Below are 272,466 nucleotides of genomic sequence, written 5' to 3' on the forward strand. Positions count from 1 at the left end.
TCTGAAGAGCCCCCTCATCAAAATTCAAGTTTCCGCATATCTTTAGGCCTGTCTCTGGATTTTGTTCCATTGGTGTACCAGCACCACACAGTCTTGGTTTCTGTAGCCTTTTAAATATTTATATGCAATAGAAGAAGTTTTCCTCCTACTTTGGTTTTCTTCAAGACTTTCTTGGGTATTCTTGGCCCTCATACATTTTAGAATCTAGTTTATCAGTTTATGCACACACACACACACACACACACACTCTACTGGGGTTTTGATTGAAGCTGTATTGAATCCATATATCAACGTGGGGAGAATTGGAACCTTTACAATATTGAATCTTCCAATCTTTGAACAATTTTCCACTCTATCTCTTTCAATGTTTTGTAGGGCTTTCTGTCTCTGTGTGTGTGTGTGTGTGTGTGTGTGTGTGTGTGTGTGTGTGTGTGTGTGTAGTCTTTGCGCATCTACTTGATGCTATTGTCAATGGCATTGTTGTTAAGAAATTTACTGTCTGTTGCTGATACGTAGAAATTATAACTTTTTTTGTTTTTTGTTTGTTTTGTTTTGAGACAGGGTCTCTGTCTGTTACCCAGGCTGGAGTGCAGTGGCCCAGTCATAGCTCACTGAAGCCTCGAACGATCCTCCCACCTTAGCCTCCCAAAGTGTTGGAATTACACGTGTGAGCCCCCATGCCCAACCTTCATAACTTTTATTTTTCTTGCCTTACTGCATTGGACAGGTCCTCCAATATAGTACTGAGGCTTGTGGTCATGAATATAAAATGAAACCAATTAACATGGTTGTGTGTTTTTCTCCAGCAATGTTTTGCTGCTCCGGAGACAAAGAATACACAAATAGTCTATTTTAAGTGGGGTTACATTTTGGGCCAGAGAGTTTCTCTAAGAAGGACAGAGCAGAGGAGTTGTTATAGCACTGGATTCTATAAGGCTAATGGTAAAGTTCAGTGAGCTGATGAACAACCAACTGGAGATCTCAGTGAGGTCAAAGAACTGTTGGGTACCTGAGCTGGACAGAATGGCAAGGTTTTCTGGCCTACTTTCCTGGAAAGGTACAAGAAAGTCTGGGAGGGGGCAAACTCAGGGTGAGAAGGAAAAGGCAGGAGAAAGAGAGAGTCTGAGAAGTGTTAGAGGCTGAGAAGAGCCACACCTTTGCCCTCCAGTCTTCTGATCTCTCCATCTGGCCCACAACAGCCTCAAATCCAGGTCTCTGGGCCCTGGGGGGACCCTCTACCTGGGAACTAATAAGAAGAGTAAAAGGATGAACCATGTAGGGGTCTTACTATGTTCTTAGGAGGTGGCAAGGCTAGACTTGGAGGTGGAGCTGTCATCAACACTTGGTTTTTGACTTTACAGGGAGTGCATTAAGAGCTGCCACTGGGTGTGGGGCATAGAGGTGAATGCAGATAGGAGGAGGGGGGCTCCATAGAACAGCAGTCACAAAGGGAGAACAGCAGTGGAGGCATCAGATCTCTACCATAACCCAGGTGCCTCCTCTGGAACCTCAGCACTTCTCCCCACCAATGCCCTGTCTACACCCGACTTCTTTGGTGTAGGGTTTTGTGCCCTCTACCCACTGGATTGTGGATCCGGAGAGCCGTAGTGCTCTCAAAACCACGTCCAGGGTCTCAGGGTCTCGCTTCTCCAGCCCCTGCACCGACTGGCCCCGATCCAACGGAGTTCTGCCCTAAGCGTCTCTACAGATCCTCCACCTGTATGCATAAACCCATAGGAATCCAGCCCGTGTATCTGGGGCGGAGCTCTGATTCTGGAGAGGTCTTCACATTCAGAAACACCGGAGAGCACAACGAGCTCACCGGCCTGTTCTCGGTAGCCACATGGGGCGCTCGGGAGGTGGAACCCGCAGGAGCCCTGTCTTTGGGAAGCGGAGAAGTCAAGGGGTGAGAGAATGCGCGGTCTGATTGGTTGGTGGTGATGTCATAGGTACCGTTCCGGGCGGGCTAGAGGCCTTGGCCAGTTCTTCTTCTCCTGTTTGAAGCAGGATCTTCCCCGTCGGGGGAGCCGCACCCAGTGGAGCGTTCGGGGGGTCCTGGCCCTGACCTCCTCCTCCGTGCCAGAATGCCCGCGTTCTGTGTTCCTGGCACTGCAGCCCGCTCTCGATGCCGCCTTTGGAGGCTGGTCCATATAGTGCCAGCTGGGTCATCTCTGCTGGCTAGCCTGGAACCCGCGGAGTCCCGTCCCCGCATACAATGAATCTTGCTGTGAGGGGCGGGGCCTCCCATTGTGCCAATAGAAACAATGACTCTCTGATTGGAATGCTCCACGTTCACCCCTAGTCCCTGCTTGTCTTCTGTGACGTCTGTTGCGCCAAGAGCACCCATTGGCCAGCTGAAACCGGCGCGTGCCAGGAGTTGCACCGAGCGGGGAGAGCTGGATTGAACAAGGGGGAGGGGGAAGGACTGAGCTTCTGTCAGTTCCTTCAAGGGGTTAAGGGATGCGGTCGTGGCAGGCGAGGGGCGGGGATCCGAGGAAGCTGGTTCTGCAGCCGTGGGGCTACGCCGGGCTCCACGTGCCATCCCAGAGCACTTGGGACCCGTGACCTGGAGAAGGGGTGTACCCTCCCGTGGAAGAGCCCCGAGCCCAGGAGACCGCTGGGGGCTGGCAAGGCGGGGAAGAATTTGGTCTCTCTTCCCTCCTCGGTAGGGTCATCTTTGGTCTCTGCTCCACAGGGGCGCTCCAAACAAGCAGATGGTCACGACATGTTTCATAAGTTAAAACTCGCTGATCGATTAAAGCTATTCGGGCTGCTGGCGCCCCAGGCCCCTGTTCGGCCATCGTCCCCCGCCCCAGGATTCCACATGGTACCCCCGTCCAGAGCGGTGAGAACGCTCATGGGCACTAAATTTTCAGACCAAAATTCGGGACACGATTCGGAACCAGTGTTCAGAAAGAGGGACAAGAGATCCGCAAGCAAAAGAAAGACTGGGAGACGGAGCTGGGACAGCGCCCTAGAAGAGGAGGGAGGCGGGTGAGGGCGGCGGCCGAGAGAGGGGAGGGCGGACCCAAGGCGGCGGTGCTCCGCGCTCTGTTCAGCACCGTGAGCAGCACTTTTGTCCTCAGTAAAGATGGCGGCAACGGCTTCGGCTATCAGACCTGCCATGCGCCACGGGTTGTACCACTGGGTTTGGGGCGTCGGGGCAGAGGTGGAGCGAACCATCGGGGCATCCGGGAGCCATGTTGGAGCGGCGGGAGGCGGCAGCAGCGTCGGGGATGCTGTGGTGGGGGCTGCAAAAGCCGGGGCCACACGCCAAAGAGGCTCTGGCCGGAGAGTAGATGGTGCCCAGAGGGCGGCGGCGGGGAGCGACAGGCCGAGGGGCGGGGGGCCGGGGCGGCGGCAGGGGCCCGGGAGGGGGCCCGAGCAGCGGGGCCGGCCCAAGGCTCGAACCTGGGCGGGGGGCCGTGGAGGCCGTGCAGGGAGGCGGGGGGTGATGGCGAGGCGGCTGCCATGGCGGAGCCTCGGGGGACTGTCGACCCCCATACTCCTGCTCCTTCTTCTCCTCTCTTTGTTCCCCCTCAGCCGGGAGGAGCTGGGAGGCGGTGGGCACCAGGGCTGGGAGCCGGGGTTAGCTGCTGCTACGGGGCCAGGGGCGCAGATCGGCGGCAGAGCCTTAGCTCTTTGTCCGGAGCCGCCCGGAGTCCGGAAGGAAAGGAGCCCTGGCTTGGAAGTCAGGGAGCCTATCTTCGTGGGGCTCCGAAGGAGAAGGCAAAGCGCCCGAAGTGGTCAACGGCCTCCTGAGCAGCCGAACGCGGAGCTGGGGACTAAACATGGGGTCCAGGCATTGGACAGCCGCGGGCGAGAGACAGGACAGGTACCAGGGTCTCTGTTATACTGGCGCCCAGAGGTCTCCTCTTGCGGGCGGACAGGACCTTTGCGAAGAGGTAGTCTGTCGCCAGAGGCTCTTTCCCCAGGGGTCCCGAGCCCAGGGAACAGCTCGCCCCTCCCTTCGGACCTGCTGGCTCGGCCCCGTGGTTCCAAGCCGGTGTCCTCCCAGTGGAACGCTGGGACAGGTGTCCACAAAAGAGTGGGAGCTGCCCGCTGCTGCGGGGAATTGTGGGCACCAATGCGCAGGGGTCAGGGCGAGAGAGCCACAATATCCCGAGCGGAGAGGACAGTCCCTTGGAGGGACTGTTTTCCCGGGGCTGCGGGATCTGTTCCCCGGTTGGATTCAGCACCGTTCACGGCGAGGACAGCTCCTACATTGGCTTCAGCACCCTGCGAGTCTCGGACAGCTCCCGATTCGGCGCCCGAGCGCATGCGCTCCCGCGGTCTCTTCCGCCGCCGCTTCCTCCCGCAGCGCCCCGGGCCGCGCCCCCCAGGGGTCTGGGCCAGTCCTCAAGCGTGGAGAATACCCTCAGGGAACCGAGCACGCTTCCGTCGCGCTGCTAACCGCCACCCGCAGTTCCCGCAGTACAACTACCAGACGCTGGTGCCCGAGAACGAGGCGGCAGGCACTGCTGTGCTACGCGTGGTTGCGCAAGACCCCGACGCTGGCGAGGCCGGCCGCCTAGTCTATTCGCTGGCGGCGCTCATGAACAGCCGCTCGCTGGAGCTGTTCAGCATCGACCCTCAAAGCGGCCTCATCCGCACGGCGGCCGCTCTGGACCGCGAGAGCATGGAGCGCCACTACCTGCGTGTGACTGCGCAGGACCATGGCTCGCCGCGCCTCTCGGCCACCACCATGGTGGCGGTGACAGTAGCCGATCGCAATGACCACTCGCCAGTTTTTGAGCAGGCACAGTACCGGGAGACGCTCCGCGAGAATGTAGAGGAGGGCTACCCCATCCTGCAGTTGCGCGCCACCGACGGCGACGCGCCCCCCAACGCCAACCTGCGCTACCGCTTCGTGGGTCCGCCTGCCGCGCGCACCGCCGCGGCTGCCGCCTTCGAGATTGATCCACGCTCGGGCCTCATCAGCACCAGCGGCCGCGTGGACCGTGAGCACATGGAAAGCTACGAGCTGGTCGTGGAAGCCAGCGACCAGGGCCAGGAGCCCGGGCCGCGCTCTGCCACTGTGCGCGTACACATTACCGTGCTGGACGAGAATGACAACGCTCCCCAATTCAGCGAGAAGCGCTATGTGGCGCAAGTGCGCGAGGATGTGCGCCCCCACACGGTGGTGCTACGCGTCACGGCCACCGACAAGGACAAGGATGCCAACGGATTGGTGCACTACAACATCATCAGTGGAAACAGCCGTGGCCACTTTGCCATCGACAGCCTCACAGGCGAGATACAGGTGGTGGCACCCCTGGACTTCGAGGCAGAGAGAGAGTATGCCTTGCGCATCCGGGCGCAGGATGCCGGCCGGCCACCGCTGTCCAACAACACGGGTTTGGCCAGCATCCAGGTGGTGGACATCAATGACCACACTCCTATCTTTGTCAGCACGCCCTTCCAGGTCTCTGTCCTGGAAAATGCGCCGCTGGGCCACTCAGTCATCCACATTCAAGCGGTAGATGCTGACCATGGGGAGAACGCCAGATTGGAGTACTCCCTAACTGGTGTGGCATCTGATACTCCCTTTGTGATAAACAGTGCCACTGGCTGGATCTCTGTGAGTGGCCCCCTGGACCGTGAGTCTGTGGAGCATTACTTCTTTGGTGTGGAGGCCAGAGATCATGGCTCACCCCCACTCTCTGCCTCAGCCAGCGTCACAGTGACTGTGCTGGATGTTAATGATAATCGGCCTGAGTTCACGATGAAGGAATACCACCTACGGCTGAATGAAGATGCGGCTGTGGGCACCAGTGTGCTTAGTGTGACTGCTGTAGACCGTGATGCCAACAGTGCCATCAGTTACCAGATCACAGGTGGCAACACCCGGAATCGCTTTGCCATCAGCACCCAGGGAGGTGTGGGTCTTGTGACACTAGCTCTGCCGTTGGACTACAAGCAGGAACGCTACTTCAAGCTTGTACTAACTGCATCTGACCGTGCCCTTCACGATCACTGCTATGTGCACATCAACATCACAGATGCCAACACTCACCGGCCTGTGTTTCAAAGTGCCCACTATTCAGTAAGCATGAATGAGGATCGGCCAGTGGGTAGCACCGTAGTGATCATCAGTGCCTCTGATGATGATGTGGGTGAGAATGCTCGTATCACCTATCTCCTAGAAGACAACCTGCCTCAGTTCCGCATTGATGCAGACTCAGGGGCCATTACATTGCAGGCCCCATTGGACTATGAGGATCAGGTGACCTACACATTGGCTATTACAGCTCGGGACAATGGCATTCCACAGAAGGCAGACACCACTTATGTGGAGGTGATGGTCAATGATGTAAATGACAATGCTCCACAGTTTGTGGCCTCCCACTACACAGGGCTGGTCTCTGAGGATGCCCCACCATTCACCAGTGTCCTGCAGATCTCAGCCACTGACCGGGATGCTCATGCCAATGGCCGGGTCCAGTACACTTTCCAGAATGGGGAAGATGGGGATGGAGATTTTACCATTGAGCCCACCTCCGGCATTGTCCGTACAGTGAGGCGGCTGGACCGGGAGGCGGTGCCAGTGTATGAGTTGACTGCCTATGCAGTGGACCGAGGCGTGCCCCCACTTCGGACTCCAGTCAGTATCCAGGTTACGGTGCAGGATGTGAATGACAATGCACCCGTCTTCCCAGCTGACGAATTTGAGGTGCGGGTGAAGGAGAACAGCATTGTGGGCTCAGTGGTGGCCCAGATTACTGCAATGGATCCTGATGAAGGACCCAATGCCCACATAATGTACCAGATCGTGGAAGGGAACATCCCTGAGCTGTTCCAAATGGACATCTTTTCTGGAGAACTGACAGCACTCATTGACCTGGACTATGAGGCTCGCCAGGAATATGTGATTGTGGTGCAGGCCACATCTGCTCCTCTGGTCAGCCGGGCCACTGTGCATGTCCGCCTGGTTGACCAGAATGACAACAGTCCGGTGCTCAACAACTTCCAGATCCTCTTCAACAACTATGTATCCAACCGCTCAGATACCTTCCCCTCAGGCATCATTGGGCGCATCCCAGCTTATGACCCTGATGTCTCTGACCACCTCTTCTACTCCTTTGAGCGTGGCAATGAGCTGCAGCTGCTGGTGGTCAACCAGACCAGTGGGGAGCTGCGACTCAGCCGAAAGCTAGACAACAACCGCCCACTGGTGGCCTCCATGTTGGTGACTGTCACAGGTGAGTGGTAGGGGGCAGGCAAGTGACCAGTGACCCCAACCTGTCAGGGCCTCAGGAACTCCACAGGGCACCTCAAACCAAAGAGGGATTTCCAAGCCTTCCAAGACTCCCTTAAGTTTTGGTTCCCTACAACCCATAGATCTGCCATAGACCTCACAGGGACTCTGCTTAAGGTTCTTGGACAGTCTCTAGAGAATCCCAAAGATTCTAAGGCATCTAGCAGACCCCATAAAGACTGTGAAGAACCATCTGCTACCCCAGGGATAGCTCCCCTCCCCACAAAATGCCAGAGGTCCTGGGTTAATTCTCTGGAGGTCCCAGACAAAGCCTGTATGGGCCAGTCTACATCATACCTATGTTCAGATGAAGGGTTACTTTGGATCCAGTTTGACCCTCACCTATCTGTGCAGGAAAAGGAGACCGGTAGTTTAGTGGTCAGAAACAGCAGCTTCCTATGGCAGCTTCAGGCTGAGAGTGTGTCCACATTGGCCTGGCTGCTGTCCAAGGAGCTGTCTGAGGCCCTGCTCTTTGGAAAAATGTCCAGAGGTCCGCCTGCCTCTTTCCTGCCTCCTCTGCTTCAGTCTTTCATGAACCCCTGTGTAATAGGAGGGGGCAGGCAGGAGAGGCTCTTCAAGTCCTGCCTACTGGAGGCTGCAAAAGTTGGAAGACAGGCTTTACTGGTGCTCTTTTCTCAAATCTGGAGCAGGGACTCCTGGCACTGCCAGAGAAGGCACAGCATTCATTTATCCGTCAATTCACTTATGCTTATTGATCACTCAGTGTGTGCTAGGGTCTGGAGACAAGGTAAACAAGGCAGATAAACACCTCATCTTCATCTCTTGGTAGGCACTGAAACTACAGGACCCAGATGTGGAGTGGTGGACAGCTTGCTAACTCAAGAATGCTGTTGGGGGTGGGGGGAGGATCCTGGAGCTTGCTGACCCAGGGTACTGGGGGATGGCATTGAGTGTTCACTGGGCCAGGCCCTCTTCTGGTGCTATAGGAGAGCAGTTTGCTGACCAGAGATAGTCAGTGGGTGATCTCTGACCTGGAATCCTCCTTGTTTCTTGGAAGGAATGTTTTTCTAGTTCTGCTATGCTGGGTTAGGGGAGAATGGGATGGTGTCTGAGAATGGGTGGCCAGTGGCCCTAGGTCCTCTCTGTGTCCTGAGTGGCAGTGGCCTGCTGACCATTATAACTTGGGGAAGTATGAGTTACTGAGCACTTAGTTAACTTTTTGTGTGCTGTTGGGAGAGCAACTTGCTAGCACATGGGCACTGTGTGGGGTTGGTTGATCCCTGGCCCAGATCTCTGTTTGTGATGGGGGTTGGGGGAGGAAACAGCACCCTGATGCTGGGGCAGCTGGTGGTCACTAGCCCCAGATTCCCTTGTGTCTTGGTGGGGTCAGCCTGTTGACTCAGAGGTGCTTGGGGCCTGGTTTGTCATTGGCCCTAGCCCTCTTGGGTCCCAGGGAGGGGCAGCTGCTGACCACTGCTCCTGCCCCAAACTGCAGACGGCCTGCACAGTGTAACGGCACAGTGTGTGCTGCGTGTGGTCATCATCACAGAGGAGTTGCTGGCCAACAGCCTGACTGTGCGCCTCGAGAACATGTGGCAAGAACGCTTCCTGTCGCCGCTGCTGGGCCACTTCCTTGAAGGAGTGGCCGCGGTGCTCGCCACGCCAGCCGAGGATGTTTTCATCTTCAACATCCAGAACGACACGGACGTGGGGGGCACCGTGCTCAATGTGAGTTTCTCCGCGCTGGCTCCGCGTGGGGCTGCGGCGGGCGCTGCAGGACCCTGGTTCAGCTCCGAGGAGCTGCAGGAGCAGTTATACGTGCGCCGCGCCGCGCTTGCGGCCCGCTCGCTGCTCGACGTCCTGCCCTTTGATGACAACGTGTGCCTGCGCGAGCCCTGTGAGAACTATATGAAATGCGTGTCGGTGCTCCGCTTTGACTCGTCCGCGCCCTTCCTGGCCTCTGCCTCCACGCTCTTCCGACCCATCCAGCCCATCGCCGGCTTGCGCTGCCGCTGCCCGCCCGGCTTCACGGGCGACTTCTGCGAGACCGAGCTAGACCTCTGCTACTCGAACCCATGTCGCAACGGCGGAGCCTGTGCGCGGCGCGAGGGCGGCTACACCTGCGTCTGCCGCCCGCGGTTCACCGGTGAGCGGCGCAGAGTTTGGGGCGGGACTGCTACGCCAGTGAGGACTGGGCATCACTTTTTTTAAAATTTAATTTTATTTCAGAGTATTACAGGGTACAAACGTTTGGTTACATAAATTGGTTTTATACAGTTTGAGTCGAAGTGGGCATCATTTTTGAGGCCCCAGGGGCTGGTGTGGGCGCGGTAAGACCGGAAGCCATATAGCTGGGCCTAGGGAGCGCCTAAGGCCACGAGGGAATAGAGATCTTCCGCGGGGCCGGGGCTGCGGGGCGGGGCCGAGCCGGGCTGGGGCGTGGGTGGGGCCAGACAGAGCGGCCGTGCACAGAGGGAGCTCCACCTCTCAGGGGTCTTGGAACCTGGCCTTGACGCGCGCGGACATTGGGCCCACTCGAGCAGGGCCGGCGTGGTTGTGACCGCCTCTGACCGCGGCTTGGCCCCCAGGAGAAGACTGCGAGTTGGACACCGAAGCCGGGCGCTGCATGCCGGGAGTCTGCCGCAACGGGGGCACCTGCACCGATGCGCCTAACGGTGGCTTTCGCTGCCAGTGCCCGGCAGGCGGTGCCTTCGAGGGCCCGCGCTGCGAGGTGGCGGCGCGCTCCTTCCCTCCCAGTTCGTTCGTCATGTTCCGTGGCCTGCGGCAGCGCTTCCACCTCACGCTGTCCCTCTCGTAGGTGCCCGCCCCGTGTCTGCGCGCCTCCATGCCGCCCCTACCTGTGTGACCCTGACTCAGATTCCCGACTGCCCCATCCTGACGTCCCCGCAGGATACCAACCCCCTCCCCTGAGGCCCCGCTCCTGGCGTACCCCGTTGGGCCCGCGGTCCCTCGTTGCTTCCTCTCTCGCCCCAGCTGGGCGGGCGCCCCAAAAACCTTCTCGCAGGGATGGTGGGTGTGAAGTGGTATCCGGCGCCTGACGCCCCCCGTCCACCCCACCCAGGTTCGCGACGGTGCAGCCGAGCGGGCTACTCTTCTACAATGGGCGCCTGAACGAGAAGCATGATTTCCTGGCCCTGGAGCTAGTGGCTGGCCAAGTTCGGCTCACATATTCCACGGGTGGGTGCCCCTGTGGATGTGTGTGATGGCGAGTGGGTGCATGTGTACATCGCGTGGCTGGAAGATGCAAGGCCCAAGTCCCCTCAGGTTTGCCTTACTGTGCACCTCCATGCCAAACAGACAACAATGAGGAGACAGCTCTGCGACCATTCCCTGTGGGAAGGTCCGTGTCTCCAAGAAGTGTGTGCTTTTGTATCTGTTCAAAGACACTCTGGTCCAGCCAGTGTGGTCAACAGTGGGGGGACTGATCTGATGCATCCAGGGTGACTCTGGGAGTAGCTGTGCCTATATGACTGGGGTGGGGGTGGGGTGATTCAGCTGTCCATATAACTCTCCACTTGAATCCCCTCCACAGGTGAATCCAACACAGTGGTCAGCCCCACAGTTCTGGGAGGCCTGAGTGACGGGCAGTGGCATACAGTGCATATGAGATACTACAACAAGGTGGGCACCACCCCTGGCATGGAGCATGGGGGAAGTGGGGATGCTGAGTTCCTCTCCTCCGGGGTTACCCTAGGGGCACTGTTGATTGTTGTGCCTCCACCTTTAGCCCCGGACAGATGCCCTAGGGGGTACTCAGGGCCCCTCCAAGGACAAGGTGGCTGTGCTGAGTGTGGATGATTGTGATGTAGCCATAGCTCTGCAGTTTGGTGCTGAGATCGGCAACTACTCATGCGCGGCTGCTGGTGTGCAAACAAGCTCCAAGAAGTGAGGCCCCCACCCCCTGGTGCCCATGTCCTCTGCCTACCAAGGCCCACCCCAACCCTTCATATACCCCATTCCCCACCCCAGCCTTCCAAACACCCCATCCTTTCCCCAAACCATGAGATTTCCCTCTTCCCTCAAAGGCCTTGAAAGCCTATTCACCCTAACCCTCAATTCTGTATTCTCCCCCAGACTCCCTGCTCCCACACACAGGCCCCAGGTACCCAGTCCTCCAAAGCCTCCACTTCCCAACCGTAGTCTCTGTAATGCCCCAGGCTTCCACCCAGCCCCTTAATCTCATACCCAGGTCCCCAGACTCTCCACTTCTCTATCCCCTACCTCAGCTACCCAGATGCCTCGTTCCTTCGTTGTAGCCCTCAACCCCAGTTCCCCTGCCTTTCCCCAGAGCATCTGCCCATCTTGAGCTCTCCTTTGTACCACCACAACTACAGTAAGGCCCTAACTCCTTCCCTGGCCTGGCCTTATCCTGCCCCTCAACCTCCCTACCCTCAGAGTCCTACCCTCTACTTCCTATGGCCCCGAAGAGCAACCCTACTCTGATCCCAGTCCCACCAGTGACCCAGACCCCTGACCCCCAGGTCCCTGGACCTGACGGGCCCTCTGCTCCTGGGGGGTGTCCCCAACCTCCCCGAGAACTTCCCCGTGTCCCACAAGGACTTCATCGGCTGTATGCGGGACCTGTACATTGATGGCCGCCGAGTGGACATGGCGGCCTTTGTTGCAAACAATGGCACCATGGCAGGTAGGCCCAAAGCTTCCATTAGCACAGCCCATGGCTCTGTCCCAAGCATAGGGAGGGAGTGGATGACTACATGGGGTGACTTCAACCCTGTTTCCTTTGATGGCAAGCACCATGCTACAGCTCAGCCTTTAAGGCCTGACTCCTACCAACCCCACCCCCTGAAAGAACATGGGGCTGAAATCATGGCCTCTTTTGGCCCCTTTGGGCACCAATATCCTCCAGCACTCATGCTCTCCACCCCATATTCTCATATTCTCCATGTGCCTTCCTCTCCCAGGCTGCCAGGCCAAGCTACACTTTTGTGACTCAGGCCCCTGCAAGAACAGTGGCTTCTGCTCAGAGCACTGGGGTGGCTTCAGCTGTGACTGCCCTGTGGGCTTCGGTGGCAAAGACTGTCGGCTCAGTGAGTGGGCAGCATGGGGCAGGAGGGGTGTGTGGGGTAAGGTCTGTTTCTGGGTTTCAGCCTGTGACGCTGATTCTCTTATCCACTCAGCCATGGCCCATCCCCACCATTTTCGTGGCAATGGCACACTGAGCTGGAACTTTGGAAATGACATGGTTGTGTCTGTGCCATGGTACCTGGGGCTGGCATTTCGGACACGGGCAACACAGGGGGTCCTGATGCAAGTGCAGGCTGGGCCACACAGCACGCTTCTCTGCCAGGTGTGTCTACCTTTCTGATCTCAACCTTTGATGCCATCAGCAACATTTCTTGTTGCCTATTGCCTGGTCATACAGCATACTTTTCTGCCAAGTGTCCTGACCACATGTGACCCTGCTCTGGACCCTGACCCTTGATTCTCTTCCCCATAATGATATCCTCTGTAGGTGCAGGGTACCAGCATAGCTCTCTCTTGTGGTAGCTGCAGCAGTCCACAACCCTGGTTCTAGCCTCTGCTCCCGACCTGATATAAGCAATATCATGTTCCCTGGCACAGTGCCCTGTGCTCCAGGTATAGCCTGGACCAATGTTCTGAGCTCTGATATTGACCTCTGAGCCCTCTGATCTCACCTCTCACTGCAACCCAACTTGGGGCTCTAACTCCAGGGCTGTGCATCTCTACCCACAGCTAGATCGAGGGTTGCTGACTGTGACGGTGACCAAGGGCTCGGGCCGTCCTGCCCACCTTCTCCTGGACCAGGTGACTGTCAGTGATGGCCGGTGGCATGATCTGCGGCTGGAGTTGCAAGAGGAGCCAGGTGGCCAGCGGGGCCACCATGTCCTCATGGTCTCACTGGACTTTAGCCTCTTCCAGGTCTGATCTCTGACTCCGGGGTAGTCTGTTTTCAGCCTTCCAACCAGACCTGCCTTGTTTGACCCCACCTCTAGTCCAGCTCCTCTCAATTCCCTGCACTGCACCAAGTCTAATGTTCTTCCCCCAGTCCCCCTCCTTATATCCTTGGCAAGCCCTCCCCACCAGTCAGTTGGTCCACTGTCAGGCCTTCCTCACATCAGGGAGCCCACCTAGGTTTCTGGCCTGGTCTTGGGGAACCTCTGTAGCTAGCAAAGGCCTGACTCCCAGAAGCCCCTTCTGATCTCTGCCCTGATCCCTACCCACCCCAGCTCAAGATCAAAGAGTTTCAAGGTCTGTTCTGGGTCCAGGAGAGAGGGGCCTATCAGAGGCTGGCTTTTTTTTTTTTTAGCCAGTCAAATTTAGCAGTGGGGGGTTGTATACCAACTTTAGTGACACTAATGTTAATAAGGTCTGATAACCCACTACCATCGGAACAGCCTGAGGCCGGCTTTTGACTGAAACCTCCCTGTCACACGTCACCCACACCCCAGCAGCTTCTCCATGCTTGGGAGCCACTCATTCCCAGACCATTCCTCTGGCACAGAGGGACAAAGCGTGGTCATGCAGGGCTAGAAGAAGGCCAAGACTGACTCTAGGGTATGGCAGGGATTCCTCAGGCCCCGCCACCCCCAGTGCTGACTGTCCCCCCTTCTCCAGGACACCATGAAGGTGGGGAGTGAGCTGCAGGGCCTGAAGGTAAAGCAACTCCACGTGGGAGGCCTGCCCTCCAGCAGTAAGGAGGAGGTTCCTCAGGGTCTGGTCGGCTGTATCCAGGTGAGGGTCAGCATGGGAATGTGATATGGGGCATTAGGGTCAGTGGCCAGAGGTCAGGGGCTCCTTGGACCTGAAAGGAGCCATTCAAGTGGGAGTTGGCATGAGGGCATGGGTGACCCAGAGTTATCAGAGATAAGTCAAGCCTTTCTGTTGTTTTAGAGGTGAGAGTCTATCTTAGATAATCAAGGGTCACTAGGGATCTGTGTCAGAGACAGCACAATTAAGGTCCCACAGGGACCCAATTCAAGGGGACTGAATTGGGGATATTTTGGGGGACCTGGGTTTTTTGGTGGGTCTTGGGGAGATTGCATGTCAGGGGTTATCAGACTGGGTGGCTGGCTCTGCAGGACTTGTGCCTTGACATGGGTCTCACCCGTTGCTGGCTGTGTCCATAGGGGGTGTGGCTCGGCTCCACACCCTCGGGGTCCCCGGCCCTGCTACCCCCCAGCCACCGAGTGAATGTGGAACCTGGATGTGTTGTGACCAACGCCTGTGCCTCTGGGCCCTGCCCACCCCACGCCGACTGCCGAGACCTTTGGCAGACCTTTTCTTGCACCTGCCAGCCAGGTGGGCCTTGAGAGGGTTGGGGGAAGGGTGATCTGGGCAGGAGCCAGGGGCCCATGGCAAAAATGGGGGATCTAGACGGCCTGCAGGAGGGAGGGACGGAGAAGGACAGGTGCCTGTTGCCTTCCATGCTCTGTGACCAGTGTCCTGAGGTTCCTAATCCAATCTGCAGGTTACTATGGCCCAGGCTGTGTGGATGCCTGCCTCTTGAACCCCTGTCAGAACCAGGGGTCATGCCGGCACCTTCCAGGAGCCCCCCATGGCTATACCTGTGACTGTGCAGGTGGCTATTTTGGGCACCACTGTGAGCACAGGTGAGAGGCTAGGGGCTGAGATGATGGAGAGGCCAGGTGGGGACAGGGAGAGTCACTGAGTATCATGGAAGCATCTCTCCTGGTTGTTCACCCCCAGGATGGACCAGCAGTGCCCACGGGGCTGGTGGGGGAGCCCAACCTGTGGCCCCTGCAACTGTGATGTTCACAAGGGCTTTGACCCCAACTGCAACAAGACGAATGGGCAGTGTCACTGCAAGGTGTGCCTGGCCCCTGACCTTTTAACCCTTCCTTGGACATGATCTGTGATTCTTGTCCAGCTTGCTGACCTCTGCACCTGACTTAGGGCCTAACTTCTTACCTATGTCCTTCGACCCAGTTTCCATCTCTCATCCTTGACCCCAACCCCTCCCTTGCCTTCTTCCATGGCCCTGTCTTCCTCCTGGCCTTTGAGCACTATTCTCTTTACTCTTTGCCCTTGACTGTTCCCCAAGCCCTGACCTCTGACTTCAGGCCCCGATCCATCCTCAAACAGGAGTTCCACTACCGACCACGGGGCAGTGATTCATGCCTCCCATGTGACTGCTATCCTGTGGGCTCCACCTCGCGCTCATGTGCACCCCACAGTGGGCAGTGCCCCTGTCGCCCAGGAGCTCTTGGCCGCCAGTGCAACAGCTGTGACAGTCCCTTCGCAGAGGTGACAGCTAGTGGCTGCCGGGGTAAGTAGGCTCCACCCATAGAAGGATGCTTCCAGCATGCTTCCACTAAGTATTAGTAGCATGCGTGGCTCCTTGGGTAGGGACTCTGGAAGCTTCTGAGGAAGACCACTTATACCCGGGGATCCCTGTGTTTGCCCCAAGTACTTTGCCAACCTGACAGGCCAGCTCCTGAGAAGCCAGCAGGAGTGGTGGACAGTGGGCCTGGAGTGGGCAGTGGAGGGGCAGTAGGTGTGGCTGCCACTTGCCCCAGACCCTGGCTGCCTGCCTCAGCACCTCCTCTCTCCCTAGTGCTCTATGATGCCTGCCCCAAGTCCCTGAGATCTGGTGTGTGGTGGCCCCAGACCAAGTTTGGCATCTTGGCCACAGTGCCCTGTCCCCGGGGGGCCCTGGGTGAGTATGTGGGGGGCAGAGGCTGTGCTGAAGGTAGGGATGGGCCTTTTCTCTGACTGCTAGAGCCATCTTTTTTCCTGAGTTGGGTGGCCTTGCTCCTGCAAAGAGGTGGAAATGGGGTGGGAGTCCATGTGGGCCCCTCACTACCTCCCAGGGGCTCTGGGTCCCTCCCTAAACCCTCATTAAGCCTCCGTCTGTTTCTCTTGGCTTCTGGGCAGGATTGCGGGGTGCAGGTAAGGGGTACGTGTTTGCTCAGGTGCGCTGCCCCCTCCCACTGCCAGAGCTTTTGCAGATCCCTCCCGCTGCCTGAGATCCCTGCAGACCCTTCCCTGCTGCTTGAGGTCTCTAAAATCTACTCCTAACTGCCTGAAGTCCCTGAGGCCCCTTCCTGCTGTCTGAGGACCCTGGAAGCCCTTCCTTGATGCTTGAGTTCCTCAGGGACCCCTCCCTATTGCCTGGGGACCCTGCAGATACTTTCCCACTTCCTAAGATCCTTGCAAACCCCTCCTCAGTTCCTGAGGTCCCCACAGGACTATCACCACTTCCTGAGGTCCTTGTAGGCCTCTCCCTACTTCCTGAGGTCATGAAAGATCCCTCCCCTCTGAGGACCCTACAATTCCTCCTTGCTGCCTGAGGCCCCTCAGAACCTCCCTGCTGCTTGAGGTCTCTGCAGTGGCTGGACAGAGATCGTCTGTGTGTGCATGCTCGTGTGTCTTTCTGTGCCTGCGCACGTGTCTGAGAGTCTGTCTTGAAAGGAAGGGGATTCTGTGTTTAAGTTAAGGTCCCTCTTGTTGGTGGCTACAAGCCTCTTTAAGGACCAAGTCAATTCTCACTCTACCTCCATCCCAATAGACAAGGGAGAGAGATGACAGCAAAGTCACCACTGAGGCAGTTAAAACTGTGTGAACCCTCCCACCTCACTTTGTTCACAGGATATTCCCAGACGACCCATCTGTGTTGGCGTGTCTGTGTGTGTGCGTGAGCATTGCGTGTCTGTGTGCTTGTCCTGGTCCATGCGTCTGTGTACGTGTAGCTGTGAGCACTGGGGGGGTGTGTCTGTGAACACTGGCGTGTCTATGAGTCCATCCCGGCCTATGTGTGAATGTGTTTGAGTGTGAGTGTGTCTGCAGTCCCACCCTGGTGCTTTCCTTTACGTAGTTGGTGGTTGAGAATGGTCCACAGAACCCTCAGGAATCCACTGACAAGTACGGGGGCCTGCCTGGGCTTGGGCTGTTGTGTCCAGGGGTCTAGCCATAGATGCCCTCTGGGATAGCAGAGGGTGCTGTGGTCACCTCCTCAGCAAAGGGATCCACACCCCAGGCCTGACCAGGGCTTTCCTGCCCCCAGGTGCTGCTGTGCGGCTATGTGATGAGGACCAGGGTTGGCTGGAACCCGACCTCTTCAACTGTACCTCCCCTGCCTTTCGAGAGCTTAGTCTGCTGGTGAGACTCTGTCCAGACCTTTCCCTGCACCCAAGACCTTCGTTGGCTCTGATCCTGGCCTCAGCCACCCCAGGCCTGATATCATACCCCAGCCCTTGACCTCCTGGGCCTTTTCCAGTTGCCAGTTGAATTGGCAACCCATTTTCCTTATGAGGCTTTTGAGCAAGGCCTAAGGGATCACAGAACAACTAACCTCATCCTTGTCCTGGCAGCTGGATGGCCTAGAGCTGAACAAGACAGCACTGGATACCGTGGAGGCCAAGAAGCTGGCTCAGCAGCTGCGGGAGGTGACTGGCCACACTGACCACTATTTCAGCCAAGATGTCCATGTCACTGCCCGCCTGCTGGCCCATCTGCTGGCCTTTGAGAGCCATCAACAGGGCTTTGGGCTGACAGCCACACAGGATGCCCACTTCAATGAGGTGGGGCTATGCCCTATGTTCCCAGTCCCCTGGCCCTGGACCCCCAGCTCTGTGTCCCTGGCTCCCCAGCCCCCCAGCCCTGGATTGCCAGCTCAGGCCCCTCCTGTCCTCTGGGGAAGTGAACGTCCCAGGCTGTTCCTCTTCCCTTGTCCTCTCCCACTCCATCCCCCTTGCCTGTTGGGCCCCCTTTGAGCACCTGGCCAGACCCCTCATGCCTGCCCTGTCCCCTTATACATCCTCACTACCTGGCTGAGCCCACCTCCATCTCCGACCTTCTAGAATCTGCTGTGGGCCGGTTCTGCACTGCTTGCTCCAGAGACAGGGGACTTGTGGGCGGCACTGGGGCAGCGGGCCCCTGGGGGCTCCCCAGGCAGCGCGGGGCTGATGCGGCATCTAGAGGAGTATGCGGCCACGCTTGCAAGGAATATGGAACTCACATACCTGAATCCCGTGGGGCTGGTGACACCCAATATCAGTGCGTGGTGTGTGGGGTGGGGCAGGGCAGGGGGCCATGAAAAGGCAGGGACCTAGAGGTCTGAAGGGCTGGGGCTATTGATGCCAACATTCATGGCAGGAGGCTGTGCCACCACCCTCAGCATTTTGCAGGGACAGGCTCTGCTGGTAGCAAGGAAAATGTGGATTGTGGGACTTGGGTGCAGGATGGGTGCAGGAGGGAGTGGGACCCTCAGCATGGGGAAGAAGGTCTTGATGGGCCTCCTCCTTCCCCCCCGGGGCAGTGCTCAGCATTGACCGCATGGAGCACCCCGGTTCAACCCGGGGGGTCCGTCGCTACCCCCGCTACCACAGCAACCTCTTTCGAGGCCAGGATGCCTGGGATCCTCATACCCATGTGCTACTGCCGTCCCAGTCCCCTTGGCCATTCCCATCTGAAGGTGAGAGCCCTTGGGGGACCAGGTCCTGTCTCCCTGACCCCCCAAGCCAGACCCCATGTTGCCCTTCTGCCAGTTTCCCCTTTGCAGACCTCCCCCATGTCAGACCTCCTCTCCCTCTCCACAGATGACCCCTCCCAGGCCTTGAATATTCCCTTCATGGGCTGCTCCCCGATCTCACAGTTCCAGACCTGCAGGGAAAAGATCTCTGTGCTTGATGCTGGGTTGGGTTCAGAGCTGGGTTTGTGGGTGCTTGGGGTTGGAGGTCACTGACAGTGGCTCCTCCCCTTTTCCCTGGCAGTTCTGCCCACAACCAGCAGCATGGAAAACTCCACCTCGTCAAGTGTGGTCCCCCCACCACCACCCCCAGAGCCAGAGCCTGGGATCTCCATTGTCATTCTCCTCGTTTACCGCACCTTGGGGGGGCTGCTCCCTGCCCAGTTCCAGGTGGAGCGCAGAGGTGCCAGGTACCCAGGCCCCTCACCCCTGAGCTTCCTATGAGCTTCTACTCAGCCCACTGCTCCCTTCTTTGGTGGCAGATGAGCAGGTTCACAGACATACAGAGATGCTCCTGTGCACAGCTCCAGGGAGCCTTGTCCATGCTGGGTTCCATATGAATCGTGTTCTCTGGAATTGTGCCGAGGTGTAGCACTGCAGTCTGACAGACACAGAGTCACAGATGGGGGCAGTCATACACAGGAGGGGTACATGAGCCAAGTACAGACAGGCCAGGTGGCTGATAGAGATGGACAAAGACAGGCTGACTGATGGATGTCAGATGGGGCAGGGGGGAGGGCAATGAGAGCAAACGGTCACAGATCCTCTGGAGCTGCTCAGGCCTCAGACTACAGTCTGGGCAGTGAGTCTAAAGCCCCAGAACAGCCCAGCAGAGAGGCATCTCAGAAGCAGCATCCACTCTGGGGACATCCCACACCCTGGGTCAGCCATGGCAAGTGGCATGAAGACAGGGTGAGGTAGGCAGGCAGAGCTTGGAGAGGTCAGCAGTGGCCAAGCCCAGATGGGGTGTCTCCTTAGGCTGCCCCAGAACCCCGTTATGAACTCTCCGGTGGTCAGCGTGGCTGTATTCCATGGACACAACTTCCTAAGGGGTATCCTGGAGTCCCCAATCAGCCTTGAGTTCCGACTGCTACAGACGGCAAATCGGAGCAAAGCGATCTGCGTGCAGTGGGACGCACCTGGCCTGTGAGGACCCCCATTCTGGAAACCCTTGGTCCCTCTGTTAGCTCCTAGGAGGCCAACTGATAATCCCAGCCTGCCCCACAGCCCTTCCCACAATCCCTCACAAACCCCCGCCTGACCACCGGGCACTCCTGGGATGGGGTGGTAGGTCTAACTGCCCTGTGGCTGCAGGGCGGACCAGCATGGTATGTGGACAGCACGGGACTGCGAGCTGGTGCACAGGAATGGGTCCCACGCACGGTGTCGCTGCAGCCGGACGGGCACCTTTGGGGTTCTCATGGATGCTTCCCCCCGTGAGGTGGGGCTGTGTTTAGTGTCCTGAAGAGAGGCGGGGTCAAAGGGACAGGGGGATTCTGCCCAACACCCCAGCGACCATCTCTGTCTCTGCAGCGGCTGGAGGGCGACCTGGAGCTGCTGGCTGTGTTCACCCACGTGGTTGTGGCCATTTCCGTGGCTGCGCTGGTGCTGACCGCGGCCATCTTGCTGAGCCTGCGCAGCCTCAAGTCCAATGTGCGTGGGATCCATGCCAACGTGGCAGCCGCCCTGGGGGTGGCAGAGCTTCTCTTCCTGCTGGGGATTCACAGGACTCACAACCAGGTGCAGGTTCAGGGCCAAGGGAGCTGTGTCCTGATGACCCCACCTCACCCAGGAGGCCTGGGGCCAAAGCTCGGGATCAGAGGTCAGGGATGCTCAGATTGAGGCCAGGGTTTGGGGCAACATGCTGGGGTAAGATGCTGTGGTTTAGAGGTTGAGGTGGGAAGCAGATACCTGAAGGGGGGTCAGAGGTGGGGCGAGGCAGGAGCGGTCCTGACGCCCCCCTGCCCTGCCCTCAGCTGGTGTGCACTGCGGTCGCCATCCTCCTGCACTACTTCTTCCTCAGCACCTTTGCGTGGCTCCTCGTGCAGGGGCTGCACCTCTACCGCATGCAGGTTGAGCCACGCAATGTGGACCGCGGTGCCATGCGCTTCTACCATGCCCTGGGCTGGGGCGTCCCTGCTGTGCTGCTGGGTGAGGGCCCTGCCCACTCGCCCATTCAGGGCTGTGACCCCTGACCTCTAGCCATCACATGGCCTGACCCCTGCCCCTGCCTCCAATCCCAGTCATGACCCCCAACCTCAACCCCCTGTATCCCCTCTTCATGGAGGAACCTGCTCCACCCTCACCCGCCTTCTTCCTACACATGGGAGGGTCAGCAGCTCTAGAACACACCTCTCAGTTCTACCCCTTGTCCCCAAGGCCTTGCTGTCGGCCTGGACCCTGAGGGCTACGGGAACCCTGACTTCTGCTGGATCTCAGTCCATGAGCCCCTCATTTGGAGCTTTGCTGGCCCTGTTGTCCTGGTCATAGTGGTGAGTGCCCTGTACTTGGTGCCCACCTCTGTGCTTCCCTCATGGGGGGAGGTGGGGGCTTGCAGCAGGTGTGGTCTGCAGGCTTCCCGGGCTTGGCCTCCATTTCTGTTCTCTGGTCACAGAGTGACCACTCCCCACTCAACTGGCACAGAGATGGGGGTGTGGGGTCACAGACTCTCTTGCCTCTGCCTCTGCCTCTCCCCTTTCCCCCTTCTCAGTCCATGTCTGGTTCCCTATCTCCAACTTTTTCTGTGATTCTAAGCACCTCGGTTGTTTTGTTTCTCATCTCTGTGCCTTCGTGTGGATGTGTGTGTGAGAATTTCTCACTGGTTCTGCCCCTTTTACTGTGAGTCTTGGTCTCTCTCTGTCCTTTCTTCTCTCTGTCTGTCTCTCATCGTCTCTCTCTCTCTGCCCTGCCCGGCCCCACACGTACGGTCGTGAGTCCAGATGAATGGGACCATGTTTCTCCTCGCGGCCCGCACATCCTGCTCCACAGGGCAGAGGGAGGCCAAGAAGACCTCTGCACTGTGAGTTGGCTGGCTGGGGGAAGGGGGCATTCCCAGGACGGCAGGCCCCTCCTAGGTGCAGTCTGGGGTCCCGAGAGCATCCCTGGTGCAGGCTGGGCTCCAAGTTCTGATGAAGGGATGAAGTCACACCTGCCCTCACCTGCAGTCCCGCCCTGGTGCCCCCACCATACTCTGGCCTGCATGTGTTTCCACCCTGCTGTCTCTCCTTGTCCCCTGGTTCTCCCCAGAGTCTCCTTTGGCCTGGGTGTCTTGCTCTGCCCCCTGCCCCACGTGTGCCCTCGTATCTTCCATGCTTTCCCTCATGGCCCCACACTCATGCGTATTTTCCCCATGTCCCCTCGTGGCTCCCTGAGTGCTCTCTTTGTTCTTTGTATGATCTCCCATCCCCTCAGTGTCCTCCAGAGACCCCCGTGTTTTGGTGTGGGTTCCTGTTCTTCCTTGTCCCCTGCATGAGCCCTACATGAGCCTTGCATGTCCTCCTGTGTCCTCCCATGTCCCTGTAGCAGGACCCTTCGCAGCTCCTTTCTGCTCCTTCTGCTGGTCAGTGCCTCCTGGCTCTTTGGCCTCCTGGCAGTCAACCACAGCATCCTGGCCTTCCACTACCTCCACGCCGGCCTCTGTGGCCTCCAGGTAACCCTGGTGCCCTTCCCCCACCCCAGTGGACCTGCAGCAGGCTTGGCCCAAACCTAGGCAGGGCATTGACCCTGGCCTGCGGCTGACTCTTACTGGGTGACTGTTGTCAGGCCAGGTGTTAGCCCAAGCCAGACACTGGCCCTGGCTGCTGACCCCAGGTCTGGAGCTGACTCTTAGCTAGACTGTGACCCTGGACTGGGTGCTGATCCTGGATTGACCTTCACCAACACTGAGGCTCCTGGCCCCCTGCTGATCCACACTGACCTTTACAGATCCAGTCTCTAATGCCACTCTGGCCTCTGCTCCTGCTGACCTTGCCTGACTCCCTTACTGGGCTCCTCACTGCCTCACACTAACCTGCAGTGACTGGCCCCTGCTGACCCTACTCCCACCTTCTCTGACTTCGATCTCTCACTGCCCTTTGCTAACCCCACACTGACCCTTGCTGACCCACAGGGCCTGGCAGTGCTGCTGCTTTTCTGTGTCCTGAATGCAGATGCCCGGGCTGCCTGGACACCAGCCTGTCTGAGCAGGAAGGCAGTGCCCGAGGAGGCTAGGCCCGCGCCTGGGACGGTGAGAGGGTGTCAGGGCTGGAGGGCCTGGGAAGGCTGGGGTTTGAGGCTTCTACAGGGCTGGCTCATATTCCTATCCCTGCCTCCCCCAGGGACCGGGGGCCTATAACAACACAGCCCTCTTTGAGGAGAGCGGCCTCATCCGCATCACTCTCGGTGCCTCCACCGTCTCCTCGGTGAGCAGTGCCCGCTCCGGCCGGACCCAGGACCAGGACAGCCAGCGGGGCCGCAGCTACCTCAGGTGACAGGAGGGGCCTCCTCATCCAGCCCCATGTTACCGGGGGCCTTACCAGGTCTTGGGGTGGGCAGCTTCACCCATCTGGGCCATCAGGGGCCCTGCTGCTGCCTCTGCCTCAGAGGCCTCCTGCCACACACCCGGGGATGCCCTCAGAGCCATTCCACCTGCAGCTGGCTGTGCACTCAGATACTCCAGCCTCCAAAGCACCCCATCACATCCTTTTTTGATGGGGGCTCCTGTGTTTCCAGGGACAATGTTTTGGTTCGACATGGCTCAGCTGCTGACCACATTGACCACAGCCTCCAGGCTCACACTGGCCCCACTGACCTGGATGTGGCCATGTTCCATCGAGATGCTGGTGGAGTTGGGGGCCTGGGTCAGGGAGGAGGGAGGCAGAGGATCTCTCCCTGATCAATCCCCTTTTCTTCTGCCCCAAACTGGGAGCAGTGGCTGACTGGGGTGGGACAAGCTCCCCCAGGTCACTGCCTCAGGAGAGCACCTACCCACCAAGACCTGGTTCTCTCAATCCAGTCCTGCTGGCCCACCCCGGGATAAGTCCCGGCCCTTCTGTTCCCACCTCCACCCCAAGCTCTGCCCAGGTTCCTGGCCCCATCCCCCTTGCTGTACCCACCTCAAGACCCTCAACCCTAGGTTCTTCCCTTACCCCCAAGTCCCTTGCCTCCCCAAGTTTACCCTCCTTCTGACTTTCCCAACTCCAGGCGCAGACTCCGACTCCGACAGTGACCTGTCTTTGGAGGAGGAGAGGAGTCTGTCCATCCCATCTTCAGAAAGCGAGGACAATGGACGGACACGGGGGCGTTTCCAGCGTCCACTCCGCCGGGCAGCCCAAAGTGAGAGGCTCCTTACCCACCCCAAAGGTGATGGGACACCTCTGACCTCATGGGTGACCAAGGGACACCCCATTTCCTGCTTAGGTGTGATGCACAGACCCTGCTATCCCTTGAGGATGCCTGGGACTGGCCCATTGGGAACCTCTGGGGTAATGATAGGGACACCCCATGCACATCTCCCCACCCATCTCCCCGCAGTGCTTGGGAGTCCCAGGAATGGCCTGGTACAGAGTAACGAGGTCAGGGATGTTACGGAGTGGCATGTCATCCCTCCAGCCCCCTGTCTGCCCTTTGGGTTTGGGTCCAGCCTGGCTTTCCTGAGCCCTGAGCCATGAGGTTCCTCCATTGTCAGTCTCCATCCACCTCCAGTTAAGGTGAGGAGGCTTATCAGGAACCCCCTCCCTGGATGGTTCCACTGATCTCTGGGGACATGCCCTCCTATTCCCACCTCTGCTCACTGGGAACAGCGAGGGCTTCAGGGGTCATTAGGGTCAGACATTGCTGAGTCTGGGTCACAGGGGTCATGAGTCACTGCGGTCAACCCAGAGGCTCCTGTAACCTACCCTGGGTCCACAGATGTGGATGGCAATGACCTCTTATCCTACTGGCCAGCCCTGGGGGAGTGCGAGGCAGCCCCCTGTGCTCTGCAGACTTGGGGCTCTGAAAGGCGCCTGGGGCTGGACACCAGCAGGGATGCAGCCAACAACAACCAGCCAGACCTGGCCCTGACCAGTGGGGATGAAACTTCCCTGGGCCGGGCCCAGCGCCAGAGGAAAGGTATGACCTTGACCTTTGACCTGCACTGCAGGAACCCTGAGGGCTGCCCATGCCCTGAGCCCTGAGCCATCAGGTTCCTCCACTTTCAGTCTCTATCCACCTCCAGTTAAGGCAAGGGGGCTTATCAGGAGGCCCCTCCCTGGGTGGTTCCACTGATCTCTGAGGACATGCCCTCCTATTCCCACCTCTGCTCACTGGGAACAGCGAGGGCTTCAGGGGTCATGAGGGTCAGACATTGCTGAGTGTGGGTCACAGGGGTCATGAGTCACTGGGGTTAACCCAGAGGCTCGGCTCGTGTAACCTACCCTGACCCAGGGGATTTCAGCTTCCTGTTCCAAACTGAGAGCTCCTCTTACTCTGATCTGGGAGGTTTCTGCCCTCACCCTTGTATCACAGGGACCCTGGGGATTGCTCTTGCCCCAACCAAAGGGATTTCTGCACCTTTGACCCAGGCCTGCATTGCCAGGACCTGAGGGCTGCCCCTCTCTGATTTTAGGGGGCGGTTGCCCTACCTCTGCATCACAGGACCGCCCTCGACCTGATTTGGAGGATCACTGCCTCCCAGAGGATCACTCTGCCCCCTGTCCTGCTGCCTCTCTGGGACCCCTAGGGTTGCCTCTGCCCCTCCCCAAGGGGTTTCTGCTCCTAACCCCGAGTCATAGTGATCCCAGGGGCTGCCACGTGCCTAAACTTGTAAATTCCTGCCTTTCCTCCCCACATACACACCCTATCCCCCATTTTGTTCCTCCGGTAGGTATCCTGAAGAACCGGCTGCAATACCCACTGGTGCCACAGACCCGGGGTGCCCCTGAGCTGTCCTGGTGCCGTGCAGCCACCTTGGGCCACCGTGCCGTGCCAGCTGCCTCTTATGGTCGCATCTATGCTGGCGGGGGCACTGGCAGCCTTTCGCAGCCAGCCAGTCGCTACTCTTCCCGAGAACAGCTGGACCTGCTCCTCCGGCGGCAACTGAGCCGAGAGCGACTAGAGGAGGCCCCTGCCCCTATTCTGCGTCCCCTGAGCCGGCCAGGTTCCCAGGAACATGTGGACGCTGTGCCAGGCCGCCTGGAGCCCAGAAATCGGGGCAGCACCTTGCCACGGAGGCAGCCACCCCGGGACTACCCTGGCGCCGTGGCTGGCCGCTTCGGGTCACGGGATGCACTGGACTTAGGGGCGCCTCGAGAGTGGTTGAGCACGCTGCCCCCTCCCCGCCGCACCCGGGACCTTGACCCCCAGCCCCCGCCTCTGCCCCTGTCTCCTCAGAGGCAACTCTCAAGGGACCCCCTCTTGCCATCCCGGCCCCTGGACTCTCTGTCTAGGAGCTCGAACTCTCGGGAGCGGCTGGACCCGGTGCCCAGCCGGCACCCCTCACGAGAAGGCCTCGGGCCAGCCCCACAACTGCTCAGAGCTAGGGAGGACCCAGCCAGGGGCCCCAGCCACGGCCCCTCCACGGAGCAGCTGGACATTCTCTCCTCCATCCTCGCATCTTTCAACTCTTCAGCCCTCTCCTCTGTGCAGTCCTCAAGCACGCCCTCGGGCCCGCACACCACTGCCACGCCTTCTGCCACGGCCTCTGCGCTTGGGCCCTCCACGCCACGCTCTGCCACCTCTCACAGTATCTCAGAGCTGTCACCGGACTCAGAGTAAGCATGGTGCTGCCACCTGCTCACACCCTTGTCAGCTTAGGGCAACCTCCTGTGTACCCTGCTCCGTGTTCTGCCATGGAATAGGGTGAGGGTTGGCAGATAGGTGTGGCCTATCCCAGGCTCAGCACAGCCAGGGGCCACAGGCTGGGGACAGAAATCTGGCAGGAAATGGGGGTGTGACCAACAGGGACGTGCCAGCCAAATGACAGGGGCAGGCACCCTTCCTTGCACCTCCCAGGCTAAGGAGAGATAGGTGCCTTCCAAAGGGCTTGAGCTAGTGCAGGCGGAGGACAGGGGTCAAGGCCTAGAAGTGGGAGATAATCTGGTGAGTGCAGGGGGCAGGGGGAGGGAGGAGGCTTGGCTTGGGAGGTTGTATGGGATAAGGAGGGGCCGGAAGTTGTGCCTGGATATGCCGGGCCGAAGAGCTAACTTTGTAGAGGGTAAATCATTCGTTCATTGATTTCCTCAGTCAATATGAAGGTCTTCCTGCCATGGGCACTGTGGGGTGGGGCTCATGGGAGCCGAGTTGGGACCTGGTGCACCTCAGGTGCCGGTGGGGCATCTGTAGGGTAGGAGACAGCAGACAGACCTGGGAAGTAGCTGTATGTTCAGGAGTCAGAGAAGGAATGTTGGGGTGGGAGGAACCAGGAGTTGCCAGGTCTTGAAAGCCAAAAGGAGAAGTGAGTTTCAAGGAGAACAAACAAGTGGGTCAGGCTCTGTCAGGGCTTGTAGGATAAGAGATGGCTTTGGGGGAAGGAGCCCCTGGGATGGGGAAGGGGACCAACAGAACTGAGCAGCACCTAGTGTTGGGAGAGGACAAAGGAAGGCGGGAGGAGCAGGGGATTTGGGCACCTGAGGCTCCAGAGCGATGCTGGGGGTGCAGATGAGAGGGACCTGACTCCCCACCTGGGTCCCCCTGCCTTGGGGTCTGGCTGTGTGTGAGGTGGGCTGGGGACTGAGCAGGGGGTTGAGGCTCTGGAGTCACACAGGTCTGAGTCTAAGTTCTGTATCTCACCTCATAAGCTGTGGGCCTTGGAAAGGTATAAGCCTCTCTGAGCCTCAGTTTCCTCATCTGTAAAAGGGGACTGTAGTAACAAACTGAGATATGGAGATTTATGAGACAATGTCAAGTGCTTAACATAGCATCTGTACATAGTAGGTGCTTTGGAAGCACTTAGAAAACAGACCTAGGTGGCCGAGGAGCCTTGCTGATGAGTCTGGGGGTGCAGAATGGATGGGGTGGGCATGAGGGGGCACAGGGGCTGGGGGCTGAGAGGCTGGGGTAATGGCGGAGGCGTGGGGAGATGGACCAGGCCAAGACTGGTGGGGGGGCCCAGAGCTGAGTCCACTCAGCATCGACCTTTGATTTCCACCCACAACTCTACAGAGTTCCCAGAAGCGAGGGTCACTCCTGAGGGGCCAGCGGTACAGACGAGGAACAGCCGAGGGCGATGGAGGATTTGGGCTAACAGAAGAGACTCCAGGAGTTGGGGGCTGATCCCAAGGCAGCCTCTGCCCCCCACCCCACACAGCTCTGCCCACTGAGGTTATGAGGTTCCATGCGCATCTGTGAGCATGCGTGTGACAGATGCAGGGATGGGGAAACTGAAGGGAGGACTTTTATATGTTTTGTACCTTTGTAACCAGAGAGATATGCTTATGTTATTTTTCAGCTTTTCTGTCTCCCGGGGGTCTGAGGCTGGGCTGGGAAGGGGAGGGGACAGAGGAAGAGAGAGGCAGAGTTTGGCCCCACATAGGTCCCTAGCAAACCATATGCTCTTACTGGGGTGGAGTCAGACAGGTGGGACAGATGCCTTCCTATGCTCCCCCTACCAGCAAGGTGGATCTGAATATTGCCAGGGGCCCAAGTACAGAATTGTTCCTTGCTTTTTCTCAAACGCCCCAAAGGCCAAACTTCTGGGGCTGAGGATTGGTCTTGGAAACAGGGGTCCTCTGGCTTCCTCATGGGGGCTTGCTCATGCCTCCCTTCCCCGTGGATGTGTGTGTTTATTACGTGGAGTCCCTGCCACTTACTGCCTTATGACCTAGGACTGATGCTGTGGGGTGCTGGTGGAGCAGCAGATGTCATGTTTACAGAGCAAGGCTTCCCTGGCTTCTGGGGGGGCTCAGGCCTCTAGTCAGACATTCCTGCAGAGGGTTGGGGAGGGCTTGTTCACCTGCCCCTGCCCCTGCCCCTGCTGTGAGCAAAAGTTGTCTGTGGTGCCATTTGATTCCCTGACACTGCCCTCTGCTAGAATTTGCTCTGAAGGGTGGGTTGGGAGGGTGAGTGAGGGGAGCAGAAACAAGGGAATTCAAGACCCAGAATGTAGGTGCCACTGCCTCCTGAGTTTACAGGATCCTCCCTGGCCCTTGGCACCGGGCTGCAGGAAGTGACTCAGTTCCACTCCTCCTTTATTCCCTTAAAAAGGGAAAAATGACTGTTAGGACTCTGTTCACAAAACTCACTTTTGTTACTTTGTCTGATGTCCAGAACTGGGGACTTTAAATTTTTGTTGCTTTGTTTACAGGTAGAGATTTCAAAAAAAATTTTTTAACTTCATTTACAACTTAAAACTTTGAACTTTTACACTTTGTTTAAAGTTGTGAATGTTTTTTTTCCCTTTGTTTACAAGTAAAAGGTAGGGAAAGTGGGAGAGGGGCTTGGAGGACCACCTGTGAGGACCCTGGACCTGGCCATCTTGAGCTCTCCCAGGCCAAAGGTCAGCCCTGAGTCCCCTGTTTAACAGCAGACCCAGAGGGCCTCAAGAGTAGGCACCCTCTTACCACAGGGACGGTGGCTGTGTAGGGTTGGGGGCTGGTCTGTATAGACACCTCCCCACCCCCCACCCCATGCATACTCTTAGGAGGCAGTTTCCTAGGAGATTAAAAATTGTACTTCACTGACTGGTGCCAAATCCCACCAGCCAGGACCCAAGCTCTCCTTACCCAGAATGATCCCAGCCCCTGAAGGGCTGAGTGGCCTGCTAAGGGTGGGAGGGTGTCCTTGCTACGGCCTACGTTCTGTAGATGCCCCTCCCTGGGGGTGCCCCCCTCCAGCCCAGCGGTCCCCTTTCCTGTCTGTGTAAATTGTTCCGTGAAGCCGCGCTCTGTTTTGGGAATAAACTTCTATAGAAAACAGTTGTTGCCTCTTTCCGTTGTGGGGTGCAGGATGGTGACTGTGAATGATTCACACCAGGCTGACCTTTGGGAGGAATCTGAGCCCCCTCCAAGAATATCCAGCTATTTTTAGCCCATTTCATCCTAGATTTGGACCAGGTTCCCATCGTTCATCCTGAAACCTGGGCCCTCACCTTGTAATTGGGGCTTAAAGTTGAAGCACAAGTGCTGGGAGTAAGGTGCCAAGGGAAGCCTCTCTGGTCAAGGCAACAGCATGAGGACATCCTAAGTCTTTGGGGCCTGCAGCCCTGCCTGGCCTGGTGTTCTATGCCCTGGCTAGGGGTCATGACACTAGGGGTCACTGACAGCACTGACCCCCACCAGCCTCTCTGACTTGGAGCTGGCCAAGAGGAGGCGTTACCCCGCGGGTCAGGCAGGAACCTTCCAGGCGCGGGCTCGGGCTCAATGCCCAGGCTGTGTTTTGTGCGGGGGCGGGGGCGGAGATCCTTGCAGCTTCATTTCTGGCCTGGGGGGTCAGAGCTGAAGACGCGGCCTTGGGGACCATCTGAGAAACAATAGGCCTAGCTTCAGAGGGAAAGCCTGAGGGTGGCGCCCTAAGCTGGAGGCATGAGAAGCACAGACCTGGATCCTCCACCAAGAGTTAAGGCTGGCGTTACCGGACACCCCCCAAGGCCCCCTGACCACTCGGGGGTTTCTCCTCCCCACTCCGCGGGTACTCTGCGCAAAGCCAAGACAGAAAAGCAGCTCTATCCCACACAGGGGCCTGGGGGCGCGGCTACAGCCAGCCCAGCGCTGGTCCTTAGCTCCAGTTCTGCAGTCCCACCGGGCTCGGGAAAGAGGGCTGGGCGAGCAGCAATGGGGAGTGCGAGCCAGACCTCCGGGCAGGAAGGGGTTAAATCTTCGATCTCAGGGTTCTCGGGGCCTGGGGAGCGTCCCTTAAACCCCGCCCCCGCACGCTGATTGGCCCAAGCCTTCCCGGTGCTGCCCCGGGATTAGTCCCCGGGAGCGCGCCGCCGGCCTCGCAGCGGCCCTGGCGCCGCCTTCCGGCGCTTAGCGGCCCGGAGCAGGAGCTGTTAGGAGCGGCGGCCAGGCGTGTGCGAGCTATGGGGCTGTCGGAGGCGTCCGGGTGAGTGCAGGGCGCGGCCGGGTTCTCCGTGTCCGCGAGGTGTGGGCCCTGCGTGAGCGCCAGACCTGGAGCAGGCATCTCCCGCCTGCGATCGCCTGTTTGTCGATTTTCTGCAGGCGGCCGCCGGTCGGCAGCTAGGGATGGGGGTGGGAGCCGACGCGCCCCCAGCCCCTGCGGGCTGTGCGGGTAGCTGCCGGAGTGCTGCCCGAGGGCTAACCGGGGGCGCAGGGAGGCAGCAGCGTGCAGAAGAGCCCGGGCTGGGGCGCGTGGGGGCCTGGAGGTTGCTGCAAGAGAGTCCCTGGCCGGGGCCCGCGGGTTAACTGCTTTCACCTGGGGCCCGGGGCAACCCAAATCTACACCTGACCGGGGAATGAGCTCTCAGGCCCTTCTGGCTGTGCCCTCCTAGAGGGAGGGGCCAACGATCTAGGCTTCGCCCTCTGGGCTCGGGTCCAGCGTTGTGGGGGAGAGAGTCCTTGAAAAAGACCTAAGCGACTCACTGAGGAGGGGAGTGAGAGGGGGCTCTAAGATCTGGAGACAGCGGTGCCAAGAATCTCTGAGGATCTTCCTCGCACCCACTCCACTCTCTCCTCCAACCGGGACATCCAGTTTAGAGGCCCTTCCCAGGTGAGTTCCTGTCCCTCACATGGGATTCTCTCCCCAGCTCAGAGCTTCTCCCAGATCACAACTTTCCTGCTAGGTGAAAGCTTCCCCAACAGGCTAGAGCTTTCCCCAGGTAACATCCCCCTCTTTGAGATACATTCCCAGGTGAGTACTTTCTCCCAATCCGTGTGGGAGCCTCCCCTCCGGGTCAGAGCTTCCCCTAGATGAGAGTACCCCGCAGGTCAGAACCCTCTGCCCCTGGGTCTCCTGTTCCCAGGTGAAATCTTTCTCCCACTTCAGGTAGGAGCCTCTGGACAGATAAGAGATTTTGGCTGGGTGTTGAAAGTTTTCCTGGCAGGTCAGAGTTCCTTCTAGGTGATGATTCCCCTGAGAGCTCCTATTCCCAGGTGAAATCTTTCTGCTGCTTCAAGTGGGCACTTTCCTTTCTAGCTGGGAGCCTCTCCCTCTAGGTGAGAGCTTCCGGCTCCAGGAAAGATCCCCTTCTCAGGTGAAAGCCATCCCTTGGTTGTCCCAGACTAGGCCTGAGCTGGCTAAACCTGGACCCTGGGGTTGGAGGCCCAGGGGCAACCTTGGCCTTAACACATTCCTTCCCTTAGAGAGGAGGGTCTCATCTGGAGGCCTGAGGCTTGGAGAGGGAGTTGCTTGAAGAACTGGACTCCTGGTTTGCTGCATCTCTTCCCTGAGTGTTCTCTCAGCCAGTCAGCACTGGGCTTCTGGGGTAGCTGGATAAGGACTTGGGGACTGGACACAGACTAGCTGGGGGAAGACAAGGAGCTGGGAGAAAGGGGCTAGGAGGGGTGGCCAGCCTTGGTCCCAAAGCAGAATGCTCCGGGCTGGGCAGCCACACCTGGGCTGAAGGTGCGAGTCCTGCTGTGTTCATCCTGCTCTCCCTTGTTGGGGGACTTTGGCCCAGAAATAGGCTTCCATCAGCCAAAGTTCAGGTACTGCCCCTGCCTGGGTGTGGGCATGGGGCCCACAGGGGCAGGCTGGGACTGGACCTACTGTACCTTGATCTTGGGGCCTGGAAAAATCAGGTAAGTGACTCTTTGGTTCCAGGTGGAGGTGTGGGGGAGGTTGGATCAGGGGTGTGCTCACAGTATCTCTGTGGTCTCACCACCCCATACTAAGGGACGTGCAGGTACAGCTGTCTGCAACCCAGGCAATGGAGCTGCACAGGCGAGACTACCGCATGGAACGGCCACTGCTGAACCAGGAGCAGCTGGAGGAGCTGGGACACTGGAGCTCAGCACCTAGGACCCATCAGTGGCGAGTCTGGTTTCAGTAAGGCCAAGGGTGGAGGTCTGGGGGCTGTGGCAGGGCCCAGGTAGTCCCTGTCCCTGATACTTACCCTCATGTCCTCAGGTGCTCCTATGCCCGAGTCCGTGCCCTTCTGCTGCAACGCCTCCCAGTTTTGGTCTGGTTACCCCGGTATCCCGTGCGTGACTGGCTCCTGGGTGACTTGTTATCTGGCCTGAGTGTGGCCATCATGCAGCTTCCACAGGGTGAGCCCCCTCCAGGCCTTGGCCTGGAAGCCTTGTGGTCTGTGAACCCCCCACACCTGAAGCCACGACCTCTGACCCTGGAACTATGGTGCCTGACCCAGGGCTGGGATTCCCCTACCCTTTTGCGACCCTGGCCTCCAAGCCTGCATTGCTACCCTCCTACCCCCAGGCTTGGCCTATGCTCTCCTGGCTGGGTTGCCCCCTGTGTTTGGCCTCTACAGCTCCTTCTACCCTGTCTTCATCTACTTTCTGTTTGGTACTTCCCGGCACATCTCTGTGGGTAAGTAGAGTCAGGCCTACCCTTCAGGAGGGTGCCCACATCCACCATGGAGGACAGGGAGAAGGAGGGCTGGGAAATCAGAAGAGCTTGGGGAAAAGGGCAATATTGGTGCTGGGTCACTGGGAGGCTAGCCCACAGGTCATGCCCAGGCAGGACTAGGGGACTGACTGTAGGACCACAGATTCAGGACACCTCAAAGCCCTGGCTCTGGGAAAATGTGAGTGGGTGAGGCAGCTTGAAGGGCCTGGAGCTTAGCAGAGACCTGACCAGCCTGAGGCAGGCCCTGACCCCTTCCCCACTCCATAGAGAGCCTCTGTGTCCCTGGGCCAACAGACACAGGTGGGGCAGGGTGGCTGATGCAGGGCCAGCATTTCTAGTCAACCTTAAGAGCCTGTGAGCTCAAGGTTCACTCCTGACCCTGGCCATGCCTAACCACCAGCGCCTATACACCTCATTTGTACAGCCGTAGTCTGAGGATGTTTGTCCAGAACTGGACGTCTCCTGGCCTCTCTCTTAAGACCAGAGCTCTAGGGTATGGCAGTGTCCTCTCCCCTTCAGACCTGCCCTGACTGTCCCTGCAGGGACCTTTGCTATCATGTCTGTGATGGTGGGCAGTGTGACAGAATCCTTGGCCCCGGCCTCGAACTCCACGGTCAACGAGACATCCACAGATGCTGCCCGGGTGCAGCTGGCCTCCACGCTCAGCGTCTTGGTCGGCCTCTTCCAGGTGTGGAACAGTCAGGAGTATGTGTTCCCCCCACTCCCTTGCAGTTCCCCTGAGTGTCTGCCCAGCTCCGCCCGCCTCCTCTTGCTGTCTACTCATCCCCGTCTGATCCCATGTGCCCTGGGCTTCTCTTCAGCCACCCCGGGACCCCTGCCTCCCTTGACTACCCCTGGCCACTTCACAGGTGGGGCTGGGCCTGGTCCACTTCGGCTTCGTGGTCACCTACCTGTCAGAGCCTCTGGTTCGTGGCTATACCACAGCTGCGTCTGTGCAGGTCTTCGTCTCGCAGCTCAAGTATGTGTTTGGCCTCCGTCTGAACAGCTACTCTGGGCCACTGTCCCTCATCTATGTGAGTGACGGAGGGAGGAGGGATGGGTAGGTGTGCCCCGTGGCCTTGCATGCTGGCTGTGACCCGCCTCTCCACAGACAGTGCTGGAGGTCTGCTGGAAGCTGCCCCAGAGTGTGGTTGGCACCGTGGTCACCGCACTTGTGGCAGGGGTGGTGCTCGTGATGGTGAAGCTGTTGAATGACAAGCTGCAGCCGCATCTGCCTGTGCCAATACCCGGGGAACTGCTCACGGTTCGGGTGCCAGGAGTGGGGGTGCGGGGAGAAGGGCAGGTCAGGATGGGTCCCTGCCACGTGGGTAGCCTCCAGGTGTTTGAGGGCCAGCTGGCGTGAGCGCTGGGGAGCATTCCGAGTATGAGGGGACCACAGAGGAAACCCCTGTCGTGGTGTCTTCCTACCCCTGACAGCATCTCCCCATGCCCAAAATGGTGTTGTCTATGTCACCCCATCAGTGACTCCTCCCCGCCCCTCTGAAGAAGGTTTTGTCCCAGTGTCTCCCTCCTCACCTCAGAGTGGTTTATTCACCCTCCCCCTACTCTGATGCCAGCACCTCCCTCCCCAACCCTGTTCTCCCAACAGCTCATCGGGGCCACAGGCATCTCCTACGGCGTGGACCTGCAGCACAGATTTGGGGTTGATGTCGTGGGTGACATCCCTCCAGGGTGAGCTCCCGTCAGGCCAGGGAGGGTTGGGCAGCCGGGCCAGGACCTTCCTTTGGCCTCACAGATGCTTTTCACAGGCTGGTGCCCCCAGTGGCCCCCAGCCCCCAGCTGTTCGCAAAGCTTGTGGGAAACGCCTTTGCCATCGCTGTGGTTGGGTTCGCCATTGCCATCTCACTGGGGAAGATCTTCGCTCTGAGGCATGGCTACCGGGTGGACAGCAACCAGGTCTGGGTGACGTGGGGCATGTAGGAGACATCCAGGTGTATGGGGGCCCCAGGGACAGGGGGAGGGAGGACCAGGTGGGACACAGGGAAATGACAGATGTGCTGGGGCCATGGGGGGAACTGAGGGTGGGATAACAGGATATGTGGGCAGCACCCAGTCTTTGGGGGCAATTTTGTGGGGATGGAGGTTGGGGATGTATAGGCCTAGGCACAGTGGGACAGTGACCAGGCACTTCTAGGAAGTCTCCTCACATCCACATTCCCCTCCACCAGGAACTAGTGGCCCTTGGCCTCAGCAACCTCGTCGGGGGCATCTTCCAGTGCTTCCCCGTGAGTTGTTCTATGTCTCGGAGCCTGGTGCAGGAGAGCACCGGGGGCAACACGCAGGTGGGCTTTGGGTGCGAGTATGGGTGTGTCTGTGTGCACACCCACACTGTGTGCTTTGCCAATGTGTGCACTGCTCCCCCCACCCCTGCTCTCTCCAACTCCCTCACCCCTGCTTCCCCACCTGACAGGTTGCTGGAGCCGTTTCTTCTCTTTTTATCCTCCTCGTCATTGTCAAACTTGGAGAACTCTTCAAAGAGCTGCCCAAGGTGAGACCCCACCCCACCCAGCCAGGGTGCAGGTCCTTGGCCAGGCCAGGGGCTCAGATCAGTCAGTCTAGTCCCAGGTAAGGGGCGAGGATACAAGGTTACATCGTGTTTCTTAAGGCTGAGATCTTTGGGGTGGGATTTGGAGTCAAGGGTCAGGGGTTAGAACCTTTCAAAGATCCAAGTTGTTAGGATCAGGGGATGGGTGGTACTTAGTGTCAGTTGTGGTTCTGTCCAACTTGAGGTCAGTCTGGGTCATGCCTGGGTGGTCAGGTTGTCAGCATCTGGGCACCTCTCAACGGCCCCTGGCAATGTCCCCCCACCCAGGCAGTGCTGGCGGCCACCATTATCGTGAACCTGAAGGGCATGCTGATGCAGTTCACTGACATATGCTCCCTCTGGAAGGCTAACCGTGCAGATCTGGTGAGAAGCCTGGGGATCCCAGGGCTGGGATTCGGGGCCTCAGCCCCAAGCTCCACTCAATTTGACCATTGCCCTCTGTTCTCAGCTCATCTGGCTGGTGACCTTTGTGGCCACCATCTTGCTGAACCTGGACCTTGGCCTGGCAGTTGCAATAGTCTTTTCTCTGCTGCTCCTGGTGGTCCGGACACAGCTGTGAGTCAACCATGCCGGTCCCCCCCCTTCCAGCTAGTCAGGGGGCTCCACACTGCCTCCCCTCAGCTGTCCCCACAACCCCGGGACCTCGGGCTCCTTCATACCCCCTTGTTGCCTCCTCTTCTTGAACTCACTCTCTCCCCACAGGCCCCACTACTCTGTCCTGGGGCGGTTGCCAGACACAGACATTTACAGAGATGTGGCCGAGTACGCAGAGGTGAACAGCAGGGGCGGTGCAGGAGGACAGCGTGGGTGGGGTGGGATGGACAGAATGAGCCTTTGTCAGTCCCTTCCACACCTGGCCAGGCAGGATGCTGGGGGCTGAGGCACTTTGGCTTTGATCCTTGGAATTTCAAGGGAGGAATTGGGAGTCTGTGACCCCTACCAGGGGTCTCAGGGGCTGCAAAGGGGCAGAGGAAGAGTGGACAGAACTGGGTCTGGGGGCCCGGGGAGGGGTCTGCCCTGGAGCCAGCAGCACAGGCCCCATCCTGCGGAGCAGCTGTGGGTCAGGACCCGGAGGGGCAGGGTCCCAGGGCACCAGGATGTAGCGGGGCTGTTTCTCAATCTGATCAGTGGGGGTTACTAAGTCCCCAGTCATTCATTTACCTCCTGAGAAATCCTGGGCCAGGTGCTGGGAACATAGGTGGGAGACTCTAGAATAAAACAAGCCCATTCACCCTAACACGGAGCCTTGAAGGCTGAGCACAGTGGGACTAGGCGGCTTGAGGGGAGGAACCAAGGGACCAAGATGTGGGAAAGGACATGAGGGGAGTAGCCCAGCTGGATGGAAAGGGGGTGCCACATTGTGCAGGTCTGGATGCCAAGCAGAGACCGGGGCTGTGTGCCGAATGGGGTGGGAGCACAGGAAGGTCTGGTTGGGATGACGGGAGATGCGTACAGACCACAGGACAGGGGTTGGAGACCCAAGAGAAGGGCTAAGAGCCTCTGAAACCTGGCCTAGGTAGTGGCAGAAGGGCAGGAGAGGTGGGGAGGCTGTGTCCTGGAGGAAGGCCTTGCTGGGCCTGCCAAGAGCCTGGGCAGGGGAGAGGGAGCGGGATGGGCAGGATGACTCCACCACGCTCCTATGCTTGTGGCCCAAGCCTCTGGGAGGGCGTGGGCCGCAGGCAGGAGTAGAGTGTTGGATGGTGGCATTCGGTGGTGGCGGCCCTCTGGCACTCCCAGGGAGGGAAGGTTGGAGAACAGATGCAGCAGAGGGAGAGAAGGGCTCAGCTACCCCAAGCCCCCTCCATCCCCAGGCCAGGGAGGTCCCGGGTGTGAAGATCTTCCGCTCCTCAACCACCATGTACTTTGCCAATGCTGAGCTCTACAGTGATGCGCTGAAACAGAGGGTGAGGCATGGGGTCCCCAGGGTGGGTGTCAGGGCCCCGGCTTCCCGGAGCACCCACCCCCCTTCCCTGACGTTTGCCCCCAGTGTGGTGTGGACGTGGACCACCTCATCTCCCGGAAGAAGAAGCTGCTCAGGAAGCAGGAGAAGCTAAAGCTGAAGCAACTGCGGAAAGAGAAGGAGCTCCAGAAGCAGGCAGGGCCCGTTAGATGGCGACTCTGACCCCTGCCTGCTCTCGGCCTCTGCCCGCTGCCCTGCAGTCGGACCCAGCCTTTCTCTCGGCCTCCTGACTCCTCATCCCCACGCCTCACCCCTCCCGCTTTCTCCCTCTTGTCCCCAGCGACCCTGCCTCCCACGCCTGGCAGGTCAGGGCTGTGGGTGGTGGTTTGTTTTTCTCCCATCTCCCGAACCAGCGACAGTGTGGACCATCAGGGTCCTCTTCCATTTTATGGCTATTCCTGGAACTGGTCGGCATGGCTGTCAGGGCAGCTGGGATAGCTCCTTCCCGTCCCCGCTCTTCCCTGGCCTAGGCCGCCTCCTCCAAGGGCACCTCAGTTTCCATTAATGTCAACACCAGCCTCGATGACATCAAGAGCAACAATGTGGAGGACTCCAAGGCCAAGGTGAGGCTGGAGGTGGGAGAGGAGGGCCCAGACGTGAGTATCCACAGATGTCCCAAGAGGAAAGCTGTGAACCCACCGCTGGGTTCCAGGACATTGTGCTGGTAGCAGGAGGAATGGGGTGATGGACCAGATGCTCTGTGGGGACATCTCTAGTGATATGCTATAGAATTCTGCTTGTGGCCCTCTTGTCTAGAATCTCAGGCCTAGATGAAGACCTTGGATTTGTAGATGCCATAGGATCCCACAGTCTGTGCTAATGGGTAGAGGGAAGGGATTGGATATATGGGGAAAAAACCTAGGGGTCAAAGCCAGGTACAGTGGCACAAGCCTGTAGTCCCAGCTACTCAGGAGGCTGAGGCAGGAGGATGCCTTGAGGCCATGAGTTTGAATCCAGCCCACGCAACACAATGAGACCCTGACTCAAAAAAACCTTGGGGGTCAAAGGGGATGCCAAGCTCAATGAGAGACTCGGACAGGGCTGCCCAGGTGTCCATGTGCGAGTGTGTGCACGTGAACGCATGTGTCTATTCTGGTCTGCCCTGGGGCCCCTACCCACTCCACCCTGGCTGGCTGAGGATGTGACAGTCTCCTGGCACCTTCCCTTCTTGTGTCCCTATTTAGCCTGGGCCCAGGAGGTAACAGAACAGGGTGTGCATGTCTGGGTGTGTTCTCCTGCATGTCCCCATGTGTCCTTCCTGTCTTTTTTTTTTTTTTTTTTGAAACAGAGTGTCACTTTGTTGCCCTGGCTAGAGTGAGTGCCGTGGCGTCAGCCTAGCTCACAGCAACCTCAAACTCCTGGGCTCAGGCAATCCTTCTGCCTCAGCCTCCTGAGTAGCTGGGACTACAGGCATGTGCCACCATGCCCGGCTAATTTTTTCTATATATATTTTAGTTGGCCAGCTAATTTGTTTCTATTTTTAGCAGAGTCAGGGTCTCGCTCTTGCTCAGGCTGGTCTCGAACTCCTGACCTCGAGCGATCCACCCGCCTCGGCCTCCCAGAGTGCTAGGATTACAGGCGTGAGCCACCACGCCAGGCCTCTTCCTGTCTTTGCTTACATACATGGCTCCCCCATGTCTGTGCTCGTGTCCCATGTGTGCCCCCATCTGTGTGTGTTTATATACAGGCCCCCACATCTGACCTGTGTGTCCTGCATGTCTGTGCACATTCCCTGCCCTCACCCCCTCTTGGGTGGCCCTTGCAGCATGTCTGGTTTCCTACCAGGTGAGCCCAGGGGATGAGCCGCAAGAAACAGCGGCCAGTGGTCAGGAAGATGCCAAGGCCCCGCATGTGTCCACACTGAAGGCCCTGGGCCTGCCTCAGCCGGATTTCCATAGCCTCGTCCTGGACTTGAGTGCCCTCTCCTTCGTGGACACTGTGTGCCTCAAGAGCCTGAAGAGCGTAAGGGGCTGGGCCAGGCTGAGGCCCCTTGAGCCCCCATACTGGCCCCATAACTGGCCCTGAGAGCCCTCTGAGCCTCTGATTTCCCGAACCCTCCCAGCTCCCCGTTTATACTCCCTCCCTCAAGCCTGCCTGAGTCACCCCTCTGAGTCCCTGAGCCTCCCTCTGAGTCTGGCCCCCTTTTCTGCGGCAGATTTTCCGTGACTTCCGGGAGATCGAGGTGGAGGTGTACATGGCAGCCTGCCACAGTGCGTGCAGTGGGGACAGCAGGCGGGATCTGGGAAGGGGATGGGACTCTTTTGGCCAAGGAAAAGGTCTGCCAGGCAGCACAAGGAAACAGTCTCTGAAACTGGAGATCAGAGGTGTCCTCAGAGGCAGGAATGACTGGGGTTTAACTTTAGCCTTAGGGGAGGTCGGGGTGATGGGGTCAGGGCATTCTGCTGGTTCCCGGGGGGCGGGTTCCTGGTGGTTCTGAGAGTCAGGGGAGACCTACTCCTTGCCTACAGGCCCTGTGGTCGCCCAGCTTGAGGCTGGACATTTCTTCGATGCATCCATCACTAAGAAGCATCTCTTTGCCTCTGTCCATGACGCTGTCTCCTTTGCCCTCCAACACCCGAAGTCTGGCCCCGACAGCACTGTTTTGGTGAGCTGACCTCTGAGCCGTTGAACTCTTTTTTGTTAATCTGTTGCTTGTCCTCACCCCGGCCCCAACTCCAAGAAGTCTGTCCTGGTGACCATGGCTCTGCCCCCAGTGGACCCACTGCCTTCCACTCCTGCCTTTGTATACAGTTGCTCCTGGGGGCAGGGGTTTGGTTTCCCAGGGCTGGGGGTTGGTATGTGCCCTTTGGAAACTGACTGGAGCCTCCCCTCCTCTGCCCATTCAGGCCACCAGACTCTGACCGTGCTGCCACTCTGCCTGAGACTGCCTACCTACCTCTGGAGGCTGTGACGAGGCACCCTTCAGAAGCCCCCCACCCCTGGGCTGCCTCCAGGTGCCACCCAGGAGTCCGCTCCGTGCAAACACACACATAACTCAGGGATGGAGGTCCTGGGACTCCAAGTCAGTGCTCCAGGCCGGGGACAGGGTACTGCAGTGAGGCTGGCACTGCCCAGATGCGGGGAGGGAGCTGGTGCATATTTTCACCCTCTGGAATAAAGATTTTTCTTCCCAACTGCAGGCTCTGCTGTGGCTTGGTGTGGGTTTGGTGGTCCACAGCTCTGGCTCCTGGCCCTTCTTATGCCCCAGTGGGGTCAGAAGTTGGGGAGAAGATTGAAGGAGGTGAGGGCCAGGCAGGGAGAGTCCAGAGAAGGAGAGCTGGGGCATCCCAGGTTCAGGTTTCCCCCAGCTGAGCGTAGCGCAGTCCCTGTGTCCTCAGCTGTGAAATAGCTGGAGTCGGAGCTGCTTCTCAGGAATGGTCCATTCTCAGGGATACCTGATGAGGTGCAGGGCAGGGCGGGTGCCACTGGGCAGCCCCCGGAGGGTGCAGAGTGAACACCTAAGCAACCAGCTGAGGAAGAGCAGCTGTTCACCATTTAAAAATAAGAATAAGCATGATCGGTTTGCTGGGGAAGAATGCCTGTTCATAGAATTAGATCACCTGGCCTTGGCAGAGCACTGTCAGCCAAGAAGCATGTGTCGATTTCTGCCACAAAGCGCCAACATCTGGGCTTGTGGCCTGGCAGGCGGGGGCGCTTTGGACCAGCTGCTGTACTGCGTGATAGCAGGGGAGGGGCGGTGCTAGGGTCATCTGGGCCTCAGCGTGCTCAGCAGTAGAGCAGAGGTGGTAGCAGGGCCTGCTTCACGGGTTGCTCGTTATTCCATGAGCAAATGCCGGGAAATGCTTAGAACAGGGCTGGGCTCAGGTCCCTCCTGAAAATGTATGAGCTTTGCTGCTCATCAGGTACTGACCAGGTGCCAGGTCTGTGCTGGGCACTGGGTGCGGCCCTGAGAGTAGACAGAGGCTGCCCTGCCCTCCAAGTCACTGAGGCACCCTTGCCCAGTTCTGTTTTATCTCGGCCTGTGTCAGTGCCTGGCACTGCCCTCTCCCCACCCGCAGAAGCTCACGTAGGAAGTCAGAGCTTTTCGTGTGCTCTGTCACGCCATGTCCCAGCACAAGGCACAGTGCCTGGTGGCTGCTCCGTAAATATTGATCGATTGAAACTCATATGCTGGATCGGGAAGCAGACCTCAAACAAGGAGGTGCAGGTACTTAGAAACATGTTGGAGTAAATAAAGCAGGGTCACATGAGAGAGAAGGGACTGTGTTACCCAAGATGGTCGTGGGAGGGAGTCTCAGGGAGCAGGTGACACTTGACCTGAAACTCCAGCCGTGAGAAGGTGACTTTTCCAGAGTGGGAAACGGTGCTCCTGGCACAGGGAGCCCCCGGCGTGCTCGGGGAGGCCTGCGGGAGGCAGGAGCAGCTTGGAGGGAAGCGAGCAGGAGGGGAGACTCCCAGGCCAGTGCGAGCCTTTAGGCTTTATTTGGTTAGTGAGGGGAGTGTGGGCTTTGACCCCACATCTTTGAGTGATCACCCTGCTGCCACGTGGACTGTGAGCTGGGGCTGAGTGTAGGAACCAGTGAGCAGCTCAGTTGTACTGGCCTTGGTCGGCCTGGGGGTGCTGTCCACGTGGAGAGCAGCAGGCTGCAGGGGCTGTGGGGTGTTTGGATTTTAGGGGCTAGATGATGAGTGAGGAGATGGCAGCTGTGGGAGAAACAGTCCCTCAGTCCTGGGCCAGCCAGGCCAACTGGGAGAGTGGGAACCAGGCCCCAGGCCTCCCATTCTCCCCCAGCCCTGGAGCCCAGCCCCCTGCCCCTTCCATTTTCTAGCCAGGCTAGAACCTGCTCCCGGGGGAGGGGCGTTTGCCTGTTGCCAGGTGCCCAGGTTCCGGCCACACTAGCCACGGCCATGCTGCCTGTGCTGCCCTCACTGTCCTTGCTGCTCCTGCTGGCGACGACTGCCCCCAGCTATGCCTGGTCACGGCCCCTCTGGTACCAGGTGGGGCTGGACTTGCAGCCCTGGGGGTGCCAGCCAAACAGCATGGAGGGCTGCGGGACCAGCCTGGACTGCCGTGGCTATTGGATGGACCTGGGAGCGAACCACGTCTACCCTGTGGCTGGGGTCACACTCACCACCACCATGATGATGCTGATGGTCAGCCGCAGGGTGCTGCAGCGGCGGCGCCTACAGGCCACCAAGGTTGAGGTGAACACAACTCTCCTCTGTCGCCTCCGCTTATACCCAGTGGGTCTGTCCCCTCCGCCCAGCCCTTCCTCATCTGCCCATCTTGTGACCTGTGGGCCTCCTGCCCCCTGCTCGTACCCCATTGTCCCTGCATCTGTCCACATGTCTCCACGGGACCCACGTCCACCACCCATCAGCTCCTGACCCTTTCCCACACCAGTACCCTGCCCCATCTGTCCCCCTTCAGTGCCCTGTTCTCATCTAGCCCCCATGGGCCCTGTGACCACCCTAGCCCACAAGAGACCCTCAGTGGTCTTCCATCGCCCTGTCCCCTTCCCATCTCCTCTGGGCACTGTCCCACACCCTCCTCCCCAGCTCCATTGCTGCCCCTCACTTGTCCCTCCACTCTCCCTCCTGCCTCTTGGTTCTATTCTCAGCACCCGCAGGTGACCACTGAACCCTGTGGACCCTGGAAACAGCAGGCCCCAATCTCGGACCGCACTATACTGCTTGGAGTCCTGCACATGCTGGATGCCCTCCTGGTCCATATCGAGAGCCACCTACGGTGTCTAGCCAACCAGCAACAAATCCAAATAAAGGGGACTTCCACCCAGAATGGGTGACCTAGCACATGCCTGACTTTGCCTGATGGCCAGCGGGGTGGGGATGGCCTGAGGCCCTGGGCCAGGGCTCAAGCCTTTGCATCTGTTCCCCCCAGGCCTATCTGGACCCTGTGTCCCCTTTCCACTCTAGTAGCCAGCAGACCCATTGAGGCCTTGGTGCCTAGGATGGGTGGGCAGGTGAGGCCCAGGCTGGCTCACACCAGCTGACCATTCCTCCCTAAGGATCCCACCCACAAATGCAACTGTTCCTCTGGCCTGATTGGCACTGGGGGATCCCCAGTGTGGCAGAAAACTTGACTACCAGGGAAGACTTGGGGTTTCAAGGAGGACTTCCCAGAGGAGGTGACAACCTGGCTGAGTCCTGAGGAGCAATGGGTGTGGGGAGGCATATCCAGGTGGAGGTGTCACTCTGAGCAGAGGCCACGTGCTGAGTTTGGTACTCTGCACACGCTGCTGAGGTGGGCAGTGCCCAGTCATACGGGGCCTCGAGTGCCAAGTGATGATCACGGGCTTTTCCAGCGCACAGGGGGAGCCAACGAGGGGCCTGGTCAGCTAAGAAGGTGGGTGGGGGGCAATGGTGAGGCTGGAGCCAGATCCCAAGGGTCTCTGATAGGGGACTGAGAGCCCTGGGTCCCCACTCACTGTGAAGTCCCACCCACTCCTTTGCATCACCCACCCTTGTCCCCATCCATCTCGGAGGTTTACAGGGGAGCTGTCCTCATGACTGTAGTCCTGCCACCAAAAAGGCATCTGGCTCTGGTTTCTGTCTTCCCTGGCCCTGTAAGATCGTTCTCCAGGGTGTCAACTGCTCCGAGTCTTCAATAGCAGCCACTCCACAGATCCCTGGCTCCTGCCTGGCCCCCCAGCTCAGGCCTAGCAGCCCCAACCGCCTTTGTTGCTACGGCAGCCTCAGACAAGCTCTGATGTCTCAGTGGTGCTTGCTCCAAGGCCCCTGGAAAAGGAGTGAGGGCCAAACCTCCCCAAAGGGTCCTCACTCCTTCCTCCCTTCCTTATACCATAGGTGATCCAGGGTGAGTTGGGCCTGAGGCATATGCATTTTTAGGGTCCTGTTTTAAAAAACTACAACATTATGAATTCAAAAATAGAAACAGAAGTGAATTAAAATAATAAGGAAAGCTGGGCACGATGGCTTGCATCTATAATCCGAGCACTTTGGGAGACTGAGGTGGGAGGATCACTTGAGCCCAGGAGTTTGAGGTTGCTGTGAGCTATGATGATGCCACTGCACTTTAGCCAGGGCAACACAGTGAGACTCTGTCTCAAAAAAAAAAAGCAACTGAACACCCCTCCTCACAACCCCCAACCCCTTCATATTAAAAAAACCAAAACACTTTTGTGCATTAAATGACACTATCAAGAAAAGACAGCCCAAGCCGAGCACGGTGGCTCACGCCTGTAATCCTCACACTCTGAGAGGCCAAGGCGGGTGGATCGTTTCAGCTCAGGAGTTCGAGACCAGCCTGAGCAAGAGCAAGACCCCTGTCTCTACTAAAAAAATGGAAAGAAATTAGCTGGACAATTAAAAATATATATATAAAAAAAATTAGCCGGGCATGATGGCACATGCCTGTAGTCTCAGCTACTCGGGAGGCTGAAGCAGGAGGATCACTTGAGCCCAGGAGTTTGAGGTTGCTGTGAGCTAGGCTGATGCCACAGCACTCACTCTAGCCAGGGCAACAAAGTGACACTCTGTCTCAAAAAAAAAAAAAAAAAAGGATAGCCCCCCCCAAAGGGAATATGTTTACAAATCATATATAATAAGAGATTAATATCCAGATAATATAAAAATTTCCATGACTCAATAACAAAAAAACAAACAACCCAGTTAAAAAATGGACAGCCAAACACGATAGCATGTGCTTGTAGTCCCAGCTACTAGGGAGGCTGAGTGGGGAGGATCTCTTAAACCTGGGAGTTCAAGTCCCCCTTAGGAAGCATAGCAAGACCCCCTTTCTGAAAAAAAAAAAAATTAAAAACTGGGCAAAAAACTTGAATAGATATTTCTCCAAAGAAGATATAGAAATGGCCAATAAGCATATTAAAAGATGTTCAATATCACTAGTCATTAGGGAAATGCAAATCAAAACCCAATGAGATGCCAATGCATACCCTTCAGGATGGCTGTTTTTAAAAACAAAATGATACAAAAAGAAAATAACGAATGGTGAGGATGTAGAGAAATCGGAAGCCTTGTGCTTGCTAGTGGGAATGTGAAATATTGCAGCTACGATGGGAAACAGTTTGGTTGTTCCTCAAAAAGCTAACCATAGAATTATCATATGATCCAGCAATTCCACTCGTAGGTATATACCAAAAGAATTGAAAGCGGGGACTCAAACAGATACTTGTATGCAAATGTTTACTGTAGCATTATTCACAATAGCCAAAAAGCAGTAAACTCAAGTGTCTATCAACAGATGAATGGATAAACAAAATGTGGTATCTACAGACAATGAAATATATTATTCAGCCATAAAAGTAATGAATTTTTTATACACACTACAACACAGATAAGCCTTGAAGACATTATGCTAAATGAAATTAACCAAATACAAAAGGACAAATACTTTTACTGACATGAGTTACTTAGAATAGGCAAATTCATAGAGATAGAAAGTAGAATAGAGGTTACCAGGGGCTTGGGGAAGTGGAGAAATGATAAGTTCTTTTTTTTTTTTTTTTTGAGACAGAGTCTCACTCCATTGCACTGAGTAGAGTGCCATGGCATCATCCTAGCTCACAGCAACCTCAAACTCCTGTCAAGCGATCCTCCTGCCTCAGCCTCCTGAGTAGCTGGGACTACAGGTGCGTACCATGATACCCAGCTAATTTTTATATTTTTAGTAGAGACAGGGGTCTCACTCTTGCTCAGGCTGGTCTCAAACTCCTGATCTCAAGCGATCCTACTGCCTCAGCCTCTCAGAGTGCTAGGATTACAGGCATGAGCCACCACGCCCAGCCATGAGTTATTTCTTAATGGGTACAGATCTTCTGTTTGGGATGATGAAAAAGTTCCAGAAATAGAGAGTGGTGATGATTGTGCAACATTGTGAATGTACTTAATGCCACTGAATTATATATTTAATTTTTTTTTTTTTTGAGACAGAGTCTCGCTCTGTTGCCTGGACTAGAGTGCCGTAGCGTCAGCCTAGCTCACAGCAACCTCAGGTTTCTGATCTCAAGCGATCCTCCTGCCTCAGCCTCCCGAGTAGCTGGGACTACAGGCATGCGCCACCATGCCTGGCTAATTTTTTTCTATATATTTTTAGCTGTCCAGATGATTTCTTTCTATTTTTAGTAGAGACAGGGTCTCGCTCTTGCTCAGGCGGGTCTTGAACTCCTGAGCTCAAAAGATCCTCCTGCCTCGGCCTCCCAGAGTGCTAGGATTACAGGCGTGAGCCACCGTACCCAGCCTGAATTTATGTTTAATAATGATTGAAGCACTATGTTTGATGTTATGTATATTTTAGTAAACTTTAAAAAATGACACAAAAAGAAAAATATGGAAGAATAAACAGGTGAATGTACCAAAATATTGAGTAAGAAGGGTAGGGTGAGTGCCAGAGCCCTCCCAGACAGAGCACAGCCCTCATGGACCTGGCACAAGTTTGAGAATCTCAGGACAGTAAAGGGGCCTCAGAGATGGATGGAGAAAAGAAGGCCTGGTCAGGAAATGGTGTTTCAAAATTTAGCTTGCAGTTTAGGGGAAAAGAGGATATTTTGACCTCACCCCACTCCATATACTAAGTAAATTACAAAAGATCAATGAGTCACTGAAGACTGTTGTTGCCAAATCGTTGCAATGGCCACTGCTTGCACTTGACCTTTTAGTAGTATTTCCTCTTTTGATCAGCCTCTTGAAAGGCATCCTTCCCTGGGTGCCTACAGCATCATCCCACTTCCTGGTTGTCACCCTGGCCTTCCCTTCTCACCGCAGGATAGCAGTGGAGGTGGAGAGAGAGGATAGGGGACTGGATTTAGAAATTATTTGGAATGGGATTTGTTGAAGGACTGGGTGTGGATTGTGGGAGCAAAGAGTCAAGGATGACTCCTACATTTCTAGCCTGAGCAACTGGGTTAAGGAAGTGTCATGTACTGAGATGAAGACAGTTATGGGAGGAACAGGTTTACGAGGTAAAGTGAAGAGTTCAACTTCAGCTGTGCTTAATCTGAGATGTCTGTTGGCCATCCAGGGGCGACGGTGAGCATGCTGATGGGAATACAGGAGCCATCAGCATACCCATGGATGGCACTGAAGCTGTGAGGCTGGACGGGACTAACAGAGAGCACGTGTTGATAAGGAAGGGAAGAGGTGTCAGGACAGAGCCCTGGGCCCTGGTTGTGTAGAAGCAGGGAGGTGGGACAAGAACATGGAGCCGATACTGCAGGGCACCAGGGCCCAGGTGCCCACCCCAGAAGTAGCCAGCATCCAGGAGGGTTTGGAAACACATAAGCAAACAGGTTTATTTATTTTCCCCCTTTTCCTCACAAGTAGCAATAATTATTATTATCACTGATAACAGTTATGTAACAGTTACTCTATGCCAGGCTCTATTCTATATCTTTTTTTTTCCGAAGGGGATATGGAGGGAGGGAGGGACACATGTGCTTTAGCAGATTCTGCCAAACAGTTTTCCAAAGTAGTTGTCCCATTTTACCCTCCCACCAGAAGTGTTTGAGAGTTCCAGTTGCTCCAGGTCCTAGCCAACACTTGAGATGGTCAGCCTTTTTACTTTTAGCACAGTGGTGGGTATGCAGTGGTATCATTGTGATGTGAGTTGCGTTTCCCCGAGGACTAGTAACATTGTATAACTTTTCATGTGTTTATTGGCCATTTGGTTATCCCTTTTTGTTCATTGAATTTTAACTCCCATTTTTCTTCTTAACAGTAAGATTAAACATATTTCTAAATGTTATTTGAATTTCCTTTTCAGTCAACTGTGTATCACGGTTTTGAACTTTTCTTTTCTTTTTTTTTTTTTTTTTTTTGAGACAGAGTCTCACTGTGTTGCCCGGGCTAGAGTGAGTGCCGTGGCGTCAGCCTAGCTCACAGCAACCTCAAACTCCTGGGCTTAAGCGATCCTACTGCCTCAGCCTCCTGAGTAGCTGGGACTACAGGCATGCGCCACCATGCCCGGCTCATTTTTTCTATATATATTTTAGTTGGCCAGATAATTTCTTTCTATTTTTAGTAGAGACGGGGTCTCGCTCTTGCTCAGGCTGGTCTCGAACTCCTGACCTCAAACGATCCACCCGCCTCGGCCTCCCAAAGTGCTAGGATTACAGGCGTGAGCCACCGCGACCGGCCTTGAACTTTTCTTGATTGGATTTTATTATGGATTGGTAAGAGCTCCATCTGTATTAGGGAAATTGGTTTTCTGTGATATGATTTGCAAATAGTTTTCCCAGTGTGTTTAACTGGTGTGTTGCTTCACAGACATTTTAAATTTTCATGTGGTTGATGTTGATCTTTTCTACCCTGGAGTGAATCAGCCCATTACTGCCCACTAAATCCTCCACCGCCCTCACTCCCTGTAGATGAAGCCCCAGCCACAAAGCATGGCCTATGAAGTCTTTTAGACCCCACCTCTGCCAGCCTCGCTGACTCCATCCTCTCCCTGCCCCCCCAACCCCCCCCCCCCCCCCGCCGGGCCTACTGTGCTCCAGCTTCAAGAGGCCTTCTTATACCTTGAAAACACCAGGCTTGTTCCCACCCTAGCACTTTTGCACTTGCCGTTCCCTCTACCTAGATTGTTTTTCCCCAGATCTTCATGTGGCCCTCGTCAATCAAGTCTTGACTCAAATATCCCCTCATTAGAGATGCCTCTGTTTGTGGAAAAACCAACTCAAGCTGTATTTTTCCTCTGTTCTCACACCATGACAACTTCTGTGACCAAATGTATGGGGTTTTCCCACACACACCAAACACATAATCAGTTCTGCTGTGGACACCAGCTGGTGTCCCCCAATTCAGTCCTGACACTATCTACCTGCAGATAGCATCCGATCCCACAGGGTGAGGGCTCAGTCCCCAAGACTGTCTCCTTTTCAGACATTAATTGCAAGTCCAGGCCTTTAGAACTTCAATTGGCTTCATGTTGGGGTTCCCATGACCCGCTCTTTGAACTCAATTTGCTGCAGCAGCTCACAAATCTCAGGGAGATTTGCTGGTTTATTACAAAGGATATTACAAAAGATACAGATGAAGAGATACGTAGGGCGAGGTGTGGAGGAAGGGGTACGGAGCTTCCATGCCCTCCCTGGGCGTGCCACCCTTTAGGAACTTTCATGTGTTGGCCTATTCGAAAGCTCTCCAACTCTGTCCTCTTGGGCCTTTCATGGAGACTTTATTAGATAACATGATTGACGACCGTGTAGAAATGGGATTGGACAAAAAGGGTAGGTTCTAATATGAATAGACTTAGTGGGCAAACCCAGGAAGGCCTGTCTGTTCAGATTCTTCTTGGCCTCTCCGTACAGCATTCCTTCCTGGAGGGTATGGGGCGGACCCCTTCTGAAATGGGACCTTGTGACCTACGATCAGACAAGGCAGGTCAGAGAATTTCTTCATAGTCAGCTCCAAGACAGAAAGTTAGGGGAGGATTCCTGCCTTGGGGAGAGAAAGGAACAGGTGAAAGGAGGGCAGGAGAAGGTCAGAGAGACAGATTCTATTTTCTGAGGCCTGCTCCTGAGGCCTAAAGTGATTCAACATTATAATAAAAGACTGTAACAAGGGCTGGACATGGTGGCTCGCACCTGTAATCCCAGAACTTTGGGAGGCCAAGGTGGGAGGATTGCTTGAGGCCAGGAATTCAAGACCAGCCTGAGTAACATAGTGAGACACTGTCTCTACAAAAGACTGCCTCGGCCTCCCAGAGTGCTAGGATTACAGGAGTGAACCACCACAAATGGCCCATTTCACTTTATTTTTTATTTCAAAAGCATAATTTTAGCCCACAAAATATTACTCAACACATACTGAGCTTCTTTTGTCTGATTTTTATAAAGATAGTTCTAAGAGTGATTTCCGGAAAGATTACAAATATAGAAACAAGATTAATCATGTATACCTGTAAAAGGAAGCGGAATTTAGAGGTATGCTTTGTTATTTCAAAAGTAACACATATTTTTTGCAAAAATAAAAAAATCTGTATTAAAATAATACAGAAGTGTAAAAATGGCAGCCTTCTTTCCCTTCCCTGCAATCCATTTTCCAGAAGTCACCCAGCTGAAAGTTTAGAGTATGTTCCTGTAGATTTTTTTTTCTGTGGTCTACTAGGAAAGGCATGCTATTTTTTCTTCTGTTTTGGTTTTGTTTGTTTTGTTTTTCAAACAAGGAATCCTATTTTACAAACTAATCTCTAAATTGTTCCTTTTTTCTTAGCAATATACAGTATTGTTAAACTCCCTCCAGGTCAACTCTCTGAAGCTACTTCATTGTTTTAAAGAGAAAACTGACTTTCAGCAGCTGTCTCGTAGTCCCAGGATTCTACGCTGGTGCTTTAACCCCTGGACTCGGACCCGCCGACACTCTGCTTTCCACGGATGGAAGTGGGAGACGGACGCGACGGCGGGCGTCCCCTCGCGGCTGATGGACAGCCAGGTAGAACGATACAGGGACCGTGGACGCACGGACAGAACCAGAGACCGCTGTGGTCAATAATTCCAGCTCCCGCCAGGGGGCGGCCGAGCGCCAAGTCTGCGGTACTGCGCTTGCGTCTCGGGCGCCATCGCGGCCACTTTACGCGTGCGCAGCGCGGTTTAAAGCCGACAGGAGCCAGAAAATGGCGGCGTCCGTGGTTGCCCGGGTCGCTGGTGCTGGGGCGCAAGTGCTGCTGTACACTCGCCGCTCGGTGAGGTGGCAGCGAGAGAGCGGGGCTGCTGGGCGCAGGGCTTCGGGACACGGACGGGGTGCGGGCTGTTAGCGGTGGCAGGTCGAGGTGGGGAGGACGCGAGGTCAGGGCCACGGAAGGTCACGGCGTGGGCGGGGATGGGTGTCTCGCCGCTGGCCTGGGGATGCGGACGGGGGTCCTACTGCGGTCCTGGGAGTTGGTGAGCGAACCCTTACCCACTCTCACTGGCGGCCGCCCTCTTCCCCCTTCCCCAGCCGGCCCTGCTGAGGGCGCCTGCCTTGCGGAGTACCGCAACCTTCGCCCAGGCCCTCCAGTTCGTGCCAGAGACTCAGGTTAGCTTGCTGGACAACGGACTGCGTGTGGCCTCGGAGCAGTCCGCACAGCCTACCTGCACGGTGAGTGGAGGGCACCGTCGTGGAGGGGACCTCCAGATTGTGCCTGCCATCTTTTCCCAGGTTGGGGTGTGATCTTGGGCTTGAGTCTCAACGTCTATGGTTTGAGTTCAGACTTGGGCTCACTCACCCCTTGATTGGACTCATTCCCAACCCAGCCACGCCTTGACTTCATGGGGCAAGCTTCATTTTAGCCAACATTCATTTAGCATATGATGCTCACCAAGCAGGCTGCCAAATTCTTTTTCCAGCGTTTTGGTAAACATCCCGTATGAGAGAAGTGATCACATCCCTATCTTACAATGAAGAAAATGGGATTCAGAGACATTAGGTGACTTGCAAGGGTCCAGGTCTGTCAGCCTCACAGCCCAAGGTCATAATCTCTGGGCTGGACAAAGGATGCTCTTTCTGAAGAAATCCATTTGAAGAGTACAGTGAAATGGGTAATTTTCCAAAAAAATACAAATCCTTAAAAGTGACTCAGGGATAGAAATCTAAACTAGATATATAAATATGTGAAAAGATTCCCCAAAATTCCTCCTCTTCTCCCTCCAAGGGAGAAGGCCAAGTGTTTTTATTGGCATTCTTTGATTTTTCCAGGAACATATAATGTGCTATCATATAAGCAGTTACTGAACACAGGAAAAGGTGGTGGGCAACTTCCTTGTTACACGGCACCTATTTAAACCTACCCAGAGCCTGTTACGAAAGCTCAGTAGAGAATCCTATGTCTCTGGGACTCTAAGATCCCTAGATTGTAAGGAGCATCACTGTGTTCCAGTGCCAGATAAAGAATCCTGCCGATTTTAATCAAAGGTCACTATAGATTGTAAAATGTATCTTGTTTTCCAAGATGTTAGATATGAAGTACATGTTCATCTAAGATTGTGTGACATACAGTGTGTACATCAATATCTCTTAGATTTGGAAAACTTAAATCAGCTGTAAACAAACAGTAAATTAAAAGATTAGACCATTGTGACCATGTGGGATGAGTGGTTGCTGTTAAGAAGATTAAGATTCTCTCATTGGGTACCAAGGGAATACTTGGCAGTGTTTGATGTCCTGGTCTGATTAAAAACTTAAAATGCTGGGTGCAGTGGCTCACATCTGTAATCCTAGCACTTTGGGAGGGCAAGATGGAGGATAGCTTGAGACCAGGAGTTTGAGACCAGCCTTTACAAAAAAGTTTAAAAATTAGCTGAGTGTGGTCTTCCATGCCTGTAGTTTTAGCTACTCATGAGGCTGACATGGCAGGATCACTTGAGCCCAGGAGTTCATGGTTATAGTGAGCTATAATCATGGTACTGTACTGCAGCCCGGGCAGTAGTGAGACCCAGGCTCTAAAAGCAATTTAAAAAATAAATAAAAAAAAATAAAAACTTAAAGTGTTAATGGAAAGATAATTCCTTTTTTTGTTTTTTTGAGACAGAGTCTTCTTTTTTGAGACAGAGTCTTGCTCTGTCACCCTGGCTAAAGTGCAGTGGCATCATCATAGTTCACTGCAACCTCAAACTCTTGGGCTCAAGCAGTCCTCCTGCCTAAGCCTCCCAAGTAGCTGGGACTACAGGCATGTGCCACCACAGCCAGCCAATATTTCTATTTTTTTGTAGAGATGGGGTCTCTCTCCTGCTCAGGCTGGTCTCAAACTCCTGACCTCAAGTGATCTTTCCACCTTGGCCTTCCAGGGTGCTAGGATTATAGGTGTGAGGCACCACACCTGGCCAAGATACTTCCTTAATATGATAAAGTATACGGTGTCTAAATCAATAGTCTCCTTCCTTAATGGTAAAAGGATAAAAATCATCACCAGAACAAAGATAGGGCATGATTTTTAGAAAGGAGAAAATAATTTGTTTGCAAATAATACGAATTTCATTTGGTGCACAGTTAGAAGTGTCCCTCGGTATCCTTGGTAACCAGTCAAGAAATAGGGCAGGAAGGAGAAGTGATATATTGTGACATGACAGTCATTTGGCTGGCCCCCCGTACACCAGGCACAGCTGTACCTCCAGGCACAGGGGTCCTTCTGGGGAGCTCTTCTCCATCCTGGGACCCATGAGCCCATGCCTGGGGCTCGCGTTGTGTCACTCAGGGTGGCATATGAGTGGGGCTGGGGTGGTTTGTTAACTTTGTTGGCTTCTTGTCTAGGTGGGGGTGTGGATTGATGCTGGCAGCCGTTATGAGACTGAGAAGAACAATGGGGCAGGCTATTTTGTGGAGCATCTGGCTTTCAAGGTGAGGCTCTTGAAGTCTGTGTTTCCCCTGGGCTTAGGGCTGCCTGTTGTCCCTCCTGAGGATGAAGGTCAGAAAAATTAGCCTTCTGATTATGGGCCTTAGTTGGGGGATGATCTCTGGCTGGCCTTTATGAAAGGAGCCACTTGGGCTTAACCTCTCCTGAGTGAACACTTTTCCCATGAGCCCCTGCATGAGGCCCCACAGAGCCAAGAAAACCCAGGGAGCCACAAAAGCCCTACTTTCCACCAGAGAGGCCAAGCCTGTGTTGTGTGCATGCATGCATGTGGACTTATGGAACACACAGATGTGCATGTGCATGGTAACAGACCCACAGACGGGCATGCATGCTTGCTTGTGAAATGCCCTGCTCTGGTGTAATACCTGAGCAACTATTGTAAAGTAGAGACCTATGTTTTTTAAATGAATGAAAAAAATGGAGAAAGGGATACGGGGGTGTGGTCTGGGTTACCTGACCATGGCTGTCAGTAAGGAGTAGGGGTAATGACCTTACCAGTCATTGGTAAGATGTAATCAAAATTCTGGACTTTAGGCAACACTTGCTTTGGCCATGCCCTTCTGTCCTGGCCCTGGCTGTTTCTATTCTGTTGGCCCATAATGCTGTGGCCTCAGTCAGCTCAAGGCGTGCTTAGTGCTTGGTAAGCACAGACTCTGGGCCCTATATCCTCAGAGTCTGCTGACAGAGATAACCTGTGGACCAGTGGTCCTATAGGGTTTTTAGCCTGTGAGGACAGGTTCCTGGGCTCCCATGTGGCTCCTAATTGGTTTTGTTGATGTCTGGTTCCAGGGAACAAAGAATCTGCCTGGCAATGCCCTGGAGAAGGAGGTAGAGAGCATAGGGGCCCATCTCAATGCCTACAGCACCCGGGAGCACACTGCCTACTACGTCAAGGCACTGTCCAAGGATCTGCCGAAAGGTAACACCTGGACAAGCGGGCAGGGACAGAGGGGTAGGACTCCAGGGGAGCAGAGGATAGGCTCTCAGGAACCCCTGGCCTGGCCACAGAATTGGATTACCATTAGGGCTATTGTCCCCAACCCCTGGGCCACAGACTGGTACTGGTCAGTGGCCTGTTAGGAACCAGGCCACACAGCAGGAGGTGAGCGGCAGTAGGTGAGTGAGTGAAGCTTCATCTCTATTTACAGCTGCTCCCTATCTCTCACATCACTGCCTACGCTCTGCCTGCCTCCCCCTCTTCCCAGGTCTGTGGAAAATTTGTCTTCCATGAAACCGGTCCCTGGTGCCAAAAAGTTTGAGGACCACTGCTTTAGGGTATAGCCTTGCAGCAGGGCAACTGGGAGTGGACAGCAGGAGATCCAGGCCTGGGGGTTTTTTGTTACCATTGGTCTCCAGTGGCTCATCTGGCACCTAAACCTGTCCTCCTTGCATCTAGTTGTGGAGCTCCTGGCTGACATTGTGCAGAACTGCAGCCTGGAAGACTCACAGATTGAGAAGGAACGTGACGTGATCCTGCAGGAGATGCAGGAGAACGATGCATCAATGCGCGACGTGGTCTTTGACTACCTGCATGCCACAGCGTTCCAGGGCACACCTCTGGCCCAGGCTGTGGAGGGGCCCAGTGAAAATGTCAGGTGAGAGTTGCCTGGGCTTGTGGTGGAATGCGTGCCCCCATTCTGGCTTGGCCAGACCCCGTCCAGATCATGTTTTTAGTTGGCTGGCTGCCTGTGTTATTTATTTTCCTAACTCACACAATTGGAGGTGGTTTCTACATTGCCATGTGGTCCCTGTGAGTCTTTTCAAGTCTTCACTTGAATCTTGGGCTTTATTTTAGGATATGTTTCCATGTGTGTCCTTACACTCCAAGGGGAGGGAGCATGTGGGTATCCCATCCATGTGGCTTCTTGTCCCTGGTTGGGGATGGGCTTTGAGAGCTCTGTTGCTGCCTCTTGAGAGTCCCACAGTGTCAACTTGTACCCTCCTCAGAGAGTACTGTGAGCCTGTCTTAAGATCAGACATGAGGCAGGGCCTGATGAGGGCTGCCTTCTGGGCCCTGAAGGGGTGGGTGGCAAAGAAGGGGAAGGGGATCGAGGAGTGTGCTAGAGCCCGCTCTTCAGAGACACCATGCCTCTCCTCATTTCTGCCTCCTCAGCCCCATTTGTGCAACCCAATTTGCTCTAGTTTAGGAGAGGTGTTGACCCATTGGCCGAATGTCTTATAGGAAGCTGTCTCGTGCAGACTTGACCGAGTACCTCGACAGGCATTACAAGGCACCTCGCATGGTGCTGGCAGCAGCTGGAGGTGAGTGGTGGGTTCACTGAAGCCCTGAACCTGTGGGCACCAACCTTGGTTTTCAGAGCCTAGTTCAGACCATAGGGGACCTTCCACCCCCAGGGACCCTTTCTCCTATGCTCTCTGAGGTAGGGTAGCATTCTACCCTGTTGCCACCACTGGGACTGGTCATGTAGGGATGCTCTTTCTCTAGCATAGGCCTCAGGCATTTCTTAGCCCCACCTGGTCCTAGGATACTTAGTTTGTGGGCTGGGAGCAGGGATACAAGTCCCTGGGCTTGTTCTTTGTGGCCTTGCCATTTGGTGAGCCAGACATTGGATCTGTGATGATACACAGTTGATGGACTGGGAAATGCCTTGAAAGGAAGGCACAGAATGGCGGAGATTTTAATGGGACACTCAGAGGTGTAGGATGGGGGATGGACATTTTTGAACATATATCATTTGAATAGAGAGGCCTAAAGGGTGGTGAGTGTTATTTAGGTGGCATGGGGGACCGGAGCAGAGGGGAGCGTCTTGGCCTGATGTATGTTTTAAGTTTTGCTCCGCTGCTGTGTGGGGCCAGAGTGGAGGCAGGCCAGCTGGGGAGGGGCTGTGACAGGTCTCCAGGGCGAGATGGCAGGAGCAAGACAGAGAAGTGGATTGACCCTTTTTATAGATGGAAGCTCAATGGGGGTCTGGACATGGGTGGGGCAGTGTGGCCAAGGATGCTTCCCAGCTTGTGGCCATGGCAGTTGGGTGGGTGAGAAAGACTGATGAGAAGAGCACAACTGGGGCTATGGAGCCAGGAAACCTGGGGGCCTAGAGCAGTGTGAGTTACAGACGCCTCTGGCTTTGTGGAGCCCTGGTAGGCCTTGAGCCCACGGCAGGAAAGAATGAAAGACCAAGGCAGTGGCAGGCTGTTCTGAGGCAGGCTGCCCATGCCACAGTGCCACAGGGGGCTCATCTTGTGGAGGTGAGACAAGGTGCAGCATGGGGTCCTGAGGGCATGAGTTCGTAACTTGTAAATGCCCCCAGCTCTCAAGGGAGCCCAGAGCTAATCCCAGGCCTGCAGTAGTGCCTGTTTGTGCCCTCTCACTTGCCACCCCCTATAGAGACAGCAGCCAGATCTACTTGAGGTGGGCCTAGAGGGACGAGGCGAGCTCTGTGCATAGGGAGCACCAGTCTTGTCCCTGATGTAGGTGAGATGCTGCTTCTAGGGTGAGAATCAACACTTGTGTCACATGGCAACTCATTTTTAAGCTTAGAGTGCTGCCTCTCTCCTGTGGCTGAGGCCATGGGAGCTGTTTGGCCCTGAGGTACCTGTCCTACCCGTGGACAGGATCTGTCTGTGGAGGATCCTCTTTCCTCACCCTGATGTCCTGTCTTCCTTCTGGTGTCTCCTGCTAAGACAGAACATGGGGGTCCTCTTCCTGTCTGTGATTCCCCCTACTCTGTGCCTTGGACCCTGGCTGGCCAGTAACACCACTGTCTGTCTTGGCAGGCGTGGAGCACCAGCAGCTGTTAGACCTTGCCCAGAAGCACCTCAGCAGCATCTCTGGGACGTACGCAGAGGATGCTGTGCCTACTCTCAGTCCATGCCGCTTCACTGGCAGCGAGGTGTGCTGCCTGGTGGGCAGGGGTTGCTCTCAGCCAGGGGCCCTGGGAGGACCCTTCTGTGCATGGTTATCCTGGTGACTCCAGAGATGTCTCAGGAGTTGGGAAGGGGTCCTGTGGCAGCAGCCTCATGAGCACATTTGTTCACATGCACACATACACACTGCACCCACACCTGCCACCCTTTCTGTTTGCCAGGCAGTCTGGCTGTCGCTCAGCCTATTGTATACTGTTTCAGATCCGCCACCGTGACGATGCCCTGCCTTTGGCCCATGTGGCCATTGCAGTAGAGGGGCCTGGCTGGGCCAACCCGGACAATGTGGCCCTCCAAGTGGCCAATGCCATCATTGGCCACTATGACTGCACTTATGGTGGTGGCGTGGTGAGTGCCAGGAGTGAGCATGGGACCTTGCCTTCAGGGAAGAGTTTGCGGGGCTGTGTGCTCCTATGCTGTGGGGGTCAGAGTGTGGGCCACAGACAAAAGGGTGGGTGCTGACCACCTTTGCCCCTGGCAGCACCTGTCCAGCCCACTGGCTTCAGTTGCTGCGGCCAAGAAGCTGTGCCAGAGTTTCCAGACCTTTAATATCTGCTATGCAGAGACCGGGTTGCTGGGTGCACACTTTGTCTGTGACCGAATGAACATCGATGACATGATGTTCTTCCTGCAAGGCCAGTGGTAAGTGCTAGCCCTGTACTGCTGGGTGGGATGGGGGCTTTGACCAGGGTAGTGGGAGGCTAAGAGACAACACAGTGTCTCTCAGATGAACACCACCACAACCCCCACCCCCTGCTTTAGGATGCGCCTGTGCACCAGTGCCACGGAGGGCGAGGTGGAGCGGGGCAAAAACATCCTCAGAAATGCCCTGATATCTCATCTGGATGGTGAGTCCTGCAGCGCTGTGCACCCTGGTAACGACAGCAGTGGCAGCCTCAGTGTGGCCACCACTTCTAACCAGGGTTGGAAAGAAAAACACTGACGATCATGCCATACCCCACCACCTCACCCTTAGAGATACAGGTGGGGTGGACCAGGTCAATAGCCCTTCACTATAGGAACAGGTGGTCGTAGAAAAGAGGGCTGTGGGCCAGGCACCGTAGCTCACACCTGAGATATTAGCGCTCTCGGAGGCTGTGGTGGGACGATTGCTTGAGTTCAGGAATTTGAGACTAGCCTGAGCAAGAACGAGACCCCATCTCTACTAAAAATGGAAAAAATTAGCCAGGCATGGTGGTGCTCACCTGTAATCCCAGCTACTCGGGAGGCTGAGGCAGGAGAATTGCCTGAGCCCAGGAGTTTGAGGTTGCTGTGAGCTAGGCTGACACCACCGCACTCTAGCCTCGACAATAGAGACTGTCTCAAAAAAACAGAAACAGAAAAAGAAGAGAGGGCTGTGATCTGGGGTCAGAGCCAGGTCAGAGAGGTCCTGGTCAACCTGAAGCTAGAGGTTGTTTGGGTGCCTGTGGGTCCGGGATTGGCTGGGTGGATCTCCAAGCCTTCCCCCACCCTCAAAGGCACTACTCCTGTGTGTGAGGACATCGGACGCAGCCTCCTGACCTATGGCCGCCGCATCCCCCTGGCCGAGTGGGAAAGCCGGATTGCGGTAACATGGGCCCCTGGGAAAGGTTCTGGAATCTTGGCCTGGCAGACCCCTGGGGAGTGAGAGTTGGGGCCTAATGGAGTGGTGACTGCTCCTATAGGCACCTCTGGTGTCCTAGGCAGCTGTCACCTGCAGGGGTGGTGTAGTCAGAGGACAGGGCACTGATGGCTGTAGTGATGGGTGGGGCCCACAGGAGTCTACAGTGGGGAGACCCCTGCTGCCTTTCCCCTCTTGGGTAGGGGGACAGTTCCACGGTACATGTAGGAGATCTTAGTCAGCTGGAGAATGTTGACTGGCCAGGTTGGTGCCCAGGTGCCTGTCAGCCATTGTGCCCTCGGCTTTGCCCCGCAGGAGGTGGATGCCAGTGTGGTGCGTGAGGTCTGCTCCAAGTACTTCTATGACCAGTGTCCAGCAGTGGCTGGATTGGGTGAGTAACCTAGAAATTCTGCTCCTTATCTTTTTCCTCAGACCATTCTCTTGGTCTCCCCTTGTGCCTCTTGTTGCCCACACCCCAGCCCACACTGAAAGCAGCAAGTTAAGGCCCCAAAAGGTTCTCCCCAGTATCCTGGCTACCAGGGAGTTCTTGCTCAGAAAACCTGTCCCAGCAGCTCCCTGACTCCTTGCCAAGGTGCCTCCATCAGTGCCCCACACCCGCCAGGTAACGGGCATCTCAGAGTGTGGGGTGGGGCTCCAAGGGCCTGAGCATGAAGGGACAGGCTCAGCAGCCCTGGGGGAATGTTCTCTTCCCTCTTTCCATTCAAGGCCTGTCTTGTGCTGCTCTGGGCAGCAGCTCTGAGCTGGGTGCGGCACAGGGCCAGGTGTCCCTGTACAGGCCAGGTACCCCACCCTGATGCCCCACCCTATCTCCACAGGCCCCATTGAGCAGCTCCCAGACTACAACCGGATCCGTAGCGGCATGTTCTGGCTGCGCTTCTAGGCAGAACGCCTGTGCTGGCAAGAAGGCGTGGCTGGGGCTCCTGGTCCCCCCACCACAGACATACCACTCTGGCTCCTCAAACTTGTGCTTCAGGTTAGCACCAATAAAGTCTTCTGCTGAGAACTGTGTTGTCCATCTTTTGGCATTGGCGTGGAGTCCATTGGGCCGAGATAGAGACAGTCTCTATCTCCCCAGTAGAGGGGAGCACAAGGATTTCCCTCCCGTTCAGGATCCCCTGGATCCCTGACCTTCCCACAGGCTGATGTGTTCTCAGCCAGGGGCAAGTGGGGGCCGCAGCACAGGCTGGAAGCCTTTGATGCCTGCGGGGAACTGAGCCCAGATGTTTCCACTCAGCCACATAGGGGGACATTCCTCAGCCAGCCTGTCCCAGGAGTGGGGCGTAGGCGTCCGCAGGAACTACAGATTTAGCCTCTGCCCTGGCAGGGGTCCTAGCCTGGAAACCCTGGGGATTCAGGTGGGAAACCCCTCACTGTGGACCCTGTGCAGTTACCCTCTGGTGGTCCCTGGTCTGGGATGGAGCGGGAGGGGCCGAGTGCTGTCCCTGAGGATGCCTCCTTGTCTGTTTACTTTGGACTCTGGAGGAGGATAGCCTGGGGCATAGTGTTCCCATCGGTTTCTAACTGCTGCCTGGACAGGCAGGGCAAGAATCCTTTGCTTCGGCTGACTCAGGCTCCAAGAATAACCCTGAGCTCAGTGGGGCCCAAGCCCCCTCCCTCGACTAGGTCTGTCCCAGGCAAGTCCTGAGCTGCTGGCTTGATGATCCCCTCCCCATTTTCCTGAGGCAGCCAAGATCTGGTAGAGCTCTTGGCCGCCCAGTCCCCGGTTACCCTCTTTGGGCCCTGGTGCACAAGGCAGGTGGGCCACTCTTCCTGCACACTCCAGTTCTTGCAGGTCAGATTCCCTGGGAGCCCAGTTCTCTTTTGAGGAAGTTGCTGTTCAGCAGTTGTGAGCAGGGTCCTGGGACAAGGTTCATGTGGAAGAGGACGATTTAGAAGTCCCCTAGCATCCTAGCCTGAAAGTAGCCCAAACAAACCTTGTATCACTCTCACACTGCCTCAGTGCCTTTCCCTCACCATTTGCTGCCACAAATGGTCTATTAGGAGACATCTGTCAAGAGCCTTCTACAGCCCAGGACTGAGGCACTTGGCAGATCATCCTACCCTGTGCTCTGCTGGGGAGAAACTTCTGGACAGCGCAGAACCCTGACAGGCCCAACCCTGGCTGCTCAGAGAGATGCAGCACCCAGGTAGGGGGAAGAAGTGCCAAGTCTGGTGCTCTAAGTTAGAGCTCTTGGAGGATAAGGCTTTATTTCTCTGATTTCTCTTTTAAGCCCCATGTCTGACCCTCAAAGGCTACAGGTGTGCTGGACACGAGAGAGCTCCAGTTGCTGGGAATGATCTGGTCCTGACCTACCTTGTGCACCAGGCCAAGGAATTTGGTCTTCACCCAGGAGGCATGTTGGGGAGGTGCATTGCAGATTACTGTGAAGAGAAGTGACATGGTCAGAGCTGAGATTTAGCACTGGGACTCTCAGGCTGCATTTCTGTGGCAGTCCTGGGGAGCCGTGCGGTGGCAGAGCAGAGGTCATGGCCATGGGAAGAGCTGGAGTGGGCTGCAGGGGCACAAGTAGGACAGTGTTCCCAGCAGGGCTGGGAGGCCCCAGGGAGGAGTGGGCTGGAGGAAGATGACCTGCCATGGTTTTGGTGAGGAGTTGGAGGTGTCCAGGACACAGTAGGATGTGTAGGGCTGGAACCTCAAAAATAGGCCCTGGTTGGAGACACATGTGGTGCCATCTGGCAGAGGTGGTGACTGAAACCAGGGAAGGAAATTCAGGGAAGTGTGGGAGGGAGAAGGACAAGCTCTGGGGGCCCCACTGATGGAGGGAGTTGCAGGTAGGCACTGGCCTTGGGCTATGCCCTAGGCTGTGTGCCTGCCAGGAGGCTGGAGCCAGGGGCCTCAGAGGGCAACACCCCTGCTTGTGAACCCATGGGAGCTCCAGATGTGCACCCATCCCAATCTTGCTTCTCCCTTCCCAACAGCCTCTCCCAGCACACTTTGAGTGACCCTCTCACAGCAGCCCTTCCTTTCTTTTGGGGGCACCTCAGATCTGATGAGGTTGGCCTGAACATCCAGCCTCTCAGCTGGGCCTCCTGACTCCCTTAAAAGCTGGACCCATGTGTGCCAGCCCTGCCCTGCTCTCACCCACCCTTGCTGTGCAGAAGGAGGGGTCAGGGGGCAGGGGCTGCCCTTGTGATGATAGCATGCCTGGTTCTCTGCTGCCCTCACCTGGAGCACACTTTGTGGGGGTGGGGGCTCCTGGGACATGGCTGAGGGACCCTGATCTTGGAAAAAGGTTCTAGGCCCCATGGGGTCACAGCACTGTGTCTCAGGATATTTGGGGAGGGGCAATAGTTAGGGGCAGCTCTAGCCTTCCTGGGCAATAGGAAAACAGCATGAATGGTCCTCACTGCCCCCAGATCTGGCCATACCAGGGAGCCCTCCGGCTGTGGAGGAGTCCAGGGGAGACAAATGTAACAGAAGTGCTGTCCCCGTATCTCCCCACTCAGCCAGTGGATCCCAGGGCAGGCTGCAAGTCCAGGCATATTGGAAGGGGTGCAGTGGCAGTGGTGAGTGTAAATGTGCTTTCTGGGCTACCCAGAATTATCCAGCACTGGCATGGGAAAAAAAGGGAGTGGGGCCCAGATGGGGGCCTGCTCTTTTGGGGGGTATCTTTCTGCTTTGGTGTCCCCCACCTAATGAAGAGATGTGCATACACAAATATTCACCTCCTCGGGATGGTGGCCTGGCCCTGACATGGGGGTGTGTGGTGGGGGGCACTGTCCACAGTTACAGAAGCCAATCAGGGAGATGGGTAAGAAGTCAGCCTGGTTAAGGGGAGAGGAGTGAGGCAGGGGGCAGGGAGGCAGTTATGAAAGGGGAGCTACAGGTTCTGTGAGGACAGTGAGGAAAGGAGGGAGGGGCCCCGGGTGACCTCTGGACCTGATGGGGAGATGGGTGGAAGGGTCTACAGGAAGAACAGATTGAAGGAGAGGATGCCTGTGGGCCAGAATGAGGACATATAGGTAGGGGGGAGCTGGCCTGGGGCATAGACAGCTCTACGAGTGGGTCATGGGCAGGAGGGGGTGAATTTCTGAGAGATGAGCTGTCACTGTGGGTGGTCCCACCCTCCACATATGAGCAGCCCCCCTCCTACAGGCACAGCTGGATGGTAACCGTCTGGGACTGGTTTAAAGCGTAGCAGGGGGTGTGGGACACGTATGCATAAGCGTGGCACAGGTTCTCCCCTCCTCCTGGCATACCCTTCCAAAGAGGGGGTGCCTTACTTGGACCCAGCCCAGCAGGGCCTTGGTTTCCCTAGGATGGGCCCAGAGTCCCTCATTTGCTGGAGGTTGCTCCACCTGTCAAAGGGATTGGGGTGGGGCACAGGAGGCCCACCAGACAGGGATGGCTGAATCACAGGAGTGGCCGGCGGGACCCATGCCCTGAGGGCTTGTCTAGGCACCCTCACAAGGTTGGGGGTGAGTCACCACCAGCTGCAGCCTCCCCCTACCATAGCGCTGCTGCCTCTTTGGTTTGCAGAAACAGGTCCACATTTCAGCCTCCAGCAGTCCCTTCACTGGTCACTCTGTTACCGACCCAAAGTAACCAGGACCTATGACCCTAGATGGGGTTGGGGGCGCTCCTTCAGCATCTGTCTGTGGAGAAACTTCTGGGGGATAAGCAGAAGCCACGGGGCGGGGAGGGGGGGTTTAAACTTAAGTGCGTCATATCATCTGTCCAGGGGAGGGGTGGGGGGGCGACCTCTGGGGACGTGGGTGAGGGCGGGCGTCTGGGTCCCCGCCCGACGCTCCGCCCCCTGGGATCAGGGACTTTTCTGTGCTGTGCGGGCGGGACTGCAGCGGCGGCGGTGGGAGCTGGCGGACTTGCAGGCAAGACAAGGACTCAGGGTGGAGGGGCGCTGGGCTCGGACCCGCCAAAGCCGCGGGGACCCAGGGGCAGAGCGGGAGTCCCGGCTGATCGTTTCTACCACCCAGGATGAGGCTGCGGCTCCTGGTGGCCGCGCTCTGCGCCGGGATCCTGGCGGGGGCGCCCCGAGTGCGGGCCCAGCACAGGGAGAGAGGTGGGCACGGCTAGGAAGGACCCCGTCTGGAGCACTGCACGCTGTCACCCACGGCTCCACTCGGCCTTCATCCCCAACACCCCCGTCCGCCTCCACGACCCCCGCGGATTCCTCCTAACTCTCCTTGGACTCCCGAACTTGTCGCGATTGCGCTGGGTTCCCTAAACCCCCTCCTATCTTGTTCGGACCCAAATTCTGGCTCCGCGAACGCATGCTGGGTCCCCTGCCTTATGCCACCCCGCGCCGGCCCCTAGAGGCTGTGACCTCAGTCCCAGACCCACACCCGTGCCGGCGGCTCTCCCTCCCCCCACACCCCAACTCTCCACGGAGAGTCTGTGCTGGGGCCCACCCGCCTCCCTCCCGGGCCCACAGGCCGGGTTTGCATGAGCAGATGCGGCCTACGCTCCACCCATCCCGCAGGCCCAGGGGACCACAGTGCGGGGAGGGGGCGGGTGGGCTCCCAGAAGAGGTCGTGATCTCTCCTCCGTGCCCCAGTGACCTGCACGCGCCTTTATGCGGCTGACATCGTGTTCCTACTCGATGGCTCCTCATCCATTGGCCGCAGCAATTTCCGCGAAGTCCGCGGCTTCCTGGAGGGGCTGGTGCAGCCTTTCGCTGCGGCAGCCAGTGCACAGGGGGTGCGCTTTGCCGCGGTGCAGTACAGTGATGACCCACGGTGAGTCGTGGCCCTGGGGGCTCGAGACCAGGAGATCCCACCAAGTCCCCTTCCACAGACAGGGTGGACAGCCCAGAAACCCCAGGGCAGGTTCTTCCTGAAACAGGTTTTGAGGAACCCAGAGACCCCCTAGCCAAGACCTCCCCTGGAGGCAGATGTAGGGATTCCCTAGGTAGAGCCCTCATGCCCAGAAACACCTCCAGGCTAGTGCTCTGCAAAGACCGGGAGGTTGTGTTTTCTGACCTGAAGATGGGGAGCCCAGGAGGGAGCCCAGGGGCCCCAGGGGCTGCCTGCCTGTTGGCCTCCCCACATTTTAGCCTCCTAACCCCTTCAGCCTCTCAGCTCACCAGAAGGGCTCCCTGTCTGGCCAGCATCTACCTTTCAACAGCTGGTCCCTTCCTCCTGCAAATATTTAATTCACCAGACATCCTGTCCCCCTAGGCTGTGAGCCCCAAGGGCTCCTCCAGGCCTGCCCAGGCCCAGCCACAGGTGGTGCACAAAGGAGGACCTGGGGAGTTTAAGTTGGGGGCTATAGAGGTGGAGGGCAGAAATCACAGACCCAAAGGACCCTCAAAAGGGCCTGATACCCACAACTGTGACCCCAGGGGCCTCCTAAAGGCCTGAGTCAGAAGAGGTCCTGACCTCTAGCCTGTTGCCCTTCCCTCCCCCCCACAACAGGACAGAGTTTGGCCTGGATGCACTTGGCTCCGGGGGCGATGTGATTCGTGCCATCCGTGAGCTCAGCTACAAGGGGGGCAACACTCGTACAGGGGCTGCAATTCTCCATGTGGCTGACCATGTCTTCCTGCCTCAGCTGGCCCGACCTGGTGTCCCCAAGGTGATCCCTAACCCTAACCATGCCTTCCAAGGTCACCCCAAATTAACTGTCCAAGGAAGCCCTGACTTGACCCCTACCTCTGCCCCAGGTCTGCATCCTAATCACAGATGGGAAGTCCCAGGACCTGGTGGACACAGCGGCCCAAAGGCTGAAGGCGCAGGGCGTCAAGCTGTTTGCTGTGGGTGAGTATGGGGCGGGGGTGGTAGGTCAGCTGGGGTGCAGACCAGTGGGCAACTAAGTCCCAACTGGGCATCACCTTAGGGATCAAGAATGCCGACCCCGAGGAGCTGAAGAGGGTTGCCTCACAGCCAACCAGTGATTTCTTCTTCTTCATCAATGACTTCGGCATCTTGAGGACACTACTGCCCCTCGTTTCCCAGAGAGTGTGCACGACTGCTGGTGGCGTGCCTGTGACCCTGCCTCGTGAGTTCATGCCCACATTGTGTACCCTGACCTGGACCCCTGGACCCAACCCCATCCCGGGAGTGCTGATTCCATCCTATGCTCTCATGACCCCTGACCCCAACCCCGCGCACCGTAAGTGCTGACTCTGATCCTCCTGCCTGGTTCCGCATTCCCCAGCTGATGACTCAACTTCTGGTCCACGGGACCTGGTGCTGTCTGAGCCAGGCAGTCAGTCCTTGAGAGTACAGTGGACAGCGGCCAGTGGGCCTGTGACTGGCTACAAGGTCCAGTACACTCCTCTGACAGGGCTGGGACAGCCACTGTCGAGCGAACGGCAGGAGGTAGGATGTCAGGAGCGATAGGTGGGTGGCTGGGGACTTGGCTGGGCAAGATGAGGTGACCTTTGACCCTGGGCAGGTGAACGTCCCAGCTGGTGAGACCAGCTTGCGGCTGCAGGGTCTCCGGCCACTGACCGAGTACCAGGTGACTGTGGTTGCTCTCTACGCCAACAGCATCGGGGAGTCTGTGAGCGGGACAGCTCGGACCAGTGAGCAATTCTGCCAACCTCTGAGCCCCTTCACCTAACCCCCCCAGTAACCCTCCCCAACTCCACTAATCCCTGATGGGACCTTCCCCCAGCTGCCCTGGAGGGGCCAGAGCTGACCATCCAGAACACCACAGCCCACAGCCTCCTGGTGGCCTGGCGGAGTGTGCCGGGTGCCACTGGCTACCGTGTGATGTGGCAGGTCCTTGGTGGTGAGTGAGAGGTGTGGGCTGAGGGGAGTCCCTGCTCATCAGACAAGATTGTAGATTCCTGAGTCTGTAAGGCCCACTGACCCCTCTGTGCCCCCCATGCAGGTGGGGCCACACAACAGCAGGAGCTGGGCCCTGGGCAGGGGTCAGTGTTACTGCGTGACCTGGAGCCTGGCACGGACTATGAGGTGACCGTGAGCACCCTGTTTGGCCATAGCGTGGGGCCTGCCACTTCCCTGACTGCCCGCACTGGTGAGACGGCTGGGCACATTCTTCAGGCTGGGGTGGGCAGGCAAGGCAGGGCCACAGAGGCCACTGACATCCCATGTGTCCTGGGCAGACACTTCTGTTGAGCAAACCTTGCGCCCCGTCATCCTGGGTCCCACATCCATCCTCCTTTCCTGGAACTTGGTGCCCGAGGCCCGTGGCTACCGGTTGGAGTGGCGGCGTGAGAGTGGTCAGTGCAGGGGCGAGGGGTGGGCAGACAAGGGTCGGGGCTTGGCCTCAGCTGGCCTGACCCTGTCATCTTGCAGGCTTGGAGCCACCACAGAAGGTGGTGCTGCCCTCTACTGTGACCCGCTACCAGTTGGATGGGCTGCAGCCAGGCACTGAATATCGCCTCACGCTCTACACTCTGCTGGAGGGCCGCGAGGTGGCCACCCCTGCAACAGTGGTCCCCACTGGTGAGGGCTCTGTGGGCCTGGACAAGTGAGTGAGGAAGGTGTGGGAGCCTCAGGCCACCTCTCAGGCTGTGCTCTCCAACAGGGCCAGAGCCACCCGTGGGCCCTGTGACAGACCTACAAGCGACTGAGCTGCCTGGGCAGCGGGTACGAGTGTCCTGGAGCCCAGTCCCCAGTGCCACCGAGTACCGCATCACTGTGCGCAGCACCCAGGGTGAGGTGGACACGGCCAGCATCCCCCGACACGCTGAAGTTCCCACCTACGGGGTCTGAGTGCATCTTGACTCCCTCTCCTTCCACTCCTGGGTCCCTACACCCTCCTCCCTGTCTCCTTGTCCATTCACCTCCCAAGATAGCACTGAGCCCAGAGCTGTCACAGAGTTTGCCTGACCCCTTCTCTGGCCCAGCCTGTCTCCTTGCCTGGGTCTAGCTCCACTCCCTGCCCTACGTTCCTGTCCATGGCTTTCTTTCTCCACAACGAAGCTCAGGATGGAGCTGCCTCCATCCCTGCTCCCACGGCCATTCTAGCTGTGACCACTGTCCACACTGACCTCTGCCCTCCCACATCAGTGTCTCAATGGCCTGTGAACTCACACTGCTGTCCACTGACTCCTGTCATCCTACATCATCACTGACCCCTACATCCAGTGTCCCCATCCATCACTGGCCCCTTTCATCCCGTGTCCTCAGCGCTTGCCCTTTCCAGCGGTACCCCGTCTCTCAGAGACCCCCACCATCCCACATCCCATCCCCCAGGATGCTTTTCGTCCTGTATCCCCGTCCATCGCTGACGCCATCATCCCACATCCCTGTCGCTTACTGACCCCTGCCCGCCTGCCCTGCCTTCTCCCTCAGGGGTTGAGCGGACCCTGGTGCTTCCCGGGAGTCAGACAGCCTTCGACCTGGATGACGTTCGGGCTGGGCTTAGCTACACTGTGCGGGTGTCGGCTCGAGTGGGCCCCCGCGAGGGTGGTGCCAGCGTCCTCACTGTCCGCCTGGGTGAGCACTGCAGGAGGCTTGTGGGGGACAGCTGCTTGACTCACTCTGGTCCTAGTCCTGACCTCTGACCTCTGTCTTTAACCCTTAGAGCCAGAAACCCCACCTGCCGTTCCGGGGCTGCGGGTTGTGGTGTCAGATGCAACACGAGTGAGGGTGGCCTGGGGACCTGTTCCTGGAGCCAGTGGATTTCGGATTAGCTGGAGGACAGGCAGTGGTCAGTGTGGGGTGTGGGGGAGGACTGCTGAGGAGAACAACCAGGGTATGGGGTACAGAGGGGACAGGCAGGAGCCGGCCAGCATTTCCCTCTGGTCCTAGGTCCAGAATCCAGCCAGACATTGCCCCCAGACTCTACTGCCACAGACATCACAGGGCTGCAGCCGGGAACCTCCTACCAGGTGGCTGTGTCGGCACTGCGAGGGAGAGAGGAGAGCCCCCCAGTGGTCATCGTGGCTCGAACTGGTCAGGGCCTGACCCAGTCCCCTGGCTCTCTGCCTCCGGTGCCCCCTCAGACATCCATGCCTCCCCTCACAGATCCTTGCTTCTCCCTAGAGCTCTGGTCTCCCCTTTCAGAGTCCCTCTGCCTCCTCCCTCAGAGCCTGCTCTCCCCTTCAGCCTCTGTTAGGCCTCCCTTCTCCAGCTCCCCCTGCCTCTCCCCTAAAACCCCCGCCATCTTTGCCCTGCAATTTCCACCACCTCACCCTTCGGAACCTGGCCACCTTTTTTGCTGGACCCAACTCTCTTCTTAGACTTACACTTTCTCCTTTGTCAGACCCCTCACCACCTCCATCAGGCACCCCCCTTCTCTGTAGGACCTTGTTGGCTCTCAGATTCCTGTCAGCTGCCGTCCCAGATTCCCACTGTCCCCTCCGTCAGAACCCCCACTCCTTCCCCGTCTGACCCCTTCGTTGCCTCCTCTGTCAGGCCCTGGTCTCCTGTTGGGCTCCCGTAGACTTCCCGGCTCAGGTAGCCTCCACCACCTCCCTCATCAGACCCTCCCCTGCCTCCCCTGTCGGACTGCCCATTACCTCTCCCCTTAGACCCAGTGGGCCCAGTGAGGACCGTTCGTGTGACTCAGGCTGGCAGCTCATCTGTCACCATTGCCTGGACCAGGGTTCCTGGAGCCACAGGATACAGAGTTTCTTGGCACTCAGGCCATGGTGGGGACCAGGGGTTTGGGAGGGTCATGGGGGGCAGGTATGGGTGGAATGGGGCCTGGGATTTCTTGGGGAGGTCCAGGTAGGGCCCTGGGGGACAGAGTCTGGCTAGCCCTGGAGCTGCCTCCATCTCTGCTCCCAGGCCCAGAGAAATCCCAGTTGGTTTCTGGGGAGGCCACGGTGGCTGAGCTGGACGGGCTGGAGCCAGATACTGAGTATACAGTGCATGTGAGGGCCCATGTGGCTGGCGTGGATGGGGCCCCCGCCTCTGTGGTTGTGAGGACTGGTGAGTGGACCCTGGCCAGCTGCCAGCCACACCTCATTGGCTCTCCCAACCCACTGTGCATTCCTGACTACTATGTCTGCCCCCTCCGTCACTGCTCAGTGACCCACCCACCCCACATTGACTAAGTGTCCACCCACGGTGACATTCTGCCCCCACACTGCCCCCTCCGAGGCACTAACCTTGTCCCTCTTAGGGTCACCTACACTGATCTGTTCACACTAACCTCATGCTGGCCTTCAGATTTCCGCTACACTAATCAGGCCTGTACTACCACCTGTTCTCTGCAGACACCCGGTGACCCCTGACCCCTTACTTTGCCTCTGTCCCTAGCCCCTGAGCCTGTGGGCAGTGTGTCGAGGCTGCAGATCCTCAATGCTTCCAGCGACGTTCTGCGGGTCACCTGGGTAGGGGTCACTGGAGCCACAGCCTACAGGCTGGCCTGGGGCCGGACTGAAGGTATGACTCCCTGACTGAGACCATGTCCTTCCTGGCTGGGATTGCCCTCTCCAGTCAGCCACCCCCACCCCTGACCGTTGCTGTATGCTCACCTGGCCAGGTGGCCCCACGAGACACCAGCTGCTCCCAGGAAACACAGACTCCGCAGACATCCGAGGCCTCGAAGGCGGAGTCAGCTATTCCGTGCGAGTGACTGCACTTGTTGGGGACCGCGAGGGCGCACCTGTCTCCATTGTCGTCACGACGCGTAGGTGGAGTTTGGGCTGGAGCGAGCCTTGGATGGGTGGTTTGGGGAGCGGGGTTTGTGCTTGCGGTGTCTGGGGGGAGAGGACAGACGGAGGCTGGATGGATGAGAGGGGCGGGCTGGGGCGGTGCGTGTGTCAAGGTTGGCCTGGGATTGGCGCAGGTGCCAATGGGGGCGGAGCCTGCTGATTACCGCGCTTTTGCTCCAGCGCCCGAGGCCCCGCCAGCCCTGGAGACCCTTCGCGTAGGGCAGCGCGGGGAGCACTCGCTGACGCTGCGCTGGGAGCCGGTGCCCGGGGCGCAGGGCTTCCGTCTGCGCTGGCGACCTGAGGGTGAGAGGTGCCCCCGTAGGAAGTTAGGGACCAATAAGGGCGGCGCTGTGGGCGGAGTCGTCGAGGTGGGCGAGGTCTGTCTGTCATTGGGGGTCTGCGGGATCTGTGACAGTAGGTAGGATCAACCACAGAGATGGGCGGCATCAGTGAGGTCATCGAGGATCAGTCAGGCAGGGTCAGTGAAGCGGGCAGGTTCAGTGAGAATGAGGAAGCTCAGTTGGGAGGGTGGACCTGGCTGGCAGTCGATTAGGGAGGTGGGCGAGTCCACTAACACCGGAGCTACCATCCACCCACACACTCCTGGCCTCCACCCTCACCCCTGCCCCAGGTGGCCAGGAGCAGTCCCTGGTCCTGGGACCCGAGCTCAGCAGCTACCACCTGGATGGGCTGGAACCAGCGACACTGTATCGTGTGCGGCTGAGCATCCTGGGGCCATCTGGAGAAGGGTCCTCCAGGGAGGTGACTGCGCGCACTGGTAAGCCTAGAGGGCCCACCTCGCCTTGGTGTGCTCCCCCCACTGATGGCCCACCCTGATTTCCTGTACCCCAGACTAAGTGACTCTTCCTGTAGCCCCCCACTCACTCCCTGATGCTAGGTGATCCCAGCATGACATCCCATGATACTTCCCGAAGATGAACCCGACCCAAGATCTCGGATCTCTCCCCTTTGGATTCTCAGGACACAGCCTCTGATACCTGATCTTTCATTCCTCCTTCAGAGTCACCTCGTGTCCCGCGCACTGAACTACGTGTTGTGGACACCTCGATCGACTCGGTGACTCTGGCCTGGACCCCAGTGTCTGGGGCATCCAGCTACATCCTGTCCTGGCGGCCACTCAGAGGCCCTGGCCAGGGTGAGGGGGAGCCAGGGTTGGCGTGGGCTGACAATTGGGGTTCCATGGAGGAGCTCCTGTTTAACTGAGTTACGTCCTCTGCAGAAGTGCCTGGGACCCCACAAACACTTCCAGGGATCTCAAGCTCCCAGCGCGTGACAGGGCTAGAGCCTGGCGTCTCTTATGTCTTCTCCCTGACACCTGTCCAGGGAGGTGTGCGGGGTCCTGAGACCTCTGTCACACAAAGCCCAGGTATGGTGGGCACGGTGTGAAGGGCCTAAGGGGGTGGCTGGATGGGCTGACCACTTCAGTATCTTTGCCCCCTTCTGCAGTGTGTCCCCATGGTCTGGCGGATGTGGTGTTCCTACTGCATGCCACTCGAGACAATGCTCACCGGGCAGAGGCTACGAGGCGTGCCCTGGAGCGTCTGGTGTCTGCACTTGGGCCTCTTGGGCTACAGGCAGTTCAGGTTTGGCCCTAGACGCAGCCAGACCCCTTCCTCTCCCTGCCCCTCACCAACCCAGGTTTCACACCAGTTACCATCTCCCTACCCCAGCATATGTTCCGGCTTTCAATTAACTTTTTTCTGAGATGGAGTCTCACTCTGTCACCCAGGCTGGAGTGCAGTAGTGCGATCATAGCTCACTGCAGCCTTGAACTCCTGGCTTCAAGTGATCCTCCCACCTCAGCCTCCCGAGTGGCTGGGATTATAGGCACACGCCACCGCACTCAGCAGGTTCTGGCTTTCTCCCAGCTGTCCCCGAGGCTCTAGTTCTTCTCGCCTGCTGGTTGGCTCCCTAGCCTACTGTCATTGCCGACCCCCTAATAATTAGTTCAGGTTTAGTCACACACACCCCGTGTCCCTGTGTTTCCCCAAACTCTGCATATCCCCCATCCCTGCTCCGTCATCTTCCCAAGGCTCTGTGTCCCCCCCTACCCTAGGTTGGCCTGCTGTCCTACAGTCACCGGCCCTCCCCACTGTTCCCGCTGAATAGCTCCTATGACCTTGGAATCATCTTGCGCAAGATCCAAGACATCCCCTACATGGACCCAAGTGGGAACAATCTGGGTGAGGACTGCAGTGGGCATGGACTCCTGAGGCTACCCATTGGGAGCTTGGTGCCCCAGGGTTCTGACATGTCTTTCCTTCCAGGCACAGCTGTGGTCACAGCTCACAGATACTTGTTGGCACCAGATGCTCCTGGGCGCCGCCAGCATGTGCCAGGGGTGATGGTTCTGCTAGTGGATGAGCCCTTGAGAGGTGACATATTCAGCCCCATCCGCGAGGCCCAGGCTGCTGGTGAGGAATAGGACTGAGGGAGATGTGGCCTGGGAATAGGGGTGGCCCCAGCAGGGTTGTCATGTAGGCTGCTGGACCCCTCCTTAGGGCTCAAAGTGATGATGTTGGGCATGGCGGGAGCTGACCCGGAGCAGCTGCGTCGCTTGGTGCCAGGCATGGATCCCGTCCAGACCTTCTTTGCCGTGGATGATGGTCCGAGCCTGGACCGGGCAGTCAGTGACCTGGCAGTAGCCCTGTGTCAGGCATCCTTAGTTACTCAGGTTTGGAAGCGGCTTCTGGGGGACTAAGTGGTGGAGAAGAAGGGGTCTGGGGGTTCTTGGTAGAAATGTTCAGCCTCAAAGAGACCCTGTGTCCACAGGCACAGCCAGAGCCTTGCTCAGTGCATTGTCCAAAGGTAAGTGTCCAGGGTTGAGAGTGTGGGCGAAGGCCACACCTGGGACTAACTCTGACCCTCATCTGACATGTCTTTCCCCAGGGCCAGAAGGGGGAACCTGGAGAGACGGTGAGTGGCCCTGGTGAGGGGTAGAAAATGGGTTGGGCATCAGTGGGGCAGGGGAGGTTGGCAGCACAGAGCTCACTGATGACCCTTTCCAGGGCCTGAAAGGACAAGTTGGGTTTCCTGGCCCCCCTGGCCTCCCGGTGAGTGCCCCCCACACCTGTCCCCATGCCCCAACTGGGTACTGCCTCCTTACCTGCTCTCTTCTCTCAGGGCAGGACCGGTGCTCCTGGCCCCCAGGGGCCCCCTGGAAGTCCCCTTGCAAAGGGCGAGAGGGTGAGTGTGGAGACTTTTCTCAGGGTTTTTAGGAGAGAGAAGGCAGAAGCAGAATTAGGATCCCAGGGTGTTCCTAGGGGCCCAAGGGGAGCTTATACACCACACCAGAGACTTTGGGGCTCTGAGATCTGGGTCCCAGAGGCAGGGAAGGCCTTTGCCTCATCACTGCCCTTGTCCTGGGATTGAGTTCTATTCAGCTCCAAGAGGCCACTTCTCTGCCCCCTGTTCCACCCCCAACAGTAATTTGGGGCCTGTGGGGTAGGGGGCCCCTGGCTGATGGGGCTCCTCCAGGAAAGGGGAGAGTCCCTTCCTGCCCTGACCTCTTTGCCTCCTTAGGGCTCCCCTGGAGCTGATGGGCTTCCAGGCAGCCCTGGCCTCCCCGGGACTCCTGGGACCCCTGGCCCGAAGGTGAGCAAGCCTTGCCCCTGGGGGCCAGAGTGGACAGTATGGTGAGTGGGTGGGGTGGTTCTGACTGTTCTGACTCTGGCCTCCATCTGCAGGGCTCCCCAGGGTGGCCTGGCCCTCGTGGGGAAGTGGTAAGATGCCTTCCCTCCTGTGCTGTCCCGGAGTTCTCCCAGGGTTCTTTCCATGGGGCGGTGGTGCAATGTTGGCCCGTGGGGCCCGCCCCAACACTCTCCTGAGCCCAAGCACCACCCTCTGCTATGTTGTCTTCTCAGGGAGAGCGAGGACCTCGAGGCCCAAAGGGGGAGCCGGTAGGTGATGAGGGAAGGGAGGGGCCAGGATGTCCCAGAGAGGAGTGGGGCTGCCCCAGGCGGGAGGCGTGATAAGGAATAGCTGGGGCTCATCCAGGGGCTTCTGCCTTGAGGCACCATGTCCCAAGTCCTACCCACTGCTCTCTGCCCCTACAGGGGGCTCCTGGACGAGTCACTGGAGGCGAGGGACCTGGGCTTCCCGGGCAGAAAGGAGACCCTGGACCTTCGGTAAGTTCAGGGTATGTGGGGGCAAGTGATGTGTGCTGGGGGGATTTGCAAGAGTGGGTGAGAGTGGGCTCTGTGGCGTCACTCCTTATACTTTGTCTCCTCCATCAGGGCCCTGCTGGACCTCGTGGCCCAGTGGGGGACCCAGGACCTCGTGGTACCCCAGGGATTCCTGGAACAAGTGTGAAGGTGACAGCCTCATGACCTCCATATGATTCAGAAACCTGGTGACCCCTGGTTGCTCTGAGCCATGTGACCCTTTGAGCACCCCCAGGCCCCACCGTGACTCCTCAGCCCACAGTGACCCTCATCCCTCCTGGTATCTGTGGGAGGAGTTGAGGCCCAGGGTCATAGGGTCATGATCTGTTTTCCAGGGTGACAAAGGCGATCGTGGGGAACGGGTAAGTGAGGGACAAGGTATAGTGGGGATGGCTTAGAGTCTGATTCCCCTGACCATGCCCTGACCTGCTGTTCTCTCCCAGGGTCCTCCTGGACCAGGTGTTGGTGGCACTGCTCCTGGGGAGCCTGGGCTGCCGGTGAGGGGGACTTGAGGCTCTGCTGGGGAACCCGCTCAGGGCTGTGGGCAGAGGGACTGGGGGCGGAGCTAGGGTGGTGGTTGCATGCTGGGCTTCATAGTTCTTGGCTTGCATTCTTACTTACTGCCTCCTAGGGTCTTCCTGGGAGCCCTGGACCCCAAGGCCCAGTTGGCCCCGCTGGAGAGAAAGGAGAAAAGGTAGGAAACCTGACTTCTGAGTGCCCCAGTTCTGAGGCAGGAGGTTGGGTGCTGGGGCAGGGCCTCCCTTGGGTCTTCCTATCCATCCATGTGTTTCTCCTTCAGGGTGTCTGTGAGGATGGAGCCCCAGGCCTTCCGGGACAACCTGGGATCCCGGGTGAGCCGGTGAGTGTAGGGGCAGGGGCTCTGAATGCGGTGGGCGTATCTCTAGCACCGCCCACCCCCCACCATTAACCACACTGCTCCATTCTCATGCGCAAGCCCAAATCTCTGAACCTCCAACCTCATCCTTCCAGGGCCTACGGGGACCTCCTGGAGTCACTGGCCCCAAAGTGAGTACCAATGGGGGGGCCGGGGTGAGGGGTGCTATCTGGAACCCCCATGGTGTTAGGCGAGGCTGGAAGATCAGGAGGTAAGGGTTCTCTCCAGGACAGAGGTGGTGATTTCAGAGGTGGGCGGTTGGAGTTTGAGATACCTTGTTTGGGGTCTGACTGTCAAGTCAAGGCCCACTTCCTCTCTTCTCTCTCCTTAGGGTGACCGGGGGCTGACAGGGGCCCCAGGTCAGACTGGAGAGAAGGTAAGTGAAGTTTGGGGAGCTCTCAGGGCCCCAGAGGAACTGGGGCCAGACTCAGCTCTGACCTCTTCTGTTCCATCAGGGTGAACGTGGACCCGCTGGCCCAGTGGGACCCCAGGTTAGCCACCTGGGCTCTGTGCCCCTCCTGGTTCTGACTTCTTGCCCTTGACCCCCACTGCCCCAGCCCCTCACCCCTCCTCACGTGACTGCTAAACCCTGACTGCTAAAGCTGATACAGGCTCTGGCCCTCAACCCCAGCCAGCCGGCTTTTAACCTTCTGACTCTGCTAAACTGACCTTGACTTTCACTGATCTGGTCTCTGTCCTCCTGCCACATTTGACCCCTACTTGGCCTAAATCCCAATCCTCCATGACACCCCTCCAGCTACCACCCCCAACCCTCTAGCCCTTGTTTGCCCATAACTCCCCCACCCCCACCCACCTGGAGCAGCACTTGCATTCCTTTTCCCCAGGGGCTTCCTGGGGTTGCTGGACGTCCTGGAGCCGAGGGTCCTGAAGTGAGTCTGTGACTGTGGTGGGACCAGGAGTGGGACTTTCATGGGTCCCTCCCCTCCTCCTCTCCTCCTGGGCTCACACTTTCTCCACATATAGGGGCCACCAGGACCCACTGGGCGCCGAGGAGAGAAGGTAGGTCCATAGGCTGGGTGTCATTCTGCTGGGTACCAGGGATGTGGCAAGTCGGTGACTGGGACCTTGAGTTCCTAGATGGGTCTATGACCCCCATCCTTTCTCTACAGGGGGAGCCTGGTCGCCCTGGGGACCCAGCAGTGGTGGTGAGTGAAGGGAGGCTGGGGCCCCTGAGCACAGCATAGCCCTTGAGCAGCGACCCACATGTAAACCACTGTTCTGGACTGGATTCCACAACCCTGGGACCCTGGGCAGGCTCACAGCTCCAGGACTGTCTTTATGCCACATGCTGCTTCCAAACTCCTGGCTGGGATCCTGTGACCCCATGACCAATATAAAGGTCATGAGCTCTTCATGTCAGCCCATTCTGTATAACCCCTAGCCTGCTCTCACTGGTGACCTGTGACCTCGGGGCAGAGACTGAGCTCTGTGACTTCTGCTTCTATATAACTCCCATCCCAATTAAGACTTTGGTTGTATGACCCCCAGATGGGGCCAAGCTGTGTCTTTCCTGTTTGTTTTCAGGGACCTGCTGGTGCTGGAGCCAAAGGAGACAAGGTAAGTCCGGTGTGGGTGAGAAGAGATTGTTACAGGGTTGAGGTCAATATTGTAGGGCCTGTCTCTGGGATATGAGGGTCACAGGGTTGTGGCATAATTTCTGGGTTGTGGGGGTAACTAGATCCTGGGACTAGCACTGATGGTCTTTGTCACCTCTAGGGAGATATGGGGCCCACTGGGCCTAGAGGAACTCCTGGAGTCAAAGGGGAACAGGTAAGTGAAGGAAAGTGTTCAGGGGGTGGGGCAGGTGACAGTTGTGCCATTCTAACTACTTATTCTTCAACTTATAGGGCCCACCTGGATTGGCTCTTCCTGGAGACCCTGGCCCCAAGGGAGACCCTGGAGACAGGGTGAGTAAACATGGGGATGGGGAGTGTAACAGAGGGAGATGAGGTGGTTCCTGGGACCCCAACTAAGTCCTGCCCCCCTTCCCATCCCCTGCAGGGTCCCATTGGCTTCACTGGCAGAGCAGGACCCCAGGTGATCACCTGTGACCTTGGGTAACCTCTAGGTGTCTGGGGTCCCCTCCCCTCCAGGGCTACCTGTGCAGGTATCCTGCATCACCTCGCTCTTGCCTCCTCCACAGGGTGACTCAGGGCTTCCTGGAGAGAAGGGAGACCCTGGGCGGCCTGGTGCCCCAGGACCTGTTGGTCCCCGAGGACGAGATGTGAGAGGCTAGAGTTGGGGGAGTTGTGGGGGGAGGGGAGTAGGGGTGTTGCCAGCATTACTGGGGCTCTTGGGACCAGGGCTGACTCTCATGTCTCACAGGGTGAAGTTGGAGAGAAAGGTGACGAGGGTCCTCCGGTGAGACTCCTCCCTGCTGTGGTTTCCAATCCTTTACCCTTGAATTGGGATACCAGTGGGCTGGGGGCTCCACCAGGTCACCAGTTCCTCTTCCTGCCTCCTGTCCAGCTGGTGCCCGGGGCCCTTCTGTCCCTACTCCCTGGGTGAGTTAGAGCCTAGCTCACCTGCACAATGTAGCCCTTTTTCCCATCACCAGGGTGACCCGGGTTTGCCTGGAAAAGCAGGCGAGCGTGGTCTTCGGGTGAGTCTTGGCAGGGAGAGGTATGAAAGTGATGGGGGAGGTGGGCATGAAGGTGACAGGAAACTCTGATGGGGGAAAGGGGTGGTGGGAAACTCTGACATGGATATGGGGGTGATGGGGAACCCGGGGCAATGTGGAGGGTCATGGGGAACATGCAAAGTGCCGGGAGGGTCTGTCTCAGACCAGCTGCTCTTCTCAGGGGGCACCTGGAGCTCGGGGGCCTGTAGGTGAGAAGGGAGACCAGGGAGACCCTGGAGAGGATGGACGAAATGTGAGTCCCAACCTTTGACCTTCATCCCTGACCCCAGCCTCAGCCCCCCAGCCATCCAATTCCCAGCCCGATCCTTCCACCCCAGCCCTGTAGTCCTGAACCCTCACAGTCCTCACTCCCTATGACCCCTGCATCCCAACCAAAGGCCACCAGGGTCCCTATGAGTCCTCATGGTGCCTCCAAAGCTCCCCCACACTCTTGTCTACCCTGAGCAACCCTGACCCCCGCTTTCCTCAGGGCAGCCCTGGACCCTCTGGACCCAAGGGCGACCGTGGGGAGCCGGTGAGTAGTGCTGGTGCTCTGGGCTCGGGAGGGCGGGGAGTTTCTTGGTGCTGCTGCCAGTGCTCTGGCCGGTGTTCACACGAGGAGCCTGAAGGTCAAGTGGGAGCACTGATGGCCACCCTTGGGCCTGGCCTCCCTTCCGGGGTTGGCACTGAGGTGCTGCAGGGAATTGGGGGCAGAGTTGAGCCTGGGCCAAACCTGAGCCATGCCTGGGACCTCAGGGCTCCAGTTGGCTACAGCCATTTCCTTTCCTAGGGCCCCCCAGGATCCCCTGGACGGCTGGTAAGGGTTGCGCTGGGTCTGGGCCTCTGTCATCTCCCTCGCCTGCCTCTGTTGGCTCCACGCCATGTCCCCTCATTCCTTCCACTGACTCCCACTTCCCCCACTGCCCCTCTGATACCCCCTTTGATCTCTGTGGCCCCTCACTGACCCTGTCTCCCCGCACCACCACACTTCCCCTCGTTGTTCCATTCTCCTCACTGGTCACTCCCCCTGGCAGGTGGACCCAGGACTTGGAGCCAGAGAGAAGGTATTGGGGTCTGAGGGTGGGGCCTAGGAAAGGATCCCAGTGCCGCTCACGACAGGGTCTGCCTTGGGCATGCCTTGGCTCAAGGCTGTTCCCTCAGCAAGCCTGTCTCTGCCACAGGGAGAGCCTGGGGACCGCGGACAGGAGGGTCCTCGAGGGCCCAAGGGTGACCCCGGCCCCCCTGGAGCCTCTGGGGAGAGGGTGAGTGTGGTCCTGTGGGGGTGGTGGGCCTAGGAAAGCCTGCTCTGATCTCTTCCTCCCCCATCCTCAGGGCATCGACGGGCTTCGGGGACCCCCAGGCCCACAGGTGAGTGGTGCACTTTCCTCCGTCAGCCTAAGTCCCCGCCTTGGCCTCACCTCTTATCTGACCCTGTTCCCTCCAGGGGGACCAAGGTGTCCGAGGCCCAGCTGGAGAGAAGGTGAGAGGGGTAGAGGTTTTTCAGGACATGAACCTGGGCTCTCAGATCCATCTCTGCCTTCGAGGCCTCTTACCACTCTGTTTTCCTCAGGGTGACCGGGGCCCTCCCGGGCTGGATGGCCGGAGTGGGCTGGATGGAAAACCAGGCCCTGCTGGCCCTCCTGGGCTGAATGTGAGTCGTAGTCACCGCCTGGTCATCCCCTTCCCTTTTCCCTTCACATGAGGGCCCTAAACCTGAGACTTCTCTGGGTGGTCTTGGGCTTGACAAGCTCTGGGGCCAGGTGTGTGATCTGTGTCTTCTCCCAGAGCCCTGCATGGGTGGGGTGTGTTACTGCCACACAGGCCTTGCGTTCACAGCAGCTAGTGGCCCTGTCCGTGGGCAGTGCTCCTGACCCCATGACCATGAGGCACTGACTTTGAATCTCTCCTTAGGGTGCTGCAGGCAAAGCCGGGGACCCAGGGAGAGACGTAAGTAAGGGGAGATGCTGGGGAGGAGGGTGGCTCAGGGGCCCAGCGTAAGAAGGTTCTCATAGTCTCAGCATCAGTGGGTGGGGGGAGGTTGGGTCCAGCTTGTCTTTGAGAGGGGTCTCAGTCCCTGGCAGACAGGTTTTAGTGAAGCCCCCTTTCCGATCTTCTTTGCCTTGGGAGTCTTAACAGGCCCTCCAAGTTCTGGGGGTTCTTCCCTTGGAGTCTCAGCAGGGGTCCCCCCAGCCCATGAGATTTATGTCTGAGGGGATTCTATAGGACCTCCTGATCCTGAGGTCTCTACACTGGAGGAAGATGTCAGTGAGGTCCTCCCAGTCCATGGGGTGTGCCTCGAGAGACATCTCAGGGGCCCTCTCAATCTTAGCAAGGACTTTTTCCAGGGGCTTCCAGGCCTCCGAGGAGAACACGGGACCCCCGGTCCCCCTGGCACCCCTGGAGCACCGGTGAGTCCAGGCTTTCATACTATTCTTTTGCCCCCTTACTCCCCTCACCCCAGCCCTGATGTCTGACCAATGATCCGTTCCCGCAGGGAAAGCCAGGCGAGGATGGCAAACCTGGCCTGAATGGGAAAAATGTGAGTGTGTCCAGGGCAGCTGCAGCATGCTGAGAAATGCCAGTGCACGCACATAGGCCAGATATGCAAGCAATACAAGAGGCACACATGTAGACACGCGTGGACATGTGCCAATACCTGTACACCTAGCCCAGACACAGATACATCCTGAAACAGTTCTATGTGCACACACAGGCTGCCTTGCAGACACAGTGAGTTAGGTGGATGGACCAGTTGGTGCCTGGATGGGTGACATATGCCAAGGTAACCCACAGCCACAGGCATAGGCAATGAGGCATGGATACACTGGCATGAATCCACATTTAGGGCCCTTGGAGACATATTGACCCCCAGATGCTTCCACCTAGACCTGGTATGTGCTAAGTAAGACATGGACCTAGGACTGTATGTGGACCTGTGTTGAGACATGATGAGACACACATTCATGACTCTGATGTGTGACACATGCTGAGACATGCTAACACATGCCTTTATATCCACAGTCACTCACATACATATGGCCATACACATTGAGATACACACAAGACTTGCAGACAGATGCCAAGGCACTGGGGGGCTGTGTACGTGTAAAGCCCATGCCCATATGCGGACACAGGCCAAGGTGTACAGACAGACCGGGACACACAGACCCACAGGTACACATGCTAAGACACACGTGGGTACACGCACACGCCCAGGATGTGGACGCTCACCACCCCAGAGGTGCAGAGATGTGGAGATACATCTAGAAATCCAGAGGCAGAAGGCCACGTGCAGTTACATCTGGGGTGAGCAGGCCTGTGCAAGCACACCCTTGGACATGCCGCAGCTCACTCAGACAGTCACAGGCCACACTCTAAGACACGTGGAGCCGTGGATCTACAGGCACAGACATATAGTCATAGTCATCTGAAATCTGCCAAGACAGTGTCTTGCAACCAGACACCGGTGAACATTTGGGCTGATGTGAGTCCTCTGCCTGCAGGGAGAACCTGGGGACCCTGGAGAAGACGGGAGGAAGGTAAAGCCCCTCGCCTGGGGTCTGCTCTGGCCTCAGAGTGGGGCCATGTCCAAAGCATCATTGTCTTCTTTAGGGAGAGAAGGGAGATTCAGGCGCCCCTGGGAGAGAAGTGAGTGCTGGGGTTCTCTGCAACTTCTGACCCCTGACCCTGACCCTGACCCTGTGGAGTATGGCTTCACTCTTTTCTGGGTTCTCAGTGTCCTGATGCTGACTGCATCCTCCACAGGGTCGTGATGGCCCCAAGGGTGAGCATGGAGCTCCTGGAAGCCCTGGACTCCAGGGCCCTCCGGGCCTCCCAGGGCCAGTTGGCCCTCCTGGCCAGGTGAGTATCCAGGGTGGTTCTGGGACTTGGGCGCAACAGAGGCCATCATGCTTCTAAGGGATACCCTCCTGGGATGCCTTTGTGTTCTGTGTCTTGTGTGAGCCCTTTGTGTTCTGTCATATCTCAGGGCTTTCCTGGTGTCCCAGGAAGCGTGGGCCCCAAGGTGAGTGTGCATGTGCTGGGTAGGCGGTATGGTGAGGGGCAGACCAGGATTGGGGGACATTTCCCCTACCTGATCGTTCTTTGTTCTCAGGGCGATCGTGGGGAGACTGGATCCAAAGGGGAACAGGTGAGGCCCCTACCTTTTCCGCATGCACAGGTAGCCATAGCACCCACATATGCACACGCACGCCTCCCAAGCTGGGTCCTAGCAGCGTGTCTCTTGCTCTCTCCAGGGCCGCCCTGGAGAGCGAGGCCTGAGAGGAGAGCCTGGGAGCATGGCGGTGAGCCAACCCTGGGACCTGGCCCTGGACTCGCGTGCACGCCCATGGGAGTTACTCTCCTTCCCCTCCCCTTGCCCTGAGGCCCCACAGGATCTGTATTGTATGCTCAGCCCCCTGCCCCACTGGGGCTCCTGGAGCCCACACTCAAGAGAACCTGGGCAATGTGGACAAGCCAGGAAGGGGCTCCTGGCGGCCTCCAACCAGGCCTCAACCAAGGGCTAAGGGTTGAGCCAGAGGCCTGGGGAAGAGGGCATGGAGGCACTTTCTAGAACAAGTGTGGGGCAGAAGGCAGGGGCTTCTCCTTTGTGGGCATCTCCTCACCCCAACCCTTGTGTCCCCAGAATGTGGAGCGGTTGCTGGAAACTATTGGTGTCAAGGTAGGTTTTTTAGGGGCTGGAGGTGGGGACAGGTGGGGCCCCTTGGGGCAGGTGTTGCCCAAGGGGCCCAGTGGGTGGGCCGTTGCAGTTATGGGCCCTGCTCCTGTGACCCCTTACTGTCCCTCAGGCGTCTGCCCTACGGGAGATCGTGGAGACCTGGGATGAGAGCTCTGGCAGCTTCCTGCCTGTGCCTGACCGGCGTCCTGGCCCCAAGGGGGAACAGGGCGAGCGGGGACCCCCAGGCAAGGAGGTGAGTGGTGGCTGCTCAGTGGGGAGTGCCCCACGGAGGGTGTAGTTGTACAGCCACCAATATTCCCTCTTCTGCTCCCCCAGGGCCCCATCGGCTTTCCCGGAGAACGCGGGCTAAAGGGAGAGCGTGGAGACCCTGGCCCTCAGGGGCCGCCTGGCCTGGCCCTTGGGGAGAGAGGCTCCCCTGGGCCTCCCGGCCTTGCCGGGGAGCCTGGAAAGCCTGGTATTCCTGGGCTTCCAGGCCAGGCTGGAGGTGCGGGGGAGGCAGGAAGGCCAGGAGAGAGGGTGAGCCTCGGGACTGGCCAGGAGGGCTGGGGGTTGGGGTGCGGAGGGGCTGGACCCCACAGACATGGCCCTCACCCTGCCCTTTGCATTTCAGGGAGAACGGGGAGAGAAAGGAGAGCGTGGAGAACAGGTGAGCTGGGACGGGCTCCGCAGGGCAGGGCTGCCTGAAGGCTGTGCTGGGGCTACCACCCCGTTTTCTTCTCTTCTGCAGGGCAGAGATGGCCCTCCTGGCCTTCCTGGACCCCCTGGCCCCAAGGTGATCACCCCAGCCCTGCCCTGGGCTTGTGATGGGTGACCAGGAAGGCACCCTCAGCTTGGGCCCCAGAAATCCCATGTGGTATCTCTGACCCTATAACCCTCTGTGATCCTGTGATCTGTGATGACCCCTCCATGCCTCTGTGACAGACACATCTTTCCCCTGTCACCTTGTGCCTACAGGTGGTCGTGGATGAACTAGGTCCCAGACTCCCTGGAGAACAGGGACCCCCTGGACTCAAGGGTGCTAAGGTCAGTGTGTGGGATCAGCTTGGGGGCAGCCCCTGCCATGGCACCAGGGCCTGACTTCACATCTCATCCCCACAGGGGGAGCGAGGCAGTGCCGGTGACCCAGGCCCCAAAGGAGACAGGGTGAGGCCTCCCACCCGGCTGTTTACTTCCCCCTCATTTATGGAGGCATGCCAGGGCTGTGTGCACATGCGCATGGACACATGGCAGGGGTCAGGGCTCAGGCACGATGCTTTGCCTGCAGGGCATGCCAGGCGTCAAAGGAGAGAGCGGAGAGCCTGGACAGAGGGGTCTCAATGGCAGCCCGGTGAGTCTTTGCCTCACGGGCCACATACGTGCAAGAACATGGCTCTTTCATGTATTGTCCTGTGTGTAGGGCTGGAGTCTGCACTGCCTGGCACTGTCTGGGTCTTGCCTCCAACTGTCTACAGGGATGGTGGAGGGGAAGCTGGGCATGGGAGACAAGAGCAGTGTAGCCTTAAACCTGTTCTCTTCAGGGTCTACCAGGAGAGCGTGGCATGGCTGGGCCTGAAGGGAAGCCGGTGAGTGGTGGCAGGAGTGGCCTGGCCCAGGCTCTGGACCCCTGCTGGGTGCTGGCACGCGCGCGCATGTGTGTGTGTGTGTGTGTGTGTGTGTGTGTGTTACTTGTCAGTCGGGGGGCTGTGCCTTCCTGCCCAGGAGTGGGTACATGTGCACGATGTCTGAGAGGCTTGCTGTGTGCGTGTCTGTGTGTGTGTGCATGTGTACAGGCCCATGTGTGCTGTCCATGAGGTGCAGGCCATAGGTACACGTGCTGTGTGCCTGGGAGGGGTGGGGTGTGGAAGTGGCCCCCAAGGCCAAAGCCCCCAGAAGGTGGGAACAGGCCCAGGGGAGGCCCAAACTGAGGCTCAGCGCACCTTCTCTATGCAGGGTCTGCAGGGTCCGAGGGGGACCCCTGGCCCAGCGGTGAGTACCCAAGAACTCTCACCTCTCCTGCCCCCACCCTGTGCCCTGCCCCAGTGAGCAGTACTGCCTCAGTGTCTCTGGTGGGGTGGGGATGATTCCCCCCATCAAACTCTTTCTCTTCTTAACAGGGAGGCCATGGAGACCCTGGACCATCTGGTGCCCCAGTGAGTGATGAGGGAGCATTGCCTGGTGGGGGTCCAGGAGGGATGGGACGGCCATTGGTCACTGCTGCTGAGCCAGCTAGGTCTTATCTATGTTAATCCACTAAGCCCTGGCAGATAGTGTTGACCCCTGTCCCCTACCCTTGACACTTTTCTCTAGGGTCTTGCTGGCCCTCCAGGACCCCAGGGACCCTCTGGCCTGAAGGTGAGTACAGGCATGGGGGGTATGTGAATGGGACGAGGAGAAGGCACGTTGGAGCCATGCCCACACCCAGGGTCAACACTGGCCAGCCTCCTGGATGTCATTCCCTGCCATGAGGCTGAGCACCAGGAGGCATGTCCACATGGGCTCTGCTCATGTGGTCTCTGGATCATTTGCAGGGGGAGCCTGGAGAGACAGGACCCCCAGGACGCGTGAGTGGCCCAGCTCATGGGTTGCGGTCATAGGGAGATGGGTGGGGTTGGCACTGCCCTGAACGTTTTCTTCTTCCAGGGCCTGCCTGGACCTACTGGGGCTGTGGGACTTCCTGGGCCCCCGGGCCCTTCAGGCCTTGTGGTGAGTGAGTCTCTGTGGCCCCTGCAGGGACACCATATTCCTACCCCTGTGGTCCCCTTTTCCCCCATGTTCTCCTTTGTCCCTTGCTCCGTGTCACTGTCACATCTGACTTATTCCCCCTCAGGGTCCACAAGGGTCACCAGGTTTGCCTGGACAAGTGGTGAGTCCTAGGGGTCAGGGGCTGGACCCCAGGGGTCAGGGGTCAGCAGGCAGGCACCTGACAAAGCTCCCCCCTCTCAGGGGGAGACCGGGAAGCCGGGAGCCCCAGGTCGTGATGGTACCAATGGAAAAGATGGAGACAGAGGAAGCCCTGGTGTGCCAGTACGTGTTTTGGGGAGAGGTTGCTGCAGGCCTACTGTGGGGTCCCGGTGCCCAATTGTGTGCCTGGAATGTGAGGAGTGGGCGGCAGGGGCGGGTCATGGAGAGGCACTGAGCCCCTCGTGCTGTTCTGCCATAGGGTTCACCAGGTCTGCCTGGCCCTGTCGGACCTAAAGGAGAACCTGGACCCATGGGGCCCCCTGGACAGGTGATGTTTGACCCTGACCTCCACCCCCTGCACCATCTCCTCTGCCTCACCCCCAAGCCTTAGTCTGAATGCCATCGGGATGGCAGGGAGGGGCAGGGAGAAGGCAGAGGCTGGGCCCCTCACTAGGCATTCCCCACAGGTGGTGGTCGGGCCCCCTGGAGCAAAGGGAGAGAAGGTGAGTGTGCGGGAGGCCAGGGAGGAACAGCCAGGCCGTGGGGGCCAAGGAGCCCTACTGACCTCGCCCTCCTCAGGGAGCCCCTGGAGGCCTTGTTGGAGACCTGCTGGGCGAGCCGGTGAGTGTGGAACGTCTGACAGCAGGTGACCTCTGACCCATGGTTGATCCAGCCCTGTGATCCTCCACTTCCATAATATGCCCCACATTTGACCCCTGGCCTCATGCCTCCCTCTTGGAGTCTCATTTCTCTGTGACTGATGCCTCTATTGCCTCCTGACCTTTGTCTCTACAGGGAGCCAAAGGTGACCGAGGACTGCCAGGGCCACGGGGCGAGAAGGTGAGGTGGGGCTGGCCCGGGCCTGGACTCTGGGCAGAGAAGGGGAAGGCTGGGTGGCTGAACCCCCTCACCACACATTCTGTGCAGGGGGAAGCTGGCCGTGCAGGGGAGCCTGGAGACCCTGGGGAAGATGTGAGTCTGGGGTCTGGGCGAGTGCAAGCCTGGCTTGAGGAGTACGATTGTGGACATGAGGGACCCTTCTTGGGCCTGTGTGCATGTCTGAACCCCTGACTCTGGCTGCGCGTCCCAGCATTCTGGAGCCTGCTTCTTGGAGCACACGGGGACACACGCTCTTGGCTTCCACACTCTGCGGGCTTGGGTGCCCCCTCTTGGCTTCTATGTGCCTGTCCTTGACCTTCTCTTCCTCAACGTGTCTGATGTCCCAGGTCTCAGGACATATCTGAGTTCTTGTGGGCCTCTCCTTGGTCATGTGTTTATAATTCTTTCTCCCACCCCCGCCTGTCTGAGTTCACCTCTGTGATGACATCTGAGCTCCCTGGGAATGGACACGTTGGAGTTCCCACGTATCTGTGCTCATGTCTGTGGTTCCGGATGTCTGCACTCATGTGTGAGCTCCATGTGCCTGTGGTCATGCCTGAACTCCCACATATCTGTGGTCACATCTGAGCTTCCCTCTTTCTGTGCCCTCAAGGGTCAGTCCATTGTCCTGTCTGAGCTCCTGTGAGCCAATTCTTGGACACATGCCTAAGTTCCCATGTGTTCATGTCATATCTGAACTCCCCTGGGAATATTTTTGGCCACATCTGAGCTCTATGCTCATATTCCTACTTTCTCAAATGCTGTTTGTTTTTTCAGGGTCAGAAAGGGGCTCCAGGACTCAAAGGTCAAAAGGTACATGTACCTAGATGGGCCCCTGCTGGGGTTCATGGTCCTGGGACTCTCTGAGCCTGATCTGACCCCTCTTTTCCCCAAAGGGTGACCCAGGAATTGGGGTCCAGGGCCCCCTTGGGCCAGCTGGTCCTCCAGGTATGAAGGTAAGTCAGGGCCCCCTCACCAGTGGCAGGGTCAGCGGGCAGGGAGGCCACTGGAGGTGGGAGCAAGAGGGAATTCTGGGGCTAGTCCTGGAGTGGAGTTCCCACGGTGACCACTCCTCTCTTGGCTATCTTTATTTCAGGGAGATCTGGGACCCCCTGGGACCCCTGGTGCTCCTGGTGTTGTCGGGTTCCCTGGTCAGGCAGGCCCTCGAGGAGAGACGGGTCAGCCGGGCCCTAGCGGAGAGCGGGTGAGGGGGCTGGGAGCAACATGTGGGGACTTGGTGACTTCAAGACCTCTGAATCCAGTGGGGTGAGGAGGCAGTGGCCCTGCCTTGGGGGCTCACAGTCTTTGTCGGGGGCAGAGGGGGAGGAGGGTTCCCAAGTCATTCTCTGCTTCTCTTGCCCATTTTTCTGGTAGGGTCTGGCAGGTCTCCCAGGGAGAGAAGGAGCCCCAGGCCCCTTGGGGCCACCTGGATCACCAGGGTCAGTGGTGAGTAGAAGCCACATGTCCCATGTGTCTGTTGCCTGAGTGTCAGTGACTATCCATTGGAGGATTGGAGAAGGGGACTATGGCACACTGGGGCACACATGCTGGGGCACACATGCGTGTGTGGGCTTTGATGGCCAGAAGACCCTCACTTCACTCTGACCCACAGGGAGCACCGGGGGCCTCTGGACCCAAAGGGGACAAGGTAGGTGGGACAAATGCTGCTGGCTCAGACCTGTGCCTCACCCCCTCTAATCTCCACTGACCCCCCATGACTTCTGTCCCCCACTGATTCACCTCACTTATCCCTGGTGTCCTGTTGATCTCCAGGGAGACCCTGGAGCAGTGCTGCCCGGGCCTCGAGGCGAGCGCGGGGAGCCAGGTGTCCGGGTACGTATGTTCTGCTCCACAGCCAGGGCCCCCCGGGGCTCCCTTCATCACAGCTCTTGCCTCTGGTCAATGACCTAATGTCCCCATCCAGGGTGAAGATGGCCGCCCTGGCCAGGAGGGACCCCGAGGACTCATGGTGGGTCCCACTGGGGACTTCATTCCCCTGCCTGTGCCCTCTGTGCCCTTGGAACACTCTCTGCAGTCCTCCCCAGGCCTCTGGTTCTCCTTGTCGACTCTCCTGTCCTCTTTGTCTGGTCCTCTCTCCTCATTCCTCCGGGTCCCCCTTGGTCCTCCACCGCCCTCAAATTCCCATAGCTCACAGTCACTTTCTCTCACACAGGGGCTCCCTGGCAGCCGTGGGGAGCGTGGGGAGAAGGTAAGAATGTGAGGACCAGGCCCTGGTGTGAGTGGGAGTGGGGATTCAGGACTGGGGACTCCCTAGTTTGGGTGGGACTCACACTCTTCCACCCAATAGGGTGACGCTGGAACCGCAGGGCTAAAGGGTGACAAGGTGAGTGTGGGCATAGGGGAGGGCAGGGACAAGGGACCAGGATGTTCCTTACTCCTCTGACTCCTCCTGACCTCCTCAGGGTGACTCAGCCATGACTGTGGGGCCTCCGGGGCCACCGGGTGCCAAGGGGAACATGGTGAGTGGGTCTGGTTCATGTGCAGACTGGGGCTCCCCTGGATGTGGGAGGGCTCCTGTGGCACTTGCCCAGGTCATCTGAGAGCTCAGACCCCCAGAGGGTGACCTCCAGCTCCTGACTGGGACTTCTGACCCGACCCAGGGTGAACGAGGGCCTCGGGGCATAGATGGTGACAAAGGACCTCGGGGAGACATTGGGGTGCCTGGCGACAAGGTACAGCGAAGAGGATGGGGTACTCTATATGGGGTCCTGTGGGCTTGTGGGGCTCCATAGAGGGTCTGTGAGGGCAGGAGGGGAGGACAGGAGGGGGCTTTCTGGGGGTCAGAGGGGAAGGGGGATCTGTAGGCTATAGGGACTCCACAGGGTGCTGAGAGGATGGGGGCTCCGAGGAGGGCTCAGGGCCTTGATGTGAGGTCAGGAGGAGAGCTCTGTGGACTGTGGCCCTGTGAGGGGCTCTGTAGGGGCAGGAAGAAGGCTCCTGGGGTGTAAAGGGTGCTCCAGATGGGATCAAGGACCCAGCGATAAGAGGGAGGGCAAGAGTCTGGGGGTCTTGGGGTGAGAAATGAGCGGCTCCATGGACCACAGCCCCAGCTCCACCCTGATGTGGTATGGGCCAGATGGGACGGGGCCCTGGGGATGGTCAGTGGGAGCAACACTGAAGAGTGGGTTCCAGTCATCTTCTAAGCCTGAGATGGTCCTGATTGTGTCCCTCTCCTGGTCACTTCCACAGGGCACCAAGGGAGAACCTGGTGACAAGGGCTCGGCTGGGTCGCTGGGAGCACGTGGACTCACGGGACCCAAGGCAAGCCTCAACCCAGGCACAGGTCCAGAGCCATGCATGACACACACCTGTTCCTGGGTGTCAAACATTGGAGGGTTTCTGGCTCCTTTGCTGTCCGCCACATGTGTGCAGCCTGGGCCTTGGCCGCTGAGTAACCGAGTGGCTGCACATACAGCAAATAGGCCAGCAGGGGGACAGTCACACTGATGGGCTCCCCCAATCTGTTTCCCACAGGGAGAGCCTGGTGCAGCAGGGATCCCTGGTGACCCGGTAAGGTGCCCGTTCTCTTACAGGGAGCCCCTGTCCCCATAGGGCCACATCACTATGGGGGCCCTGCCCGTGTGGTAGTCTGCCTTAGAGTGACCCAGTGCTCATGGTGTCCTCACATCGCCCAGGGGCCCCCACCTCCACAGTAATCCCCTGGAATGGTATCCCCTGCCCATGGTGGCCCTGTCCCTATGGCAAACCCCAGTGGCTCTGGCCTCCCGAGGTGACTCTTACCCCGTGGTGTTTCCTGCCTACTATCCAGGGTGATTGTCTTTGATTCCCACTGACCCCCTGACCTCATCTTGACCCCTCTCCTCCCTAGGGATCCCCGGGAAGGGACGGAGCCCCTGGTGTCCGAGGAGACAAAGGAGATGTTGGCTTCATGGGTCCCCGGGGCCTCAAGGTAGGAAGGAGATAGTTTTTTTTCTCCTGGTGAGGAAGGCTTGATGTTTGAGGGTGAGGGATCTGGGTCAGATGTTGGGGTATCCAGGGTTGAATGTGTGCTGTTAGGGCAGGGGTTGAGTGTCTGAAGCCAGTTTGGTTTGGAGAGCTGGTTTTGGGGTCATAAGGTGAAGTGTCCAGAAGTGGCTTTTTCACCTGCTTTTCTCCCTTAGGGTGAACGGGGGGTGAAGGGAGCCTGTGGCCTTGATGGAGAGAAGGGAGACAAGGTACAGAGGGGCTGGGGCTGGGGGCTACAGGGCCTGGGGCCTAAGGCTGACCCCTCCACCTGACGCCTGCAGGGAGAAGCTGGTCCTCCCGGCCGCCCCGGGCTAGCAGGACGCAAAGGAGAGTTGGTGAGTGCGGGGCACGCTCAGAATGAGGAGCGGCCGAGCGGCCAGGGCCGAGCGGCCAGGGCCGAGCTCATGTCTTCTTTTCTCCAGGGGGAGCCTGGTGTGCCAGGCCAGTCAGGAGCTCCTGGCAAGGAGGGTCTGATTGGTCCCAAGGTACAGGGTCTCTCGTTGGTGAACATGGTTGGGGGGTCACCATGGGGCACAGAAGATCATGTAGGGTCATGGGGGTTTAGGGTCCAGGAAGGTCATGGCGGGTTGGGGCATTGGGGGTGAAGGGGGCTGGTCTTGAGGTTTCAAGGAGGGCTGGGGTCGCAGTGGAGGGTTGGGATGAAAGGATGGGAGGTGAGCAGGGAAAGTGTGTGTCAGGGCAGAGGGCTCCAGTGGGGTTGGGGTCACTGGGATCACAGCACAGGTGTGGTAAGGGCACAGGTGCTTGGGCCATGGAAGCTTATAGGCCTTGGGCCAGAAGGCTCACAGGTGTTAAGGAGCTGAGGGAGGGCAAGGCAGGTCTCTCATGCTTCTTCTGTTCCCAGGGTGACCGAGGCTTTGATGGGCAGCCAGGACCCAAGGGTGACCAGGGCGAGAAAGGGGAGCGGGTGAGTTGAGGCCAGGGCCATGGTGAATTGTGGGAGTGTGTTCTTTGGGAGTGAGTCCGTCTCTGGGGGCTCTGGTCACTGACCCTGTCCTATCTCTCCCCAGGGGTCTCCAGGAATGGGGGGCTTCCCAGGTCCCAGGGGCAATGATGGCTCTAGTGGTCCCCCTGGGCCCCCTGGCAGTGTTGGTCCCAAAGGCCCGGAAGGACTTCAGGGCCAGAAGGTAAGGGACCTCAACTCTGACTCCTGGGCCCTGAACCTTCCTACCCAACCCTCTGCCCTTCCAACCTCTAAACCCACTCTCCAGCCTGCCTGCTCAGCCTCTGAAGATGATCCCCAACTTGCCTGACTTCTGGCCCCCACTGCCTCTGATCTTGCTCACTCGGTCCTTGTGTCTGACAGGGCGAACGAGGTCCCCCCGGAGAGAGTGTGGTGGGGGCCCCTGGAGCCCCTGGGGCCCCGGGTGAGAGAGGGGAGCAGGTAAGTGGGGATTCCTGGGCTTAGGGTCAGAGACTGGGCTGACCTCTGGTGTCCCTGAGATCAGAGGTCACAGCCTGGTCCCATCTGTTGCACATAGGGGCGGCCAGGGCCCCCCGGTCCGCGTGGCGAGAAGGGAGAAGCTGCGCTGACAGTGAGTGTGGGCCTGGGAGGGCTGAGACCCTGCCTCCCACTCCTGGCACCCTGACCCCCTGGCCTGGTCCCCTGGCTCCATGCTGTCCTTCAGTGGTCCCTGCATTATGTGCCTTGTGTCCTTGTGATCCATGGGTTCTTCATGGTCCCTGTGGTCTTGTGGTCCCAGGAGGATGACATTCGGGGCTTTGTGCGTCAGGAGATGAGTCAGCATTGTGGTGAGTGGGGTCAGCTGGAGTCTCCCGGGTCCCACCCCTTCTCCACCCCAGACAGGGCCAGGCAGTCCCCAGAACTTACAAGGGGCAAGTGGCCGAGGAAATGGGTGGGGATGGATGGATATACAGAAGCACCCACATGAGGATGGCACTGCACCCAATGGAGGGTACACAGGCACACGTGGGTACCGTGTTCCTGGGTGCCCAGCATGGCCACATGGTCGGGGGGCATGGGAGTAAGAGCAGGGCTGGTCCCACTGGGACCGACGTGGACCCGGGTGGGGTTGTGATGACCCTGAGGGCCATCAGAGGGTGAAGCTCTGTCTCTCCCCACCTCTCTCTGTCTGCACCTGCCTTCCCTCTCCCCACGGCCGCCTGTTTCTGACTCTGCCTCTGTCTCTTGCCCTCTGTCGCCTGTTCCCAACTTCTCTCTGGTCCTCCGTTTCTTCTCTGCTTTTCTTCCTCTCTTTCTCTCTACCTCCCACCCTCTCTCTTCTCTCTCCTGGTGCCTGTGTATATCTCTACCCCCTGTGTGTGTGTCCCTGTCTCTCCATCTTTCCGTCTTTCTCTGTCTCTTGCTCTGTCATTGTCCCTCTCTGCCCCTCCAGCTTGCCAGGGCCAGTTTATCGCATCTGGATCACGTGAGTCATCATCTGCTCGCAGAACTTTCTTCACCCTAGACCCTGCCCTGCCTATCACCTGGGCCCCCTCAGGGGGGTTTGGTTGGTGTGGCTGCCCATGGTGACCCCAGAGCCCTGTGCCCCCTGCTCTTGGCTCCAGGGCCCCTCCCTAGTTATGCTGCAGACACTGCCGGCCCCCAGCTCCACCCTGTACCTGTGCTCCGGGTCTCTCATGCGGAGGAGGAAGGTGAGGACAGCTGGACCCATGGGGCATGTGTGGATGGGGCCCGACATGCACATGGGTGCTCATATATGCAGGGCACATGCCATGCACATAGGGTCTGCATGCAGGGCACATGTGTGAGCACTCATGTGCACACACGGGAGATCAGTGCTGGCCACCCCACCCTGGAGCCAGTGGCTGTGGCTCACAGCACACCCCACCCTGCCTGCAGACCAGGTGCCCCCTGAGGACGACGAGTTCTCTGAGTACTCTGAGTATTCCGTGGAGGAATACGAGGACCTTGAGGCTCCTTGGGACGGCATTGGTGAGAATGAGGGCTGGGCCCACAGGGACCCAGGTAGGAGCGGGCCCAGCTGATCCCTGCTGACCTCTCCCTGACCCACTGTCCATCTCTGATCCCACCACCCTGCTGACCTGACCCCTACTGGCCCCAGACCCCTGCTCCCTGCCACTGGATGAGGGCTCCTGTACTGCTTACACCCTGCGCTGGTACCATCGGGCCGTGCCGGGTGGCACGGAGGCCTGTCACCCCTTTGTCTATGGCGGCTGTGGAGGGAATGCCAACCGCTTCGGGACCCGTGAGGCCTGTGAGCGCCGCTGCCGGCCCCGGGTGACCCACAGCCAGGGAACAGGTATGGGCTACCCCACCCCAAGAGGGTACTGGGCACTGAGCCAGCCCAGAGCAGGTCCTGAGGGAGGAGTCCTTGGGTCAAGGTTCTAGGTCAGGGTCCTAGGGGAGAAGCTCCCTCAGTCTAGGGGGCCGGGGACCCCAGACCAAAGAACTGAATCCAGAGCCCCAGCTGTGGAGCCCCCGGTATGGTTCCCCTTCATATTCCCTCCTTTAAAGACTGGAGCATGTGTCCCCTCTCTGAGGCCAGAGCCCCCTGCCCTGCTGTGGCCTCAGCTCCCTCCCCGTGGATGCCTTTGCCTGTGTCTCTCTGTGGCCACAGGCTGGGTAAGAAGGTCACATGGCTGAAGAGAGTTTCCAACCTGCATCCTGCAGGTGCTGCCCGGAGCTGAGGCCCGGGTGATGAGCTGAAGTTCAGCGTCCCCTGGAGGAGTCGGGGTCTCGGCAGGCCCCTGCTGTCCCTCCCCTTGGTGCTAGAGGGCTGTGTGCACATGAGCGTGCGTGTGTGTGTCCGTTATTTCAGTGACTTGGTCCCATGGGCCTCGCCTTCCCCCCTGTGGACAAACCCCCATTGTGGCTCCTGCCTCCCTGGCAGATGACTCACTGTGGGGGGTGGCTGTGGGCAGTGAGCGGATGTGACTGGCATCTGACCTGCCCTTTGACCCAAGCCTGTGATGACATGGTGCTGATTCTGGGGGGCATTAAAGCTGCTGTTTTAAAAGGCTCCTGTTGTGACTGTTTGGGGAGATAGGGGTGTCAGGGAAGCAGGTTTTCCCTGGGTGGTCAGTACTATTCTGCATGGGTACAAAGTCCCTTTGCCCAGCCCTGGTCACTGTCTTGTGATCCTCTGTCCCCAACTTGTTCCCAGAAAGGAGCAGATAGGGTGGGGGCTGAGGATGTGTTCTCACTGCCCCCCGGGAGGGGATGAGTCATAAGTTGGGGGCTACCTCATGCCGGGAAACATGCCCTGCTTCCCACCGCAGGGGGCTGAGGGAGATAAATGGGCCCTGAAGTGGGGCAGAGGGTCAGACTACAGGACAGCACTGCCTGGCCCAGCCCCAGGCATCCACGGCGGCCCGACTAACCCCAAGAAAGCTGGTGGCGGTAGGACCGGGTTGTCTGGGATGGGAAGGGTCTTGGTGGTCAAGGGGACATGGGATCTGGGTTAGTGGAAGGCTCTGGGCCTGGAGGGCTCTGGGATCTCTGGCTGCTCCCCTGTCTCAACGACCCCACTCCTGCCCTTCTCTTTCCTGGGTCAGCTGCATTCTCCTGCTCAAAACCCCCACCTCTCCTTTTGAGCCCCTGTTTTCTCTGTCTCTGGGATGGTTTCTAGCTCTTTCTGTCTTTTTCTTCCAGTCTCCCTCTATTTTGCTCCACCTCCATCTCATTCATCTCCCTCCTCTCTCTCCCTCCCTCTCCTCCTCTTTCTTTCTCTCTGTCTTTTTCTCTAGCCCCCTTTCTCTGGCTGTCTTGATCTTCTCTGTCTCACTCTGGCTCTTCTCTTATCTTTGTTTCTGTTTCTATCTGTCTCTCTCCTGTCCTGGCCTCGCTAATCTCTTGGTCTCTTACTCTCAGTATCTCAGTCTCCCTCTCTGTCTCTCTGCTCTCACCTTCTGTCTCTGTCTGTGAGCCCCAGTTGACCAGAGCCCCTGCCCTGAGCCTGTTTTCTCCTCGCAGCCTGACCACACGATGACCAGGTGGGCTCTGCTGGTGCTGATGGTCCTGATGTTGGGCAGGGTCCTGGTTGTCCCAGCGACCCCTGTCCCAGCCTTCCAGCTCCTCACTCAGAACTATCCCCAGACCACTCTTTGGCCTGTGGCCTCAGAGAGCCCCTCAGCTACCACCTCAGCTACCCGGGGCCAACCCAGCCTTGGTCCCCGCCCTGGCCCATGCATCACCCTTTCACTGGACGTCCCCATCGGCCTCCTGCAGATTCTACTGGAGCAAGCTCGGGCCAGCATGGCCAGGGAGCGGGCTGCCACCAACGCCCGCATCCTGGCCCATGTTGGCCGCCGCTAAGCCCGAGGGAGGGGCCACAGTGATGGGGCCACTGGATGGAAAGACCTGGAGGACAGCAGCAGAGCTGGATGGTATTACATCTGGGCAGGGTGCGTCTGGACACTGTCACATGGGCCTGCTGCCGTGTGGTGTCATATCACATCTGAGTGCCCTACAGAGTCACAGCATGTCTGGACAGCTGGACATTGCTATGTCAGGTCACTGCCACAGGGAGTCTTGCCACACCTGTGTGCCTCACAGACTTACAGTATGTCTGGACAGCTTGGACACTACCAGATGAGGTCACTACCATTCGGAGTCTTGCTACGTCTGGGTGCCCCACAGTCACCGAGCAGCCGGATGCCACCACACGTGGTCGTCATCGTGTGACTTTCAGGAGCCTCAACAAAGGAGCCCAACACTGCATCTGAGACCAGTCCCACAGGCCTGCCCCCCCAGTGGCCACCACACAGGGAAGTGTCGGCTAAGGGTCACGTGCATGATCTGTGCTCCATGAGGCAGCACCTGCCCCAGATAGATGGGGCTGTCAGGGGCATCTCCAGGCACAAATGGCCATGCATGGGAAGTCTGTGACCACGGCAGCCTTACCCTGTGGGTGTGTGCACGCATGTGTGGCCAAGTGTGCCTCTTACACGTCTCTGAGAGCTGTGAGTGTGTGTGAGCAAGGTGTGGTGTGTGTGGGGGCTGGGAGGAGTGGGTGCTTGTGCCCCCAACCTGCACAAAGCGTGCACAACTCACAGCTGGGCACTGTCCTACCTGCACCCCTGCACACCCAGCCTCAGCGCCTGGACACACGTGGCTCAGAGGCTCCAACCCAACTCTGCCCCTTCCTCACCAAAGTGTCCTGAGCAAAGGGGTTCACCTTTCTGAGCCTCAGTTTCCTCATCGGTAAAGCAAAGCGATGCCACCAAGCTTCTTGTGAGCATTGTGTACGTGGTGTGCTTGAAGCTCTGGCATGCATGAAGCTCTGGCGTGCAGGAGGTGTTCAATAAATGTAAAGTGACTGAAGTATCGGATGGATGGGAATCACACTGTCACGTGCACCCAGGCAGTGACACATGAGGGCTGAGTCACACCTGGCTTCTCTGCCCTTGCACACATCCCTACCCCCTTAACCGACCTGGTCCCTTGGTTTGGAAGGACTAGGTTTTGCCTTATGTCCCACTCCAACTCCATCTCCGGGCTGGAGGCGGGACTGACTTTCTGGGCTGCGTGGCCAGGCTTGCCTGCAGGTGGGGCAGGCACTCTGGGCTGTGTAGACGACTCTAGCTGGAGATAAGGGCAGACAGTGGGTAGTATGGGCAGCTCTATCTGGAGAGAGAGGCAATGCTGGAGGGAGTGTGGCTGCCTGCCTGGGGTGGGGGCACGGACGTTGACCTCACAACTGTGAGCAGCCCTGGGGGGGGCGGGCCCAGGGAGCTGGAGAGGCGGGGCTGCAGGGCAAGCGCTGCTCTCTGGTCGAGCTGCAGGGTAGGCGGGCGGGCGGGGTTACCCCACTCTGGAGCTGCAGGGGTGGTGGCCCTGGCCAGTTCGGTTGCAGGATGGACAGAGACATGTTAGGAGGCAGCTCCCTGATGGACCCGGGGCCGGGGAGCAGCAGGCAGGGTAGGCGCGGGGCAGCGTGGGGAGGGTGGGAGGGCTTCAGGAAAAGACCTGGACGTAGTAAGGGGGGTGCTGGAGGGGTGTGAGAGTGTTGGGGTTCTTTCCTCCCAGGGGGTGCTCTGAGGGGTATCTGTCTGTCAGTGGCCTGGAGGAGGGGGAGCATTGTCGCCTTGCAGGGGAAAGGGGGCTGGGCCAAAGAGGAACTATAAATAGTGTCTTCCTCCAGCCCAGGGGAGGGACAGCGAGCTGGAGCTGCCCCAGGCGAGGCGCTCCTGCTCTGCCCTGCTCTTTGCTGGCTTCCAAGGGGTCATGTTCCTCCAGGTCTCTCCTCAGGGGTCATACAAGTTTGGGGCGGTCCAGAGGCTTATTTGGGAGGTTTTTCATATGATTTGGCTTCAGTCCTTAAACCAGCATTTCTAGGGTGCCTTCTGTGTGTCCTGAGCCAGGCCTGAGCTTCTCTAAACACCTACTGTGTCCTCTGTCCTGGTCATGAGCCTCTCTGAGTCCTTTCTGTGTGCCCTGGCTGGTCCTGAATCACTAAGCACCTACTGTGTGCTCTGTGCCAGGCTGGAATAAGGAAGTGGAGATCAGGGTTCCCAGGCTGCTTGGTCACATGGCTCTATACCCCCAAGCTGGAACCTCACACTCCCTGTGAGCTCCATGCCCAGGGAGAAGGTGGGGACAATCCTTCACTGGAAATGGCCAGAGGAAGCTGGAATTCCTGGGAATTCCTGAACCTCCCAGTGACAGCAGGGGTGGAGGTGGGGGAATTAAAGGGGAAGGGAGACAGCAGAGGGCAGCAGGCCCCACTACAGCCTGCCTGTCTCTGTGCACATGCCTGGGTGCAGGGCTTCTGTGTGTGCAGCTGTGTGTATGCATGTGCAGCCCGGTTGGTGTTCTGCGCGCTTTGGTGTGTGGGTCTGCATGGCATGCATTGATGTCCCTGGGTTTTTATGCTGCAAAGAGTGGTTTGGCAGTCTGCCAGGACTGGCCAGCAGATGCAGGGACTGGGAAGAGTTTGAGCATTGAGAACCGAGGATTGAGAATTTTGGCCACCCCAGGCTTCTAGCCTGGGACACTGGGAGGAGATCCAGTGGTCAGTGCAGTGGGTGCCATGGGAGCCAACCAGGGTCAGGCCAGCCAGGTTCCTGGTGGGGAGAGACTGAGCAGGACATGTTCACACATGAGTGCACACTGACATCCCAGTGCGCCTTCCATGCCTGGGACAGGATAGCGGGCTCACTTTGGGATGCCCGGAGGAGGGAAAAGCCACGAGGGCCAGTTGCTATGCTGGGCACCAAGTGATGCTGAGGGAGCAGAAAGGCAGGAGAGCATTTCGATGGAGGGAACAAGCAAGAGCCAGGAGTGGCGGTGGGGAGTGTGGTGACCGCGCAAGGCGTGGAAGGTGAGGTTTTGAAGGGCTGGCGTCGAGCTGAGTCCATGTCACACTGAGGGCTGGCTCTCTGATCCTGGGCCCTTTCCCCTTCCTGACCTGCTGTTTCCTACCTGAGAAATGGGGCCGTGGGAGGGGAGATAGAGAATATCCTCAGAACAGATGTAGACCCTGGCCTTGGGTAGCAAACCTAGGTTTCTCCTGATGTTGATCTGTGGCCTCCCCGCTGGATGTAGGGACTTGGGAGGGTATGACTGGGTCAGCTCAGGGTCAGACTTTTGGGGAAGAGTGGGAGGTACAGAGCTGCTGCATTTCGTGGAAACTGCCTCATACTGTCTGAGTGTGGGGGTGGCCTCCCACAGACAGTCCTGGCCTCCCACCCTGTCCTGACTGGCCCCTGCCCCCAGGCCTTGATTAACAACCCAGGAGGGCTGGGGAAGAAGATGGTCAGGCCTGAGGAGTCCTAGGTAGATGTTAGGGGAGGAAGCCTTTCCGATGAGTGCTGCCAGTTGGACAGAGTGTGGGCGTGTGGTGATGAGGTCTCTGGGGTCAGGGTGGCTCCAAGATGGCCTTGGCAGTGGCCTGGAGTCAGACAGGAGGGCTGGCTGTGTCAGGATCAGAATGAGTGGCTTTGGAGAAGTAGGGAACAGGTCACAAGGGGCACCCTGCTCATCAGGAGCCGCCCATGGGTGTGCTCAGGGCCACTGGCAGTGAGGCGGAGGAAGGCGGGGTGGACACTGGGGAGGGAGGATGAGGAAGGAGAAAGTAGTTGACCTTGCCTGGTGCAGGGCATTCACAAGGTAGGCACCTAGAGCTGGTTTTGGGGAAGATCCAGGTGGGCTCCCAGCATGTGAACCTTCTGAATCTTCATTTCCTGTGAAGTGGGCAAGACACCTGTGTCAGAGTCATCTTAAGGGTCCTTGCCAGGCTCTGAAGCACTGGGTTGTGACTTGGAGGATGGAACCAGGGCAGGGGTGTGACAGGGAGGGCATGGGAAGAGCGCTACACTTATGGTGTATGAGATCAGCCTTATTCTCTGTGCCCCTAGCACCTGGCTCCTGGCTGGGCACACATTGGGCAGAGAGAACTTGAAGATGCAGGGACCCTCCCAGGGGTGCTGTGGAGGACATCGATAGAGGGCAGTGTGAGCCAAGTTCAAGCAGTATTGGTGGGGACTGGGGCAGAAAGTGTAGAAAGCTTAAATAGGCAAGGCTGGAGGACAAAGGAGGCAGGAGCCTGCAGGGTCATGTGGAGGCCAAACAAGAGCGAGCCTGGGGTTCCTGAACTTCTGGATCTCTCCCTTGTCCCTTGTCCCTAGTGCATTTTCAAAGACAAGAGTGAGATAAATAAATGACAACACTAATGTGTTTTAAAACAGATTTCTGAGATTGACACATTTAATCTATATCATAATCTTGTAAGACTGATGTATGCACATCCCATTTTCCTGATGAAGAGACAGAGGCTTATTTTTTTTAATGTGTATATTCATGATTAAAAATTTAATTGGTAAAAATGAAATTCTGGAAAGAGAATTAAGATACTGCCAGGGCTTAGAGAGTCCCTAAAGTACTTGGTTACCAAGTTCCAGCATTTGCTACAGGTGGGTCAGGGTTTAGCGCGAGCTTCCCAGTAGCCAAGGCAAAGAGAGAAACATGATCGATTCTAAGATCTGTCCTGAGTCCCTGTCCATGAGATGAGGAGCTTTTCCTGTGTGGTTGAGCAGGTAGCTTCTGTAAACGTCCCAGGGCCCAGAGCAAACCGGGGCGGGGGCTGCCAGCGCAGAGCCAGGAGAGCGCAGCGAAGTTGACAGGGTGATAGGGACAGCAGGCTTAGTGGCCCCTGCTAAATCTGACCAACCTGGCCGGGCGTGCCACGCAGCCCTAGTCCCACTGCGAGCCCTCCTGGGGGCCCTGAGGTCACGCGTACCTCGGGGCGTAACCCACGCGCGCCGCGGAGGCGGGGCTGCAGAGCCCGGGGCGGGGCCCATGGGTGAGGCCTATGCAAATCAGCGCGGTCGGGCTGGGAGACGGGCGTTTGCGCATCGGAGGCGGGGCCTGCACAATCCGGGCCTTGGTCCGGGGCGGGGCCCGCACAAGCCGGGAGCTGGGCATGCGCTTCTCGATCCTGGCATGAAGACCAACACCCGCTTGGTGCAAAACGGCTCTGTACAACAGTTGGGCATGCGTGGTCGGAGGCCAGGCCTTCCCCAGTTGGGGTGGAGCCTACTTTTTCTGGGGCGGGGCCTGTGGGAAGATGGACAAGGGTGTCGCGGCATGAGCAGGGGCGGGGCCCAAGAGGCGGGACCTCGGGTGGCCCGAGGTGGCCCGGCTGCTGGGTTGGAAGCGGTGTAGTCCGACTCATCCCGGCTCCGGGATGGCGTCCCCACGGGAATTGACCCAGAACCCGCTGAAGAAGATCTGGATGCCATACAGCAATGGGCGGCCCGCTCTGCACGCGTGCCCGCGGGGTGGTGAGGCGGGGTCCGCGGGGAAGGGGGAGGGAGGTGCACCGGGTGGGTGGGTGGGTAGGGCGGCCTGGGCGGGTGTCTCTCATGGAGAGGGGGCCAGGGACAGGTGGTGAACCGGGGACAGGTGAGGCTGCTGTGACTGGTGGGGGGGGTAATGACAAGTAGGGGCTGAGACAGGTGAGGCGGCCGTGACGGCGGTGGGCCAGAGACAGGTGTGGCAGAGCAGGGGGCGGGGACAGGTGTGTGGGGGCGTCTCGGCCTGGCGGAGGCTAGGTCTGGCCACCAACGCCTCCTGGAGGATGCCGCCCCCTTTTCTCCTCTTTCCATCCCCGCTGCCCCCAGCAGGTGAGGACTCGGTGTGCACAGCTGGCCCTTCTCTCTCTCCTGGCCGGAGAACATGGGCCAGGTGGTTGGACTGGAACTGAGCTGTGTGGCCCTTGGAGAATGACTTGGCCTCTCTGAGTCCAGAACTTTCAAAGGCGTAAGCATGGGCTAGTTCTCTAACTGGAGGAAGAGCGCCCCTTGGCTTTAAAACCGAATTGTGGTAGGAACTTCAGGGAAGTGCAGATATGCTCAGGATAGAGACAATGAGACCACTGTGCCATGTGAGTCTGTGTTTGTATCCACTGGCATGTAAACATCCATGTGGTGTCATGGGCGAATGATAAAACTGCAGTGTGAAACATCTAGGAGATATACTGGAATTCCTGAAATTGCCAAGGGGCTCACTCCAACTGGTGTCCGAGGTATTTAAAACGCTTCCTTGAATTTCTGCCTGTCCTTAAATGAGTCTGCAGCTTTTTTATTACTAGGAAAAAGAAAGGTTTTAGGAAAAACTGAAACACTCTTAATGAATTTGCAACTTGGCAAGAACCTCAGAGAACATCTAGTTCAACTCATGGTGAAATGGAGATCAGGAGATTGTGCGATGTGCTGGGGTCTCCCTGTACTCCTGACCTCTGCTTATGTGTGATAAGGGAGGGGAGAGTGCTCTGTGCTTGTCATGCTTCAATGCCAACCTGAGGCCATGGCTTTGACCATGACATGAGTCCTGGGGGAAGGGTGTGTGTTCATCTCTGACCACACTGTGGGTCCTGGTAGGGGGGGGGCTGTGTTTCTGAGCAGACTGAGTTCTGGTGGGTCCTGGCTCTGACTATGATAGAGGTCCCAGTGGGGTTATAGATGTTTACGAGCCCGACTCTGAGTCCACTGTGAGTTCTGAGGGGCTATGGCCACGGCCTGGCCAGCCCTCCTTTGAGACTCTCCTGGAGGTGTGGAGGCTGATGCCCCTCCTTCCTGTGCTTTAGCCATTTGGGTAAGGTCTGTGCGGTCCTAACTAGGTGGGTGGCTGCTGTTATTACATAGAGGGGAAGGAGTGACGACCTGGACTTTGGAGGCAGAACTCAAGCCACATCCTGGCTCAGCTGCATGACTCTAGGCCTTGGGTTCCTCACATGTGGGATGAGACAGTCACTATCCCTGCTCCATGAAGTGTCTGTAAGCCTTTAATGACACTATGCCCCTGCTATAAGGGGAGCAGGTAGTTTCCTCATCACCACCATTCTTTCTTTGGTTCTCACTACATCTGGGTCAGGGATTGAAGAATCAGCTCCAAGCCAGCCACCTATTACAGGTGGGAGGGAGCCACGGCCCAGTGGGGAGGGAGCCTGCCCAGGTCTCACAGCCGCTGGGGCAGGGCCTGTGTTTCTCCAGACTCTAAGTGTGGGATGAAAATGTGGCTCTGGGGCCAGGTGTGATGGCACAGTTTGTAATCCCAGCATGCTGGATTGCTTGAGGCCAGGAGTTGGAAACTAGCCTGGGCAACATAGCAAGGTCCCATCTCTACAAAAAATAAGAAAAATTAGGCAGGTGTGGTGGTGAGAGCTGTTTACTCAGGAGGCTGAGTCAGGAGGGTCACTTGAGCCCAGGAGTTCCAGGCTGCAGTGAGCTATGATGACACCACTGCATTCTAGCCTGGGTGACAGAGCCAAACCTTGTTTCTAAATAAATAAATAACCAGCCAACAAACCTTGTGCCATTAATGTCTCAGGGTGTTCTCAGGGTGTTGAGGCAGGCTGGGCTGTGGGTCCACACCTTCCTGGAGGAGGAGGTGCCACCCCAGAGGCTAAAGATGAGACCCACAGTTTGTGGGGGTGGTCCCAGAGTTCATAGCAGAGAGTGGGTAAGCAGTGAATGAATGTGATGTTGTTGAAATGAAAGGGTTCCCCCCCCCCCAACCTCCAGTCTAGATCCACTTGCTTGTCTCACAGCAATCTAATTATTGAGACTAGGATTGCCAAGGAAAAAAGGAATTTTTAATACATCTTGCTGGGAGAAGCTGCCTCAAATCTGTCTCTCCAACTAAGGGATATCATGGGCTTTTATTTATTTATTTATTTTTTTTTTTTTTTTTGAGACAGAGTCTCACTTTGTTGCCTGGGCTAGAGTGAGTGCCGAGGCGTCAGCCTAGCTCACAGCAACCTCAAACTCCTGGGCTTAAGCGATCCTTCTGCCTCAACCTCCCGAGTAGCTGGGACTACAGGCATGCGCCACCATGCCCGGCTAATTTTTTCTATATGTATTTTCAGTTGTCCAGATAATTTTTATTTCTATTTTTAGTAGAGACAGGGTCTCGCTCAGGCTGGTCTCGAACTCCTGACCTTGAGCAATCCACCCGCCTCGGCCTCCCAGAGTGCTAGGATTACAGGCGTGAGCCACCGCGCCCGGCCTAATCATGGGCTTTTAAAGGAGGGGTCACGTGCCTTGGGGCAGGTTGCAGGTCCCTGTGTATCTCACAAGGGGCTACAAGCCTTGGTTGCAGGTTGTGCGTGATGGTGAATCTTGGTGTCAGGAAGTCTGCCCTGGGGGCTTCAAAGTCTCAACTCCTTTGTTCTGTAGAAAATCCATTATTTCTGGATTTTCTGGGTGTGATGGCTCATGCCTACAATCCCTGCACTTTGGGGGCCCAGGTGGGAGGATCACTTGAGGCCAAGAGTTCAAGTCCATAATTTCTGGGAAACAACTCAAAGGGTCAAGTAGTTAGTTAAGGGAGAGGGTTATTAAAAACACATAGGGGTTCATGGAGCCAGTTACCATGGAGCCCACTTGTGCAGCACTCCAGCTCCCAGTGCCTGCATTCATGTAGCATTTTCTCCTTTGCACAGTGACTTGTGACTAGGTTGATGACTGCAAGGAGAGTAAGGACCTTGGGGGCAGGTGGGAATTGGTTTGATCACAGAGCTTTGTGGGGAGGAGGAAGCAGTGCCCATTGCTGGTCTGTGTTGTGTACTGGCTTTTCCCTGGGGTCTGGTCCCCAGCTCCTCAGGGAACATGGGGGCTGGCTGATTGAGGGGTATCTTGTGCCTCCTCTACTCCCACTCTCCATTAGCAATTCTTCCCCCACTTGATAAAATTTAGAGCCACACCTAAGGGCCTGGACACTCTTACCCTCCCCATCATTGGCCCCTCAGCTCAGAACTGGAGGAGCTCTGTGGGCAGGTGGGGCAGGGGATGAGGAGGGGATTCAGGGAGTATGGCATAAAGCACAGTGTTTGATGGTTTTTCTCAGCTAAATGGTGGCAAAATGGCAAGATTCTTCCTGAGTGAGGAGATGCCTGGTGCGTGCACAGGACAGCAGGAGAGACTCCTTTCTGTCCCCTCTGCACAGGGCTACTATGCCTTGCTGCATTGTCTTACAGAGCTCTTCCTTCCCCAGCCTGACCCAAGGAGGTGGGAGCAGGTGCCATTCAGGAATCAGTTTTGGAACCCACCCCGGAGACTTGTGTCTGCTCCTTCGGTGGAAGTGCCAGCAAGTGGGCACTGTCCATTGCCAGGCATGTCTCGGGCCTCTTGGCTCCTAGGACTCTTGGGGCCTTCAGCAGATTTACAAGAAAGGAACAAGGGAGGGAAGTTGGGCTGACATGTCTTCAGATTTCCTTCCACACTTGCTCAATGTTATGAGCAGCGTATTCTGCTGTCTGTGGGTCCTTGTGGGCTCTGAGCTGCAGTTCTGCTGCACATCCCAGCCACTCGGTCCACACACTTTGTTTCAAGGCCTGGAGCATGTCCCCTCCTTGCCGCGCCTTGGTTTGCAATTTCTCTGTTGCTGGGATTTCCCAGTGTTTTGCTGTAGTAAGCAGAGCTGTTGTGAATATACTTGAACTTTGGTTTTCTTTTGGGTCATTTCCTTGGGAGCTTATCTTAAGGAGCAGAGGCGATAGGTAATTTATTGCCTTGTTTGTGCCTAGGCTAAATTTGCTGCCCTGCCTGCCCACCTTGAACTGCACATATGGGGTGGTGGGGAGGGGGATGTTTTCATCAGACGCTGTGGGAGGAGGTCAGGGCCATCTCTGGGGACATGATGTGAAGAGGATATACAGAACCCCAATCCTGAGGTCATGGGGGTGCCCCCGAAGGAGCAGTGGGAGGGAAGGGGTGGCCTTATCAGCGGAAGCAGAGTGGATGCAGGTTTTCCCCCAATTAGTAGCAGATGCGTTGCCCTTGGGTTGCTAGAGAGTCAGCTAGGAATTGTGCAAACTGGGCACTGGCCCTGAGGTTGCAAGTTCTTGCCAAACTTGTTTTCCTCTTACCTTGGTCAATGCTGAGGTTTTTCTGTAAGTTTCTTCACTCTCACTCACTGTCAGCCTGTGTTTCGTGGGGTCCCCCTCCTTCTCAACCCCGACGCTTACAATTTGGGTCACATTTATACAAGGGCCATGCACAAGAGTGATGAAGCCCCCACTAGCAAGCAGGGCCCTTCTCTGCAGGGCCTGCCTGGGGCCAGGCTTTTGCCTCCATGCCTTACGTCCCAAGGGCAGTCGGTGCTGAGGTACACCTGTGTCCTTAGCTTGGTGTGCTGCCAGGGCAGGGCAGAGGACACAGCTTCCCTACACGCTCAGGCTTTTGCACGGAGGCGGGGCTAGACCTCCCTGAGGGATTATCGTCTATCTCTGAGTTGTGTCCGAGTGTCAGAGTCAAGATAGGAACTCAGGCCTGTCTGACTCCTGCCCCCCTTATCCCCCCTCCCCCCCTCCCACAGGGGTTCCCCTGGGGCCTCTGTGCTCTGAGGGAGACAACTTGGGGCAGGAGCAGTCTGTCCAGGTTAAGGTACTTGCCGAGCCAAGTGGGCAGAGGAGGGGCAGTGACAGGTCCCCACATCTGTCCATCTGCCTGTCTGCTATGGTTTTACCTGCCCTAGGTCCTAAGGATGATGAAAGGGAAGCTTCCTGAGGCTTCTGAGGTGAAGCCGCATTTGACCACATTGACGGCTGATCTGGGAGCCATGTGTGGTGGCACACGCCTGTAGTCCCAATGACTTGCAAGGCGGCAGGATCGCTTGAGCCCAGTTTGAAGCTGCAGCGAGCTATGATCACAGGACTGCACTCCAGCCTGAGTGACAGAGTGAGACACTGTCTCTTTAAGAAACAAAACAAACAAAAAACTGATCTGGGTTACATGAAGCTGGCAGGTGTGCTACCCTGGTATCTGTCCTGGCCAGCCAGGGGTGTAGGGCTGTACTCAGACCCTTCCCCACCTGTAACCTCAGCAACTTCTCAGGTTGGCACGCTGATGTGGTGGGACGTGGCTGGTGGTGGGCATCAGTCTGGGTTTCTGGTCTCAGCCCCCTGCGGTCCTTACCCTGGGAGGCTTCTACGTGCCCTCTCCCTGCTCCTGCCCATAATTCCTCAGCAGCAGCTCTGCCAGGCCTCAGGCCCCTGAGCGGCTCAGATGCCTCAGGGCTGCTTCTGCTCCAAGTGAGCATCTGGAGAGAGCAGACTCGAGAGTGAGGTGACCAGGACTGAGGGTGAGGGCATACAGGTGGGCACAGAGATGCCATGGAGAAAGGACTCATTGCGGAAGCAGCTTTGAAGCTGGGCTTTGTATGATGGAAAGAAGTTCACCGCAGGGAGGTATGCAGTGGGCTGTGTGTGCTGGGAGTGCTGAATGATTATTGGGGTGGGGGGAGATGTGAGAACATTAGGGTGTGGCTCTCTGGGTGGCAGAGGCTGGGTCTTGGCTCTGTCCTTCTTGCGTTGGGAACTCCCTAGTACTCCGGCATGGCCGGCTGGGCTTTACATCTGGTGGTGTACATCAGGATGAGAAGGGTTGGCCAGATCCCAGTGCATCTGCCAGAGCCCCAGATTGACCTGGGGAAGGGGGACATGCCAATGGTGGCTTGAGACCAGGTTCTGGGTGCACTCATAGAGCTGTCTGATGCCAGGATGACAGGAAAGTACATCTGGTGCCAGGTGGGTGTACCCTCCTGTGCCCTGAGGCTGAGAGACTGCAGGCAGAGAGGGACGGACCCACTGGGAGGGGTCCTGGCCCCTGTCTGACGCTGTGTGCTGCTTGTCTTTCAGTTTGCATGACCAACTGCCCCACGCTCATTGTCATGGTGGGCCTGCCTGCCAGGGGCAAGACCTACATATCTAAGAAGCTGACTCGATACCTCAACTGGATTGGTGTACCCACTCGGGGTGAGGCTTGGCCTAGCTATCCAAGGGGACGTTGGGCCTTTGTGGGGGAGGGGGAGGAGAAGAGAGAAGGCTGGACAGTGGGCAGGGCCTGGGGGTGGGTCAGGGTCAGGAGTTGTGGGGGTTGCCATTGCTGTGAAAGCCGAGCCTCTCCTTCCCCCCAGAATTCAACGTTGGCCAGTATCGCCGGGACATGGTCAAGACGTACAGATCATTTGAGTTTTTCCTCCCAGACAACGAAGAGGGCCTGAAAATAAGGAAGTATGTTGGCTTAGGGGTGAGGGTAGGGGTACACCGCTGTTGGGAAGGCTAACAAGTGACTGCCTATTTACTGAGAAGCCCCTGGAGCCTAGTTGCTGGTGAACGGCTGAGCCCTGGCCTTGCTTCCCCGAAGGCTGTGACAGGGCTGGTCTCTTGACCTCTCAGGATGTGGCGGCATTGGGATGTGATGGCTTTGGGGATGAGAGGAGAGGGTGTGTAGCCTCCTCTTGGCTAGCCTGTCCCTGCCCTGGTGTTAAGGAGCCCGTGGTAAGGACATCCTTGGGAGGGGAGGGTAGAGCTTCAGAAAGTGAAAGCGGCTCACCAGGGCCGGTCAGGCTGTGTGTGGAGGTCATGCTTGGTCACCCAGGCGCTCCATGGGACTGCGGGTGTGGAGGGGAGCCTGAGTGGGTGCAGGGACGCAGGCCTCAGGCATGGGGGGCTTTCCTCCCTTGCACCAGGATGAGCCCCCTCCTGTGCATCTGGAGCACGTTTGCCATGTGCTTGGCGTGTTCCTGGTGTGTGTGGAACAGGCCTTGGCTTTGCTTTGAGGTGGCCTAGATGCTGCTGGGTGAGTAGTTCACACTCCTGCTGTTATTCATGAGATGGAAATTTACATATGGTAACTGACCCCCCCAACCCCCATAGGGTTCAGTGGGGGGGACTGAGTACCAGCTGGGGGATCAAGAAGCCCCTTGTCAGCCCAGGGTGGCAGAGACTTGCTCTTAGCCCAGCCATCAGGGTAGGGCAGTGACCCAAGGTTGGCCCAGCTCTAGTGATGTCCCCAAATCAAGCCCAGCCCTGGGCCATAGGCCACTGAGGTCTGGACACTAGGCTATCTGTTCCTTCTCTGGCCACCAGGGGACAGAAGCTCCCCACTGTGGGCCTGGAGCTTCAAACTAGAGACTGCTTTCGTTCTCCCGTCATTGGGGCTGGGCCAGGCTGCAGCACTGAGAAGGGAAAGGGAGTCTGACATTCAGGTTTCTGTGGCCACACTGTGGGTAAAGCTCAAGGCTGGACCCTCTGGTGGTATCAAGCCAGACAAAAAGGAAAGGACTAATATTTGAACCTACTGTGTACTGGGTGCTTGATACCTGTTGTCCCACACACCCTCCTTTTACAGGTGAGGAAACTCAGGCTCAGAGAAGCCAAGAAGTAACAAGTTACTTCACAGAGCCCGGGCCTGAATCTAAGCCCCTCTACCACCAAACACTGCCCATCATTCCAATATTATTCAGTACAGAGGTCAAGGAACGTATCATATGCAAATCTTAAAACAACCCCAAGCTGTAGGCACTGATAGATGAGCTCATTTGATCTTCCCTACAGCTTTCGCAGTAGGTGATGGTGCCTTCCTTTCTCAGATGCTGAGACTGAAGTCAGAAAGTGATGGTGTTGTCAGGGGGCCCTCAAGGTTTGAATTTGAAGCCAGGCCTGTCTGAATCTGTAGTGTTTGTAGGAAGAGTAAGGGAGCTGGCATTCCCAGAGTCTACTAGCCATTCCACTCAGGCTGCCCATCAAAGGTAGGGATGTTGGGGTTAATTCAAATGGGGAGACCTAGACTCGGAGAGGGTGGGAACTAGTCCAAGGTCACCCTGCAATAGAAGCTGGGGGCAGGTTCACGTGCTGCTTTTCTGCAGGCATACCTGTGACCGTTCCTAGAAACCCTTCCTCTTGTATCCAAAGCCTGGGTCTGGCCACTGGGCCACAGGGCTATTCCCATTAACCAGCCCCAAATTTCCCATAAGTAATTGGCAAAATTAAGGGACCGGAGTTTTTAAAATGGAAAACCTGGGAAGAGAGGGCTGTATTTCCCAGAGGTCTAGTTATTCACACATCGTTGAGGTCCCTAGAGTGACACGGTGTTGAGGTCCATCTCTGACACTGGACCCAGTAGAAGGTCTAGAAAAGCGCATGCACAGTCATATGTGCACATAAAAGGGCACATGTACACATATGTTATTGGGCACACTCATACTCCTGCATGCAATCCCATACCACATACAAGCCCCCTAACACACACATGTGGGCACATACGTGCCCGTGAATACCTCATAGGTACACATCTGGACACAGACATACACCCCATATGTAAACAAGGGTGCATACATACACGTACACACCCCCCTGCGCACAGTCACCCTGTATGTGAGGGTGTGTGCACACGTGTGGGCACCCACATGTATAGACGTGAGCCACCGGGCGGGCCCAAACCCACATGTATAAATACTTGGGCTCACCCATATTGGTAGTCACACACAGCCACACACCACACACAGGGCAAGTATACACAGGCGCCCATGTGCTGTACATGCCTATCCATGTGTCAGGGGTCCCCAGGACCACCTTCAGGTTCAGCGAATTACAAACTGACGCACAGGACTCACATATAGCGGGACTCGTGGCTAAGATTTATTACAGCAAAATGATACAAAGCAAAATCATCAAAATCTCTCCAGAAAATGAGCCTGGGGTAAAGTCCAGAGGAAGCTGGGATTGAACACCCAGAATTCCTCTCCCAGGGAGTCACGCAGGATGCACTTAATTCCTCTAGGAGTGAATTGTGACAACACATGTGAAGTGTTGTCTGCCAGGGAAGTTCATCGGAGACTCAATTACCAACGATGTTACTGGGGGCTGGTCCCATAGGCACCCAGTGCCTAGCACGTACCAAACTTCCAGACCCCCAAAAGGAAAGCAGGTATTCATCATAAACCATACTGTTTGTATAAACAGTCTGGACACAGTGAGCTGCTCTTACTACTTAGGGAAAGTTTTATATCAGTATGGGGAACTGTCTACCATTCAAGTTCCCGGACCCTAGCCAAGGACCAACCTTGCAAGCAGGCCTTTTGAGGGGTAGCATTCTCAGGCCTGCTGTGTTAACTCTTCCATACACATGCAGTCACCCACCACACATGAGGGTGGGTGCACACATGCATACCGCATAGGCACATGGTCAGCACATATACACTTGTGGTCCCCCTGTATGTACACCTGGGTCTGTGCACACATACACACCAAGCATGCTCATGTGTGCTCACAGTCACATACCACATGAAGGCATGTGGGCACAAACATGCATATCTTGTGTTTGTGTGGACACACAAAAAACGTATACACATGAATGCATGCACACACGTCCCATGTTCTCACATGTGGCACATTCCTTTATACCTGTGCTCATTCAATCATATACCACACATGAAGACTTGGGCACACTATGTGCATCCATAGCTGCACTCCCATATGGGCCCAGGAAATACACTTGCACACTCACAGATTTACATGTATGCATATGGGCACAGCATACGCACACATACCTGCCCATACATGTGGATGCATGCATATGTGCACATATGACACTCACACACACATGTACACACAGGCTCCCAAGCTATTCCCTCAGCATCTTCACTGGGCCCTGAGATCCCCCAACATGGTGGAGTTGTGGCCAGAGCAGCCCACAAAAGAGATCTGAGCCCAGAACATGGGGATCTAAATGCAGGTGGTAAGAAATGGCCCCAGTTGCAGTAGCCCATGCCTGCAGTCCCAGCATTTTGGGAGGCCAAGGCAGGGGGATTGCTTAAGGCCCGGAGTTTGAGACCAGCCTGGGCAACATAGTGAGACTCCCATCTCTAAAAAAAAAAATTAGCTCAGCATCATGGCCTGAGCCTGCAGTCCCAGCTACTGAGGAGACTGAGGCAGGAGGATTGTTTGAGCCTAGGAGTTTGAGGTTGCAGTGAGCTATGATGACATCACTACGCTCTAGCCTGGGCAACAGAGTATGGCCTTGTCTCAAAAAAAAAGAAAAAAGGAAAGAAATGGCCCCAGCAATGTCTTCCACCTTATAGGAACACAGTTAGCCAAAGACTGAAACTTATTCCAAGGAAAGAGAAGAGAAACCTTAAAGAGAGAGAAGGGGATCGAGGGCCTGTCCCTTCTCGGACAGCTGGGGTTGGATGCTGGGCTGACCCTGTATTTTTTCTTCTGAAGACAGTGTGCCCTGGCAGCCCTCTGTGATGTCCGGCGGTTCCTTAGTGAGGAAGGGGGACATGTGGCGGTAAGTATGACACCCTGGTGACAGCTGGGAATGACACATGGGAGCCTACTCACATCTGTGCCTTTGCTCATCAAGCATCTGTAGGGGAAGGCAGGGTGTGTGAGCCCTGGCTGCCCCTGGGTGCTGACCTCTGGGAGGAAGTCTGCGGCAGCTGAGCCGGAGAAAGCAAGAGGCTGGGTCTGGGCCAGGAGTTTCCCTCTGGATGTGTGGCTGCATTTGGCCCTACAGGACTTCCCTCTGAATACTTATAACTGTTGGCCACCCCAGAAGTTACCAGTATCATGTTACCCAAGTCTTTAGTAAATGTGATTTTCCTGGTGTAGGGAGAGTCCTGCCCAGCATGTACTAGCTGTTGTAGGAACCAGCTGAATCCTGGGAATTCCACCTGTGTGTTGGCCCCTCCAGTCATGGGACAGGGCTGAGATGGAGTGTCTTTGGGGAAGGGCCTACCCTAAGCCTATGTAGTCAAACATGGGAGCTGTTTGTTACCTTCCTTTTTCCTTCTAGAGCTCTCTGCCCCCCAGCTCCAATCTGGATTAGTTGCCTGTGGCACAGCTGTCACCCTGGGACTTTCTTTCTCCTGGGCTGAATGTCCTACTCCTGGATCCCACCCATGTTTTCCTCTCCTTGGTTTACTGACTTGTTTTGTTGAAGCACATCCTATAGTAGCTTTCTGAGAAAGGTGCTTGGAAAGTAAATTGTGTGAGGCCTTGCATGTCTGAAATGTCTTTTTCTAATCCTTGCATTTGATGGTTTAATATTGAATTCTATACTCAATTTAGAGTATACTGTATACTCAATGGGAAGGACTTTTCCCTTAGAATTTCTATGACAATATTGCTCTGTTGTCTTGTGGCTTCCAGCATGGCTGTGGAGAAGTCTGATATTATACTGACTTGATGATCTTCCTAAAAGTTTCATTTCTTGGAGGGAGCTAGGGGCTTCTCATGCCCTTTCCTCTTGGGAGGCCTTTAGGGTCTTCAGGGTCCTTTCTTTTCCACCATGTTGGGTCTTAGGGGGCCCTTTCCATCAGAAAACACTTGTCCTTCAATTCAGGGAAATCATCATGTTTTATTTCTTTGATAAACCCCCTCTACCACTTTCTGGCAAGCTATTCCCTCCCCTATTCCCATTTTGTGAGCTGTTTTTCTAGAACTCCTAGTGGATGCATGCTTGGCTTGATCCCTAATTTTACCTTTTTTCCATTATTTTCTCTTTGTCTTTTTTTGTTTCAAAGGAGCCTTCCTCAGCATTATCTTACAAATTTGGTTGAATTTTAAAAGAAATTTCTACAATCACATTTTGAATTTCTTGTTCTCTGAGTGTTCCAATTTCTTAGAACTCTGCCCTTGTTTCATGGTTACTATATCCTTTTGTATTTCTCTTTGGATGATTTTGTAAGTTTTTTGGATATTTTTTTCTGTTCCCTGCCCTGTCTTCATTTTCACCAAGTTTCTTCTTTTCTGTTTGATTGATTTAGATTCTGTTTTCTCATTAGAGGTTTTGCTAGAGTGTCTAGTAAGCCCTAGTTGGATGCCCTTTTTTAAAAAGTGATGCTGTAAAAGCTGCTTGGACGTGATGGTGGGTGCTGGTGGGTGGGCTACAGCGGAGGGTTCTTGGACAGGGCCAGGCCCCAGGCACTTCTGAGGAGCCCCAGGTGGGTCAGTGCTTTGCCGGCTGGGGTTCGGGAGGGGGCCTGGGGCTCCAGCTGCTCTTTGTCAGACCTCCAGCCAGTCTTCCCATTTCTTCCCTACCCTTGTCCCTTTTTAAAGAGTTGCCTGTGCCCCATTCCCGAGCACCCCAGTCCCATGCAAGTGGTTGGCGAGCACTTATGTTTGGTTTTCTCCATTTGTCTGAGTCGGTCACTATGTGTCTCTCTTACAAAATTCTGTTGGCATCTCCATCTCCTGTTCTCTCTTCACTTGTTCTTGTTAACCTCTGTTCCTATTTTGCTGGGGTCTCAGGATGGAGCAGAAATAAACATAGGTTCAGTTCATCCGGTTTAACTGGTCTAACTGGAATTCTTGTTGGTCAAACACAAACTGAGCACCTGCTGTGTGCAGAGCTGTGCTAAGTACATTCTTCTGTGCCAAGAATGTCTGCTCCCTGCTGGGAGCACAGGCACCCACTCCTTCCAGCTTCCTGGGGCATCCTCCCTGAGGAAGAGGAGGACCATCCTGGCCCTTGCAAGTTTGAAGGAGACTGGCCAGGCAGGTGGCCCTGCTGGGCCTGCTGTCCTGCAGCTGGTCCTGGCAAGAAATCCAGTCCTCAGAGATGCCTGTGTTGCAGCCCTTGGGTGGCCTCCTACCTTCTCCAAGGCTAGAGGCTGAGTTAACCCCAGTTTGGTCCTAGGTTTTTGATGCAACGAATACCACCCGAGAACGGAGAGCGACCATCTTTAATTTTGGGGAACAGAACGGCTACAAGGTGAGGCCTCCTTGGCTCCTGCCCTTGGTGGGGCTGTGGCATGTCCTGGCCCTCTGGGGCTCCTTTCACAGCCTCCTGATGCATGCAGGGCATCAGGCTGGCATGATTCCTGGTGTAACTTGGGATGAGAGGGGCTGTTCTCTTTTCTCCACCTGGAATTTTCTTTCCAGGGGAAAGAGGTCTTGGTGGGAGGGTCCAGGACAGGGTGGCACCTGCTTTAGCTCCATGCTGCTTGGCCCTGCCCCTACCCCCCAGAAGAAAGGCCTTGGGGCCCAGCTGCTGGTCAGCATGGCCTTTAGTGGGGTGGAGAGAGCTCCCTGGAGCAAGGCCCAGGGCCTAAACGTGCTTGCGATTCCTTCTCTGCTGCCCACCCTGGCTCCTGGCCCTGCTGCAGACCTTTTTTGTCGAGTCCATCTGTGTGGATCCTGAGGTAATAGCTGCCAACATCGTGGTGAGTGGTGCATCTGACCTTGTGAGGGACAGTAATAAAACAGAAGGTCGCATGTGACAGTCCCTTTCCAGGTTTTGGCTGAGCTTAATTTGATCTTGAACCTTGCAGGGTAGGGAGGCAGCGTAGCCTCAGAGGCCGGGGCTGTGTGGCTGGTGGGCACCCTTTCCTGCTCCCTTCTTGCCTTCCCTCTTCTCTCCTCCTCTCGCCTCCTAATTTCTGTTCAGGGAGGGAGCAACTTCAGCGGGGTGGGGTGTTTACATTTGAGAGAAAGAGAGACCAGTCCTCCAGTCCACCCCAGTTTATCTAAGGAATGACCATCTGTGTTTGGGGAGATAGTTTAGGGTGGGGAAAGGCTTCCAGGCCTCCTGCCATACCACAAAAATGATCTCAGGGCACAGTAATACTTTGTCCACACGGCACCGGTGCGAGGACGCAGACCCGGGAGCTGCTGCACCCTTCCTAATGAGGGCCAGCCCCTGGGGTGGCTTCCAGCCTCAGGCACTGCCCCCAGCCCCTGCCCAGTGGTCCCCTTGGCCTCTCACCCTGCCTGGCTTCCAGCTCTCATGTATCCTTGCTCTGTGCCTGGCTCCGGCAGCAAGTGAAACTGGGCAGCCCTGACTATGTGAACCGAGACAGTGACGAGGCCACGGAGGATTTCATGAGGCGCATCGAGTGCTATGAGAACTCATATGAGTCGCTAGATGAGGACCTGGACAGGTGAGTGAGGAGAGCGCCGTGTCCTGCAGCTATGATGGGGGGTGCACTTGGCCACCTCCTTGTGGCTCCCCCTTGTGGTGTCTGGGGGACCATGCCAAAAGGTAGAGATGGTCTGACCTTTTTGTTTCTTTCCTCGTGGCAGAAATAATTGGCCAGAGGTGACTTGCAGAACACCAGTTACCTCATCCGCAGCTCTGTGAGTCAGGATTTTATACTGTTCCATCATAAAATCAAGCCAAATTTCTATGAAAAGGATCTTCCCACAAGGCATTTATAAACATCACATGCTCTTCTTCAATGTGTGGTCTGTGTTTTAGGAAGTGGGGAAGGGCTCCCGGTCCCTGAGTGGGAACAGCTGGCAGAAACAGTGCTTGGTAGCTCTGCCACCTCCCTCTGGAATGGCAGATCCAGCAGGAGTGTCGGGTGGGGAGGGGTCTTTATGCCCATAAGAGGCATTTAGCTGAGGGTCTTACAGCAGGGGTCAGCAAGCTTTGTAAAGGATCAGATAGTAAGTATTTTATTTAGGCTTTTTGGGGTATACAGTCTTCCATTGCAGGTACTCAACTGCCATTATAGTGCAAATGAAACAGGAGATAATATGTAAATACATGAACATGGCTGTGTTCCAATGAATTTATCTAAAAAAATTTTTTTTGTTTTAAGAGACATGGATCTACTCTGCCACCCAGGCTGGAGTGCAGTGACATGATCATAGCTCTTCACAGCCTTGAAATCCGGGGCTCAAGCAATCCTCCTGCATCAGCCTCCCGAGCAGCTGGGATTACAGGTGTGCACCATCACACCTGGCTAATTTTTTTTTCTTTTGAGACAGTGTCTTGCTCTATTGCCCTGGCTAGAGTGCAGTGGTATGATCATAGCTCACTGCAACCTCAAACTCCTGGGCTCAAGTGATCCTTCTGCCTCAGCCTTCTGAATAGCTGGGACTACAAGTGTGTCCCACCACACCTGGCTAATTCTAATTTTTTTTCTTTTTTGGGAGACACAGTCTCACTCTTTTGCCCTGGCTAGAGTGCCCTGGCATCAGCCTAGCTCACAGCAACCTCAAACTCCTGGGCTCAAGCAATCCTTCTGCCTCAGCCTCCCGAGTAGCTGGGACTACAGGCATGTGCCACCATGCCCGGCTAATTTTTTCCATATATTTTTAGTTGTCCAGCTAATTTCTTCTATTTTTTTTAGTAGAGATGGGGTCTCGCTCTTGCTTAGGCTGGTCTCGAACTCCTGACCTTGAGCGATCCTCCCGCCTCGGCTTCCCAGAGTCTAGGATTATAGGCATGAGCCACTGCGCCCCACCTAATTCTATTTTTTATAGAGATGGGGTCTTGCTATATTGCCCAGGCTGGCCTTGAACTCCTGGCCTCAAGCAATCCTCCCACTTAGCCTCCCAAAGTGCTAGGATTACAGGGGCCATTATGCCTGGCTCCAGTGAAACTATAAAGGTAGCCTGCAGGCTGAATTTGACTTTCTGGCCATAGTTTGCCAACTCCTATTGTGCAGTATAAATGGGCAGTGTAGTCCTCAGTAAAGTATTACACAGTCATTATAAATCATAATTCTGTAGAGACATGGGAAAATGTAATGCAACGTTAAGTGAAAAGGCTAGGATATAAACTGTGCTTGGGTCATTTATAATTATATAAAAATATGTAATGCAGATGAACCAAGGAAAACAAGCAGCTGTTAGAGGGGTGGTTTGGGGTGTTTATACAACAGTTGTCCCTGGGCTGGCCATGCATCTCTCCTCAGCTGGGCTCTGGAGGCAGCCCCAGTCTGGAGTTGCGTGGCATCTGCTGCCCAGGCCTGTCCATCTTCCACGTTTCCCCTGGTGTCCCCAGTGTGGCATTTCTCCTCGTGGCTCTGTGGTATGCCCATATTGCAGGACTTGTCTGGAGCAGCTGCTATTGGACTAGTCAGTAAACGTTTCTCCCATTTTTATTGGTGGTGTCAGTATAACACCCCCGAGCTGAGGTCGAGCTGAGGTCGCACAGTCCAGACAGTGAGAACTCAAAGGAGAATATCCCCGAGGGCTCTCAGGCTGAACCCGAGCCCACCCCCACCCTGCCTGCACGAACAGAGAGGTGTGCTCTCCGGGCTGCAGTGCGCACAGGTCCCAAGGAAGGAAAGAGGCCAGGCTGGGTTTAGGCTGCTGCCCCCAGCACCATCCTCCTGTGCTTCTTGTTTCATCCACCTGCTGCCTGGTATGGGCTGTGGCAGCTGCTCGGCGCACATGATGGCCCTGGACCGGGCTCTAGGGGGAGGAGGTCACCGGAGAAGGAAAGGCCAGGTCCGTGGACAGCTGACCAGGAAGAGTGGGGGAGTGGAGCGCTTGCCAGCTGTTCCCAGGTTAACCCTGGGGAAAACTGTCTCTTGGTTCGACTTACACAGTGCATCGAGAGCTCAGAGGTAGGCAAGAAAGGGTCCAGGAACACAGGAGCAGTGTTAAAAGTCACAAAGTGGTGTGGCTGCCCCCCTGCTTTGGATGTCACCTTTTGGAAGCATGATGAGTAATGAGCACCTCCCACAGGGTGTGTCTGTGCCTCACGCGTGTCGAGTTGCGCTCACCTCACCCCCACCACTCGTGCACCAGCTGACAGTCCTGTGGGTTGTGACCTCGAGCCTGCTGGTCAGAGGTGCAGGGCACCTCAGTGGTTTCTGTGGCTGGCCAGACATGCCCTCCGAGGACCCTCACCACGCTCACAGGCCTCTCTTTGCCTTCTTTCTGGAAAGGGATCTGTCCTATATCAAGATCATGGATGTGGGCCAGAGCTACGTGGTGAACCGTGTGGCTGACCACATCCAGAGCCGCATTGTATATTACCTCATGAACATCCACGTGACCCCCCGCTCCATCTACCTCTGCCGGCATGGGGAGAGTGAGCTCAACCTCAAAGGCCGGATCGGCGGGGACCCAGGACTATCCCCCCGGGGCAGGGAGGTCAGTGTGTGTGTGTGTGTGTGTGTGTGTGTGTGTATACATGCATGTGCGCACATGCGCGTGTGCACATTGGTACCTCTGCGTGGCTAGGTATTTGTATGTATGCATGCACTGGGGCTGGGCTCCCACTCTCATAGCTAATGTGCAATGGCAGTGAATGACCTTTATTCAACCTAGAATGTTCCTATCGTATAGGGAAGGTCACCAAGCACCAGACAAATGCCTGAATCTCTGGTGTCCATGTGAGCTGTCACTGGCTGAGCCTGTTTCCTCAGAGAGGCATGCCACTGGGAGTGAACTGAGTCCGTATAGTGCAGCTGGTAGCTGTGCCGCAGCGCAGGGGCATAGCAAGCCCTCAGTGGGAAGGTCATGTAGCCTAGGGCATGTGGTCAAGGAGGCGTGGACCTGATGTGTCACAGCTGGAACTGTGCACAGGGCCTAGGAGGATGCACAAGAACACATGTGTGGGTGTGTGTGTCATCAAGAAATTAGTTTGTTTTACCAAATCTGTGTTCTCTGAGGTTTGTCACGAACCCTAAGGACTGTACAGCCATGGGGTCTTTCGAGGGCAGCCCAGGACCCATGGGTCTGAATTTGCTTGTGATGTGTTTCAGTTTGCCAAGAGTCTGGCCAAGTTCATCAGTGACCAGAACATCAAGGAACTGAAGGTCTGGACAAGCCAGATGAAGAGGACAATCCAGACGGCTGAGGCACTGGGTGTGCCCTACGAGCAGTGGAAGGTCCTCAACGAGATCGATGCGGTACTTGCCATCCCTTCCCTCGCCTGCCCAAGTCTCCCGGGCAAGCTGTGCTCACCTATGATGTCGGGGCCAGAGTCAGGGAAAACCTTAACCTTAACCTGCCCATTGCCTTTTGATTCCTCCCTCCCTCTCTTTTGCGTTCAACTATTTAGACTAACCAGGATTTATTTTAATGATCTGACAAAAGCCTTAAATCTAATCCTTCCCCAGTTAACTCACTAATTGTCTATCGGCCCTTTTCCTCTTACTTTCTTTTAGTTAATTTTATATGAAGTTCTTACATATGATTTATGTATCTGTTCGTGTACCAGTATCATACTGTTTTAATTATGGTAGCTTTTTACTATGTTTTTTGGCCATTTGGGTAGGTTTTTTTGAGGTCTTTTGCTCTTTTTTTCTATTGGATTGTTTGTGTTTTTCTTATTGATTTTTAGGAGTTCTTTGTATATTCTGGAGCTGATACAAACCTGGTAATTTTTGATTGAGAACTGGACATTTTGTATGCAGAATTTTGGAGATAATTTGAGGCTCTGGTTAATGTTCTCTTTCTCTAGAGGATTTACTTTTGCTTCTGGTAGACAGTTAGGGGTGGATCACCTTTGCCTAGTCAGGGATAGAGCTCTTTGAAAGCTATGCTTTGATCTTTGTGGCGGCTACTCAATTTTCAGGTTACTCCTCAGATTAGGGTATAGCCTTTAAGGTTCTGACTGAAAACCTTATGAGCCCCAGGCTTCTATTTTTTTGTCTCCTCAGCCCCAAATTACTGACAGCTCCACCAAGCTTGTGCCCACTTAGTCCCTACTTTCTACCTGGCTTCTCACTCTCTCAGCTGCCACTTGTGAATTGGCAAAAACTCTAGGGAAGAAGTGATGCCATGTATCAGGTTCACGTCTTGGGACTTCACTTTGCTCCAACATCTTGGCCCCTCATGTCCTTCCCACTTTTATAACTCTATGATGATGTCAAATAGATTTAAACATTTTTCTGTCTGGCTTTTTTGGTTGCTCTTACTGGATTACTGCTCTGAAATAAGCTAGTCCACCACCGCTCAAAGCAGCAGTCTCTAACAGGATCAGATCTGAATCTTAAAAAGATCACCTCTGGCAATTAATTTGTGTCAAGAATGGTTTTGTCGGGGTGCGGTGGGGAGACAAGCTGGAGAAGGGAGACGAGTTGGGGGAGCTTGCAGTGGCCTGGTAAAGTGACCACGTCTGGAACTTGGGTAGTAGTGGGGGAGAGAGAGAGGAGTGGATGTATTTGAGGGGTATTTATTTATTTATTCCTCACACATTTACATGAGCCTACCTGCTGCCAGAAACTGGGTCCAGTTCTGGTGGATCCTCGTGGAGAAGTGGTAGAACCGTGGGGGTAAAAAGGAGTGAAGTGTCCGGGACGACTCCTAGTTTCCAGCCACTGGGGTGGGTGCTGGGGCAAGGAAGGTGATACACTCAAATGAGGGCAGAACTATGTCTGCTTGGTTCACCAAATGGTAGATGCGCAATAAATATGTACTGAATGAAAAAAAGTTTCTGGGACACGTTCAAGAGCAGATACCCAGGAGGCAGTCTGATCTCCGAGAAGGGGCTGGGGCTTATGCATCCCCTCACAGACATGGGACGCATGTGGTAGCAGAGGGTGGAGAAGTGGGGCCCAGGGCAAAGCTCTGGGGAGTCCCCGCATTTAAGGGGCTATGGAGGGGTATCCAGTGGGGTGGCAGGGAAAGCAGGCAGGTAGGGTCACGGAAGTCAGGCCAGAGAGGAGGAGGCAGTGGCCAGGGGGGTGAGGGACTGCAGGGTGGAGGATGAAGCCAGGCTCCAAACTTGCCTATCAGAACAGCGTCACTGGGGTTCTGGGCCTGGTCCTGGCGGGGCTGGAACCCAGTGGGAGTGGGTGGGGAAGTGCGTGGGAGGCAAGTGGGCTCAGGGTTGAAGGAGGCTCGGCCGAGTGCAAGCTGACACAGTGGGACTGGTAGGAAAGGAGGGAGGGGGGGTTCAGGAGGCTCTGAGAGGTGCCAGTGGCCTGGATTCTAGGGTATCAGGAGGTGAGAGGGGCCTAGGTGGGCACAGGGAACGGTGTCTGGTGGCTTTTTCCTCTGGTTATCACCAGTCTACAGAAAACCCAAGGCCAAATTCTTTGACACTGGTAATTTTCAGTGGATTCTCTTGGCTTTTCTTGAGGAACTGTCGTATCCCCTGGAATGAGGATAATAGAGTTTTTGGCTTCCCAGGTTAAGTACCTTGTGTTTCTGTTTCATATTACTGCATTGGCAAGAATAAGCGATTGGCACACTGGATGTCCTTCTTTTGTTCTTCATTTAGTGGGCCTGCCCCTCAACTTCCCGTCCTTTGGAATAGGTGTTAGCAGTGAGCTGATCCAGTTCCTGTTTTGTTTTTTAACTTGATCATAAAAAATTTTCAATTATATGTAATTATAATTTTCAGTTATATATAAAAGCAAAGAGAATATGGCAATGAATCCCCATGTACCCAATACCAACGTCAGCAATGTTCAGTTAATGGCCAGTCTTGTTTCAACTATCCCATTCCCATCCCCACTGGATTATTTTAAGGCAAATTCAGACATAATGTTTCGTTTCAATATTATCTCTAAAAGTAAGTTAAGGGCTCTCTTTTCTCCTTAACAGAACCAAATCATCATTTTGAAACTTTAAAAAATAGTTATTAAATATCTAGTCTGGGATGAGCGTGGTGGCTCATGCCTATAATCTCAGCATTTTGGGAGGCTGAGGCTGAAGGATGGCTTGAGGCCAGGAGTTTGAGACCAGCCTGGGCAATATAGCAAGACTCTTGTCTCTACAAAAAAAATTTTTTTTTAATTAGCTGGATATGGTGGTATGTACCTGTAGTCCTAGCTACTTGGGAGGCTGAGGCAGGAGGATCACTTGAGCCCAGCAGTTTGAGGCTGCAGTGAGCTATGATCATGTCACTGCACTCTAGCCTGGGTGACAGAGCAAGACTCTGTCTCTAAAAAGAAACGTGTGTGTGTGTGTGTGTGTGTATGTGTGTGTGTGTGTGTGTGTATAGTCCATGTTCAGATTTCTCTGATTGCATCATAAATTTTCTTTACAGTTGTTTTATTTGAATTAAAACTTAAACAAGGCCCACACATTGTGTCATTTGTGTCCTTGTTTTTTTAGAGTTTTTTTTTTCCTCTTGTTTTTCAGAATGTATGGATGTGGATTCTGATTAGTGACATATTTAAAAGAGCTCGCCAGGTAATTTTATTTTATTTTATTTTATTTTATTTTATTTTTATTTTATTTTATGTTTGCGATAGAGTCTGTCTCTGTTGCCCCAGGTAGGGTGCAGTGGTGCCATCATAGCACACTGAAAGCTCAAATTCCTGGACTCAAGTGATCCTCCTGCCTCAGCCTCCCAAGTAGCTGGGACTACAGGGATGCGTCACCATGCCCGGCTAATTTTTCTATATATATATTTTTAGCTGTCCATATAATTTCTTTCTATTTTTAGTAGAGATGGGGTCTTGCTCTTGCTCAGGCTGGTCTCGAACTCCTGACCTCAAGCAGTCCTCCCGCCTCGCCCTCTCAGAGTGCTAGGATTACAGGCGTGAGCCACTGTGCCCAGCCTATTGCTGTGTCTTTAATCTTCAAGTTCACTTATCTTTACTTATACACTTTTATGAAATCTATCCAGTGAACTTTTCATTTCAGATGTTGTGTTTTAAGCTCTAGGAATTCAATTTTGTTATTTTTTTTTAATCTTCATGTCTTTCTTCCTTATGTTCTGCTCTGCAGTCTGGGAAGTTCTGGGCAGTAAGCTGGGGCACTCTTAGGCTCACTTTGTTTCCCTTCTCTCAAGGATCACAGTCCTGTTCTACTTGTTGTCTAGTGTCAAAAAACAGTTTTTGGGCCAGCGCGGTGGCTCACGCCTGTAATGCTAGCAAACTGGGAGGCCGAGGTGGGAGGATCATTTGAGCTCAGGAGTTGGAGACCAGCCTGAGCAAGAGTGAGACCTCTACCAAAAAGAAGGGGAAAAAACCCCAGCTACTCTGGAGGCTGAGGCAGAAGGATGGCTTAGAGCCCAGGAGTTTGAGGTTGCTGAGAGCTACAATGATGCCATTGCACTCTACCTAGGGCAACAGAGTGAGACTGTGCCACAACAACAACAACAACAACAAAAACCAAGGAAACTGAGCACCCCTCCTCACAATCCCCCACCCCTTTAAAAAATAAAAAAGAAAGAAAGAAAAAAAAAGAAAAACAGTTTGCATATATATTTTACAAATAACTTTTTTTCGGTTGTTTATGTTGGGGCCAGAGCAAATCTGGTACCAGTTGCTCCATCATGACTCAGTCTTTATTTTGGATAGTCCCTGTTTCAATATGAAATGCCTTTTACATGGATTTATACTTTGACTAATTTGAATATCCCTGGTTTTCTTTTTCTAATTTGTTTATTGTGGCAAAATACACATAACATAAAATTTACCATCTTAACCATTTTTAAGAATACATTTCAGGGGGGCAAGAGCAATATACGTAACCTAAACTTTTATACCCCCACAATATGCTGAAATAATAATAAAAAAAATAAAATAAAAGAATACATTTCAGTAGTATTAAGTACATCCATATTGTGCAAGCATCAGTACCAACCATCTCCAGAACTCTTTTCATCTTGTAAAACAGAAACCCTATACCTATTATTAAATAAATAATAACACAAGCCAGCCATGGTGGCATGCACCAGTAGTCCCAGCTACTTTGGAGGCTGAGGCAGCAGGATCACTTGAGCCCAGGAGTTTGGGGTTGCAGTGAGCTATGATGACACCACTGCACTCTAGTCTAGGCAACAGAGTTACATCCTATCTCAAAAAAAAAAAAAAAAGAATTTCCTTCCTTTTTAAGGCAAGTAAGATTCTATTGTGTATGCATACCACATCTTGTTTATCCATTCATATGTCAATGGACAGTTTGGTTGCTTCCACCTTTTAGCTATTGTGAGTAGCGCTGCTATGAACATGAGTGTACCAACACCTCTTTGAGACCCTGCTTTCAATTCAGTTATTTTTGTTATATACCTAGAAGTACAACTGTTATGTCACATGGTAATTCTATTTTTATTTTTTTGAGGAGCTGCTCTACTGTTTTCCACAGCAGTTGCCTCATTTTACATTCCTACCAACAGTGCACAAGGGTTCCACTTTCCCCACATCCTTGCCAACACTTGTTATTTTCTATTTTTTTGATAGTAGCCATCCTAATGAGTGTGAGGTGGTATCTCATTGTGGTTTTGATTTACCATCCCTGTTTTCTGTTCATTTTTTTTGTTATATTTCCTCCCTTTTATTTTTATCCTTTTTACCTTTTTGTGTCATTTTCTTTAGATGAAAAGAGCTTATTTTGGTTTATTTTTTAGCCTAGTCTGAGAGCTTTTTTCATTGAGGGATCTGAAACCATTTACTTTTTCTTTTTTTTAAGGCAAGGTCTCATTCTGTTGCCTGGGCTAGAGTGCAGTGGCGTCATCATAGCTCACAGCAACCTCAAACTCCTAGGCTTAAGAGTTCCTCCCACCTCAGCCTCCTGAGTAGCTGGGACTAGAGGCATGCGCCACCATGCCCGGCTAATTTTTAAATTTTTCTGTAGAGTTGGGGTCTTGCTATGTTGCCTAGGCTGGGCTCAAACTATTGGCCTCAAGTGATCTTTCTGCATTGGGTTCCCAAAGTGCTGGGATTATAGGCATGAGCCACTGCACCTGGCCCATTTATATTTATTATCATTGTTATTAATATTGATATGTTTGACCTTGTTTTTAACGCCTTATACTTTTTATTCCAATTTTTCTATGTAGACATTATCTTTTCTGTGATTTAGAAAGGAGGCAACATTTTTATTCCAAGAGTCATTACCTTAAAGCTTTTCAAAGACATTCTTAAGCAGGATGCACATAAATAGAGAAAAAATTAAAATGCACTTATCAAAGTTAATGCTGTAACAGGAAAATAATTCTTGACTCTCTGCTGGGAAAGATAAGGGTGTGTTATTTCTGTTTGTTTCCTTTCTGCTTGGTTTTTCCGTCAATGTAATTGGGCAGAGTACAGCATCATGGTTTTATTTTTGTTTTTTCTCTCCTTCAAGAATTGATGATCTCTTTCAGAAAAAGTAACAGTTTTTATAGTCCATTTTGTAGCTCATTTCACCCATTTTGTTGCTGGTGGGAGTTATGGGAAGCCTCCAGCCTTTGATTTCTTTCTCATGCAAACAGCAGCTGTCTGAGGCAGGTTATAGGCGTGTCTTTCCTCCAAGTTATATGGATGTAGCTCTAACATTTGGTTTTGCAGAGAAGCTTGCGGCTGCCCCAGTTTTTTTTTTTTTTTTTTTTTTCCTTTGAAGTTAATCTGATTATTTTCCTATATTCTTGTGGATTTCCTTCTTTATCTTTCAAGTTTTGAAACTATTCTAATTTCTATGATCTATTAATCATCTTTCCATGTTTATCTTTGTTCTTTTCCTCTGTTCTTGTGAACAGCCTTGGGCTAGTCTTCCATTTCAACATTGTGACTTTTTTTCTTAGCCTAATCCACAATTTACTGCCTTATATTTCCTTTAAAAAATGACAGTTTCATTGCCATGTGATTCATATACCACAGAATTCACTGATTTGAAGTGTACAGTTCACTGGTTTTTAGTATATTAACAGGGTTATGTAACCATCACCACAGTCAATTTTAGAACATTTCATCACCCTAAAAAGAAATCTTGGACTCATCAGCAGTCACTTCCCCTTTCCTCCCAACCCCTCCCTCAGCCTAGGCTACCACTAATCCATTTTGTGTCTATAGATTGGCCTAGTCTGGGCATTTCATATAAATGGAATATATGACATGTGTAGCCTTTTGTGCCTGGCTTCTTTCACTTAGCATAATGTTTTCGAGGTTTATCCATGTGGCACATAGCAGTTTCATTCCTTCATATTGCCAAGTAACATTCTATTGTACGGATATACCCTATATTACTTAACTATTCATCAGCTGATGGGCATTTAGGTTGTTTCCAATTTTGAGCTTTTATGAGTAATGTGGCTATGAACATTCATGTACAAGTTTTTATACAGACATATGTTTTTATTTCTTTTTGCTATATGCCTATGAGTAGAATTGCTGGGTCATATGGTAACTCTATATTCAACGTTTTAACAAACTGCTAGACTGTTTTCCAAAGTAGCTGTACCATTTTGCATTCTCACCAGCAATGTATGAAGGTTCTGATTTCTCCACATCCTTGCCAACACTTGTTATTATTATTTTTTTTTCTTTTTGGTAGAGATGGGGGTCTCACTCTTGCTCAGGCTGGTCTTGAACTCCTGACATCTAGCGATCCTCCCGCCTCGGCCTCCTGTAGTGCAAGGATTACAGGCATGAGCCACCGCGCCCGGCTCCAACAATTGTTATTATCAGTCTTTTTGATTATAGCCACTCAACACTAAAACATAATTCAGCCAAGTTCTCTGCCACTTTATAAAAAAGATGACCTTCTTCTCTAGTATCCAGTAACATGTACATCGTTTCCTTCTGAGGCCTCACAGAAGAACCTTTAACATTCATATTTCTATCCACATTTTATTCACAATGATAATATGTATTCTTTAAGATGATAGAAGCTTTCTCTAACATCGTCTTGGCTTCGCTTCCTTTCTGAGCCTTCGCCAGAATCATCTTCTTTTTAAGAGACAAGATCTCCTCTGTTGCCCAGGCTGGAGTGCAGTAGCATAATCATAGCTCACTGTACCTCGAACTTCTGGGCTCAAGTGATCCTCCTGCCTCAGCCTCTGGAATAGCAGGGAATACAGATGCGTACCAGCACACCCAGCTAATTTTTTTTATTTTTTGTAGAGATGGTGTCTCACTGTATTGCTCAGGCTGGTCTTGAACTCCTGTACTCATGTGATCCTTTCACCTGGGCCTCCCATGGTGCTAGGATTACAGGCGTGAGCCACTGCGCCCAGCCCAGAATCACCTTTCCATGTCTCTATTTTTGCCAACAGTCTCTTCAAGGCAATCTAGGCTTTTTGTTATCATGCACCTCAGAATTCTTCCAGCCTCTGCTCACAGCCAACTCGATAAACACTTCCACCTTTTTAGGTATTTATCACAGCATCACTTCACATCCTGGCACCAAAGCATGTAGTCATTTCCTAGGGCTGCTATAACAAAATACCATAAAATGAATGGTGTAAAACAACAGAAATTCTTTCACAGTTCTAGAGGCTAGAAGTCTGAAATCAAGGTGTGAGCAAGGCCATGTTCCCTCTGAAGTGCTAGTCAAGAATCCTCCCTTGCAAGAGTGAGACACCATCTTAACTAAAAATAGAAAGAAAGTAACCGGACAACTAAAAATATATAGAAAAAATTAGCCGAGCATGGTGGCTCATGCCTGTAGTCCCAGCTATACAGGAGGCTGAGGCAGGAGGATCGCTTGAGCCCAGGAGTTTGAGGTTGCTGTGAGCTAGGCTGATACCATGGCACTCTAGCCTGGGCAACAGAGTGAGACTCTGTCTCAAAAAAAAAAAAAAGAATCCTCACTTGCCTCCCCCTAGTGTCTGCTGGTTGCCACAATCCTTGGTATTTCTTGGCTTGTAGAGGCATCACTCCAGTCCCTACCTCTGTCATCATGTGACCTTCCTCTCCATGTGTGCTTGTCTGTGTCTCCATATGGCCTTCTTAAAAGGACACCAGGCCAGACATGGTGGCTCACACCTGTAATTCCAGCACTTTATGAGGCTGAGTAGGGAGGATCACTTGTGGCCAGGAGTTTGAGACCAGCCTGGGCAACATAGCAGGATCCTATCTCTACAAAAAGTAAAAAAATTAGCGAGGCATGGTGGCACGTATCTGCAGTCGTAGCTATTTAGGAGGCTGAAGACTGAGGTGGGAGGGGTAGCTTGAGCTCAGATGTTCAAAGCTGCAGGTGAGCTGTGATCATGCTACTGCACTCCAGCCTGGACAACAGAGGAGACCGTGTCTCTAAGGAGGGAAAAAAAAAAAAACCACACCGGTAATTGGATTTAGGGCCCACCCTAGGACTTCAACATATCTTTCTGGGGGACACAATTCAACCCACAACAGGTAGTTTGTATCTTTGTAGGAATTTTTCCATTTCATCTAAGTTATCTAATATGTTGGTAGATAGTTGTTTATAGTATTTCCTTATACTCCTTTTTATTTCTGTAAGGTTGGTAGTAATGTTTCCTCTTTAATTCCTGATTTTAGAGGGGCGGGAGTGGGTAAAATTTAAAAAAAAAATTCCTGATTCTAACAATTTGAGCCGCCACCTTCTTTTTTTTTTTTTTTTTTTTGGTCAGTCTAGCTAAAATAGGTTTGTAAAGTTTGTTGATATTTTCAAAGAATTACCTTTTATTTCATTGCTTTTCTCTGTTGTTTTTCTTTCCTCTATTTTGGTAACTTCTGCCCTACTCTTTATTATTTCCTTACTTCTACTTGCTTTAGGTTTAATTTGCTCTTCTTTTTCCAGTAGAAATTATTGATTTGGGGTCTTTCTTTTTTTTTTTTTTTTTTGAGACAGAGTCTCACTCTGTTGCCTGGGCTAGAGTGCCATGGCATCAGCCTAGCTCACAGCAACTTTAAACTCCTGGGCTCAAACAATCCTCCTGCCTCAGCCTCCCGAGTAGCTAGGACTGCAGGCATGTGCCACTGTGCCCAGCTAATTTTTTCTATGTATTTTTAGTTGTCCAGCTAATTTCTTTTTATTTTTTTAGTAGAGACGGGGTCTTGCTCTTGCTCAGGCTGGTCTGGAACTCCTGAGATAAAACGATCCACCCACCTCAGCCTCCCAGAGTGCTAGGATTACAGGTGTGAGCCACTGCGCCTGGCCTCTTCTTTTTTGATATAGGCCTTTATAGCTATACATTTTCGTTTTTATTTTTCTTTTTTAATTGACAACTTTGACGCCAAGACTTTGTAGGAAAATCCTAGAACAAAGGCAGAGACCAACAGCTTTTTATCAAGGGCATTTCATTGTTTCTGCCTCTCCCTGGGTGTGTCCCCTCTGCTGGCTCTTGGCTTCAGCCTCGGAAGGACAGGCACTGGTCAGTTAAGATATTCCTGGGCTCCTTGGCAGAGGAGTGAATAGGGGGAGGGTGTCACTCTTCACAGGGTCTCCAGGAAGTGGTCCATAATGCTGCTCATAATGTGGTCTCAGTCGGGGTGGTCATGGCTAATGAAGTGATGGGCTGACTTGCCCTGGGCCTCTCAGGTCCCTTAAATGATACTTAAGTATTTTCAATCAGTATTCTTCTTGGCTGTCTTTTCTCTTTTTTTTTTTTGTCATTAGTAGAAGATAATCTATGCACTGTGTGTGTGTGACAAAATGAAGTTTTGCTTCATAGTTTGCACAACAATCTATACTCACAAGTGGTATTTCCACTGCACAGAAAAGACACACAAGAAAAGATACGTAATTAGAATTTTTGTTTATTTTTATAGCATAAACTGCATGGATGGATGATGGATGAGTAGATAAGCCTATCTGGGAGCGCTTTACAAACGAGGGGCCACCCCATGTTCAGTGTTCCTAGAGGGCCTGCTCTCCCCAGACAGGTTCCAAACTCCGGGCTGGGAGGGTCTCTTGGCCCAGGAATGCCCGGCAAACCTGTTATCCTCTGCCTGACGCTCCCCCCACTCCCCAAGGCTGGTCCTCCGGGCCTCCAATAGGTCTGATGACTGCAGTATCTCCCTAGGGTGTGTGTGAGGAAATGACCTACGAGGAAATTCAGGATCATTATCCACTGGAGTTCGCCCTGCGGGACCAGGACAAGTACCGGTACCGGTACCCCAAGGGAGAGGTAGGTGGGATTTAGGGCTCAGTCCCAGACACCTGCTGCCTGCCTGGGAGTGCCGTCCGCTGCTGTGGCCTGTGGGGCTCTGCGGAGGCTGCGTGGGCAGCAGCAGGGGCCTGGCCTAGAGGCAGGCCAGTCTGGGTGTGTTTGGTCCCCATCACTTCCCAACTATGTGGCCCTGGCCTCAGGCCCTCCCTTGGGTGGTGAGTGGACATCGCCACATAGGGCAGGCATCCAGCCGTGGGACCCTTGGTCCCTGCTCCCCATCTTTGTCTTCCCACTTCCCAGGGGTGGAGAATTGGGAAGGGCAGGGCCAAGGTGAGTGGGCCTGGTTCTGCGGGGTTAGACGTTCCTGGGAACCCTATGGCTAGTTCACGGTGCCCTGGCATTCCCAGGTCAGCTCCTTTCCCAGGAATTGTCAGTCCTTTGCAGGATGCTGAAGTGACTGAGGAGTTGAGGACATCATGCCAGGCCTGAGACTCGAGTCTTAGCTCACTCAGGCCCCTGCCCTGGGCCTTCACCCTTCTGTGGGTGCTTCCCCTTGTCGCAGGATGGTCGCATCCCATCCTACCTGTGCCTCCAGGCACCGCCCCCAGCCCTGGTTCCAGACCCAGGGAGACCTCCACAGATGAGTTGTGGCTACCACAAACCACCTGCACTTGTCACCTTCCCTGAGACAGGCTCCCTATTCAGCCCAGGCCCCTGGTCAGAAAGTGGGGTTCACCTTTGACTCAGGCATGTCTTCCCACTTCCAGGAGGTGGCCTGGGGAGATGGCCAAATGGAATACTTCCCGTAGACACACGTGTGTATACACACACATCTTCCCACGTGGCAGCACCCGCACCCAGACGCCAGGCCCACAGGCCCGTGTAGTCCACTGTCCTCAGGCTGGTACCGCTCTCAGTAACCTTCACTATTCCCCACTCACGCTGTGAGGCCGAGTTCAGGTCTCAAACCAACACAGATGACAGTGAAGAGAAACAAAGCAGCTGGCTGCTCAAACTTGAGAATCCAGGAGAAAATTGGCCGGAAAATGAAAGTTACCAAAAGAATTGATCTAGGATTTTCCCAGAACTACAGGCCCCAACATGAATCAATGTATTGGTGTTGTTTCCTAATCAAAGCTTGGGGCAAATTCAGTCACTACTGCTTGAGGCCATTTTTTCTGAAGGACCATTCATTGTGTGCAGAAGGAGGAAACTCCCCCGGGGGTTAGGCCCAGCCTCCTGGTGAAAGTTTCTACAGTTGCCAGGCTGAGAGGTTGGCCCAAGGACCCTCCAAGGTGTCCATTACCCCCGGGAGGGGGAGGGTACAGGGCAGGCGGACTGCAGGGTAGCTTCTGGGGACCTCAGTGTTTCTGATGGGTCACACTCCAGGAAGTCCTTGGCCTTTGCTCCCTCCCTGGCAGCTCCTGCCAGTGCACTCTGTCTGCTGTGGCTGAAAGGGGACAGTGTCTTTCCCACCACAGGTGCCAGCACATGGGTTCCATAGCTGAGGGTTCAGTGCAGAGGCCCATGGTGGGCATGGAGTGGCCCCTGGGGTGGGAGCCTGAGGCCTAGTCCTGCTCGCTCAATCCTACTAGGACCTGGCCCTGGGATGGGAGGGGCGGCCCCTTCCCCAAGCCGCCCGCATACTCATCCCCTAGCTTCCTTCTCAAGCCAGACATGTCACTATCGCAGTCCCCTAGGGGCAGCGGCCCACCCCCAGGCCCTCAGGAGCCAGGCTGGAGGAGACCCAGCTTCAACCTCCCAGAATGGTGCACAACTCCAGGAGTGGGAAGGCAGCCTGTTACCCAGGCTGTGTCCAACCCTCCCTGGAGCCAGGCCTGAGGGACATCTTCCCTGCTTGCCCTGGCAGTCCTACGAGGACCTGGTCCAGCGACTGGAGCCTGTCATCATGGAGCTGGAGAGGCAAGAGAATGTGCTAGTCGTCTGCCACCAGGCAGTGATGCGCTGTCTCCTGGCCTACTTCCTGGACAAGACGGCAGGTGGGGGCCTTGCCCCAGGGAGGTGTGGGGGCTGTGTGTGAGAGCCAGGGGGGACTGTCATCAGGCATCCCTGGTGTGCCAGCCCTCACCTCTGTCCACAGAACAGCTGCCCTACCTCAAGTGCCCGCTGCACACCGTCCTGAAGCTGACCCCTGTGGCTTATGGTAAGGAAGCTTCCTACACATTGACCTTGGGTTGCCACCACCTTCGATCTCTGCAGGGGCCCATGATTTTCTGCAAATTCCTTGAAAATCCCATTAGAAACTCAATCTTCCTCTCCCACCTGACTACTTTTCCCAATTTGCTTTTTTTTTTAAATTATTATTTCAAAATATTACAGAGGCACAAATGTTTTTGGTTACATGGATCACTTTTGTTACGCTTGAGTCAGGGTTATAAGTGTGCCCATTACCCAGATAGTGTTCATTGTACCCGTTAGGTAGGTTTTTACCCCTCCCCCTGCCCCCTCTCCCCTGCTTGATTTCCACTAAGTTTTACCCAATTTGCTTTTAAAGTTTATTGTAAAATAATGTTTGTAGCCACAGTAAACCTGCCCAGTGATCCTTCCTTAACCATTGCCCACCTGCATGAGGGGCTTTTCTACTGGTTTTTACAAAGCCCCGCAGCCCCCAGGGCCTGGACCTTAAAACATTCTGGGTGCAGGGCAGTTTGAGTCCCACCCCTGCCTCTCGGCTGTGCCAGCAGAGACTTCAGGCAACTTCCTACTCTCTTGGGTCTCAGCTCTCACCTTTAATAAAGGTGCTCTTAGGGGGATGACTGTGAAGCTCAGTGGCAGCTGGTGTCATTCAAATGTGTGATAATCCCCTCGTCCCCCACCCTACTGGGCGGCTGGCACAAGATTGATTGATTGGGCCTTGCATGGCAGAATTGGGGTTGGGTGGTTTTGGGGCTGAAGAATGTGAGAGTAAGTGACCCCGTGTTGCACTCCGACTGCTCTTGGTCCCGGGGTTAGATAGCTTGGGCCTCGGTGTGGCCCTGTCTGGGTGGTCACACATGGATAAGCACTGATGGGGTACCTCGTCCTTCCTCTCAGTGCTCCCCAGAGCTTCCTGAAGTGGAAGGAGCAGAGCGAGGCAGAGATGCCTGCTCCATTCCCCAAAGCTCAGCCTCCTCCTGAGACACGCTTCTATCCTCTGGGGCTCCAGCTGCCTTTTGGGAGGCGGATGGATTTGCATCTTCCCTTTGGCAGGTTGTAAAGTGGAGTCCATTTTCCTGAATGTGGCGGCTGTGAACACACACCGGGACAGGCCTCAGGTAGCACTGCTGGGGTGGCGGGTGTGTCCTTGGGGGACGTCCAGACACCGCATATTCCAGGCCCAGGCCCAGCTGGGGCACCTGTGAGAGGGGTCTTCTGCCAAGGCTGTTCTGTAGTCAGGGAGGGCCTGGCCCTGCCGTAGGCTTTCCCAAGACCAGCTGCCCTGGGGAAGAGGAAATCCCTGGAGCTGGGCCACCAGGCTAGGAAGTGCCTGGGTGAGGCCTTGGTGGCCCCATGGGGGTCTGAGGCAAGGAGGGTGAGAAAGAGGTTCGAGGTGGTCACAGGGTAGGTGGGGATTGCCCCCCCTGCCCCGCCTCCAGCCCAGGCCTCATGAGTACCTTTTCTAAATCCAGCGCCCTTAAAAATTAAAACAGTACCATGCTTTGTTGGGGAAAGCTCCATGCCAATGCTGGGGGTCTCAGCACCTCCAGAAGAGCAGCTCACCACCCCCCGTTCCCCAAGTGCCTTGTCTAAGGTGGAAGCTCCTCAAAGTATTGCCCAGAACCACGCTCAGTACCCACGTGGGGTCTCTCCACATTGCTGGTTACCTCTCCCACCGAGGCCAAGGGCAGGACCTACCCTTCTGGGACCCCTAGTCCCAGTTCCTGGAGTGCACTGCACCAAGAAGGCTCCTGGGACCTCAGCCATTCCTATTGCCATCCATGATGGGGCCCGCTGAGGGTACGGGCTCTGGGCCGGACCAGGACATCTGGCCCAGCCTGCCGGGTGCCCCTGCTCACCTGCAGCCCCTTGGCCTTGAACCCTGCAGGGAGAGATATGTGAATGTGTCCTGTTCCTTCCCAGGGCTGCTGCCCCCAGCCAGGACCAGTCACTGTGCAGGCTTCTTTCCCCTTTGCTCTGAGTCTGTGTGTGTCTTCACCGAGTTTGACCCAGGCCCAGTCTGGCACCCACAGGTCACAGGGGAAGACACGACACGTCCTAACAGGCATCCTTTGTGCTGAGGAAAGGCCAGGTGGCATTGGACCCCAGCACTGACGGGGTGATGGTGAGAGAGGCCCCTGGGCCTGGCAGCCTTCGGGGGCTGACCCCGCCAGCCCACAGGCATGGCGTGGCTGACAGTCACTCTGCCTGCCTCTGGGTGGGTGCTTCTCAGAGGAAAACTTCTAGTGGCCACAGTTTCCCAGCTGGTTCCCTTTCAGGTGGACAAGATCCCAGAGTCTCCTGGCCCATGCTTGGGGGCAGGTTGTGGTGGAAAAGGGGGCTCTCAGGAAGCCAGTCCCGCAGTGAGAATTGCACCTGCCCCCACGATTCCAGTGGCTGGTCCCATGAGCCCAGAGTGTGGGCCATGGAGGCCACATCTCCCTCCCTGCAGATCTGGGCATGTCATGTCACATAGGGCTACAGCCCAGGTCTTCAGTGACCTCCTGCAGGTGATGGTTCTGCGGGCCCACAGCCTGGAGGATCGGCCACCAGGATCGGGGGTCACATAGGACAGCCTCATAGAGCTGAAGGAAGCCTCAAGCCCCCTATTCCACAGGCATGAGGCACCCTGGGCTCTGTAGCTGGGTGGGGGCCAGCTGTGGACTTCAGGGGCTCCTGGGGGCCCTGTGCCACAGTCCTGAGGGGACAGACTAGGCTGCAGCTTAGATGTCCACAAGCTTCTGAGGCAATATCTGACACCTGTCTGCCAACACCTTGAGCCAGGAAGGAGGCACCCCCAGGAGCTGAACCCCTTTCCCTGCCCCACTGAGGATGAAAGCCCCAAGCCAGGGTTCCTCCCTAGTTGACCCAGCTCTGAGACAGGAGGTGGGGACGGCCTTGCTCCGGGTATGGCTGACCTGCCTGCAGTGGAGCAGGCAATGGGTGGCACCCTTCACCCTGCCATTGTTCTGTCGTCTGTCCGCCCACTGTGGCATGAAGCTCTTGACCCTACGTTCTTAGGGAAGGTTGGGGTCTAGAGTCATGGGTCTAGTCCTCCTGAGGTGAGAATGTGAGCCCTGACGGGCCACAGTGATCAGGAAAGCTGACAGCAGGTGTCGTTTCTATTCCTGCCACAAGGTGAATGTTCTGTGTTTGTATTATTCTACAGAATGTAGACATCTCAAGACCTCCGGAGGAAGCCCTTGTCACAGTCCCTGCTCACCAGTGACCGTGGCATCCACCGCAACCCCCGGTCTGTGTGACAGTCACCATGCAGGAACCTTCTTGAAGCCATGTGTGGCTGGTGGTGCCCAGAGCCCTGCCCCAGCCCACCTCTTTGTTGACCGTGACAAGGTTGTACGTGGTTCCTGACCTGCTGCTAAGAATCACTCGGCCAGACTGCATGTGCACAGGCTGCTGGGAGCTCGCCCGGCACCACGTCCTTCTGTTGCAGCTCTTAGGTGTTCTCGCTCACCAGGTCGGCTGGCTTTGTGAAGTGTGAAACCCTAAAATGTGAAACAGAAAGTGCTTGCTGTGATGTTCCCACTGGGGACCTGCTGCCTGGGGTGGATCTGGCGACCCCCTGCGGGACCTCTACTGTCTTCTCTGTGCCCACTTCATGAGCCAGAGGCCAGGTCTTCATGAGACCCTGAGCTTCTTCTGCCCCTGGTGAGAGGGACAGCCTTTCCCCAGCCTTCCCCAACAGGGACAAAGAACGCCAGCCAAGGCAGACGCCTCCTGGGCAGCCACTGGCCAGGCCGAGTGCCCATGTGACTGTATCTGTGGGCACTTGCAAAAGCAGCGTGCGTGCTTCAGCACATCCTGATGCACAAACATGTGGAGAGGGGGGTTTGTGGTCACCCCTCCCCAACTGTGCAAGCACTGGAAAACCTGGGGGAGCTGGTGGCTAGGGCCTGCCTTCCGGGCTGCTCTCACGTGAAACCACCTAAAGACAGGGCAGCTGTGCGAGTGACCTTCCTGGTGCACACACCGAAGTGCTCAAGGGGGAGGCTGCCATCCCCTCGCCGCTCCCTGGCTGTGCACGCTGGCCTCTGGGGAGGAGGTGGCCTCTCGCCTGCTGCTGCCTGTGTCCATGCAGGAGTGTACACTGGTGGCAGAGACGTGCATTTGCCATAAATGATTCAGATAAACTTGTTGTGATCCTGTAACACCTGTTCTCTGTTGTTGACCTCTACCTGTGGGCCTGAGGAAGGGAGAAGGCAACCTGGAGGCAGCCCCAGGGCCAGGGAGGATCTTCCCAGCCACATCACAGCTTTGGTTCATGTGCATGTGAAGCTGGTGAAAATGGCCTCATGAAGTCAGGCATCTGTCATGCCCCTGAGTTCTGGGGCAGTCTAGGGAGTGGGTTCTGGCTACATTTTATAGCTGGCAAACAGACTGGCCAGCAAGTAGTGGGGCTGGGTCAGAGAGTCTGGACTTCTAGTTTGGTGCCCTGTTACCCACAGTGGACTTCGGTGAAGCCACACCCCTGGATCCTAAACCCACTTTGTACCCAGAACCTTCCTGGCCTGCGCCTGGCAGAGCGGCCCCCTTTTCTACCCCGCCAGGGCTTTGCATCCTGCAGGCACCATCTGCCCCTGAGAGAAATTAGCATCCCTGGCTCCAGCTGGTGGCTTCTGATTCCCGTGTGCTGCGGCAGCTGTGAGCAAATACAGGTGGAGAGATGTCAGGTGGAATTGGGGCAGGATCCTCCTTCTGGACCTGTGTCCTGTTGGAGCCCCAAGCCCTTTAGACTCAGGGCCAGAGGACCATACCACTGCCTTTGGGACATGGGGACCGAAGCCTTTGCTTCTGTGTCTGCTGGAGTTTTGGTAACTTTCTCACCTGGACATGCTTATTTGTTAGCCATGGTGGGTCCCTTTGGCATGTACATCTGGATGTCACCTGAGGTGAGACCACCAAGGCCTTCTCCCTCTGTGTGCAAAGGGAAGGCAGGAGCTGCTGGACTGGATGCATTACAGGGACTGGGGACAGGGCACGGGTAGGGTGGTCTCTGCATGGGCAGCGGCATGCCTGGTTGGCTGCCAGGTTTCCGCTGTGCTGGCTGACCTGCCCGTGTTGCATATGGTCTCCTGCTCTCCCTAGAATGGACAGTATTGGATCTCAGCCACACCTAGCACTGTGTCCAGCATTCTTTGCAATAAAAAAACTAATAACTTGAGGTTGTATTCTGTAGCCACTTCTCTCTTTGTGAGGTATTCTTTCTGGCCGACTCTGTAGGTGCCCCATCTGTGGTCTTTCCCGTAGGTCTATGTTGGACTCAGCCCCCATCCCCATGCTTCTCCCTCACTGGAGAAGAATTGTGTGCCTAGAGCAATGGTCCCCAACCTTTTTGGCACCAGGAACCGGTTTCATGGAGGACAATTTTTCCACAGACCAGGGTGGGGTGGAGTGGGGTGTTGTGGGTGGAGGGAGGGTGGTGCAGAGCTCAGGTGATGATGGGGAGCCTGTTTCCTAGTAGGCTATGGACCAGAACTGGGCCTTGGCCCAGGAGTTGGGGACCACAGGCCTAGAGTGAGCCCTGGCCTGGTACACGTGTACAGAGACAGGGCCCAAAGTTTGTCTGGGCTGACCTGGGGTCCTGGCCCTTATCCCTAAGCAAGAGACAGGTGGTTGTGTATGGGTGGGGGGGTGGATCTGTAGTGGAGCATTGTTAAAGGAAGGATTCTGAGGTCCCTAGAAATGGGGGTCCCAAATGTTGGCATCCTTGGGGAGGAGGATCAGAGGCTGGGTCGAAAATGGAGGGGCTGCTTGAGGCAGTGGGTAGGGGCATGTTAGCCAATTCTCTGGTATTTTCTTTGTCACGTGCATCTCGGGTGGGGAAGGTGGGAGCAAGGGGCAGAGTTTTCCTTTTCCCCTGTCTCAGAATGACACTGCCTGTCCATACTTCCTGCCCTGGGGCTGGCTGTGCAAGGGCAGGTTGCAGGGGTGCTCTGCCATGGGCAAGATGGGGCTACGCATGGCTGGATGCCACCTGTGCCTCTCCCAGTGCGTCAGGGCAGAGGATGCTGTGGCTGGGCTGCCTCTGGGTGGTGTGGGATGGCCAACAGCTATGGCTCTGCCTTACCCAGCAATGTCATCGCAGGGTCAGACGGAGGGGCAGCTCTGTGGAGTTCAGGTGGCCGTCAGCCACGACTGTCCTGGTGGGAGGCTCAGGACCTGGTTCAGGGGTCCTCCCTCCATCTCTGGGCACTGAGTTCCTGGTGAGCGCACCTGACCTCCTTTGAAGCTTCTCAACACTTTCTGAAGAAGGCATGGAAGATTTTTAGCAGGAAAGCAACAACAGAAGGAATAAAATATAACACTATCAGAATTTTTCTTCAAGTCCAAGGTTCTACCACAACCTAGAAAGAGCAATTATATTATTAGCATGTTGAGAAGTTTTGTAGGATTTTGGGTTACTGGGAAACAATAGGCATCAGATAGAGTCAGAGGATATTTGGATAGAATGGAATGTTATTGCAAAGACATAGGTTTCAGCAATATTTGATTTTTATATATCATCTGTATAGGGCAGTGTTGCCATGTTTGGTTTAGACTGAGCATTAGTAATCCCCTGGGGCTGGCCAGGTGTGGTGGCTCACGCCTGTAATCCTAGCACTCTGGGAGGCCAAGGCAGGAGGATCCCTTGAGGTTAGGAGTTCAAGAGCAGCCTGAGCCCTGAGCAAAAGCGAGACCCCATCTCTACTAAGAATAAAAAAAATTAGCGGGGAGTGGTGGCACACGCCTGTAGTCCCAGATACTCCTGAGGCTGAGGCAAGAGGATCTTTTGAGCCCAGGAGTCTGAGGTTGCTGTGAGCTAGGCTGACGCCAGGGCACTCTAGCCCAGGCAACAGAGTGAGACTTCATCTCAAAAATAAATAAATAAATAAGTAAGTAAATCCCCTGGGGCTGAACACATTGTTTTTCTTTTTTCTTTTCTTTTCTTTCTTTTTTTTTTTTTTGAAAGGGAGCCTCCCTCTGTCACCTGGGTTACTGGGCTAGAGTACCCTGGTGTCTGCCTAGCTCACAGCAACCTCCGACTCCTGGGCTCAAGCAATTCTCCTGCCTCAGCCTCCTGAGTAGCTGGGACTACAGGTGTGTGCCACCACTGCCAGCTAATTTTTGTATTTTTTGTAAAGATGACTTCTTGCTCTTGCTCAGGCTGGTCTCAAACTCCTAAGCTCAAGCAATCTTTCTGCCTCGGCCTCACTGAGTGCTAGAATTATAGGTGTTAGCCACCATGCCCGGCCTGAGCACCTTGTTTTTGAAATTTTCTTTTTGTTTAAAAAAATTTTTTTGAGACAGGGTCTTACTCTGTCATCCATGCTGGAGTGCAGTGTTGCAATCATTAAGAGCTTACTGCAGCCTTGAACTCCTGGATTCAAGTGATCCTCCCACCTCAGCCTCCTGAGTAGCTGGGAGTACAGGTGCACGCCACCATACCCAGCTAATTTTTAAAATTTTTTTGTAGAGACAAAGTCTTGATATGTTAATCAGGCTGGTCTAGAACTCCTGGCCTCAAGTGATCCTCCTGCCTTGGCCTCCCAAAGTGCTGGGATTACAGGTGTGAGCCACTGCACCTGGACAGTTGTTTAAACAAAATTATTTTATTAAAATTGAAAAATGGCTTTGTGGTAGACCAGAAATAGTGACTGCCACACTTGGTTGGTGGCCACTGGTCTCTTTGGGGAGTTTGTGAGGAAAGTGACGAAGGTATGGACCTGTGCTGTCTTCACAGGGCCCTCCTTAAAGGGTGCTCACCCTACTTCCTCCAGGGGCCCCTGGATTTGTGAAATGATTTTTATCTGGAAAACTGGTGAGGGGTCTTCTGTTACAGCCAGGTCTCTGTTAGGAGCCATTTCATGTATAGCGTCTCCTGTCAGAATCCCTGACCCATGGAGAACAGTGACTACGGTGCCTGCTATGGGTTGAATTGTGCCGCCCCCAATACCTCCTCTTATGACCTTATTTGGAAATAAGGTCATTGCAGATGTAGTAAGTTGAGGTCAGACTGGAGTGGGGGGTGCAGTCCAGTATGCCCTAGCACCTTCAGAGGGAACGTGGTTCTGCCAACACCTTGATTTCGGACTTCTAGCCCCTGGAACTGTGAAATAATAAATTTCTGTTGTTTCAGCCACTCCAGTTTGTGGTACTTTGTTACACTAGCCATAGCAAACTAAAACGTTTCAAAGATGCATTCCTCAGCAATGAATTTCCCAAGGCCTCAGTGAAGGGAACATCTCCTGGGCCTCCTCCAGGGGCTCAGTTAGGGAAAAGGTAAGTTGTCCATGATAAATTCAGTCTAACATTTGTTTCAAATGAATGACTAAATCTGAAGGCTTTGGATTCTTTCCTCTACATTATACTAGGGAGCTTTTGGCATCTCGACCGCATTTAGTGAGACCCAGCTTTTTTCAGCTAACCAAGGCGACATGTAGAACAACCCCCAACAGCTTGAGCCAACACATTGAATCCCAAATCTGCTAAACGCACCCATATTTGATGAATTCAGCCCAATATAAACTATGTGCTTTCTTATCTCCTTTTTCTAGGACTTCAATCTGTTCCCACACATATTCTCCGTATTTTGGCCAACATAAAATAACAAAGTCTTGCAATTCTTTTGATATGTAAGCCTTCCTCTCTGGGCTTGACTTTGTAATAGGGTCTCCAGACACGCTGGGCTCTAAAAGCACTGGAGACCTTAAGCGGTTGGGCAGGAGGGGCTCCCAGAACAGTGGGCTTTCTCTCCAGAGCAACTTCTTCACCGTCTCCCAGGGGGCGGCGCCTCTATTGTCCAGTGGGAGCTCTCATTCTATTTTGTAGAATGGAAGTTGTCCCCATCCATGAATCTCGAATAAAAGCCAATTAGATCTATAGCTAAATTTGTTGTAGTTTTGTCTTTTGACAAGCCAAGTGGAAGAGGTGCACAGAGCAAGGTATGGGGGAGGGGTGCAGGGCTTCCAGGCCCTCTCTGAGCACACTGCCTTCCCAACACATCAATGTGTTCACCAGCCTAGAAGCTCCTGGAGCCCCATTGTTTAAGGGTTTTTATGGGGGTTCCATTACAAAGGCCTAATTGGCTATTGGTGATCTCTAGCCTCCCTCCACTCCCCAGAGGTTGGAGGATGGGGCTGAAAGTTCCAGCCCTGAGTCATCTCATTCGCTTAGGACAGATAGTAAATTCCAAGGGATTTAGGAGCTTTGTTATCAGGAAGGGGGGGCTGTGTATCCTCTACCTGCCATGGGTTGCCAGAGCCCTTCCCTTCACTGGGGCTGGGTTTTCATTGCCTTTACATCCAGCCAAGCAGATGACCAGTCTGGACACAGCCCCATTTCCCTGGGCACCTACTACCATTGCTGGTGAGAACTTCTCTATCAGTTGGAGGAAACTGACTCTGCCCAACTTCACCAGAAACCCGATTAATGAAAAGGAGCTGTGTAGCTCCCAGAGCCACCAAGGGTGCCGGGGGGCAAGGCTTGAAGTCCAAGCAGTGTCATCTCCAGCCCAAATCACAGTTCTACTTTGGCCTGGTGAACATGCCACTGCTGCTGCCACCAGGGGCAAGCAGGGGACGCTGTGACTTACAGAGACCTCATCATAGGCCCAGATACTGCGTGCTGCTACTACAGCTGCCATTTTCCCCCACCAAAGCTGGTTGCCAGCACCCCCATCAGACTGCTGGGACGGAAGGTCTAACTGGCTGGGCCCGGTGCAAAAGCCCTTGCCCTGGGCAAAGGAAGCTGGAAAAGTGAGGATTGGCATACCCCACTTCTGACACAGAGGAGCCGGGCCCAGGTGCTGGGTGAAGCGTGATGGTATGAGCCCATGGGCAATGCTCCACTTTAGTACTCACCACTCCTGGCCCCATGGGTCAGTCCTGGGCTGATAGGCCACATCCACACCTGGTCATGCACACCTGGTCACCCACATGTTGTCCCCCATGTTGGGCACTGGCTTTCCAAGTATCACTGGGAGTTGCTCTGGCCCACCAGCCCCATGCAGAATTCCCACCTACAACCTGTAACCAAGGTCCCAGCTGACACCAGTCATTGTTATCAAGCTGGTTACTTGAAGAGAGTTTTGTAACAAAAGTGCTGTTTACGGAGCTGTAGGTAGGTTTGGGGAGCCACCTAGGCTTAGGGCAGCACCTGGGCCTAGCCTCAGTGGAAGCCCTTTTTGTTCCTCGGCCCTCCTGGGCAAGGCAAGAAAGGGTTACTGCAACCTGAGGGGCCACCCTCAGCCCCCTACTGCCTCCTACCTCTATAATCTGTCCTGGGGCACAGGGGACAGGGCATGGGGTGGGGAAGTGGAGGTATCTGATTACCCCCAGGAGCTTCAGGTAAGGCACAGGGAACAAACAACCCCACACATGCACTGTCCTCCCACCCTCTGACCTCTAGCTCCTGCCTTCCTTCTACTGGCTAAGCCCAGCAAGAACCAGAGGAGGAGGGAACGGCACCTGCTGAGTGGGAGAGGGGCTGGGGAGGGCCTGACAAGAAAGGCTGTCTGAGAGGACAGCTGCACCGAGCAGGCCCTCGGCTGCCCCCCCCCCCAGCCCCTCCAACCTGTGCCTATGGCCTGGCATTATTGTCTTGCTGAGCTAGTCTCGCTGGTTTGGGTCCTCACATTATGTGTCCTTGCATGGATTTGGGTCCCCTCAATCTTGTTAAGATGCCCACATTTGGCACACGAGTTTGGTTTCTGCCTTGGAGAGGCCACTTTCCCCAGGAAACTTGTGGAAATCTCTGTTTCTAGGCCTTGCAGGCCTGACCCACAGGGTCTGCCCACACATGGGAAGACAGGCCAGCTGAGGGGCCCCTGGAGGATCTGGGGGTGGGGGAGAGAAGCCAAAGGCAGGTGATGGGAGGTGAGAAAGGGCAACTCTTCGGAGCTTGGGTGGAGGCAGGGACTGGAAAATCAAGGGACAAGAAAGCAAGTTCGTGGACGGTACAGAATGGAGCAATCTCTGGGGAGGCAGGAGTCTGGGCACCCGGGCACGGACCACGGATCAGAGTGTCGACCCAAAGTAAGTAACTGAGGCAAAAATCTCAGTCAATGGAGGTTTATTAAGCCAAAGTTGAGGATATACCTGGGAAAACACAAACCACAGACAAACCTGTGGCTGTTTTTCCGAAGGGGAATTTAAAATTTTCAGTATTTAAGGAGAGTAGGGCATAAGGAAAGGAAAAAAAAAAAAGAAAAGGCAGGGGGTTGGGGTAGTGAGACAAAATGGTTACGTTCTCGTGAGACTCAGAAAAATCTATATTTTACATAAGACAAGGCAACTGTTAGAAGAGAAAAAGGGAGAGAAGGAAGCATGAATGATGTAGATGTTCCTGGGTAGGTGGAAGAATGTCTGATCCTATCTTATCTCCCTTTTACACCTGGGAAGATAAGTTTGTAATTCATTATTAGTATGCAATCAAACAGACTTTAGGAGCTAGATATAGCCTGCAGGCCTAAAGTTACAATTTGTATGTCCTTGCTTATGGGAGGCCAGCTAGGAAATTTCCTTAAGGAATGATCTGTGGGGCCAGTCCTTCACAGGCACCTGAGGCCTTTACTTTTGCAGAGGGAGTTGGGGAGGGGGTGTCCTGAGATTTTTTTTTTCTTTTACGGGAGGATGGCTGGAGAGGTAGACATGAAGGGGGTGTGAAGCGGGTGTGTGGTGGCTATTTTTCAGGGGAAGGGGGACCTGGGCTGCGTCCAGCTTTGGAGAGTAGAGCTCAGGAGGCAGAGGTGGGATGAGGCCAGAATGTCAGGGAGGATGTGGTTTAAGGCCCTCATTAAGCCCCTCCCAGAGGGTATCCTGCCTGCGACAGCCATGTCCCTCATCCTCACATGTCAGGGCATGATGACTGCTGAGCATGGTGAGTCTTAAGCCCTTCTTGGCCAGGTGGTGAGGGGGGCTTGTTGGAGACCTAGGCCTTCCTCTCCCTATTCTAACACCCTGGCCTGGGAAACTGCTGGGGACATGTCAGATTTTCCCCTCAGGTCTCACTCTTTGTCCACAGCATGCCCCTGCCCACAGAGGAGAAGTATGTGGTGCCACACAGGGTGCACACACTGGCTTGGGTGACCCCTTAGTGTGACAGTGCATGTTTTCTGCCTTGACTACAATGTTCTGATTGTGCCAGGTGCAGGCTGGGGGCAGGTCAGGAATCCCGGGCATAAAAACAATGACCCAACTCTTTCCCTGGTTCTACCTGGGCCCCTGCCCCACAGAGAGCGGGGGTGGCCTAGTATGTGTCTTGGGAGCTGCCAGTTCCTAACCTCAGTCCAGACCCACTGAGCCAAGGGTGAGCCTGCCCAGGCTGGGATCGCGGCGGGATCACCGTGGGGATGGGGGTGTCATCCCAACAGGCAGGGGATGGAGTGTCCTCAGAGCTGGGGTCCTGCTAAGTCTTGGGACTGGTCTTCTGCAAGGAATCGGCATTTGTGGGGTGCCTACTGAGTGCCAAGGTCTGCGATGGGCACTGTCCCCGCACCAGGTCACCTCAGGTGGAACGTCGGGAGTGAGGATCCGCTGGGGAATACAGGGACCTGGGTGCGGAGGGCATGCGGCGCCTCCTAGGCGCACGCAGCAGGCGCTCAAGTGTTAGGATGCAGATCCCCGCGGGGACCCCCTTCCGGCTCCGAGGGCGGGGGACCGCCCCCCCCCAAAGTATCCGGTGAGCAGAAGGCAACTTTGGTGGGTCCCAGGCGACTGCTCGCGTCCCGGAAACGGTCCCAAGTTTTCGCGCCGACACCGGGGCGCGGAGCTGGCCCCAGGGCTGGGAGGGGCGGCCGCTTCCCCTCCTCCTCCTCCCCCTCCTCCCCCTCTTCCTCCTCCTCCTCCTCCTCCCCCTCTTCCTCCTCCTCCTCCTCCTCCTCCTCCCCGTCGTCCCCTCCTCTCCCTCCCGGGCGGGGGTTCCGGGAACCGGCCGGGGTGGGGCAAGGGAGCTGGCGGCCGTGCGGGTCGCTGAGGCTGCGGCCGCACCACGACCCGGTGTTGCAGTCTGTCCGTCCGTCTGTCCGCCCAGCCATGGCTGCGCCGGCCCCCGGGCCACGGATCCTGTTGCTGCTGCTGCTGCTGCTACCGCCGCCTCCAGGTGGTGAGCCTGCGGGTGGGGGCGGTTCGTCCTGCCCTGGGACTGGGGCAGACACTTCCACGCGCTGTCCTTGGAACCAGCCAGGCAGCATCAGCCCCACTGTGCCCCCCACCGACCTCTAGTCCCGAGGCCGTCAGCGAGCCCCCACGACGGCGCACGTCTGCTCCACCCCAGAGCCCCTCCATGCTTGAACTGACACTGCCTAGACCCCAGGCAGCTGCCACCTTTGTTCAGCCCTTGAATGGTGGGGAGGGGTCTGCCCTCCCTCTGCCTTCCCTTCTAGGGTATTGGGTCCCGGGAGGCTGGGGTAGGATTCCCCACCTGGCTTTAGCCGGGGCAGTGGCAACTGGGGGAGGCCTGGCCCCCCATGAGAGGCCTTCTCTCTCAGCCTCTGTTTTCTGGCTGGGAGCCCCCACGGCTGCGTCCAATGGCCCTTGTGTTCTGGAGACGCTGCACGCTGAGGCTGGCCCCTGGGGTGGAGGAGACACCACTGCGTGGGTTGGTTGTAGACTGATGATTCACAGAATTCACAGACTCCGCAGGGCAGGCTGGGGGCCTTTTAGGGGTAGGTATTGGAACTCCCCCTGCTGGGCCATAGGAAGCTGCAAACTGCTTTGGGGCCAGTGGCTTCCTGGAGGGGAAGGCTTTATTTCCTGGAGGTTGGGACAAATCTGGAGGACCTGGGGTAGGGAAATGAGAAGCGGAGTCCTGTGCCCAGAGTCAGCCGATCCCTGCAGTGAGCATGTAGGAGGGTGGCTGGTCCAGGGAGGTCTGGGAGTCCGAAAGCATTTGTGCCATGGACTCACTCACCCCTGTGTGTCTTCAGCCCCAGCGCAGAGGCTCAGGCTGGGCTGTGGCTGTTCCTGTAAAGACCCTGCTGGCGATGGGGTCACCTGAGCCACCCAGCAGCACAGGCCATGCTGATGGATACAGCCGGCCAAGCTGGTCTTGTTGGTGGTCTGACCAGCAAACTCTATGGCTTTTACAGAACAGGGTTCTGCCTGGAACTGCCAAGAACAAAGTGCAGCCCCCTAACGCCCCAGTTATCTCTTCTCAAGGAGGTCCCTCAGTGCCCCTGCCTTTGGGCCTTGCCCTACTAACAGCCCCAGGGTGCACGATACGCTGACCAGGCTGGGGACCAGATGCTGCCCACCGCCCTGGTGCCTGGCCAGGCTGGGTTTCCAGAGTCCGTGTCCTTTGCCAGGGTTGTTTCCAGGCCGACAAAGCCACATCTCAGGGATTATCATCAGACCTGTCCCCAGACTGCTGTAGTCATGTGGGCCTTGCTCTACTAGGTGTTCTGTTTGGGGTCTTCCCTGGCAAATCTGGTACTGTCCCTTCCTGCTTGTGGGCACTAGGTCTCTGCTAACGTAGCCTAAGTCTACATGGGAACATTTGACTGCAGCATCTTCCTGGAGGTTTGTAAACCTGGGGTCACCCATAGCCCTGGGTCATTTTCCACATTTGCTGTCAAACAGGTCTCCTCAGCAGGACTTTGTACAATGAGTCTCGTAAGGGTGTTACTAGATCCCAGCTCTGTGGCTGAGAGCCTTGTGGTAGTTCCAGGGCCTCAGGTGGTGCCACTGCCTTGGAGTCGTGTGTGCCTGCTGCAGGTCCAGCCCAGTGCTAAGTGCCTTATGGACACTTGTGTGCTGGGTGTGACTGGCTGACTGTGAATTGGTCAGGGGGCAGGGGGTGGTGTGTGAGGGTCGGGCCCTGGAGTTGTGGTGTCCAGCAGGGGGTGCGGCTGTGGTGACTGGGTGATGGGAGAGGGAATGAGGGTTAAGAACTGGGTGGTCCAGTGCCTGAGTGGTCAGCTGTGTGACTGCTGGGCTTGGGAGGAGGTGGCCTGCAGTAAGTCCTTGAAGCAGGAGTAGAATGGAAAGGTGGGGGATGGGAAACAGGCAAGAATGTGAGCAAAGTTTAGACAAGCTGGAAAGCTGGAGTGATATTCAGGGCCCTTTGTAGTCCAAACCCTGCCTGGAAGATTCTGGGCTTGGTCCTGAAGCAATAGGAGCGAGGGAGATCTGCGAGCGGGAAGTGGCCCAGTTGGACTCACACTTACAAATCTCACTCTCCCATCAGAAGGCCAGTAGACTGGCCGGGGAGAGAGGGAGCCCAGTCAGGGCCGCTCTGCTGTGGCCCAGGGTAGAGGGCAAGGCTGGGTGTAGTGTTGGCCACAGCTTGAGAGGTGGCCAGTGACTACGATGGCTCAGAGACAGCCCGGCATTCTTGGCTGGTGGCTGTGCTGGGGAAGCTGCTGTGTTGGCTGGGACTTGGTGCTGTGGGCCACTGCTGAACAGGTATGTCTCTCTGCTCCAGCCCACGGGGAAATGTGTGTCGCTTCCCATGGACTCAGCCTATTCCCCAAGTCCTGTCCAGATTTCTGCTGTGGTACCTGTTACGACCAATACTGCTGCTCTGATGTGCTGAAGAAGTTTGTGTGGAACAAGGAAAAGTGTGCTGTGCCTGAGACCAGGTGGGTGCATCTGTGGGTCACAGGGTGGGTGGCCTGAGCCTGTGCCCAGCAGGAGAATGCATGGTAGAGAGATGGCCCTGCCCCTCTGGCCTCAGCCCTCCCAAAGTGGTGGCTGGAGTACTGGGCCAGAGGGTTTGGGGAGCTTCTGTTCTAGGCTGGACTCCCAGGCCTGTCCCGTTAGTCTCCCTGTTTTACTGCTACCCTCAAGGGCGCCGGCTCACCCAGCTTTGGGCTGAGCAGCTTTCTCAGGGGTTGATGGTCTTAGGGGGCCCTGTGCTCACCCTTGAGCGTGTACTTGTACCAACATGTCCTCAGGATGGCCTGGGCATGAGTACCCCACAGTATGCTTGTGCATCTGGGGGATGTGCTTTGTGCAGGTGCCCTCTTGTGGACCCTGGAGGTCTTAGTGCATGGACTTGTGAGCTCTGTTTATGTCTTCCTGGCACAGCCCATGAATTTACCCTGCATCTACACCCCATGGTGTAGATGGGCTGGGACCAAGGTTCCAGGCCGCTGTGTGTGTCTCTGTTTGCCACATTCTGTTTCCTTTGTGTTTGGCCACAGGTGCAGAGGGCTGAGGTGGTCTCACTCCTCAGCTCATAGAAGGTAGTCATCATTCATCTGGGCAAGACCAACCCCTCACCATCTTATGTTTACTTTACTCTCTCATGACCATTCCATTCCCTTCCCACCCCACAGGCAACCAATCTGCTGTGTTTAAGGTGTGTCCTTTTGATTGTGTTCTTGCAAAGTCTGTATGGTTTTGTGAGCACATGTTTAGGGTTACAAGAACGCTCTTACTTTTTGCATTCAGTGTGGTGTTTGTAAGACCTGTCCACGTTGCTATGCACATCTGGCCTGTGCCCAGCACTGCTGTGTCATTCTCTAAGGTGTGAGCCCCAAACTGTTGCCATGATAGATAGCTTCGGTGGGCATCCTCGTACGCTTCCTCTTATCTCCTTTTACAGAGCTGTGTAAGAATTTCTTGGAAATATTCATGGGAGTGGAACTGCCAGGTCATAAGGATGTACACAGTTAATAAGGACTTCCCAGGTGCTCTTGGGAGTGGCTGCACTGGGCTGCACCCCTGCCAGCCATGCCTGAGAGTTCCTGACGGGTCATATTGTACCCTTTGACTTTTAAACTTTTGGCACCTTTGTATTTCACAAATGTCTTTTTTTTTTTTTTTAAATTCATTCTGATAATTTTTTTTAAGAGCAGGAGCATTTATTCCATTTATATTTAATGTAGTTATTTCTTTTTTATTTCCTATATTGTTTTGCTTTGTTTTTATTCCATTTTTCTCTTCTATTTACTTCTTCTTTTCCATTCTGTATGCATTATCCTTTTTTCTTGCCTGATTGCACTGGCTAGATCTTCCAATACAATGTTGAGTAGAAGTGGTGATAGCAGATGTCTCTATCTTATTTCCAGTTTTAGGGGGAAAGCATTCAGTCTTTCACCAGTAGGTGTGATATTAGCTGTAGCTGTTTCGTAGGTGCCCTTTATCAGGTTGAGGAAGTTCTCTGGTATTTGTAGTTTGCCTGGAGTTTTTTTTTTTTTTTTTGAGACCAAGTCTCGCTCTGTTGCCCGGGCTAGAGTGAGTGCCGTGGTGTCAGCCTAGCTCACAGCAACCTCAAACTCCTGGCCTTAAGCGATCCTACTGCCTCAGCCTCCCGAGTAGCTGGGACTACAGGCATGCGCCACCATGCCTGGCTAATTTTTTTTCTATATATTTTTAGTTGTCCAGCTAATTTATTTCTAGTTTTTTACTAGAGATGGGGGTCTCACTCTTGCTCAGGCTGGTGTCAAACTCCTGACCTCAAGCTGTCCTCCCACCTTGGCTTTTATTATATTTTTACCTCTGTATTTGTTTTTTTGATGGTACTATAAATAATGTAGTTTAAAATTTTCATTTCCTAATTATTCATTGATATGTATGAGTGTGGAAAAACAAACTCAAAGTGGTTTTTCTATTGTCTCACACCAAAACAATGAACACAGAAGATTTTTGTGACCAAATATGTGGGGGTTTCTCTCCAGATACCAAGGGAGCAATCAATTCTGTAGCAGACACAAGCGAGTATCCTCCAATTCAATTCCAGCACTATCCACCTGGACATGGCATCAGATCCGACAGGTTGAGGGCTCAGTTCCCAAGACTACCTCCACTTCAGACACCAGTTGCAAGTCAGGGCCTCTGGAACTTCTGACTGACCAGCTTCAAGTTGGAGTTCGCGCTACTTCCTCTTTGGGTTAAATTAATTTGCTGGAGCGGCTCACAGAACTCAGAGAAACATACTTACCGGTTTAATATAAAGGATACAGATGAAGAAATGTATAAAACAATATATGAGAAGGCAGGGCACGCCACCCTCCAGGAACCTCCATGTGTTCAGCTATCTGGAAGCTCCCTAAAATCCTGTCCTTTTTGGTTTTATGGAGGCTTCATTATATAAGCATAATTGATGAAACCATTGACCGTGGGCCACTGGTAATCAACTTAAGCTCCAGCACCTTCCCCTTCTTGCCTTCCTGGAATATAAATACAGTTAATTTTTATATATTGACCTGTATCCAGCCCTTACTAAATTTACTCTTAAATTGAGTGATTTTAATTATAGCTTCTTTAGGATTTTCTACAAAAACAATCAGGTGATTTGCATATAATGACAGTTTTATTTCTTCTATTCCAATCCTTATACTTTTTATTAATTTTTCTTGCTTGATTGTGCTGGCTAGGATCTCCAATACAATTGAAAGTATATTGATTAGATGTGTATTTCAATTGGATTGAAAGTGGTGATAGACAGTGTTCTGTTCTTGTTTCTGGTCTCAGAGGGAATGTCTTCATTATTTCACCATTAAAAATAATGTTTGTTGTAGGTTTTATTTAAGATACCCTTTATTAGATTAAGGTAGGTTTTTGCTATTCTGAGCAGTGATACTAAGAACTTTTTTTTTTTTTTAAACAAGTTTTTGGCCGAGCGCGGTGGCTCACACCTAGTAATCCTAGCACTCTGGGAGGCCACGGCAGGAGGATCGCTCGAGGTCAGGAGTTCGAGACCAGCCTGAGCAAGAGCGAAACCCCGTCTCTCCTAAAAATAGAAAGAAATTATCTGGACAACTGAAAATATATATAGAAAAAATTAGCCGGGCATGGTGGCACATGCCTGTAGTCTCAGCTACTCGTGAGGCTGAGGCAGGAGGATTGCTTGAGCCCAGGAGTTGAACTAGGCTGACGCCACGGCACTCTAGCTTGGGCAACAGAGTGAGACTCTGTCTCAAAAAAAACCAAACAAAAAACAAGTTTTTGGTGCCTTGTAAAAGGAGCATATTTCTTTTGGGTATGTATCTAGGAGTGGAATTGCTAAATCATTGGATGCATGTGTTCAGCTTTGGCAGATAATTCCAGTTTTCCAGCATGCTTGTATGAATACTATTTATACTCCCACCAGCCATGTATGAGAGTTCCAGTTGGCTCTACATCCTCTCCAAAACTTGGTATTATAAATCCTTTTTAAAAAATTGAGATATAATTACATGCAGCAAAATGTACAGATCATACTCTTTCAGTTCAATGAATTTTAACAAATGTATACATCTAATGTGTACAACACCCTAAAGATATAGATCATTTTATAGAAAACAGTATGGAGGTTCCTCAAAAAATTAAAAATAGAATTACCATGTGATCCAGCAATCCTACTACTGGGTATATACCCAAAGGATATGAGATCTGTATCTTGAAGAGATATCCACTGTCCCATGTTCATTCCAGCATTATTCACAATAGCCAAGATATTGAATTAACATAAGTGTCCATCAGTGGATTAATGGGTAAAGAAAATGTGGTGTATAAACACAATGTAGGCTTCAAAATAAGGAAATCTTGTCATTTGTGTTAACATGAATGAAACTGGAGGACATAATGTTAAGTGAAATAAGCCAGTCACAGAAAGACAAATATGGCATGATCTCACTTATATGTGGAGCGTAAAAACTTCAAACTCATAGAAACAGAACAAAATAGTGGTTGCCAGAAACTATGGGGTGGGGGGATTGGGGAGATGTTCGTCAGAGGACACAAAATTTCAGTTAGACAGGAAGAATAAATTCAAGAGATCTAATTTACATCATTATGGTGACTACAGCTAATCATAATATGTTGTATACTTGAAAATTGCAAAGGGAGTAGATTTTAAGTGTTCTCACCACAAAAATGGTATGTGAGGTAATGTATGTGAGATAATACATATACTAATTAGCCTGATTTAGCCATTCCACAAGGTATACGTATTTCAAAACATCATGTTGTACACCATAAATATATATAATATTTGTCAGTTAAAATAAAAGATATAGATCATTGCCATTCCTAGAAAGTTTTAATTTTAACAATTTTGGTAGTTGTGCAGTAATATCTCATTGTGTTGTTTTCATGATTTCTGTCTTTTTTTTTTTTTTTTGAGGCAGAGTCTTGCTCTGAGCTAGAATGCTGTGGCGTCAGCCTAGCTCACAGCAACCTCCAACTCCTGGGCTCAACTCGTCCTCCTGCCTCAGCCTCCCGAGTAGCTGGACTACAGGCGCATGCCACCAGATCCAGCTAATTTTTTTCTGTTTTTAGTAGAGACAGGGTCTCACTCTTGCTCAGGCTGGTTTCGAACTTCTAAGCTCAAGCGATCCTCCCGCCTCGGCCTCCCAGAGTGCTAGGATTACTAGGTGTGAGCCACCCAGCCCAGCGATTTCAGTCTTCTACTTGGTGAAACTTGATCAATGTTTCATATATGTCTTAATCAGTTCAGGATGCCATTATGAAATACTATAGACCTTGTGGCTTAAACAACAATTACTTATTTCTCACAGTTCTGGAGGCAGGAAGTCCAGGGTCAGGGTGCCAGCATGATCTTGGTATGGACCCTTTTCCTGGCTATGTCCTCTCATGGCCTTCTCTTGGTACTTACATGCAGGGAGAGAGACGAATTTCTCTTCCTCCTTTTATAAGGGCGTTAATTCCACCATTGTGGGGTCTCTATCCTCACAATCTCTTCTAAACCTAATTACCTCCTGAAGGCCCTGCTTCCAAATACCATCACATTGGAGGTTAAGGCTTCAACATATGAATTTTGGCAGGAGAGTGCACAAACATTCAGTCCATAGCATCCCAACCCCAAAATTCATGTCCTTCTCACAAGCAAAATGCATTCGTTTCATCCCAACAGCCCCAAAAGGTTTACCTTGTTCCAGCGTCAGCTCTCGAGTCTAAAGTCCAAAGTCTAAATATCGTCTAAATAAGACGTGGATGAAACCAGAGGTACATTTGCCCCTAAGGCAAAATTTCTCTCCATCTGAGAAACTTGTGAAAGTAGATTAAGATGTGTAATTCCATAATACAGTGGTGGGACAGGCATAGGATAGACACTCCCATTCCAAAAGGGAGAAATTCGTAGGAATAGACAGGTTCCAAGCAGTTCCAAAACCTAGCAGGACAAACTCCGTTAGACTTTAAGGGTTGACAATAATCCTCTTTGGCTGGATGCTCTGCCCACTAGACCCCCTAGGGTGGGAGTTGCACCGCATAGCTCTGCTGGGTGGGTGTCCTGGCCTTTGAAACTGAGATAGAGGCAACCCGGCCCCCCATCCGCATTTGGCCTGAGTACTCTGGGTGGGCGTGGTGGCCTTGATGAAGTCTGAATTATCTTTGGGGTCTTTTCCTTGTTTTGAAGAACAGTGTAGCTTCACAGCCACGTAGCTCCATGGCGCAGTCCTGTAGGATGTAAGACCCCCTTCCTTCGTTTCATCTCATCTCTGCCGCCTTCAGTTCAAACCTGAAGCCTTTCTGCTGGGGTGAATGACTAGGTCTGTGGTTCACACCCATTCTAATCTCATCAGATGGTTTTTGGACTACACTCTTAGTAGTCTCTGCAGTACGCATAGGCTCAGAATTTTCCAAATCTTTAAGTTCTGGTTCTTTTTTTGTTTAAGAATTCATTTTTCTCTTCTTGCATTTTACTGTAAGCAGTCAAAAGGATCCCAGCAGTTCCGTCAGCAGGTGTTTAGAAATCTCTTCAGCTGTGGGACACAGTGGCTTGTGTCTGTAATCCGAGCACACCTGGGAGGCTGGGTAGGGGGATTGAGGGGATTGCTTGAGGCCAGGAGTTTGAGAGCAGCCTCAGCAAGAGCGAGACCCCGTCTCTACAAAAAATAGAAAAATTAGCCAGGTGCAGTAGTCCCGGCTGCTCGGGAGGCTGAGCCCAGGAGTGTGAGGCTGTAGTGATCTATGATGATGTCACTGCACTACAGCCTAGGCGACAGAGTGAGACCCTGTCTGAAAAAGAAAAACACAAACAAAAACGTGGTGGCTCACGCCTGTAATCCTAGCATTCTGGGAGGCTGAGGCAGGAGGATCGCTTGAGGTCAGGAGTTTGAGGTTGCAGTGAGCTATGATAATGCCACTGCACTCTAGCTCGGGTTACAGAGCTAGACTATGTCACAAAAAAAAAAAAAAAAAAAGTTCTTCAGCTAAATATCCAGTATATTTCAAGTTCTCTGAATTGCTCGATCTTTAATCTCTTTAAATTCTTTTTTTCCTTTAATCTCATTGTTTAATCTTTAAACAGTGTATGTATTGTTGTTTTAGTGTCGGTATCTGATAACTTCAATATTTGAAGCCCCTTGTGGATATTTCTGTTTTCAGTTGTTTCTGTTGTTTTCGATGTATATGTTCTAGTCTCCTAGTGTTCCTGAAAATTTTTGATTGTGTGCCTCACATTGCATTTGCAAAATTGATTATAGAATTGGCATTTAGGACTTTTTTCCAGGGAGGACTTCTGTTGCTTCTGCCAGGAGCACTGGCCTTCCAGGATCACCTTGGCCTGTCTGCAGAGAGTGAGGTGATCGGAGCTGGGCTGTCTGCTCAGTTTGTCCCTTCCTCCTGAGGTCCAGCTTTTCAGGTCTCAGCCCAAGTGAAGGGTGTCACCAGGGCCTCCCTACCTGGTGGGCTCTGGATCTAATCCCTGTCACCTTGGCTTCCTAAAGCTTCCAGAAGTGCTGCTCAGCCTCTCTGCTGTCCCTCTGAAATTGGCTAATGCACGGAGAACAAGGACCTCAGGTGCCAGGCTTATCTTCGTGGGTCTTTATTTCCAGCCTCACCCCTTGTGCATCCCCACATGGTATCCTTCACATTGCTTTCCAAAGCTTCCATGCTGATTTTGTAAGAAATATTTTCTCCTTAGCTTTACTGGTTGTCTTTCAGATTTATTTGGGCATAGTTGTTTTTTTTTTGGAGACAGGGTCTCTCTCTGTTGCCAGGCATGAGGGCAGTGGCGTCAGCCTAGCTCACTGCAACCTCAAACTCCTGGGCTCAGGTGATCCTCCTGCCTCAGCCTCCCAAATAGCTGGGACTACAGGCATGCACCACCACGCCCAGCTCATTTTTCTATTTTTTTGTAGAGATAGGGTCTCCCTGTGTTGCTCAGGCTGGTCTGGAACTCCTCAAGTGATCAGATTCTCCCACCTCAGCCTCCTAGAGTGCTAGGATTACAGGCGTGAGCCACTGCGCCCAACCTATTTCCTATTTTTTGTTGTGTGTTTTTTTTTTTTCTATCTTTTCTCCTTTTTCTTGATTAGTCTTACCAGAGTTCTATCAGCTTTGTTTTTGTTATTCTTCTCTATTATTTTCTAGGGCTGTTGTTCTGTTTTACTTTCTCACTCCATTAATTTCTTCCTTGTTTTTTGGGTTTGCTTTGTGACTTAAAAAAAAAAGTCTTCTTGGCTGGGCGTGGTGGCTCATGCTTGTAATCCCAGCACTTTGAAAGGCCTATGTGGGAGGATCACTTGAGGCCAGGAGTTTGAGACCAGCCTGGGCAACCTACCAAGACCCTGTCTCTAGAAAAAAAATAAAATAATTAAGCAGGTGATCACTTGCGCCCAGGAATTCAAGGTTACAGTGAGCTATGATCAGGTCACTGCACTCCAGCCTGGGTGATAGCGAGACCCTATCTTAAAAAAAGATTTTGAGTTTGATACCTTCTTGTTTATTTTTAACTTTACTATTTTCTGATAAATGCTACTAAAGATATAAATTTCTCTTTAAAAAATACTTTAGCTGTGTTTTGTGAATTTTGACCTGTAGTATTTTCATTATCGTTCAATCCTACATATTTGTTAATTTCCTTTATGATTTATTATTTAACACAGTACAACTCACAGGGCTTTTTTGTTCTATTTTATTTGTGTTTTGGACCATGTTAATTAGCTTCCCAAGGTATGAGATTGTTTTTTAGCACTTTTTTTTTCTTTTTTTTTTGAGACAGAGTCTCACTCTGTTGCCCGGGCTAGAGTGAGTGCCGTGGCATCAGCCCAGCTCACAGCAACCTCAAACTCCTGGGCTCAAGGGATCCTTCTGCCTCAGCCTCCTGGGTAGCTGGGACTATAGGCAAGTGCCACCATGCCCGGCTAATTTTTTCTATTTTTAGTTGTTTGGCTAATTTCTTTCTATGTTTAGTAGAGGCGGGGTCTTGCTCTTGCTCAGGCTGGTCTCAAACTCCATAGCTCAAGCACTCCTCCTGCCTCGGCCTCCCAGAGTGCTAGGATTACAGGCGTGAGCCACCGCGCCTGGCCGGCACTTCTTTTTTTAATTTTTTTTCATCTTGTGGTCGGAGAAGATACTTTCTTTGTATGATATCTGTTTTTTAAAATCTATTGATATCACATTGGCCATTAATTTTAAACAAAACAAAACAGAAAACCAAAGAAAAAAAATCTATTAATACTTGTTTTGTGGCCTGATCTGGTCTCTCCGGGAGATGCTCCCGTGTGCACCGGAGAGAATGTGTGGCATTGCAGTGGGAGATCCCATGGACGAGGTCCATCTTTAGGAGGCCACTGAAGCTACCAGTTGGTGGTGGCTTTTGTTTGTGTTTTGTGTGTGCCCTAAGGTAGCGTTTGCTTGTCCCTGGTGTGCTAGGTGGGGCTTGAGTGTGTTAATCATGAGGTTTCTCTTTGCAGTGTGCCCACCAGCATGAAGCCACTGGAGCAACTGGGCTCGGCGCTGAGGTTTCGCTCTAGCTTGGACAGTGACCCCATGTCAGGGTAAATAAAGCCTGAGGCTGGGTGCGTCTTCCAGGCAAAGATGATGAGGGGGCTTAGGTGGGCTAGGGCAAGGGCTGTGGGGACTGGGATGATGCAGTCATTGGGGTGGAGCCCCAGAGAAGCTGCCACCATGCTGGACCACGAGGACCCTTGAAGCTTCTGTTGGAAAGTGTGTGTTGGTGTGCTGGGGTGGTGGGGATGGGGGTGGCTCTGGTTGGGTTGACAGTTGAAGGGCCAGGGGTGGGAGTCACATTGATCTAGGTGGTGGGGAGCAGTGGATGACTGATGGGTCCTGATGGGGGAGGGGGTGACGGTGATGGGGCAGTGGTGATGGTAACAGGTGTATCCTGATGGGGTAATGGTGACAATGGTGACAGTGAGGGGGAGATAGATGGTGGTGGTGGCAAGTGCATGGTGATGGGGTGATAATGGTGGGCAAAGATGCTAGGACAGCTGATGATGCCATGGTCCCTATGTCAGGACCTTCATCTCAGGGAACCAAGAAGCAACCCTGTCCTCCAAACTCCAGCCTCCTTGGCCGGTTTCTGTCCTGTCTTGTTGCCACCATGACAGGTGTGACACACACTTCATGAGGATGGAATGAGTGTGCTGCCTCACATGCATGTGTTTTCCTGGCTCGGGTCTGTTCTACTTGCTGTCTGTCTCCTGCGCTGGTGGATCTAGAAGCCCTTTTCAAAAGAAGGCCTGCCCAGGCCTGGTTGCCCCTTTGGAGGAGGGACCTTAGGCTCCAGGCCTGGGGGTGGGGTTGGTTCTTATCCTCCCCTTCCTGCCCTGGGCCTGGGCGGGCATGGGGCTCACTGGCTGCAGCAGAACGCAGGGCATGGCTCCTGTGAGTGGAGGAGAGGAACCCCTCCTCAGTGCCCCTCGGCTGGTCGGGCACTGAGACCTCCCTCCACATCCTAGAGCCCCTCTCCTGCCCCGAGGCCCAGGCTTGCAGATGGGTCCACAGGATTCTGACGCCTGGCCTGTGTGGGCCTGGAGGCAGCCCAGGGTGGGCCTCATCCTGAGGACAGTGGGCACCACGGAGGGTTCTGGGCAATGCTGGGGTCTGACAGGTGTTTTAGGAAGACCCACTCTGGCTGCTCCCTGGAGGATGGAAAGAGCAGAGGGGAGGGTGTGGCAGGCAGCCAGTGGGGGGCTGCTTTGGCTTCTTGGCCAGAGTGCTGGAGGCCGGAGGGAGTCTGGGCTTGGGAGAGGTCAGGATGGAGACCGGCATTCAGCAGCTGCCCACCCCGAAGGGGCCCGAGGGAGTGGGAGGTGTAGGGCTGCCCTGGTCTCTGCTCTGAGACAGGGCTGAGGTCCAGCCCTGAGTGGGGACGCAGGATGGATGTAGGACGAGGACAGGCTTGGGGTGAGGGGCTTGGGTGGGTGAGATGAGTGTGTGGAGGACTGAATCTGAGGGTCAGCGATGCAGATATCTCAAAGAGGAGCTGAGAGGGAGAGTTCAGAGAGGTGGGAGGACCCAGGCGGGTGGGTGGTCTGTGAACATTGTGACCTCTGTGATGTGCCCTGTGAAAATGGGGTTTCACACCCAAAGGCCATGGTGCCCTGGGCAAGAGCCGTTCTGTGAAGGAAATTGAAAAGCTAGTTGGAAGTGTGTACGATGAGTGTAGACAACTCTGTGGAAGAGTAAGACAGGAGTTGGTGGGGGAATGGACGTGAAGGGCTTTGTGTGCAGTAGTGGAGACTTGAGCTGGGAGAGCAGAGAGAGGGGACAATGCAGAACCAGCTCCCCAAGGGACACGGAAGGAGGTGTGGCTGCCAAGGTGCTGTGGCAGCAGGGAGGTGACTGGACCAGCTCAGGACACCTCTTTCCTCCTCCAGGTGTGCACATAGGTGTGTCAGCCCAGCCGCAGGCCACGGTGTGCACAACACTGGGCCTCCCTTGCTCCGTGCCTCGTGTGCCCTGCCCCTCCCACCACTCCTGCCCCTCCTGCCTCCCACCTGCTGGGAAGAGCAGAGGGCTAGAGTGATGCTCCCTTCCCACACCTCACTTCATCTCTTGTCCTCTGCTTTGTTCTGAGCCCCAGCATCACACAGTAAGGGGCAGTGGGTGCTGGGAGGAGGGTGAGGAGACAGGGTCATCAATGATACCTCTCCTTTGAGCACTCTCTGGCCTCCTGTCCAGGCCCAAGGAGATGTCTTCTCCACTGGCATCCGTTTGCTGCCTTCTCAGCCAAGGGCACTGTTGTTGCCCGCCAGAGAGTTGGCTCCTTGGTGGGGTCCAGCCCCTGCTTCCTGGGCCGTGGCCAGGAGCTCAGGAGAAGCCAGCAGGGGAAAGACCCTGTGGGCCAGGGGCCCTGTGCCAGCTCTGCCCCCACTCCCCACCACTGACTCCTCTTCTTCTGCTCCTTCTCAGACTCTCGCTCTTGGCTGTCCCTGTGGGCTGTTTCTTGGCTTCCCTAAGAATGAAGTACCAGGTCAGAGCACAGGGATGGTGGATGAGCCCATGTCTGCCTGGTCTTGCAATGTCACAGCCTGGAGCAGGGGGTGTCCTCCCTTGATGGGGGCTCTGGGCTTCCCATAGTGTGGCCATATCACCTTTGGGCACACGGTTGGCTCAGGCCTTCTGCCCCCGAAGACTTAGGCAGGTGACTCTGAACCTGCCCTGTTGAGTGGTCAGTGGCCCATGTCCATTCTTGGCTGCTCCCTCCCTTCAGCTTCCTCAGGCTCCCTGTCATTCATGTTTCTTTCTCTTTTTTTTTTTTTTTTGAGACAGTCTCACTCTGTTATCTGGGCTAGAGTGCCGTGGCATCAGCCTAGCTCACAGCAACCTCAAACTCCTGGGCTCAAGCAATCCTTCCGCCTCAGCCTCCCGAGTAGCTGGGACTACAGGCATGCGCCAGTGTGCCCAGCTAATTTTTCCTACTTTTAGTTGTCCAGCTAATTTCTATTTTTTGTAGAGATGGGGTTGCATTCTTTTTTAGGCTGGTCTCGAACTCCTGACCTCAAGCGATCCTCCCGCCTCAGCCTCCCAGAGTGCTAGGATTACAGACGTGAGCCACCGCACCTGGCCTGTCATGTTTCTTTTGGATCATGATTTCATGGTCCTTTCCCAGCTTCTGGCTGCTCACAGGACAGTCAGACAAGGCTGGTGTGTTTAAGCACCTGAATGGAGTACCTCTGGCTGCAGGCCCCAGGCAGGCCACCACTGACCCGCTGCCCTGACTCCCACGTGACAACGCAGGGGAAAGGTGGGGAGGCCGATTAGGCCAGGTGTGGCCATGGCCAACTGCTGCTGCCTCCCAGCCCTCAAAACCTCCTTTCTGCCACTCAGGCCCACTCTGCTACAGCCTGTCTGCGCCTGCCAGCGTCATGGGGAGAGCGCTGGTGTCCTGGGTCCAGAGACAGCCTTTGCTCAGTTTGAGCGTTGGGAATCCTCCACCTCCTGCAGGCCGCCCAATTCTCTGCAAGCCCTACAATATCGCCCAGCCTCCCTGCCTGGGTGGCTGCTCCTCCGGCCTTCAGGCCCCTCCTGCTAGGCTGAGTCTGCCTTCTGAACTTGGCCTTCAGACTCCTCAATCCAGGAGGTAGCCCCAGCCTTGGGAGGCCCCATTCCTTCCTCTTGGAGGTGTGGTTCTGTGAGTACGGTAGCCTGGTGTGACCATGGGCCCCCGCTGCACTCTGCAGCCACCCCTCCAGTGTTGCTTGGCTTCCTCAGGGTGTCATGCCTGGCTGTCCTGCTAGGACTACCCCTGGAATCCCTAAGAGAATTTATTCATTCATTTGTCAGATATACACTGAGCACCCACTATATGCCAGGCACTGGGAATACGGCGGTGGCCCAAAGATGTCACAGGTGCAGTTAATCAAATGCTCACACAGTGGAGTGTATTTACAAACTGAGGTAGAAAGGAATTTAATTCTGTAATAGCATTTACTGAGGACCCTGACCCCGTCTGCGTAGCAAGGGAAGGTGTCCCTGCGGAAGTGATGAGGTCTGAAGGGTGAGCAGGAATTAATTAGGTGGGGGTGGGGCGGGAGGAAGGAAAGGGCCAACCAGGCAGGAAGAACTGCGTGTGCAAAGGCTCTGTGGCAGGATGCGGCATCGTGCTTTCAAGAGCTGAAAGCAGGGTGTTGTGGCTGGAGCCCAGAGAAGGAGGGAGGGTGGGAGTCCCAGACCACAAAAGGCTTTGTGGGTCTAGTGAGGAGTTTTGTTTTATTTAAATTTTAAATTAAAGATTAAATTTTGCTTTATTGTAAGTTTCAGTCTGGTGAGACAAATTCCAGATTTTTCTTTTCTTCTTTTATTGTCTGCTGTAATATATTCGCAGGAAAATACAGAAATACACACACACACACACACACACACACGCACGCACACAATTTAGCAAGTAGTTCTAAAGCACATTCTTTTGTGATCTCAAGAGCTACAGGAGCCATAGGAGGCATATGAGCATGAGTGACATGATGGGACCTGGCAGGGTGGCCCTGGCTAGGTGGCCAGGGGGAACATGGGGAGGCAGATTAGTGGCTTGGGGAGTGCACTGGTGGGAGAGGAGGCGCAGAGGGTTCAGGCTGGACCTTGCTCATTGCTTGTGTGTCAGCCAGGGCCCCAGCGTTGCGCTCTGGCCCCAGGTGGATGAAGGTGCCCATCCAGGAGGATGGCTGGAACAGGGCTGGTGGGGATGGGGGTGGTTGGGGCACACGTAGAGGCTGGGGCATCTCTCAGACCCCCCAGTGGAGCTGCCCTGGGTGGCCAGGCCCCTGTAGGCACGGCTCTGGGAAGGCAGCCAGAGTGCCTGGCTCCCCCTCCTCCCCTCTTGGCTCCTTGGCTGCTGGCGCAGCTGTGGCGCCTGGGCCATACTGTGTCTTTAAGAGGGTGGCTACAGGCCTATGTCTGTCCTTCCTGCTGCTGACGTCATCTGGAGGAGATTTGCTTTCCTTTTCCCCTCTGAAAGGGGAGGAGTTTGAAACTGAGTGGCCCATGATGGAAACAGGGGAAGTGCAGGAGGCCCCTGGGTGAAGGCGGAGGCTAACATGGGGTGAGCTTGGGACTGTGTGCGTGAGAGACCGAGACCGAGACAGAGAGCTCGCCCTACAGTGGCATGTCATTGTGTGTGAATGTGTGTGTGTTTCTCTTCCTGCCTCTGGCTGGGCAGGAAGACACCTATGATCTCTCTGATCTGATGGTCCTATCCTGGGGCCTTGTCCTGGGCTGCGTGGGGGCCGATGGCTCCTGTTGGGGAGCTCAGCCGGGTGCTTTTGAGCCTTGAGCACGGGATGCTGAGGGCCTGTTCTTAGGCATGTTCCTGGGCTGTGGGGGTGGGGACCTGCTTCCTCTCTGGGCTGTGAGGGGAAAGCCCCTGGCCCCACCCTCCCTGGGCCTCTGAGGGGACAGATGCGCCCTACAGCTAGCAAAGTTCCTTCAATTTTTGAATGTGTCTGGTGCAGTTACCAAATGTTTGGGTTTTTTAATTTATTTATTTATTTATTTTTTGAGACAGAGTCTCACTGTGTTGCCCGGGCTAGAGTGCCGTGGCGTCAGCCTAGCTCACAGCAACCTCAAACTCCTGGGCTTAAGCAATCCTTCTGCCTCAGCCTCCCGAGTAGCTGGGACTACAGGCGTGTGCCACCATGCCCGGCTAATTTTTTTCTATATATATTTTTAGCCGTCCAGATCATTTTTTTCTATTTTTAGTAGAGATGGGGTCTCGCTCGTGCTCAGGCTGGTCTCGAACTCCTGACGACAAGCGATCCTCCCGCCTCGGCCTCCCAGTGTGCTAGGATTACAGGCGTGAGCCACTGCGCCCGGCCACAAATGTTTGCCTTTTATTAGACTAAAGCTTGGCTTCTGGGAACACAAGAGAACAGTAAGGGACTGTGTCTGCCTTTGGAAGTCAGATTTGGAGAACTTCCCAGACAAGGGCCTCCACTCCAGGTCAAGGGTCCGGCAGGGGAGCCTCCTGCCCCCAGCCCCTCTGTGTCACCACCTCTGGCCCTTAGCCGCCTCATCTGTGAAGTGGCTGGGCTGGTCAGAGGTGGGGAGGCCAGGGATGTGTGTGAACACCGCGCACAGTGCTTGCCACACAGCAAGTGTGCAGTGAGAGGCCACAGTCCTCATCACTCCAGGGGACCGGCAGCCCTGCCTGGGCTGTGGTGGGAGAGCGGAGGAACACTGCAGGCCTTGCCCTGCTCTTCTGGCCGCACTGGCCTCTGCCCTCCTGGAGCTTCTCTCCCATTTGGCACCTGTGCTTCTGGAGTCATTTTATCTTCCACATCTGCCTCCTACACTGGACCCTGGGCTCCCAGAGGCCAGGGTTGGTTGTCTTGCCCATCGCTGAGGTTTTTGACTCAAACCACACAGTGCCTGGCTTGTGGCATGTGCCTGATACCATCTGCTGAACCAGGTGGCTGGGGGTGACAAGATGTCTGTCGGGGGAAGGCTTGAAGAATGAGCTCCCATGCTCCTGAGGGCAGGGTAGGGAGCAGACCCTGGCGAGGTGCTTTGCATAGACTTACAGACACCCCTGTTTAACACATGAGCAAACCGGGGCTGAAACAGGTTCAAACTACACTACCAGGAAGTTGCCATATCTGTATTGTCCAGAGTCCTTCTGGCAAGAGGGGTGTCCCCTGGGAACCGGTGAAGTGTGGATGCTGGTCCTGGGGAGGGACGAGAGGCCCTGGGTCATGACCAGCTCTTTGGCAGGTTCGGAGCTACCGTAGCCATCGGCCTGACCATCTTTGTGCTCTCTGTTGTCACCATTATCATCTGCTTCACCTGCTCCTGCTGCTGTTTATACAAGATGTGTCGCCGGCCGCGTCGTAAGCATGGCCACCCCACCCCCTGCCCTACGGTGACTCCCCTTGTGTGCGGGTGCAGACCCCTGGGTGGGCAGGGGCAACACCAGGGCCTGCTTTGGCTAAGCTGGAGGGTGGGGTGGAAAGCCTGGCCCTCACAAGCTGGGGAGATGGAGGGTCCTGACTGGGATTCTCTTTGCAGCGGTCGTGACCACCACCACAGCCACCACGGTGGTGCATGCCCCTTACCCTCAGCCTCCAAGTGTGCCACCCAGCTACCCTGGACCCACATACCAGGGCTACCACGCCATGCCCCCGCAGCCAGGGATGCCAGCAGCACCCTACCCGACACAGTACCCACCACCCTACCCGGCCCAGCCCATGGGCCCACCGGCTTACCACGAGACTTTGGCTGGTGAGTGCCACTGCCAACGCTGTGACCCTTCCTGGTCTCCCAAGCCCCCACCTGTACCCCCTCAGGCATCCATCCCAGAGTACGTGGCTGAATAGGCCTCTGCCCGCTTCTGCTAGCCTGCCATCCATGCCTGTGGCCAACCAGTATTCTCTCTGTTTTTAGGAGGTACAGCCGTGCCCTACCCTGCCAGCCAGCCTCCGTACAACCCGGCCTACATGGAGCCCCCGAAAGCAGCCCCCTGAGCGTGCCCCTGCCTCTTTGGCTGCCACTTGATTATGTCATGTGTGTGTGAGTAGCATGCAGGCACAGTTCCTTACTGCCCTGTGCGTGGTGTGTGTGCTGTCTGTACACGTGGCTTCTTCTGATGCCGACGAGGTGGGGAACAATCCTTGCCAGAGTGGGCTGGGGCCAAACTTTGTTCTCTTCCTCCCTTGAAATTATGCTTCCTAAAATCTCAAGCAAAATTCAAAGAATGGGGTGGGAGTTCTTTTCCAGCTCGCCCTAGGGCGACCAGGTGTGGCTTGTCACACTAGAGTAGTGCAGCCTTTTGTGGGCATGATGCAGATGTGCTGGTTTCTTCACAGTGGCGCCACCGTTTGAGGCCGTGGCTTGTCCCCAGGGTTTGGTGTACCCTTTGCAGAGCCAGGGCCATGACGTAGGCAAGTGGTCAAGCTTGGCATCTGGCCAAGCTGGGTTTCAGTCCTTTGGGCAGATGTCCCTGGAGCCTGTGCCATACCCAGTGGGAGTTGGGCAGCCTCCTGAAGCCAAAACACCTCAGGCAGAGCCTCACCCACTCCTGACAGCTGCCTGGCTGGACCGCCCCTGCATCCTCCCTGGGGCCACCTGGAGGGCCACGTCCACTCACGGCCTGGCTGCCCACGGGGAAGCTTGCCTGCCCTTGCTGGCCCTGGCTCCTGCCACAAGTGGGCGGGGCGTCCTCTGTCCACCAACACACTCAGGTCTCTTCCCTGCAGTGTTTTTGTTTTACTTTTAGCCAAACATTTTGCCTGTTTTCTGTTTTAAAATGTTCGTGATAGTTATGTGAAACTGAAACCCCTGGGTCCTAGAGGGAAATGGGCCCATGGAGAGGGACAACTTGACAACTCTGATGTCCCTGCTTCCCCAATACCAGCCTCACAGAATATCCAATTCCTCTACCCCAGTCTACAGTTTGTCCTGACAGCAGGGACACCTGGGCCAAGGGGCCATCTGGATCAAAGGAGGGGGTGCTGGGTGGCAGCTCTGGCCCAGACATGAATACCTCGGTGTTCTCTGTCCCTCTGTTGATGTCTCACTGGGTCTGTCTTAGCTTTGTATCTGTCAATGTATTTCTCAGTCTAGGGTCTGCACCCTTGTTTATAATAAATGCCGACATTTAGAGCTTCTGCCCCTTTCTTCATAGCCTTGGCTGCTGGGATTAGGCGTTAGGCTGAATACGTGTCCACCATTTGGGTTTCTGTGTTTTCCCTACTTTTATTGGGCTCAGATCTTTGACCATCCTGCTAGGGAGAGTGAGGGACAAAGACTGTGCCCACTTCTGCCCCCTTCTCAGGTCCTGAGTATAGACAGAGGCTCAGGCTGCCAAGGAGGGTAGGAGGCGAGTGACCACTCAGTGCTAGGGGAGTCTTTATTAGATTGTCATTCTTGGCCTACTGCCCAGGTGTGGCCAGGGACAGTCCATACAGCATGGCTATTGCCAAGGTCAGGAAAGCCAGCAGACCCAGTGGGGCCAGCAGGCCCTCCTTGGGTGGGGCTCCAGAGTCTTTCATTGGAGAAAGAGCCTTAGGTCTCCTGCTCCCACCAAGGCTGGGACTTGTATTCCTGTCTGTGGCTGGGGCTGCAGTGGCTGTGACAGCAGATGACCTTGAGTTGGTCCTGGCACAGGCTGTGACCCCATACATGGGCTTGATGGTGCTGAAGGGCCTGGCGTGAGCATCCACCCACTGCAGCAGGGCCTGTGACCTCCACTGACAGATGCTGAGCAGGGCTAGGACGTCACCCTCGGCTGTGTGTGAGTCCGGTGGGGCCTGCCCATACAGCCGTGTGTAGATGTTGCCTAGGCTGTAGCTCTTCCTTGGGCCATGCTCCGAGGGGCTACCAGCTTGTTCCAGGGCCTTCAGGGCAGCGATGCTGTCTACGCAGAAGGCACCATCCAGAGCATTGGCAAGGCCCAGCGTAGCCAGCTCCGCCTGAAGCAGGGGGAAGTCGTAGCGGTCACCGTTGTGTGCCACCAGGCACCAAGGCTGTGGCTGGCGCTGCAGGAAGGCTAGGAGCAGGTTGGCCAAGTTGTCATCAAAGCATTGACGCCCATGTGCTGCCAGCACAGGTGTGCTCAGCCCTGTGATCTCACTGGCTGCAGGGCTACAGGCCTTCCCCGGAGCCACACACAGGGAGAGCTTGTCCACCACACGGGGTGGTGGGGGCACTGTGGAAGGTGGCCCCTGAGAGGTGGGGGGGCTCTCCAGGGCGCATCTGTGGACGGCCAGCAGGCACAGCTCCGTGACCTTGGGCTGGGAGAAGGGCAGGCCAGTGGCCTCCAGGTCCAAGAAGATGAGGGTCTGCATGGGCCCTGAGGGTGGGGCCTGCGAGCCCATGGTGGGGTAGGTACCTGCGGCTGAGCCTGGGGAGGAGCATGGGGTTGAGGTGGGCGTGAGTGCCCATTGGAAAGATCTAAACTGGGTGGGGTGGGGGCAAGGGGTAGGCAGAAGCACATCTCAGGCCTTCCCTGTGCTATCTGGCACTGTCCTTGAGCTCCAGGGCCCACTTTCAGTGCAGGAAGTTAGAGAGGGAGGGGTGGTTTCCTCAGTGTGACAAGCACACTCTACTGTTTGAGGGAGGGGCCCCTCTCCTGGTGCCCACCTAGTCTGGGGTGGGGGAAACCCATGGCGTTCCTGCCCCATCCCTTTGGGGTTCCACACTTACCGTAGCAGCAATGACTCGGCGCACACTCTCCCTCTGCTTCCAGATGCTGGCAGCAGTGGCGGGAATCGAAACTCAGCCTGGACCCGCCCACAGGCTGCGTGAGCCAGGCCCGCCCTGCCCGTCAGCCCGCCTGGTCTGCCCCTCTCATGCACATTGGACCCTCCCAGAGGCACCTCAGAGGCCGTTTCAGATCCCCAGCTGTGGGCCTGCTGGCTGCCGCCATGCACCAGGGTCCTTACAGCAGCGAGAGCCAGCTGGGAGGACTAGGCTGTGGTGCCAGGCTAGCTCCAGGTCTCAAGCACTGCCGGGAGCCCCTGCCATGGCCCTTTGGTGCCCACCTGTTGGCCCCACATTCTCAGACCTTCCCGATTCAGGCCTGGGCCAAGGGCCGCCTCCTTCCCTGCCACACAATGGTTTCTTCCCATGGCCCCAGCCCAAAGCCATGACTCAGGACAATTCCACGGGCAGGGCAGGGCTCTTTCCTCAAGGCAGATTAGTTACCATGGGGACTGGGTCTCAGCTGCAGCCAGGGACAGGAAGAAGGATCCCAGCCTCCCTGGTTCCCCTCCCATTCAGCCAAACAGATCAGACTCAGCAAACACAAGGCCAGTGTGGTCTCGGCAGGAACTGCTGGTTATTGCTTTTAATCAGTTGATGAAGTGAGGAAAGCAGTGGTGCTGGTGCCACCACGTGGCCAAATGCTTGCGGGCCTCAGCCACAGTCCATCTCGGGGTCGTCCACATCAGTTTCCGCAGCACAGAGGTCATCCAGGGCCGCCTCTGAGCCAAAAGGAAGAGGGTCCTATGGTGAAGGCCCGAAGGCGCTGGAGACAGGGGGAGGCTCCACCTCTCCTCCCCCAACGCCCGCGGGAACTAACCAGTCCCTTCTACGCCCAGGCCTTGCTCCCTCAGCTACTGCAAGCAAAGTGATACAAAGGCAATTCAGACGTGGATATTTCTGGAAAAACCATGGCTCTGCCAGGCCAACTCAACAGATACGGGCAAAAGGCAGCCCAGTATGCTCAGAGAGGAACCAGGGCAGGCAGGAAGACAACGAAAGTGTCCTCAAGTGTCCTCCGTGCCAGAAATGGCTGTGGTGGACAGAGGGCTGCTGAGGTAATGCCAGGGAGTCTGACTTGCTCCCGAGCTTCAGGGAGAGCCCATACGCAGGCTGGGCGGGGGTGGGGGGCTCTCTTGCCGGCTCACCTTCACACTCGGTCACATCAGGAAGCCCTCGAATCAGCATGCTGACTCCCGGCATCACCTGGTCATACTGATGCAGGACCTCCACGCAGTGCACGGAAAAGAGCTTGTCCTTCTGGGACAGGCTGTGCAGCAGCAGCACCGTGTCCCGCAGACACCGCACTGTCCGCTTCTGCTGCTCAGTCTCTGGGGGCCCCCCTGCCCTCCGCACTGTCAGCCACTGTCTGTGCAGCATCACCGTGAGAGCTCTGACCACCTGGCAGGGACAGAGGGCACAGACTGAGGTCTGGTCTCGCCATGTCCTGCGCCCTAACAACCTGCTCAGCCCAGGTGAGGAGGGTTGAGTCAGGCATGAGGTCCATGGACTGGGCGACCTTACGCAACAGAACTGCCGTGCTGTTGGCCCCTGCCTGCCCCTGGCCTACTCACCTCCACGTTGCACTGGCAGTCAGAGCCCATGACCGGGGGGGAGGGGCTCTGCACACCAAGCTTAGCCAGGAGCCACACGGCCTAGAATAAGAACAGATTCTGTTCCATCCTGGGCAGAACGAGACCCCAGTCATAGCAAGGGCTTTCTCAGGCCTCTCCTACGGGAGCTCCAGTTGCTTTAGCAACTGCTTATCTGCTCAAATGGGGCCAGGACGTGGTGTTGTGGGGCCTTCCCAGGCCAGACTCAGCATCAGCACCTGTGTCTCATCAACAACCCACCTGCCTCCACGCCCACCTCCAGCCACGAGGCCCCAAAGCCAGGATAGGATCAGTTATCAGGCAACTTTGGCAAGTCCTGTGACAACCTGGGGTCACCTGTATTGCATCTGTAGCGTGGAGCCCCCAAACTGAGCTTACCTCTTTAGCTCTTGATAAACTCTTGCCACTAAAATGAATTCAAGCCCCCTTTCTCCCCAAAGAAAGGAGATTCCGTGGGTTCTTAGGATGGATGGGGTGGCAGTCTCTAGAAGGGTCTCTGGAGTTTTTACCTCTTGTTCCAGCTGAAGCCACTGTGTCTCCGAGGCCACTTTGTCAGGCCTTGATGTGATGTACATGTACAGCAGCAGCAGGAGGCAGCCTTCTGAAAAGGATGCCCCACTTCTCACTCAGTGTCCCCTTCTCACCCAGGGCCTAGGCCACTAGCTGCAGAAGCCCTCTGGAGGCCCCAGGCCCCGTCCCTGCCACAACCCTTCCCTCCAGTCTGCAGGAGCAGCCCAGCTGCCTGCCCGCCCCGCTCTACCTGAGTGGGAACAGAGCTGAGGAGCAAGCTTGTCGTGGTCTGCCAGGAGGGAGAGGAGCTCAACAGTCAGCAGCACGCTAGGCAGCGGCGTCTCTGGGCTGAGGCACTGTGGCAGCACCCGGAACACGCACTGGAACCTAAAAGACAGGGGCCCAGAGAGACGTGACACCCGCAACCTCAATTCCATAGTCCACCCTCATCTTTCACTAGTAACAGGAAATGAGAGCAGGGCAGTACAAAGAGGCTTGAGTCAGCCAGCCCTGGGTTCAAATGCTGGCCCAGCCACTTCCTACTTGCTGTGAACAAGCAGGTGCTAACTTCCACTGCAAGGCTGCTGTGGCTTAGACAACAGGCCTTCATCTGGTACAGCATCACCCAGTAAATGGGAGATGACCCCCTGGACCTGGGTTGCCTGGCCTTCACACCCCCAGGCTCTTTCCTGCCTTTGTTCCCACACAAGGATGCAAGTTATAACTTGGGTATAAGGGAAGTATTCTGTGCCCATCAAAGGACTGGCCAGGGCTCCAGAGGTAACAAACACAGACTTGGCTGTGATTGGACCTTATGAGACCACTCGTAAGGCAAGGAAGAGCATTTTCTCTACTAGTTGGAAAATATCGGTCTCCTCTGCTGCCAGTGTGAAAAGGTGCCCACTGTGGGCTGTGCGTGGGTGGGGGGCAGAGGGATGACTATCACCAAGAAACCCAGCCCCAAGGCAACTGGTGTTTGCTCAACCCACATAGCCTGGAGCATGAGGGTCCGGCTATGTGTGTACCCTTTCATACCTCCGCAGTGTCTCGGCACAGAGCATAGCACAGGTGTCTAGGACACCTTCATTGTGTCCTCAGGAAGCGAGGTCTCACTATGTGGGATGAACTTCTTTTAGAGCAAATCCTGCACAGCAGACAAGCAGCTGAATGCTCTTTTGTTGCCAGGGAATGTGGAACTTTGTAGGAAACTGGAATTTAACCTGGCTGTTACCTGCTCTCATTATTGGGCTGCAAGTGGCCCCTAACTAATCTGCTATAAGGCCCCTAAAAGTATTTGCAAAAAAACAAAACAAAAATCCACCTTTATACAACATAGTAGTTTCCAAGTTATTATTATTATTATTATTTTTAATTTTTTTTTTTGAGACAGAGTCTCACTCTGTTGCCCGGGCTAGAGTGCCGTGGCATCAGCCTAGCTCACAGCAACCTCAAACTCCTGGGCTCAAGCAATCCTTCTGTCTCAGCCTCCTGAGTAGCTGGGAGTACAGGCATGCGCCACCATGGCTAATTTTTTCTGTATATATTTTTAGTTGTCCATATAATTTCTTTCTATTTTTAGTAGAGACGGGGTCTGGCTCTTGCTCAGGCTGGTCTCGAACTCCTGAGCTCAAATGATCCAGCCGCCTCCGCCTCCCAGAGTGCTAGGATTACAGGCGTGAGCCACCACGCCCAGCCTCCAAGTTATTTTTTGATAGCATCAGAACCTTCTTTTTAAATGAAATTTTATGCAGAGCTCCAGTATACAAAATAGGTAAATCATGAAGTCATGCCACTTTGGTTAAAGTTGGGATGAGACCTATGTGCTCTAAAGTACTAGGTCTAGGGAGACAGAGATGATCTGCTCTCAAGCCGGGGTGGGCAAGGATGTCCTTTACAAGGGCACTGAGGGACAGAAGAGACTGTAGCCTTCCTTGCTTCCTATGTCGCATACTGCTTTAGAACTTCAACAACACTCCTGCCCCTAGCTTTCACTCCAAGGTGAACAGGAAGCTGTGTGGAGTGGGTTTAGCTTAAGCACTAAGGAGTTCTGAAGAGAAGCACTGAGTGGGAGACGATGTCAGAAAGAGATGGGGCAGTGGCTCAGAAGACCCACTGGGTTAACCCCCACCCCCTGCCCAGCATGCTCCCCATAGGCTTTCAGACAGTTTTCCCTGCCTCGATTCAGGGTTTATTCACTCAGCAAATACTGAGTGCTTACAGTGAGCAGGCTCTGTGCTGGGTGTGAGGATACAGTGTGTCACACAAGCCAGTGAGTAGAAGGCATTTGGCCTGCAGTGAGCAGCCATTAAATTTTTGAGTGTCCCTATGGACAAGCTCAACAGGAATGATGATGTGTCTACCAAGAGAATTGATAAAAACATGGTTTCTGGGATTCATTCATTTACAAACAAACAGCCGCTATGAGCTGGGCTCCTGCCAGGCACCTGGGTGATGGGTCTGCCCTTCCACCCCTCCACATCCACACTACACTACAATACTGTGTCCAGCTCTGAGCATGGACCAGACCAACCAAAAATATTCAGATGGAAACCTGGATCCAGAAGTGTTTTTAGGAAACAGGAATGCCAAGCTCAGATATGAGATGACTTAGGATATGTCCAGCTGGTAGAGTCATTCCAACATAAGAACTGGCCTCTTGGAGGGAGACTGGATTATTGGATGAGGCCGTGGGCTGGATGGCATTTATAGTTCCTCCCAATCTTGTGCCTCTGGAATCCCAAGTTAGGAATTTATGATAACAGTGTTCATTAGCAAGGTTCACTATACTACCACTTCCAACAAACCTTGAGAAAAACAAGCAACTTGAGACTCATGCTAGAGATGGGCACAATGATGATGGTCAGATGTTCCGGCAAGGTCAGTTCAGGGGCTGCAGGGCCTCCTCACACCCTCTGCTTCCTTAGGGAACCCACTAAATTTCAATGTGGTTGTGGTACATAGTCTTCACCTGATCCACATCTCGGGTTCAGAGGCCTCTTGGTTCAGCCTTTGTCCTAGGGCAGGATCCTCTTCCCTAGTGGCTAACAGCCTCCTTTTATCATGAGTGCCTTTTGCTTACCTGTTGTTCAGAGGCAGAATGAAACCAAATAAACCACTTTCTTGGTTCTCCTAACACCTGGCCCCATTTCCCATCACTTCAGAACTCCTGGAACCAAGCCTTAGAACTGACTAGTGTAGGTAAGTCAAGATGTGAGCAAAGTACAGGGCCACAGGTTAAACTTTAAAAGGTCAGTAAGACCCACAAAGAATCATGACTCCTGTGCTGCTTTATACCTGGGCAAGGAATCAGAGGAAGTGTTTTCGGCTAATTTCACCAAAACTTTAAGGCACTGGCTCAGAATGCTGGCTTGAAGGTGACCTGTTGCTGCAGAAGAGAAAGCCAATAGATGAAGAAGCATCTTCAATAGTGGATGCTGTCCTTGTTCATCAGCAACACCCCTGGGGGCTGAGGTCGTATCTCCCCGACTATGTCTGTGAACCAGGCTCCCGTTTCCTTCCCCAGCAGCAGAATCTGCCCCCACTTCTGACAGTAATAGGCAGACAACTGCTCCGCTGTGACACACCAGGTGCTGAAGAATGCTAAGTGAAGCTACAGAGAAGCCTTCCAGGTTGCAAATTGAATCCTCAGGGCTGGCCTCTACCCCAGAGCTCATGCAGGAGGAATGTGTTGGTAAGTCCCCAGGTGCTCCACTTCTCTTAGCTGCTGCCAAATCCTGCAGAGCCTGGCAGTGTAAGCCGATGAAGAACTGTACAAGAGGGAGGAAATGCACGGCTCCAGGAAGCTGGCAGAGCGGGAAGGCCCTTCTGCCTTCCTCTGCTGGGTCTCCGTCACATGAGCCTTCATTCCTGGCAACTAGATTAAGTCCAGTGAATGCCATGTTCTGTGCTTCTCTCAGGGCTGAGAGGGAAAATGACCCATCATGAGAACCTGTGGTCCTGAGGCCTGAAATCCCAGCCAAGGTACTGGCAACAAACACAAAAGAAAATAGATAAGTATGGGATGGAGATAAGGTCATGGGCCACAGATAACTTCTCTGCCAAATTCTCTAGGCTCATTCCACAGACCTCCCAGGCTGGCCAAGGCCAGAAAGGGACTTGCTTCCTAGAAACTCCTTCCCAAACAAGCTTTCCAGCAGTTTTACGCTTACCTGCCAAACCCTGGTGGCTGCAAGAAGATGCCAGTAGGAGACTCAGAACAACTGCTCAGGAGGTGGCAAAGACCTAGGGATGACCCTGGGATCAAAGGCTGCTTCAGGAGCAGGTTTATCAAAATGGAACCTGCAGAAGACAAGGTGACTCTAGAAGGTTCTGACACGGGAGACTTTTTCTTTCTTTCTTTCTTTTTTTTTTTTTGAGACAGGGTCTTGCTCTGTCGCCCTGGGTGGAGTACAGTGGTATCATCATAGCTCACTGCAACCTCCAACTCCTGGGCTCAAGCAATCCTCCTGCCTCAGCCTCCTGAGTAGCTGGGACTACAGGTGCACGCCACCATGCCTGGATAATTTTTTTATTTTTGGTAAAGACGAGGTCTCACTCTTGCTCAGGCTGGTCTCAAACTCCTGACCTCAAGCAATCCTGCCACCATGGCCTCCCTGAGTGCTAGGATTATAGGGTTGAGCCATCACGCATGGCCATGGGAGACCTTTTCTATGGCCTCAGAAGGAAAAGGTGAGGGTTTCTTGGATGCCAACTGTCCTCTAAGCTGCCATTAAGCCCTGTTAAGGTGCCTTTGGGTGGCCGGGCGTGGTAGCTCATCATGCCTGTGATCCTAGCCCTCTGGGAGGCCAAGATGGGCGGATCATTTGAGCTCAGGAATTCGAGACCAGCCTGAGCAAGAGTGAGACCCCGGCTCTACTAACAAAATAGAAATTAGCTGGACAACTAAAAATATATAGAAAAATTAGCCGGGCATGGTGGCGCATGCCTGTAGTCCCAGCTACTCGGGAGGCTGAGGCAGGAGGATTGCTTGAGCCCAGGAGTTTGAGGTTGCTGTGAGCTGACGCCATGGCACTCTAGAGCCTGGGCAACAGAGTGAAACTCTGTCTAAAAAAAAAAAGATGTCTGTGGGTGTGGAAGGCTCTGGGACATATTTGCTCTTGGCCCTTTTCATTTTATAAAGTCTTCTGCTTAAGTCATAGATGTCCACTTCCCTAGACTCTCTGAAGGACTGCCTGGGCCACTGGTTCTCAAAGCCCCAGACAGTTCCCCAGGCAATTCTACTCGGTATCACAGACAACAACTGGAGCCATGCAGGTCCCTGTAGGAGAAGCATGGATTCTGGTACCTTGAGTGTTTGATCTCTGCCTCCAGCTGTCAACAAAGCTTTTCTGGGACTCTTCTTGCTTTATCTGCTTACCTCTGAGACTGTAGGTCTTATTATCTGAAACTAGATAAAATGTGAATCAAAACTTGACCACAAAAGCACAGGCATATCAGAAACTCTTACACGTAATGATTTTAAAACATAGATTGTTTTACGTCTTCAACCTTGGACCAAAACAAGAGCCAAAGCAGCTCAAGAGCCCTTGCATCTTTTACCGTCCTCATGTAAAATAAGAACTCATACAAGGAAAGGAAAAGAAAATTAAGCTGTTTGCCTCTCTTCAAAATGAAGTAATTAGACAAAAAAAATAACCACTAACATTTACATGGTGTTTATTATATGCCAGACACTGTTCTAAGAGCCTTACACATATAAGCTCATTTGTTCCTCACAGCAATCCTACAAGGAGTTGTTATCATTAGCTCTGTTTTACATATAGGGAAACTGAGGCAAAGAGGTGAAAGGACTTGCCCAAATCACATAAGCCAGTAAGCAGTATGACTGGGACTCCCAGGCTGTTGGGCTCTATTGCCTGCTTGTTACACTACCCCACACTGCCCCTTTAGTTGCTAGACGCCAAAAATATGAGTGGCCTGTGGTTTCTCAGAAGTGGCATGATGGCCAATGATGTGAAAAGGCTAACGGTGGGAAGACAGTCACTATATCTGAATTATAAGATAAACCAGCACAGCAGTGTCTCAGAGTGAAAACCTATTAATGTTAGATTGCCTCACTCCAGAAAGCAACAGCATTCCCTCAGTCCGGACTAAGTTATACAAACGCAAGGCTGGACTATGAAAGGAACACAGGTCCCTGCATACTAGTTATGTTTCTGGAATGGTCAATTGATGCTGCCTGTGATGGTTTTAAAATATGCCCAGGCTGAGCATGGTGGCTCATACCTGTAATCCCAGTACTTTGGGAAGCTGAGATGGGGGGATCACTTGAAGCCAGGAGTTTGAGACCAGTCTGGGCAAAACAGCAAGACCCCCCTGTCTCTTATAAAAAACAAGAAAAATTAGCCAGGTGCAGTGGCACACACCCACCTTATAGTCCTAGCTACTTGGGAGGCTGAGGCATGAGGATCACTTGAGCCCAGGAGTTTGAGGTTGCTGTGAGTTAGACTGATGCCACAGCACTCACTCTAGCCTGGGCAACAAAGTGAGACTCTGTCTCAAAAAAAAACAAAAAACAAAAAACAACCTGCAAATTCTTTGATACACCTCCCTTCAAAAGGTGCAGCCTAGTTTCCTTCCCCTTGAATGCGGCCCAGACTGAGTAATTTGCTTCTAACATATAGCATGTGGCAAAAGTGATGCTATGTGACTTCTGAGGCTAGGTCATGAAAAGGATAGCTTTTGCCTGGCTCGCTCTGGGTTAGCAAGCTCTAGAGGAAGCCGTTCACTAGGTTATGAGGATACTCAGTAGCCCTGTGGAGAGGCTACTGAGTATCCTCTTGTGGAGAGGAATTACACTGCCAGCTACACGAGTAAGCCACCTTGAAATGCATCTGCCAGCCTCAAATAAGCTGCCAGTGATTCCAGTCCCCAGAGATAACCTGAACCCCACTGTGCCCTGTCAGAATTGCTGATCCACAGAAATAGGGAGAAAGTAATTATTGTTGTTTTAAACCCTAAGTTTGGGTAGTTTGTTATATAGCAATAGACTGACTTACCCTCTCTGTCCACAAGAGGCTTGTATCCTGGCTCTGTCTGGCAGGGGTGGGGAAGGGACATGTTAGCACTAAAAGACTCCTTTGTAGGAAAAGATGTTTTTCCAAATTGTGGAGAACATGCTTCTGACTTTATAACCACAGAAGGACTTTTCCTAGGACTGGAGAAAGTTAACTATGAAAGGAAAGTAATGATTCTGCTAAAACCACTTAAAATACTGGGTTATAAAACTTCTAACAAACTTTAGACTTTTCATGTCTAGGTGTTTTAACCAAAGATTTTATTTATTACACACCTGTCATTCTTTGTCAGGACAGCAGTGCAACATTCCAGGCATTTTGATCCAAATTATTGAAAACATTTTCTGTTTATTACCATATTTTTCTAATCACCCAAAAATACTGGCCATAATTCCTTTACTATTTCCAATTCCATCAAAACATCTTTACAAAAAAAAAAAAAAATCTTTACAGTGTTGGAATAACCAATTTTTAATAGTGACAGACTGAATCCAAAGACTTTCAACAGAAAGAGATTTATCAAAGTAAATAAATATTAACATTTTGATAAACCTATTAGAAAGTATACTGAAAACTGAGTAAGTTCTTCAGTGCCAGCATCTTTATGTTAGAGAAGCAGTCTTAATGCTCTGATCTGATCATACAATGCTGAGACCTTTCTGTTACTGATGTGTTAAGAGCACTCCCTCAGCTCTCTTGTCTTATATGGACTACACAAGACATGAGAGTTCAATTTCACACTCTGCCCATTATGAGTAAAGGCAGTAGAATGTTCAATACCAGAAAAAGATGTCCTGACTGACACTGTTCAAATTTCAAGGCTGACACTGATAGTGCCAGACTTGTCTTGCAGGCAGAGGGTAAGACACAGACCATTAACAAACTGAGCACATCTGGCAGCAGAAGAGGGGGCTGTTGGACAAAGGTCCCAGGGCAGCAAATCAGAAAAAATACTGCAAGTAGCTGGAACTGAAATACACTCATATTTTCGGCAAAATCTGTTATGTTAAACAAGCTACATCAAAATGAAGACTGGCCCACCCCCAAATTTGGAGATCACCTTTCCAGCCTTTTCTAGTCCTAAGGAACTGTGTTTATAAGGTGCCCCACAGAGGAGGTACCTCTAGAGTACGGGCCTTTATGCCGTGACGCCTCAAACCCTTCAAGTTTAATCCAAACCACCTTGAATCCTTTAGGAAAGAGGATCTCTGCCTAGATTGCAGAGTTTAAACAATATTCATTCAGGACTAGTCTGACACTGTAATACAGCCTTTTTATTAAACAATGCAAAACTGAACTACCCCTCCAGCACCATCATTACCTGACATGGGAAATGGAGGGAGCAACCAGTTTATTTGCTCGTTCGCTGCTCTGAAGCTTTGTCCTTAATTCATTCATCTCGGCATCTTTAAACTGGAGTTCTGACTGCAATGATTGGAGCTGGAAGGCAAAAGAAACATACTTGTAGTGGCCCCATCCATTATATACACAAAAATATCTCTAGGCTTCAAAATCCCAAGCTAGTGAAGGAAAAACAATGAAAAATACATATGAAGGTTTGCTGTGGGGCTGGGAATGGTGGCTCACGCCTGTAATCCTAGCACTCTGGGGGGCTGAGGTGGGAGGATTGCCTGAGGTCAAGAGTTCGAGACCAGCCTGAGCAAGAGTGAGACCACCGTGTCTACTAAAACTAGAAAAAAATTAGCCAGGCATTATGGCGCACACCTGTATGCCCAGCTACTCAGGAGGCTGAGGCAAGAGGATTGCTTGAGCTCAGGAGTTTGAGATTGTAGTGAGCTATGATGACGCTGCTGCACTCCAGCCCAGGCGACACAGCAAGACTATCTCCAAAAAAAAAAAAGGTTTGCTGTGGACTGAGCGCAGTGGCTCACGACTGTAATCTCAGCACTCTGGGAGGCCGAGGTGGGAGGACCACTCGAGCACAGGAGTCCAGCCTGGGTGACAGAGTGAGATGACCCTGTCTCTAAGGGGGCAGGGGAGAAGTCTGCTGTGATATAAATGTCCTAAAATATCTGACATTAGCTTTCTTCCTAATGACAGCATGGTACTCTAGAAAGATATTTGACTCTATTGTGAGCAATCAAATATTAGCCCCACCATTTACTTAGCCTCTCTGAATCTATAATATAAATACCTGGCTTCATCATGGTTAGGGGGATTAAGTAGAACAATGAATGTAACACGTCCAGCACAGAGCTTGGCAAGGTGCCATATCTCAGCAATAACATTTGACCTTTTAATGAACATAGTGGTGCACAATTCCAGGTCTTCCTGAAAAGTTTGGGCGGAGTATTTGGAATAGTTTTACCAAAACCCTGTACAATATAGGGAGACCTGCTGCTCTGGCCTCCAAGGACTACAGCCAACAATAACTGCCATTATTCTCCAAGCACGCTCTGTCCCAGGCACAGCACCGGACACAGTAAGTGCAGGAATGTTTGAGTCTCCCCACCTCTCTGGTTATTTCTTGGAACAGATAAGGGAAATGAGTCATGGAGCTTAGGTTATTACCTGGAGATCACCACTTCTGTGTGATGAAGCCTAGATGTCTGACTGCAAATTCCTTGCTCTTCATAACTTATATGGAAGGTCAACTACTGCTAGTAGTGCTGAGCACAGGTAAGTGCTTATTTAGAGTTTGCTGAATGCAGTAATAAGAGAATAAGACCCCATATCCTTGGGATCGAAGCATGGGGAAGCACTGAAGGACAGTGGTGGTATGTATGGGAAACCTACTGTTTTTCTTCCCAGAACAGCATCTCCCCCTCCTTGGAAACAATCACTTCCCTATTTCTGACAATATGGCTTCAATGGGAACCGTCATCTCTTTGGTTATAGCAACTGGTCTGGGGACAGGCATCTAATTTAAGTTAGACTAATCAGAGCCTTCCTCAGAATTTTAAAACTTGAAATGAAGGAGCCCAAGTCTTAACTGTGCTCTGGAGTTATAAAATATGAGCCCACAACCTTCTAGAGAAAACATCCTCTTTCATAAGGATGCAGCCTATCTATAACAGAGAAAATAAAAAAGTGTCCTGGCAACGTTTAAGTCATTCAAGGCCCCAGCACATCTGTTTTTCCCAGACTTGGTCATGGAAGCCAATATGCTTCCTTTTGGCATAAGCTACGTCAATTGAATTTATTTTTTTAGAGACAGGGTCTCGCTATGTAGCCCAGGCTGGTCTTGAACTCCTGGCCTCAAGCAATCCTCCTGCCTCAGCCTCTTGAGTTGCTGGGATTACAGGGGTGAGCCACTGTGCCTGGCTCAATTAAGTTTCTGATCTACCAAAAGGGCCCTAATTTAAACCTGTCTCTAGAAAGTCTAAGCTAGTAATTTATTCCTCCCAAGACCAACTATGACAGCAAAGCAGAGTTTCATCTAAGTCTTTTATCAAACCACATGCAGACCCTGGAAGAAAAGTACATGGCGATTAGCTGATAGCAGAAAGTATTTAAGAAAAACAACTGTTGAAATCTCCCCAGAAGATTTATAGGCAACATTGCTCATTGCTTCTAAAGGAACTCAGCAGGCAAAGCTATAACATGCAAAACAAATGCTCTGGGTCACCTTTTTGGAGAACTCCTTTTCTTTGTCACTGAGTGCCTGGGTTTTCTCTTGCTCAAGAAGAAAGTGTGATCTTCTTTGTTCCTCTAGAATGGATTCTGTCTGATGCAGTGAGTCCCGCAAAATTTTAATTTCTCCATTCTTAATGAGGACTTTTTCTTCCATTGCCTTCAGCTGTAAATCCCAAATTTATCTTGTGAAAAGTTTGTAAGGGAAAATTACTTATGTACTTCATTTTAATATGTAACTGGGGAGATGGAGAAAGCATAGAAAAAACAAGTCCTATAGACCAATGAGTGCTCAAAATATATCTGTACCAACCAGATGTCACCATGGTCTGCTAGGCTTGTTCATGGGATAGCCTATATTCAGTAAGATAAAGATACACTTGTCACACTCATGTGCAAATTCTTTAGGCTCTAAGAGGCATTTAATAATCTGGGTCACACACTTCACAGAATTAAAATTCCACATTATCTTCTTGGTTTTCTTAGGGACCTACAGATGGTCATATGAAGGATGTCTGTTTTCTTGCAAAACTGCTAATGAAAATAGCAACCATTACAATGTTGTGTTCTTCATATAAAGATAAGTGCTATAAATTCATCTCAGTGTCAAAACAGATTGTATCTCTTCTTGGGTCTGGCATACAGTGTTTTTTCCTTGCCTTGGCTGTTACAAAGCTCATTATTTCGTTCCTTTAAGCCTAAATTTTCTGGCTTTCTTTCCCCAGACTTCTCTCATTTCATGGGGATAAATCTAGATTATTGTTTTAACACTTTTATACATTTCATTGTACAATGAATAAGTGAAATGAATTAGTTACAAAAACCACAAATCACTTACCTTTTCTTTAAGTTCTTTGTATTGTGCCTGAAGTAACTCTAATTCGAAATTATCTTTAACTGGAACACCTTGTCTGTTTTTCCCTGCAGGATTTTTTGACATCCCATCTAATCTGTGGACCTTATGAATACCTGTAAAAAACAGTTTCCATATACCTTTCAGGGCTCAACATTTTCCTACGTTTGCCAGAAAATGCTGAAAAGAATCACTCTTGAAAACAAAGTAGAGAAAGATGTAGTAAGCAATATAGGTATTTTCCAACCTAAGAACATGATTCAAGCTCATAAATGGTCTTTTAGAGATGCTATCACCCTCTCCCCATTCCTCACCCCAATTTTAAGAGTCTCATCTAAAGGCTAAAAGGTGACGTGGAGATCTCACCAGCTAGAACTCAGTGATCTATGTTCAACAATATTTACTGGGCACCTACAATACACCAGGCATGATATTAGTCTCTAACGGTACAATGTAATAGTGAACAAAATAGATACAGTCCTTGCTTATGGGACATTTAACAAATACATAAATAACTGTAAAATTACAACTGTGAGAACAGCTGCAGAGGAGAACAAATACAGGGAAGCCTATAATAGGGCAATCTGACCCAAATGGAATGACTGGAACATTAGTTTTCCTCTAAGGAAGACTTGAATGAGGTGAGAACTGAAGGACAAGCAGGAATCAATCAGATGAGTGGAGATGAATGGATGGAAGGAACACTCAGTGTACAAGAAAGAACAAGGTATAAAGTTCCTGTATTCTAAGGAAGCAGAGAGAATTCAAAAAATGAAGGAAAGTTAGTGTGGCTAGAACCCAGAGAGTAAGAAAGAGCCAGACTATGCTGGGCCTTGCAGGCCATACTAAGGATTTTGGTCTTTATACTAGAAGCAGTGGGAAGTCATTAAAGCACTTTCAGTAACGATGTTCACATATATCTGTGTGAGACACAGCCAGATTTTAGTTTGAAAAACATCAGCATGAAGTCTGACTTGTGGGGAGTCAAGACTGAAAATGGGGAGCCAATTTTGCAGACTACTGTCCAGGGGAGGAATCATGGTAGCAAAGATCAGGGAGTTGGTAGACATGATGCAAATAGGATGGATTTCAGAGATGGATTAAGAAGGTAAAGTTGACAGAATTTGCAAAGGAATTAGACATAGGGTCAAGGAAGGGGGAATAGTTGCCTTGAGGCACCGGATGGAGAGTGGTGCTAGTCATTGTCTTGTGGAACATTTGATCATCAACCAGTGTTTTCTGGAGATGCTGAAGGAGGACTGGGTTTCCAGGAAATGATTGTGTTAAGTTTAAGATACCTTGAGATATCCAAGTACAGATGCAAGGTGCCCTAAAAACCTTTCTCTTCTGGAAGCCCCACAAGATTTCACTCATTACCCAACTAGAGTGTAAGCTCCATGTAGGAAGGAGTTTTCCTATTTTGGTGATTGCTACATCTACTGCAGTTCTTAACATTTGGGCCCCTAGCAGTTTATTGGATGTATAAAACAATACATTTCTTTCATTTCTTGCCTGTGCCAGGCCCCTCCCATGCTTACACTGTCCAAGGGGGACAGTGGGCTTCATAAAATCTAAAGCTTCCCAAACCTGTCACAAGAATGGGTCCCCATGCATAGGCAGTGATGGTTCTGATGGTGGTGCGTTGCATCGGTTGTGTTCCAAGGATCTCTGCTTAGAGCCAAGAACCGAGTGTCCTAAACTTTAGAAAATAAAGTGAAATGCCAACCTAGCTTTCTGTATTTATATGGCTTTTTGACATTCCTGATACATTTCTCCCCCAGATCAAATGACCTTTTGGAACACAACCTCTGCTTAAATCAGGGTGTTCCTATGTTTTAAAAAGGTGAAAGCGCACCATCGGTGCATGACACCGGGACAGCGCTCGCCATGGGGGTTCTGAAGCCACAGCCTTCAAGGGGATCTGTCGTGGTCTGCAACACCCTCCGGGGAAAAGGCCTCGAGGAGCACTCACTGGACACGTCCCCAGCCGCCGCAGGGCACTGGCTCAGGGCCTGCGACGCAAGGGTGTCGAGCTCTTCCAGGTCGTCAGCAGTGAAGTCCTCGTGCGCGCCGAACGGGTCTTCGGGGTCCGGCGCGGCGGCTGTAGGGAAGCCCCGAGCCCGCTTGCTCGGGGGGAGCCCAATCTCGGGCGGCGGGCCAGGGCGAGGTGCCGGGGGCTCACTCCGCCTCCTGCTGCCCGGCGCGGGAGTCCCAGCCATGCCTCCCGCCCGCCCCAAGTACCAGATGGCACTGAGCCCGACGGTAGCGCCGCGATACCAGAGAGCCGAGAGCGGAGAGCCGGACCAACCGCCCGCGAGCCGCTGATCGCCTCGGCCGCTAGTGCCCCGCCCCCGAGTACACAGGCCAATCAGCTGCCAGCCGACGGGCACCAAGGATGACGCACATCCGTGCGCGCCGCCCCGCCCAGCCGAGTCCGTGCCTGTCTAGGTTGCGCCCCGCCCCTCTCGTCCTCCTGGGGCCAGCACGAGGATTCAGTTCAGCCGCTGAGGACTCGGTGCGGGGTGATCCTAGTTACCCCGGATGCGGTTCCGAGGTGCGCCGCCTCCCTATCACTCCGTGGAGTACAGAACCGCGCGGGAGCAGTTTGCCCTGACGTTTTCACGTGTTGTGTTTGAGTTGAGGCAGGCAGCATTCAGGGATCTGGTCTCCGTGGCCTCGCTGTCCTCCGGCCAGACCCACCTCTCAGATACCCTAAGTCTCTCTTGGGAAGGAAGCTGGGAGAGTGGGGTTGGGCGGGGAGTATGAATAGAGCTGTTGTGAGCAGACAGCTTCGAGAATAGTAAATGTTTGAAATGTGTGCATTTGAGGTAGATCTGGGGAGGAGGAAAGTGCAAGGAGTGATGCTGAGAAAGGCGTGCCTGTCTGTGTGGGAGGGTGTGGGAACTGCTTGGGCTGTTAACATTCATTTCTCTGAAAGTGCTGGAATGTTTTTGTCCTAAGCTCTGGTTCTATAGAGATGAATGAGGCTCAGGTTAAGGAATACCCGCTGTAAGTGGCACCTGGGCTGTCCTACAGGTTAAATGAAACTTAGCAAGATAAAGAAAGGGGTTGGAGGCCGGCGCAATAGACTACTCAGATGAGAATTCAAGACCGAAAGGGAGACCACACAAGTGCTAGGTAAGAGTTACCTATGGCCAAGAGAGAAGGTAAGGCTTCACTGAGGAGCAGGGATTTGAACTGGACTTGAGTGCCTGACAGGATTTTATTGGGCAGCAGTAGTGTGCAGAAGAGTTAGCAGCAATAGGGAATTGACATTGGAGGTTAACAGGAACAAACTCATCGCTTCTCGGCCTTTTGGCTAAGATCAGTTGTAGGAACAAGACTCGTGGCTGTGTGCTTAGTGCCAAATTTAGCCTGTGAGTGACCTGTGAATGTTTGTGAAGGCATTAAATAAAAGGGAGATTGCTGTCAGGGCCTAGAATGCCTAAGGAGTTAAGAGTTGATTTTTTTTTTTAAGCAACTGGTAGGGTTCCCTCAGATAGGGGCCCAAATGTTGAATGCTTAATTGCTGCAGGTCTCTGGTCCTGGAAAGAGACAGGATTGTTCATTAATCAGGACCCATTAGGTTCCTCCAAGTAAAAGAGCGGTAATTTGTTCTCAGGAGCAGTGTGCTTACTGGTTCTCAGAAGGGTTGTTTTAGTAGCACAGGGAATGCCTAAAGCCCAAAGAAGGTGCTGCTGGCTGTGCACCTTTCTGGAGAGGAACAAAGCAGGCACAGGCCGTTTTTTATTTGTTAACATCCAGTACATTATCTAGTCATAAAACAGGTTTCAATCCACAAAACCTTTTCCAGTTTTGGTTTAGCAAAGTCTCAGAATGGACCCTTTTTGAAAATACATCCTCAGAGAAAGGGTAGCATTATTAGTACTATTTGCATAGTTCTGTCAAGGGTCTGGAAGGGAAATCCACAGACTTGTGCCCCTGAAATGTTTCAATAAGTACACATTTAGCATACCTTATGGATGATCTCTGTCCTCTAAGTGTAAGTCAGGAGAAAAAAAATGAAACAGGGTAAGAGATATTGGAACTGCTATTTTATATAGTGATCAGGGAAAAACTTGAGACACTGGTTTCATTTCTCTAAAGGGAGGGAATGGTGTGTCCAATATCTAGAACAGTGTGTAGGCAGATGAGTTGGTGAGAACACATGAAGCAGGAGCTTGCCTGAAATGCAGACCATCTTGGCTGAAGATGGATGGGGGGATGAATAGTTATCAGAGGGGAGTGGGATTCAGATCCTTTAGGGCCTCACTGGTGATCATAAAGACTTTGGCTTTTACTCTAGAAAGCCAATGAAGAATTCTTGAGCCAAGGAGAGAAAGTACGGTTTAGCAAGACACACTGGGTCTGAGTGAAGATTAGACTGCAGGGGAAGCAAGGGTAGGGGCAGGAAGATCAATTTGGAAGTGATTACAATAATCCACATGAAGGATTATAGGATTAGAATGGTAGGATGGTATTGGAAGGAATATGAAGAGGCCAGATTTTATTTTGTTGATGCACTGAATGTGGGGTGTAAGACATAGGAACCCAGCAAGGACCTTTCTGAAGCCCTAGTGGAAATGCGCTCCTGAGGGCTTTTGAGGGAGCCTGGTTCTTAGAGACTTCTAGGAACCTTTCTCCTTTCCCTTTTTTTTCCTTAATAGTGCAGATCATTTGCCCAGCCCCCCTGCCACAATAAAGTTCTTGGACAATAGCTATCTGCTGGTATGTGTCCCTGTGCCTGCACAAAGCACACCCCTTACATGAACAGATGAACAATTCCATCAAAACATATGGCCACTTAAATATCATAATCAGAGAAAGGTGGGTTTTCTTCCCAAAGTGCAAATTTTTCCACTAACCTCAAGTACAGTATTCTGTTGGGTATACAACCACACAAGAACAGCCTTTCAAATGAGTTGGTTTAATTCCAGGTGATAACAGAATTTAGGGCGGAACAAAGACCAAAGAGCAGACTCTGGCAGGATTCTGGGCTGGTTTTACTTTAGTTCACAGCTAAGGTAGGAATGGCTGAGTAAAAACAGCTTAAGAGATGATGAGCCACTGTATGATTTTTTTTTTTTTTAAACAAAAGTTTATTCTTAAATGTACAATAGGCTCCAAGACAACACTTCATTTTAGCTATAGGTGGCAAAAGATGTTATGGCAGGGAATACAGATGTTTAAATAGGAATCAAGGGTCATCATTGCCTCAGGCACATGGAACAGCTTACTTTTTGCCAGATTTCTTAATTCCACCTGTAGCTGTAAAAGGAAAAAAAAAGTCATAGTTAGGGAAAAATACAGTTCTTATGGTAGAAGCCCCACAGGCCTGATGTGGATCCTAGTAAGGCTTGGCTTTTCCTTTTCTTTCTTTCTTTTTTTTTTACTCACTCACTCACTCTCTCCAAGGCTTGGCTTTTCTACTAGGTACTTGCTTTGACACAAGTGTGCACTTCAGCTTCACAGATCTTGTCTATTTCTAGGGAAAGGTAGAATGAAGATGAAGCAAGGGCACAAGCAATGGCTGTGCATTGGTCTGGATCTATACTTGTGCACTTCACAGATTAGCTCATTTAAACCTCATGGCTATTGACCCATTTTACTGATAAGGAAGTCTTAGCTGTTCATGGTTATAAGCTGGTATGTGATGAGCCAGGATTCCAACCTCGACGGTCTGACTACAAAGTCCATATTCTTTTTTTTTTTTTTGAGACAGAGTCTCACTCTTTTGCCTGGGCTAGAGTGCCATGGCATCAGCCTAGCTCACAGCAACCTCAAACTCCTGGGCTCAAGCAATCCTCCTGCCTCAGCCCCCCGGGTAGCGGGGACTACAGGCACATGCCACCATGCCTAATTTTTTCTATTTTTAGTTGTTTTGCTAATTTCTATTTTTAGTAGAGACGGGGTCTCGCTCTTGCTCAGGCTGGTCTGGAAATCCTGAGCTCAAGCATTCCTCCCACCTTGGCCTCCCAGAGTGCTAGGATTACAGGCGTGAGCCACCCGTGCCCGGCCTGCAAAGTCAATATTCTTAACTGCCACGTTACACTACACTATCTTCCATATTATGATCCTGGCATCTGGTTTACTCAATATCTTTATTTTACTCAATACCTTTATTTTACCCAATTTACAAATGACAATACACACCCAACAGGTAATTTTAAGAAACAGCTATAAAGAAGTGGGCAAAAGACATGAACAGAAATTTTCATAAGACTAATGACCAAGAAACATGAAAAAATCCTCAATGTCTTTAATCATAAGGGAAATGCAAATCAAAACCACAATGAGATACCACCCAGCTCCAGTGAGAATGGTTTTTATCAAAAAAATCCCAATACAACAAATGATGGAGTGGATGTGGAGAGATAGGAACACTTACACACTGTTGGCAGGACTACAAACTAGTACAGCCTCTATGGAAAGTAGTATGGAGATACCGCAAAGAACTAAAAATAGACCTACCACTGGATCCAACAATCCCACTACTTGGTATTTACCCAAAGGAAAAAAAGGACATTTTATTAAAAAGACACCTGTACTTGAATGTTTATAGCAGCACAATTCATGATTGCAAAGATGTGGAAACAACCCAAGTGACCATCAGTGCATCAGTGGGTTAATAAAATTTGGTATACATACACCATGGAGTACTACTCAGTCTTAAAAAAAAAATGGTGAACTAATACCTCGTGTATTAACCTAGATGAAACTGGAGACCATTCTTTTAAGTGAAGTATCACAAGAATGGAAAAATAAACACTATAAGTACTCACCATTAAATTGGAAACAATTGCACAACACTTATGTGCACATATGGAAATAAAACTCATGGGAAATCAAGCAAGTGGGAGGGGGAGGAGGGGATGAGTAAATTCACACCTAATGGGTACAATGCACACTGTCTGGGTGATGGGTACACTTATAACTCTGACTTAAACTGTACAAAAGCGATTTATGTAACCAAAACGTTTGTACCCCCAAATACTCTGAAATTAAAAAAAAAAAAAGAAATAGTTGTAAAGTATGCTTATTACAGGAGTGAATATCCAGAAGAGCTGTAACAAAATAAACTTTAAAATATTAGATGATGCTAAATAAGAAATTAACAGTATAGGGTTTCACTAAGGAATGATCTTTTCCCTGTACATAATCACAGATTAAGGGAAGGTGCAAGATACCTCACATCACTCCCCAAAGGAATCTCAATAGCGAGAATGGCAGTGCCATGTGGGTAAACAATAATGGATTAAACCTACTGGGAGAGAGGTCTCAAGAAGCCCTGGATAACACTCTCACCATGCTCAGTGTGGCCCACAATGCTCAAACAAGGCATAGGCAACTGTAGAAGAAATAATCACTAGTTTGACAAATGTAAAGCATTTTGGAAGTACATAAAGTATTTAGGATTGCTGGGCCCAAAAAATCTTTTGAAATGGAATCAATTTCTGAAACTTACATAAAGGAAAAGAAGATGCAAAAGGATTAGTTTATAACACCATATGGATGCCAAGGAGCCTGGACTTTGTCTTTTAGTTGGGGCACACCCAGAAGTGAAAAGACTCAGGATGCAAAAGCATTTACCAGAGACAATATGAGCAACAAATTTAAAAATGTTATAAGTCAAATAATATTTAAGCAATAAGAAGCAGTGAAGCACAAATTTGGGGCAACACATTGTGGAATATATTTAGAAATTTAACTGTATGGGCCGGGCATGGTGGCTCACGCCTGTAATCCTAGCACTCTGGGAGGCTGAGGCAGGTGGATCGTTCGAGCTCAGGAGTTCGAGACTAGCCTGAACAAGAGCGAGACCCCGTCTCTACTAAAATAAATAGAAAGCAATTAGCTGGATAACTAAAAATACATACATAAAAAAATTAGCCAGGCATGGTGGCGAATGCCTGTAGTCCCAGCTACTCGGGAGGCTGAGGCAGGAGGATTGCTTGAGCCCAGGAGTTTGAGGTTGCTGTGAGCTAGGCTGAAGCCACAGCACTCTAGCCGAGGCAACAGAGTGAGATTCTGTCTCAGAAAAAAAAAAAAAAATTTAATTGTATGAATCTGTATGAGAGGCAAATTTTTTTGTGTTTCCATTTCTGCAGCTTCCCTAAAGGGCGGAATCCCAGACTGCCTATGAGAGAGAGGACTTCGTTTCCAGTCCTGGTGCTGGCTCTCGCCCCTTCCCACTGCTGCAACTCCAAGGCTGGCTAGGGCTGTCCACCGCAGCAGACACTAGGACTTGAGACCTCGAAGTTCAACAACGAGAAGAAAAGAGACACGTCTGGGCAACAGGTGCTCAGGGCATTTGTCTGGCTTGAGCGCCATTCAGCCCCTACTTACCTAGGGGGCCCTTCCCCGCGGCCTTCGCTTTTAGCTCCTCGAGTTTCTTCTGCTCCTCTTTTTGTTTCTGCTTGAACGCCTTATCTTCCTAGAGAGAGGCAGAGCGGGTTCACTACAGGCTGGTCTCTCAGTCCCTCCGCCCCCGCCCTCACCTCCGCGCCCCCCCTCACCTCCGCGCCCCCCCTCACCTCGTCCATCTCCTTGGCCTGCTTCTTGGGCTGTTTCAGGGGCTTTTTCTTGCCACCTGTGGGCGAAACGAACACGGTTGACCTGTCTCCGCCGCCCGGCCCCCGCCCCGCGTTCCCCGCAGTCCCCGCCGTCCCAGCACGCTTACCTTCGCGGCCGGACATGGCGCCGCCGCCCCTTCCCCAGACCCTGCCACCGGAAAAGGAGCTCCTCGCCCACCCCCTACTCCTATACCGCGATGCGAACCCGCTGATTGGCTCCCAGTCAGGAAGTTGACCTTCCACTACCGGAAGCGGCTCTCAGGGCGGGCACTAACGGGTCGGAGGTTAACTGAGTGGCAGACGCTTGGTCGCGTTGCTGCTTGGGTTCTGTGGGCGCGCCAGGTACGAAGCGGGAGGGTCGATGTGCCAGGGTAGAACCCAGAACCGCGGGTGGTGGGGGCATACTAAAGCGGAAGGCACCAGGTGTGTGACGGTGCGCTGGAAGAGCACTCCAGGCATAGGGAAGGACAGGGGCGAAGGCCTGGAAGCTAACTGAGGAAAGCACAGCGTGGCTGGAGGGAGATGGGGGAGGTGACAGAAGTGGGCGGGAGGTCGATCACCTGGTCTTAGAGCTTTGGAAGCCTCTGCAAGTTTAACATTTAAGCAATAAGAGGGAGTGAAACACGAATTAGGGGCAAGAAATTATGGAAGATATTTGGAAATTTAACTGTATGAATCTGTGTCAGAGGTAAATTTTTGTGTTTCCATTTGTGGTCCTAGAGCCTTGGAAGCCACTGGAAGGAGTTTGGGTTTTATAATATAGTAAGGGGTGCAATTGTTTGTGAATTTTCTTTATTCAGCCAGTACATTTTTTGTTGAGTATGTAGGTAGTATTCTCTTTTTTTTTAATTTTAAAATTTTAGTTGTATAAATTTATGGAGTAGAGTGTAATTTTGCTACATGGATATAACGTATGGAAGTCAGGACTTTTACTATATCCGTCACTGGAATAATGTACATTGTATCTGTTAAGTAATTTCTCATAATCTTTTTAGGTGGTTCTAGACATTGGAGATACAGCAGTGAACAAAACTTCCTGCCTTACCAGAGCCAACATTCTAGTGGGTGAGACAGACTATAAGCAAAGCAAATAGGTGACATACATGTTGCAGGTCACGTGATAGGTGTGTGGAGAAAAATAAAGCAGGGAACATGAGTAAGGAGTGCTAGAGTGGGAGTGGGATGGTGCTATCAGATAGGGTAGTCCAGAAATACCTCCTTAAGAGGTGATGTTTGAGCCGGACTTGAAAAAGGTGAGGAACCAAGCAGCACAGATAGCCTAGTTATCCATGTGTTCCAGCAACATCAGGAACGTCCATGTGAGTGGAGTGGAGTGAGGAAAGGGAGACTAGTGGGAGATGAGGTCAGAGAGCAGTGAGAGCCAGGGAGTAGATTCTCTGTAGGCTATGGAAAAGCCTGTATGGTGTTTACTGTGAGAGAAATGGGGAATGATTTTAGGGTATGAACAGGGAAAGACATGGTCTGACCTGTGTTTTGAAAGAACTACTGGCTGCTCTGTTGATAATAGATTGTAGGGGGCTGGAATAGAAGCAGGGAGACTCCTGTTGGGAGGCTCTTGGGATAATCCAGGCAAGAGATGGTCATTGGGACCACTTGGTAGCAGTGGCAGAAATAAGAAAAGGAAGGGGTTGGAAGCAGTGGCTCACATCTGTAATCCTAGCTCTCTGGGAGGCCGAGGTGGGAGGATTGCTTGAGGTCAGGAGTTTGAGACTAGCCTAAGCAAGAGCGAGACATCATCTCTACTAAAAATAGAAAAATAGATAATAGAAAAATTAGCCAGGTGCAGTGGTGTGTGCCTGTATTCCCAGCTACTTGGGAAGCTGAGGCAGGAGGACCACTTCAGCCCAGGAGTTTGAGGTTGCAGTGAGCTATGATGACTCTGCAGCACTCTAACTGGGGCAAGACTCTGTCTCAAAAAAAAAAAAAAAAAAGGAGGAGGAGGGATCCTGGATCTAGAAAGCCAGTGGCAATTGCTGATAGAGAAAGTGAGAAGTCCGAGATGATGTGAAGTTTTTAGCCTGAGCATTTCAACTTGGGGTTGCTGTCAACCAAAATGGAGAAGGCTATGGGAAAAGCAGGTTTGGGAGGGGAAGATCCCCATTAGATTTTCAAGCAGAGATATGGATTGGGCAGTGTGATAAATGAGCCTGGAATCCTGAGGAGAGATCTGGGCTGGAGAATTCTATTCCATTCTATTCCTCACCTCAGCCTTCTGAGTAAGTGGGACTATAGAGTCTCGCTATAACAATAACAGCTTTATTGATATATAATTTGCATATCATACAACTCACTAATTCAATGTGTACAACTTGGTGGTTTTTATATATTCACAGAGCTGTGCAACCACCACCAAATCAGTTTTAGAACATTTTCATAGGTGAATTTTAAAGCCACAGGATCAGATGAGAGAGGAGTCTGAGCACCGAGCCCTGGGGCACTACATTGTCCAGAAGTTAGGGAGATGAGTGGGGATTGGAAGCGAAGTGAAAATGGCATTTGAAGGAGGAGAGAGCTATCATGATACACAGGCTGCTGACAAGGCAAGTGAGGTGAGGACTGAGAACTGATCGTTGGGTTTAGCAGTGTGAAGGTGACCTGGACAAGAGCAGTTCCAGTGGCATGGTGCGAGTGAAGGCCACATCAGAGAGGGTTAGAGAGAATGTGAGAAGAGGAGCAGAGACAGTGAGTTCAGATAGTCTATCAAGGAGTTTGGTTATAAAGAGCAGTAGAGAAATGGGGCAGTTGCTGGAGGGGTGTCAGATAAATTACTGAGCAATGTCTAAGGAGGGGAGAAGATTTGGGACCTGGGACACAGGTTGATCTTCCCTAGGAGCGTGGCTTTTTCATCCTGAGGACCACCAGAGAAGGTGGAAATGGGGTAGTTGGGAAGGTATGGTGGGAGTTTGTGGAAGTTCTTTCCCAATGTTTTATTATTTTCTTGGTGAAAAATGAAGCAAACCGCACTTGGGAGGCTGAGGCAGGCGGATTGTTTGAGCTCAGGAGTTCGAGACCAGCCTGAGCAAGAGTGAGACCCCATCTCTACTAAAAATAGAAAGAAACTATATGGATAGCTAAAAATATATATATAGAAAAAATTAGCCGGGCATGGTGGCACATGCCTGTAGTCCCAGCTACTCGGGAGGCTGAGGGAGTAGGATTGCTTGAGCCCAGGAGTTTGAGGTTGCTGTGAGCTAGGCTGACGCCACAGCACTCTAGCCCAGGCAACAGAGTGAGACTCTGTCTCAAAAAAAAAAAAAAAAAAATGAAGCAAACCATCGAGTGCAAGTGAGGATGAGGTACAGATGATGGAAGTTAGGAAAGGGAAGTTGGTAGGAGACAACCATCTACATGGGGTGGGAGAATGGATTTGGAGAATGGAGTGGGAGATTCTGAACTCGGCTCTCAGGGCCCTGCTTCACGCCCTGTCCAGCCTCTTTTCTGCTTTTACTTTCCAGCTACACTGGCCGCCTTTCAGCCTCTCTGCCTTTTCCCTTTGCCAGGAACATTCTTCCCCTTGCTGGTTGAGAGGCCTGTGAGGCATCTAAGTGGGGACGGCATGGGGGCCGAAGGGTGAGGTGGCCTGTAGGGTGGGGTGGTGTGGTAGAGAGGCTGAGAGGAGGGATGACGAGAGTGGAGAAATGACTTGGGAGTTATTGACACGTTCTCTTATGAAGTGAAGTCCTTGCTGTCTCCAAGCTTATGTTCTAGTGGGGGGATGGGGACCACATAAATGAGGAACTGTGTGTCCAGGAGAAAAATAAAGCAGGTAAGATGGTCAGGGAGGGAGTAGTCAGCAAAGCTTTACTGAGAGGTGATATTTGAGCAAAGACGTAGATGTCAGAGTGAGCTGAGCAGTGTTTTGGAGGAAGAATAGTCTAGGTGGAGAAGAAGGCAGAGCTCAGTATGTCAGGGTGGCTGGAGTGGAGTATGGTGATAGAAGGAAGAGGAGGAGGGCTGAGAGGTACTGGGGCTTATTGGCCACTGCCAGGACAGGTGTTCATGCCAGGTAACATGGGAGCTGTTGAGGGTTTTGAACAGAGGGACATAATCTGACTTACGTGTTAACAGCCTGTGGCTGCCGTGTGCAGAACAGGCTGTAGGGGGCAGAGGAAGAAGCCAAGATTGCATAGCCATAGCTGTCATCTTTGCCAGGAATGGGTGACCTTCCTGGGATCTAAGAATGGGCAGCTGGCCAAGGAGGCTGAGCAGGTTGGAGGAAGCCGAGAAGGAGCAGTGGTTTCAGAAAGAGGGTGTTGAAAGCTGCAGAGAGATGAGAGAAGAAACCTGAGAAGCACCTGCTGGATCTAGCAAGGTGGAAGTTTTGAGGGGCCTCCAGGAGAGCAGCATCAGTCGTGGAGTGGGATCAAGAGAGAAGGAAGGTGAGGAAGTGATGCCAGCCGTGGCGGAGGGACACCTTTCTGCTGTGCTTGGCGGTGCTGCAGGGTTGTGTGCTTTATTTGCTTTGATGGAGGATGTGTGTGCAGGGCTGTGTGCCATGGGTACTAGCGTTGAGGCCTGGGAGACTGGCCCGACCGCTGGGGCATGGATGGTATGCACTCCCTTGGGCATGAAACCCAGCTTCATGAATGGTGCCCAGGGGTTCAGGTGTGGCACCAGCTTGGAAGCACTGTCATAGGGATGTCCCCTTTTGTAGTTCTCAGCTCAGGCCCGTTTTGACCAGAAGGCATGTCCCTACCACCTTTGTTTTCAAGAGGGCCTGAGCTTCTCCAAAGATAGCTCCCAGAACAGCATGATGGGGAGGCTGGAATGTTATGGGTGGCCGGCTTTTTGTTCCACATCACCTTACTTCAGGAAGCTCCTTTCTATTCTGTACCTGGAGCTCCTCCAGTCTGTCTGCTTATCCCTGCTCCCTTGCTTTGCTTCCCTGCCCCCTGCACCCACCCCCAGCTTTTCTTTCTCGGGCCTGGTCACTTGACCACCAGGTGTCGCCCTGGCAGCCAGGATCAGTGCTTCGGGGCTTTTAGGTGTGGTTTGTCCATAAGAGGGTGCTGGTGGCCCAGCTTTTCAGGGGAAAGATAAGTCGCCTGGCCCCCTCTTTGGGAGTCCTCAGAGCCACTGCTGCCCTCGGACTGAGGCAAGGCCTGACTCTGGATAATGGGAGAGTCCCTGTGCTGTTCAGGTAATGAGAAGTTGGGGTTGTTAGGGCCCAAAAATCAAAGCGAGGTTGAAAAGGGAAAGATTATGCCATGTGGAGGCAGGTGATAGTTAAAAAAAAAAGAAAAGAAAAGGGAAAGATTAAAGAAACCTAATCCATTGAGTAGTGACTAAGGTTGGAGAGGAAGGAGAAAGCTTATGGAAGGCAGGAAATGTGAGATGGGAGTTAGTGGTCTGGAAAGTCTGGGAGTGGAGGGCAGAAGGAGTAGGGCAGGTGTGAACCTAAGAAAAGTTGTACTCTGTGGCGAAAGCAGTTCTTTTCCCCTGGAGGAAAAGAGGAAAGCTCCCAGGGGAAAGCTGAGAGTTTGCCTTGGGACACGAATGACCCGTGTCCTTTTGTTCTCACATACAGTTGAAACTCTGCTTTTCCAGTGCTGAGGCAGCCCCCAGGGTGTCTGGGAAGTTGGTTTTGAGGGTCCTTTACAGAAATGAACTGGGATCTTAATCTTTCCTGAACTCCCCACAGTTCCACAACTTCCCAGGGAGTCTTTGTGAATCTTTGTGAGCCTTTGTCAGCATGGACATAACTTAGGCTTGAGAACTTTCTTTCATATCAGAAAACTGTGTACCAGGATTCTCATCCAAGTCACAGCAGAGAGACCTGAGGGATGTGGGGAGGTGGGTGGAATGAGAGAGTCTGATTGTGTGGCATGGGGAGGGAAGTGGAAGGCATGATATCCTACATAAGTTCTTCCCCAAATATGTTCCATTGTCGAGGACCACCCAGGGGAAGGCCTGACCACCCTCTTGCCACAGGGGCTGCAGTCTCTGGGCCCAACAGAGTGGTGCTCAGTTTAGATGATTTTAGTGGAAATTAGTCTGAACTGTGCCTAGGCCTTGAACCTGACTTATGTCCAGCCTTTCTCCATTATGAGCTGATCTGTCTGGCATCCCCCTCACAGATCTCCCGATGACAGGGTGCAGCCCTGTGTTTGCCATGCAGCACATCGTGGGTGGGTCCCACATACTGGTACGGAGGGGTCTCCTTGGAAGGGACCTCCTTATGATCAGGACTCTCTGCAGCCCAGGCCCCAGCCAGCCTGGAGAGAAAAGACCTGAAGAGGCGGCAGCCCTCGGGCTGTATCACCGCCTCCCAGTGGTGGCAAGAGCCCTGGGGCACAGCATTCAGCAACGAGCATCCTCCGCAGCCAAGACTTGGTGGGACAGATATGAAGAGTTTGTCGGACTCAGTGAAGTTCGAGAGGCCCAGGGAAATGTGACTGAGGTGAGGAGGGGAGCTGGGGAGGTTGGCCCTGCCCTCTGACTTGGGAAAGGTGGCTTGGTGGCTGCTGCCAAACAAGTCATTGGCCACATGGTACTGGGAAGCCACATCCAGACTTTCCTTTTCTTTTCTTTTTTAAGACAGGGTCTTGCTCTGTCCCCCAGGCTGGAGGGCAGTGGCATCATCATAGCTCACTGCAGCCTCAAACTTCTGGGCTCAAGGGATCCTCCCATCTTAGCCGCTGCACCTCAGGGCATTGCACTCCAGCCTGGGCAACAGAGTGAGACCTTGTCTTAAAACAAACAAACACACATGACCGTAGTAATGCCTTTCATGGTGTTATACGGCATAAATAAGGGAACACATGGGAAATAGTGTAAAAACATAGGTTCCTTATTGTGGTTTGTATCAGGCGAGAGTTGACTGGGTTTGGTGTGTGTATTGTTTGCTGTTTTCACGTTTCTCAGAGGCATGTTATTTCTACTTGAATGGACTAAAATCTGGTGATTCTGATGGGTGTGGCCTGGGGCTGCACTTTGAGTACCACTGAGTGAGCCAGGATTAGTATCTAAGGGAGTTTGTTTCCACCCTTTGTAGCTCACACCCCAGTGACCTCTTCTTAGCCACAACCTTGTTGGGAATGGAGCTGAGTCTGTGTGGGAGTGGAGAGAAGGGACAGAGGGCCTCCTCTGTTGTTCTCTCTGCAGGCAGAGAAAGTGTTCATGGTGGCTCGAGGGCTTGTCCGAGAGACTCGAGAGGACTTGGAAGTTCAGCAGGCCAAGCTGAAGGAGGTGAGGGACCGCTTGGACCGTGTCTCCAGGGAGGACAATCAGTACTTGGAACTAGCTACTTTGGAGCACAGGATGCTGCAGGTAGGCACCTTGGGAGGCAGCCCTTTCTCACCTGGACAGTGTGACCTTGGCCTGACAGATCATGGAGGGGCCAGGTGGGAACCCTGACCAGTCTGGTGGATGGAGGCCAGAAGCGCCTATGGAGGGACAGGGCCCCAGGCTTCCAGAGCCTGTCTGCCTACTTCCTCTTAGAATACTGGAGTCAACAGTCCAGGGCACTATAGACTGGGACCTAGATTGCCAAGGAGGCGGTACCATGGAGGGGCTGGCCCAGGGAGTGCCAGTCACTTTCCTTCCTATAGATACGTTTTATAGACACCAGTGCATCTCTGGACAAACCCAAGACTGCTCAGGTGGGAAGATTATGCAGCTTACTTTGACCACTCCTGATTCCTTTGTTCTTCCCACCCAACCAGTGTAATGCTGCCTTCATTTGTTCAGCATGTGTTTATGGAACACGTACTCTGTGCCAGGCACAAGGTGTAGTGGTGGTGGCTATGGTTGGAGGGCCACCTTGCACCCATGTAACATAGCTTTGCTTCTGCAGGAGGAGAAGAGGCTTCGCTTGGCTTATCTGCATGCAGAAGACTCTGAGCGAGAGAAATTCTCCCTCTTTTCTGCGGCTGTGCGGGAAAGTCACGAGAAGGAGCGCACAAGGGCTGAGAGGACCAAAAACTGGTCCCTCATTGGGTCAGTCCTGGGGGCCCTGATCGGTGTGGCTGGCTCCACCTATGTGAACCGCGTTCGGCTACAGGAGCTGAAGGCCTTACTCCTGGAGGCACAGAAGGGGCCTGTGAGTCTCCAGGAGGCCATTCGCGAGCAGGCATCCAGCTACTCCCTCCAGCAGAAGGACCTCCACAACCTCATGGTGGACCTGAGGGGCCTGGTGCATGCTGGGGCAGGGCAGGGCTCTGGGTCACTGGCAGGTACTTCCTCCACCCAAGACAGAGACACAGATGTCCTTTCAGCTGCCTTGAAAGAGCAGCTCAGTCATTCCAGGCAGGTCCAGTCATGTCTAGAAGGTTTACGAGAACGACTTGATGGCCTAGAAAAGACTTTCAGCCAAATGGCTTGGGAGGTTCAGCTTGCAAAGGCTCCACATGCAGGCCTGGTGGAGCCAGCAGACAGGGCTATGCCCAGCTCCTTGCTGGAACAGGGGAGCATGATGTTGGCACTGTCAGATACGGAGCAGAGGCTAGAAGCCCATGTCAACAGGAACACCATCTACAGCACTCTGCTCACTTGTGTGACATTTGTGGCCACACTGCCTGTGCTCTACATGCTGTTCAGGGCCAGCTAGCTGCCTGGACCATCCTCCAGAGTGTAGATTTAGTTAGAGAATCCCAGCAGTGAGCTGAGCCTTTGGGGGCACACACAACCTCAGCCTGAAGGAGCACCATCTGTGTGGCTCACCAGCAGGCATACTTTGCTTTGTAGGCAATGTTCATTTATATTAATTATCAAAACTTTGTGCTAATGTCTAATTAAAATGTCTTAAGTTTTTATTTAAAACAATTTACTTCAGACTGAGTTTTGTCCCTTGGAAATTGAGATCCATGACTTGAAGATTGGGCCTTGAGTTAGCATCCTTGCCCGTTTTGTTCTCTCCCATCTCTTGGTCCTCTTTTCAGGACTGTTTTGAATATACTCCTGAGGCCTGGATTTTTGTTTTGGATTTCCTGGCCTGCCCTCTGCTTGTCTGACCTTCCTGTGTCAGATGGCCTGAGGGTTTCAGTGAGTGGAACCTAGCCTGCTGCCTGCTTATTGGTGACCATGGTTACTTTCTCTCTTCTGGATCACTTCTCTGTCATGGGGGAGAGGAGTGACCAGAGGAGAGTAGTGAAGAGAGATTGGGGGAATGGTTGATATGATAAATGTTGCTGGGGACAGAGCTGGGCATGGTGGCACACACCTATAGTCCCAATACTTGGGAGGCTGAGGCAGGAGGATCGCTTGAGCCCAGGAGTTCAAGTCTAGCCTGCTGCCTGCCCCTTCTTCTAGGCCGTTTCCCATGAAGCACCCTCCCTTCTTGGAGCCTGTGCTCAGACTTCGGCAGCAAGCACAGTGCAAACGGCCCCCTGGGTTCTCTGACCCTCCGAGGACCTCATCCTTCAATTATCTGGTCACTCCATCCTTGGCTTGTAGTGGTTCCCCAGAATGCCATGGGATGGAATGACCTCTGCACTTAGTGTTCACACTCTTGATGGGGCAGGAGGCGCCATATCTGTGTACAGATAAGAGGATTCTTAAGTCTTAGATTCCTCTCTGGGGCAGGGTAGATTCTGAAGGGTGTACACTTGAGTGAATGCATTTGGGGGAGGATTCCAGGCATGTGGAAAGGGCCCCCACAAGCTACAGAAGCAGGAAAGCCAAGGTGGGTGAGTAATTGGGGGCAAACTGTCCTGGCTGAGGTGGTGACGGGTGTGGAGGAGTTGTGGGGCTTAAGATAGAGAATGAGGTGGAGGACCTTGAGTGTCAGGTTGGGCCTCTGAGGTCAGGGGTCAGGGGGGAAGGAACTGGGGGGGGGATGGCCATGCTAGTGCAGACCAGATGCTGAGAGCCTGGACTCAGGTGTTAGAAGTGGGGGTGGAGGAACAAAGGTGACCTGAGAGGTTGGGGAGGGAGAATTTGAAAGACACAGAGCCTGGAAGGTGAGAGTGACAGGAGACCCTTGGTAATGGGTGAGAGGTGGGAAGAGGGTGTCTGTAGTGTTAGCTCTTAGGGCAGCGGTCAGTGTGGATGACCTCAACTTCCTGGTTGAGGCTTCCCCTGGCCTGTGGAAGCCTTGGTAGCTTTCAGGTGATGTGTATTTTGCCTCCCAGGAAGCTGTGCCAATGGCCTTGAGCCAGAGTCCTCCATAAGTCATAATAGGATGGGCTGGGTCCCAGCTTCTGCATGTTTTGAGCATGCCAAAGTGTGAAGGGCCCTGCACAGGGCACAAATGGGCCTCAGGAGAGAACCCATCTGCCAAAGTTTCCTCTGCAGAAGGCCCAGGTGTTTGCCAGTGAGGGAGTCCAGACTTGCCAAGGCTTCTCAGCTTGAGGTGGGTCCAGGTACAGGCCTGGGAAGAAAGGAAGGAAATGAGCCCTTGCTTGTGCACCCTGCAGCTGAGGTGCCCCGCTGTAACAGCCCGACTAGGTGGTATCAACCCCACTTGCCGGTGAGCAAATAGGCTTGGGGGGAGGGTGTCAGATTACATGGCTTAGTGCAAAGCGCGAGCCCAAGTCCAAAGCCTGTGCTCTCCTCAAACAGCCAGAGGTGGGGGCCGGAAGGAGGGGCTGGCTGTTGGGGTCTCCTGGGAGAAGGCGCGGTGGGCCGGGCCGGGCCGAGTGCGAAGGGGAATTCAGGTAAAGAAAGTTGGGGGAGGACGACCACGGGAGCCGGTTACAGTAAGGGAAAGGGAGCGCTGGGCAACGCGGGCAGAGGGGGCGGTGGCTTGCTAACAGGCCCGGCAGGTGAGCAACGCGCGGGTGCGACCCGGCCCCAGCGGGGCGGGAAGAGGCCGGGGCGCTGTACCACCTGCGCCTCGGGTGCGGGGCGCGACCACCCTGCCTCAGCTCAGCCCCACCCATCCCGGGAGAGCTCCCAGTTCCGGTTCCAGCGCTCCCGCAGGTGAGGCCCGGCGGGGGCGGGGCGGGGCCGCCCACGCTCGGGACTCCGCTCCTCACCCTCCCCCGCGACCCACGTTGCCATGGCTACCACCGCTGTGCAGCCTGCCCCTCCCCCCACGCGGGAGGGGTTAAGTCCCCCGCCCTAGGCAAACGCGGAGCTCGCGGGGCTGGAATGCGGGGTCCCGGGCGGCTCGGGGCCGCGTGCCCGGCTCTCCCGGCTGCTTCCGGCCTGGCCAGGGCGGCGGGCGGGGGGAGGGCGGCCCGGCGGGCGAGGGGGGGAAGGAGCGGAGCCGGGCCCGGCCGACGCGGCTTTGTCTCCTTTGTTCCCGGCGGTGGCAGCGCCGCGGCGGGAGGGGCGGGCAGCGGGCGCAGTTTTCCGCCCCTCGGTCTCCGGGTAACAGCTGCGGCTCCGCCAGACCCACCTCTGCGGGGGGAGGCCGCCGCGCGCAGATCCTGAGGCCAGAGCGGCCGGCGCCCGCCTCGGCGCGCACATCCCGCGGGCCCGGCCGGGCGGTGAGTGCAGGGCTCGGGCCGGGGCGGCCAGGACCCGGGTTCCCGAAGTGGGATTGCCTGAGGCCTGGATCCCGCCGGGCAGGGGCAGCCCGGGTGAGTGGTGGGCGGCTTCGGTCCTCAGAGTTGGGAACACACTTCTCCGCGCGAAGGGAAACTCTGGCGGCTCCGCCTGTAACGCGATTGGGAGACTGAGGAGGTGGAGCTGCGCCTCCGCGCCCCCTCCTCGCCACCGCCGCCGGGACCGGCCAGCCCCTTCCCCGCCCTTCCAAGGCCACTGGTGGGGTCCTCGCCGCGGGTCCGGGGGTAGGGAGGAGGGTCGAGGCTTCCCCTCAGTAGTAACAGCCATTCCTGGTTGTGCCTGGTGGGACTGACAAAGGCAGATCTCTAGCCTCCTGACACCCAGAGAGGGACCCTCCTGTCCGTACACTGACACATTCGGTGGGTGATTGATCAGCGCCTTGGGTCATCACAGGCGCTTGGTAAATGGTGGAGCTCCCCACCCCACCTTAACACGCAGAAAACAGGGCGGGCAGGGTGCACTACCGCACTGTCAATGAGTCACTCAGCTCTTTGGTGGACCCTGGAGTCCAGCAGGAGGGGAGAGAGGGAAGACCAGTTTCCCACTAACCACCAGATAAGGTAAATGTGAGTTGTATAGTCCCTCTGCAGGTATGAAAGGGCCAAGTTAGTGTGACTCTTTGGTTGGTGAGGACAGTTCCGGGGGCATCCAGAAAGTGCTTACTCTTTGCAGACAGAAGTTAGTTAGTCTTGAGTCCTGCTGAAGAGGTTCAGAGAAAGGTGGGCCCAGAAGAGATCGCCAGGCAGGCCTGGGCACAGGCAGAGTTAGACTTTGGCTGTGAGCCTGGACAGGGCCTGAGATGTGGAGAGTGTGCAAGATTGGCTGTGGAAGTTGGGGATGTGAGACCTGGCTCCAAATCAGCTTTTTCAGTCTGCTCTGGCCTGGTCCTTAATAAAAGTGAGGCCAACAGCTTGCCCTTTGAGAGTCCAAGTGGTTTGGAGAGGGGTGTGAGCCCCATATCTTCCCTAGTGGTTGGGTTTCTTTGGCTGTGAAATGGGGGTTCATTCATCATGTAGGGAGCACCTACTCTGTGCTAACATCTGTGTAAGTTACTGGGGCCTCCAAATCATATTCCTTGCCTTCCAGTAGCTTCAAGTCCAGAGTGGGATGGTGAAACAGGGAGAAAGATGGTCCTGGGTGGTGCCACTAGTGCCAGGAACACACTATATCACATTTACTGGTCAGAGCGTTCCTGCCTCCCATTCTGCTAATGGGAAACCTGAGGCTCAGAGAGCCCCAGGCAAAGCTGCCATACACCCCTCGGTGGTGACTGGATATGTCCATTGCATCCACCACACGGAGTGGCCTCCTCAGGAGCCTGGGAGGACAGGGGAGGCTCCCCAGGGAGATGGTGGCTGGGCGTAGGAGTTAATGGGATAGAGAGGGAGTGGGCATTCCAGGCAGCATGAAGAGCCAGTGGCGGCTGGAGGAGTGAAACGGCCTGCAGTTCATGCCGGCAATAACGAAGGGCATGTTGGGGGAGCACTGGCATGGATCAGGTGGGAGAGGTGTAGACTGGAGGGGTCAGGCCTTTATCCCTCTGCCCTGGGGTGCCCCAGAGTCTCTGGTGGCGGGGGCGTGGGGGGGAGGAGGTATACTCCAATTCTGCTTAAGGAAGATCCTGTGAGGTTTGGTGGGGGCTAGGTTGGAGGGGCTGAGGTCTGCTCTGTGGCCTGTGGCAGAAGTTAAGTGAAATGTGTGTGCCCAGAGCAGAGAACAGGTCACTGGCCTTCTTCCTTTCCTCCTCCCCCCAGCCAGGGCATGCAGGGAAGGGGAAGGGGTGCCAGACTCTGTTTCAGGGGAGGACTGCGGTTGAAGAAGCCAGACAGCTTTCCCTGTCAGGGGCTGGGTCAGCCTCTGACCTCATGTGTGGCCTGGCCAGGAGCTGTTCTGATCCCGCCCATCTCTTCCTTGAGGCCCCTCAGTCCAGTTGTGATTTCACATTTGGGGAGTGGTTTTGTTGCTGCCCCTTGAGAGCTGGAGATCCTTGGCAGGCAGTAGGCTTTGAGCAAATATTTATAAGCAAATGAAGTAGTGATTGTTGGTCTAACTGTGGGACCCTATGCCCAAGGCACATCCCTGGCATGAGGTGGCAGGAGGAATGAGCAGTAGCCAAATGCAGGAGGTGGCCTCTGCCTATCCTTAGGTGGGCCCTGTCTTCCCAGAGGAAGAAACTTTCTTTCCTTGTCCCTTGGAAACTAGGTGGGGGGCTCCTGGGCAGCCTGGCCTTGCCACAGTCCTGAGATTCTGGCTGGGTTCGAGACTTTCCCTGCTGCCCCCTCCCCCCCCCCGCCCCCTTGGGTGGCAAACAGAGGCGGCCTTGTTCCTGCTCCCATAGAGCTGCCCTGTTCTCTGCACACTAAAAATGGAAACCCCCAAGCTATTTTGGGAGCAGTGCCCAGCCAGGCTGTGGCCAGGGCCCCCCTGCTCCCACTGGGCTGTGGCCACAGTGTCCCTGCACCCACTAGGCTGCAGGACCCTCCTTTGAGCCTTGTGCCCATCCCTGCTCACTTTGGGGCAGCCTCAGGAGTACCCTGCTCAGGCCTCTGCCGGGATGAGCTGACCTGGGCTGAGAGAAGCCAAGTGCTTGGGACGTTCTGCACAGACAGCCCTGTAGCTGGGTGGTGGGAGGGGCTGGGCAACGTGGCCTGGGCACAGGCAAGTAGGGGAAGTGTCTCCCAGCCTGGGATCCATGGTTTGTCCCAACACTTCACCAGCTTTGGTGCTCCTGGCTGGAGACCACTGAGGGCTGAGGAAGATAGTGTTGCCATGGTTTCTTGGTTCTGGGACTCAGGAGCCTCAGCTGGGGCCCAGGGAGGGGTCTGTGAGGAGAGCAGGCACCCAAAGTCTGGGGAGGTCCTGTGGATGGATGTGGGGATGGGAGGCACAGCCGGGCATGGTGGCTTCCTCTAGGACACCACCCCCTGCCCCCTTATCCCACATGCTAGGCACTGGGACTACTCTGGCCGGCAGGAGAGGAAGTAGCAAGGAATGGCCTGGCTTCTACAGCTCTGTAGGACTTAGGGCTCGAACTAGGAAGTGTGTGTGTGTGTGTGTGTGTGTCTATGGTGGGTGGAGGTGACATGCCTGTGCAGAGTGTGTTTCTGGGTGTGTGGTGGGGGGTTGTCTCTATGTGGATGTATCTTTATGCAGTGTCTGAACTTGGGGGTGTGTCTGTGTGGTGTGTGTGTGTCACTCTGCTGTGTGTACAGATGGTATCTGTGTGGGTGTGTGCATGCAGGTGGGTTTGTGTGTGCAAGTGTGTATCTGCCAGTGTGCTGGTGGTCATTTGAGCTAGGACAGCTCCTGGCCTGTGTGGAAGTGGTATACCTGAGTGCCTTGACAGGGTAGAATTTGGGCAGCAAGAGGGACCTCAGAGGGAGAGGGCCATGCTGGTGGCCTGTGGGCCCTGCTGGCAATGGGGCTCCTTCCCAGCTGACCTTTCCCAGGCCCCTCGGGTGCTTGGCTCTGCTGCCCTCCCCCTCCTCGTGTGGGCTCTGAGGAGGCGTGCTCTGTGGAATGTGTTTGGTGGCTGAGGGCCAGGCTGGGCCTGGCTCCACCAGCAGGCTGGGCAGTGGGGAGGGGGCACTTTTGTGCCGCCTCCCTGGTGGGGAGCTCAGGGCTCCCACATGCCTGCAGACCAACCCCCAGCTTTACACTTTGCTTTCCCCCTGGCTAGGTGACTCCCACACAGGTCATGCTGTTGTCTCCTGATCCAGCCTGCCCTGCCAGGTAAGCCTGACCTCACACCTAGGCATCTAGGAGCATGTGACCGCCACCTATGCTGAGGGCTCTCTGAGGTGTGGCCCAGCCTTTCAGGCCCCACCTCTCCTAGCTGGAACCTCCCTCTTCTATCAGGCCCATTGCTTCTGTGGTTATTACCCTTCTGGATTCCTGGCCTGAAAGGCCCTGAACCCAGTTCTTGTCTCGCTCTAACATTCTGGTGGCCCATGAGACCCCACACTCCCTCTTCCTTTTACCTGGGAAGCTGACATCCCTGCAGAGGGCCCTCTCCCTCCCTGGGGTCTGGGCCCCTCCTTGCCATCACCTGCTCTCCAGCCCCTTCCAGGCCCTCGCCCCTGATCCTTCTGGTGGTACAGGGCGGTGCAGGGGGGCAGGGGCAGTGTAGAGTGCAGGTCTCCCAAGAGAATGGGCGGTGTTGAAGTTTCCAGGGGAAGTGTCTCCTGTTTCTGACCCCTGGCTGGTGTGTGGTCCTGGGGTCCTCCTCTGCTCACCCCTTGGGTTAGGAGGGGCATCTTGGCAATGTTACAGCCCTGTCCCTCACCAGTGGCTCCAGGGTGCTCTGGTGGCCATGTGAACCCCACTCGACTTCTCTCCCTGCCAGGTGACCATGCCTGCCCTTGGCCCAGCTCTTCTCCAGGCACTCTGGGCCGGGTGGGTCCTCACCCTCCAGCCCCCTCCACCAGCTGCTTTTACTCCCAATGGCACACATCTGCAGCACCTGGCGAGGGACCCCACCTCAGGCACCCTCTACCTAGGGGCCACCAACTTCCTGTTCCAGCTGAGCCCTGGGCTGCAGCTGGAGGCCACAGTGTCTACTGGCCCTGTGCTAGACAGCAGGGACTGCCTGCCGCCCGTGATGCCTGATGAGTGCCCCCAGGCTCAGCCAACCAACAACCTGAACCAGCTGCTCCTGGTGAGCCCGGGGGCCCTGGTGGTGTGCGGGAGTGTGCACCAGGGTGTCTGTGAGCAACGCCGCCTGGGGCAGCTTGGGCAGCTACTGCTGCGACCAGAGCGGCCTGGGGATACCCAGTATGTGGCTGCCAATGACCCTGCGGTCAGCACGGTGGGGCTGGTAGCCCAGGGCTTGGCAGGGGAGCCCCTCCTGTTTGTGGGGCGAGGATATACCAGCAGAGGTGTGGGGGGTGGCATCCCACCCATCACGACCCGGGCCCTGCGGCCGCCGGACCCCCAAGCCGCCTTCTCCTATGAGGAGACAGCCAAGCTGGCAGTGGGCCGCCTCTCTGAGTACAGCCACCACTTCGTGAGTGCCTTTGCACGCGGGGCCAGTGCCTACTTCCTGTTCATGCGGCGGGACCTGCAGGCTCAGTCTAGAGCCTTCCGTGCCTATGTGTCTCGAGTGTGCCTCCGGGACCAGCACTACTATTCCTACGTGGAGCTGCCTCTGGCCTGCCAGGGTGGCCGCTACGGGCTGATCCAGGCTGCAGCTGTGGCCACGTCCGGGGAGGTGGCCCATGGGGAGGTGCTCTTTGCAGCCTTCTCCTCAGCTGCTCCCCCCACTGTGGGCCGGCCCCCATCAGCAGCTGCTGGGGCATCTGGAGCCTCTGCTCTCTGTGCCTTCCCCCTGGACGAGGTGGACCGGCTCGCTAATCGCACACGAGATGCCTGCTACACCCGGGAGGGCCGCGCTGAGGACGGGACCGAGGTGGCTTACATTGAGTATGATGTCAATTCCGACTGTGCACAGCTGCCAGTGGTGAGTTCCAGCACTGCCCCAGCCTTTTCCCTTCTCTGAGGCCACTGCCCGGGGAGTCTGAAGGGAAGCTGGTGGTGGTGTGGGATGATCGGGTTGACAGATATTAAGTACTTTCTTTTTGTCTGGGGCCATAGAAGGGACCTTAGCACAGGTGTGGCATTCGGGTAGCAGAGAGAAGTACAGGGATTGGATTGGACCAGGGTGCTGAAGGGGTGGCACTTGTGTAGGTGGACTGAGAGGGTATTTGGGGTTCTCAGGCAGGGGCAAGGACCCAGAATGTGGGGACGAGACCCGTTGTTTTAGGTTCTTGAGCAAGAGAGGAAGGTGAGGTTGGGGCTTGATTGGCTGTAGCCTCAGGATGGATAAAAAAGGAAGAGGCCCACAGGGGGATGGAGTCATTGCAAGGCGGGAGAGGGCCCAGGTGAGTGGACTCGGAGGTGAAGATGCAAGCTGTGGTCCAGGAGCAGACTGACCACACAAACTGGAGGAAGCAGCTCCCAGGCCAGGGATAGGAGAAGATGGGGCCACAGGCAGAGGTAGGGACCAGAAGAGGGGCAAGGAGCCAATGGATACTGTCCAAGGCAGCTGGAGAGCAGTCCACCGTGGTGGCTGTGGAGATGGTGTCCAGGGTGGGGGTGTCAGGGAGGATGGGGCAGGGGAGGTTACCCAGGGAAGGCCTTACTCATGCTTCTTGCTGCCTGCAGGACACCCTGGATGCTTATCCCTGCGGCTCAGACCACACGCCCAGCCCCATGGCCAGCCGGGTCCCGCTGGAAGCCACCCCAGTTCTGGAGTGGCCAGGGGTTCAGCTAACAGCTGTGGCAGTCACCATGGAGGATGGACACACCATCGCTTTCCTGGGTGATAGTCAAGGGCAGCTTCACAGGGTGAGCCCACAGGAAGTACCAGGCCCTGCCCCAGGGTCTGGAGGGGACAGGCTGCTGGGAACCCAGCCTGGATGGAGCTATCCCTGCAATCCCTGGGCTTGGGAGAGATGATCTGCACTCCCTTTCCCAGGACTGGGTAGTGTTTACCTGTGACTTCCCTCTAATCTCTGGGCTGGTTGGTATGACCTCTGACTGCTCAGGAGGAAATTCTGTCTGTAAATTGCTTCAATGGTGGTAGGTAGGAGAGGGCGTTGGGCCTCTGGCCATGGACTTGGGTCCCAGACCCTGTGATCTCTGATCCCAGGTCTACTTGGGCCCAGGGAGCGATGGCCACCCATACTCCACAGAGAGCATCCAGCAGGGTTCTGCAGTGAGCAGAGACCTCACCTTTGATGGGACCTTCGAGCACCTGTATGTCATGACCCAGAGCACAGTGAGTGCCAGGCATGAGCCAGGGCATGGCTGCGGGGAGGGGCCCCTAGGCAGGGCCATGGACCCATTTGTGGGTGAGCCACTGGTGTTTGGATTGCTGGCCTCAGATCCTCTTTGCTGTCACAGCTTTTGAAGGTTCCTGTGGCCTCCTGTGCTCAGCACCTGGACTGTGTGTCTTGCCTTGCTCACAGGGACCCGTACTGTGGGTGGTGTGTGCTCCTTGGCAGGTTGGTTCTCCACTGACCCCTGATTCCTCCAAACCCCATCCTCATGCCCTCAGTGTTCCTGTATAATTGTCCGATCCAGGCTTCCTGATCTCAGCCCCTGATCCCCAGATCCTACAATCTCTCACCTCCATCTTCCACCCTGGGCATCAGTGGCCTGCTGGGGAGGAGAGAGGAACCTGGTGCCATGACCCACTTTAGGGCCATGCCCAGGTCCTCAGGATTGTAGGTGTCCCTGCCCTATGAACTCTCAGTGGCCCTGTGAAGGTCACAGATAGATGCTGGTCATTCTTGCTCAGGTGCAGTCGCCACTCGGAGTGCTCGAGGGGCCAGGGCCCAGAGCAGTGGCTGTGGAGCTTCCAGCCTGAGCTGGGCTGTCTGCGAGTGGCAGCCATGAGTCCTGCCAACATCAGCCGAGAGGAGAGGAGGGAGGTGAATGACCAGATAGGTGGGCCCCTGGTGGGGAGGGCTCTAGGGATCAAGGTTGTTAAGTACATCAGAAACCACATGACCTTGCACAAGTCACTTTTCCTGGAACCTTAGTTTCTTCATCTGTTACTAACTCGGGCCAGGGGGTGTTTGTGAAGACTTGGGGCTGGTGGCTGCTGGTGCCTGCCCACATTGGTGCCCCACAAATGTGAGTCTTAGCCTGCTGTCTGATGCCCTTGACAGTGTGTTCTGGGCTTTCTTGGCAGGTTTTCTTATCGGTGCCAGACCTGCCACCCCTGTGGCCAGGGGAGTCATACTCCTGCCACTTTGGGGAATATCAGAGTCCTGCCCTGCTGACTGGTTCTGGTGTGATGTGCCCCTCCCCAGACCCTAGTGAAGCCCCAGTGCTGCAGAGAGGAGCCGGTGGGTGAGAGAAGGAGTCAGCCCTGGGGCTTGGGAGCCCCACCCTATCCCAGGGATGTGGTTGGGGTGATGTGTGAATCCAGGCAAGGAGCCCTGAATGGATGCCTTTCTCCAAGGCCTCTCACTGGTCCCCAGCTGCCCAAAGTTTCCATTCTGTGCCTGGGTTCTCCTCCCCATTCGGCATCTCAGGATGTGGGCTCTGGGTCTGAGCGCGCCTCCCCACTCCTCAGCCCTGGCCTCTCTCCCTCTTTGCAGATCATGTCTCTGTGACTGTGGAGCTCAGGTTTGGCACCGTTGTGATCGCCCAAGCTTCTCTCTCTTTCTATGACTGTGTGGCAGTCACTGAGCTCCGCCCATCTGCACAGTGAGTTCCTCACCCTGTCCCCTAACCCTGGGCTGCCCCATGGTGAGCCGTGCCGCATGGCTGTACTCTCTGCAGGTGCCAGGCCTGTGTGAGCAGCCGCTGGGGGTGTAACTGGTGTGTCTGGCAGCACCTGTGCACGCACAAGGCCTCGTGTGATGCTGGGCCGATGGTGGTGAGCCAACAGGTGAGCATACCTCTGGGCTGGGGCACACGGCGGGTTTGGGAGTCCCAGTGTGAGGGTTTTCCTGATGGCTGGGGGTCTGTGTGTGACAGACTCGCTGGAGAACGGCTGCTGATACGTCCTGCCTGTTTTGGGAGAGGACTTTTGTAGCTGAGAGGCAGGGGAGGTGTGGCCTTTGTGCCCTTCCTCAGCACAGACACCCCTGGAGCCTGCCCTCCCCCTTCTCCTTTTGAGAATTAATGGGCTGTTTTTGTTTCTCTTTTCCTTGGTCTCCTTTCCTCTTAACATACCCTTTGCCTGCCTGCCTCCTGCTCCTGCGCCTGCCTGCTGAGTGGCCCTTCCTGTCCTTCTCTGCCTCCCCTCTCAGAGCCCGCTTCTTTCCCTAGCCCCTCCTGCAAGAGATGCACCCACCCCCTTCCCACCCAGAGCCCCCAAAGCCCCAGTCACCCCTGTTCTTGACACCCTTCCTGTGGCACCTGGGGCTCCCTCCATAGCCCTAACCTCGGACTTCCCACCTGGGGCCAGGCCTTCCCCTCTCAGCCCCTGGGGGCCATGGGCAGGTCCCGGCCCCACGCCTTCCCCCACCTCCACAGAGTCACCTCTCCATGAGAAGCCCTCCCCTCCCAGCTCCCCAAACAGACCTGGAACCACTGTCCCTGCTCCCGCTGACTTCGGACCCACGGCCACATCTGAGGACCTCTCAGCCGCTCCCCCATCACCCTCAGATGCAGCAGCAGTGCCCCCTGCAGACCCTGGCCCTGAGGCCTTTCCCTCTGTGGTACCCCTGGACCAGCCCCCTGGCACTGCTCCTGCCACCCCTTTCCCAGGGGTCACGGGCTCCACGAAGCCCGCTCTGGACTGGCTCATAAGAGAAGGCGGCGAGCTGCCCGAGGCGGACGAGTGGACGGGGGGTGACGCGCCCACCTTCTCCACTTCCACCCTCCTCTCAGGTGATGGAGACTCAGCAGAGCACGAGGGCCCTCCCGCCCCCCTCATCCTCCTGTCCAGCCTCGACTACCAGTATGACACCCCCGGGCTCTGGGAGCTGGTGAGGCCCAGCCCAGGAAGGAGGCCTCGGGAGGGGACGTGGGAAGACGCAGCCCCCTGCCTGCCTTGCGATTCTGCACTGCGGGGATGGAGGGGCAGGGGAGGGGCTGCGGCCCTGCACCAGCCTTGTCCCTGGAATCTGGCAAGGCAAAGGGCTGAGGTGGGCAGGGTAGGCTCCATAGGCTGCCTTGCTCTTGGTGCGTGCAGGAAGAGGTGAACTGGGGGGCAAGCTCCTGCCCTTGTGTGGAGAGTGTTCAGGGTTCCACGCTGATGCCTGTCCATGTGGAGCGGGAAGTCCGGCTGCTAGGCAGGAATCTGCACCTTTTCCAGGTGGGTGTGTCCTGCCTGCTGCTATCCTCTGAGCCTTCTTGGCTATTGACAAACTATGCACAAGCCCTGGGGCCAGGAAGAGGGCATGGCCCCAGGGCTCAACCCCAACCCAGAGGCTGTGCCGGGAGACCCGCGGGACTCTCTGGGACCAGCTCCTAAAGCTGCCCCAACAGCTGTGTCCTCTGTCCCCAGGATGGCCCAGGAGACAATGAGTGTGTGATGGAGCTGGAGGGCCTCGAGGTGGTGGTTGGGGCCCGGGTTGAGTGTGAGCTGCCTCCAGATACCCAGTGTCACGTCATATGCCAGCAGCATCAGGTGCAGACCATGAGTACCTGGGTGGGCAAGGGCGCCCTGGCCACAGGCTGGCTACCAGCCTTAGTTGAGTGTCCCACACTTATCCAAGCGAGCCTGGGTATCCCATTTCTGACCTCTGACTGTGTGCCCCCTGGGGTCCCTGTGTCCCAGCTGTGACATCTAACTTGAGAGCCCATGGGGTCCCTATACTCAGTTCTGCCTTTAACCTCCAACCTTGTGGCCCCATGGGGTCCCTGCACTCCAACTCTGACTTCTGACCCTGTGTTCCTGTAACTAGTCATTTTGGTCCTTTCTCTGACCACCACCTCCCCAGGCCTGATCCTTCCCCCTACCCAGGCTCTGACCCCACTCTCATTTCTCCAGCTCAGCTATGGGGCTCTGCAGCCGGAGCTCCGCATAGGGCTGTTTCTGCGCCGGGCTGGCCGTCTGCGTGTGGACAGTGCTGAGGGGCTGCATGGTGAGCTGACAGGGCCGTTGGGGCTGGCTGGTGGCAGCAGGGCTACCTCTGCAGGCCTGCCTCTCACATTTGTCTCTGCCACCCCCAGTGGTACTGTATGACTGTTCTGTGGGACATGGGGACTGCAGCCGCTGTCAAACCGCCATGCCCCAGTATGGCTGTGTGTGGTGTGAGGAGGAGCATCCACGTTGCGTGGCCCGGGAGGCCTGTGTTGAGGCTGAGGCTGTGGCCACCCAGTGCCCTGCGCCCCTCATCCACTCGGTGTGTCTAAAAACTGGCATTTCTCTTCCTCACTGTTGCCCTTGGAGGGGAGAATGCAGGGAGCCCAAAGGTGGGAGCTCCTCTCCAGGTGGGTGGAGGTGAGCAGTCCTTCTCCTGGAACAGGTGGAGCCACTGACTGGACCTATAGACGGAGGCACTCGCATAACCATCAGGGGTTCCAACCTGGGCCAACATGTACAGGATGTGCTGGACACAGTCAGGGTGGCTGGAGTGTCCTGTGCTGTGGACACCCAGGAATATGAGGTCTCCAGCAGGTGAGCTGGACCGGTCAGGAGCAGGGAACACCTCAGGGGGCTCCATGGTTGGCTCTCCCACCCAGGGCATCCCACCCACTACTTGTCTGCCCTGCTGTCTCCTGTCCCAGATTCTGGTCACAATGCCTCAGTGCTGGGGTTGCCGTTAGGCCCCGGAGCACACACCTTAGCTTCCTGCTCAGACCTGCAGGTTCCTGGCATGGGCTGTTAGGGGATCATTCCTGGGCCTGTCTGGGGGCAGGGTCACTGCCAGAGCTGACTGGTGGCTTTGCTTCCTGGCTCTGCTTAGGTGTTCTTACCTGGCTTTCTGAGTGACCATGCATGTAGTCATGGCAGCAGGGGCCTCAGATCCCAGACAGCTGTGTTCAGGGGCTGCCCTTCCTACCAACTGACCCTTCTCCTCCCAGCACTGCCCTGGGCCACTGGGCTCCTCAAGAGGGTAGACTTGTGGCACACTTGCTGAGGGCCAGGCCCCTCTGTCCTAGTCTCTGGGGATGCCTTTTGCCTTCTTGGTGCTCATGGCTCACTGAGATTCTGGGTCATGGTAACCTGGCCAGCGGTTGCAGGGTCCCAAAGGTGCATGAACGGGACATTCCCAAGGAGGTATCAAGCAGCAGAGCCCAATCCTGGCTGAATTTCAGGGTAACCTGGAGAGCCTGTCCAAAATCAGCACAGAGCAGATCCTCACTCCGCCCTCAGAGGTCTGGGTTCAGGGGGCTTGTGGTGGGCCCTACAGTCTGTATTTGAAGCAAAGAACCGCTTTGCTAGAGCACAGTTTCCCCTAAATGTGTTATAACTGAGAACTAAAGTGACTATCTAGACTGCTAATGATTCCGTAACCATAAGACTACAGTAATTTATGACGTGATTTGTGAAGGGATTAAAATATGTTCTGGATGGAGCCTCCCCTGGGTAGTTCACACATTGCTTGTTCTGTTTTCTTGGAGTGTTTACGGTGACTGTGACAGTGTCACAGGGTCAAGCCACTGTAGGCTTAACATTCTGGAAACTAATTTGCCCGAGCTTCTGTTTTCTGGCTAAGAACCAGCATTTTCTTAGACTGTTCACTTTCCCTTCACTTCTATTCCCCAGATATGACTAGAGGCTTTCAGGGACTTTTTTCATGAAGAAATCAAGTTTCTACCACTTTGAGAGTGGGCACTGTGCACGTGGCCGTGGTGGAGGACCCGGCGGCTGGCTGGGCCACTCACTGGCTCAGCAGCTCACCCCCACAGCCAGCCTTACAGGGCTCCTTTGTAAATTTATGCCACAACACAGATAAATTCCTCCTTGTTGGGGGCCTCTGGGGTTGAACTTGAATTATTGAAACCACAAATATTCTCAGATGCCAAGGCCTTCTAGTGTGCCATAAGGAATTCCCTCCAAAGTGTGAGAGGGTCTCTGTCCATCCTGTGGAGGATGGGGAGGGGAAGACCACCTGTCAGTGAGGCAGGGAGAGGGGCCACCAGGTCTATTGGAGGGGGCCCTTGGTGCAACCTGGCACCCCTTAGCCTGCCCTGTGCCCACAGCCTCGTGTGCGTTACTGGGGCCAGCGGGGAGGAGGTGGCTGGCGCTGTGGCAGTGGAGGTGCTGGGAAGAGGACGTGGCGTCTCAGAGCACGACTTTGCCTATCAGGTGCCTGACTGCTGAAACACCCCCAGCTGCCAGAGGGCCCCCCCTCTGGTGGCTCCTCTCAGCCCATCTGGTTCTGCCTTCGCAGGCTCCCCACCCCAGGCCATCTCGTCTGTCTCAGCTCTCTCGGAGATGCCTCTGGCCTGATGCTTGTTTGTCTCTTTGTTCTTTTCCCGTAGGACCCAAAGGTGCATTCCATCTTCCCGGCCCGTGGCCCCAGAGCTGGGGGCACCCACCTCACCCTGCATGGTTCCAAGCTCCTGACTGGGCGGCTGGAGGACATCCGAGTGGTGGTTGGAGACCAGCCTTGTCACTTGTGAGGGCCACTTCCTCATCCTGCAAAAATCCAGGGAGAAGATAGAGTGGCTGGGGTGCTGGGGAGAGCAGAGAGTGGGGAAGGGCGGAGTCTGGTCTTTCAGAAAGTGGCCAAAGTCTCCCTAAGCCGGGCTATTGGAGACTGTAGTCAGCAGCCAAGGGAAGGGAGCTGAGGCTTGAGTGGGTCCCGATTTCCTTTGCCTTTACCCTTCTGGCCCAGGCTGGCCTGCTCTCCACTCCCACCTCCCCTCCCCAGGCTGCCGGAGCAGCAGTCAGAGCAGCTGCAGTGTGAGACGAGCCCACACCCCACGCCCGCCATGTTCCCTGTGGCTGTGTGGTTTGGGGCCACTGAGCGGAGGCTTCAGCACGGCCAGTTCAAGTACACATCAGACCCCAACGTCACCTCTGCTGGCCCTACCAAGAGCTTCCTCAGGTGCTGAGCCAAGGGCGTGGCTGCATGGCATGTGGCAGGGAGATCTTTGCAGCTGCACTGTGTTGTGGGTTTGCAGGGCTTTACATGGGGACTGTGAATCCCATGCTGCTGGAAGGGACAAGGGGTCATGTGATTTGGGGCTGGGCTGAGCTAACCTAGCTGGGACCGGGCTGTGCTTTAGATCCTGGATCACCTAAGCTGTGAGTGGCTCATGGGCTGTGTTTCAGTGGAGGACGTGAGATATGGGTCCGTGGCCAGAATCTGGATGTGGTGCAGACACCAAGAATCCGAGTGACCGTGGCCCCAGGAGTGCAGCAGCCCAGCCAGGGGCTTGGACGGAGACGCCGAGTGGTCCCAGAGACAGCATGTTCCCTTGGAGTTCCCTGTGTCAGTCATCACGTAGGACACTCTTGGGTATTCCCTGCCTGCACTGGGCTAGCCATCACCCTCCCCTCGCCCCCCCACCACACCCTGCAGACAGCCATGGGTGGCTGGTACCAAAGGAGGCCCTTCTCATCTTTGTGTGGCCCCCTTCCCACATGGCCCCTCGGTTAACCCTCCTTTGTCTTCCGTCACCCAGTTTGAGGAGCCATGCCATGTGAACTCTTCGCAGCTCATGCTATGCCGCACACCTGCCCTCCCGGGCCCGCTCGAGGACCCCTGGGTCCGGGTGGAATTTATCCTTGACAACCTGGTCTTCGACTTTGCAACACTCAACCCCACACCCTTCTCCTATGAGGCTGACCCCACCCTTCAGCCCCTCAACCCTGAGGACCCCACCATGCCGTTCCGGCACAAGCCTGGGAGTGTGTTCTCTGTGGAGGTACTGCTCCTGCTTGGACATGGCAGGGCCTAAGCCCCTCCTTTGCTGGACAGTATTGCTGTGTGTGGTGGAGAGGCCAGAACAGCAGAGCAAGGGCCAGTGGACAGGCACGGCTCCTCATCCTCACTGTGGCGAAGGCAGAGGGGCTGGTGGGGGAGTGCCTAGTCTAGCACCTGGCAGAGGTTTGGGTTTGACTGCTTAGGTGGTGGCCTGGGTCTTGACACACTCCATGGCAGGTTCCTGAACGACAATGTGTAAATGGGTGGTGTGGCGCGCAGTAGGCGACGGCGCTGATCCCCAGTTGGCAGCCTGGCTCACGTGGACACAAACCAGGCACATGTTCTGGACATGTGTAGCAAGCAGTAGGTGGGCACTCGGGCCATAGGTCAATCCACCGTCACCCATCTGGTGGGCCTTCAGACAAGAGTAGGGGCTCTGGCTTTGCTAGTTGACTGGGCAGGATTTGGGGACAGCTTTATGTTCTTTATATTTTTGGCTCTGGAGAAGAAAGATAGGGAAGGGTCGTGGGGAACAGATGGGAGGACGCCACGTGACTGTTAGCCCCCTGTGCACAGAAAGAGGTGCCGAGCTCTCGAGGGGGGTGTTTCAGGACCATCTTTCCCCGATTTGGGGGCATAGGACCTGAGCAAAGGGTTCTGAGTGACTGATCAGTGATCCCGTGTTCCAGGGGGAGAACCTGGACCTTGCAATGTCCAAGGAGGAGGTGGTGGCCATGATAGGGGATGGCCCCTGTGTGGTGAAGACGCTGACCCGGCACCACCTGTACTGCGAGCCCCCTGTGGAGCAGCCCCTGCCACGGCACCATGCCCTCCGAGAGGCACCTGATGCTTTGCCTGAGTTCACGGTCAGTGGGCAGGCCTGGGACCGGAAAGGGCTGGGCACCAGGCATGTGCTTAACCCTGGCTCACAAGTGGCTCCCCACACAGGTACAGATGGGGAACCTGTGCTTCTCCCTGGGTCACGTGCAGTATGATGGCGAGGGCCCCGTGGCTTTTCCTGTGGCAGCCCAGGTGGGCTTGGGAGTGGGCACCTCTCTTCTGGCTCTGGGTGTCATCATCATTGTCCTCATGTACAGGTGGGTACAGCCAGATGTGGCTGGGCTGGAGCAGGTCGTGGGATCTGGCTGGACCGGGAAGGGATAGACTGGACCAGGGGTCAACAAACACTTTCTGTGAAGGGCCAGTGAGTAAATATTTTAGGCTTTGCAGGCCAGGTAGTTTCTGTTGCAGCTACTCAATTCTGCCATCGTGGCACAAAAGCAGCCATGGGCAGTATGTAAACATGAGTGTGGCTGTGTTCTAACCAGTCACTGTTTATAAAGATAGCTTGTGGAGCAGATTTGGTCTGGTTGTAGTTTGCTGATCCCTGGCCTGAGCTGTGCTGGGCTGGACAGGGCACGGGTAGGTGTGACTTGCTTGGGAGCAGGCAGGCTGAATTGCTCTGGGCTAGGCCTTGGCTTGGCTGGGCACAGACAGTCAGACCATGTGGATGAGGCTACGGTGTGTCTGGGGCTGGGTCAGGCAGGCCTGGGCCAGTGGGACCCAGCAAGGGTTTTGGCCTCATGTGGCTTCCCCTCCTGACCTCGGAGCTGAGCAGGAGGAAGAGCAAGCAGGCCCTGAGGGACTACAAGAAGGTCCAGATCCAGCTCGAGAATCTGGAGAGCAGTGTGCGGGACCGCTGCAAGAAGGAGTTCACGGGTGAGGCCACAAGAACACCCTCCAGGGCTCTGCCAGATCCCACTCCCATGAGAGGGAGTTGGCACCCAAACCTGGCCTCTCCCGCTCGACAGACCTCATGACCGAGATGACCGATCTCACCAGTGACCTTCTGGGCAGTGGAATCCCCTTCCTTGACTATAAGGTGTATGCTGAGAGGGTCTTCTTCCCTGGGCACCGGGAGTCACCCTTGCACCGGGACCTGGGTGTGCCTGAGAGCAGACGGCCGACTGTGGAGCAAGGGCTGGGGCAGCTGTCCAACCTGCTCAACAGCAAGCTCTTCCTCACCAAGGTGCCCACCCCCACCTGGACCCTCCTCTCCCTGTCTCCCCGCTGACTGCTCTCTCCTGGCTGTGGTTTCTGAGTCCGCTCCTCCCCCCAACCCCTTCCCCTCTTCCTGGCTCCAGTTCATCCACACACTAGAGAGTCAGCGCACCTTCTCGGCTCGGGACCGTGCCTATGTGGCATCTCTACTCACTGTGGCACTGCACGGGAAGCTTGAGTACTTCACCGACATCCTCCGCACCCTGCTCAGTGACCTGGTGGCCCAGTACGTGGCCAAGAACCCCAAGCTGATGCTACGCAGGTCTGTGGCTGTCAGGGCTGGGCGGGCTGTAGGCAGCTGGAGCTGGTGCAGGGCCTTGGGTCCGGGGGTCTGTGGAATAGAGAGCCCCATGGCCCCATCTGCTGACTCTGCCTCCCCATTCCTGTCGTCTCAGGACAGAGACTGTGGTGGAGAAGCTGCTCACCAACTGGATGTCCATCTGCCTCTACACCTTCGTGAGGGTGAGAGAGGCAGAGGTGCATGGGGCTCCTGTCCAGGCAGGGTCAGGCCCTCCAAACCACCACGCCTCCAGCCCCCACACAGCTTGCATGCTCGCGCTGGAGCAGAGACTCCTGCTCACCTTGTCCTCAGTTACCTTAAGCCTGTGTCCTGACCCCTTCCCCAGCATGCGTCATGTGCCATATATCTCTGCCACCTGTCTGGGGGCCCTAACTGCCTGCACTCCCTCAGGACTCAGTAGGGGAGCCCCTATACATGCTCTTCCGAGGGATTAAGCATCAAGTGGACAAGGGACCAGTGGACAGTGTGACGGGCAAAGCCAAATACACCCTGAATGACAACCGCTTGCTCAGAGAGGACGTGGAGTACCGTCCCCTGGTGAGGGTGTGCGTGTGTGTGTTCTGCAGTATCAGTGCCCGCTGAGGGCCGGGGCAAGAGGGAGTGTAGGGGTGTGGAGTTGAGGCACCAGCTTCCGGTGTCAGCACGTGGACAGAGATCCCGCCTGACCTCTGGCTGGGCGCTGGAGAGAGAGCTTCGGACTGGCTCAACAGGATAGAGGTTTGGGCCAGACCTTGGGAACAGGGCCTGGATGTGCTCCCAGGCTTGGGATGGGACCAAGGTCTCGGAGGAGCCAGCCCTGTCCTGGGCCATGGGCCTGAGCTGTGCCAGGGCTTGACCCGGTTTGCCTGGCCACCCCACCAGGGATGCGGCCTTGCCCACAAAGCCAGAACCACCCTGGCAAACAGGGCAAACACTTCTCAGGGTTTGCTTCCCCCCAAGTCCACATGAGGGTTCCTTTGGGGGAATCTCAACTCAGGCTCCGCTGAACTTGCTCCTGCCAGGATGGGTGGGGGCTACTCTCTCGTGCAGGCTTGCCTCAAGCACCTTGGCTTGGCCAGCTCAGCCAGGCACCGGAGGTCTGAGTGAGGAGAGATTGGTGCTCACCTGTTCTGCCATCTTCCCCATAGATGTTTACAAGCGCACCATGCTAGGTGCTGGGGTCACGAGGGAGGAAGCTGCTGTCCCCGGGGGAGGCAGGCAGGTGAAGAGACAAGAATTAGGGACCGCTTGGTGCTTGGGGGTCAGAGGCAGTGGCTCCTCATGGGTTGTCCTTGCCCTTGGTCTTGGTCATCCTGAATGTACACAAACCCTGATGGCTCCCACGTATCCTGTGTAGACTTTGAATGCACTGATGGCTATGGGGCCTGGGGCGGGAGAGGCCCAGGGCGTGCCCGTGAAGGTTCTGGACTGTGACACCATCTCCCAAGCCAAGGAGAAGATGTTGGACCAACTTTATAAAGGAGTGCCTCTTGCTCAGCGGCCAGACTCCCGCACCCTGGATATCGGTGAGGGCATGGAGAGTCCTTGGGGACCTGAGCCAGTGTTGGGCCTGGGCTGCTCTGGGACCAGCTCTGCAGGGACAGCTTATCACCCAGGGTGGGTAGGAGTCACCCCCTGGTGAGGAGTCCCTGCTCTTGGTCTTTGGAGAGGTTGAGTAGGGCTGTCCCTGACAGTGTCCCTGTGGAGGAAGACGTGGGCTCCACTGTGGGAAGGCTATCTTGGAAGCCCTGGACCAAGTCCTACCTTGCCCTTGCAGAGTGGCGGTCTGGGGTGGCTGGGCACCTCATCCTGTCTGATGAGGACGTCACTTCTGAGGTCCAGGGTCTGTGGAGGCGCCTGAACACCCTGCAGCATTACAAGGTGGGCGGGCTGAAGGTTGGAGGAGGGGTGTGGGTTGGGGAGGGGGCTGGTGGAGGGATCACCAGCTGTGGTCAGCAGGTCCCAGATGGAGCAACTGTGGCCCTCGTCCCCTGCCTCACCAAGCACATTCTCCGGGAAAACCAGGATTATGTCCCTGGAGAGCGTGAGTACTGCCTCCCATCACAGTCCTCTGCCCTTGCTGTGCCCAGGCCTGGGCAATGGGGAAGGGCCTTTGGGCCCCAGGGCAGGCTCATTTGTATTGCCCTTCCACCCAGAGCAGCTCTCAACCAGGTGCCTCCACTCCGGGGAAAGTTGACAGGAGCCAAGGGGCCTGGGGAGGTGGCACCTGGTGAGGGGTAACAATGTGGGCTTTTGGCACAGGGACCCCAATGCTAGAGGATGTAGATGAGGGGGGCATCCGGCCCTGGCACCTGGTGAAGCCAAGTGAGGAGCCAGAGCCGCCCAGGCCTCGGAGGGGCAGCCTTCGGGGTGGGGAGCGTGAGCGAGCCAAGGCCATCCCTGAGATCTACCTGACACGCCTACTGTCCATGAAGGTGGGGCAGCGAGGGCTGGGCAGGGCTGGGGGCAGGGATAGGACAGGCAGTGGGGTCTGGCTGTGGGGAGAATGGCCACTCGTGGAATTTGGGGTGGTGTGGGGTTCGCAGGCGGAGTGCCAGGAGGTGTCTGCGGCTGGGCTGGCGCTGAGGTCCCCTTGCCGAGCGCCCCTTGCTGCTTCCCCCACCCTCCCGTAGGGCACCCTGCAGAAGTTTGTGGACGACCTGTTCCAGGTGATTCTCAGCACCAGCCGCCCCGTGCCACTCGCTGTTAAATACTTCTTTGACCTGCTGGACGAGCAGGCCCAGCAGCACGGCATCTCCGACCAGGACACCATCCACATCTGGAAAACCAACAGGTGGGGCGGGGCTGCTGGGCCCGGGGTGTGTGGGGGTCCCTCCTGCCTCCCCAGCACACTCATCAGCTACGTCTGCCCCCCCCCAGCTTGCCGCTGAGGTTCTGGATCAATATAATCAAAAACCCACAGTTTGTGTTCGACGTGCAGACATCTGATAACATGGACGCGGTGCTGCTTGTCATCGCGCAGACCTTCATGGATGCCTGCACCCTGGCCGACCACAAGCTGGGCCGGGTGAGCGGGTCTGGGGCAGGCCCGGGGGGTGAGTGGGGATGGGATGGTGTGGGCTGGGGGCAGTCAGTGCTGTGCATACCCAGATTCCAGGCTTTCCTGAGAATTTCAAGAAAGAGGGTTTGGGGAGACCTCTGACATCCCCAGGCCAGGCCTTGTCCCAGGGGCTCCCTAGAAGGTAGCAATGCCTCAGTCTTAAGGGATAAGCAAGGGTAGGGGGCATCGTGCGCCAATTCGCAGGGTTAAGATGTGGGCAGCAAGCACAGCCTGGTGTGGCTGGGGCATAGAAGCTGGCAGGCTGTGGCAGTAGGCCAAGGCCACTGGTCAGGGCTCACTCTGAGGGCAACAGGGTGCCCCAGAAGGCCTGGGAGTGGGGGAGTGGTGTGGTCAGACCTGAGAATTCCGTGGAGCATCCTGGCAATTGTGCAATGGGTGGACTGGAGCGTGGGAGTCCAGAGGGGACAAGCTAGTGGCCAGATTCAAGCTGGGCAAGAGGATGCCAGACAGGCAGAAGCTGTAGTTTGGATGTGGGGGGATAAGGAAGAAGAGAGGGTCACATATGATCCCTGGGCCTCTGGCTGTGGAGAGCTCAGACTTGGAGGAGGTGAGCCTGATGTGTGTGGGGCCACCACGTGGTTTCCAGGTGGAGATGGGGACTTTGCAATCCCAGAGCAGCTCCGGGCTGCCTGGTGGATTTGGTTCCTTAGGGTGGTGGAGGTGTCTGCCTGCCAGTGTGGTAGAGCAGAGCGTCCAGGGCAGTGCCGAGGTTTGAGGGGTGTGCTGAAGAGGGGAGCTGGGAGACACGGAGGAAAAGTGGTCTGAGCTGCCTGGTAGCACAATGGTCAGGAGTGTGTTGTCGTAGTAGTCAAAGCCAAGAGCCCCATGACATGCAGGGTCCCCAGTGTGTTGGGCAGGGCCCTTGTGTGGCTCTGCAGGTCCGTTAGTGGCTCTGCTTCGCCTGGATCCTTGGGCCGCAGTTGTCTTTTGTCCTCTTCAGAGATCTCTAGACCTTTCTGAAGAAACAAAATGGAAAGTTCCACCCTGCAGCGCCGTCTTTTGGGAGCCATTTTTGTTGTGCATGCTCTCATCATTCTGCCTGCAATGAGCTGAGCATCACAGGGCCACACCAGGACCCACGGGGCCGCCTCTGGGGCTGGGTGCCTTGTCGCAGCTGAGTTTTTTTGCCAGACCTTTCCATTGCCCGTCCCCCCCTTCCTAGCAGAACAGCAAATGGTTCCTGGGTGGCTCAGGAATAGTCCAAAGCAGGAATGCCAAGGTCCCTCCATGGAGCACTGACGAGAAGACACGCATCCTGACCCTGCCCACGTGGGGCAGCGCTGCCTCACAGTCTTTCCCACCTTCCCAGCAGCTTTAGGATGAGGCAGAGGTCCTGAGAACAGAAGTGTGCTGCCCAGACGCTGCTGGGAATTGTGTCTGGCTGTGTTAAGTGACTTGAGAGACCTGCTTCAAGTCCCAGCTTAGCCACTCAGGAGTGAGGTGGTCTGTGGCAATTTACATAATTTTCTAGGTCCCAGTTTGCTGATTTTTAAAATGATCACATGGGGAATAGACACCATGCTTCCCGCGCTCCGTGCCAGCCCTTGCTAGATCCAGATGGAGGCATGTGGAGCTGGGAAATGACCTTAGCGTTACCCGGGGAGGAGCCCGGTTGACATCAGAGACAGGATGTTGGTGGAGGGCAGGGGGTGGAGGAGGCTCCTGCAGAAGGAAGTGGGCTAGAGTGACCAACCAGTCTGGTTTGCAGGAGTGAGGGGCTTCCTGGGATGTTGGACTTTTAGTTTTAAAACTGAAGCTGTGCTGGGAAACCCAGGATGGTGGATCACCTTAACAGGGCTCTCATCCTTCCTTCTCTTTCATTGCCCTCCTGCTGGCACCCAGGACTCCCCCATCAACAAACTTTTGTATGCTCGGGATATTCCCCGTTACAAACGGATGGTGGAAAGGTACTGGAGGGGCCTGGGTGGCTGGAGATTGGGGGTACGTGCGGCTGAGGCCAGCGGTGGGCCTGGGGTGGAGGTAGGGGGAGTGGGTTTGTTTGCCCAGCAGCTGCCGCACTCTGGCTCTCTGGCAGGTACTATGCAGACATCAGACAGACGGTCCCAGCCAGTGACCAAGAAATGAACTCTGTCCTGGCCGAGCTGTCCCGGGTAAGGCCTCCCTCTGCTTCTTGGGTTGGGCACAAGCCTCCTGCCGCAATGGTCCTGCCCCCATCACACTGCTCCTTTGTAGAGAAGCCCTTGGGACCTCAGCAGCCCTATGAGCTGGTTGGGGCAGGACACAAACCTTCATTATAAGAGCAGAATGTTCCAGGTGCCACTGTAAAAAGCTAGGGCTCCCAACATCTCACTACAGAGCAAGCAGGGGTCTTGTCCTGACAGCTGCCACCTAACCTGACTCAGCCAGGTGCTTGGTGCCTGCAGCTCTTGCTGTGATCTGTGGATGACAGATCTGGGATTTGGCCCCAGGCCTGTCTGGCTCTGCCTGCACATGTCTTCCCATGGCTCTGCCTTCCTCGGTGGCATAGACATGCCCCACCTACTCCTAATACAGCCCCAAAACATAGCTCCAGGGAATTTATAAACAATGTTTCTGAAATGGTGGTGATGATGGTTGGTGTGTGTCAAGCCCTTCATAGGGCACTTTGATTATCTCATTTGATCCCCATATGAGCTCTACAAGTTAGGTGACATGGCTCTGTTGTCCCGATGAGGAAGTTGAGGCTCAGAGATGTCTCCATGGAGGGGCTTGAGAGTGACTTCAGGAAATACTTGAGTTAGACCAGAGCAGAATCATGCTGGCCTCACAGCCTGCAAGCAGCATCTGTCACACTTGCCTCTGTAATCATCTGGAATGGCAGAGGGTCTGGGCCAGAGCCTCGAAGCACAAAACAGGCAGGGCCCCAGTGGAAACCCCAGGCCTTGCTGAAACTGCAGACCTGGGCTCTCTTCCTACCAAAGAGGCCTTCTGGCCCTATCCTGCCCCAGCTGGGTACCCCGCACCTGGGGTCCCTGGTCCCCGCGGGGCTCTGCTTCCCACTGCAGGGCTTATCCTTTCCTCCACCTCTCAGGCCCCTCCTCCCCCTCCCTCTTCCCTGGGGTCCTGGGCTGCTCCATGCTGGCTGCACCCCTCATCTCTTTCACCTCTCATTTGGCCTCCTCCCTAGAACTACTCTGGAGACCTTGGGGCGCGAGTGGCCCTGCACGAGCTCTACAAGTATATCAACAAGTACTACGACCAGGTGGGCAGGCCCTGGGCTCTGACTGGGAGGCTGACCTTGAGGGTCCCCTGGAGGTTGAGGGGATGGATGTGAGAGGGGGTCTGGCCCTGTGACTCAGGGTGGGGACCCTCAGGTCTGCCCCAGGTACAGTGTGAGGCAGGGTTGTGCCCCTTGGGGTTCTTCAGGCATGCCCCTAGTATTGGCCGTGCTTGTCCCTATCCCTCACTCCGCATCCCCACTCCTCTGTGGGCTCCCAGGCATGGTGCTGGTGGTTGGGGGCTGGGGGCTCTGCCAGGGCCTGGAGATAGTGCACAGGATGTGCTGGGAGGGACACAGCTGACCCCTCTGCCCCAACCATGCTCCCACTCAGTCCCTGCCAGAGTCTGATGCTGGCAGTGTGTTGCACATGGCCACCTCCACAGGTGCAGGCCTGGCCTGGCCATATGAGCCACCAGAGAGGAGGGTGCAGGCATAGGACCAGGCTGGGTAAGGGGACAGTGGAACTGGTGAGGGGGCTTTCTGGGGGATCCCTGGACTGGGCCTAAAGATGTGAGCACCCACCAGCCAGCCTGTGAGTGCTGATGGAATTGTCCACCCAGATGTTTGTGTGGCACCAGAGATGTGGCCAGTGCTGTTCAGAGATAAGGAACCTGCCTCATGGCCCACAGCCTTCCTCAGCATGGTGGGGGCCACGGTGAGGGGGAGGTGGGAGTGTCACACAGTCACATCCCCTCCTGGAGACGTGGTGGGCGATGGCTGTTCTCCCCAGTGCTGCTGCCCTCTCAGTTTCCACCCCCTCCCCTTGTGGCAGCCCCTGTCTGATTATGGAATTGCTTGTGTTTGATCAATATCTGTCTCCCTGTCCACATTTGTCTGATCACTATTGGGTCCCTGTCCTTGCCTGGCACCTGGCTTATGGGAACTCAGGAAGTGCTGTTGTGCTAGGTGGGCTTCTGAGGGGCTCAGTACTGAGTGAAGTGCTTCGTTCCCCACCTTAATACTCCTTAAAACCCCATGGTGCTTTTGCTGTTAGTATCCCTCCCACCGCCAAGGCCCTGAGGACGCAGGCAGTAAGCGAAGCAGTTTGCTGGGTTTCTTGGGCTCCTACCCTAGTTGTGCTGCAGCCTGGAGGCCTGTTGCAGTCTGCAGTGACCGTGTGAGCCAAGGAAGTTGCCCCTGATGGTGCTGGTCTCTGTGTTCCAGATCATCACAGCCCTTGAGGAGGACGGCACGGCCCAGAAGATGCAGCTGGGCTATCGGCTCCAGCAGATTGCAGCTGCTGTGGAAAACAAGGTCACGGATCTATAGGGACCCGGGAGCCCTGGCCTGCTGTTGCCTCAGCCCTGCCTGGGCAGCCCTGGAACCTCAAGGGAGAGACCACCTTCTTAGATGCCTGTAGTGACTGACAAGCAGAGTTAGTAGAAGGTGACTCCCAGTCTCCTGGTGGCTCTGGCCTCGGCCCTGCTGGACTCACATTGCAGGCTTGGGGCCCCGAGGCTCGTGGGGCAGTACTACCCCGCCAGCCCGCTGAGTCGAGTGACCCTGTGGGCCACTTCCTGCGTGACAGCAGTCTGCAGGGAGTTAGGGACTAAGGGCTTCCAGAGAGTGGCCGGAAGGGTCTCCAGGCCCATGTTCCTCAGTACTGGCCTGTGGCCCACTGGGATTCAGAGAGGAAGGAGCGCCCACGCTTCCTGTCCTCCGTCATCCCTGACCTCAGTTTAGCTGCCTCTGGCCTTGCTGCTGCCACATCCTAGGTCCAAGAGATGAAGGCCTCTCTGAGGCCACTGCAAACAGACCCCTCAGTAGGGCTGGCTGCCTCAGGGCTACCCCTGTGGGGAGGACATCTGCTGCTGGGGGCCTTGGGGAGAGTGGTGGCACCACTGACCCAGCTCTTCATTAAAGGATAACACACTGCCTGGAGTCTGATGTGTGGGCCTGGCCCGGCCCCTCCCTGAGTATGAGGGTGGCAGCTGTGCCTGGCAGGCATCAGGGGGAGGTGGCATCTGCACCCTGGGGGAGTCTCATGGTCCCCATGTAATGCCCCAGACTGCAGGGCTGGCTGGGCTCTCCTTGGTTCCTGGGCAGAGCCTGCCAGGGTCAAAGCTTCTGTGAAGGAAGTGAGAATCGCATTCGGGACAGGGTTGAGGAGGCCTGTGCCCCAAGGCGGAGGGGTCTACAGTCTCTTCAAGGGGACCTGCCTTATCTGCAGTTTGGGTATTCTCACTTCTCCGTCCATGTTCCATTTGTCTTGAAAGGAACCAGGAAAGGACGGCATCATTACAGGCAACTCTGGGCAGAGTAGATCTTGAGGACCCTTTTCCCTGGTCCTGTTTCTGGACTTCTAGAGTTTCTCTGTTGCCTTCCAAGTCAAGGCATCTTAGTCCTAAACTGAAGGCCACCTTGTGTGGTTTCTCCTGATTGGCAGCTGGAGGTGAGCTCTGAGGCTGCCTTAGCCGGGTCTCCTGTTGCTGGCTGAGTGTGTAGGGCAGGGTGTTGATGCCCCCCTTGACTGAGACCACCCTTGGCCTCAGCAGGAGGCAGGCCCCCTACCCACCCATGGAAGAGGCAAGAGCAGGGCCCTTCAGCCCTGAGGTCTTCAGAAGGCTCCCTCCCTTGGCGCTGTGCTCAGTGCCATTACCCCGTAATGCCCAGCCTCCCTTGCCCTCTGGCACTGAGGCCCTGTTTACCTCTTGGAGGTCTTCGATGAGGATTTGAAGAGATGGAGACTGATGCAATTCTAGGAGGAGTCCTCTTCCCTTCTTCTTTTTGGCCCTAAATAAAGCCATCTACAAAGTCCTTGTCCCTAACACAGCAGAAGCCATGTTGGACTTGTCCACGCCAGGGGTGGTTGCAGCTGCTATTCCTTGTGGGGCTCTAATGTCCCTCCTTCCCCATTTCTGCACAGTGTGGGGATCACAGAGACAGATAAGCAGTCAGGCGCCATCATTTGGGAGCAAGCCCTTCAAATGGGTGCTCTGGCCAGACTTTCACAGCCACTCAGAATGGTTCTGACTGTCCCCAACTGCTACTCTGGCCAAACCATAGAGTTGATCCCCATGGTGACAATCTCAGGGAGCAGGGCCAATGGGAACTCAGGGGTGGGCTTCAAGCAGGCACAGAGGGAGGCAGCCTTGGTCCACACCAGAGGGACCTCGGCAGAGCCATGCCTCTGTTCCTGGCCCAAGCCTCTGCAGGTTTTAGGAGGCCCGTAGCCGGGCAGGGAAGGCTCCTGGGAGAGGGAGGCCGTGTGCCTGCACACCTGGGCACGCGCACATGGGAGGGGTGAGTACTGATCATGCTCTGAGTCATCCACTTTCATGGCTCAGCCCTCACACAACATTGTCGTCATACAAGATATGAAGAAGAAACACCTAGCATGATGAGAGAGGAAACTCTTAAGTCCTCACTCAAAGCCATGGCCGAGAATGGAGATTCCAGCACCAACAGAACTTTGTGGTTGCTCACTTGGGTCTCGGCCACAATTTCGGTGTAGAATGTTCGTAATTCAGTTTGGTCAATCTTTTCCTAATTTTTTCATATCAAGACTGCAAAAGTGTGCCCTCATTACTGTTTTCCACAAACCTGTTAGCATACAAAGGCCTTTGTTTCTCATTGTCACCTGTGGCTTCTTAAGGAGTTTATTCAATGACTGACTTTTAAAGCACTTTCTCCAATTTAAATATTGGAATAATTGTCCAAATGGTTAGAAGACCCAGGAGTTATGTATTTTTATTAATTTTTTGATACTGAAGAATCATGTGCTAATCAGTCTAACAGCTTAGTTTGTGCTGATGAACGTTGGAATCATCTTGGAAGCCACTGGAAACATTGGGAATGGCAGACGGGCTCTGGGTTCTACTGGCCAGTGCCAGCAGGGGGCTCCTGGCTGTGCTGGGGCTATGGGGTGGGCCTGGCTGTCCAGGCTTTTCCGCTGGGCACCGATAACTGCTGGTGCTCGTGCTTCACCCACCAGGTTCCCTTAGGATAACTCATTAAAGAACAAATAACAGACCCCAAACCGCCTGGCTTCACTGGCTGGTGATGTTTTATGGATCTGTTTTTAAAAGTGTCCTGTCCTAATTAAGGATGATGGTTTATCCAATTCCAAAGATTTACCAAAAATCTAAGATAAGGATATCACCATGATATTTGAAAGGAATTTATCCCTCGATTGTGATGTTGGGGTAGTATTTATGAGCTTGGCTTATCTCGCTGATACATGCACTTGTAGGGAGACAACCATCTGTGCTGGCCAAGTGCCTATTACAAGAACCTCTGCAGGTCTAGGAGTGTGAAGCTCAGGTTGCAGCCGCTGTGGGAGTCCTGGGCCCCTGGGCCACAGGTGAGCTGGTGAGGTTGGCGTAGTGGTGTGCTGCCATCTTCTGGCCACATTGTAGAACTTATCAGAAGCAGCTACTGGTGTTACTGTGTCTGGGAGCTTTTTATAAAATTACCACGGGATTCAGTAGTGCTGGGGCTCAGTGGTCTTCCTGCCTTGTCTCTAACGCGAGTTCTGGCGAGCTGTGTCTAAGGACACAGTTGAGATGGTATAACAGTGAGTGACTAGTCAGGAAAACAGAAACCACTCTAGGTGTTTCCAACAGAGGGAATTTAAATATAAGGGATTGACTACAACAGTGATTGAAGGGCAAAAAGGGGCATAAAGTTATTTAGGGATTAGTGGCAACAGAAGCTTTTATCACCTCTTAGGTGGCAAAGGGGGCAGCAGTGTTGCCCACGGCCCTCTGGAGCCGGCGTGTGAGTGAGAAGCGGGGAGCTGTGTGCTGGTTGGTGCCACAGAGCCTGGGAGCCTGGCACCTGGCCCCACCACCCAGGCCAGGGCACCCTGCTGCCCCATTGAATGGTGCCACCAGGAAGAGAGGATCTCTTACTCTGAGACACCCCCTCCACCCCAGACTCCCCAAGATCTCAGGCCCCAAGAAGCCCAGGGAGTGGAGAGACAGGAATCCTGCCCTGGGAGGCAGGAGACCTGGGCTCTAGGTCCTCCTCCCTGACTGGGCCTCTGGGAGGAAGGGCAGAGATGTTCTGGCGTGTGGCAGGAGCCACCCTGTGTCATGGGGTTGGATGATCCCAGGCTGGCACCTGGCAGGATTTAACGAGGAAATGTTTGTCAAGGCAGGAAACTGACAGCGTGTACTAGAAAACATGAAGCTGGCAGGGAGTTTAACGAGGGGACTACTTGGAGAGCTGTGGGCATAAGGGAACCAGCCAGGGGTGGTGAAGTCCAGTTGTTCTCAGCCCTCGGCTCCAAGGGGCAGGGACAGAGCAGTCATCAGGACCATTGGGGCTGCAGCTGAAGGAGGAAGCCTTCAGGGGAGGATGCTGATGGGATAATTACCCCAGCCTCTTGCCCCTCCCACTGCCCAGACTCCTGTCCAGCTGGCCGACTCCCGACCTGGTTGGCCAACCCACCTGAAAGCCAGAGGGCAGGGGAGCCTGTCTGGCGCAGATGGTGGGACAGCTTTTGGAGTGCTGAGCGGTGGGCAGAAAGGGTCTGGTGCTGCCTCCAGCCCGAGCACCTACAGCCCTGGGAGGCACCCAGTAGGTGCTTTGTCATTCAAAGCCACGGGGTGACTGCCATCTCAGGACTTGGTTCCGGCCTCCCAGCTTCTAGGATTTCCCACCATACCTCATGCCCTGGTGCTCCTTGGGAGGTGCTGCACAGTCGGCCTGAAGGATCTTGGAAACCCCAACTTTTTAGGGCTGATGGGGCCTCCTGCCTTTCTCTCCAGATTGGGTGGGATGCTGTGTGTGCAAATATCGACCCGAGGAAGACTCAAATTCAGCAGGGCAAGGCACAGATCCATCCAAAGGGGAGGGAGGCCCCGGGCACCTGTGTTCCTCGCACCTGCGGAAATGTGTGCAGCATTCCCAAGCCCCCGTGCAGAGAGGGCCCCTCTCGCCTACGCCCAGCCCAGGTTGCTGACTGCAGTGGAGGCAGCAGAGCTCATTGTGTGTGTGTTAGCATATTTGTGCACAGTGTGTGGGTGGGTGGCTGGCACTGGGGATGGAGGATGGCTCTGCTCTCTGACAAATGAATGATGCCCTGGTGGAAAGCCCCGTGGACTTGGAGCTTGAAAAGTGGGCTTTTAGGCCTGGCCTTGGCAGTGACCACCTTGGGACAGTCGTCTCTTTTCTGAGCCTCAGGTTCCTCTTATATAAGATGCGGGTCCCTAACCACCTTTCCAGAGGTGAAAGGGCCCTGGTGACCCTCAGGGCTTCTCCATGGGGTTGTTGCAATACACTTCTGAACAGGCTGACTCACAGTAGGCTGACTCAACACCACATTAGAGACCCCACCCCTACCCACTCAGACCCAGTTTGAGTGGCATAACTGCAACTTGCTGTGGCATCCGGTCACCTTGCCTGTCCTCTGTTGCTGCAGCCTGCTGTCACCCCCCACAGCCTGCCACCCAGGTCTCACCCCAAGTGACATCAGCCAGGGAACAACAGGGATAACTTCCGTGGAACCCCCCTTCCTCATTTCTCTTTCAACACATTCTGAAAAATTTCTCTTCATTTTTCTTCTATTTCAGATCTTTCTCCTTTATCATCTTATTTTCTATTTTTCTCATTTTTTCATTTCCTTCTTTCATTATCCATTGCTGTTTTCTTTTTTCTTTTTTAATTTTTTTTTTTTTTTTTGAGACAGAGTCTTAACTCTGTCGCCCTCAGTAGAGTGCCGTGGCGTCAGCCTAGCTCACAGCAACCTCAAACTCCCAGGCTCAAGTGATCCTCTTGCCTCAGTCTCCTGGGTAGCTGGGACTACAGGCACACACCACGACACCCAGCTAATTTTTCTATTTTTGGTAGAGATGGGGTCTCACTCTTGCTTAGGCTGGTCTCAAGCGATCCTGACCTCAAGCAATCCTCCCACCTCGGCCTCCCAGAGTGCTAGGATTACAGGCACATCCTTTTCTTACTCATTCGTTTTTTTTCACTAAGTTCATTGTATTTTTATTCTCTTTACTTCCTTTTTTTTCTTTTTAAAAGAATTTTACTTTCAAAACTTTACCAATTGTTTCACTTTTGTTTCTCTGACCTCTATTTATTGTAATTGTCCTAGTCTCTTTTTGAGATACTGCAGCAATTTGGTCAATGTTGCTAGAGCCAGACGCCCTGGGTTGAGCCCAGCTCTGCCTCCTAGCAGGGGCTGACCTTGGGCAGGGCCCTCAGCCTCTGCTCTGTCAAACGCGTGTCTCTGAAGGGTGACACACACCGCCTGTGCAGTGCCTGGGCGGGGCCGGCCCACAGCACTCGAGGTGGAAGGGCTTGCTGTTACTGTCTGCCTGATGTCACCTACTCACTGCTCAGTTTCAGTCCTGTCTTCCACCCCCCTGCATTCCCCTCAGCCTGTTCCTTCTTATTTCCTCCTGGTCTCATTTGGATTCATCTACATTCTCTTACACTCTACTTTCAGCTTGCCCTATGCCCTCATTTCCAGCTTTTCTTACGCTTAGAAATTATGGAGTTTCATTTTAATATCCACATTCTCACTTCCTGTCTCATATCTTTAACATAATTTAGGTCTACTTATTCCATGACTGCAACACATAGATCTCTCTTTTGTCTTAATTCTCTTTTCCTCTCCCCGTTTCCCACCCGTTTATCCCTCCCTTTCAGTAAATTGGCTGATTTCCTTACCACTGCCTTTCTCCTTGGTTGTTTTTTGTGCTTCCCCGACTCTCCTGCTCTACAAACCCATTTCCTCTGGAACTTCTTTTCTGATGTTGTTCCGTTATTTTTGTTTCCTTTCTCTCCTCTCATCTTATCTTTCTACATTTTCTATTGTGAAATTCCTTCCCCCACCTCTGTGTCTTTGAATTAATTCTTCCTTCCTATTTATCATTTACTCCTTCTGTGCTTTAATCTTGGCTGCCGCAGCTTCACCCTAGGTCGTGTTCCTCTTGCATCTCCATTTTACTCTACGCATTGCTGCCGACACGACTTCCTTTGCCATCTCTCCACTCTCGATGTTCCCTGCATTATACCCCACCCCCACCATTTTGCTCTTTTTCCAATATTTGACTTTAACTTTGCACTCTGATTTTTCCATTGATAGTTTCCAGTTATCCCCTCCTTTATTCCACACAGTAATTTCATAAGAATTTGTTGAGCATCTCCTAGGAGACATACGCTGCAGGCTCAGAATCAAAGCTGTACCTCAAGGATCTGACTCAATTTTAGTGGAAAGAGCAGAAAAATAATTTCAATATGGTGTGGATGATGCCACAGTAGACAAAGGCACAAAATTTTAAAGAAGATTATATGGAACATTGTGTGTGTCCTATTTTTAAATTTTTTCTACCCTTTTCATTTTTATATATGAGCCTTCTAAAGGTTTTCTCTTTTTAATTTTTCCCTTTTCTTTGCTATTTTACCCTATTTAATATTTTCTTATCCTTAACAGAGAATGTTCAAAATGTGTAAAAGAAAATTTAGAATACTATAAAATTTATATTAATGAACCTTCTATATGAATAAAGAGACATAATGTTTCTGTATAGAAAATTTAATTTTACAAGTTTTAGGAATTATAGTTGTAATCACAAGTATTATATTTGGGGCTGGGAGCAGTGACCATGCCTGTAATCCTAGCACTTTGGGAGGCCAAGGCCAGAGGATCACTTGAGGCCAGGAGTTCAAGACCAACCTGGGCAACATAGTGAAACCCCATCTCTACAAAAATTTTTTAAAAATTGGCCAGGTGTGGTGGTGGGTACCTGTAGTCCTCATGAAGCTGAGGAAGGAGGATTGCTTGAGCCCAGGAGTTCAAGGTTGCAGTGAGCTATAATGGCAGCCTGGATGACAGAGCAAGACCCTGTCAATTAAAAAAAGAAAAAGAATTGAGAGCATTTATAAAAATAAGAATTGCTTATTGCAGAAAATATGTAAAAGGAATCATAGAGAACATTTTTCATTTTAAATATTCATAATTCTATCATATAAAGGTGAGCACATTTAACCTTTTGATACAATTATAATTTTCCACCTGCACAGCCTTGTCTCCTGGGCATAAGTCAAGTGACCACCATTAAGTCAAACAACCAAAGCTAGGCATGGATCAAACTTAAAACATTCGATTTTATTTTATCATTCTCGTTGATCTCAATATTGAAATTATAAGAAATATTTACTAATATAGCAACAAAAAGTTCACCTTAATTGGACAGAGATTTCCTATGAGGTTCTGTATGTAATCAGACTGCGATTGGGCATTTCTAAGTGGCATAGTCATTTTTGATGTTCTTTTTGTATGCTTCATGGTCTCAGCTAGTTTCTGCAAGTTGAATCTCTTGCACAGCCTCAAGACAAAAGTCTGGGAGAGGCTCAAGAGGAAGCAGACACAGGACTCCTTCCCAGAAGGTAGAGCTATACAGATTATCTTTTGCTTGGTGGCATGTTTTGTTATCTTTTATTTAAGAAATTACTCTGTATTGTGCATTTATCCATGGCATCTCAAAAAGATATTAATCTATAAGGTGTCATTTCCTGTTACTCAACTTCCTGTTGATTAGCCTTTGGGTGCTAAGCAATAGTGACAGCAGAATCCACAAATTGCTGTGTGCTCTTACAAGGATAAGATACTCTTGGGCCCCAAAACAGCTAATTGATGGATATCACTCCAACTCTTCCTGCTGATCCAAGGATTCCATGTGTAGGCGACTCTCACTGCAAAGCAAGATTCTGCTCAAGGATATTTTAATGGACACATAGTCACTCTCCAACATTCTGACACATTCAATTCCAATAGAGCTATGTTTATTATTTTTTGTTTAAGTAGAGCTATGCTTTCTGAGACTGGTTGAAGGTAGAAGGTTGCATTTTTACTTGTCAACAGAAGTAAAATTAAAATCTGAAGACAATAAATATTACTTGAAGTAAATTCTTTGAGGCATAAGATATCTAAATGTGCTATTGTTTTTTTTGTAATTCAGTATAATATTAAATGCATTGATAATGAAATCTTGGTTTTGTTATGTTACATAAGGAACCAAGGCTCTCTCCCATTATTGTAATCCCTGCAGTGGCATCAGAGAAGACCTGAAAACCTTAACTCTTTTGTTAAATTAACATGACAACCTGATTCAGATTAACTTTCACTTAGAACACATAATTTATAGCTGGGGTTTCCCAATTTTTGTAAGTTCTCCATTATAAAAGAAATACATATAAACATCAAAGATCTCAATCTTAATAGAGTATTATATGAGTTTATGATATAATTATTCTAAAAGGAGGGATTTCTAATTACTTGGGAATTTCGTTACAGGGAAATATACAGAATGTTCTAGAGTTTAATACTTGATGATTAATCAGAGAGTTCATGAAGTGTTAAAAAAAAATGAAACCCTCTTTAATTCCTGAAAGACTAAGGTTTCCTTGGGGTCTACTTCTTCCTTGCAGTGCTTACTGATCCATGGCACAGATGGAATATAATCCCATGAAATTAAATTCATAAATATGTTCTACTTTTTGTATGATCTGCACTGACGTAGCCCTAGTCACTATGTGGCTGGGTTGGATCCTTGTACTGTGTGCTGAAAGTTTGAGGAATGTAACACCATAATAGATTCAGCAGGCCTTCTTTATAATGCTAAAGTTGGTATAACGCATTCTTTAAAGCATAAGTTTTTCCAAATGGCCAACAGGTATATGAAAATGTGTACAGTGTCACTAATCATCAGGGAAATGCAAATCAAAATCACAATGAGATATCACCTCACACCTGTTAGGACGGCTATTATCAAAAAGAGGTGAGTATTGGGGAAGAAGTGGAGAAAAGGGAACCCTTGTACACTGTTGGTAGGAATGTAAATTAGTACAGCCATTATGGAAAATAGTATGGAGGTTCCTCAAAAAATTAAAAATAGAACCACTGTATGATCCAGCTGTCCCACTTTTGGGTATACATCCAAAGGAAATGAAATCCGTATGCTGAAGAGATGTCTGTACTCCATGTTCATTGCAGCAGCATTCACAATAGCTGGATATGGAAATAACCTAAGTGTCCATCAATGGACAAATAAAGAAAATGTGCTATATGTATGTATATAATACCATATTATTCAGCCATAAAAAAGAATGAAATCTTGCCATTTGTGACAACTTAGATGAACCTGAAGAACATTATGCTAAGTGAAATAAACCAGACACAGAAAGACAAATACTGTATGGTCTTACTTATATGTACAATCTAAAAAAGTTGAACTCACAGAAGCAGAGAGTAGAATGGTGGTTGCCAGGTACTGAGGGTAGGAAAATGGGGAGAGATGTTGGTCAGAGAGCACAAACTTATAGTAAGATGAGTAAGTTCTTGGGATCTAATATACAGCATGATGATTATAGTTAATAATACTATATTGTTTACTTGAAATTTGCTAAGAGATTAGACCTTGTATCCTCACTTCTACCCTACACACACACACACACACACACACACACACACACACACACTCGGTAAGTACATGTGGTGAAGGATGTGATAATTAACTTGATTGTGGCAATCATTACACAATGCATATGTATATCAAATCACCACATTGTACACTTTGAATATATACAAATATTATTTGTTAATTATACCTCAGTAAAACTGAAAAAAAGAATGACTATTTGAAACAGCAACAATAATATCTTAAGGGGGTTATGATATAATGGAAGTACAAAATATAAAAACAGTAGCAAAAAAGGAAGAAGAGGTTATAAATTGTTTTTTAAAAATAGTTTTATTTTAAATTTTTATTTATTCATTTTTAGAGACAGGATCTCGCTCTGTTGCCCAGGCTATAGTACAGTGGCACAATCATAGCTCACTGCATGGGCTTGAACTTCTGGTCTCAAGTGATCCTCCTGCCTCAGCCTCCCAAGTAGACTACAGGCCCACACCACCACACCTGGCTAATTTTTAAGAAGTTTTTTTGTAGATGTGTTGCCCAGGCTGGTCTCAAACTCCTGGCCTCAAGGGATTCTGTTGTCTCGGATTCCCAAAGTGCTAGGATTACAGGCATGAGCCACTGTGTCTGGCCTACCTCCCTTTAACCAAAATTATTTGGGAATCACACATTCTTGTGGGATCCTACTTATTCCTGTTTCCTTTGGCAAATGACATTCTTTGTACATGGTTCTACATATTTCTTCCTCTATATCACCTTCTACCTTGGTCTCCACTGCCCTCACATTACCTTTAGAATCTGTTACCTCTTATAATCAAGACAGTGGCTTAACTAGCTCTCCTAAGTCACTATAACCACTTTTAAATCAATTTTACAAATGGCAATGAAAAGTTTCTTTTAAAAGCATTAGATCTAAAAAAAGGGGTTTTTTTTTGCTCCTTTGCTAAAAAACAAAACAAAATCCAAAATACTCAAAATCTTACTATTGTAAATATCTTCACAATTTGACACTTCCTGACCTTCCATCCTTGTCTTACTAAACATGCCTCATCACTGATTTCATTCACAGACTGACTTTGTTTCTAAAATAAACCAAACACATGACTGCCTCACACCTTTCCCAAGTGTTTATAATGCCTGATGTGATGTCTTCTCTACTCAACCTTGTTCTTCTCAACAGATCGTTCATTGGGCTTCCCCTTTCCTTTATTCTGCTGGTCACAGCTTCAAGTTTTTTCCCACAGAGAGGGGATAGTGGGTACTGCCTTCTGGGGAAACCTCTCATTGGATGATATTCCCATGAGAGTATGATCTCCCCGTCTGATTATCTTTCTTCTAACCTCCACAAAGCCAGGAGAGCAGTGTCTCAGGCTTGAATGTTAGCATTCTCCCTTAGAACTCCAAATCCTTAGCTGGTGATACAAGGACGGCTGGGTAGCTCTTTGACATGTCTATCACAGTGGCTATGGTGATATGCAAATTGAAACTTGCCTGTGGTTTAGCATTTGATATATTTTCTATTTCCTAGTCCTCATGAGCACTTTTACTCCCATCTATATTCTAAGTCTCTTCTTCTAACTATCTCTAATTACTAACCTCTATGTCTTTTTTATACATTCCTTTTTTGCTTAAATTTGACAGAATTTGTTTTTGGTTGCTTATAGGCAAGAACACTCACTTGTATAGATGCCTTCACTTTTAAACAAGGCCCAATCTAAATTCACAATCTCAGTTTTCCCCTGTAATATGCTTCCCTTGAATTGTTTGGAATTGTATATTTGTGTGACCATTCATACTTCACTTTCTTAGCACCCTATACTCTCTGTGATGGCAAGGATAAAGGATAAATTGTTCCACACTCTATCTGCATGGAGCCTGTCTGTGGTCTCTGTCACAGTGCCTGATTCACTGTAGATAATTAAGTCAGTACTTCTTAATGTCACTAAAATAATCAGTCTGGGCTTGCAAACACAATTATCTTTACTACAGTGAGGAAGATGATGCAAGGTTAATTCCATTAGTGTCCATATTACATATGCAAAGAATACATCACCAGATTGCTGAATTTACCACGTTTTGACACCACATGTGCTATGCTCACATTATCACATATTGCCTTGGAGATATACCTGCCAATAGAAAAAACAAGATCATCAGTAGGAAAAAAGGGCAAGTTGGTATATCCATTGTTGATACTAAATTAGAACTTGACTAAAACAAATATTCTTCCCAAATTAATTGAACCTTTGATCACACTCTTAGATTTGATTTTGAATAACTGCATATGTTTCACAAAGTTACACTGATTATCATTTGCAGGAGTAGCAATTCCAACCTGCTCTGACATCACTGCCAGAAATTCTCAATAGCTCGGATTTGAAAGATTATCTGGCTTAATAATGACTAGAGAGAAAGGATTTTTATTTTAAAATAGAATTCTTCTCTGTTTTGACTTCACCTGCTCTACTCCAAGTGACTACCATAAAAGGTGGCATACCTCCCTCTCCACTGAGAGATGTGGACATGGTGGGACATCCTCTGGCAATGATTCTCATTCTGTAGTAATGAGGTGGCACTTTTATTCCTCTCCACTAGGAGCCCAGAAACTGTAGGGGGTAGAGCCCTATTGATAATCCCTGCCTTACACTAACCTAAGCAAAGTTGGCACCTGTCCCCCTCCCCACCTGGGCTTGCGGGCACTGTGAAATGGAGCCCTATTGGCCATCTCCTCCCCTGCACTAAGGTGACTAGAAGTGGCATCCCTTCCTCTCCCCACCAACCACTGCAGAGACAAGTAGTAGCTGAAAACTTTCCCAAAGTGGTAAATTTACAGATTTAAAAAGCTGATCAAACCCAAACACGTTAAACAGGTCAAAGAAACTCACACTAGACACCTCATAATAAAATATCTGAAAGTTAAAGACAAAGAAAATAACTTGAAATCAGCCAGAGAAAAATGACACATTATCTATAGAGGTACAAAGATTAGAATGACAATGGATTTCTTATCAGACATCATGGAAGCCAGAAGGAAGTAGCATAACATTTTTCAAATGCTGAAAGAAAAGAAGTTAATACACCAATTAAAAGGCAGAGTAGAAAGACCCAAAAAAGCCAAAGCCATCTTGAGCAAAAAGAACAAGGGTAGAGACATTACACCACTGGATTTTAATATATATTACAAAGCTGTAGTAATCAAAACAGCATGATATTGGCATAAAAATAGATACATTGACCAGTGGAATATAATAAAAAGCTCAGAAATAAACTCGCATTTATAATCAATTTCTTTTTGACAAAGGTGTCAAGAATACAAAATGGGGAAAGGACAGTTTCTTCATTACACAGTGTTCAGAAAATTGGGTATCCACTTGCAGAAGAATAAAAATAGACCCTTATATCTCACTCTTTATACAAGAATCAACTCAAAATGGATTAAAGACAAATGTAAGACCAGACACTGTAAAACCACTAGAAGAACACATACAGGAAAGGCTCCATGACATTGGTCTAGGCAGTGATTTCTTTCTTTCTTTTTTTTTTTTTTAACAAAGATATCACTGTTTTTTAAAACATTTTTATTTTTAATTATGAGCACATAATGGTTGTATATATTTATAGGGTACATGTGATGTTTTGGTACAGGCACACAATGTGTATTAATCAAATCAGGGTAATTGGGGTATCCATCACCTCAGGCATTTATCATTTGTTTTAGGAACATTCTATTCCACAGGCAATGATTTCTTGGACATGACCCTAAAAGCACAGGCAACAAAAGCAAAAATAGACAAGTGAGATTGCATCAAACTAAAAAGCCTCTGGCTGAGCAATGGGCATCTCTCTGGACAACTGGAACAAACATTGCAAGACCAGGGGCAAGAGAAAGCCCTACCACAAGAAGTGAAGTATGAGCTGGGATGCCCCACTGCTAACACTAAGATTGGCCCTCATCAAATACATATGTGTGGAGGTAACGAGAAATACTGTGCCCTGAGGCTGGACATGGGGAGCTTCTCTTGGGGCTCAGAGTGTTGTACACAAAACAAGGATTACTGATATTGTCTACAGTGCATCCAACAACGATCTGGTCTGCACCAAGACCCTGGTGAAGAACTGCATTGTGCTTAATGACAGCACACTGCACCAACAGTGGTACGAGTCCCACTGTGCACTGCCCCTAGGCTGCAAGAAGGGGGCCAAGCAGACTCCTGAGGAAGAAGAAATTTTAAATAAAAACAATCCAAAAATATTCAGAAGAAATATGATGAAAGGAAAAAGAATGCCAAAATCAGCAGTCTTCTGAAGGAGCAGTTCCAGCAGGGCAAGCTTCTTGTGTGCATTGCATCAAAACCAGGCCAGTGTGGCTATGTGCTACAGGGCAAGGAGCTAGAGTTGTAACTGAGGAACTCATTCCTCCTGTCTAACTGAAACTGAGTTCTGGTGATCTATTGCACAGCATGGTGACTCTAGTTAATAATAATGTCTTACATACTTCAAAAATAGCTAAAAGAGGATTTTAAGTGTTTTTGCTGCAAAGAAATGATGGATATGTTAATTAGCCTGATTTGACCATTCCATAATATATCCATGTAAAAAAACATCACATTGTAACCCATAAATATATACAATTTTTTGCCAATTAAAAATTTAAAAAACTTAAAAAAACTCAGAGATTAGCAGCCGGGCATGCGGTGGCTCACGCCTGTAATCCTAGCACTCTGGGAGGCTGAGGCGGGTGGATTGCTCAAGGTCAGGAGTTCAAGACCAGCCTGAGCAACAGCGAGACCCCGCCTCTACTAAAAATAGAAAGAAATTATCTGGCCAACTAAAATATATATATATATATATATATATATATAAATTAGCTGGGCATGGTGGCGCATGCCTGTAGTCCCAGCTACTCGGGAGGCTGGGGCAGTAGGATTGCTTAAGCCCAGGAGTTTGAGGTTGCTGTGAGCTAGGCTGATGCCACGGCACTCACTCTAGCCGGGGAAACAGAGTGAGACTCTGTCTCAAAAAACAACAACAACAAAAAAAGCTGCCAGCCAAGAATTTTATATCCTGCCAGAATAAGCTTCACAAATAAAGGAGAAATAAACTATTTTCCTGACAAGTAAACACCAAGAGAATTCACCACCACTAGACTGGCCCCACAGGAAATGCCCAAAAAAGTCCTAAATATGGAAACGAAAGTCAATATTCACTACCATGAAAACACATGTAAATATAAAACTCACAGGTCTTGCAAAACAATCACACTAAGGAGGAAGAGAAAGAAATTAAACGGCAACATAACAGAAATGCAGCAAATGAAAGACAAAAAGACATCAACTGGAAATCAACTAACAATATGACAGGAACAACACCTCACATATCAATATTTACCTTGAATGCAAATGGATTAAATGCTCACCTTAAAAGATATAGATTGGCAGAATGGATAAAAAAATGATTAAACTGTATGCCACTTATGAGAAACTCATCTTACCCATAAAGACACATATAGATTGAAAGTAAAGGGGTGGAAAAGATATTCTACACAAATGGAAACCAAAAGCAAGCAGGAGTAGCTATACTTAGAAAAAACACACTTTAAATTCAAGTCAGTAAAAAAAGACAAAGAAGGTCATTATATAAGGATAAGCAAGAGAATATAATGATCTTGGCCAGGGACGGTGGCTCACGCCTATAATCCTAGCACTCTGGGAGGCCGAGCCAGGTGGATCATTTGAGCTCAGGAGTTCGAGACCAGCCTGAACAAGAGCGAGACCCTGTCTCTACTAAAAATAGAAAGAAATTATCTGCCCAACTAAAATATATATATATATATATATATATATATATATATAGAGAGAGAGAGAGAGAGAGAGAGAGAGAGAGAGAGAGAGAAAAATTAGCCGGGCATGGTGGTGCATGCCTGTAGTCCCAGCTACTTGGGAGGCTGAGGCAGGAGGATCACTTGAGCCCAGGAGTTTGAGGTTGCTGTGAGCTAGGCTGATGCCACGGCACTCTAGTCCAGGCAACAGAGTGAGACTCTGTCTCAAAAAAAAAAAAAAAAAGAAGATAAACAACCCAATTTAAAGATGGTCAAAAGATTTGAACAAATACTTCAACAAAGAAGATATTTGGATGGCAAATAAGTAAACAAAAAAATTGCTCAACATCATTGGGAAAAGGCACACAAATCACAATCAATCACTATATACCTATCAGAATGTAAAAAAGATAAAACAAAATCCAAACAATACCAAGTGGAGAAACTGGAACTCTCATACATTGCTGGTGAGAGTGCAAATAGGTATAGCTCCCTGGGAAAGCGTTTTGCAGTTTCTTACAAAGTTAAACATATGCTTACCATGTGACCCAACAGTTCTACTTTTAGGTAAATGCACACAAAAATCTATTCACAAATGTTTACAGCAGTTTTATTTATAATCATCACAACTGGAAACAGCAGAAATGCTCCTCAGCTGGTCAAGTGATGAACCGTGGGGTATCTATACAGTAGAGCACTATTCAGCAATAAAAAGGGGTGAACTACTGATGCACTCAACATGGGTGAATCTCAAAAACACTGTGCTCATTGAAAGGGGCCAGGCACAAAGGAATATATACTATATAATTCCATTTACATAACATTTTTAAAAATATAAACTAATTTATATGTCCAGACAGCAGATCAATGGTTGCCTGGCGCTGGAGGTGGGAGGAGGGACAGGCTGCAACGGGGCGTGAGGAAACTTTGGGAGTGATGGTCCATGGTTTTATTGTGCTTCTGATTATAGAATTTTATATTTTTACCAAAAAAAAACTGTGTTGAGCAATTGGATTCTAGTTGGGGAAAAACAAAAAATTTCTCTGCCTTATAAAAAATTCAGATAGATAAAAGATACAAAGTTATACAATACTGGACACCTGATATGGTGGGGAAGTATTAGAAATTATTGAAAGGAAATGAGTATTTATGATTGGTATAGGCTAAGATTAGATATGATACATACAGTAAAAAACATGAAAGTGTGCTAAGCATAATTGTATATATTTAATTATAATATTTTTGCCTCAAAAACTCTAGAAATAACTTATCTGAACATAGAAATTGCACCTCTTAAAAAATTAACAACAACTGCATAAACTCCATTTAAATTACTGTAGTAATTTAAATAATCTTTCGTTTGGGTGGTTAAGTAGTTTCCAGCATTTAGCAGTCACAATGACACTCTGATGAACAGCCAGTGTATTTTTAATCATTGGATTACCTTCAGCGTAAATTCCTTTTAGTGGCATTGGCAGTTCAAAGGGTATATGTATATGTATTTTGTTAGATATTGCAAAAAAATGCACTATAAGCATTATAATGACAAACAGTCTGAAAGAAAATGTTTGTAAAGCATATGAAAGACAAGATTTCTATGTACAATATGTAAAATCTCAAGGAAAATAATTTAAAGGCAAGCAAACCAGCGGAAAAATTAGCAAGATGAAGATTAAGGCAGCTCACTAAAGAAGTAACCCAAATGATGAATGAACTCAAACAAAGTACGAACCTTGAAGTAAAGATAGGATATTGAGGATATAGTCTTCCATACACTGCTTGTGGGAGTATAAATTGAGAGCCACTTTGGAAAGTCTTTTGACATCTATTGCAAGTGCTGTGACTTCCAAGAACTAGCAATTCTCTTTTCAGGCGTAAGTTTACTCCTATCCATCCTCAATCAGAATCATGGGATAAAACCTACTCACTCTTTGTTTTAATGTGGAAATTACAAATTTTCAGAGAAAGCTTAGATCACAAAGCAGGGCTCACCGGCTCGGCAGCGGCTGATCATGCTGCATGTGTCCCAGGTGACAGCAGCTCTTGAGGTATGGATAGCGGCCTTCCTCCTCCCACATGTACACATGCAAAGAGTCATCCAAGGATGTAGTGAGGACATGGAGAGAATCCTTCAAAGGACACCCTGAGTGAGTGGCCACAAAGTCAAAGTCAGATCAAAAGCAGTGGGAAGAGAAGGGTCATACGTACCACCCACAAGTCGACAATGGTTTCCTGGTGGTGCTCAAATTGTTGCAGCAGGAGGCCATTGATGGTGAAGAGGAACAAGTACGGCCCGCTCGAAAAGACAATCAGGTTTTCAGCACTGGCTCCCATCCACAGAGGACTCTGCACGTGAACTGGTAACAGGAAACTTCCGATCTGATGTGCTGTTTTCATACAAAACACATATGTGCACACACATACACACACACACGCAGGTAAAGATGGAATCATTTCGTCAGAACAATACCCTTACACTGAATGGAAAAACATACTCCCTACTCCCACAGGCCTTCAGTCCTGTGAGGAAAACGGAGGGTAGTGCAGCGGTCCAACAGCACGTCTCTGACCACGATAGTGGGAGCTATGACACAGGGATAGAAGGCTGTGGATGAGAAATAATCACTCGGGCATTGAGGGAGGGTCAGCAGTGGGAAGGGGCATTAGCATCCAGGCCCTGCAACGTGATGGCAACCTCAGCATGTCTGCCCAGGGTGGAGTGCAGAGCTCAGCATGGGTGTTAGCATCAAACAGGCGTGGGCTCACCCCCAGCCAAAGAAAGCCCTGCTCCCTTTACACAGATCGACCTGTTTACGTGAATTCACAGCTTAACACGAATGCGTGTGTGATACGGAAGAGAAGTAAACGTTTCTGACATGGCGTAGGCTACCTCGGATGACTGTTTGGCCCTCAGCGCTCTCAGTTGCTAGATCGAAGGTGGCAAATCCCGTCGTTTTGGTAGTCTCTTTTCGGAACATCAGTGTTATCCTACTTTCCATCCGTGGGGTCCAGCAGGCTCTGTAGCATGATGCACACGGGAACTCCAGAGACAGAGGGATGCTGTCTTCTGATGGTTTCAGTAAGCTGTCTGTGAAAAATACCTGAAGAGAGAGTATTGCACGTGTCGTCAGGTGAAGAGGGAAGTTATAGCATCTTGGTGCAGGAGTGACTTCAGAGAAGCCTCCTTAAAAATCCCCATCCTGTGGCCAAAGCTCTATTCTGCACCTCAGGAAGGGTCGAGTGGTTGCTGCTCGTCACTTCAACATACAGGGAACTGTCTTTTTTTTTTTTTTTTTCGAGACAGTCTCACTCTGTTGCCCGGGCTAGAGTGAGTGCCGTGGCATCAGCCTAGCTCACAGCAACCTCAAACTCCTGGGCTCAAGCAATCCTCCTGCCTCAGCCTCCCGAGTAGTTGGGACTACAGGCATGTGCCACCATGCCCGGCTAATTTTTTGGTATATATTTTAATTGTTTGGCTAATTTCTTTCTATTTTTAGTAGAGACGGGGTCTCGCTCTTGCTCAGGCTGGTCTCGAACTCCTGAGCTCAAACGATCCGCCCGCCTCGGCCTCCCAGAGTGCTAGGATTACAGGCGTGAGCCACCGCGCCCGGCCTCCAATTTCTTGATACCTCTTCTCAACCTCTTCCATCTCTTTGGCAGATTCAGTCTTCCTGAATAAATTTTCATTAATAAACATTTTTTGTGGCAACTGGATATTATAGTTTCACAGAGCATTGTTTCCTGACTACAGGATGCATTCCCCTTGTGATATGGCCTTAGAGAGGAAGGAGAAGTGTGCCTAGTCCTCACTGAGCTCTGCAGTTTCTCTAAATATTTTCTAACCTGACCTTCCTAATGCTTGACCCTCCCATCTGGAAGTTGGGGCACACAGAGCCGCACCTACCTTTGAGAAGATGTGTTGATGGATCCCACCCGCAAAGATCCATTTCTTGTCAGGAGAGCAGTGTAGAAGATCAACACTATGTTGAAATGCATTGACTTTTGAAATATTCTTTAACTCAGGCACTGTAAATGTGTAGATGTCCCCTTCAGAATTGCCAACCTGAAACCAAAGCATCCTTGCCATAGCAATAGAAAGAGACGTGAAATCCTAAAGTACACAGGAGGCAGCACTGTCTGCAGCAAGATATGCCACATAATGAAGGTCAAAACCTCTGAGCAGCCTGCCTCACACATTGTTGGGATGATCCCATAGAATAAAACTTTCTAAGCCCCAAAAGCACTCTTCTCACAGATAGTTATTCATTAGCGTATTAACACTATACTTTTTTTCAATGTCTCCCCAAACCCATCTCTCCCCCTCCACTGTCCCTGTTCTAGTTCATGGACCATACAACAACACACACTTGAAAGAAGAGACATATATGAAATAATTCAAGAAGTTTTCTGTTTCTTTTTTCTTTTTTGAAGAATGGCTGAGGAAATGTACTTGAGTTAGGTCAAAGGCCAAAATGGTATGGAGGTTTGTATGGCAACATCCCTTGGAATATTGTGACTGACTCTCAGGCTATGTGAAAGGGATGCTCCAGGAGGACAGATTGGGATGTGACAGTAATGGGAACTTGACACCTGTCAAGGCAGTAGGCATTTTGGTTTGTGGGCCCCTTCTAGATTCAGGGCTCACTTACCATTAGGAATGAGCCATCCTTTGAGAAATGGGCTTCCATGGAAGCACAGGTCCACGGCATGACAAAAGCAGCCAGAGCATCCCTGTCCTGACAATTCCACACTTTGATAGTCCCCTCGATATCAAGAGTGATTGCAAGATGCATCTGAGGAATAGTTGCCAGATACACGATGCTGGACTCCTGGGCGGGGCTCGACCACATCATAGCGCCCTAGAGAACGAGAGTAACACTATCTGTGTCCAAAGAGCTCTTCGCACCTACCGTGCTTTCTTTCTGCCCATGTTTATTTGGAAGCCTCTACAAAATCAGATCCACTTCTTGCTTCTGGGAAAAGGATACGAAAATTCTAAACATCTCAATTGTTTTTGGGCAATGAACATGAAAACAGGAGCTATGCAATATACTCAGAGACAGGAACTTGCTACATGACAGGCATAAAGAATGATCAGACTTCCTGGGCTCAGATCAGTTCTGCCTCTTACTAACCATGCAACATTCAGCAAGGCACATATTACCATGGCTTCTTGGCTTCTTATGGGGCTGTGATTACATTTCACAACACATGAAACATACTTAGAATTCTGCCTAGGACACAGTAGGAGCTCAAAAGGTATTACCTATCATGCAAATTGTTATTCCATCATCAACTTTGTACATTGCAAACAAGACAGAATAGTTTCCTTTCTAGACTCTTCTTCAGCCTTTTTGAAAAAAATATGAAGCATATCATAAAAAAGAGTAAAAACATAAATGTAAAGTTTAATAAATTTTTATTAATATAAGTGAATACCAATGTACTATTTCTAAGCCCTCCCAAAGTCCCCTTGCAATTATTCAATTTAATAACCCCTCCAGGCCGGGGACGGTGGCTCACACCTATAACCTTGGCACTCTGGGAGGCCAAGGCAGGAGGATCACTTGAGATCAGGAGTTCGACACCAGCCTAAGCAAGAGCAAGACCCCGTCTCTACTAAAAATAGAAAAAATTATCCAGGCATGGTGGCATGCACCGGTAGTCCCAGCTACTCAGGAGGCTGAGGTAGGAGGATGACTTAAGCCCAGGAGTTTGAGGTTACTGTGAGCTAGGCTGATGCCACAGCACTCTAACCTGGGCAACAGAGACTCTGTCTCAGAAAATAAAATAAAATAAAATAAAATAAAATAAAATAAAATAAAATAAAATAAAATAACCCCTCCATCCCTCTAAAAGGTAATTACTACTTTGATTCCTAACCCTATAACAGGTTTCCTGTGTAGTGATATCTATTGCCATGTAGAAAATTCTCTCAAGATTTAGTGGCTTAAAACAACAAGCCTAATTTCAAAGTTTTTGTTGGTGAGAAATTCAGGTGCAGCTTAACAAAGTAATTCTGGCTCTGGGTCTCTTGAGGTTAAAGTCAAGTTTGAGTTTCAAAATGGCTCATTCACATGGCTGGTGTTGGCTACTGCCGGGAATCCTCAGTATCTCACCACACAGATCTCTCTGGAGGGCTGTTTGAGTGTCCTTATAACATTGTGGCTGTGGCAGTGGCTACCCAAGATTGTGACTTCTATGGGCCACAGTCTACCCTGTGGGCCCTAATTATTCACTTCCCTCCTATATGAAAATACACTCGCCATCTCCCAATGCCCCAAATGTCTCAGACCATTACAGCATCATTGCAAAGTCTAGGATCTCACTGTTTAATTAGGACCAGGTGTAGATGAGGCTCTTTAGATTCAATTCTTCTTGATATGAAAATCTCTGACCTAAATATAGACATTATCTGCTCCCTGTACCCTCAAAGTGCAAGAGTAGTCATAGAATAACATAACCACTGTCATTCAAAAAAGGTGAAAATTGGGGCTGGGTGCAGTGGTGCACACCTGTAATCCTAGCTATTCAGAAGGTTGAGGGCAGGAAGATTGCTTGAAGCCAGAACTTCGAGACCAGCCTGGGCAACATAATGAGAACTCATCTAGAAAAAAAAGGTGGGGGGAATAGAAAACTGGGGGCAAATGGGGAAGGGAAGCACCAGTGAATCCCCACTACACAGAAATTTTGAAATCCAATAGAGAACATGCTGACAGATTGTTGATTAGGATTTAAGGCCTGAGAAAGATTCTTCGTGACTCTTGGCTCCACTTTCTAGGTTCTTGGTTCTGTCCTCTGAGTCATCCTTCCCTTTCCATATATGGCCCAATTTTGCAGCCAAGTAGTTTTTGTAGCCTGCTTCCTATCTGTAAAAGTTTTGGAATCCAAAGACTTCTTTTCCTTTTGTAATGTTTCAGTCCCTTTAAGCCCAAGCTGGCAGTGTTTCTGCCAATATAATTCTCTTAAAAACTTTGTGGATCTCTTAAGAATCTTATTGGAGTTTACACCCTAGACACATGCCACACGAGTCTTTGCAATAAATCCTTTTATATCTTGGGCTTCTGCTGGGGGTGCTGAGGATAATGCCTTAAGCTTTTTAGAAGTCCTATTGCTTGACTGAACAGTTCTCTGAGGCACCTCCTTAGATCTTTCTAAAGTCTAACAAAGAATTTTGCAGCCACCCCCCTTTTGGCTTCATCTTTATAGTATAATTTACTGGCAGTGCTATGGATAGATCTTTTCTTGGAATCCATTTTTTAAATTTCAGCATAATTTCCTATCTGGGTATTTTCAAAGCTAGCAGTTCCTAGCTCACTTTAGTTTGGCAGTCTTTATCTTCTCTCTCTCTCTCCTGTTGTGTTTTACTGTAAGAAGCAAGAAGCAACCTCATTGAGAATGCTGCCTGGAAATCTCCTTAGCAAGGTTACTCAATTCATTTTTAATTAAATACATTTTTAAATTTTCACCTTACCATGGGTCACAGTGTTGTTAAACTTTTGCTGCCATATAACAAGGATCCCTTTTCCTCCAGTGTCCAATAACATTTTTTACCCTTTCCTTTAAGCCCTCATGGCAGGGCATTTCATTTTTACTAACAGTCTCTTCAAGGCCCACCACTCTCCTTAGAGTCTTTCCAACTTTCCATTGCCTGGTTTCAAGGCTTCTTTAATGTTTTATGTTTTGTTATGGCAGCACCCTACTTCCAGGTAATGAAAACTATACTAGTTATCTCTTGCTGCATAACAAATTACTTAGCAGCTTAAAGCAACAAACACATTATCTCACACAGTTTCTGTGGGCCAAAAATTCAATGGTGGATTAACTGAGTGGTTCTGGTTTAGGGTTTCTCATGAGGTTGTAGCAAGACGTAAACTGAAGGCTTGACTGGGGCTGGAGGATCTGCTTCTAAGATGGCTCACTCACATGACTGCAGGTTGCTGTTGGCTGTTGGCAGAAGATCTGAATTCTTTGCCATGTGGACCTCTTCATTGGGCTGCTTGAATGTCCGCAGGGACATTCAATTTCCCCTAGAGGAAAATTATCCAAAAGATACCCTTCTATCCTTCTAGAATTTTTTTAGAGACAGGGTCTCCACTCTGTCACCCAGGCTGGAGTGCAGTGGCATGATCATAGCTCACTACAACCTCGAATTCCTGGGCTCAAGTGATCCTCCCATCTCAGCCTCCCAAATAGCTGGGACTACAGGTGCGTGCCACTATGCCCAGCTAATTAAAAAAAATTTTTTTTGTAGAGACAGGGTCTTGCTATGTTGCCCAGGCTGGTCTGGAACTCCTGGCCTCAAGTGATCCTCCCACTTTGGCCTTCCATAGTGCTGGGATTACAGGTGTGAGTCACTGCACCTGGCCCCCTTCTAGATTTTTAAGCCATTTCCCTGCCACCTCATATATTCATAAAACAGTATTTATCATAGTTCAGAAGACCCTGAGTGAGAGTCATCCAATTTTTTTTTTTATAGGGAGGGAAAGAGAAATCCAAACAGAGAAATCCAAGGAAATACAATAATTTGGGACCCACTTTGGGGTCTTCCAAATCCCTATTCAGTGCTCCTTACACTACATATCCCTATAAAACCTTTGTGCTTCTGGGAGGTCATCTGAGTTAGAGACCACTTTCTGAAAAAGTCCATAAAATAAATGCCAAACATTGACACAAAGACAGTAGAATAGGTAAAATAGAGGATATAGCCAAAAGATTGTTTCAAAGTCACTCCATCTTGCTCGTAGAAAATAAGTCCTGGTATAAGTACATATATAGAAACATATTAAAAAGTGAATTCTCTGTGTCTATGATCTAAATGAAAAGGTTACAAATGACAAGTTAGAAAACCTGCTTTGAAACTTTGTTTCTGTTACCACTTCTGTTTTGTATGTGTAGCAGCATGGATGCAGGTATGCATTACTTTCGCTACTCATTGGCCAGGCTCACCTCTTGCACATCCCAGGTATAAAGTGTGTGCTTTGAAGACACAACACAAACAACTGACTTCTTTTGTCCATCCATTGTGAAGCCGTTTGCTGAGAGATAAGCCACCTCTTCAAAGACTCCTAGAAGGAAACACAGATAATACTTGGCCACTAGATAGTTGAGGGATGACCCAAACCAAATAAAGATACTTTTAAGTTTTCCTGTACTCTCTCAGAGGAAGATGGAAATTGGGCTTCCAAGTCAGCCAAACATGGGTTCCCTTTGCAGACTGGCCATTTGAGAGATACCGGCCAACTTGTTTTTCCTCTTTAATCTCAGTTTCCATAGATATAAAACAGATAGAACATTTCTCTGATAGAGAGATTTTTATGAGTTTTAAGAGTTATCAGGAATAAGGTGAGCAGCAGAGCCTCTGTTATTTCAGAGCTTCCCACTAATTTTTTTCAGATTTTTATTCTAGGAGGGATGGGAAGCCTTTGGGAAAAGGGAGACACAGGGCCTGATTTTATGTTGTGAAAAGATCACTCTGGTTTCTTCATTCAGCACAGAGCACGGGAATGAGAGAGGAAAGGACTGTGGGGGGACTAGTCACATGGCTGCCACAGCAAACCTGACCTGTTACATTTTAATTCCTTTGCACTGGATGAAAACACAGAGCTGTATACAAGAAAAATAAAATCGAGCAGACTCCTGACAATAAGTTTATCGTGTTCCTCTAGGGTACATGTCCCCATACCTAGGTCCGCAGTTACTTCTTTGCAGATAAAGTCATCTGGTTGTGCCAGTGCCATCTGACGCTCTTCCTTTATTTGGCGGAGAAAGAACTGCTTCCATGTCTGTGTGCCCAGCCTCTTAGAGGTGAGGTCGCAGAAGCCCCATCTCTTCAGACACAGTGTTCTGTAAACAGTCACAATCCCATCAGGCTGTCCTCAGCTCACCTCCTCAGAGCCACTGCTACATCTCCTGACCCTGCGCTCACCCTGACCTTGCTGCTTGCCTCCCTCAGCACAGGCCTGGGTAGAGTGCAGGTGTGCAATCGGACACCTCCTCTCCCTCCCCACCGTACCTGCCCCTTCCCCTACTCACCTCCACAGGTGATCACTGTCTGCAATCCTATTCCAACACTATGGAGAAAAAGGAAGAGATGAGCAGGCTATCAGTACCCGAGTGTTGGCTCCTCCTCTGCTATCATTTGCTCTGGGAGCCGGGCCCACACGGGTTAATCAGACAGGATCCCAGCTATCAAAGAACTCCCAGTTGGGGAGACAGGGAAATGGCAACAGCAGAGACCTATCTGCTAATACAGGCACTCCGCATGCCAGTGAGAGTTCAGAGGAAGAAGTGCTAATTTCCTAGGGCTTGAAATGGGAGCCTCAGGGACCATTTAGTCAGCACAACTCCTGTATGTCAGCTGGTCTTTGCGTTTAACAGACTATGAGGCCCTCAGGTGAATGATGCTAACTCCCAGGTGCTCAACTGTCCCTCTGCTGTTCTGCAAATTGGTGCTCAAACTGCTCAAGAGAAGTGACTGAGCCTCTGGGACGCTGGTATATCAGAGCCGAATGGGTGGGTCTGAACAAGGTAAATTTAAGTAATGAAGGAAGGCTGTGTGGTCTGATGCTGGGTGGCCGAGATCCCATGGCTGAGGGTGAGAGGGGGAAGGGGCCTTGTGCAAGAACTGACAAGGCGGAGTGGTGGAGGGGTGTGGGAAATCCAGACGGAGCAGTGGAGGGTGGGGAGCCTTTACCTTGTTCACTCGGGAGACCTGCAGCAAGCTGAACGCATCCAGGAAGGAGAAGATTAGTGCCACTGGCACGTCAGGCAGTTGGATCTCCATTTTACATGGCTGGAACCCACATCCAATCTCTTCTCCTCGCCAGCTTGCTCTGAATTTAAAGGCTAGGCCAAAGTCTGCAGTGCTTGTAAGGATTTCCACGTGCAGCCCATCTGGCTCTGACAGAAACAAGCTGCAGGTGTGTGGACCCCCTGCCTGGCCTCCACTTTGGCCTCTTCCCTGGGGCCAGATCCAAATTATTGGAGTAGGAAATCTGCTTGCCACGTGTATGTGTCTACCTTGAGACATTGAATCTGGTCAGCAGGACCTCTCTCTCAGCATGAATACGGCCTCTGGGTTTCTGCCTTTGTGCTTTTAACTTTCCAGCAGAAGGGGAAGAATGAACCAGACAGACTTCTCCACAGAGGTCTCTGCTAAGGGAGCAGGCCTCGTCTGAAATGGCTCTACAGCTAGTGTCCTACCGTCACTTTCCTACAGTCAGAATCTCCCCAAAACCTGACAACTCATCCCACCATTTTCTATAGAAAGTATTATGGACTGAAGGTTTGTGTCCTTCAAAAACTTATGTTGAAATTCTAACCCCTAATGTGATTGGAGGTGGGGCCTTTGGGAGGTAATTAAGTCATAAAGGTGGAGTCCACATGGTAGGAATAGTGCCCTTATAAAAGAGCCCCCAGAGAGCTCCCTCGACCTCCTCCTGTCCTGTGAGGACACGAGAAGTTGGCCATCTGCCAACTGGAAGAAGGTCCTCATCAGAACCTGACCATGCTGGCACCCTGACCTTGGACTTCTGGAATCCAGAACTGTGAGAAATAAATTTCTGTTGTCTGTAAGCCTGGTACTTTGTCTAGCAGCCTGAACTAAGACAGGGTCCTTCTGTGAGGCTCCATGGTGATGACTTGTCCTTTAAACTGCTGTGTCCAGGCTGACCCACAGTAATGATTCTCAGAGGCATCATTTTTTTCTACAGTGTTATCTGCTCCATTAACCAAAACCAGATTCAGCTGTTCGGTAATAATTAAATGTCCTCTTTCTCAGAATTTGGAATAGAAAACTTTTCATATTAATAGGTCCATGAAATATAAACCTCCTCTCTATAGGGAGACCACATTTTTCATTTTGTTGAATTAGATCTATAGGAAACTTAGTTTGAAGAAAATATAGTTTAAAGAGAAGGAAATTAGGCCAGGTGTGGTGGCTCACACCTGTAATCCTAGGATTATGGGAGGCCAAGGTGGGAGGATTGCTTGAGCTCAGGAGTTCCAGACCAGCCAAAGCAAGAGCAAGACCCCATCTCTACTAAAAATAGAAAAAAATTAGCTGGGAACTAAAAATAGAAACAAAAAATTAGCTGGGCATGGTGGTGTGCACCTGTAGTCCCAGCTATTCCGGAGGCTGAGGCAGGTGGATTGCTTGAACCCAGGAGTTTGAGGTTGCTGTGAGCTAGGCTGATGCCACAGCACTCTAGCCTGGGTAATAGAGTGAGGCTCTGTCTCAAAAAAACAAAAACAAAAAAATCTAAAGAGAAGGAAACTGTATTAAAGAAAAACATCCTGGTTTAAGGAGAGATAAAAAGTCTTGATGGTTTCTTTTACATCAGAATTCTAGTCCTTCCCAAGTCTTTCAGTTTTCTTGAACTTTGCCATTTTACTAATTATAAAATTAAAATAAAGCCTCTGGTTTTGGTTTATCTAATTCAAGTGAATGAACAACCCCTTGACTTTTCATTACCTTTAATAACAACTAAAAGCCTTATTAGAATTTATTAGACCTTGAAAATGAATGAAAAATTTCCTTTCAGTTCTGGAGACTACACATCTAAAACCTGGCAGGGCCATGTTCCTTCCAGGGCTTCTAGGAGTGAACCTGTTCCTTGCCTCTTCCGGTTGCTGGTGGCTGCCCTGGCATTCCCGGGCTTGTGAGAGCATCACTCCAGTCTCTGCCTGTTTTCCCTTTGCCTTTTCATCCGTATATGTCTCCTCCCCTGTGTATCGCTCTTACAAGGATACACGTGATTGTATTTAGGGCCCATCTAGACAAACCAGGATAAGCTCCTCCCCTCAAGATTCTTAATCTAGTCAGATCTTTAGCCATATAAGGTAGTATTCACTCTTCTGTCATATAAGGTAATATTCACAGGTTCCAGGGATGAGGATGTGGATATACCTTTTAGTGGGGACACGATTCAACCCACTACATGTATCAAATAAAGATACATATGCATATCCACTTTGGTTTTAAATTCTAAAATAATTATTTTAGCAATATGAATAAGTGTACCCAGGAACTCTGAACAAAAGTGCACCAACATTCTTACCCAATTCCTAGTGGAGAGCAGTTCAATACTAGTGGAATGCAGCAGGAATGAAACCACCTATATTAAAGTAAGGCATATTCATAAGGCAAGAACTGTGGTAGGAGTCTGATTTCTACAGAAGTATAGGCATAGCTAAAAGTTAACCAGCCATTGTCCATAGCTTGCCTTCCTTTAATTGCTTACTGCTTAGGAGTCATGTATCCCTGGCTATCACAAGATTTGTAACTTCTCTAATCACTTCCATAGATAATATCACTGTTGTAGAACCCAAGACTGATCTTTGAGCTATTTCCCAGACTCTGTGTTCGAGTGGACCAACCGATGTCAACCAGACCAGCGGTCACACTCAGGAACTGGCTCAACAGTTCCTGTGATCCTCTGCCTGGGTACTGACTCAGTGTAGGAAGATAATTTCTGCTTCCCAGCCCTATGAGTTCACCCCCAGCTAATCAGCAGGCCCAATTCCTTAGCCCTTTGTCTGCCAAACTATCTTTAAAAATCCTGGCCCCAAAATTCTTGGGGAGGCAGGTTTGAGAAGTTTCTCCTGTCTTCTCACTCAGTAGTTTTGTGATATTAAACTCTCTCCCCTACAACACCTGCTGTCTCAGTGTCTTGGCTTCCTTCTGTGCAGTGAGCAATAGAACCGAGTTGGGTATTATTAGCAAGAAGGAGACTGCACAATGTCTGAGGCTAATTTTAAAATGGCCATGTGTGTTTTACCAGGTTGTTTTCGAACACTTGCTCTTACGGTCTACAGCTACCATGTAAGAAGTTTGGATATTCTGAGGCTTCCAGTGTGAGAGACCACGTGGAGAGACTCCATAGAGAAAAAGAGGAAGAGGGATGCCTGAGAAGCCCTAGATACTCTAGCCCAGGCATCAGACATGTGAATAAAGAAGAGATGACTGGCCGGGCTCAGTGGCTCACGTCTGTAATCCTAGCACTCTGGGAGGCCAAGGCTGGGTAGGGGGGTTGCTTGAGGCCAGGAGTTCAAGAAGAGATGACCACAGCCTCAGCCTCCATCTGACTGCAATCACATTAGACCTCAAGCAAGAATTGCCCTGCTGAGCCCAGAGTCACAAGCAAAATACATGATGGTTATTGTTTTCAGCTAATGTTTTGCAGTAGTGTGTTGTACAGCAGTGGGAGCAATATATTTTGAGGGTAGAGTCAACACAATTTGCTGATGGACTAGATATGCGGCAAGTGAGAAAAAGACAGGATAAAATTTTTACTCCAAGAATTTTGGCCTGAGCATCTGGTGGAATTACTCATGTAGGCAACCAATTTTCAACATAGGTGCCAAGGTAATTCAATGGGGAAATGGTATTCTTTTCAGCAAATGATTCTAGGAAAGCCAAATATCTGTATGGTTAAAAATAAACCTTGTAAGACATGAACAAACATTTTATCAAAGAAGATACACAGATAGCAAATAAGCACAGGAAAAGATGTGCAACATCATTAGCCATTAATGGAATGCAAATTAAAACCACAATAAGACATCACTAAATTCTTATAGAAATGGTGAAAATAGAAAATATTAATAGACCAAACATTGGTGAGGATGTGGGGGATTGGATCATTCATACATTACCGGTGGAAATATAAAATGTTATAGCCACTCTGAAAAAGTTTGGCCAAACATTGGTGAGGATGTGGGGGATTGGATCATTCATACATTACTGGTGGAAATATAAAATGTTATAGCCACTCTGAAAAAGTTTGGCAATTTCTTATAAAACAAAATATGCAACTACCATATGACTGAAGGAGCTCAGGAAACTTCATGCCAAAATATGACTCTTTGGTATAAAGAGTATTTTGAATTATGGGCCCTTGGAGATCAAAAAAGTATTGGAGGGAGCGTTCCCTCTATCTGCATAAATCGGACTGACCCAATCAAAAGCCATGGCTCCTGTGTATAGAGTTTCTTTTTGAAGTAACAAAACATTCTGGATTTAGAGAGTGGTGATGGTTACATAACCTTGTGAATCTAGTAAACCACTAGATCACACACTTACTTTTAATTTTATTTTTTAGAGACAGAGTCTTGCTCTGTCACCCTGGCTGGAACACAGTGGTGTGATCATAGCTCTCTGCAACCTCCAACTCCTGGGTGCAAGCAATCCTCCTGCCTCAGCCTCCCGAGCAGCTGGGACTACAGGTGAGCACTACCACAGTGAGCTAATGTTTTATCATTTTTTGCAGAGATGGGGGTCTCACTATGTTACCCAGGCTGGTCTCGACTGCATACTTTAAAAGAATGGATTTTATGGCCTGTGAATTATGTCTCAATAAAAAAAAACTATTAAGTGAAATAATAGAGGGAAATGGGGAACAGTGACGTATATACAGCTGCACTATACGTATGTGTGTGTGTATATGGTAGTAAGAGAGGGGAAAAGCGCAAATGGACATGGTAAGGAAACAAAACAGTGAAGACAAAGAAGCATCTAGAGGGGAGAAGTGAGTAAAGAAGGTGAGTTGAGGCATATGTGAATTAAAAGGAAATAAGGCAGAGAGGGAGTGATGTGGAAGGACACAGGAATATAGAGAAAGCCTGGAACAGACTATTATAGAGGAATAGAGTTAATCCAAAAATATAGAAAGGTAAGAAATAAAATTTTAAAAATATGACAAGGGAAGAAAAGAAGAAAAAATAAAATAAAGGCTATTAGTAAATAAAACACTAATATTATAAAATGAGAATCAACCATAAAACTTGGAAAATTGTGAATTAACCTATTTAACTCTACAGTTATGTAATCACCCAACAACCAAAATACAGAACAGTTCCATCCCTCCCTCTCCCCCCAGATTTCCCTGTGCCCGTCCGTGGTGACTTTTGATAAACAGAAGTTCTTACTTGAATGAAGTCCAACCCATGAATTTTTTCTTTAATAGATTGTGCTTTTCCTTCTTCAAATGTAGTTGTCTGCCACAAAGTCACTTTTTTCCCCTTTCTTTTCTTTTTTAGCAACTGTGGCCTGACAACAAAGTCACTTTTTGCTTGAATCTTTATTCTTTTGACATTTCATATATAATCATGATTACATAAATTTATGTTTCATTATGAATTAATTTTTCTATATGGATATCCACTGACACAGCACCACATGGTGAAAGTCCATCCTTTATTACATTTCATTGACCTCTTTGTTGAAAATCAGTTGGTTGTATATATGTTGGTCTGTTTCTGGATTCTGCATTATGTTCCATTGATCTATTTAAGTAATAAATTTATTCACTTCTTTATCAAGACTAGGGGAAGATGATCTTAATCAGATAGGGCACGGAGATGACAGGAGGAAGATTTGCAGGGTTTTAAGACTGTCTTACTTTCAAGATCTACTTCTGGATCACCTGATGTTGCTTCAGGTGTGCACCTTGAGGTGTCCTAACCCAAAGTGTAGTGTGTTTACCAAGGGGACCCTCTACTTTGTTGGGCCTTGAAATTCAATGCTTTTCTCTTTAGCCCTGAGAGACTGTGGCATATTTTCGGGGCTTTCTGCCCAGATTCTTGTTCCCCTTCTCAATACAGTTGAAGAATTTGGCATGTGCCTCAAGGGGAAGGAAAACCAAATCAGATGTTAGGGTCTCATCCTTCTACCTCCTTTCCCTGGAATATTGGGCACCCAAGTCCTGACTTCCTTGCCATCACACAGTCCAATATTGTCACTTTGTTTTGTTCACTTCTTGGTCTCTTAGCAGCAATTCTGCCCAGATCTTATGGTGCCTGGATTTTCAGGCTCCTTCATGCTATTAACGGCCAAATGCCCATAGGCAAAACTCAGATGGAGAATTCTGGCTCACCAGTCTAGTTCACTTCCTTTAGTCATTCTTCCCACTCAAGTCCTAATTGCCCAGGCAGCTCTCTGAAGATGTCATACAGATTAATTTTTAAAAATCTTATTTCCTTTTTAATCTGTTTTGCCTGGGAGCATGGGTTTTCCACAGATCACTCCATTATAGCCAGAAAAGGAAGTCTGGATCCTGTTTTAAATGATGTCTATATACTGATGCCTCCCATATTTCCCCGACATATTTGCCTTCCCTGATATTTAATGGGAGTTAAAAACTATGTAACCTGTTGTCTCCTTAACATCTGTACTTTTACGTTTAAAAGGCAGCTCCAACTTTACGTGTTTAAGACAGAAATGTACATTTTCCCTGTGTTCCCACTCATGGCAAATGCCATTTATTAACACATTCATTCCCTTGCTCAGGCCAAAACTCTTGAGTTTTTTCTTAATTTTGCCTTGCTTGTGGTGCTAACCTCCTTCATCTCAGTAGTCTGTCATCTCCTTCACGTCTCAGCTCAAACATCATCTCCACATAAAGTTTTCCCTAAAATAACACTCCCCATCCAGCCTGGCCCTTTATGCTATTTTATTTGCCCTCATTACCCTCAACTGGGCCTGTAACTAGATTATAAATAAATTAGTAAGTAAATTTATTTATCTGTTTATTATATTTTTCCTTCTATGGAATGTAATTTCTTTGATGAAAGGAATCTGTCTCTCTGATTTACTTCTGAATCAACATAGTCCAGGCTTGTTTCTGGTGCATATGATTTAATTATAATCTGATGAATAATGGAACGGATGAATGCATTCTAAGCTGATGAGAATTACAAGTACCCTAAACGCCATGGTTACTGACAACCGTGGCTCACGCAGAAGAGCTCCTGCTTGATGTAAGGGCAAATACAAACTTAAAATGAGGCTCACTTTTCCCTGTGGAAATAAGGGAAGAGATTTTTCTCCCTTCCCTTTTCTTAGAGCATTTACTTTAGGAAATTTGCAATTATAACTTCTTTCTCTGTCTCAAAATGTATATAATTCTTTTTAGAAGCTAAATAAGCTTCTTGTCAGCTTTATGACACAGGGATGTCTTTCTCAAGGACCTGGGGCCATATGGGCACTGTCTGCCCTTGGTGTTTGCATTTCAATGAAATATAATAGCATCCCTTTCTCCCAGTGTCTGTGGGTAGGTAGGAGCCTAACTTTGGTGGGCACCTTTTGCTCCCAGTTGCAAAACCACCTCCTGTCATAAAGATCAGAGATTATTTTTCATTTGTATAAACCAATTAACTAACACAGATGGTCACACCAATTAACAGGTGAATTTAGGAAGACCCATGTGTAATAAATGGTGCTGTCAAAAGTCTGCTTACTTGAGAACTAATTAAGGACTAATTATTGTTTATCTTGACAACACGTATGTAACAGGTTGTATCTGCTTGGCTATATAACAGGGTGGGTTTTTTCCTGTCTCCTCAATCTCTTAGCAGATTACAATAATGTATATTATGTTATGGTTTAATGCTTATTAAAACTGTTTTCTTTCTCTTTTACCTTGTGCAGAGGTTTTCTGGGTTGGGAAATTTTTGTTTTTAATTGTATATTTCCATGACAGCAGCAAAGGTAGGAAAAAATTATTTCTCTTGAGGTTACGTGAATTTCAGACATATTCTAAACATGCTCATTTGTCTCTGAAGCAATATTTCAAAGGGAAGATAAACATGAATCACATTCAACATAAATGATGGTGAAGTAACAATCAGAGATCTAGCTATACGAGTTGGAAGAGCTTTAGCTGTGTTTTATATTTTTCTACCCTTTCATGAGGAAACATATAGTAGGATTATAGAACTAAATAATTTTGCTCAATAGAAAGTGATAAAATATCAAAAATATATAAATATGTATAGCTGCACAATCCCAACCTACCCCCTTTTTTCTCATTTCTCATTTTTCAGATAAATGATAAACCCATAGAGTTAAAGATGAGGCTTTCTCAAATAACTAGTAATAGTTACTGAAAAGCTTTATAAGAGAATAGGTTTTTGTTGTTCTGGGGGAATATATGCAAATTAGGAAAGAGCTTAATTATGAACAATCAATACAAATTTGAATGCTCATAGGTAGTTTCTCTCTAGGGAGAGAAAGAGAAAAATCTAGGCTTGGAATAGACTGCAAAATGGGTATAGTTATCTATACCTGCTTGTGAGTGTGCTCCTTGCAATAAGACTCTGAAGCTCCTGTCAAGATGAGGCCTGTTTCTCTACCCCTTGAATCAGGTCTGGCTTTGTGACTTTCTTTGGCCAATATAAAGCAGCAAAAATGTCACTGTACCATCTCAGAGCCTATGTCTCAAGAGGACAGGCATGTTTCCTCTCTCTCTCTCTCTCTCTCTCTCTCTCGGGACAACGCGATGCCAAGTGGACAATCCTGGGCCAGCCTGTTGGATGACTGAGATGCATAGTGTTATTCCTGCTATGACATGAGTGGACTGTCACCTTCCTTCAGACACATGAGTGATGCCACTCAAGACGAGCAGCACGTGAGTGACCTGCCACCTGGCTGCAGATGCAAGAGCAAGCCCAGCTGAGAAGGAGCTAAGTCAGAAACAGATTAGACGAACGGCCCAGCTCAGCCAGGCCCAAATTGCCAACAAATAAAAACATGAGCTAAATAAACCATTTATTTAAAGTTGTAAAGTTTTGGGGGTGGTTTATATGTAGCAATATAACTGATAAAACAATTTGTAGTCAAATGGCTTTGAAATTAGTATGCCTCTTAAATAAATTTCACATTTAAATTTGCTTTCTAGCTAAGTCACCATGATTTTGAAAGAATTGTGTTTCAAAAATCCATTTTGTTTACATAAAAAGTCAAAAACTTGTGGAGAATTTACAGGTTCATAATTTAAGAAAAGAGAGAGAAAATATCCTCTAGATCATGAAAATAAATATAAACTTGCAAAATAACAGAAATGTCACACATATCTAAGGAATAATCACTCCAGTCTGATATGAAGAAATCTGATATTTCTCTTACTCTCTTCTGCATGTGGGGACCACATGGACCTCACTGGATCTCTGCCAAAGTCATCTCCCAACAGCCATTATTTAGGTTTAGGGTTGATATTTTTTGTATCAGTGAAAGTTATTCCAGTTTCCAAAAAACTAAGCGCTACATTTTTCAGTGAGTTAACACATGAAGCTTATCTCCTACTGGCACAGTAGTTGTTTGAATGGGGACCTGGGTGGCCTTGAGAATGGAACCAACAGAGCCTCTGTAAATATGGAAAACAGATATCCACCTGCTCTTTGCCTAAAGGGACCTATGGCCGTGGACCCAAGTAATATAGACTGGGGGAAGGGATATACTCAGATTTATTGAGGGCTGTTGGAAATAGACAATGAGCTCCCTTGATACCAGGGTGACAAAAATCAATGACAGCCCCCATGTTAAACTGGGGCATATGGAGACCAGAGAATACATGGCCCAGGTCTATCTTACATTGGATCCAGTGGTTCTGCAAACTCACCCTATTGTCATTTCCCTGGCCTATGACAATAAAATTATGATGAATATACCTGGCAGCTGGCACAGCACACATATTGGTGTATGACCTATAAAGAAAAATTCATTATGGTAAGTGTGGCCAAGTGATTATTCCTGAAACTTCCTCGACTAATCAAAATATTGTAAAGCAGAGTCATACTTCATTCAAATAGAATCGCAACCTTGAAGATGAAGGAATACAAGGCCCATCTCAAGCATGACTGTTGTAAAAACAAGATGGGATGGTGGCGGATGTCAGCTACTCCGACCCTAACCACGTGGTTGTTTTGCGTGTAGCTGCTGTGCAGACATGTTGCCCTTACAGGAACAGATCAACAGACCCCAGCAGGTGTGATTTATCTGAAGCACATGCTCTTTCTAACGTCTATCAGGAAAGGCAATCCAAAGTAATTTTCATTACCTGGGTAAGAAAGCAGTTCATATTCACTATCTTTCCACAGACAATGACAGTTTCTGTTCTATGTCACAAATAATCTGAAGGGATCTTGATCATTTGGACATTTTAGTGTACTGATGACATCACACTAATTGCATCTCATGAATAGGCTATAGAAAGTTCCCTGGATGACGTGGTAAGACAAATGTGTACCGGAGGATTTGATAAACACTAAATCTCTCCTTCTTTTCACTTTTAAAATATTTAATAAAATTGTCCTCTCAATGATGTTTTCCTTTCCTTCATACGCTGCTCCAAAATCACAGTTCTGCTCAGGCCGATGTAGCCATTAATCCCCCTAAAGCCTCGTTTATGCTTAATTCAGGAGCTACTTATATGTGGTTATATTAACTTTCCTCTCAATGGTTTTGGGTGCAACTGACATTTCTTCTTTGCTAAAATGGCATTGATGGGAGAAAAAATGGTCCTTATTTACTTCCATCTCCTTGGCAGCTTCTTTACACACTATTTTTTGTGTTTCTATTTCAATTTATATCACAAATGCCTGAGTATCTAAGATTTGTGAGGAAGTTTATGGAATTACACATTTAGGGAAATTTATCCCTCAAAGGAACTATAATTCTATCTTGAAAATGGAATTAGATTCTCTGAGCTCATTTACTGCATCTGAGGATATCTGCTTCCCTTCACTCTGGAAATTGCCAGAAAGTTTCTCTTCTGGTTACTTTTGATAGTCTCTTTGGGCATTTTCATTAACCACTAGTACTTGTGTAGAATAATTAATACTTTGGATAAAACATTTTTAGTGAATTAGCATGTCCCCTTACAATCACTGTCATTCCTGCTGCAGATGACGTGATAATCACAGCTCTGGAGGGAGATGATGTCAGAGATTCCCAAAGGAATAGCCCAGAGGTTAGCTACTCCTCCCCTACACACAGGGACTGTCACCCCCAAGCCACAGTCCTAGCGGCAGAGGTCAGTTAGGTGAGTATTCACATATTTCAGGTTGGAGGAAATGTTGCAGATGAGGAGCTTTTCAAAAGAAGATAGAATAATGGCCAATAAACATAGGAAAAAATGCTCAGCATCTCTAATCGTCAGGAAAATGCAAATCATAACCATAATGAGATATCACCTAACTCCAGTGAGAATGGCTTTTATCAAAAAGTCCCAAAATATAGGCCGGGCGTGGTGGCTCACACCTGTAATCTTAGCACTCTGGGAGGCCAAGGCGGGAGAATTGCTTGAGGTCGGGAGTTTGAAACCACCCTGAGCAACAGTGAGACCCCGTCTCTACTAAAAAAATAGAAAGAAATTATCTGGACAGCTAAAATACATACATATATATATATATATATATACACACATACATACATATATAAAATTAGCTGGGCATGGTGGCGCATGCCTGTAGTCCCATCTTCTCGGGAGGCTGAGGCAGAAGGATTGCTTAAGCCCAGGTGTTTGAGGTTGCTGTGAGCTAGGCTGACGCCACGGCACTCACTCTAGCCTGGGCAACAGAGTGAGACTCTGTCTCAAAAAAAAAAAAAAAAAAAAGTCCCAAAACAAAAGATGCTCGGGTGGATGCAGAGAGAAAGCAACACTTATTTGCTTATATTTTTTAAAAATGTTATCTTTTCTGTTTTTTTTCTGAAGATAACGATGGGACTTTATTTATTAATTATTTTTAATTTGTTTTTTATTTATTTATATTTTTAAATAATGTTATTTTTTCTTTTTTTCCTGAAGATGATGAAAGGAGCAACAAGTAATATTCAAGGGTAGCTATTTGCACTATCTGCAGAACACTAGCAAGCACTGTCTATCACATTAAGAAAAGTATATACTTACTTCTATGTTAAATAACTATCAAATTGTGTAATATACCTATGTTTTAATCAACATGTACGATAATAATTATAATGGCAACTCAATCCAAGAGAAATTTATTTAATTCTTTTTCTTTTTTAGAGACATGGTCTCACTCTGTTGCCCAGCCCAGGCTGGAGTGCAGTGGCAGAATCATAGCTCACTACAGCCTGAACCCCTGGACTCAAGTGATCCTCTTGCCTCAGCCTTCCTAGTGGCTAGGACCACAGGTGTGTGCTACCATGCCTGGCTCATTTTTTAATTTTTTGTAGAGACAGAGTCTTGCTATGTTCCCCAAGCAGGTCTTGAACTCCTGGCCTCAGGCGATCCTCCTGCCTCAGCCTCCCAAAATGCTGGGGTTACAGGTGTGAGTGATAGCACCCAGCCACCAAGAGAAATTTATTAAAACTTTATTATCACAGGAAATTTAAAAATCAATTCATTTACATATTTCCACTAAAGAAAATTAGGAAAGCATGATCAGTAAAGGACCATCAAGTCTAATAACGAAATAAAGTTACATGGAGAAAGTAGAATGAAACATTGATTTAAGGAGAAAAAGAAATGGTGCAAAATTTCTAACTGTGAGCTCCTTCGTGTGTTTTTCAGATATAGCATGGTGACATCAAATTGCCATAGAGTGTAGATTCCACTGGATATATCTAAAATAATGATTTTTATTTTATAAACATTTTATTTTAAAACATTCATATGTAAACTAAGCCAATAATTTAATCATTTGAAACTAAACTTACGATGAAAAATTTTCCATCTCACTTTAAAAATATATTAATATAAGTGGGCACCAAATTTAGAGGGACTAAAAGCAAAAATTTTGGAAAGCGCCATGGCAGACATGGTGGTCAATCAGAGCAGTGCAGAGAAAGTACACGTGACCTCCCAGAACTATATGACATGTCCCCAGTTAAGATCATTCATTTAAGACTTGGACTTGGCCGGGCATGGTGGCTCACGCCTGTAATCCTAGCACTCTGGGAGGCCAAGGCGGGTGGATTGCTCAAGGTCAGGAGTTCGAGACCAGCCTGAGCAAGAGCGAGACCTCGTCTCTACTAAAAATAGAAAGAAATTATATGGACAACTAAAAATATACATAGAAAAAATGGTGGCGCATGCCTGTAGTCCCAGCTACTTGGGAGGCTGAGGCAGGAGAATTGCTTGAGCCCAGGAGTTTGAGGTTGCTGTGAGCAAGGCTGACGCCACGGCACTCTAGCTCGGGCAACAAAGAGACTCTGTCTCAAAAAAAAAAAAGACTTGGACTTAAGGAATTTATGACACTCAATAACCTCTGAAGTTTCCCTTTAAAGAATGTTGGTGTTTTGAGGAATTTCTATTCCAAATGTTAGAAAGAGCAATTATTTAAGGGAATGAACACTCTATCCCAAGATTCCTCAACTCTTACTACATAAGACTGAACTAGGCAGATTCCATATAAGGTAACTTTCTACTTTAAATCTGAGTCAATATAGAAATATTCTAAGGCAAATGCTTCAATAAAGTGAATACATGGTTTTGACTATTGATAAAATAATTGACTGCATGTGCAGATGTGGTAATTTATAGTATTGTGTAAATATCTGAAGCTGCCCTGAATATAAGAATTGCAATACAGACAAAAAAATGTAGGAATTCAGAAATCCAGTATGATATATCTCTAAAATGGTAGGTTCAGGTTTGGCAAGAACAGCTAGATTTTGGAGTGGTAATGGACAGTAAGTACATAGCACGGTCAGAAAATTGAAATATGAACACATGAGATTTAGGCATTAAACAACTTGGATTTGAAAGAAATAGGCTGGGCACAGTAGCTCACACCTGTAATCCTAGCACTTTGGGAGGCTGAGGCAGGAGGATTGTTTGAGGCCAGGAGTTCAAGACCAGCCTTGGCAACACAGTGAGACCCTGTTGCTATGAGACATAGAAAAACATTAGCTGGGCGTCATGGTACACGCCTGTAGTGCCAGCTACTCAATTCTATGTGAAGTACATGTTCTCACAGAAATTCCTCATTGACCAGGAAATGAAGTGTAAATATTAATACTTTGTTCTTTCCTCAGGTCATTTGGAATGAATTGTGTCTGATGCAATTAAAGTGCCTAATTCATTTCCTTAAAATAATTGGACATTAGAAAAAATGATCTTAAAAGAGAATTTTACAAGATACCAGAAAAAGAGCTAGTAAAAAATACTTGCAAAGGGAAGAATAAATACCAAGAGTTTTTCAATGAAATATTTAAAAGTTTACACTTATCTCTGAGGTGAAGAGCAGTCATTAGAAAGCTCAGTGACATGTATAAATCAACAGACAGTAAGAAACAGGAAGGGACTCAAAACTGAACACTCACTCCCATGCTCTTACTTTTCCTTAATCCTGTTACTTTGGTGTTAACATTTAGTGATCAATAAAATTACTGATGGCCGGGCGCGGTGGCTCACGCCTGTGGTCCTAGCACTCTGGGAGGCCGAGGCGGGAGGATCGCTCGAGGTCAGGAGTTCGAGACCAGCCTGAGCAAGAGCGAGACCCCATCTCTACTAAAAATAGAAAGAAATTATCTGGCCAACTAAAAACATATATATAGAAAAAATTAGCCGAGCATGGTGGCGCATGCCCGTAGTCCTAGCTACTTGGGAGGTTGAGGCAGGAGGATCACTTAAGCCCAGGAGTTTGTGGTTGCTGTGAGCGAGGCTAATGCCATGGCACTCACTCTAGCCCGGGCAACAGAGCGAGACTCTGTCTCAAAAAAAAAAAAAAGAAAAAAAAATTACTGAAAAACTACGGAGTATTTAGTAACAGCTTACTGCAGTATTGAAAGTATTATAGTGCATGCTGACTGATATTTTACTTGCAGGTTTCTATTCTCTTCATCCTATACATTTTCCAGGCAAATTATATAGTTATACAGTTAATTTCTGTCCAAGATCATCCGTCAGTAAAAGCAAATAATAAATAATTACAACCCTTTTCCTACTCAAAAATGTACAGATCAATAAGTCAATTTTACCTGCTGTGACTCCCACCATTGCTCTGAGAAACCGGCTGGACAGGACAGACGGTTTTTGTGGATAGTTTTTTGATAATAAAATAGCAATGGAGGCGGAGGAATGTCTTTGCCTTTTCAAGGTTACAATGCCTGCCAGTGAAAGAGAGTGAGCTTTGAATTTAGGATGCAGAAATACATTCAAACCTATTTATTTTTTGAGATAGGGTTTCACTCTGACCCCCGGGCTAGCGTGCAGTGGCATCTTCATAGCTCACTGCAACCTCAAACTCCTGGGCTCAGGCGATCCTCCTGCCTCAGTCTCCCGAATAGCTGGGACTACAGGCATGCACCACCATGCCAAACTGATTATTTCTATTTTTAGTTGCCTGGCTAATTTTTTGTATGTTTAGTAGAGACAGGGTCTCACTCTTGCTCAGGTTGGTCTTGAACTCCTGAGCTCAAGCAATTCTCCCTCCTTGGCCTCCCAGAGTGACCCATGCCCAGCCAAGGAGAGACTTAAAAAAAACTTTTTTCTTTGTTTTATTTTGACATTCACTTTATCCTATATAAAGAAGAAAGGACTTTTAAGGAAGGTTATTCTTAACTCATTCAGCCAGGATCCCCTCCTCAAACAGGCCTTCTGGGACCATGTCTAAAGGAGGCCCTTCCCCAAGCACTCTAGACCTTCTTTTCATGTTCATATTCTTCAAATCATTCACAAAATTGCAAATTCATATTTCTTCATTTATTATCTATTTTCATTTCACCATTAGAATGTATACTCAGTGTGAACAAAAAACCCAATATAAAATAGGCTCTCACTTGATTCTCATATAATTAATTTTACTGCTCTGGAACCTCTCTCTCTCTCACAATCTACAATTCCCAAGGGAAGATGGAATGTACCTTAAAACCAACCACAATAACATCAGCAGGAATGGCAGAAGAAGGGATCTCTGAAAATTCACTTCTCCATAAAAGCAGTGAGAACACTGGCAAAATTGGGCAAAATCAACCTTTTCAGAATTATAAAAACTAAAGGCTTACAAAAATACAAGTCGCATTTATTCAGGAAGATAGCTAAATTTTAGTAAGTGCAACAAGCTTTGTGGTGTTTTTAACATACCCTATCTATACCCATTCCCCCTACCCCAGCTCTGCTGCCTGTGCCCTCGCGATCGAGCGCATAAGTTCTTTGCCCTCCTCGTACTTTCTGATAAATACTGGGCACCAAGCATGTGCCAGGCACTACCTTAAGCAAAGAAAATAACACTTCGGGCAAGGTCCAGGCCGGTGTCCCCGCTGGTGGGCACTGCCTCCTGCCGGGCTGCCGCCCTGAACCGCTTATCCTGTCCTCTTTCCGTCCAGCCTCCCAGGGCAGCGCTGCGCCAGGACCATCGCCTGACCGTCCCTCCCGCCCAAGAGCTCCCAAGTCCGCCTCAGATGGGCCGTTCCCACAAGTTGAGTCCCGCCGCCCAGGATGGCTTCATTCTCTCGTCCAGTCCTGCGCAAGTGCTAGAGAGAAACAGCAGCCACCAGAAGCTCAGCCCTAACTCAGCAAGAGGCGGGTACCTCCGGCGGGGCCAAGCGTAGTGCCCGCCCAATCACGCTCCTCACACAACGCCCGTTCCACTTCCGGCCCCGCCCACGAAGCCGTGCGAGGGCCCCAGGAGGGCTGGCCGCCACAACGCCTGAAGGACCCCGCCAGAGCCGCGCCACTAACCAGCGCCGTGTGTGGTGGCCCGACGCCGTGGGGGACAGGTGAATCCCGACTCAGACTCCCACTGAACCGGGCTCCGGATAGCCCAGGATCGGCGGCGGAGTTAGGGCCCGGATACGAGGGGGGGGGCGCCCGGCCGCATCCCTAGAGAAGTAGGGGCGGGAGCGCCAGGTCCGGAGTAGCCGCCGCGAGCCTGGGAGCTGGAGGGCGTGGCCACGCTGTGGGCGGGGCGGAGTTGGGGGCGCCGCGGGTCCCGGCCGCCGGCCTCGGGGAACCAGAGTGATGGCCCCCTCAGGTGTGGAGATTAAATGTCCCGGCAACTTTTAAAATTTAAAATTGGGCTATTCTCTGACGGAGTCACCTTTAAGTCGAGCAAGTTTCTCGACTTGTCGACTTTTGTTATAAATCAAGAACCGAGAGAGCCGCAACTTAGCTGCTTTAGGAAGGGAACCACGTCCTCACTACAGGCCGCGTGTCCTCCCCTAGAGGGCCCCTAGCAGCCTGGCCTCGGAATAGCTGGATCAGGTTCATTTACCGATTCGTTCAACAAATGCTGTGGCGAGCCCGCTGTGTGCTAGGCACTGCTTTCCTGAAGCCGACCTTTCAGCGGGGAAGACATAACTGAAGGAAACTTGCAAGGAGCTGTGAGAAAGTGTAACGGGGGAAGTGAGCTAAGATCCAGTGGTGAGTATGAGGTAACCCGAAAAAGCTCATTCAGAACTGCAAAAACTAGGCACACAAAGGCTCTCAGGCCAGAAAGTCTTTTGAAATTGAAAGGCCCATGAGGCTGTAACAAGAGAAACTTAAAGCATATGGGGTTCCAGATGAGGCTAGAGAGGTGCGCAGGGACCGTGAGATCATGCAGAGCCTTGTAGGCCATGATAAGGCTTTTGGTTTTTACTCTAAGAGCAAAGTACACCTTAAAGGCTAAGGAGAGGAATAGTATGATTAGATTTGCATTTTTAGTTCATTCTGGCCATGTGTGGAGAACAGATTGTAGAGGGTGGCAGGAATAGAAACTGGGAGACCAGTGAGGAGGCTGTACAGATGTCCAGGGAGGAATGATGGTGTCTTGGACTGGGATGGTAGCAGTTGAGAGGGAGAGAATTGTATGGATTTTGAGGTATATTGGGTAGATAAAATTGCCAGAAGTTGGTGATAGTGTGGATATGGAAGGTGAGGGAGGAGAGGGGTCATGGATGTCTTCATAGATAACTGGCAAAGATGCCAGGTTACACACCTTCTGGGCATTAGGGAGAGTGGGTGGGCTGATCCTGTACTGGTTGGCCTTGGTTTTATGGTTTGAGTGAAACAACAACTTGACAGCTATAGAAAGGGCATGAATAGAAGAGACTGTGGCATTTCTTTGGGCCAGACCCTGACACCACCATTAATGTGATTGTAAGACTGCCTTCAAGCTAAGAAAAATGAGGATGGTGTTCAGATTCTGTTCCTCCATCTGTTCATGGAAGCCTTGTCTGTATTTGTTGGCAAATCAGAGATAATATTTTGAGACCTAGTCTTTATTCCTGCAGAAGTGATCAATTTTTCACATGTAAATAGAATTTCATAATTGGAAAAGACTTCAAATCTTACTTAGTCCAGTTTATAAAATACTTTCATATTCATTATATCATTTCCATAATTATTTATTGAGCTCTCACACCATGCTAGACACTAGGAATACAAAAATAAATAGAAATAAGGCTGTATAGATTTATTTAGTCAATAAAACTGATCGAGCACCTTTATGCCAGACACTATTTCAGCTGCTTCAGATGCAAGATGGTTATGACCAATCCCCGACCTTGGAGTTGCATGTTTACAACCCTTGCCACTCAGGACAGCTGAGTGTCTTAACAGGTTTGATTTGGGCAGGGGAGATCCTGACTTATCCATAATATTAGATAAGAGGTGGTATATATCCAATGGACTTTTTGGTGTCCTGGCAACACCCCAATTCTTGTCCACCTATCTTCCAATTCTGGAATTGATAGGAAAGCACTATGGGTCAGAAGGCCTAAAGAGGGGAATAAGTCATTATACTCTTGTGGCCAGGCTGTTTAGGAGTATAAATCATAAATCCCCTGTAAAATACAAAAGAAAGTTAGAAAAAGAAGAGAGTATTGACAGAGGCAAGGTAGTATTTAAATTTGAATTTCTCTTGAATGGAAAACTCCCTTGTAGGCTTACAGTCGCACAGACCAGATTGTGTAATCCACAGGGCGACTTGAATGCCCCCTTTACCACTCCCTTCCCCCAATCCCATGAGCCCAAATGGGCAATTAAATAAAATGTATATAGCCTTATGATGAAACTGTCAGGTGCTTTATGAGTGTCAAGAGTGAGGGCACTGGTTGGCTTGCAAGTCTGTGTAGCTCCAAAGTAGGGAAGGGTTGGAGTGTAACATTGATGGGTGCATAATCCAGCTCTCTGATGGCAGAAGTGAGATGACCTCAATCTTGCGAAGCCCTCAGGCTCTCCAGCTCACTCTAGCCCTGATCAAGCCTGATGCAGTCGCTCACCCGCTGATTCTGGAGGTAAGAACAAACCCTAAGCCTCTACTGTATGCCCTGGGCATTGCTACTGTTTCAGGTGCTATAGGGCCACTTGTGGCAACTGACAACGCAGTCCTGTGCTAGATGCTATGGGGGAAAACCATGAACTCTGACTGGAAGGAGACTAAAAATCTGTGGAAAACTTGGGGTAAATCTAAAATAGAAGAAAGGACCCAATACAATAATAGAAAGAACCAAATCTCAAGACAATGTATATATATTAGTTTCTATTGCCACATAACAAATTACCACATACTTGAGAGCTTAAAATAACGGTCATTTATTATTTTACAATTCTATAGTTTAGAGGTCCAGTAGGCTTGGTTGGGTTATCTTGTTAGGGTCTCGCAGGGCCAAAGTCAAGATACCAGCTGGCCAGGCGCGGTGGCTCACGCCTGTAATCCTAGCACTCTGGGAGGCCAAGGTGGGTGGATCATTTGAGTTCAGGAGTTCGAGACCAGCCTGAGCAAGAGCGAGACCCTGTCTCTACTAAAAATAGAAATAAATTAGCTGGACAACTAAAATATATACAAAAAAATTAGCCGGGCACAGTGGCGCATGCCTGTAGTCCCAGCTACTCAGGAGGCTGAGGCAGAAGGATCACTTGAGCCCAGGAGTTTGAGGTTGCTGTGAGCTAGGCTGATGCCACGGCACTGTAGCCTGGGCAACAGAGTGAGACTCTGTCTCAAAAAAAAAACAGAAAGAAATTAGCTGGACAACTAAATATATATATATATATATGTATATATAAAATTAGACTAGCCGGGCATGGTGGCACATGCCTGTAATCCCAGCTACTCGGGAGGCTGAGGCAGAAGGATCACTTGAGCCCAGGAGTTTGAGGTTGCTGTAAGCTA

The 272,466-nt window shown here is 52.6% G+C and overlaps 16 protein-coding genes and 1 pseudogene across 53 annotated transcripts in view; 12 read left to right on the plus strand and 5 right to left on the minus strand.

The window, feature by feature from the left end:
• Positions 1-3,179: 3,179 nt before the first annotated feature.
• On the plus strand, positions 3,180-29,581 carry CELSR3 (cadherin EGF LAG seven-pass G-type receptor 3). Its single transcript, XM_045530297.1, has 35 exons — positions 3,180-7,202; positions 8,715-9,365; positions 9,808-10,033; positions 10,302-10,417; positions 10,773-10,861; positions 10,968-11,125; positions 11,722-11,885; positions 12,163-12,288; positions 12,379-12,548; positions 12,956-13,141; positions 13,838-13,954; positions 14,350-14,521; positions 14,691-14,832; positions 14,930-15,050; positions 15,326-15,509; positions 15,798-15,899; positions 17,247-17,341; positions 17,554-17,763; positions 18,043-18,238; positions 18,501-18,656; positions 18,955-19,120; positions 19,689-19,856; positions 20,025-20,151; positions 20,244-20,450; positions 20,687-20,861; positions 21,090-21,202; positions 21,650-21,729; positions 22,236-22,359; positions 22,819-22,935; positions 23,027-23,175; positions 23,421-23,530; positions 23,892-24,050; positions 24,600-24,800; positions 25,555-26,440; positions 27,831-29,581. Exons 1-35 carry the CDS (start codon positions 3,455-3,457, stop codon positions 27,856-27,858), a joined length of 9,939 nt encoding a protein of 3,312 aa, XP_045386253.1. The 5' UTR covers positions 3,180-3,454; the 3' UTR covers positions 27,859-29,581.
• Positions 29,582-30,602: 1,021 nt separating this feature from the next.
• SLC26A6 (solute carrier family 26 member 6) lies at positions 30,603-40,809 on the plus strand. Of its 4 annotated transcripts, XM_045530298.1 has the most exons (22): positions 30,626-30,707; positions 31,369-32,362; positions 32,457-32,609; positions 32,691-32,830; positions 33,000-33,110; positions 33,692-33,837; positions 34,019-34,183; positions 34,261-34,413; positions 34,759-34,841; positions 34,919-35,066; positions 35,339-35,452; positions 35,581-35,658; positions 35,983-36,078; positions 36,164-36,270; positions 36,418-36,487; positions 37,527-37,619; positions 37,703-37,810; positions 38,146-38,238; positions 39,461-39,637; positions 39,831-39,885; positions 40,144-40,280; positions 40,522-40,809. In XM_045530298.1, exons 2-22 carry the CDS (start codon positions 32,295-32,297, stop codon positions 40,534-40,536), a joined length of 2,310 nt encoding a protein of 769 aa, XP_045386254.1. In that variant the 5' UTR covers positions 30,626-30,707; positions 31,369-32,294; the 3' UTR covers positions 40,537-40,809. The 4 variants fall into 4 exon arrangements, with proteins under 4 accessions (XP_045386255.1, XP_045386254.1, XP_045386257.1 ...); XM_045530299.1 differs by lacking the exon at positions 31,369-32,362 and having other exon boundaries at positions 30,603-30,707; XM_045530301.1 differs by lacking the exons at positions 30,626-30,707; positions 31,369-32,362 and adding an exon at positions 31,136-31,331.
• A 1,030-nt stretch (positions 40,810-41,839) lies between these two features.
• On the plus strand, positions 41,840-43,443 carry TMEM89 (transmembrane protein 89). Its single transcript, XM_045530302.1, has 2 exons — positions 41,840-42,841; positions 43,258-43,443. Exons 1-2 carry the CDS (start codon positions 42,545-42,547, stop codon positions 43,441-43,443), a joined length of 483 nt encoding a protein of 160 aa, XP_045386258.1. The 5' UTR covers positions 41,840-42,544.
• A 7,762-nt stretch (positions 43,444-51,205) lies between these two features.
• Positions 51,206-60,469, plus strand: LOC123623309 (cytochrome b-c1 complex subunit 1, mitochondrial). The gene is made up of 13 exons (XM_045530303.1): positions 51,206-51,317; positions 51,572-51,712; positions 53,861-53,947; positions 54,753-54,882; positions 55,360-55,558; positions 56,146-56,225; positions 57,699-57,814; positions 58,050-58,193; positions 58,327-58,487; positions 58,608-58,693; positions 59,324-59,412; positions 59,761-59,836; positions 60,282-60,469. The coding sequence occupies exons 1-13, from the start codon at positions 51,249-51,251 to the stop codon at positions 60,344-60,346; spliced, it is 1,443 nt and encodes a 480-aa protein (XP_045386259.1). The 5' UTR covers positions 51,206-51,248; the 3' UTR covers positions 60,347-60,469.
• Positions 60,470-62,975: 2,506 nt separating this feature from the next.
• Positions 62,976-95,178, plus strand: COL7A1 (collagen type VII alpha 1 chain). 3 transcript variants are annotated; one of them, XM_045530306.1, is made up of 119 exons: positions 62,976-62,994; positions 64,423-64,508; positions 65,004-65,184; positions 65,863-66,022; positions 66,111-66,204; positions 66,284-66,445; positions 66,605-66,768; positions 66,845-66,974; positions 67,067-67,183; positions 67,286-67,432; positions 67,521-67,637; positions 67,714-67,863; positions 67,946-68,074; positions 68,716-68,859; positions 68,948-69,073; positions 69,175-69,318; positions 69,897-70,016; positions 70,156-70,299; positions 70,630-70,755; positions 70,856-71,002; positions 71,208-71,330; positions 71,659-71,805; positions 72,049-72,183; positions 72,268-72,414; positions 72,495-72,631; positions 73,105-73,231; positions 73,316-73,462; positions 73,550-73,722; positions 73,821-73,856; positions 73,938-73,964; positions 74,057-74,101; positions 74,172-74,234; positions 74,571-74,642; positions 74,735-74,770; positions 74,912-74,947; positions 75,104-75,175; positions 75,284-75,361; positions 75,547-75,573; positions 75,655-75,708; positions 75,843-75,905; positions 76,011-76,070; positions 76,202-76,237; positions 76,438-76,482; positions 76,562-76,597; positions 76,952-76,996; positions 77,091-77,126; positions 77,237-77,272; positions 77,652-77,684; positions 77,844-77,897; positions 77,975-78,034; positions 78,129-78,164; positions 78,271-78,351; positions 78,453-78,488; positions 78,685-78,729; positions 78,929-79,000; positions 79,238-79,282; positions 79,538-79,564; positions 79,782-79,811; positions 79,929-80,009; positions 80,080-80,115; positions 80,192-80,227; positions 80,318-80,398; positions 80,659-80,694; positions 81,093-81,155; positions 81,242-81,286; positions 82,251-82,286; positions 82,360-82,395; positions 82,513-82,608; positions 82,736-82,771; positions 82,862-82,897; positions 83,004-83,051; positions 83,393-83,428; positions 83,556-83,678; positions 83,762-83,962; positions 84,057-84,092; positions 84,174-84,218; positions 84,401-84,469; positions 84,545-84,589; positions 84,711-84,773; positions 84,964-85,008; positions 85,376-85,411; positions 85,540-85,575; positions 85,733-85,777; positions 85,954-85,986; positions 86,066-86,128; positions 86,253-86,288; positions 86,369-86,449; positions 86,586-86,654; positions 86,794-86,829; positions 86,906-86,947; positions 87,122-87,166; positions 87,254-87,298; positions 87,983-88,018; positions 88,102-88,161; positions 88,302-88,409; positions 88,580-88,651; positions 88,818-88,853; positions 88,979-89,038; positions 89,130-89,174; positions 89,379-89,414; positions 89,514-89,549; positions 89,629-89,685; positions 89,827-89,898; positions 90,416-90,487; positions 90,701-90,736; positions 91,056-91,136; positions 91,348-91,401; positions 91,474-91,527; positions 91,615-91,677; positions 92,058-92,120; positions 92,224-92,340; positions 92,520-92,597; positions 92,695-92,748; positions 92,842-92,965; positions 93,571-93,603; positions 93,743-93,829; positions 94,038-94,130; positions 94,261-94,458; positions 94,830-95,178. In XM_045530306.1, exons 2-119 carry the CDS (start codon positions 64,424-64,426, stop codon positions 94,844-94,846), a joined length of 8,883 nt encoding a protein of 2,960 aa, XP_045386262.1. In that variant the 5' UTR covers positions 62,976-62,994; position 64,423; the 3' UTR covers positions 94,847-95,178. The 3 variants fall into 3 exon arrangements, with proteins under 3 accessions (XP_045386262.1, XP_045386263.1, XP_045386261.1); XM_045530305.1 differs by lacking the exon at positions 62,976-62,994 and adding an exon at positions 64,284-64,317; XM_045530307.1 differs by lacking the exon at positions 62,976-62,994 and having other exon boundaries at positions 64,272-64,508; positions 92,917-92,965.
• An 88-nt stretch (positions 95,179-95,266) lies between these two features.
• Positions 95,267-97,471, plus strand: UCN2 (urocortin 2). The gene is made up of 2 exons (XM_045530308.1): positions 95,267-95,558; positions 96,132-97,471. Exon 2 carries the CDS (start codon positions 96,144-96,146, stop codon positions 96,471-96,473), a length of 330 nt encoding a protein of 109 aa, XP_045386264.1. The 5' UTR covers positions 95,267-95,558; positions 96,132-96,143; the 3' UTR covers positions 96,474-97,471.
• Positions 97,472-97,960: 489 nt separating this feature from the next.
• On the plus strand, positions 97,961-138,203 carry PFKFB4 (6-phosphofructo-2-kinase/fructose-2,6-biphosphatase 4). Of its 11 annotated transcripts, XM_045530316.1 has the most exons (15): positions 101,774-101,941; positions 108,298-108,414; positions 108,576-108,672; positions 112,666-112,732; positions 115,085-115,159; positions 115,554-115,610; positions 116,206-116,327; positions 119,073-119,280; positions 119,895-120,041; positions 123,226-123,276; positions 130,778-130,882; positions 132,735-132,864; positions 132,966-133,028; positions 134,075-134,139; positions 136,191-136,336. In XM_045530316.1, the coding sequence occupies exons 1-15, from the start codon at positions 101,845-101,847 to the stop codon at positions 136,248-136,250; spliced, it is 1,461 nt and encodes a 486-aa protein (XP_045386272.1). In that variant the 5' UTR covers positions 101,774-101,844; the 3' UTR covers positions 136,251-136,336. The 11 variants fall into 11 exon arrangements, with proteins under 11 accessions (XP_045386267.1, XP_045386265.1, XP_045386272.1 ...); XM_045530311.1 differs by lacking the exons at positions 101,774-101,941; positions 134,075-134,139 and adding an exon at positions 97,961-98,078 and having other exon boundaries at positions 136,191-138,203; XM_045530309.1 differs by lacking the exon at positions 134,075-134,139 and having other exon boundaries at positions 101,702-101,941; positions 136,191-138,203.
• Positions 138,204-145,936: 7,733 nt separating this feature from the next.
• Positions 145,937-166,251, plus strand: SHISA5 (shisa family member 5). 3 transcript variants are annotated; one of them, XM_045530321.1, is made up of 6 exons: positions 145,937-146,122; positions 148,442-148,598; positions 157,608-157,691; positions 164,365-164,480; positions 164,659-164,871; positions 165,034-166,251. In XM_045530321.1, exons 1-6 carry the CDS (start codon positions 146,053-146,055, stop codon positions 165,111-165,113), a joined length of 720 nt encoding a protein of 239 aa, XP_045386277.1. In that variant the 5' UTR covers positions 145,937-146,052; the 3' UTR covers positions 165,114-166,251. The 3 variants fall into 3 exon arrangements, with proteins under 3 accessions (XP_045386277.1, XP_045386278.1, XP_045386279.1); XM_045530322.1 differs by having other exon boundaries at positions 145,937-146,119; XM_045530323.1 differs by lacking the exons at positions 145,937-146,122; positions 148,442-148,598; positions 157,608-157,691 and adding an exon at positions 162,504-162,697.
• Positions 166,252-166,480: 229 nt separating this feature from the next.
• Positions 166,481-168,315, minus strand: TREX1 (three prime repair exonuclease 1). The gene is made up of 2 exons (XM_045530328.1): positions 167,794-168,315; positions 166,481-167,491 (listed from the first exon to the last, which is right to left on the minus strand). The coding sequence occupies exon 2, from the start codon at positions 167,463-167,465 to the stop codon at positions 166,521-166,523; it is 945 nt and encodes a 314-aa protein (XP_045386284.1). The 5' UTR covers positions 167,466-167,491; positions 167,794-168,315; the 3' UTR covers positions 166,481-166,520.
• An 83-nt stretch (positions 168,316-168,398) lies between these two features.
• On the minus strand, positions 168,399-183,773 carry LOC123623315 (ATR interacting protein). Of its 4 annotated transcripts, XM_045530326.1 has the most exons (14): positions 183,430-183,773; positions 181,443-181,573; positions 180,600-180,770; positions 178,332-178,450; positions 176,993-177,150; positions 175,279-175,380; positions 174,143-174,272; positions 173,268-173,957; positions 170,224-170,360; positions 169,973-170,064; positions 169,425-169,505; positions 168,999-169,251; positions 168,671-168,707; positions 168,399-168,572 (listed from the first exon to the last, which is right to left on the minus strand). In XM_045530326.1, coding segments are annotated over exons 1-14 (2,349 nt in total). In that variant the 5' UTR covers positions 183,677-183,773; the 3' UTR covers positions 168,399-168,571. The 4 variants fall into 4 exon arrangements, with proteins under 4 accessions (XP_045386282.1, XP_045386281.1, XP_045386280.1 ...); XM_045530325.1 differs by lacking the exon at positions 168,671-168,707 and having other exon boundaries at positions 169,973-170,061; XM_045530324.1 differs by lacking the exon at positions 168,671-168,707 and having other exon boundaries at positions 183,430-183,771.
• Positions 183,774-186,365: 2,592 nt separating this feature from the next.
• TMA7 (translation machinery associated 7 homolog) lies at positions 186,366-190,243 on the minus strand. The gene is made up of 4 exons (XM_045530345.1): positions 190,138-190,243; positions 189,992-190,047; positions 189,804-189,891; positions 186,366-186,725 (listed from the first exon to the last, which is right to left on the minus strand). The coding sequence occupies exons 1-4, from the start codon at positions 190,151-190,153 to the stop codon at positions 186,691-186,693; spliced, it is 195 nt and encodes a 64-aa protein (XP_045386301.1). The 5' UTR covers positions 190,154-190,243; the 3' UTR covers positions 186,366-186,690.
• On the plus strand, positions 189,736-198,811 carry CCDC51 (coiled-coil domain containing 51). 8 transcript variants are annotated; one of them, XM_045530341.1, is made up of 5 exons: positions 190,301-190,372; positions 191,026-191,095; positions 196,250-196,451; positions 197,156-197,320; positions 197,847-198,811. In XM_045530341.1, exons 4-5 carry the CDS (start codon positions 197,171-197,173, stop codon positions 198,597-198,599), a joined length of 903 nt encoding a protein of 300 aa, XP_045386297.1. In that variant the 5' UTR covers positions 190,301-190,372; positions 191,026-191,095; positions 196,250-196,451; positions 197,156-197,170; the 3' UTR covers positions 198,600-198,811. The 8 variants fall into 8 exon arrangements, with proteins under 8 accessions (XP_045386300.1, XP_045386298.1, XP_045386297.1 ...); XM_045530340.1 differs by having other exon boundaries at positions 190,307-190,372; positions 196,129-196,451; XM_045530336.1 differs by lacking the exons at positions 190,301-190,372; positions 191,026-191,095 and adding exons at positions 193,310-194,430; positions 194,995-195,191 and having other exon boundaries at positions 196,129-196,451.
• Positions 198,779-205,855, minus strand: LOC123623401. Its single transcript, XM_045530470.1, has 3 exons — positions 205,788-205,855; positions 201,333-201,708; positions 198,779-200,360 (listed from the first exon to the last, which is right to left on the minus strand). The coding sequence occupies exons 1-3, from the start codon at positions 205,853-205,855 to the stop codon at positions 199,836-199,838; spliced, it is 969 nt and encodes a 322-aa protein (XP_045386426.1). The 3' UTR covers positions 198,779-199,835.
• Positions 200,232-226,305, plus strand: PLXNB1 (plexin B1). Of its 6 annotated transcripts, none has more exons than XM_045530331.1 (38): positions 200,232-200,342; positions 205,182-205,234; positions 205,848-206,960; positions 207,665-207,847; positions 208,152-208,280; positions 208,406-208,506; positions 208,803-208,935; positions 209,199-209,355; positions 209,611-209,719; positions 209,795-209,903; positions 210,268-210,948; positions 211,155-211,277; positions 211,470-211,592; positions 211,956-212,049; positions 212,138-212,310; positions 212,434-212,585; positions 214,115-214,220; positions 214,397-214,533; positions 214,789-214,965; positions 215,193-215,379; positions 215,546-215,788; positions 216,477-216,653; positions 216,736-216,884; positions 217,406-217,506; positions 217,599-217,816; positions 217,932-218,110; positions 218,244-218,310; positions 218,540-218,686; positions 219,486-219,654; positions 219,906-220,009; positions 220,088-220,172; positions 220,391-220,563; positions 220,762-220,922; positions 221,009-221,156; positions 223,053-223,117; positions 223,246-223,321; positions 224,338-224,412; positions 225,595-226,305. In XM_045530331.1, exons 3-38 carry the CDS (start codon positions 205,854-205,856, stop codon positions 225,697-225,699), a joined length of 6,423 nt encoding a protein of 2,140 aa, XP_045386287.1. In that variant the 5' UTR covers positions 200,232-200,342; positions 205,182-205,234; positions 205,848-205,853; the 3' UTR covers positions 225,700-226,305. The 6 variants fall into 6 exon arrangements, with proteins under 6 accessions (XP_045386287.1, XP_045386288.1, XP_045386286.1 ...); XM_045530332.1 differs by lacking the exon at positions 200,232-200,342 and adding an exon at positions 201,204-201,423 and having other exon boundaries at positions 215,193-215,364; XM_045530330.1 differs by lacking the exon at positions 200,232-200,342 and adding an exon at positions 201,259-201,423.
• Positions 226,306-237,481: 11,176 nt separating this feature from the next.
• On the minus strand, positions 237,482-253,141 carry FBXW12 (F-box and WD repeat domain containing 12). 2 transcript variants are annotated; one of them, XM_045530347.1, is made up of 10 exons: positions 252,323-253,141; positions 251,662-251,699; positions 251,312-251,472; positions 250,576-250,694; positions 246,276-246,485; positions 245,531-245,689; positions 244,517-244,727; positions 243,835-243,983; positions 243,619-243,755; positions 237,482-237,937 (listed from the first exon to the last, which is right to left on the minus strand). In XM_045530347.1, the coding sequence occupies exons 1-10, from the start codon at positions 252,656-252,658 to the stop codon at positions 237,838-237,840; spliced, it is 1,620 nt and encodes a 539-aa protein (XP_045386303.1). In that variant the 5' UTR covers positions 252,659-253,141; the 3' UTR covers positions 237,482-237,837. The 2 variants fall into 2 exon arrangements, with proteins under 2 accessions (XP_045386303.1, XP_045386302.1); XM_045530346.1 differs by having other exon boundaries at positions 243,835-244,013.
• On the plus strand, positions 239,641-240,209 carry LOC123623613 (annotated as a pseudogene).
• A 15,851-nt stretch (positions 253,142-268,992) lies between the features above and the next one.
• The window catches only part of NME6 (NME/NM23 nucleoside diphosphate kinase 6), a 7,161-nt gene continuing 3,687 nt past the window's right edge, over positions 268,993-272,466 (plus strand). Inside the window, exons 1-3 of one of the 5 annotated variants that reach the window (XM_045530350.1) lie at positions 268,993-269,092; positions 269,538-269,735; positions 271,495-271,591. In XM_045530350.1, coding sequence (XP_045386306.1) covers positions 271,502-271,591 — 90 coding nt within the window. In that variant the 5' untranslated portion in view covers positions 268,993-269,092; positions 269,538-269,735; positions 271,495-271,501. Of the gene's footprint in view, positions 269,093-269,248; positions 269,736-271,480; positions 271,592-272,466 lie in introns of those variants that run through there. The other 4 variants (XM_045530351.1, XM_045530352.1, XM_045530349.1 and 1 more) reach the window with 4 other exon arrangements.

This window comes from Lemur catta, chromosome 18, assembly GCF_020740605.2.
Source record: "Lemur catta isolate mLemCat1 chromosome 18, mLemCat1.pri, whole genome shotgun sequence".
NCBI classification, from domain to species: Eukaryota; Metazoa; Chordata; class Mammalia; order Primates; family Lemuridae; genus Lemur; species Lemur catta.

Excerpts from the sequence above, each read along its gene's own strand:
- LOC123623309 (XM_045530303.1), top strand. The coding sequence starts at position 51,249 with ATGGCGGCGTCCGTGGTTGCCCGGGTCGCTGGTGCTGGGGCGCAAGTG. Across the intron at positions 54,883-55,359 it reads GTCCAAGGATCTGCCGAAAG|TTGTGGAGCTCCTGGCTGAC; the intron begins GTAACACCTGGA and ends CCTTGCATCTAG. Across the intron at positions 59,413-59,760 it reads AGTGGGAAAGCCGGATTGCG|GAGGTGGATGCCAGTGTGGT; the intron begins GTAACATGGGCC and ends TTTGCCCCGCAG.
- SHISA5 (XM_045530321.1), top strand. The coding sequence starts at position 146,053 with ATGGCTGCGCCGGCCCCCGGGCCACGGATCCTGTTGCTGCTGCTGCTG. Across the intron at positions 146,123-148,441 it reads GCTACCGCCGCCTCCAGGTG|CCCACGGGGAAATGTGTGTC; the intron begins GTGAGCCTGCGG and ends TCTCTGCTCCAG. Across the intron at positions 148,599-157,607 it reads TGTGCTGTGCCTGAGACCAG|TGTGCCCACCAGCATGAAGC; the intron begins GTGGGTGCATCT and ends TTCTCTTTGCAG.
- SLC26A6 (XM_045530298.1), top strand. The coding sequence starts at position 32,295 with ATGGGGCCCACAGGGGCAGGCTGGGACTGGACCTACTGTACCTTGATC. Across the intron at positions 36,271-36,417 it reads CTGGTGGTCCGGACACAGCT|GCCCCACTACTCTGTCCTGG; the intron begins GTGAGTCAACCA and ends CTCTCCCCACAG. Across the intron at positions 36,488-37,526 it reads ATGTGGCCGAGTACGCAGAG|GCCAGGGAGGTCCCGGGTGT; the intron begins GTGAACAGCAGG and ends CTCCATCCCCAG.
- FBXW12 (XM_045530346.1), bottom strand. The coding sequence starts at position 252,658 with ATGTCTCAAGGTAGACACATACACGTGGCAAGCAGATTTCCTACTCCA. Across the intron at positions 244,728-245,530 it reads ATCAACACATCTTCTCAAAG|GTATTTTTCACAGACAGCTT; the intron begins GTAGGTGCGGCT and ends CTCTCTCTTCAG. Across the intron at positions 237,938-243,618 it reads GATCAGCCGCTGCCGAGCCG|GTATATCTCCAAGGCAATAT; the intron begins GTGAGCCCTGCT and ends TTCTATTGGCAG.
- COL7A1 (XM_045530306.1), top strand. The coding sequence starts at position 64,424 with ATGAGGCTGCGGCTCCTGGTGGCCGCGCTCTGCGCCGGGATCCTGGCG. Across the intron at positions 80,010-80,079 it reads CTGGAGCCTCTGGGGAGAGG|GGCATCGACGGGCTTCGGGG; the intron begins GTGAGTGTGGTC and ends CCCCATCCTCAG. Across the intron at positions 92,749-92,841 it reads AGGGAGAAGCTGCGCTGACA|TGGTCCCTGCATTATGTGCC; the intron begins GTGAGTGTGGGC and ends GCTGTCCTTCAG.
- LOC123623315 (XM_045530324.1), bottom strand. The coding sequence starts at position 183,676 with ATGGCTGGGACTCCCGCGCCGGGCAGCAGGAGGCGGAGTGAGCCCCCG. Across the intron at positions 180,771-181,442 it reads ACAAAGAACTTAAAGAAAAG|CTGAAGGCAATGGAAGAAAA; the intron begins GTAAGTGATTTG and ends TGGGATTTACAG. Across the intron at positions 178,451-180,599 it reads AAAAGGAGTTCTCCAAAAAG|CTCCAATCATTGCAGTCAGA; the intron begins GTGACCCAGAGC and ends TTTGCCTTCCAG.
- TREX1 (XM_045530328.1), bottom strand. The coding sequence starts at position 167,465 with ATGGGCTCGCAGGCCCCACCCTCAGGGCCCATGCAGACCCTCATCTTC.
- TMA7 (XM_045530345.1), bottom strand. Across the intron at positions 189,892-189,991 it reads AGGCCAAGGAGATGGACGAG|GAAGATAAGGCGTTCAAGCA; the intron begins GTGAGGGGGGGC and ends GCCTCTCTCTAG. Across the intron at positions 186,726-189,803 it reads CGCGGGGAAGGGCCCCCTAG|CTACAGGTGGAATTAAGAAA; the intron begins GTAAGTAGGGGC and ends TTCCTTTTACAG.
- CCDC51 (XM_045530336.1), top strand. The coding sequence starts at position 195,167 with ATGGGAGAGTCCCTGTGCTGTTCAG. Across the intron at positions 195,192-196,128 it reads AGAGTCCCTGTGCTGTTCAG|ATCTCCCGATGACAGGGTGC; the intron begins GTAATGAGAAGT and ends TCCCCCTCACAG. Across the intron at positions 197,321-197,846 it reads TGGAGCACAGGATGCTGCAG|GAGGAGAAGAGGCTTCGCTT; the intron begins GTAGGCACCTTG and ends TTGCTTCTGCAG.
- UCN2 (XM_045530308.1), top strand. The coding sequence starts at position 96,144 with ATGACCAGGTGGGCTCTGCTGGTGCTGATGGTCCTGATGTTGGGCAGG.
- PFKFB4 (XM_045530309.1), top strand. The coding sequence starts at position 101,845 with ATGGCGTCCCCACGGGAATTGACCCAGAACCCGCTGAAGAAGATCTGG. Across the intron at positions 130,883-132,734 it reads ACCGGTACCCCAAGGGAGAG|TCCTACGAGGACCTGGTCCA; the intron begins GTAGGTGGGATT and ends TTGCCCTGGCAG. Across the intron at positions 133,029-136,190 it reads GCTGACCCCTGTGGCTTATG|AATGTAGACATCTCAAGACC; the intron begins GTAAGGAAGCTT and ends ATTATTCTACAG.
- LOC123623401 (XM_045530470.1), bottom strand. The coding sequence starts at position 205,855 with ATGGTCACCTGGCAGGGAGAGAAGTCGAGTGGGGTTCACATGGCCACC. Across the intron at positions 201,709-205,787 it reads AGAGCACCCTGGAGCCACTG|GACCCCACCAGTGGCCTTGG; the intron begins GTGAGGGACAGG and ends ACCCGCGGCGAG. Across the intron at positions 200,361-201,332 it reads GGCGGCCTCCCCCCGCAGAG|GCCTGTACCTGGACCCACCT; the intron begins GTGGGTCTGGCG and ends CTTTCTTCCCAG.
- CELSR3 (XM_045530297.1), top strand. The coding sequence starts at position 3,455 with ATGGCGAGGCGGCTGCCATGGCGGAGCCTCGGGGGACTGTCGACCCCC. Across the intron at positions 15,510-15,797 it reads GACAGCTAGTGGCTGCCGGG|TGCTCTATGATGCCTGCCCC; the intron begins GTAAGTAGGCTC and ends CTCTCTCCCTAG. Across the intron at positions 20,152-20,243 it reads TGGATGCTTCCCCCCGTGAG|CGGCTGGAGGGCGACCTGGA; the intron begins GTGGGGCTGTGT and ends CTGTCTCTGCAG.
- PLXNB1 (XM_045530331.1), top strand. The coding sequence starts at position 205,854 with ATGCCTGCCCTTGGCCCAGCTCTTCTCCAGGCACTCTGGGCCGGGTGG. Across the intron at positions 211,278-211,469 it reads GGAATCTGCACCTTTTCCAG|GATGGCCCAGGAGACAATGA; the intron begins GTGGGTGTGTCC and ends CTCTGTCCCCAG. Across the intron at positions 220,010-220,087 it reads ACACCCTGCAGCATTACAAG|GTCCCAGATGGAGCAACTGT; the intron begins GTGGGCGGGCTG and ends TGTGGTCAGCAG.
- TMEM89 (XM_045530302.1), top strand. The coding sequence starts at position 42,545 with ATGCTGCCTGTGCTGCCCTCACTGTCCTTGCTGCTCCTGCTGGCGACG. Across the intron at positions 42,842-43,257 it reads TACAGGCCACCAAGGTTGAG|CACCCGCAGGTGACCACTGA; the intron begins GTGAACACAACT and ends TTCTATTCTCAG.